Genomic DNA, 288,358 nt, shown 5'->3' with positions numbered 1-288,358 from the left:
CGTAACATTTCACATGCCATGGCGCTGATGCGTGTTTCTGTTGGGAGGGAGCTGCTGTGAATCCTTGTGCCAAGCTCTGTATCTATGTTCATTTCAATGGAATGTGTTTGGGTTATGTGCTCTGCTCAAGGACTTTTCCCGCAGACCATCAGAAGCTGTTAGGAGCACCTGGGATTGTGAGCCTGGGAAGATTCTATGGGGGGAGGGATCTCGTTTGCACTGAGGGGTTTTTAGTTTGCATTTGGTGCGCTTTTTCCATTCTCAGCTTTCTTTGTACTTGCATACTATTCTTAAATAAACCAGATTTTATTAAGCTCTTGCTTGTGAGTCTGAGAGTGTTTTAGAATAGGCAACCCTTACACAAGGAGACCAGCCAATCTCATGCCAGTATAGTTTTCTGCCATCTCAAGGATAGCTGGATATTACCCACTCAAAAGTGGGGAAATGTCCAAAGAAGAATTATCCTCTATTTCTCTTTACATTAATGTATAATATAACTTTGTTAGACAAAAGTGTAGTTTCAGTTTTGGCATAAGATGAGACCCTAGAGATCAAGCAGTGTTTCATTATATCTTGATATCTCCCTGTTGTTTTCATAGGAGCTTCTCTTTCAATGCAGGTGCACCCTCGGAAATATACGGTACTGGTGGAAAATATGAAAGAACTCAACCCAAGCAGCATGGCACAGACATTTCCAGCTGCTTTAGTGCTAATTATATTTTCATCTCTTCGCATTTCGTCTGGGCTACTGGGAAGAATTGCAAAGAAGGGAAGACAGAGGAGAGATCAGAGAATTGAAACAGCCCATAGTCATCTTAAATGCATTTTCTACTGAAATTAGAAGACTTGGAAGACAGTCTGCTGATAATTAAAACTGGGGTATTAATGTTATCTGAGGGACCACCTCTTCCATATTATGGGAGAAAGGGCATGTTATGGTCCCATTGATTAAGGTCTGTCATCTGACGGGACCCAGGAGGAGAACCATTTCTACCACAATACCCACCCCCACCCATCCCAGAGGTTAGATTGGCCCTGACCCTGCTTGCCTTTTGAAAGGGTTCTGTCAATGGGCCTGGGGATCTGAGTATGGTTTGGAGCCTGCCAGATGGTTATACTGATTGACCCATGACTTGCACTTGCTTGCTTTTTTGTTCTTTTGTTTTAATTTTTGTTTTAATTAGGTTTTTCATTTGGTTTAAAGGGTTATTGTGTTTTTTACTGTTTTCATGTATTTTGTTTATTGGTTGTGTTATTTGGTTGTTTTTAACTATGTGAGCTGCCCAAAGTCACAAATATGAGGTGGGTGGCTATACAGAATGAATGAATGAATGAATGAATGAATGAATGAATGAAACTATTTTCTTGACATGTGATCAGATATCAATTGTTTTGGCTCTGCAAAATATGTTACTGATAAGGTAAGAATGATATGTTTGCTCAGGAGTGAAATATTAAGAAACTCCAACACCTAAAGTAGGTTTCTCTAGTCTAGATTTGTTGGCTATATTCCTTTACCTGGCAGCGTCAAGAACTCCTGAAGACGGCAGTATTGAAATATAACAGCAAACTTCCAAATAATGGTAGTACATTTTCCAATTTCCAATTTCCAGCAGAAAATACAAGGTGGTTTTTGTTTTGCTTTGTTTTGTTTGATAAAAATTTAAGCCAGAAAACAAGAACAAATTCTGTCCAAGACTACCATGATTACATCATTGTCTTTTCTATGGCAGCCTTGGCCACAAGGTTTAAACAAAAAACTTTAAAATGTGGTCCTGGCTGTCTAATGATGCCAACATCTGGTTTATACAGTTGTGGAGAAATGCACCCATCTGACAGATGAGCTATGCTGTTATTTATTACTATATGCATTAAAATGTATAATTTCCTAGTAATAAATAAGAGACACTGAATGTCCTTGGTAGGATTTGAAGCTCAGGAAGTCAGCAGGTAAAGTAAGGTAAGGTAAGGTTAGGTAAGGTAAGGTACAGATTGCTAACCTCAACAGCAAATTAATTCCTAATAATAAAAAAGTATTCCCAGGATGTAACATCTGCAATATCAAAGTGATGTGACATCCACACATACATGCTGAGTTCTTTATTACTTGGTATTACTGAAGCCCTTTGTATATGTAAGGTAAGTGTATTGTCAGCCCTTCAAAGAATTCTGCACTTTCTTTTGCAAAGAACTTACTTATGCTCTTTGAACTTCAAGGTAGAAAAAGAAATCAAAGGCTGTGGTACTGTCTCTCTGGAGTTCCTGACCTACTTTGTAGAAATCTATTCTTCTCTTCATCAGAAATATAGAAACAGTGCCAGAAATAGGTATTCAATGTGGTGATAAGAATTTATTTCTTCTTTGAATATTGTGCAGTAGTCCAAGAGACAGAATCTAAGAGACATTCACACAGCTGTAGGCTGAACTGAACAATGAAGCTTCCTTAGAAGACTACCTGAATGTACATGAGGAAGTTATCAAATGGATGATCTAGAGAATTGCTGAGAATTCTGGAGAATATATATTCTGGAGAATCTGGAATATAGGCAGAATGAATATATATATTTATATATTTTCACTCATTCATTCATTCATTCATTCATTCATTCATTCATTCATTCATTCATTCATATATATTCCATCTCTTGGCATTGAGCTCCTGATCAATTAGTTAATAAAACAATTGATCCTTCCTTGATAAGTGGCTTTCCAGACTCTTCTTAAAAACCTTGAGAGATGGTAAACCCACAACTTCCCATAGGTAAACTTTTCTGCTCTTGTGCAGATCTTACCATCAGGAAGTTTTCCCTTAAGATTTAAATGAAATCTAGGTAAATTATTCCCAGTATTTCTGATCCTAGTTTTTATAGCCATGGAAAATAATTCCTTATCAATCTTCACAATGGCACCCTTTTATGTACTTGAACACTGATATCATGTTTCTCCTCAGTCTTGCTCCAGATTAAACATTTTATTGTGCATTTTGTCCTGTGAAAATATCATCATCATCATCATCATCATCATTGAAAAATCCTATAAAATGCCAACTTGATTCAATCAGAATTTTCAATTTGTACACTATATACACACAGGTTCTACAGACTGTTTCTTTAAGGTATCTTTCTTATATTCTGAATTCCTTCTTTTCTAGTATCCAAGTAATAGAAAATTAATTTTCATCTTGGAGCATCTACATTAATATTTTTCATTCTTTGACTGGGAGTTTTCAGATATACAGTATATCATGACCTTTCAGAATGTTTTTCTGTTTTTGTTATACATTAAGGATAAGTAAATTTAAAGATGAATAATATTTATGGGGGTTTCAGTTGCCAGTCCAAATTTGCTTGCCTTTAGCACAGTTCCTTCATCCCATGTGTTCAGACTATGCTTGAAACTTAGTACATTTGTGAAACTCACTAAACACATCTGAAGTGTGAAAGCTGGGAATATGGGTTTATGGTGTGGAAACTGAAGACATCAATTCTAATATTTAAGGAACTAAAGTCTTTTGAGCAATTTTTGGGTGGTATATCAAATGGTAAATTAATGCAGGAATTAAGAAGATTGAAAATGTGAAGTGCTTAATTATTTAGTTTCTCTTAGTAATTTTTATTAATTCTAAACAACAAAATATTTTATTTTGAGCCAGCCTTTAATTTATGGAAATAAAAAGATTTACATAAATACATAAATCTGTTTCATTTAACTCTCTTAAAAGAGTTGTTTTCAACTGACTGACCAATAGCCTTGGAGTGTGCTAGATGCAATTGGAAATTACCCACAGTAATTTTCCATCACTTTGTGACATTGTATATGCCAACTTATTTCCCTACATTCTGTTCTTTCAAACTTTCCTGCATTTTGCAAGGAGAAAATTCACTACCTAACCAAGACTGTATGTGGTGGTCTCTCCTTTGTTTTGGTTTATGACTGTAATAAACTCCTGTCTGTCTGTCCGTCTGTCCGTCCATCCAAATTTTTAGCCAGTAATAAGAACTGGACCAGTGGTCTTCTGCAGACATAATAATTTCATATATCTGAAAACTGAGACACCTCCCAATCAAAGAACAAAAAATATTAGTGTAGATCTCTGAGGTGAAAATTAATTTTCTATTACTTGGATACGTACTGATACAAAATACATTGTTTTGATACAAAAGTAACTTAAAAGATAGTAAGACACAGGCTTTTGTATTTGTATTTGTATCTGTTTTCATTTGCTGGGAAAGGTGGAAGGAAAATGAAAAAAAGGATGATCAATAGCAAGGTGGATAGACTCAATTACAGTTGCTACAAGTGTACTGTTGGAAGACCTGAAGGACCAGGTTGGGATCCATCATCCTGGAGAAGGTCTATATATGTGGTCACTAAAAGTCAACACTGACTTGAGGGTACATAATCAATCAATGAATCAATCAATCACTTTCATGTTAAAAGCAGTTATTTTGTGAATGTTTAAATTTTTTATTCTTTTCCTGTTAATTTAAATCATTTGTTTTTGATCTATTAATGAACATTTTTTCTATTATTGTCTGCTGTTGATAATTTTATGTTTTCTATCTGAATGGCATGAACTATATAGAGATTCAACTTACGCTCCTAGGCTAAGGTTCATACTTATTAGACACAATTCATCCAAAGCAGTTTAAAAAGCCACATAACTTACAATCTGATTACTCTAAAGCATTGTTTCTCAACCTTGGCCACTGTCAGAAGTGTGGACTTCAACCCCCAGAATTCCCTAGCCAGCAAGGCATTACGACCATGCATACTTCAAAAATCATTTAGAAGATGTGCTTCAGACCTTGCACAAGAATTCTTTCCTCTGCCATTCATTAAAGCAGGTCCTCTTTTTCCAACTTTCTGTGTGAGCCTGGAAAAAAGATATGGTTGCTTTAAAGAGTGAATTTATTAAAATTGATGAGACACTTAAAGCAGCAACACTTTTTTTTTCAGACTCATGCAGAAGCCTGAAGAAAGAGGCATTGTTTTATGAATAGCACTTAGTATAGTAAACATTAAAGCACTTCTTCCCAAGTATTTTCAAAACATGCACAGGTCTACTTGGCATCCCCTATTTAGCTTTCTATCAATGTTTTACAATGCCAGGTTTTCGACAATGAAGAATATAGATACCAATCGAAGTGAATATCTGTAGCTCCGGGTTGAACTGTGGAGTCCTTGGTGCTCTCTGAGCCTTGTTGTTTTCTTGCAGATGTTTCATTGCCAGACTAGGCAACAGCTTCAGTGCAGAGAGGGAGTGGGCCTTGCTCTCAGTTTATATACAGTATATAACAACAAGGCTCAGAGAGCACCAAGGACTCCACAGAATATAGGTAACTCTGAAATATTTATGCATTTGTTTCTCTGTCAATTCATTCATTTGATTTATATGCTGCCTTTTCTACAAGAGCCCAAAGCAGCTTATATGGGGCTCCCCTTCCATTTTATGCACTTCTTGGCCTCATAATTTCTCTGGGATGGGCAACCTTCATGGGGTCACTGAGTCCCCCCCGTTTTTTTTGCCAGTCAGACCTCCCTTGAGTATGACAGCTGAAAACTTTTGAAAATAGATGCCTGCTGTTTTGAAAAACACTAAAACTACAATGTAAGCAGTCAAATAGGCACATTATACTTAAACAAAGAAGAACATTCCCAGACTAACCATTCCCACAGCCTGTTGATGACCCAAATTCTTTGGGAGCTCAACACACAGAATTGGTTTTTTAAGTCTGCCCTTTGCCCTTCCCTGGTTTACATTTTAGGGATGAAATTTTGATCACGGTCAAGCCCCCACATTTGACAATACGGCACAGATTTCAGTGAAGTATCTTTAATGTTCATCTGGGATAAATAGAGAATCTTAGAAATTATAGGAAGAATTTTGTAGCCTCATTTATAGTGGGTGGCTTCAGGCTGGATCTCTTTGAATAGTTTAGACATTTCCCCCAGATTTTTCCCCACCTGGGCTGATAAGAGAAGTTCTCTGACTCATCTGCCATCTCTTCCTTTCCCAGCCGCCCCACAATCTTTCACTTGCATCTGAAGGATCACATCTGCCACGTTACAGAGAGCCAAAGACAAATTATTCATCTTTATAGGAGCATTTTTATAGAATGCACAGACAGCACCTTTTGGTTTGCAAGCAAATACACTAGTTTTCTAATCTGCCACTTTCGCAGCTTTTCTGTTTTGCTTTGCCTTCTCTGTAACCTCTCTGTGACCTGTATGTTCTGTTTCATGTTGGATATCTGATATAGGCCCATGCTTTCAGTGGAAATTGATGGAAAACATTCAGAACAAATGAAATAAGATTGTACAGCAATTTTTAGTATAAAAATAAATCTTAATAGTGCTACTATAGTGCTTGATTTATATAGTTTTCATCAACACGTGTTCCCTAAGTAGCTCAGGAAACAGGTACAGTGTGGATTAATAATTACAAACCAACCAAACAGCCCAGAAAATTATAGGATTAAAGATATCTAGTGGGATTACTTTGAAATTTATTATTAGGATTAAATTATTATTATATTAGGATTAGGATTAATAAAATTATTTGAAATTTATTTTTTTAATGCAGGTAAAATGCAGGTTAATAATCTCTTTAAAAATGGTGAATGTGGACTAGATGATATTACTGTCAGATGGATTCATAGTTGGCTGAATGACTATACCCAAAGAGTGCTTGTTGATGGCTCTACTTCAGGGAAATACGTGTGTGTGTCTGTGTTTGTGTGTTTCACAGGGCTCTGTCCCTGGTCCTGTGCTGTTCAACATTTTTATCAATGACCTGGAGGGACTGTTAAAGAATCTGCGGATGGCCCAAAATTGGAAGGATTAGCTAATACTTTACATGAAAGAGAAAGGATTCAAAAAGATCTAGACAGAATTAAGCAGGGGGAAGATGGGAAGACATGACTTGGCAATAGTCCATGTAAAAGGGATCTGGGTGTTCTTGTTGACTACTTACTTGTAGATAATGGTATGATGAAGCTACCAAAAGGGCTATTTTGGGGTGCATTAACAGTTCATAAAAGACAGTGACAAACTGGAGCAAGTTCAAAGGAGGGCTCCTACAATGGTGAAGGATCTGGAAACCAAAGCCTCTGAGGAATGGTTAAAGGATCAGAGTTTGTTTAGCCTATAGAAGGAACGAGAGAAGACATGATAGCCATCATCAAATATCTAAAGGGTTTTCACAAAGGAAAGGAAGTTGACTTAACCTGTTTTTATCCAAAGGGCAGTATTAGAATGAATGGGCTAAAACTACAAGGAAGTAGATTCAGGCTAGAAAGCAGGAAGAGCCTCCTGGCTCTATGAACGATCAGTCAGTGGAACAGGCTGCCAGGCTCTTGGTGAGTTCTTCAAACAGAGGCTGGATGGTCATCTGTCAGAGTTGCCATGTGGATCTTGCATTGAACAGAGTTGGACTAGCTGACTTCCAAGGATCCCTCCAACTCTGTGACTGTATGAAACAAAGTAGCAATAACTCAGTAAATTACAGGCTTAAGAAATACCTTCTCTGGTGGGATTAATTTGAAATTCATTTTTTAAAACTACACTCCCAACTCCTGTCTTGTATGTTTCCATTAGATTCAGGGGACTTAAATTCTGCAGAAGAGAATTAGCCATCCAGCCACCTAAGTTCAGTAACAGATATGGACAACCAGTTACTCCAGAACAAAAGTGCATATTTTCCAATAAGGCTTAATTAGTCAACTTTTACATAGAACTTCATATAAACTCTCATGAATGATACGTGTTATTGGGTATACGTGCCATTTCTTTAAACATTGGATGTTCCATGTCATTGTCTTGCTGTGCTTTTTACTGTGTATAGGCAAACTGATTTCTAAGACAGTGCGACTTGGAAGGAGAGGATTAAGTTGTCAGTTAGCTCACACACCTATGCATGTATAATATATTTTCTGGTTATGATAGCATTCTGAAAATACTATTTGTTTTTTAGGCAGATGGTGGTCTTCTCTTTTATTCCTCTACCTCACCTCCTACAGAATTATTTCAACAACAGGTTATTCGAGAGAAGACAAAGATTGCCCTCCCTCACTGATTGATTCATTAAGCCTTCTTTCCTCTCATTTTCGGTATGTATTAGCCATAAAGCAAAGCTTCTTCCTGCATTCTAATTCTCACGCTAGATTAACAAAGAGAAATCTTTCCAAAATGGGGAAAAAAAATAGAGAGAGAAAAAAGCCCAATGCCAAATAGCTCTGTACAATACTTTCACAATTAAATAAGAATGTGCCTAAAATAACAAACTAAAAAAAATGAAACAAAACCCCAGAACAAAATAAACTAAATTGTTATTCTTCTAATGGCTTTTATCCCACAATGTCAAATACAAACAATTCATGGATGAAAAGAAAAATCCTTTTTCAGGGATACCAACTTGTAGCAGTCAGAAACAGAAAAGTAGGTCAGTAGGTCACAAATGTAAAAACTGCACAGAAATAGATTTTCTGAACTGCTCTATTGTGAAAGAGATACTGGAAGGAACAGGAATAGATACATCTGAAATGTTTTAAGACACAGCCAATCCTTTGGAATTTCATTCCAAATTCATATAATAAAAGACAAAAAAAATCTTCCTAGGAAATGTTGGGAATTGTAGTTTTGTAAGAAAACTAAATGTTTCAGGTGCAGCAGAGCCTTAATGAACTATTCATTTCTTTCTCTGTGTATGAGTGTTTCTCTCACACACACCTAGTTAAACTGCTTACTTTTTAAATATTAACATTTTTTTAGCTGCATATAAAGAATCAGTTGTACATGTCATCTTAATATATGCATTATTTATTGGTTTCTGAATTATTGTGAAATGTTCTATATACCAGAACTGACTGCCCGGATTAATTATTTGGCCGATTCAACCATATTAACTGTGCTTAATTATCTACTATACAATGGGACACCTTTGACCGATCATCCTGAACCTCCAGCTGATGCTGATAAAAGTTAGAATCAAACAATACTTGAACGAGCATAAATTTGCTATTCCTGGCCTAAAACAACAAATAGAATAGGGGAAGGGGTATAAATCTTGCTCAATAATTATGTCTCCATAATCTCAGATTGATTTGGGAGTGGTTATAATTTCCAATTATAATTGATTATAACATTCATACAATAAGGAAGGCATTCCTTCAGCAGTGACTTTGGGGGGGGGGCATCAAGGGACATCAGATGGAAGGAAACAGTGTTGCAGCATCATAAGACAAGCCCTTCCCCTTCCTTACATGTGTCATGACATTACCCAAAAGGAATGGAGCTTGCATGCATCAAAAAGGGGTGGAGCTTGCAGACAAAAAGAATAGGATCCAGTGGACACTGCTGCTACTTCATGGTAACACTTCTGGTGCACACCAGGTCATGCCAAATATAGGAAAAGGAAAAAAATTCACAGGGTGATTTCTGTTCCTGGCTTGTCTTCATAGATGTTATGGATAATAAGCTCCATAAAAAAAACATAAAAACTAAGATTTATGAGAACTGTCATTCATGATAGCTGGAGGGGTTTAGGTCACATATTCACACCATAATCCATAGGTCAGACTAGCCTTTCTAGCTTTATTGACAATTGTAGATTCTTCTCAGGGCTCATCCACATCCCATGGTTTTCATTCCCCAATTCCTCATCTAGCAGTTTGAAAATGACCTGTGACCTTCTTCACTTTTGCCAACTTCACCCCTTTGCCCCTGGTCAGTTTTCCTGAATTAAAAGGGAACTAAAACAACTTGTTGGTGCTCATCCTACATTTTTAATATGCACTATGTCAAATTCTCTGGTCTTCTGTGGGGAAAAAAAACTTACTATGATGCAAAACTTTCTCATTGCAGGTGCTGTTCCTCCTTGGCATTTAAAAGCCTCTTGCAAACCGCGATGTGCAATGATAGCAGAGTGGCATTTTTGCAGCCAGATCCTTTCCCCAGTATCTCCAACCTTGGTTGCATGTTGCTATGGCAGCTGGAAAGAGCCAAAGAGCAATAGTGTTTAGAAGATCCACAGATATGCCCCAGAAACAGAAGAAAGAATCCAAAGGCTCTTTTGCAAGATAGGGAAGTAATGACCGTTATAGTCCAAGAAGTAGTGTGAGATAGGCACTTCCATTAATGGAAAATAACCCATCCACAAGCTCAGCCCAGTTTCAGTGCTGAAAATAGGAAAGTAGCCTTTTCTGCTATTCTAAGTATGCCATAGCTGAGCCAGGAATAAATTGGCTCAGCTGCCAAACACAGATGACAACATGAGAGCAGTGAGAGCCCCCAGCCCATACTGAAGTGAGCTTAGATGGAAATACGTGTGGACATTCGGATCATTTGTGGCTTTGCTGGAGGAGAAAGAAGTGAACGTTGGACTAGCCCAGTCTTTATGCAAGTTACATGGAATCTTCCTTTCGTATTGTCTGATTCCAGCCATGTAGAGCACTCCCTCCTTTTTTCTATTTCAGAATGTTTGGTTTGGCATGCCGAGAGCAATATGGAATGCATGCATAGTATACTGAAGACTCACAGAATTATCTTTTAGAACAGAATCCTAAACCAACGTCTTTAGCATATGAAATCTGAAAAGATTCCCCCCACCCTTTCATGTGGAGCATTGATTTGTAAGTCAGCGGCAGCAGCATTCATCCATTGTGTAATCCCATGAAAAGTTGAAAATAGCTTTATACAATTCTTGTGTGCCTCTCCCTAAGAGGGATCGTTTCATCCTTGACCTATTTCTGCTTGCTGCACAATATACTTAATGAGTAATGATGACTTTAGAAAGGGCAGTGTGAAAAAAAAAAGGCTGAAGTAATGCTTTAAGATGGGGTCCAAAAAACATCAAACCACATCTGTTGAAGTGAGCCAGATTTTTTTAAAAATGTGATATTTGAAATAGGTTAAAGCAACATGTTCCCAATATTGAAAGTTCTGCTGCAAATTTATCTTCATTTTGATTAGATCCTCTTCTCCGTTTTCAAGAATTCTTTCTTATCTTCCATCCTCACTTCTGGGGCTTCAGATCTTTCAAGGCTAAGGTGACTTGATGCCTTCTCAGCTCTTCTTTACAGAACAGCTGTTTTTTAAGGGATAGGAACTTATGACCAGACCAGCGCATATATCATGATACAAGGAGGGGTGTGGGTGTGGGAGAGAGAGTGCATACAAGTTTGGAGTGGAGTGAGGGTATTACTTTACCTGTGGCAGCTCAGGGGGAGGGCCAGTCTTTTTGCTCTTTGTTCTTGCAGTTGTGAAATTAGCAGGTCCGAATGTCATAGATTGGCTGTTCAATATTCTACATCACAGACAGCCACTTTACTGAAAGGCAAATGGATGGATGCTAATATCAAGAACTTGCCCAAGACTCTGAATTCAAGGTAGCGATGATTCTGATCCCAGAAACATGGGCTCGCTTCTGGATCAGATCCAAAGTCCCATAGTATGTTTCTCTTAAAAAGCCTTCCTAAACTCTCTGTCTTGCACAACAGTTTCAGCAGAGTATCCACATTTTACCCAGGGAAGCAAAGATGTTGCTTTGCTTTGCTTTGCTCAGGGCATGCAGGGACAGCCAGGAGCAACTTCTGAAACAGCTGCATGAAGTCCTTGGTGCCCTCTGAACTTGGTTGTTTGCTTGCAGATGTTTTATTACCTGACTAGGTGACCTCATCTGTGCGAGTGAGTGTGGGGTTTGCTGGCTGTTTATTGTATTATATACAGTAGCTTGCCCTGCCAGTTTTGGTGGTGGTCTAGTTTCCTCCTTGGTGGTTCCTTGATTAGAGCATTGTTTTCTGCCCAATGGTTTGTCTGGTGTTGATCCCTGCATATCTGAATGTTGGCTGTTGGAGGGGATGTGTCCTGGTCTTTCTGTTTCTTTCCTCAGTTTTTTTATTGCCTCTTTTGAATCCTGCATAAATGTGCCTTATCTCTGTGTGTCTATTGATTGCTGATTTGTCTGAATGCCAAGCTTTCAGGAATTCCTTAGCAAATACTCTAATCTAATACTGTATATAAACAGGCAGCAAACCCCATACTCACTCACACTGATGATGTTACTTAGCTGGATAATGAAACATCTGGAAGCAAACAACCAAGCTCAGAGAGCACCAAGAACTCCACAGTTCAATCCTGAACTACAGATGTTCTCTTCTATTGGAAGAGCATTGCAAGCAACACAGCTGTTTTCATTAGTCCTACTGAGTTAATAGCTAATTAAATCTCCCTCCCTCCTTCTTTCTCTCACACATATACATGGACACACACAAGATAACTAAATAGACTCTTTCTCCATTTTCTCCTTGAGTTGTGTCAATTCTCCATAGTTCTCCACATCTGTAGCTTTCCCTGAGTCTCCTCATTTCATCCTTGCACTGCACTGGCTCATACCTGCCTTTTCCAGGTCATTATAAACTCTTATTTGATTGCTCTGCTGCTATTTCTAATGATTTTCCCTTTAGTAGGGAATGACAGTGAAGATCAGTTGCTCTTGTTCTGGCATCAGGAAGAGCTTCAGAATGAAGTGTTGCTCTCCTGTTCCATGTCTTATCTCTGGGTTCACATTGGCTTGAGGATATTTTTGGAAATAAAGATTGCAAGTAGCTAAACACCAACATTTTGTTTTGAAGTGGTTGTGGCCAACAATATTTCCATAATTAAAATTTTAAAATAAAATACCATATATGGTAGGACTGGAATACATGGCTGTTTTGTGTGAGCATAGAGAGTCTCCCTGATTTGCAATAATTTTTTTTTCTAGAAAATTGAAAATATATGTTTCTAAGGAGAAATAACAACATCACAAGGCATTTAAAAATACATTATTTCACATACAAGGATTGTTTGAAAATATGTAGCATTCCCCACTAGATGCTTGCAAGAGAATATAGCTTCTCAACATTTAAATGTGCTGGTAGCTGTTCAGGGAAAAAGGAAATAATGAGCAAGAATAGAGAAACTGACAAAATCCCATATAAGAATGCACCTCCAGTCCTCAGGATGCATATCTATGCCATTAATTACAAAAAAGCAATCCTAGGATTTGATGTGAGGACAATTGTCTTTTTTTAATTGTAATTTTATTAAAAATTACAGTTGCAACAATAAAAACTAATACAACAACAACAACAAAATAGAAGGTGCAGAAAAGAAAAAAATAGAAAGAAAAATAAATAAATAATAAAAATTTAGTAAAGAAAAAGAAAAGAAACATATAAAGAAAAGACTTTCCCCTTCATCACAAGTATGAACATTTTTAGTAACTTATCACCTTGTCTCAAAATACAACAAATTATCTCTTCTTCCCATATTCAATCTCTTATCTATAAACAAATCTTTAAAGCCACACCATTTCAGTCCTGATGTCAGCAAAAGTCCATTAAGGGTTACCAGAGATAATAACATATCTATTTTAACTTTGATCAAATAAACCAACTTTATATTCCTTCCGTTTATTTTTATTTTAACAATCGTGGTCTTTAGTCCCTTCAAATAATGTCCTAGAACTTGATTTCTTTTCATTTTTTCTTTGTCCCTTCTCACAAAATTCTTCAAAACTATAACAAGCCTCTTTTGTAAATCAGTTATAGGAAAATTATCCAGGTTACTTTCTTCATTTGTTATTTGTATATCCCTTTTAATTATTAAGATATAAGCCAGTTTCTTTTGTATGTCCAGTGTAGCATCTTTTTCCATATCATTCTTGTAGCTTGTCATTTTTAAATCCACTTTCAGATCAGTCTCAATCTTGTCAAGTAAAACTTGTTCCTCTTCCATAATGTCTTTTAAACACAGTGTACCCATAGAGGCAGACACTCTTTAAATTAACTTGGGTCTATTGTTCAAAAATATCCTTCAATATGTCCAATGTTAAAGTATTTTGCTTCATTCTGTATTTGTAAGTTGAATTTAAGTGTTCTTCTCCTTTATTTGTAATTTTTAGTTCCTTCTAGTTCCCTCTAGTGTCAAACCTTCAAAGTCCTATCCTGTTTTTTTAAAAAATATTCAAAACAAAAGCACATTCCCATGGGAAGGATTCTTATAATTAATTCAAAAATCTTATTTCAATCCATCTGGACCCTTAGCCCATTTGTAACTTTCCAAAATCAAAGTTCTAATCACCCTTTTGCAGTTTATTCCAAAAAACATTTTTAATGTCCTTAAACTTGTATTTAAAACTTCTTTTGCTAAGTACTGAAGGAAACTCACACAGTATTTTCAACTTGTTGATCCAAAGGTTCCTAATAGCTGAAAAGCAGTTAACAAGCAATTTAAAAAAGTGATTAGAAAAGGAAATATGCAAACTCAGTGTCCTTTTAAAGGTGCTGGGTGTGGTTTGAGCAAGATGGCTATTCCTGTCCTGTTCAGACAATGAGGCGGCCAGGCAGGTTTATTATCAAAACCACTCTTTATTAAATAACTATTTACAATAAATAAGTCCTTATGGTCAAGAGGTAGGCTGGTTCTGATCAAGACCAACTGGGTAACAATGAGAAAACCGGCAAGGTTGCAGGAGGAGACTGTGGCAAGACAGCGGAGCAGGATTCACTGATGGGAGCTGGAAGACTGGAAGAAGTTAGGGCACGCGGCGCTATTGGAATTGGAGATGAATGTCTGCGAGCTGGAATACCACTCAAATTAGACTGGCACTGGAAAGCTGGGTGACACCGAACTGGACCCAATGGACAAGGCTTGGCTCTGGACTGGGCTCGGTGACTGAGGCTGGACTGGAGACTCTGGGCTGGAGACTTGGAACAAGGCTGATAACTTGAAGCAAGGCTTGAGTTGGATGAAGATTACAGACTGGACTGGAGACTCTGGGTTGGAGACTCGGAACAAGGCTGATAACTTGAAGCAAGGCTGGACTCAGCTGAAGATTCTCAACTGGGCTGGAAGCTTGGCACATGACTAGGCTGAACTGGAGGTTCTGAACTAGGCAAAGGGCTTGAAACATGGACCACAGGTTCTAGACAAGGTTGAAAACCTGATTCACAACAAGATAGATGTGAAGTTCCTGAGCAACGTTGGACAACCAAGACATGGCTAGACTGGACTGGAGATCCTAGGCAAGACTGGAGGTCAAAAGCACAATGAAGCTGTACTGAAGACTCTGGACAAGGCTGGGAGCTAGAAGCACGACAAGACTGAACTGAAGATGCTGGGCAAGGCTGAGGACTTGAAGCATGATGAAGCTGGACTGGAGACTCTGGACACGGCAAGAAACTCGAAGCAAGGCTGGAAGCGTGTCTGGAATGTGCACAATGGTGACGAAGAGGTCTGAAGCTGGATGCAAGGCTGAGGTTGCTTGGTTCAGCAAGGAGAAGATCCTCTGTGGCAGCGGTTGCAGGATCCAAGTCCTTTCTGATAGGAAACACTGGTGCTGATTCCCCTCCGGCTACAGATGATGTTTCCGACGTGGGTAAGGACTCTTCTGCTGGAACTGCAAGCTTGAAGGATTGGTTGTCTCTGGTAGCTTGCTCTTCACGCATCTGCCTTTTATGCCGATCCTTTGCGCGTCTATTTCCTTCTGCAGCCAATCGGGCTGCCTACTCCTTCGCATGCTTTTCGGCACTTCTTTCACACGTGCTGATTGGAGGATTCAAGTCCTCCTCCAAAGACTGACCAACAAGCATCTGTAATTTATCCCACATTGCTGAGTCATCTCTGGGTTTCGCTTTCCCGGTTTCTGCCTGGTAAGTTTGTTTCCCCCTCTGACTCAGAAAGAGTTTCATTTTCTGAGTCAGAGGCTGGCTGGAACCTCACAATTCCCTTGTCTCTCAGAGCTCTAAACCCACTGGAGACCACTGTCTTGAGGTATGTTCATGAGGAGCAACTGTCTGGAGCACTTGTGGGCAATCTCAAGTCTTCTTCTTGTCAAGAGAGGAATGATGAAGACTGCTTGCCAGCTCTTCACTCCACTACAGTCGTCGGCTCTGCTTTTAGCAGAGCTATCTTCAGTTCACCATTTCTTCCCCAGAAGTGACAATAGTCTTGACTCACATACCATAAATAAAAGTAACACTATTGCTTGTTAATGACAGCAGTGATGCTTGTTAAGAAATAATCATCTTATGGAAACTATTAACTAAAGTTCATTATTTGAAAAAAGAACTGAAGAAAAGCAGTATAATTTATCAAGCATGACTATTTAAATTAGTGTATGTAAATCTCTACATCTTTGCAAGATGGAGTAGTGCTCTCAACCTTGAAAGATCAGGATATGCTCACTCCTGGGAGGGAAGGAGACTTCCTTGCATCCAAAGATTTATGACAACTATTGTCCAGTGGCAAATGTCCTACTTCTGAGCAGGATGCTATGTCTGTGCAGCTGCATACCTTTTTGTAAAAGAATTATCTTGATTATTTGGGTTTAGGTCAGGATTAAAATTGAATCCGTTTTTGATTGCCTTGATGGATGCCATCCTGAGGGAAAGAGATAGAAGAAGCATGATATTGATCTGGTGGATCTCTTAGCAGTTTTTGATACTGCTGACTGTGTGGCAATATTCTCAATGGGTTGGAGATGATTCTACTCACACTTGCAGGGAATAGCATTTGGTGACTATTCCTTGGCAATCTGGCAGTTATAATGTGAGTTCCCCAATGCTCTTTTACAAGTATATGAGGCTACCAGCCAAGTAAAGAGCTTTGCAGTGAGCTACCATCAAAATGCTGATGACACCCAGCTCAACTTCTCCATAACATCTGAATCAGGATAGCTTGTACATGTCCTGATTGATGCCTGAAAGGGCTGGGTGAGGAATGTGCTGGAGGGGTTGGAGGGGGGGCCAGGAAGGGTGATTGGATAATTGCCAGAACCACAGCATCTCCAACTGGCCCACTATCTCCAACTGGCCCACTCCAACATTCATAGGGCCTTCCTTTCATAAAGTGCAGATAAGATGGGGTGGGGTGGTGTCAGAGCAGGGGGGTAGTCTCTGCCACTTCTGCTAATATATTTGGCTTCAAGCACAGCATATCCATTTGGTCAGCTCACCTTCAGATCTTTCCAGGATTTTCCTTTTCCTACCTTGAAACAGTGAAAAAAAAAAGCATTTGTTAAGATCTTCTAGTAGCCTGGTGCACGGTAACCTTCTGCTACTAAATCCTTAAGACATTTCCCTCTGGGTTTTGTCTCAGCTGAAAGCCAGAGCAACCCAAATCCCACAAATTGCAGCTGTCAGATGTTTTTCCTTGCAGCTTGAAGAGGAAAGAAACAAGAATCCAACAAGCGTAGCTAATAATATTTGTTAGAAGGAAGATACAAGTTATAACACAAGAATCCAGCAAGGGCTCTATTTTTAAATGAGAAATCCATATATAGGCAATGTTAGGGCAAAAGAACTCTTGTCTGTTTTCTCCTAATCTTTCTGTGCAGAGGGCTGGATACGTGCCTCTTTGGTGAAGGAGTAGTTTATATCTATTCCCTGTTTTGATATCTGTCAGTCTTTTTTTATCAGCGTGAGAAATAATTCTTAGAGCTGCCCAACTGGAACTCACAGAACTTTCAAGACACAATGTTTTTCTTTGGGGTTTGAAACAAATCATTTTCTTTCCATTTCATGCACCACTAGTCTTTAAATTTGTCTCTTTGTTCAGCACAGCAGTTTGCTTTCAGCATTAGTCACTTTAATCTATTCTGTGAATTAGTTCACAAGGATATTCATTTATTTATTTATAAATGTCCTTGTGAACTAATTTATAAAGAAATGAATTACATTTATAAATAAATATTATTTATTTATTTATTTTTCAAATTTCTATTACCGCCCATCTCCCCCCAGGATACATGTATCCTGTAATACACGTGCAAAACTCTTTGGGGTTCTTGTAACTCTGAGGTATGTTTGATTTTATGTTATTCTACTTTGTATGCCTTTATATGCCTTTTAATTTATTTGTACACTGCCCATAAAACTGCAGGAATTATTGGTGGTTTCAAAAATATGTATCTCATATATACATAAGAGCTTCTGGTCCATCTGAATACCATATAGAATGGAAATAGTCCTGCAAGTTATACAAACAATCTCAGAGAAAAAGAAAAACACTGAGAGCTTAAAAAGATATATAGGTGAGTCTCTCTCTCTCTCTCTCCATGCTCCACAAACACTCACACACAGATGCAACAGGAATAATAGAAGCCTAAAAAAAAAAAGATTAATCTTCTTTTCGGGATCAAGCAGAGGAAAACCCACATGATGGTTTCTTTGTGTGACAAATGTATCTTAGTAGTAGCTCGGGGAATGCACAGAACATGGGCAAAGAAATTGCTTTTCATCTAAAGTTTCCTTTCATTACCTATAGCTCGATTGAAAATCCCATTTGTTTTTTAAAAAGAAAAGAATGACTCCAGTTGGCACTAATTTGTGATGAGCTGTGAAGAACTGAACTCTTTCGAAGTACTGAAGCTAGTGACTTCTATTAGCAAGAGAGTAGGTTGGCAAATGCTATGTTATCTTAGTGTAGATATTCTGATGCCAATTAGAGTAAGTAACAGTGGGCAAAAAACACACCAATTGTCCGACATCCATATGTTCATAAGTACAGATGTCTCATAATGGAGCACATCCCATTAGCTGTAATTCATGGACAGGGAGACAATTAGCTCAATGCCATGGACAGCGCGGGCATGCATCACGAACAGCCAATTTCCATAATCTTGCACTCAGGGTGATTTGCATAACATTTGTTAGGTTGCTGCAGACTGTAGACTGAGACACTCAGGAGATATTACTGGTTTTTACTGGTTTAATGTGGACATTTTACATGAGGAAGAGAAGATTTGATAAAGTAGAAATGCAATTATTGCTTATGATAAAATGTTCTATGTGTAGAACTCTTAGCATTAATGCTGTTGTGTTTCATAAACTGTTGATCTATTTAAACCAGGGAGATTGATTTTGAAGTTGCATGTCTTAGAATATGAAAAAGGGCTACAAAGCTAAACAAAGTTACCAAGAGACAGTAACATTGACTGTCCAGTAAGGATGCTCAACATTAGGAAGGTTGACTGGAAGAATGCCATTATATTTTTGGTACAAATAGCAGCAAGATACCCTAAATATTTATTTAATTCAACTCACTAAAAGAGCATAAGAAACACTTTGGACATTTTTCTGAACGTAGATAGCATTGTATATGACAAGTAGGTTAATTGAAATGAAAGAAAATGTGACCCTCTGCTAGAATTGTTCCTAAGGGTACGGAATTTAATATTATTATTACTGTGCTCTGAAACATTACGGGAGGAAGCCTAGTGATGAGCTAAACTTAGTTCTTAACCACAGAAACATAACATGATGTAAATCGAACATGACTAAAATTTGCCGCAAGAAATCATCCCTTGAAAATACTTGTAGTTCTTGTAAATGTTTTTGAAGTCCTGTATTAGAACAACATTAAGGTTCCCACTGAAGAAAATGGAAAAGCCTACAGACTCTGTCCTTCGCTGTGAGCTATCAAATCACATGTAGTGGGTCAACTTGCCAGGACTGTTGCTGCATTTCACAGACATTCTGTATATTGCAGGCTGATTTCACAGCCGTTTTATGGTGTAGAAACAAGTAAGGCTGTGCGATGCTTCGAAAATCATCCAAACGTATTTTAAGGCCCACCCTCAGCTAATCAGGACTGCCATCAAAGAGACCAAGCTCAGTGGAAAGCTGTTCTGATTTGTGGGGTATTACCTTGTCAGCCATTTACAAGCTCAGCTCAATACATAACTTATTAATGTATATTAATAATATTGTATAATGTACTATACAATAAATATAATATTGTATATTTATATATTGTCTGATGGAAAATTGTAGGTGACATTTTCTTTGGAAATAAATCATACTGATGAAGCAAATTTTTATTGAGGTTCCTACAGCAAGCCCAACTCAAGAAATTCCAAGGGTGCTTCAAGGACGTGCACTTTCTATCTATTTATCATCACATAGTGTACATGAAGCACATTTCAAAAGAAGAATGTAATATACCGTGAAGATCAGAAGAGGTGGACAAGCTCAAGGGAGGGATGGAGGGAGGTGCTGTGAAGATGGGTGAGTGTGTGGCAGGGAGGGCATGCTGATGGCAATGAGGAAGAGAAAATATATGAGTGCAAAAACCTATGAGTGTGTGGTGGGAAAATTGGGAGCTGGGGGGTATACTAGGCAGCTAATGGAAAAGAGGAAGATCTGTGAATATTGGTGTAAATATAGGTAAGAGAGCAGTGGGAAAATGAGGGGCTGGGCAGGCTGGTGGGAAAGAAAGAAGGTGCTACAAATATTGGTGGCTGTGGGCTGGGAAGGTAGGGGACTGGAGGCATGGGGGTAAACTCAGTTTCCCTGGGAAATGCAAGGATAAGCTGCAATCAAGAAATAGGTGTCCAAAAACCCCTTCAAATAGCAGGTGAACAATAGAAATTGACTCATTTGCAGTGTCATCCATGGCATTCACGCGTATTCAAATGGATGTTGCATTTTTGAAATATTGTTGGAGACAACCCTTGCAGTGCAGTGTACTAGTTCCTATAAATCAGCTGACTCTAGCCTTGGAGGGGTTCCAGTGTGTTTGACTTCATGCCTGTAATCCCTATTAGCACGACCTTCATTTGTTTAAGTCCAGCAATGCACATCTGGAGAGCACCAGATAGGAATAGTTGCTTTAAATCTTATTCTACTCGATAATTATTGCCTGTTCTGTTTTGATCTCAGGGCCTAGCCTGCATTTACAACACCAATGAAGTGGCAAATAGAAGCATGTTCTGTGAGGCTTCAGTCTGGTATTCCCAGTCTGCTGCTATCTCTCAATATTTTTAAATTAATTTTCTTGTTTTGGTTCAGTTTGGTTAGTGGATCAGTTTTTACCCATTGCCATGTTGGATTTGTAGGAATGTGCTTGATTTTCGTTCTTAAACGTCAGTCACCACTTTTTTCATTCTCACATCATCACTGAAGTAACCAGAACTAAGGAGTTTATTCTTATGCACTTGTGAAATCTTCTGCCTCTGGTGCCCAAGAAACTTAGGGTACCCTGCCTTTGACTGAACAAGGATGCCATTTGCTCTTCTGCGTCGAGTAGCAAAAGCTTTCCCTGACTGGCTTCCAGTCGATGAAGCTATGCTCTCTGTAACTGCAGAATTAGTGCGCTTAGTCATAACATCTTCAGCTGTTAAAGACAACAACAACAACAAGAAAAATAATCTGGATCCAGCCTGAAAGAGCACATGTCACTAGAAAAAGGAGATCTGATGGCAATACCTGAGGGTGATCCATAATCATTGCTATTTTTCTATCATTTCTGCAGTCTTCTGTGTTAAACAACCAGTATGAGTCACAGCCTGTAATGTTCCAGCTGAAGATCTATAACATCAATAATTATTATTGCATTTGATTGTAAAGCTCAGCTGATAGCAACAGTCCTGTGTCCCAGAAAATTAAATCCTACAAATTGCCTTTTTCCCATTACAATAAAAGAGATGTGTCTTGCTTTCACTTCAAGGACACAGCAGTTGTTCCCAAGAGACAAAGTAAGATTATGTAGCTAAAACCCTCTGAAGTGAAATTAACTGGATACACCATGCACTTACTTTTTTCCCATGATAGCCACATACTAAACTTATACTACAGAGAATTAGATAACTATTTCTGCTGAAAATTCCGCAGAAAATTTCCCATGGTTTTATATTACTTTTGTGTTCAGCCAACTATTCTGAAGTATAAGGGGATTTGGTTTCTTTTGGAGAACTGGCACTGAAGGTTCGTGGTATTTCATAATATTTGAATATATTCACAGATACACCAGATGAGATACTTACAAGAAGAGATGAAACACTTCAATAGACAAAGTCTAGTCTAGCTTTCCACAAAGCCTTCCAAATATGTCAAACTACATCTCCTATTATTGCCCAGTCAGAATGTCCAGTACTTTTAACTCACTGAGCCCAGACTTTCCTCTATCTTTTCCTTAATTTCTGTCTCAAAACAGTGGTCTTTTGTTCTGCTCTTACACCTATGTAGAGGTGAAAGTAAGAATGAACATCTTCTCCAGTCATATCCTAAAGCCTTTCTTCATTTAAGATGTTTAGCAGAATTCAGCTCTTGCTGTGTCAATAAAAAGAACTGTCAGCATAATTATATATTGTATTATTTCTCTTTTGCTCTCTTCTGTATTTTACAGCTGCTGGGTATTTTGTAATATGGAAGACAGCAGGAAAAGAATGTGTAAATTATGGCCTGGTGAAGAGATAAGGGCAGAGTCCTGGGGACTAAGGATAATGTTTGGGGTTGCCAGGCTATTTTAGCAACTGGGAAAATGGCTAATGAAGAAAGGTTGCTAGATGTCTTCAGTTATCTTCAGCTTCTGCAGAGATACAATTCTTTTGTAAATTCTGGTTATCTTTCCAGATAAGGTTTTTACTGCAGCATTATCCTATCTCATTCATGGAATTTTATTGGAATTTTAAGTCTGTTTGTAATCTGGTTTTTCTCAGGTCCTTTTAAGAAAAAAATCCACTAAGGAGGAAAAGATGGAACTTGTGAGTACTATATTCTGATTGATAATAATTACTTATTCTGGCCAAATAATACCTCAGATCAACTAATTTTAAGGAAACCCGTAATGTTATAATTGAAGACATGTAGGTATCAAACTAACTGTTCCTTCCTTGGCATTAGGCTACATTTTATCATTTGACTTAGGTCCAGGTTCATGTGATGAAATAGACCTATCTATTGAGAAAGACTTATTTATAAAACATGATAGAAAAATATGCTACTTTATACTGCCTCATTGCCAAGTGCTATACTGCCTGGGTAACAATGCCAGTTGCCCTTATAGTTTTAATGCAGACAAGTTAAGAAAAGAATTGATGGACTTGACCTTTCCACTAAGCATTATCTCCTGGTGGGAAAACCAACCACCAATTGCTTTCCTTATGGAGTGGGGTGGAGCTTAGTGAGTATAGTCAGGTGTTTTGAATGAATGCGTTCAACCAGCTATTAAGTCCTCCAATGAACAGCTCACAGGTGAAGAAGTACTCCGCACTTGTGCTCTCTGAAGCTATTTCTGAACTTGGGTCTAGTGTTCTTTTGAAAATGCTAAACCCATGTCCAAAAATTACCCTAGCTGACAGATTGCAGCTGCATAGGAGGAACATGGGTGTAACACCATGAATGAGTAGTAGATTGATTTATCTGTGTTGCATATCACAAGCTGTTATACCGTGTGTCAACAAGCTACATATAACATTTGCCTGAGGAATATTATAATATGGCTTTGGAGCACATGATGTAATGTAATGTCTCTATCTGTCCACCATCCTCTGAAATTGGTAGAGAAACATGTCTCAATTCTCTTATATGCAAATGATGTCGTTCTGCCTCCCAGAACCAAAAGGAGCACTGCTGGTCCTGAATGAATATTCCAATGCAGAACTACTAGTAATTAATTATAATAAAGCCAAGGTGTTGGTGTTTGCTAAATGCCCTAAAATGGATGCCTGGAAATTAAACAGTTATCTCATTGAGCAGACAGAATCTTTTAAGTATCTCCGTATTGTTTCATGTCACAGCCAGATGTAGGATGCACATGGAATATGTACTCCAAAAAACCCAAAGATCTGCCACAGCCCTGCAAACATTTTCTTTTCACGCTAAAGGGTCAGTGTATATTCCTGCTGCATTTCAAGTGCATTTACTTAGGCACAGTTATTGTATGATGCCCAGTTAGGTCCATATACCTATTTTGCCCCCTTGGAAAGAGTTCATATTAAGTTCCTTAGGACCACACTTGAAAGCCCATGATGCATTTCAAATGCAATCCTATGTTATGAGGCTGGTAACAGTAAGATCAAATCCAGGACTTTGATACATATTCTTATGTACTGGATCAAAATATTACTCTCCCAGCAGGTCCAACTCCTGGGTCCTATCTTATAATTTGGTTTCATTTTGTGCCAAGGCAATACATAAGAAACTGGAACTCATGGGTGTTGATTTGATTTGATTTGATTTGATTTGATTTGATTTGATTCGATTCAATTCAATTCAATTCAATTCAATTCAATTCATTGGATTTGGGTGGCTATAATAAATTTAAATAAATAATAATAAAGTAGAGTCAATTAAGCAACATGTTCAGGATGTTGGTATTCAATCAGATCCAATGTCTTTCCCTAAAGATGTATTTTAAAATAGCCTTCACACTCCTTCTAGACCTGCTAGATATTTAAGTCAAATTACTGTCCCCAAACTCAGGAAGGCGCTAACCCTGGCACAGTTCAATGTGCCATCAGTGGTTTTAGAGGGGAGATATGAGGGCATTCCATTTGAATTTAGAATAGGTCCATGAGGAGCAGGAGACACTGAAACCAGTGGACATATCTTATTATACTGTTCATTATATGTTGACATCTGGCCTGAACTCTTAATCCCATACCTAACTGAATTCCCTGGCATTATGATCAGTTTTATTTACAACTGTTACTTCTGGACTCAGGCAATTCTATTTCTTTAAGTGAGGCAAAACATATAAGATGCAGAGCAGTTTGATTGACATTTTTATCTAATCAATCAATTAATATTAATGTTATATAGGTAATGTGTTTTATGCACTGGTCATATTATATCTAATATCGATCCATCCATCCATTGTTATTGTATTTATCATGCACATATATACACATACTATTGTTTGAAGATATCCTACCAATATATGTGATGGGATCTGTTTAAAAGATCCCACTTTTTGTGGAAATCAAAGTAACTTTCCCACTTGTACTGTTTTTCATAGTTTTTGAAATAAAACAACATAATATAGAGATAGAATGACAGTGACTAGTTCTTATGGCTTCTAGCTTCTGATCATGACCAGGTACCTTTATAATTCTTGTTGATAAAGGCCCAAAAAGTAAAAAGACACCATACCACCCCCATAATTAGTAATTATTTCATGAGAGGCAAAACTTTCAGTGTCTTCTGCTAAGTAGTCTCCCTTTGGGGTATTGTCTAATGAATGTTGTTATATGAAAATGACATTGTAATAATTAATAACCCCGAGTTTCCCAATTACAGATTTCATTTAGTGACCCCTTGGTTGGATTAAATAGCCTGCAAGGACTGTCTTACACTATGATTATAAACAATATTTCAGTCAACTCCCTTCCAGGATGCATAAAGTCCATTGACAGTATATGAATTCAAATATTCAGCAGTCTCCTTCTCCTCACAGAACAGAGGGGGCAAATATGTGGATTGCAGGCTGCATTCATTCCATATTACCATTTTTGAAACCTTCAGAGGTCATTCTGCTTGGTAAGTTGCTGAGAAAAGACAGTGTAATTTCCTGTTGTTTTTCAGCTGGAAAAAAAAAAACCTGGGCACACTGGCAGGCTTTTCAAAGGGAAAGGTGTCCTGAGAGTTTTGCAGCGACCCATCATATAATTACGCCTGTGCATGCTTGAAAATGGAAGAATCACAACACAACACCTCTTTGCTGTTCATCAAAGCAGCCCATTTTCTTTAAGGCTTTATATGGGCTTCCAGGAGAGGTTCTGTGGTGCACTAGATGTCTCCGAAGGAGGAGAAATGGCACTGTGGTAGTGATTTCTAATGGCAAAGACTTTCCAGATAAAGGAAAGTCCAAGAGATCACCCACCTGCACCCTGGACAGCTGCTTCTTGTGAGGAGAACATGGAAGTCCTGCAGTCTTCCTGTGAGTAGAGCTGCTGGGGAAAGTGACTGGCCCAAGGTCACCCAGCCAGCTTTCATGCCTAAGGGGGGACTAGAACTCTCAGTACACCAGTTTCTAGCCTGGTGCTCTAACCACTACACCAAACTGGGCCTCCTCCCTTATAAGATTAACCTAATAATAACTCTGATCTTCTCCGTAACATATGGACAACTGCAGCGGTTTGAGTCCTACTGATGCCTGTTCAGAAGTATTATTTATAATACAGTGGTAAGAACATTTACTCAAAACTAAATCTCATAATGGGTCTCAATGGGACTTAACCTTGGATGAGTGTGTATAGGATTGCAGCCTGCCAATCACATGTGGGCAATCAGCAGCAGTCAGCTGCTCTTTCTGAAGCCTAAAGAATCCCTGCAATACCATTTACTTTTCTTGGCTGCCCAGTTTTTAGCCTGCAGTTAGTTGATAGGAATTAATGTGTTCCTTTCCTGTTGGTAATAGCATAAGGGAACAACAATCTGGAGCAAGTTGGACAGGAAAAAGTGGAGCAAATCTCCAGTCTCTTGCCAGCAACCATGTTCCAGCTCACTGTTTCACTGAGTTAGTCAGAACACCAAAAATAAACCATCAGGATCAGATTGACAAGAAACAGTGAAGAAAGGAAAGCATAGAGGCTGGGGGAAAAAAAACCTTTCCAGAAAGAAAGTAATTGAAGCCACTCCTACTTAGACTTATTTATTAATTTTATTTTTTAGTCAGATTTATATCACCAGATAGAATATCGGAAATGCAACTATCTCGATTACCACTAGATGACAGCAAAGAGGCATTTTCTAAATCTGTTTGCTGCCATCAACTGGTTGTCCAGGCTGTTGTTGTTGTTGTTTTGGCAGCAAAGAGGTGATCTGCCCATTCTCAGCAGCAAGAGACCAGTGGAAAGTAGTGTGGTTTGAGGGTAAGCAATTCCCACACAGAGTTCTGCAGAGACAATGCAAGGGAACTTCTGGAGCAGCACATGCAAGGCAGGGAGGAAATCTCAGGGGACTTGCACTAGGTTTCCTGTGAAGACATGAACCCTCTTTACCAACAATCCTGTGGGACTCCAAGATAGCCAGGGAGACTGGGTTAGAAAAAAACAACTTGGTGGCCATTTCCACAGAGAATTAGAAAGAGAAATAGGATCTCTCTCTGATGTGTGTATCTGTAACTAAGGAAGCATACACAAACAGGACCGCAACTAGGGTCTGTGCCACCCAGGGCAAACATGGATTCTGTGCCCATTTTGGAACCCCCCCAGCGCTCATTTTGGCACCCCCCCAGTGTGGCGCTCGGGGCACATGCCCCGCTTGTCCCCACTAGTTGCAGCCCTGTACACAAACACCAGTTGAATTTCCTTATATATGTTTACCTGTGATTTATGTACTTAAGTGTTTTGTCCTTCCATACAAATAAAGTTATTTTAAAAATCTTGTCATACTTTCTCAGATTGTTCAATTGTACTTCCCTGCCCCCATCTATTAGTTTGCATGCTAATAAAGTTATGTCAGGTACTACGCTCCCTAAGGTAAAAAGAGGATATTTTGGGAATTAAATGGCAGGAAAATGTAGAGTTTTCAAAGGTGAAAGGGAGGGAATTTTTTCCCCTGGGCTGTTAGAAATAGGAGTTAAATCCTATTATGGAGGTAGTAATGTAGAAATATTCTTTGCTCCTTCCATCCTCTGTAACAGTGTTTCTCAACCGTGGAAGCTTTAAGATCTATGGACTTCAACTCCCAGAATTCTGGGAATTGAAGTCCACACATCTTAAAGTTGCCAAGGTTGAGAACCACTGCTCTATAGGAAGCACAACAGGGAAGGAGTTGCTTCATTTGATTATCTATTTATTTATTTCAATTTGGATGCCACCCGACTCCAACCAGCTCTCAGTGCCTCACAACAATAAAATCACATAAAAAACAGAAAAATGCAGAACATTAACCAAAAAATGAGAACAAAAATAACTATAAAATATATAGTTATTGTGTAGCATTACCCAAGATGGTCTGGTGGTAAAAGGTACCCCCCCATACACATGTGAGCTGCATTCACTACCAATCCTATGAGATGCCCCCCCCAACATATGTGAACAACATACATGTGAGCTGCTTAATGTCCCCTTGTAAGAAAACATTCACAGCAAGCTGAATTGACCCTGAGTAGTGACATGGGGAAGAATCAGTCAGGAACCTGTGGCCCAGTAAACCAAATTGTTCATATTCACTGACCATATCTCAGAGATAGTATAGCTGACACGCTGACCTATATTCCAATGTCATGCTGTAATTTACACTGGGTCTGCCTTTTTCTTTGTCTTGTTTTTGCAATGGAGTAGGCCAAGTGTACATAAGCCGTGGTTTATGGGCTGCTCAGGGCTGCTCAGCAAGCTGCCAATGAGTTGCTGGGAGCTCAGTGTACACTACTTTATTGTTTTCATGCTAATAAATTTATGTTGTATCTTCAGAGTGATTTGGTTGCTTTAAGTGAGCCAGGCTTTGGCCACAACAATGTCAATTCAACAGCAAAGCAAACATAAAACATCACAAACAGGGGAGTCCCGTTGACCCTACCCCAAGGGGCATTCAATGTCATCAGGGTAGGAGCCATACGGATCTCATGGGGGGGACTTCATTTAGAAGGCAATTGCTGCTACAGAGAAGATTCATTTCCTGGTTCCTGAAAGATGACACTATTTAATCAAGAGGACTTGGGTGCACTCACTCTGCTAGATTGTATTGGCTAGGCAGAAACTGTGGGAGACAGCCAGAACCTCAAAGAGGGGGCACACCAGGCTGCCAGCACCACTCCTTCCCTCAAGGAGCCTGACACCACAGTATGGACCCAACTACAGGTGACCTTCCTGCCTGCCTTAACAAGCCATGAAGAGACTGGGTCCAACAAACAGATGGCTGAGCTAATGGTATAGAGAATCCTGTCCAGTTCCTTGAGTGTTGAACTTATCCCAGATCACATCATCAGATTATGCCCCTGGCACCTTGGTCAGACTGCCCAGTTGGAATCTAACACGGAGCAGATATGAACAACTTTATCTGCCAAATAGCCAGAATATTCTTCTCAGTGACCCTGCAAATGACCAGGTGTCCTGTCCCTACCCAACAGGGACTCAATCACCCTTAACAGGGCTCCTGGATGGCTATCAGCAGAGGCAGCAATGGCAGAGAAATACAAATGTTTTGCCACCCTTATCACCACAAGGTGGTCCATTATATGGGTTCTTACCCATGTCCAGGTTTTCCTCTTCTGGCTCTTCATCTCCTGGAGCTCCTCAGTAAAACAAAGGGCACCTCAGGAATGGCCCACACAGGCCACATAGGTGTGATGAAGTCCAAGGCCCCAGCCACTCACCCATTCCAGGCAACAACCAAGGCCTCAGCTGAACCACCCATCAGATCCTTGGGGAAAACCCCAAGCTCCATCTGGAATCCATTCTGGGGCCAGCTGATTGAACAGGTCCTATCTCTCCATGGTGCAGGGTGGCACCAGTGAGCTGGAAGGCAATCAGACAGTGATCTGTCCATGGCAATACCAGATCATGTTGAAATTGCCCCAAGACAAAAACTAGATATAATATACTATGGCCACAGGTATGAGTTGGCCCATGGATGACTTGGGCCAGGTGCATGGTTGCTGTGGAGGCCACAAACTCCTGAGCTACCCCAGACAAATTGAAATCCTCAAGTACCAGCAACCTTGGGGACTCTTTTGCCAACCCTATTTATTTATTTATTTGCTTGCTTGCTTGCTTGTATTTTTAAATTGCCAAAGCTCTCTGTTTTACAATAAAACTTCACTGTCCCTTTATTTTACCATTTAGAATTTCTCCCTTGCTACTGTTCCTGCTGTGATGGGAAAGGCCATAGTAACAAAAAGCATCAATAGCATCAATTGATTTAAACTTCTAGGTTAGCTCTTACTGATCATATACTTATTCACTTATGCATGGCTCACAAATAAATGATTATTATTTATTATTGTACAGGTAATACACTGAACGTGTGAACTACTTTTGAGAGGCATAAGTGAGCTGTCTGATGTTATCTCTGTAATAGATAACCCTATTCCAATGCACAAATAATCCAAGATTGATTTAGAATCAGGTACTGTAATTGGCATAATTTCTGGGATCTGCCCACAGTGCCCTTGCCAGCAGTCTGGAAGGATACTGTAGTCAACAAAGGCTGCTGAGATATCTAGAAGGAAAAGGATGGTCATGTTCTCTCTATCCAATTCCTGACAGAGATCATGCAAGAAAGTGAGGAAAGTGCTTTCCATCTCATGCCAGGGCTTGGAGTTCGACTACCATGAGTACAGATAATCAATGTCCTCCAAGCCTCTGTAATTGTGGCCCCACCACTTTCTCAACAACTTTTTCCAAAAAGAGGAGACTGAGACTGGACAGGACTTAACTGTTACCATTGGATCCAGGCCTGGATCTGTTTCTTGAGGTATAAGATAAAGGTAAAGGTTTCCCTTGACATTAAGTCCAGTCGTGTCCGACTCTAGGGGGCGGTACTCATCTCCGTTTCAAAGCCGAAGAGCCGGCGTTTGTCCGTAGACACTTCCGTGGTCATGTGGCTGGCATGACTAAACGGAACGCCGTTACTTGCCCACTGAAGCGGTACCTATTAATCTACTCACATTTGCATGTTTTCGAACTGCTAGGTTGGCAGGATTCTTGAAGTATAGGAGCTGCTAAAATCTTTCCCTCCCAGTCACCTCCTTGCCCACTTTCCAAAGCCAAGTGGGACAGAAATGTAATCTGTACCTAGTAGAATATAGTTACAGAGAACGATGTCCTCAACTTTCTTGAGATCACCAGGGTCAAAAACCTTACCAGATGTCACTTCTATCATTTCAGAAGATTCCAACCATCCATCTATGTCCATCCAACTCACAATGAATGCAAGCAATTTCATCCATGAAATGCCTGGCCAGACAATCACAATTTCCACTAATCTGTGATGTAATGTGTATGGGTTTTGTGTGTGGGTATGTATGGGTGTGAGGGTATGCGTGTGAGAATCCAACTACCCCTGGATTTTATAAATTTAATTTCCTTCTGTACTTTTTTGGAACATAAAAAAATGATTTCAATTCTTCCAGTTGTTCTAGTTGCCAAGGCTGGTAGTTAAGCAGGTTATCTACAAAAATATATCAAGTATTTAACATATAGATCAAAGCCAATCTTTTGTTTTTAAAGAGCACGCAATGTGAGTTTCATATGTACATTTATTCTAACATGTGCAACTATGTTTAGTCACAAGATCAAACTTGTCTGAACAAAAGAATAATAGAGTCAATATGAGGAGTTTGAATTTCATGATTCTGAGTTTATGTTTATTATGGAATAATTCAAACAAACTTTAAAATTGAATGGCTGGATGGCTATTGCAGAACTATTAAGGAGTATGGAGATGAAGCAGAACTCCTGTAAGTATTAGTCAAAGTGGTAGAAGCACTGGAGGTGTCGGTAAATAAAAGATCACCTATTAGTTCAGAGAGAAAAATGGATCTCCCATCCTGAACTTTAAGCACACACACTAAATCAATCCTCAAATAAGCAGAGAGAATATTTAACAGTCATAGAATTTTTGAGGATAAAGATAAAGTTTGAACAGAGATTCTTCTCTCCCTGTCAGTCTTAAGGAGTTCAATCAATGGTGCTGGAAATTTAGGGGGTAGCTAACAATGAGACATAATTGAAGAAAGCATGGGATCAAGAGTTAATTTCTCAAGAGAATCCATTCTCACACAATGTTTGTAATACTTTAGGGAGGACAGGTTGACCTTGAATCAATGTGCTATCTTACAATTTTTAGCAGAGAAATACACATATACATACTCACACCCTTTTTATGTTGCCCTCACTGATTTAAAATCAGCTTTTGATTCCCTCCCGAGAGAAAGACTCTGGTGGAAGTTGTTTCATTCGTCCATAGATCAGAGGTTACTTTGCTCAATTAGGATGCTGCACAAAAATGCAGTCCTACAGGTTAGAAGTGGTAGTAGTAGCCATCTCTCTGCAGATATGTCCCTTCAGAAAAGACTGTGACAGGGCTATATTCTGGCCCCTCTTTTTTATCTATGTGAACTCAATGGTCACAATTTAACCAAAGCAGAATAAATTTAACAAGAGATATCTGGCCTTGCTGATGATGTGGCCACTCTTTCTGTAACTCAGGTTGACCTTAGAAGAAGTCTACAGGCCCTAGCAGATTATTCAACAGAAGGAAGGCTCATAGTAAACTATTCTAATACCCAGATCACTGTTTTCTTGAAGTGACTTAGCTGTGTAAACTTCTATGGCAAATGAACAATAATAATGTAGATCAGGTTTCATCCTTTAAATATCTTTGCATAGTACTCTGAAATCTGGCACGAACAAATTAAATACGTTCCTGACCAGCCAATAAGAGTGCTGAGGCCATACTAGGCTTTTAAAAAAAAAATTATCGTAAAGGAGACGAGGACATAACTGCTGCTCTACAACTCCTTAAAGCCAAATCCATTTCCTAGATGCTGTATGGCTCTCAGGTATGTGCATATAATAACAAAGCCCTTAGATATCATCTAGTCCAGACTACTCTCCAATACTCAGTTTAGAAACTGGAATGATCCTGCTGGAATTTAGAGTCGTCAAATGCTGACTCTACTTCTGGAACAAACTTCACTTTTCCAGCAACTCCTGGGCTGCACGATCCTTCTTGATAACTTTCCCTCATCCTGGAAACCGAGAATTGGGAATGATTTATGCCAGTTATGTCTTACTTGACACTGATCACAATAGATTTATATACTGTATGTGTATATACACCCCACACATACTCACTTAGTAGTTTAGGACTCACTATGTTAGTATTTTATTTATAATGTGGTTTTATAATCTAGTTAATCAGTTTTAAGTATTTAGATTTTTAGTCTTCTGCTATTTGTTTTTATAGGGTTTAGTCTACATTTTATCTACTGCTACTGACATCTTAGAAAATGTATATGCCTTTCAGTTTGAGCCTTGTAGCTTTTTACAAAAACTGTATAAAATGCTCATCAATTATCATAAAAATGACACTACTAATGTTTGCAGTATTGATTCCAAGTAATGATATTGTTGCAGTCGGAAACTCTATCCTTAGGTAAGGAACTTTCAGTGTTTAATAAAAATATAAAATTCAAAGGTAGTCCTCAAAGCGGTAGAAATATAGACTCTCTCCCTACCTGCAGTAACCATGGCACCAGTCCATCTTCTTCCTTGGTTGCACGATGTTATCTTCTTCTTGCCCATAGCCCAAGAATGGAACTGCCTAAAATTGTCACTATTACTGGTACACAAGTAGTATATCCCCACCTAAGCTGACACTGTCCTTTCAGAGCTTTAAGAAGCATCACATCTGTAATGCTTTGTCACTCATTCTCTTGGAGGTGAGATCAGATTACCTGTTGTGAAATGTAACCAGAAGTGTGTTTTGAGATTGCTGGGATGTGCTGGCAAGCCTTCCCTTTGAGTCACTAGCCAGCCCATCTGCAACATTCCTTCCCCATTGTTTGCCCTCTTTATTAGCACCTTCTTTCCAGAGTCCCTTTTAGATTTGCCATCTGCCCCCTTCCTATTTTTGAAACTATTTCATTCCAAGCTGCCAACAAGGTTCAGAACAGGAGAGGGGACCTCCACTATTTTATCCAGGGGAAGAAGAGGGAGCATATTTGCATAATTTTATATCATGGTTCTGTGAGTTCCAGTCCCGCCTTAGGCATGAAAGCCGGCTGGGTGACCTTGGGCCAGGCACTCTCTCTCAGCCCAACTCGGTGCAATGTAGACTAGCCTCCTCGTGGTGCACCCCGGGCAACGTGACTTGTCACGGCTAAATAGTCTACACATCTGGCTGCTGGACCTCACAAGGATTTCCCAGCAAGAAAAAGCAGCATGAACACCAAACTGCTATGCCATACGACTAAAAAAAAAAATCTGTTTTGTGAAATAACGAGATATTTCACTACTATTCACTACTATTATATTTAAGGAAGAATTATATATTTATTTTTTACATATAGGGTCCAATTAATTAAGAAAATAATTATGGGTGTTTAAATGAACTTTTATTCCTAATTTTTCTGCTTTTTTCAGTTTCAGTCACTTTCCTCCATGGTCCCCCTGAAGTTAGAGACATGCTAGTAAAGGTAAAGGATTCCCTTGACATTAAGTCCAGTCGTGTCCGACTCTAGGGGGCGGTGCTCATCTCTGTTTCAAAGCCGAAGAGCCGGCATTTGTCCGTAGACACTTCCGTGGTCATGTGGCCGGCATGACTAAATGGAACGCCGTTACCTGCCCGCCAAAGCGGTACCTATTAATCTACTCACATTTGCATGTTTTCGAACTGCTAGGTTGGCAGGAGCTGGGACTAGCAACGGGAGCTCACCCCGTCGCATGGATTTGAACCACCGACCTTCTGATCGGCAAGCTCAGCAGCTCAGTGGTTTAACCCGCAGCGCCACCGCGTCCCCAAAGACATGCTACCCAGCAACTAGTCAGTTTCAGTTCTCTTCTTCTATAGCAGTGGTTCTCAAACATTTTGGTCTCAGGACTGCTTTACATTCTTAAAAATGACTGAGGACCCCAAAGAGCTTTGGTTTATGGGGGTTTATCTATCAATTTGTATTGTATTATAAATTATATCTAAGAAATGTTAAAATATTTATTGATTTATTTGACTTTGCTGGCCCTTTGAAAGGATCTTGGGAATGCACAGTGGTCCTCAGACCATACTTTGAGAACAGCTGCTCTAGAGGACTGATCTAATTATGAGTTCTAGTTCTACTCAATTGTCTGCCCAAATGTCTCTCTATTTTATGCTATTTTAACCTGGAGATGCCCAAATGGAATGAAGACAGAGGGACAGACAAATCAGCATAGAGATGTGCCAGGAAAATCTTAGTCAGATCCATGGCATTTGTCCTGCACTATCCTATTGGTGGATGTTTTCTCTGCAGTTGACTTGCTAGCATCAACTAATTCCTTAGATTTTAGAAAGAAGAGAACATTAAAGGTAAAAAAAAAAACCAAGGGGAGAGTAGGGGGAAAGTAGGCTAAAGAAGCAGTGGGACAAGAAAAGCAGAATATGTTTAAGAACAAGGGAAAGGGGAAAGGCTAGGTATAAAATTGAAGAGGAAAAGGGAAAATTGAAAACCTGACCCAGATAACTTCAGAGGGAAGAATCATTTTTAATTTCAACAAAATTTCAGTCCTTGGATATAGTTGTCTACTGTGGGAAGGCAAACTTGAGTTGGATGAGAAATTTTTTTTTCATTTGGGGCAAGGAGGAAGGTAGGTGATGATACCCACCTAAGCCTGCTCCAGCTGGAATCATCCTTCTTCACCACAGATGCATTATTGCCAACAGGAAGGAAAGCAGGTGATAACCTGTCCAGTTGTCTCTTTCCTCCACAAACCAGGGCCATAACCACTAAGTGCCCAATGGAAAGGATCTCTGAAGGGAGACAAAGAAAAGGAGAGGAAATCACCACAGACACCCATACAACTGGACCTTTCCATCTTCCCTACAAGGCTGCTGCTACCAGCTCTTCGGTGGATGGATCCTTGAAGAGGAGGAAGAGGAGGAAATCATGCCAAGAGCACCCAGAATCATAGTTAGCCCCATAGAGCCATTACCATCAAGTCTAGAAATTGTTATGACTGTCTTTTTGTAAATTAAAGAAATAAGTAACCACCATCTTGACATTTTTAGCCATTCCTTGTGGGCACCCCTGCCCTGAATAAGCCTGCATTTGGCATTCAAGAAAAAATGGTCATGTATAAAGGTGTATTTCAGTAGGGTTCCTCTGTACTTGGAAACTTGAATGATCTCAAAAACAGCAGCCCTAAACACTCTTTTTCACTTACACTGAACGCACAGACAGCAAGTGTGCCAGTATTGGGCAGTGGTGATATTCCATATCTCTCCCATTCTTCCACTCCTATGAATGCCCTTTGTGCCTCTCTGGCAAGACTCCCTGTATAATACACATTTGGCAACATAGGTTTGTTGCATTTATCCTCATATTTTCCACTGAGTGAGTGTGCATTTGTTTGAAGTGTAAATCTAACCAACATCAAGTGTAAAACCAAGAGGAATATAACTGGGTTCTTAGAGACTGGTGCTGTGCTGTTCTGAACCAGGATCCCATCACAGGAAGGGACAGACTTGCTCTAATTTTGTTTACAGTAAATAACAGCAGTAGATAATGTTAATGACATGGTATTCCTGAAAGCTTCCTGCATTTTTGTGGTGGTATAAAGGCCTCTGCAATTCATTGGGTGCCTCATAATGCACCCGAGGCAGGCAGTAAACCCTCAGAAAGGCACAGCCTGTCGTATCATGCTGCTGAATGCTGCACTGCTGGTTATAAATAAACATGTTCCTAATAATAGTTTATCTGTTTCGTCATAACCTGACTCACTCAAGTTGCTCAGGATTCAAAATAAGGAATGAAGGAATTGCAGTGTTGTACAAGGAAAAAGAGAAGGACATAGCACAGTAGGATAAAACAACTACGTGGGATACTGTGAGCTGCAATTCCCCTTCCATTTTAAATGCATTTGCTATTTTGTGTATATTCTGCTTCAGAATCTCACTACTCGTTAATCTGTACTTGACAGGAAAGAACATGACTAATGTATTCTCTCTCATCACAAATTACATTGACATCAAGCCACATTTCAGCATCAAAAACAATAATTCATGCTTTCATATTGGTCAGGAACAGAGTGCAGAAGTTTCAAAACACAGAGATTCTCTGAAGGACCCCAAATATTGTGTTTTGAACATGGAGCATCCACCTACAACAGCTTTTGGCAAATCTTGTTTCTTTGAGCCGATACTTGGGGTCTGTACAACAAATGAAAAGCACCATGAAAATGTCTTTGAGTTGTTAACAATATCAAGAAAGCCAGAGAAACTGCAAAATCCAAGAACTTCTGTTCTAGATGGACCATTTTTATTAAGCTGATGAAGCTGAAGTCCAGAACATTTGAAAAGGCTCAGAATGCCTTCACCTACTTAATGCATGAAATGAGCAGAGACATTGAAAGGATTAAATTGTTTCTATCTTCCTTTCAGAGAGCCAGTTTTGTGTAGCGGTTAAGGCATCATGCTAGAGACCATGAGTTCTAGTCCCACCTTAGCCAGCTGAGTGACCCTGGGCCAGTCTCTTACCACTATTAAAGATGCAATGGCAAATCTCTTCTGAAAAACCTTGCCAAGAAAATTGCAGGGACTAGTCCAGGGATTTGCCAGGAGTCAACACTGACTTGAAGGCACAAAAAACAGAAAAAAAAAAAGAAAAGAAAAACTTCCTTTCAGCTATTAGGCTCAGATTAAATAAAAACATCTCATTCACCAGTATTGTGATGCGAATGTGAAACAATGGTCACGCAAGAACCGTAATTCCAATTTTGATTATTCTTAGTGTACCAAAACCATGGGCAATTGCTGATAGGCTGTCTGTCTGTTTTACTGATTGACCTTTTGTATATGCATATCCCTTCATTATGAATCAAAGCAATACAGATGGAAGCAATTACCAACAATATCAGTAGGCCTGGTGATGAATCCAGTTCTGAACACTGCATGAGAAAGGATGTCAAAATGAATTGTGTTTTTATGTGCTTTTGGGATTTTCATGAACAGATGGAAAGACAAAAGCAGATCATTGAGCACTATGTTGACTACTTACTAAAATTAAGCTAATGGTCTGGTGATATACACATGCGTGCATGTATTCATGCACACACAGACACCTCGCACACACCACACTCAACCCCATTACCATTTTTTCAAGGAGATGTGGAAGTAACACTCATTATGTGCAGGCTCTGAATAATTACAACAGATGGAAAATGCAGTATTTTGCCAAAAATATTTTTTCTTCTTCTAACATATCTAAAGATCAAATTAGATGTTATAGTGCATGTATGTATTCAATGTGTGTAAGTTTAAACAACCTCTCAACCTTTCTACCTCCTAGAGAAAATTGCTCCATTGTTTGGATTGAGAGGATGAAAGGTTTGTATTTTATTCCACAACTGCTACTAGTATTTAAGAACCTTCATGTTAAATAAAAGCTACATTTAATGTTACATCACCTCTAGCTTGACTCTCAGTTCCTATGACAACATGTTGGTTGAGGATGAACAGAGTTATAGTCTTAACCTGTTGAGTGGGCATCAGAGTTGCAACAAAGGCCATGGCCCATTCTTCTCTCCACAGCTGTCTATTCAGAGTGTAAGAAGTAATACAAGTATTCTGAAGTCATGTCTGGCTATGTTAAATATTCTTTCTTTCTTATCCAGGTCCCATTTTATAGTTAGATGAGAGGCAGATGCTTATTTTTTAATCTGAAACATACTTACTCTCAATTCAAACAAAGTTTAAGTGCAGCAAAAAAATTCTACTTTATACCTACAGTGATCAGTGTCCCACAGGGAAGAGTAGGGTGACATGACATGACATGTATCATGACACCATTTGCTCATGCCCTCATTGTGGTTTAGACCAGACGTCTAGGGAGATGATGTGCTATATTTTAAATGAGCTTATAATATGAAGCAGAACATGCGTCGACTTTTTTTTAAAACCGAGATCGGAAGACTTACCAGAAGGTCATTGCAAAGTATGGAATGGTGCTCTTATACAGCATAGTGTTACTTGTAGCCTTGTAGCAACTCAATTGAAGCTCCCAGCATGCTCCCCAGGGTCTTGGCTGAGTGCAACTAGTAGTATCTCATGTAGCAAACAGCATATGGCATGCAAATATAATTACTATACTCTACAGTTGGTAGCACTGTGTGCGGCATCTTCCAACACCACACTCTGCCATGTTTTCCACCCTAATGGATGGGAGAAAATTGTAACAGTATTAAGTCAAGAATGTAACATGACTTTGTTGTCCCATTGCAGAAGCTGCCCTAGACTAAAAATCTAGTTTTATTGTGGAGATCCACAATATTGTCATTATCAGCACACCCCATGGTTAAGGCACTCTTTTTCTATTATTCCATGAAGTGATTACTTCACACAGTTCTATTTTGATTTAATCCATTTTACCATTGAACACACACACACACACACACACAGAGAATATTGTGAAAGCCACAGTAGTTTAAAGAATACTCAGCTTTTGTCTCTGGGTGTGACAATTTATCTTTGCCAGAAACAAAGCACTCTTTTTAATATCTCACCTTTACTTGATAAATTTCAGGGAGCAATTCAAATATCCTGTACTAATGGATTCAGAGAAAAATTATACAATGAATCATTGATAGAAGCTCAAGCTGGTCCTGTACATCTTCCTTTTGGAAAACAGAAGCTGTAAATTCCTAGAACAAGGAGACATGTAAGGATGCAACTTGTATTCCAGCATACATCCAAAGAGTGTTTCAGATCAGGATGTCTTCTGTGTCTTTTACAGTTTCAGGGTGCTGTTCCTAAGTGGCATGATACAGTGTAGGGACTACAAATTAAAACTGTTTAAAAGTCAAGGCAATTCATAACAGGTAAGCCATTAACAATCCACTTACATCTGATTCTGGACTTGTCTTGTTCTCAAAACTGCAATGTTATTTTATGCACTATACTCAGAGTTATTTTAAGTGGGAGGATTATGACAGGATTAAGAAGAGTTAAACTTCCCTTACCAAGCAGAGCTTCTCTGAAAGTGCTATTTGCATAATAATTTGAATTTCCATTTGCATTACCACAATTAATCTTACTTTTAGTTCTTTTCTCCTTCTTCCTATAATGGGATTTTTCTTTCTCCAAACAAATTCAGAGAATTTGCCAGATACAGAATGCTTGGTGGAATTTAATGGAATTCCTGGTTCCATGCTAACACGTATTGATTCCAGTATCAACAGGAAGATATAAATGTGAGCTGACCCTGCCTACCTCTTCATATAGCTCAGAATTCAATATTTCAAAATGTTATAGGAATATGCTGAAAACATCATGTCAGTCATAATTTGGGAAATTATTTTAGCTACACAACCCTTGATTTTCTAGTATAAAATTCCTCTTGGCTTTATCAACCCCCTCCACCTCCATCAATGTTGATTAAATAGAAGTTTTATACTGTTTATTGAAATGAATACCTTAATAGTTAATTATACATACACAGTCCAAGATTGAATTCAAGGGAAAAGCACTTCTATCACAATTTTCAAGGCTAGAAAAGATGGCCATAGAACATGGTTAGCTCTTGTTCTGCTGAGTAAAGTACACAGTCATGTTAATTGAGTGTTCCAAATACTGGTGATACCTACTAACTATGTCAGACATATAACTTCTATTGTTACTTATCATCTGAGATCAATATCATTTGTAACATATGGAAGGAAAGATAGACATGCAGTGGTTGTGTACTATGCTACAGTAGCCATTATTACCTTGTTGTGGAGCATGGCTAACCTGTAAGATCAGATAAGAAGATATAGCTGACCTTCTACTATAAGAAATGTAATGACTATATTTCCCTACAAGGAATGGATGTGATGGAGCTAGGCATGCTTAGTCTGAAAAATCTGGTGAGGTGTATAACAATACAATTGACAAGTGCCTACCCTACCATAAGCAGAGAGAGATGCCGATTTGCTTTTTAGGCTTATATCCAGCTCTTTGTACAGAAACTCAAGATTGCCTATACAATGCTTTTTCTGGTGGAGGTGTTTGGGCTGAGAGGGAGCTTCTGTGGCTGAGGATGGGCTAAAACCTGGAACTCCCTGGTTAATAAAAGAACTCCAAGCAGCTAACAGCAATCTTGCAGGGTAGAAGCATGAACCAAAAAAGGAACTTGAACATTAAGCTTAATTATGTTCAGAAATAAATTCAGTCTTCACACTGTAGTTAGATGAAGAAAAATAGAGATAGCTTATTTTTATTCAGTAGATCTGGATACAGGTAAGTTCATAGTAGAAAGCATTTAATCATCACTGGTTCTTTGTAAAAGAACCAGTGGAAATCTATTCTGTGGAAATAGAAAGTCTGCGTGCAGGCGACATGGTAGCGGGAGGGCTGCATTCCTGCAGCACCTCCTGCTTGCATGTGTGCCAGAAGGGTAATGGAGATTGTTAATCCCCAAGCCCAAGGAGGAGGAGGAAGTGGAAATCAGGTGACCCATGTGACATCTCACAAGCACAATAGAGATGTGTTTGCTAGAGAGACCCCCTTATGCTTATGAGACAATGCTGAGTTGACCCCTGATAATTCCAACCCCTGGTACCAGTCAAATACTGTTACCACTTCACCACTCTTGTTATGATCAGGTGAGAGATGTGGGAGAGAGAAGGCAGGGGCACAGTAGGAAAGCGTACGTAAGGATGGAATACCCAGACGGAATGGCCAATTGTGACTGGGTGCTCCAGCCTTACACAGAGCTGAAGAAGAAGAAAGGAAGGGGCGGGACAGAAGCAGAAGGTGGGAGGCTTAAAAGAGAAGGCGGGAGGAAGTAGGCCCCATTGGTGGCTTTAACCGAGTTTGATACTGTCCCAGTGAAGAACTACACATATCTCTAGTGGCTTGTGCTGTGAGTTGCTGGATTTGGGGCATAAAGATCAAGAACCTCACAGCGTAAAACTGTGGGTGCCATGCAACCTGCTCTGTACATGAAGCTGGGTTTTGTCCTCAGGTGTGCTGGAGGAGACTGTCTGGTCACCAGCATTCAAAAGTTACCTGCCAGGCCAATAGACATGACATGAAAAAGTGATTACTACCTTCACCCTCTATCTCAGGCCAACCTGGGTACAGGACCGACTTATCCTTGGGCACAATAGACACAGTGTCTAGGGTCTGGAAAATGTTTTTTAAAAAAAATAAAAAATAATAAAAATGCAGATGTTATTTATTTTCAAGCCTTCCAATGCATATTTGTTTTCATGCCTTTTAGTAAAAAAGAGGCAAGAAACACACAAAATTTGAACATCAAGCCAATGATCTTATTTGTAACCTATAGGCATAGCGTGAATATTAAAGATTAATATTAAATTCGGTAATTTTGATGACACGACAGACACCATAATTAATTGTCAATATTTGACTATTATTACAAAATAATACATACTGTATTATATATTATTCCCTATTTCTCTATAAAAATACGAAGAACATATTGAAGATCATAGGAAATATAATTAGTAAGGAGGGAAGGGTCTACAAAGGCAAAAGTGCCCAAGGACCACAAAAGTCATAATGTGGCCCTACCTGACCATGTGCTATATACACTGGAGAGATCCAGGTTTAGATCTTTTCAATTCATTCATTATTCTACTGCACTTGATTGGTGATATCATTAACATCATTAATTTGGGGATACATCTATGTTTCATGATGTTAATGAGAAAGCAACTAAAATAGTACATGAAACATTTCAAGCATTTGGGCAAAGAATGAGCCAGTTTGGTCTAGTGGTTAAGGCACCAGGCCAGAAACCAGGAGACTCTGAGTTCTAGTGCTGCCATAGGCACTAAAGCCGGCTGGGTGACCTTGGGCCAGGCACTCTCTCTCAGCCCAACTCACCTCACAGGGTTGCTGTTGTGGGGAAAATAGGAGGAAGGAGTATTAGGTATGTTTGCCACCTTGAGTTATTTATAAAAAATAAAAATAAAGGTGGGATAAAAATAAATAAATAAATAAAATTATGTATATCTTTGTTGTAACTGTAGTCACTCCCAGCATCTTTAGATGCAAAATAGCAGCCAGGCTAAGTTTCTGTGGCCACTGCTTATGGAAAATGGTTTATTGATTATAGTTAGGAAACAGAGAACTAGGTTTTGTTCAGATTGGCAATTAAACCTTCCCTAGAACCTGAACAAAGGACTATACAGAGTAGTCAAATTTTAATTGGCTGAGGCCTGAATGAAGTTTTGAGTGGCATTCCAGGCAGTGCAATCCAAAAATGGGGGTGGGAGGTGGGGAGGGAAATATTAAATTAATATTAGTTAAAAAATAAAGAATTGTTATTTACACTAACTAATCAGCCATCTGAGTTAATTAGAGACACACAGTCAATTGCATAATCAGTACCAAGTATGAACATGTATATAACCCTCTTATACATAACTTCTTGAACACAGAGACATACATTCTCTCTCATTACTGTATGTATCAACATACGTATCATAAACAAAGTAGTTATCTCTACTCCCTGCCAGCAAATTATCTGTAGATCTTTGGTTTCTCACAATGGAAAAACAGATCATTTCAGCTGGAGTACTAGGAAGGGGTGAAAAGCTACTTTCGCCTCATCCCTTCCCCACTTGTTAGGTTGAAGGGCTGTCCACCCATCCTTAGGTTGACAGAAAACCAAATTTGCCTTTATTGCCTGTATTCTGTGTCACTGCCACAACAGATCTGGCAAACCAGCTAGAATTATGATGATGATGATGACAACAACGATGACTATGATGATGATGACGATGACGACGATGATGATGGAGAAGGAGAAGGAGAAGAAGGAATTTCCATAGAGAGAAATTTCCAGGAAAGGTTGGCAAAGTTTATTTTCACTTTTTTCCCTCCAAGAAATATTTTTTTATTAACTGAATACAAAAAACATACAACAAAAAAAATGAAATGAATGAATGAATGAACGAACGAAAGAGCTAAAAAATCAAAACCCAAAACCACACGTGGCTTATATTCATAGACACACATGCATGCATTGTACAATAAATATTTCAAAAAATAGAAGGCATAATTCATTATAGTCATCCATAGCTAATCTATATGGATAAGTTACTGGTTTGTAAATTGCTGATAACTTCAGTTCTGCAGTCCACTGGATAGCTGGGACCACATGTTTGTCTTTCTAATGTTGAACAATAAGTCTTTTAGCTGTTAGTAGGGTACCGAAAATCTACTTTCTCTTTCCAGATGTGAACTTCCATGTGATAGGAATAAACTTTAAAAAAATATGAACATCTTAAAATATTGAATCTCAACATTGAGTTAATGCATAATAACTTCTTTCCCAGATGGAATAGTTCTTGGACGCTGTAGAAATATATGTTTCATTGCATTTCCAATAACATCACCACTTTTATATGAATGCAATGGAGTCCAATAATTCTGAAATATTATTTTTTGTGGAGAAATATGTAATCTAAGATTGATTGAAAGTTTTTTGTGTTTCTAACAACTTTTTAAAATAATTAAATAAAACATGCAAAAAGAAGCAAAAACAAAGAGAAAGAAAATGAATACATACATAAAGATGGTTATTAAAATATTTTTTAAAAAAGTTTTAAAAACGGCAAAACAAAAAGGATGAACCAAATATATATATATAAAAGGGCATTCTGGTACCGCTCCTTTCTCTCCCCCATCTTTTTTCCCTAGCTGCTAATTGCTACTTGCATATTTTTATACTATACTTTGGACAGCTGCGATTATTGCTTATTTCTATTTGGATCATTCTGATTAAGTATTATTTTAAACAGTTTCTCTTTTTCTTCAAAAAACATATTCCAAGGATCTCAACTTGCCCTGCTATTTGATATGTTGCATGTAAGGAAACCATTCCTGCTTGAATGTGGTTAGACTTCTGCTGTGAATATACTGTAAACAGTCAGTTTTTCCATTGCTGCGTATTCTTCCATTTTAGTCTCCTCATCCTGTATTGATGACAATTTTTTTTCTTTTTTCCAATATTGTGCCAGATTGCTTCTTGCCACTGTCAGCATATATCTTAATAAATCATGATGCTTTTCATTTATATGCTCTGGGATCATATCTAATAATATTTGTGGTTTTAATTTGAATTTTATTTTCAGAATTTTCTGAATGTTTTGTATTTGAGTCTTTTTGCATAACCACCACATATGATAAAATGTTCCTTCTTTGTGTGGCATTACCAACATTTATTGCTGTATGATGTATCCATCTTAGCAATTATTGACAGAGTTATATACTGCCTGAAAAACATTTTGTACCTATTTTCTGTCCAATTGTAGCTTGGTTTAAATTCTATTGATTTTTTCCATAGATTTTCCTATTGTTCACTGTTATTACTTCTCTGAAGTCTTGCATCCATTTTATCATACGTTTTTAAATTTGTTCTGACTGCATGTCATATTTAAGTAACAATTTGTAAATACGTCCTAATAAATGATCTTGATTCTGTATTTCAAATTTGATCATCTTTGTCAGAGTCCTCTCTCCTTTTTTGTTGGGACTGGGAAAACCTTGTCCACTTCTCTCTTTTAAGTCTTGCAAAATTTTGAATCTTACTCTTGGTCTTTCCCCCATTCCATATAAATCTAGTAATTATTCTTTGCCAGTTCTGCAATTTTTAGTCTGGGATTTGAATTGGTGGAATTTGAAAGAAGAAATTTATCTTGGGTAATACATTCATTTTGATTGTGGTAAGTCCTAGCCAGGAAAGTTTTAAGTTGTTCTACCTTTCAAGTTTTTGTTCTATTACTTTCCATAATTTGTTGTACATTTTAAAAAATATGTCTTTATTGCATCCTGTCAAGTAAATATTTCACTGGTTCTTATCTCATAGCCAGACTCTTCTTGTAACTTAACTTTTGAGGAAGAAAATTTGAAGGGAAAAAAATACTTATTTTCACTTTAAATAACTCTCCTCTGTGACTTATTTGGCAAAACGTGACCTGAAATTATTACTGGTGGGAAAAAATAAATGCCCTACCGTTGGAATGATAGTACCTCTGATTCCAGTCATGCTTCAGTGAAGAAGTTTTATAAGAGACCATTATAATTTAAATTACATTAAATAATTTTTTGTGTGTGTGTCTGTGTGTATCTTCAGCAAAGGATCGTTACCTTGTCGTGGTGCCGGAGCTTGAGCACCTCAATGATGCCATGAGCTAAACCGTGAAGGGCCACCCAAGACGGGAAGGTCATGACAGAGAGGTCAGACTAAATGCTATCCCTGGGGAAGGTAATGGCAACCCACCCCAGTATTCTTGCCATGAAAACTAAATGGATCAGTACAACCAGAGATATGTCGGTATACCATCGGAAGATGAGACCCCCAGGTCGGAAGATGGTCAAAATGCTACTGGGGAGGAACAGAGGATGAGTTCAACTAGCCCCAGACGTGATGACGCAGCTAGCTCAAAGCCAAAAGGACGGCTAGCGGCCGACGGTGCCGGTGGTGAACGGTGAATCCGATGTTCTAAGGATCAACACACCACTGGAACCTGGAATGTAAGTTCTATGAGCCAGGGCAAATTGGATGTGGTTATTGGTGAGATGTCAAGATTAAAGGTAGACATTTTGGGTGTCAGTGAACTGAAATGGACTGAAATGAACTGGAATGGGCCACTTCACATCAAATGACCACCAGATCTACTACTGTGGACAAGAGGACCACAGAAGAAATGGAGTAGCCTTCATAATTAATAGTCAAGTGGCTAAAGCAGTGCTTGGATACAATCCAAAAAACGATAGAATGATCTCAATTCGAATTCAGGGCAAGCCATCTAACATCACAGTGATCCAAATATACACCCCAACCACAGATGCTGAAGAAGCTGAAGTAGAGCAGTTCTATGAGGATCTGCAGCACCTACTGGACAACACGCCTAAAAGAGATGTTATTTTCATCACAGGAGACTGGAATGCTAAGGTGGGCAGTCAAATGACACCCAGAATTACAGGTAAGCATGGCCTGGGAGAACAAAATGAAGGACATAGGCTGATAGAATTTTGCCAAGACAACTCACTCTGCATAACAAACACTCTCTTCCAACAACCTAAGAGATGGCTTTATACATGGACTTCACCAGATGGACAACACCGAAATCAGATTGACTACATCCTTTGCAGCCAAAGGTGGCGGACATCTATACAGTCGGTAAAAACAAGACCTGGAGCTGACTGTAGTTCAGATCACGAACTTCTTCTTGCACAATTTAGGATCAGACTAGAGATTAGGGAAGACCCACAGATCAGCTAGATATGAACTCATTAATATTCCTAAGGAATATGCAGTGGAGGTGAAGGATAGATTTAAGGGACTGGACTTAGTAGATAGGGTCCCGGAAGAACTATGGACAGAAGTCCGCAACATTGTTCAGGAGGCGGCAACAAAATACATCCCAAAGAAAGAGAAAACCAAGAAGGCAAAATGGCTGTCTGCTGAGACACTAGAAGTAGCTCAAGAAAGAAGGAAAGCAAAAGGCAACAGTGATAGGGGGAGATATGCCCAATTAAATGCAAAATTCCAGAGGCTAGCCAGAAGAGATAAGGAATTATTTTTAAACAAGCAGTGTGCGGAAGTGGAAGAAGACAATAGAATAGGAAGGACAAGAGACCTCTTCCAGAAAATTAGAAACATTGGAGGTAAATTCCAGGCCAAAATGGGTATGATCAAAAACAAAGATGGCAAGGACCTAACAGAAGAAGAAGAGATCAAGAAAAGGTGGCAAGAATATACAGAAGACCTGTATAGGAAGGATAACAATAACGGGGATAGCTTTGACGGTGTGGTCAGGGAGCTAGAGCCAGACATCCTGAAGAGTGAGGTTGAATGGGCCTTAAGAAACATTGCTAATAACAAGGCAGCAGGAGACGACGGCATCCCAGCTGAACTGTTCAAAATCTTGCAAGATGATGCTGTCAAGCTAATGCATGCTATATGCCAGCAAATTTGGAAAACACAAGAATGGCCATCAGATTGGAAAAAATCAACTTATATCCCCATACCAAAAAATGGAAACACTAAAGAATGTTCAAACTATCGAACAGTGGCACTCATTTCACATGCCAGTAAGGCAATGCTCAAGATCCTGCAAGGTAGACTTCAGCAATTCATGGAGCGAGAATTGCCAGATGCACAAGCTAGGTTTAGAAAAGGCAGAGGAACTAGAGACCAAATTGCCAATATCCGCTGGATAATGGAAAAAGCCAGGGAGTTTCAGAAAAACATCTATTTCTGTTTTATTGACTATTCTAAAGCCTTTGACTGTGTGGACCATAACAAATTGTGGCAAGTTCTTAGTGGTATGGGGATACCAAGTCATCTTGTATGCCTCCTGAAGAATCTGTATAACGACCAAGTAGCAACAGTAAGAACAGACCACGGAACAACGGACTGGTTTAAGATTGGGAAAGGAGTATGGCAGGGCTGTATACTCTCACCCTACCTATTCAACTTGTATGCAGAACACATCATGCAACGTGCTGGGCTTGAGGAATCCAAGGCTGGAGTTAACATCGCTGGAAGAAACATTAACAATCTCAGATATGCAGATGATACCACTTTGATGGCTGAAAGTGAAGAGGAACTGAGGAGCCTTATGATGAAGGTGAAAGAAGAAAGTGCAAAAGCTGGCTTGCAGCTAAACCTCAAAAAAACCAAGATTATGGCAACCAGCTTGATTGATAACTGACAAATAGAGGGAGAAAATGTAGAAGCAGTGAAAGACTTTGTATTTCTAGGTGCGAAGATTACTGCGGATGCTGACTGCAGTCAGGCAATCAGAAGACGCTTAATCCTTGGGAGAAGAGCAATGACAAATCTCGATAAAATAGTTAAGAGCAGAGACATCGCACTGACAACAAAGGTCCGCATAGTTAAAGCAATGCTGTTCCCCGTAGTAACATATGGCTGTGAGAGCTGGACCATAAGGAAGGCTGAGAGAAGGAAGATCGATGCTTTTGAACTGTGGTGTTGGAGGAAAATTCTGAGAGTGCCTTGGACTGCAAGAAGATCAAACCGGTCCATCCTCCAGGAAATAAAGCCAGACTGCTCACTTGAGGGAATGATATTAAAGGCCAAACTAAAATACTTTGGCCACATAATGAGAAGACAGGACACCCTGGAGAAGATGCTGATGCTAGGGAGAGTGGAGGGCAAAAGGAAGAGGGGCCGACCAAGGGCAAGGTGGATGGATGATATTCTAGAGGTGACGGACTCGTCCCTGGGGGAGCTGGGGGTGTTGACGACCGACAGGAGGCTCTGGCATGGGCTGGTCCATGAAGTTATGAAGAGTTGGAGGTGGCTAAACTAATAAACAACAACGTGTGTTTGTCTGTGCAGATTTATTCATTGCCCTATGACTTTTGTGTGTGTGTGTGTGCCCCTTCAAGTCATTGTTGACTCCTAGACCCTTCAGTTTTCTTGGCAAGATTTTGGAAGTGGTTTGCCCTTGCCTCCTTCCTAGGGCTGAAAGAGGGACTGGCCCAAGGTGACCCAACTGGCTATGTGCCTAAGTGACTAAAACTCCCAGTTTCTAGCCCGGTGCCTTAACCACTACACTAATCTGGTTCTTGTTATCATGACAGTAGCTGCTGTTATAGCCATAGTGAATAAGCACCACAGTGAACTCTGTGTGTGTGTCTTTGTTATATGATATGTTTTAGCCTCTATCCTGGCAAAGATCTTTGTATTTTCCCAGGACTTTTCTGCTTTTACATGTAGCTCTACTAGTCATTTATATCTGGTCATCTTTAAAATGCTATGCTTTAGCGTTCTGCCTACAGTATTAGTTTGATCTGGGTTTTGGTAAGTTGAATTTGGATTGTTTAAAACTAAAATGTAGCATAAATATTTAACCTTAAATGAAATAATTGATGCAACTTAATATTTGAATACATTTTTATTTTTGGCAACTGTGGCTGGAGGGAATTTCAGGGACCAAATAAATTAGGGGTTTGGGGACCTCTTATAAACCTTCATTTGATAAAAATCAAGATTTAAAATAGGGATGGGAAGACTTTTTCTAGGAAGATCTGTTGATCCATAAGGAACTGGCCAGGACTAGCAATCAATACTGGATCATATCAGAATTATCATGGGTAGAGGCAAAATAAAATATAGGTAGAATTTCTAGGCCTGCTTTGGCATTATATCACTTGTTTGTACTGCACTTTCTTCTCAGGCAGGCAGACCTACAGAAAGACCCATAAAGGGCCCAAGTGGGCATTTGGAGAGCTAGTGCAGGCATGTAATTTACAGATGGTTATATGAAACTGAGGTCCTCTGAGGTGGGACCAAAGACCGCATACTTCCCTTCCAGAGTTATTTATTTTTATATTGATATAGGTGCCTCTAGGTGATTCATAATGAAATGCAGTATAAAACTGTGAAAATGATTCAACCCAAAATCTAGTAAAAATGTAACGACAGGGCATAAATTATTTAAAATGCTTAAAAGGTCAAAATAATGAATACAATGTCAATTCATTCTCCAGCATGTCCTACTTCCTTTTTTTGTGTGGGTGTGTGGATGTGTTTTAAATCTAACTGTACAAAGATATACACTATTAGTATATGCATGGAAATATTCATATGGGAGGGAAAATATTCATAACATTCATAAATAAGCCTCCTAGGTTTAACAACCTAGTATCTCTTTCTGCTATAAAATTACAGTTCCACTACTCCTAAGAATAGAAAGCCAGTTTGGCGTAGTGGTAAAGACACCGGGCTAGAAACCAGGAGACCATGAGTTCTAGTCCTGCCTTGGGCATGAAGCCAACTGGGTGACCTTGGGCCAGTCCCTCTCTCTCAGTCCTAGGAAGAAGCAGGCAGTGGCAAACCATTTCTGAAATATTACCAAGACAACTTCAGGAACTTGTCCAGGCAGACACCAGGAGTCAAGACTGACTCGGAGCTTGCCCCCAAACAAAACAAAACAAAACAAAACAAAACAAAACCCTCCCAGGAATGGTGGGGAATATTGGTGTTCAAAACATCTGGAGACAGTGGTTTGTCTAAACTGTCATTATTTTGACATTGTAAAAATATATTTTGGGATTTTTTAACATGCATTTACTTAAATTCTTTTGGAGTCTTTTGATTTTTAATTGTTCATTATTATGAACAATTTTATTATGAATATTTGAGCATATTCATAATGAATGAGAATATTGCAATCCTAGATAATAAAGGAGACTCCAGCATTACAGATAGTTTGCTTGGTATGGTACTTAAGTGCAAGTTTAATAGAAATCAAAATCAATGCATGTATCTGATCGTTACATTCAGTTTTTATTTTACATTTAAAATGGTATAGTAATGAAGTAGGAGTATGTAGCAAACAGCCCAATGCATGTACTTCAAGGTTGACTTGAAGTTTTGAGGAATTATATTTTACCCTGCATTAGACATAAAAATTAATAAATATTCAGTTCCTGCTTAATCTCATACTTCATTTCTTTGCACATGTTTAGTTTGCTAAAGTTTAATCTCTATTGGTAATCTCCAGTAGGAAAAAAAAGAGTTTCATCTGAAGAAATAAGATATGGAGTTTTTTGTGTGTGTTTAAATAGTAGATTTAATCTGATTGTGATTGTAGCTTGATTCTCAAAGAAATGGCAAAGGATGCAAAAACAACAAAAAGCCTATATTTTTATGCTATAGACAGAAATAATTAAACATGATATTCCAAATTCTTTGTAACATGAATACAAACCAGTTCATTTTAATTGCAAGCTAATTATATAGCTTTTCAGCACATTTCCACATACTGCACATTGGCTAGTTTTCAAAAGGAATATTAGTAACAAATAATACAAGTGAGAAATACAGAGATTGACCTATTTTTTCTTCTTCAAAATAACTGTGACAAAGCTTTTACTATAACTGACAATGTGGCATTGCATAGCCAAATAAAGTTACTATTTATGCCTTGAGGAGAAGCAACAGAGAACCTTGCAGTTTTCTGTCCTGCTGGGATGCACATCAACACCTCCAATCTCTTCTACCCATTGATTTCAGATTAGGAAGGTTTTTAGGATAAGCAACTTCCCTTCTTAAGCTTAATGATTAATAATTCAGCCACTAATTCTATATGCATCTATCCAGAATTAAATCCTACTGAATTCAGTGTTCCAGAGCATACATATCTAATTACACTCTTGAGTCAGGGGACATATATATGTGTGTGTGTGTGTGTGTTCCACTCAGTTATGTCCAATTCTCAGAGACTGCCTGGACAAGTCTCTGCAGTTTTCTTGGCAGGGTTTTTCAGAAGTGGTTTGCCATTGCCTTCTTCCTAGGGCTGAGAAAGACAGACTGGCCCAGGGTCACCCAGCTGGCTTTGTGCTTAAGACGGGACTAGAACTAGAACTCACAGTCTCCTGTTTTGTAGCCTGATGCCTTAACCACCACACCAAACTGGCTCTCATATAGATAGATATAGATATAGATATAGATATAGATATAGATATAGATATAGATATAGATATAGATATAGATATAGATATTTAATTTGTCCCTGCCCATCTCCTCCCAGCAGGAGACTCTGGGTGGTTTACAATAATTGGTTAAAACAACAACCATACAATATAAATAGAATATACAAATATAAAATTACTCTAATAAATAAATATAAATAAGGGTAAAAAAGTAAAAACGTCCAAGTGGCAGGAGAATCTGATACAGTCCAAGTGTGGGAGGAGTGGTCTATAGCAGCCATCCCCATGCAGATCTATTCCCCTCTCCTCCCAGGTGAGGTGGCAGAGCCAGGTCTTCAGACTCCTCTGAAAGGCTAGGAGCGATGGGGCCTGCCTCATCTCCAGTAGATATCGATATATAGATATATAGCTATAGATGTGTGTGTGTGTATGCAATTTTAATCCTAAACTTACATAGGAAACTCTTATATAATTTAAGAACTACTTCACGGAGAGACGAGGTTAAAGAATAGCAGTTAAACTGTATAGAAAATCCTGCTGAACATTTTGCTAAGAGTTGAGGCTTAGTTTTTCTACCTCCATTTTCAGATAAAGCTCATAAATTCTGAACTATAGGATTTTTACCCGCTTGAATAGGCTAGGAACATTTTTGTGCAACCAAAGAACCCCATAAAGTCATCTTGTGAAGAATTTATGGACACACTTCCCTCCCTCTTTTTTTTAAATGGAGAATAACCATATTGGAAATAGTGGACAAAAAAGAAATGAACAGCATACGATGACTCAAAATCCTAAACCATAAGCAAGAGAGACAGGAAAGGCTGAAAAATGGGATCCTGAAATAACAGGTCCAAACAATCTCCCCACGAGAAGCAAAAGTTGGAACAGCTGTAAGACACCTGTATGAATAAAGAAGAAATGTTCACAGACAAGCTGAGAAGCAAAAAGGAGATTTATAGGAAATGGAAATAGAATCTAATAACTAAGGGCGAGTCTAAACAGCTAGTTTAGCTAATTCTGGGAATTGAAGCTGACACATCTTGAAGCTGCCAAAGTTGAGAAACACTGCTCTATAGGAAGCACAACAGGCAAGGAGTTGCTTCATTTGATTATGTATTTATTTATTTCAGTTTGGATGCCACTCGACTCCAACCAGCTCTCAGTGGCTCACAACAATAAAATCACATAAAAAACAGAAAAATGCAGAACACTAACCAAGAATTCTGGGAGTTGAAGTCCACCCACTTTAAAACAGCCAAGGCTGAGAAACACTTGGCTGTTTTAATATATTTAATATATTCTTTGTGAGACAGAGAGCTATTCCTAATATGTCTGAGGAAAGGAGATTAACACAGCTCAGGAATGATAAATAAATGATAAATAACCTTAAGTCAAGAAGTCAGGTCTGCAGGGAAAGGTGAATCACATCCCAGGCTGTTGAAGAAATGGTAGAACTTTTTTGGAAAACTGGCAAGATGCTGGAAAACTGGAGAACAGCAACATAATCTCAACGTTTAAAAAGAAGAAAGAAGCTCCAGGAAAATACAGACCAGTTAGTTTGATGTTTGTACTCTATAAGGTTGTAAAACAGATTGTCAAGCAGCAGGTCTGTTAGCGCTTAGAAAAGAAGGATGCCATTACCAGGAGCCAGGAAGAATTTGTCAAAAACAAGGTATGTCAGACTAAACTTACAAATTCAACTTACATAGCAAAGGATGTTTATCAATTTGCAAGTGACACCCACTGAATGTGAACTAGCAGTATGGTACAATAGCAAAAAAGACCAGTGCAACCTTGGAATGCATTAAAAGGAGCAAGATTCAGAGGAGAGCTACAAGTGCTATAAATTAAGGCCTCTGAAGAACTTTAACAGAGCTGGGCTTTTCAGCTCATAAAAAGAAGCAAAAAGGATAAACAGCAATTGTCTAAACCTAAGTATGTATGTATGTATGTATGTATGTATATTTATTATCCTGCCTTTATTATTTTTGCACCACTTTTATCAATAAAATGAAGAAAACAGCATTGAGCTGTCACAATGAAAACTCTTTCATATGGGGATGTGATGTCATAACACAAGTATGAAGAGTGGTGCTTGCATCACATTGGCACAACACTGCTTTTGTCATTGACCTCCCTTGCCCCATCCGAAGACCTTGTGGCCTACAGATATCTAAAGACTGCCTGCGGGGGGGCGGGGCAGGTAAGACTTGTTCTCTGTTCTGTTGAACATGATGGCAGGACAAAGGACCAACAGGCTGAAGTGCTTGCCTGTAAGGGCTGTTCAGGGGTGGAATGGTCTCTGTTTAAGAGTATGGAGTCCCTTTGCTGGGGGCTTTCAAGCAGGGCCTATTTTTCTTGCAGTGAGCAGGGGTTGCATAGGTCCAGCAAAGAAAGGATAGGTTGTTCTTGCACTGGGCAGAGATCTTAAAGTTCCCTTCCAACTCATAAAATGCATGATCCCAATGAAGCTTTTATTCTGGACACATCTAAGTATTATTGATAAAAATGTTTACCTATGCAGTAGAGGAAACATGCATACTTCCTTTTAAAGCCAAGGTAATGTTTGCTTTCACTGTGTGATTGCATTTGATAAATCACACATACATTTTAACTGCATCTGGCAGCAATCAATGTGTATGAAGGAGGCGGCAGCATGGATTTAACCCCAGCAGTGGCTCCCTCCCTCTCCTATCCCAGAGTGCAATTTACTATGAGGAAGAATCTGCTCATGATGACAAGCACAGCATCCAGTAGAGATTGGGAATGTGAATAATCCTTTGCATAATCCTCTTTTGATTCTGTCAGCCCTTCTATGTTTTCCAAAATGCAACTGCTGTAATAAGTGTGTTCATTGATCCCTACTTGAAAAAATCCTGGGTTGATATGGTGCAGAATGGTGGTGGAGGTGGTATAGGTGTAGGCATACTAGCTATGCATTGTTTACTTGCTACCTGTTGTTTATGAGTAATGCAAGACTATGGTGTCATAACCGTAGTACTAGCTGTTGTGATCCCTGCTTCTCTTGTGTTGGGTACTCAACTGTGTCTTTAAAACAAGAGAACTTAATTGGATTGGAGGTTACTCCTAGTACTACACTAAATATTCTTAGTAAACTTCAGGTAGATGCTTGCGTTTTCAAACCACTCTTACAGCTGGCTTTAGCTCATATGCTATGACTATCCCACTGCAGCTCTATCCTTAGTTTCTAATGTTGAGGCTGATCATATTTCCTGGAGCTTAATGTAAAATTCAACTGCTAATCTGCTAATCTTACATCTAGGCAAACCATGATCCCTGCGGGAAATGATATCTTATAAAAACCATAGATCTTGTAAACTCCCTTTCTAACACTGGAAGTTATTCACCTAACCTTTTACACATTATACTAGGAAGAAAACTAAAGGCAATTAGCCTGAATGTTAAAGAGTTATTTTATTTTTAATTGTTTCTCCTCAGATTATGCATATCTTGTGGTTTGCTTCTCTATTGTCTTGCCATCTTTATTTCTTACTAACTTCTGCACTTGCTGAATTTAGGGGTTTGCTTAAAAATATCCCAAATTAATTTTAAATACAGAACTGACCCATATTTAAAAAAAGACATGGCTTTTTTAAATCCCAAAGATGGGCTTAAAATACTATATTTTCTGAGTGTACTAGTTGTCTCAGAGCAGAGAAATGTAATTCATCCTAAAACGTATCAAAATTAGAAAACTTATCCCCAGAAGTTTAATAGGAAATCCAGAACCTAAACTTCAAAAAAATTGAAATCTGAATTTTAGATTTTTTAAAACATTCAAAACCTGATTCACTTTCCCAGGGACAGGTTCTGGAAGGATATACAGGTAAATTGGCAAGTTCATTTGGAAAAGTTTACAACATTTCAAACCTTTCCGTATAGACTTCTAAACCAACTTCTCACAGCCGCCCTGTGGGAGCAGGCAGCCCTTTCTGGCAGAAAGCTCGAAAGCAGCCCAAGCGTCGAAGTCCTGCACTTCCTGGTCAGAGCGTCAGGAGCCTTTTATGCAACCCGGTTACCTGTTCGGCGTCCCCTCTGCGCTCGTCGTTGAAAAAACGCCCGCCGCCCCCTATATTTCTCCCGGGCTCTAGCATCGCTCGAGCCTTAATCCCAGAGCCCAAAGACACTCTCTTTTTAGATCCTCCCTTTCCTCCTCCTCCCGGGGGAGGTCACGGATGTTTGGGAGACTATGTAGGTCAGTGGAGCATTTCCTGCACTCGTGCAAAAACAAGAGAAGAGGGAAGGCAGAGGCGGGAGGGAGCGCTCCTTCGGCCGCCAGCCCTCGGCAACTTTCTCTCTTCTCGTTCAGGAAGCGAGGCTCGCTTCGTTTATCTATCTATTTATTTCCCGGACCGGAGGACCGTGGGGGGAGACCCGACGGCCCGTTTTCTCCCCGCGGCGACCCATCCGGTAGCTTGCCTCTCGCTCTCCCTTGTCTCTGGCCAGAGATTCCGGCTGATCTCTACCAGGCAGCGGCAGCGGCAGCGACCACGGCACGAGCACCGGAGGAGGAACCTCCCGCTCCGGCGTCCCCCGCCCTATACATCAGGATCCCCGCGCTGGCTATTCCCGCGGGAGACACGCAGGCCACGCGAACGAGCAGGCGAGGCGCGCGAGGGCTCCCGATGATCTGAGCGGAGGCGGCGGGGGGCGCCACCCTGCGCCCAGCCATCCCTACTCCCTCCCGGCGAAGGGTGGGAGCGCCTGAGACGCCGCTGGGAGAATGTCCCCTTTTGGTCTCCGGCACAGCAAGTTCCAAGCCAAAAAGCCACTGCTGGAACCGGTGCGCCCGCAACTTAATGCTCCCAGAGAAGCCCGCGCTACCACCAGCAGCAGCAACAGCAGGCGCCGCCACCCCGCGCTGTCCAGCGTCCTCCCCGGGAGGCTCGCGGCCGTTTGCGCGACTCCCCCGAGCCTGTCTTTCCGCCCCTCTTGGGACTGGGCTGCCGGCGCTGGGGGGAAGCAGAAGCCCGGCATGCGGCGTCCCCTCACACCATGAGAAACAGCCAGCGGAGAAGTAGCCGCAGCCACAGCGACAGCTCCAACAGCCCCGCGACCAAAAAAGCGCCGGAGCCCCACTTCCCTGGAGAGCCTTTGCCCGGCTCTTGGCAGGAGGGGAAGAGCAACAGCAGCTCCGGGGAAAGTGGCCGGATCAAGCTGGAGAGCGGCGGGGGCAACAGCCCGCGCACCCTGATCGCCACCGCGGACAGCAGCAGCAGCAGCGGCGGCAGCAGCGGCATCTGGCGCCTCCTGGGCACACGCGCCCACCTCTCCTCCCGGCACGGGCACCTCAGGTAAGCCACGCAGGCTGAGCACAATGACACGGATAAACAGCCACCCCGGTAGCGCCCGGGACGTTTGGTCCACCTTTTCCGATAATAAGCGTTGGGGGGCGCTCTGACTTTCACGGAAGGCGCAGCACAATTGTGGGGTACGCCGGCATCCGCTCCCGGGGAGCCCGCGTGCTCTCTCTCCATCGTCTTCCCCCTCTAGACCTAGAGCCAGAATTTTGCTGGTTTGCGGGTTGTCTGACTCATAGCCCAGAAATGTTGGATGTTGATCGATCCTGGAGGATGCACAAGGAACCAGAGGACTGTTGAGTCATTTGTATATGCAAAACTCGAACCAACAAGTGTAGAGATTGAGAACTAACTGAATTGGCCATTCTCACGAGTCACTTTTTTTTTTTCGTATGGCATAGGTGTTCATGCTGCTTTTTCTTGCTGGGAAGTCCTTGTGAGGTCCACCAGCCAGATGTGTAGACTATTTAGCCATGACAAGTCACGTTGCCCGGGGTGCACCACGAGGAGGCTAGTCTACGTTGCACTGAATTCTTAAGTTCATATGTCTTCTTTCTGTGTGGATTACACATTACAATTTAAATGTAACTCTTTTAAAGGTGACATTCAGATATAAAGAAGCTGGTGTAAAATGGTCCATGGCTGCGAGGTTTAATGTGCTTAATGTGGTGCTGGGCTTCCATAAAGATCTCTCCATTTGGGCACTTTGCAACTGGCACACATTTACCACCGTCAAAGTACAGCAGAGTTAACAGAGAAGGCAGAAGTTAAATCGTAAGCCTGGTCATGTGATGTTTCGCTTAGCGACTGCAGCGCTTAGCGATGCAGTTGCCAGTTCCAATTGTGGTTACTAAGTGAGGACTACCTGTACCACTCCTAAGAAAGAGGAGAGCCAGTTTGGTGTAGTGGTTAAGGCACCAGGCTAGAAACCAGGAGACAGTGAGTTCTAGTCCCACCTTAGGCATGAAGCCAGCTGGGTGACTTTGGGCCAGTCGCTCTCTCTCAGCCCTAGGAAGGAGGCAATGGCAAACCACTTCTGAAATCTTGCCATGAAAACTGCAGGGACTTGTCCAGGTAGTTGCCAGGAGTCAACGGTGACTCAAAGGCACCAAAAAAGAAGGAAGGAAGGAAGGAAGGAAGGAAGGAAGGAAGGAAGGAAGGAAGGAAGGAAGGGGGAAAGCAGGAGAAAGAACTCAAAATAATCCTGCCTTGATTCTGCTTAGTATAAAATGAGGTGGGAACTTTCACAGGCTTTCAAAATTCTGTTATTTCTGGAATCCCTGCCACTCCTGTTTCTGGACCTTGCCTATGTCAAAGTGCTGACGTTCAGAAAGAAGATCATGGGCAATAGGTAGGCCCCACCTTAACACTGTCACTGATAAATGATGGCCAAGGTACAAATATCCATTCTTCAATAAATGACAACATTATCTTTCTCACTGCAATAAACCTGCCTACTCTGAATCCCTGAGAACAGCGCTTTCTCATCAGTGAACTGCTATGAAGGGCTGGACCCTAGTCAATGCTCAAGCAGTCTTGTTAATCATCAGGTCCATTAAAAAAATACTGCAAGTGAATGAGTGGCTGCTCAAAAGATGTTGATGAGAGAGATTTTGTTTTGGGATTATGGTTTCAGTTATCAGGATGAAAGAATGCTAGCATGAGATGGTCTACAATTCAGAAAGAATAGTGAAAATATGTTGAGCCAAAGTATGGTGGAGTAGGCTTTATAAATTGAATATTGTGGGGTGTTGTTGTTGTTTATTCGTTTAGTCGCTTCCGACTCTTCATGACTTCATGGACCAGCCCACGCCAGAGCTTCCTGTCGGCCGTCAACACCCCCAGCTCCCCCAGGGACGAGTCCGTCACCTCTAGAATATCATCCATCCATCTTGCCCTTGGTCGGCCCCTCTTCCTTTTGCCTTCCACTCTTCCTAGCATCAGCATCTTCTCCAGGGTGTCCTGTCTTCTCATTATGTGGCCAAAGTATTTCAGTTTTGCCTTTAATATCATTCCCTCAAGTGAGCAGTCTGGCTTAATTTCCTGGAGGATGGACTGGTTTGATCTTGCAGTCCAAGGCACTCTCAGAATTTTCCTCCAACACCACAGTTCAAAAGCATCGATCTTCCTTCTCTCAGCCTTCCTTATGGTCCAGCTCTCGCAGCCATACGTTACTACGGGGAACACCATTGCTTTAACTATGCGGGCCTTTGTTGTCAGTGTGATGTCTCTGCTCTTAACTATTTTATCGAGATTTGTCATTGCTCTTCTCCCAAGGATTAAGCGTCTTCTGATTTCCTGACTGCAGTCAGCATCTGCAGTAATCTTTGCACCTAGGAATACAAAGTCTTTCACTGCTTCTACATTTTCTCCCTCTATTTGCCAGTTATCAATCAAGCTGGTTGCCATAATCTTGGTTTTTTTGAGGTTTAGCTGCAAGCCAGCTTTTGCACTTTCTTCTTTCACCTTCATCATAAGGCTCCTCAGTTCCTCTTCACTTTCAGCCATCAAAGTGGTATCATCTGCATATCTGAGATTGTTAATGTTTCTTCCAGAGATTTTAACTCCAGCCTTGGATTCCTCAAGCCCAGCTTGTCGCATGATGTGTTCTGCATACAAGTTGAATAGGTAGGGTGAGAGTATACAGCCCTGCCGTACTCCTTTCCCAATCTTAAACCAGTCCGTTGTTCCATGGCCTGTTCTTACTGTTGCTACTTGGTCGTTATACAGATTCTTCAGGAGGCATACAAGATGACTTGGTATCCCCATACCACTAAGAACTTGCCACAATTTGTTATGGTCCACACAGTCAAAGGCTTTAGAATAGTCAATAAAACAGAAATAGATGTTTTTCTGAAACTCCCTGGCTTTTTCCATTATCCAGCGGATATTGGCAATTTGGTCTCTAGTTCCTCTGCCTTTTCTAAACCCAGCTTGTACATCTGGCAATTCTCGCTCCATGAACTGCTGAAGTCTACCTTGCAGGATCTTGAGCATTACCTTACTGGCATGTGAAATGAGTGCCACTGTTCGATAGTTTGAACATTCTTTAGTGTTTCCCTTTTTTGGTATGGGGATATAAGTTGATTTTTTCCAATCTGATGGCCATTCTTGTGTTTTCCAAATTTGCTGGCATATAGCATGCATTACCTTGACAGCATCATCTTGCAAGATTTTGAACAGTTCAGCTGGGATGCCGTCGCCTCCTGCTGCCTTGTTATTAGCAATGCTTCTTAAGGCCCACTCAACCTCACTCTTCAGGATGTCTGGCTCTAGCTCACTGACCACACCGTCAAAGCTATCCCTGATATTGTTATCCTTCTGTATATTCTTGCCACCTTTTCTTGATCTCTTCTTCTTCTGTTAGGTCCTTGCCATCTTTGTTTTTGATCATACCCATTTTGGCCTGGAATTTACCTCTGATGTTACTAATTTTCTGGAAGAGGTCTCTTGTCCTTCCTATTCTATTGTCTTCTTCCACTTCTGCGCATTGCTTGTTTAAAAAAACAAGTGCATTGCTTGTGGGGTGGGAGAGGAAAATTTGAAACAAGCAGTGGGAATGTTGTTTTAAGCCACTGTTCTTCAAACTTGGCAACTTTAAAACTGCGGGCTTAATCTCCCAAATTTCCCAGCCAGCATTGTTTATAGGAATGAATTTATAGGAATGAAGAGAAACTATTATTTTTCTTGTTCTGAAACCATTATTCTCTTGGTGAAATCTACAATTTCTCCTTCCTTCCTTCCTTCCTTCCTTCCTTCCTTCCTTCCTTCCTTCCTTCCTTCCTTCCTTCCTTCCTTCCTTCCTGTTCTTAGTAAAGGATGTGGAACAATTATTTTTAGAAGGCTAATAAAAGCAGTGTATTTTCTCATTACAGGCAAGATATTCAAAGTATTGAATGTTAAAAAAGGATAAACGTATTACTGACAATATGTATCATGTTTGTTTATTAGAATTAACTGAGTAGCATAGATATGATAAATTGATATATAATCATGATTCAACTTTTGAAACTTTACCTTTAAACGTGAATTCTTTATTTTTGGATAACATTTCTGGAAGAAGAATGCCCATACATACCAGGCTAAATCCAGTATTTCATGAATAAACTTCAGCTTGCACTATAGGACTGACCTACCTTTGCCCTTCTCTGCCCCTGCATATTCCAAATCCTTTCTAAGGCTCTCCTAGAGCTCTGGAGCATATTTGGGACACCTTTGTAGAGGAAATCTGTTTCAGTTGCATAGTGTTTTGTTGCACAGATACAAGTTGATACAACCGACTATTTTTGTTTCTATATTTCACTTGCTTGAGCTATGTCATTAGGTAATAGGTAATGTTTCTGTTTCATTGCATCTCTTTCTAATGGAAAGATTTTGCCAACTTACTGTCCAAAAATACATTTAAGCATTTCTACTTGTGATCATTACCGATTCTGTTCAGGAATCCTCATAGGTTGTCCAAAGGTTGTCCAGTCTTTTCTTGAAAACCTCCAGTGATGGAGCACCCACAACTTCATGAGGCAGCCTCTTCCATTGCTTAATAGCTCTCACAGTCAGGACATTCCGCCTTAGTTCAAGTTTGGATCTCTCTCTACAAAGCTTCCCCCCACTGGCTCTTGTCTTACTCTCAGGTGCTAGGGAGAATAAATCTACTCCCTCTTCCCTGGACATCCTTTCATGTATCAGATGTCTGCTATCATGTCTCCCCTTAGCCTTCTCTTTTTAAAGCTAAACATAGTGAGTTCCTTTATCTGCTCTTTGTAGGATTTGGCAACCAACCTCTTATCGTCTTTGTTGCTCTTTCCAGTTCCTCAGCATCTTTTTGAATAATGGTGGCATCCTTTTTGTATTCATTTCAGAGGTTTTCCATGGATAGGTTGGAGATCAAATACTGGATTGAGAAAGGGCAGGTATGGTCCCAGATAATACCATCATTTATTGTTTAGACTGCCAGTCTGGAAGGGATACTTTGATGGGGTATTTCTGCCTTTAAATCAGTGTTTATCAAACTTGGCAATTTTAAAATGTGGACTTCAGCTCCCAGAATTCTTCAGCCAGCATCGCTTAAAGTTGCCAAGTTTGAAAAACACTGATTTAAACAGTGTTGCCTTCTTTATGAGGCAGTAGCACATTGCTTGCTATATTCTGGTGGTTTTAATTTATATTAGAAATACTAAAATTACATTCCCCAATGTAGAAACCTCCAGTTTTCTTGAAGTTGACGAGACTGGCACAGAATTGCACAGAATTGCACTGTAACACCTCTAATCCTACCACTAGTACAAACCTCCATTTTACTCACTGGGACTTACTTCTCGGAGGAAAGAAATAGATTTTACAGGAAACATTTTATTTCAGCAGTATACAATATAGGTTTTTATATTTGGAGTAATTTATATTTGGAGTAGGCAATAATAATAATAATAATAATAATAATAATAATAATAATAAAAAATATATGCCTACTATGTAATCTTTCTATAATGTTGAAAGCCTGGTAGGTTCCTCATTTCAGTGTTTGTTTTCAAGTTTTGATCTGCATTTGAAAACACTCAGTCTAAAAACTCAATCCTAAAGTATTCATTCGTCAATTTCAAAAGAAATTACCTTTGTTTCTTTTTTAGGGACAGAATATAGCTTGAATGTTTCTCTCTGCAAATCAATTCAAGCTCTGAAGTGATTTTTTCTTTAAAAAAAAATCTTATGGGACAAAGGATGCGGGCTGTAATGAATCAAAGTATAAGTTCTGAAGCATGAAAGTACCAATTAAAAAAGTTTTTGAGGATCTAACTAGACATCTGTTCTGCAGGATTACACATTATTAGTGGAATACATAAGAAATATATTATTTCTTCATTTATTACAGCAAATATATTATTTGTTACCATCCTTTAAACATACAGATTTTTTTCCCCAAGCAATCTATTATAACATAGAGCCAACCTAACAGGGATAACGTTGACATGAAGCAGCACACAGATTATTTGTTTAAGTCAGTTTTCAGAGGTTGAGTGATGCTGTATTCCCATTTCCAATCTTGATGTCAGCTTCTAGACAGGTTTTATTTAGAGTGGGTAGTTCTACAGATCAGTCACTCTATCTCAGTCCAACCACAGAACTGCAATTGTGGGAAAGAAATAGGAGGAAGCACCTGGTAGGCTGCGTTGAGCTCTTTTTTTAAAATAAGAACTTTATTAAAGTTTTGAAAAAAGTTAAAATACAAAATACAGAAAAGCTAAATTGTTAAAAGACAAAGAAAACATAAAAAGTGCAAGAATAGCAGAAAATTAAGTGAAAAGGACTTCCAACTTTCTCCAACACAGATATAAGTACTTATTAAACAATCTTGATCTCTTACTCTTAATTAAACCTTAACCAACATCATTTCTATAAAAACAAACCCATTAATATCAAAGCCCAAAATCAATACTTCATTTTTTTCAGTTACAAGCAAATAGTCCAAAAGCGGTTTCCAAGTAGAAACAAACCCCATCACATTATGGTCTTTTATAAGTGCTGTCAATCTTGCCATCTGCGCCAACTCCATCAATTTCACTATCTATTCTTCCAATGTGGAATTTGTGCATCTTTCCATCTTTGTATAGGCTGCTTTGAGCTCTTGAATGAAAGGTGGGATACAAATCTAATACTATAAACAATGAAGCATCAATACAACATCCTCATTTTTTACTTATTAGTTCATACATACATTTTTATTTGTCTTGCCTGCCCCATTTAATGGGAATAATGTGTTTAGGCAGGCATGTGTTTAGGAAAGACCCTGAACAGAAGTACAAACTCCCCAAAAATGTGGTTGTCTCATATATACCTGATACTTCACATATATGCAGTTTTCAAAATTTCAAAATAACATTTTTTAGAAAACTAGCTCCATGCTTCACCTCTGTATACTTTGGTTTCAAAACAGAAGGGAACTTTTCCTGAGTCTGTGCAATGTGAGAGATTTAATAGCAAGGAAGCAAGCATTGCTCATTTATTTAGTTTTTAAAAGAATATTTCTTGTGTACCCATACAAGAGTGTTTTACCCAAAAAAATGTTCTAGAAAAGTGTTTGAACCATTAATAACTTAGGATAGGTTAATTAATTAATGTCCTTTGCATATTAACCTGCTTTAGCTGATTTCATGAAAAAATGTTTCAGTGCAATTAAGACTTTCTTTCTCTGTTACTAAACAGGTATACAAGTATTATTGTATGATACGAAGGCTTCTTTCATTATTTTAAAACACAGAAAAGTAATACTGTGATAAGAAGGTCCAGGTAGGGAAAGGGCAACTAGGAATATTTTATAAGTCTGAAATTCTGGAATTTCAGGGATAAAGAAAAGAAACACACACTTGTCTAAACAGATGACCAGAACACCCACTCACCCACTCTTAATTACTACTCAGTTAAGAAAATTGATCAGAGCATAGGTGTCTGGTGAGGTTCATAGGATAATTTTAAATAAACATTTAACAGAAACAAATTGTGTGGATACTAATTGCAGTTTCATAAGATACCTGAGCTTACATACAACATAATGAGAAAGAACACTGTCCAGTTTCTATTTGTGAGCTGATTTTCCTTTTTTAAATGGGAAAGAAAAGCTGTTGTTCAAAACAGGAAATAGAAGTAATTTCACATGATTATTTTCAATGATAAGATACTTTATTAAAGATGTTTACTTACTTTGAAGCACCTTCCAGATGTGGTGGATTATGACTCCCTTAGTATTCATGCAATTGGAATGACTCCTAAAATCCATCCATTTGGGAGCCACATTGTAATGGTGTGGCTATATGACAGAGATTTATAATGTGCAACCAATGCAAAACAAGTGTCAATTATGTAGCTATTAAGCTAGGAACATGGAAGCTGCCTTGTACACAGTGAGATTATTGATCCATCTACTCACTTCTACTTACACTAGAGTCTCAGCATTTCTTTTCCAATCCTAGTTCAAGATAAACGGCTTTAAGCTATGCCCCTTTGAATGTAAAACATTTTACATTCAAACATGTGCTGTATCAGTGAACTATGGTTTTTCCAACCATTTATATCTCACGTGGTCCAAGTTACTTAAAATCACTAATACAGTGGCTATTGAATATTACCTTAGCACTCACTCTGAGATAGGTTCAAAAATGCTAGAATGATTGCCTCAAGACTATTCTGTGACTAAAAAGAAGTTCATGACTTGGTTTTTCAGGCCTTCCTGGTTTTAGTCTAACTTACCACATAGCCTTATTTCTGTCCCCTATACCACACACTGCGAAATGGCATATTGATAGATTTATAGTCACTTGGATTATGTTTATCAAATACTTTTTTTAATCTGGACAGATTTTATAAGTTTCTGCTTTCAGCTTCCAGTGCCCAGTTTCACCATTAGGACCCTAGGCTGAAAAGAGTACCATAAGTGAAGAAATAAAAGCCAGAAGAATTCGGGAAGGCAGAACCCTCTGTCATAATTGCATTGATCTGCAGTGAAAAGAATTTTGAAAAAGAATGAGGCAAAGAAGAGTTGCCCGCTTGATCTCCAGCTCTGTGTCAAAATAACTTAGTTGCAACATTTCTTACCGATCAACAGACATAGTGAGACCTGAATATTAATTACTCATGCAGCTTTTCAGATTTTAAATCTGCTTCTGATTCTAGCTTAAGAGAAAGTCTATGGAAGAAATTGTTGGCTATGATTATCAACAGAAGACTTCTTTTACCAATACATATTCCTTACAGTAACATCAGCTGGAGGTTAGATGCAGTGCCAAGGTCAATTAATTGATTTATTTCCCTAGCTCCACTACTTTTTAAGTTTTGTATAAATTCAGTGGTCTCATATCTTAACCTGGATTCATCCACCTAAACTGACCAAGAGGCATCTCCCAATCTTTCTTTAGGCTGATGATACAGTCATTCTCTTTGCTCAGTCATAGGGCTGAGAAGAGTCTTAAAAGCACTCACACACTACTGTGAAAACTAGGAACTGTTAGTTAGTTAATTAATTATCAGAAAACAAAAGCTATAACCTTTGCTAGGAAAACAAAAGAGCATAATTAATTAATCAGTGACAACAAAATATACAATCGAGACCTTCAACTACTTAGGCAAAACCTTTCATGCATCTGTGAGATGAGAAACCCGTCTAGATTATCTATCCCAAGTGGTTCAAATAAGAGTACCACAATCCTTTCTTTTATCAATTCTTGGGGTGGGCAGTACATCCCCATTGCTCGGAAACTGTGTGAGGCCAAAGTAATGACACAGGTACTTGAACAATATATAATGGGATCCCTGTTTGTTTTGGCTCAGAGGGGAGGGTGCAGTCTAGATTTTTAAGATCGGTTCTCTGGGTTCTTAAATGTATCTTGATTACGACTGCAACTGGATGTTGCTAGAGTGGAGGCCCAGATCTGGAGTGTTATTTTCAGATACTGACTTAAACTGATGTATAGCCCAACCGGGCTGGTTTCCCTAATAATATGGGATAGCTCTCATTAACAGTGGAAGTCAAGTATCAGGGATAAACTGCCCCCATATGGCTTCTCATAGGAAGCCTGCACTAACTGAGCAGTGACCAACCTAACAAGATCATAAAACAGAATCCTTGACAGAGTAGTGACAGGCATTCAGCTTTGGCCCAAGGCAATTTAAACTATGGAGGCTCTCCTATAGCTCCAGCCCAGCCAGTTGCTGCCAGGTTTTAATGAACTTTACCCATCATAGAGTCTTTTTTCTGACTAGGCTGTTCTCTCATATTTACTGAGGATAGATACCACAAGATCCTTTATCTGGAAAGTCTCTGCCCCGGTAGCTCTCCAGCAACTGGGGATGCGGATCGGATATGATCCTGTAACCTTTATAGAGACCTATGACACCTTAATCCTTCCTTTTCTAAAGGATTTACCAGGTAGAGAAGATGAAGTATATCTTCTTTTATTCTACTAGACCAGTGTTTCTTAAACTTTTTTCTCTCAGGACCTCTTCCCACTTTTAAAAATTATGGAGGACCCCAAAAGAGCTTTTGTTTGTATGGGTTATATTTATTGATATTTACCGTATTTGAAATTAATGCATTCACTGCCAGTAAGCTTCTCATGATTGTTTGATGGAATTTTAATATTGAATTATTTTTCAACTTAGGCTGGGAAATAATTTTGATTTCACAGCTCCCTGAGACGGTCTTGGGGGACCCCCAGGGGTCCTTGGACCACACTTTGAGAAAAACTTTACTAGACCAATGTCACTCATTCAATATAGCTAAATTTTGTGCTGCAGCTATAAAAATTTGATCTCACTGGTATCTGACACATGGGAACACCTACCAAATTCATAGCACCACCCAGACTGTTAAATACCCCATTTTGTTCCGTCTGTAATATAAAATAAAAATTTATTCATTTTATTACATAAAATGGTTCATTTTAAATGTACCATTGATAATAAGCAACATTTTATCTTACCCTACAACAGTTTTACTTGATTATAGGTCACAGCCAGATGACATAGTTTAGATATTTTTATGGTCCCCACACCTTCTCTTTTGATGGTTTCCTATATATTTTACTTTTTCTATTGTTTACTGTGTTGTAATTCTCTGCCACTTTGACTGGTCATTGACAGCTATAAACAATAAAATAAAATATTAATTACTCATCAATTAATGCAGCCAAACAAAATGGTCTTCTGTTTAGAGCACTGGAAGCTTTTCTAAGAAGACTAGTTCATTTTTTTAGAAGTGCAATACAGTAGCTACCAGTTCAGTCACTTCATTGTTGTCATGGTAATACATTGGTCAAAACTGAAGTGGAAAAATATCCTTACTGTGCTATGCTTTCTAGAAGACAAGATATGAAGGAAATTATATAGTCACTATTCTACTTCTTCTGTAAAAAAAAAGGTTTTCCTGTTTCCCAGTGATGTTAGCGAGTGAACACAGTTCTTAGTTTGAAGAAGGAACACTTTTTCCCCCACTAGTCCTTGATGGAATTGATTGCTGCCTCCTAAGCAATTCAGAAATCTAGAAATTCTTTTTTTGGGCAGCGGGGGTGGTTGTGTTTGGTGCATTTGTGATTAGGCAAGAGTGTCTAAGTTGTAATATTTCTAATTCTGATCTTACTTTCAAATATGGGTGATTTTTCTGAGTTCATAAATATCAAGCAATATTTTCCTGTCAGATGGTTATTGCTGTATACAGGCTGCCAGAAGCAGGATATTGGCTGAGAGACAGAGGTATGCCAGCTCTGTTATCCCCCTGGAAGACCAGAGAGGAGGCCGGTGTGTGACAATCCTGCTGTGCCACCCATTATTGTGTATGTTAGATGAGAAGGATAAAGTTGATTGTAAAATGGAATCTGTTAAGGACTGGCATGATGCCTGATACTCTTGTACACCACCCAAAGTCACTTTTGGGAGATGGACATCTATATAAATGGCTGGAATAAGAATAGAATAGAATAGAATAGAATAGAATAGAATAGAATATTTCTGGTACAAAGGTGTACAACAGCAAGAAAGGCTAACTTTATGTTTCTTCTTGGGTGCATCTGCTCCCTCCCTCTTAGATGGTGAGATGTAGAACGGTGCTGCCCCGAAACCAATGTTTTAATCATGTATTATACAAAATTTTGTTTGGGAAATGCCCAAGTCTCTTGTCAGAGAGCAGAGTCTACCCTGCAAATCATATCAGGTGACATTATATTATTCATGAAACCTGGAAAAAGCATTTATTAATTAATTACATTTATATCTCAGCTTTCCCTCCAAAATGGCATTCAAGGCAGTTAACAATTTCCTGCCCTCTCAGTCAATTCTTTGGACCAAGAGCATCTCTGCCATGTGGAATAGGCATCTTTTTTCTTCATCCATCCTGACTTTTTTTGTCCATAACCTGTGAACCACTTGATTTCAAACATTTATTCTGATGCCTTCAGACTTTTTTTTTTATTAAATGTGCAACTAGATGCAAAATCTGTATCTCCAGGAGCAGACACGGCATTTTAAAAAGAGCACGTGAGTAGTATAAAATTCAAGTAATGCCAAACTTTATGTTGTTAAAAGGTGAAGAAAGAGGCTGATGGACAATGTGAAAGTAAACTATACTCCTGATCCTGGTTAAGTACAGGTGGTCCTTGGTTAATGACCACTTGTTAAGTGACCATTCAAAGTTACGATGGCACTGAACAAGTGGTACTTACGACTAGCCCTTAGAGTTCTGGCTGTTGCAGTGCCCCCACAGTTACATGATTGCAATCCAGGCAACCAGCCCAGATTTCCAACCATTGCCACATCCAGCGGTCACATAATCATGATTTGCAACCTTCCCTGCCAGCTTTCCACAAGCAAAGTCAGTGAGGAAGCCAGCAGGAAGTCAGAAATCGTAGTCGCATGAGGTCCTCACTGAACAACTGGCATGATTTACTTAACAACAGTAACTGGGGGCTGCTGGAACTGCCATCGCTAAGCGGCGCAGTCACGTGATGTCATGCTTTGCTACCACTTTGTTTAGTGATGGCTTTATTGTATACATACCACTGTTATAAGCAGCAATGAACTGTAACAAAATTGGCAGCATACACACATCTGATAAATACCTAGAATGTTTATAATTTATGGGCAGGATCCAAGTGGCAATTGCAAATATAATAGTAGTTCCTGTAGTGTGCTGAATAGCAAGTTTTTATGTCATAAAAAAGTACCATGTATGCTGTATTAATGTATGCTACATTTAGTTTAACTGAATCTGCAGAACTGAACCTAGAAGTGGGAGTATTCATTTTAAGAAAAGAATTATTGTAGGTTTGTTAGAGTAAATCTGCATAATTTAGTCCTGGCTGACATAACGTGCATTAGCCCCAAGCAGATTTTGTGATCTAAACATAAAGCAGGCAACTGTGGCTCTGTGTTTACTTGGGAGTTGCACCAAGACACTGTCGTAATAGTGCTTTGGAGTCATCCAAGGACTTCTGTGATCGGATAACACCAGTTAGCTTTAGGGCAGCTATGACTTGGCACACAGATAAAAACACTTGCTTTTTTAATGACACAGATTTTTTAAAATAATATTCTTGTATCTGTGAAAATGGAAAATACATTTTAAAATCTTGAAGTCTATTGGTCTGTGGCATAATGAACAAAATATTCCATTTTCAACAAATTTATAGTATGTACCAACACATGAACTAATAATGTGTGGGTGTGTTTGCGTGATCATGCACACACTTCTGATCCACTGAGCTTCCTGCCTTCTCTCTCCTAGCTTTGCATATATGTATATGCATATGTGTATGTATACACATACACATAAACCTGAACATCCCGGAACACTTCCTTTAAAACACTTCCTTTAAAAACATTTAAACTACATGACAAAGCAGTGTCCTAAAACAGGTCATTATTTAGCCTTTGCTTACTATTTCTGGCCTGATGGAATATAAGAATTACCTGCTGCTTGTAGAGCCTTTTCTGCAGCAGATTAATCAGCCTTGGTTACCAATTCTGCTGTATCAAGATAGAATATAATAATAGGTTTACTGAGGTTTATTTTTGATTTATATTTTTAAAGTGAATTTTCAGTATATTTGGACAGATTTTCTTTGCCACCTAAATATAATATTAGACTCTAACATTTTGGGTTACATTGATGGTCTTATTTTAGTTCATGATAATAAATCTCCCTGAACATGTGAAAATATTCAGATTAACATTAATAATAAATAATAAGGTAAACATAACTCACTCTCCATACTTTTTTTTAAACCATTGTAGTTTTTTTCTTAAGCGAGAGTGTCTGCCCTTTCTTTCCTTCTGAAAGATAAAACCTGAATAAAAAGGAAATCTGGTAAGACAGAGCTTGCTCCAGGGGACGCCTTGAAGGAAAAAGCTTCCTTCTTTCTGCCACTCACACAGCTGTCTGCACACAAATAAATTAAACAAACAAAATAGTGAAATATTTTCTTTAGATTCCTTGCAAAATTAGTAGTTTTGCAAGGAACAGGTTCTAATTCATTCATCCTGGAACAGTCCTAAAAGAATAAAGTTTTAACAGAAAGACACACTTGCAAATAAACATGGACGCTTGTTTTTAAATGTACATATAAAAAAGTCACAGGGCCGCATGGGTACCAAACCTACCAACCACACAGTCCATTTGCTCATTTGTCCGATGAATTTAAATGTTCCCTCACATGCATGGAACTCCTACATGCAAAGCATATATAACATACAAGCCGAACACTATAACTGGAAAAGCCTACATAATTTACATACAAGGCATAAGCACTTACCTCCATGGCCAACTGCAGAGCTGTCAGTCCCACTAGCACAGTGTTTCTCAACCCTGGCAACTTTAAGATGTGCAGAGTTCAACTTCCAAAATTCCCCAGCCAGCATGTTGGCTGGGAAATTCTGGGAGTTGAAATCCATACATCTTAAAGTTGCCAAGGTTGAGAAATATTGCACTAGGTAGACCAGACCAAGAAATCAACTCCATGGGAAGGCTAAAACTACCTTGATTTGGATTGGCTATTATAACAGAATCTTGCAAGACTGATTGTGTTGTACCTCTTCTTCTTCCTTATTGTTCAGAGAATTGGGGAGGCATCTGTCTGACCCACCTCTGAATGTTATCTTGTAGTTCTGGATTTAAAAAAATGCTTGAATCCCTTTTGTGCAGGTAACAGTTTGTGCATATCTTGATCAAGGTCATGTTCCTTACTGTCTACAAGAACCTTCTTTACTTGGAGCATTTTTATGTTTCTACCCATTCCCATAGCTGTTGTTGTTCCCCAACAATGATATGTGTCACACAGGGAAGCCAATATAAAGTGTGCAATGATTAAGGCATCAAAATGGAACTTGACTGATTATTGATTAGTTCAGACCTGATGTGGTATTAATATTTACAGAAATTGTATCTTGGAAGATACAATTTCAGAGTAGAGACTCTATTGTGCTGCTTTCAGCTTAGGAAGGCTGAAGTGGGATAAAGATGATAATGATAAAGATGGTTATGGTGTTTTCCATCATAAAACAGAAGAAACCCTGTGTGAACATTTTGTGTTGGATGGAGGTAGAATCTGACAAGGCTGACAACTAACCTGCTTCAGGACCACCCTCTCCCATATGGTTCTGTATCTCAGTGGCCATTTCTGTTTTGGCTCCTGAAGAAGCTAGAACCTCACCTAGCAACCAAAGTTTTTTCCCCCTTTTTTTGGCTTATAAGTATATTTGCTTATTTATCGCATTTATATGGCCGCCCATCTCACGACGTAACTCTGGGTGGCTTATATCAGCCTCATTAGTACCTTCCATAAAGGCACTGCTCCTACCGGTAACCTCTGTGCAGCCCACCACTTACCAACCCTCCGCTCCCTTCTCTGTATTTGCCTGCCTGCCTCTTTCTCCCAGTACCAAATACAGACCCTTACCTGCTCTCTTCCCTTCACTGCCCCTTTTGCCACCTTTGCTCTTGCAGGAGAGCGCTGCTGCCGACCCCGATAGAAGCAGCAGGTCCCTATAGCACCTGAACCAAGCACAGGTCCTCCTGAGGTCTAGGCTTGCCACCTTTCAAGGGTGGCAGTTAGTTGTAGCTGCTGCTGCTGCAACAGCAGGGGTGGTTCCAATCCACACAGAGGTAAGAGAAGGGCAGGGACGATGAAGAATCCATGTTTAACCGGGGCATGAGAGTGGCAGGCAGGGAGATGGAGAAGAATCTCTTTCCCTACTCCTTTGCTCCTTGTTCCCTTGTCAGCAGCAAGAACAGTTGCTAACTGCTGTCATAATGTGAGGACAGTAAATCTATTGGCCTTATTCCTCAGTGGGGTAAGAGAAAGGGTGTGAGGGCAGCAGTTCTCAGATCAACAGATTTCCCATCTCCAGGACAGGAAGAAAGCCCACTCACCCTGTGGGTGGGTGAAACCTGAATTTATTTTTTAAAAACTTACAGTGAGCAGGGAATGCTACGTAACTCACAAATGTGACTAAAAGCCTTCTATAAAAGTTTCAATTGAGACCTTTAGAGAAGGTTTTAGTCACATGGGCAGGAAAAAAAAACCACCTGCAAATAATGTAATCCAAGGAATAGTTAATGTTAAAAGAGGCAAAGAAAATGCAGTGTGATCTTGGTGGAAAATTAAAACAACTGTTTTGGAAGTGAGTGAAGAAGGCTAAATAGGATTGAGTGGAATTAAGAACAAAATGTGGAAATGGTTTGGGATAAAACTCAGGTGAAAGAATGCTGGAAGAAGTATTTTAGAGATTTGTATGGGAAAGATAACAATGCTTCTGGAAGGAATAGGAAGGAGTGCTTCAAATGTTAGTGTCCCAGCAAAAATGATGAAAAGATTACTGTGAGAATGTTGAAAAATGGCAAAACTGGAAAAATGTTAAAATATGGAGTATCTATACCACTTGCATAATGTGTGTTTGAAGACTGCTCCATGCCTGGTAATGACGATTGGTTTCTTTACAATAAAGCCTAAAATCAATTGAACATGCTCACATAAAACTAAGATAAAGAGTTAATATAGTAAGAGACATAATTAATAAAATGAACAACAAACTGTATACAGATAGGAATAAATCAGACAGTAAGTATTTCCAGTGTTAAATCCAAAACCCTGTTATAGCAATTACAGTTGTGTAGCATTTGCCCCTGCTTTCGGATATTTGCGGAGATCTAGCTGTTAGTGAGAAAAAAGAGTTCACCTTTTTGGTCTGACCTAAATGATTAGTTAACAAGGGTGTCATTAGGTGAAGATGCCAGATGACACAGAGGACAGCACAACAACACATGCAATATTGTAATCCAACATAGGGATATTACTTTGACCTAATACAGGGACATTACACTTCCTTTCCGGAACCATGGGTAGCAGAACACTGTCATATGCAAGATAGATAGGTTGTTATTAAAGAAATTAGAGAATGTAGAAGGTCACCCTAAAGGCCACCTTACAAAGGTGAGGGACTTTATTCCTATAGCTCTGTAGACCCAGGTGAAGAACGTGCTGCTTTATCGCTAAAGCGGCTCTCTGAAATCCCAGTGACATCAACCATTGTGGTGAGAGGCCAAAATAATTTAAATGGTTTGGGAGGAAGACCAAGATATGGTTGGATGAAACTGATAAGATCCTCAAAGGGTAATGTATGAAATGATGTACAGATGTGGGAGGAGCAAGGATGGTTTGCAAGGATAGAAAGGTATGGGGTGGCCTAATGAATGGTGTTGGGGTAAACTAGATTTAGCTATATTTCCTTTTCTTTTAAGTCTCACTTGAAGTTTCTTTTGCCTACTATTTCTCACTCTTCTTCTAACTTTGCATAACTTTCTTTATCCTGAAATGGCATGGTGTGATAGATTTATACTGATGTATACTTAATTTAAAAATTTACCACGTTTTAAAAAAACTTGATCTAAAAAAGTGTTCACTTTTATCCACTATAGTGTCTTTGAATATATGCAGTTAAAGTATTTAGGTAGAAAAGTTACCAAAAGGATACATAAAATGACTGGGAAGAAAAATTTTAGGCATCCAGCTAAAGTTTAAATCAATAACTGATAATATTCAATAAGGAAAAATAATAGCAGCTTGGCAACCAGGGAGATAATGCAGGAATACTAACTCATACCATGTGTAATTTCTGAACAATATTTGGTTAGATCATTGATGAGTATGCAGGAATTCTTGGTATGAAAAACAGCCACAGAAATTGTACTAGGGTGAGCTGATACGATCTAAGACTGTGGTAGTTTCCCAAACGTATGAAAGTGTCACGTGAATAAATAAGGTTCTTGGATTTGCATTTTCAGCTATCACTGGGGCGTCATCAGCAAAGGGAGGTGATTGATATTTCTTCCTCCAATTTTAAAACCACACTCATCTTCTTCAGTCCAGCTTCCTTCCACATGTATTAGCAAATAGGTTAAATAAAAGGAGAGTATACAGCCTTGTCGCACTCTTTGACCAACCTGGAGCCAGTCTGTTTCAACATATTCTGTCTGTACTGTGCCTGACCTGTATATAGGTTTCACATGAAGACAATGAGATGTTCTGGGATTCCCATTTTCCTAAGCACATTCCACAGTTTGACACTGAAGGCCTTTCTATAATGTATGAAACACTCCAAAGGACTTCTTTTTGGAGTCCTTTGGCTTTCTCAGTTATCCAGCCCACATCAGCAATAATGTGTCTTTTTCCTCAGCCTTTTCTAAAACCAGCTTGAAAATCTGGCATCTCCCTTTGCTCATGAAGAAATGTTGCAATACGCTGTATTTAATTCAATATTTTCAGTAGCAATCTGGGCATCAGATGTAAAAGAAACAAAGAATGACTACATTTGTGTATGACAGCAGTTTGCAGTGCAGTATTAGTATTAGTATAGAGAAGGTATAAGTTTATCCAGAATGAATACAAGAATTCAGTAGGGTTCTAATCTGTGCTGGATGGTTCTAAGCATTATTTGGTTAGCATGTGAAATTGAGGATATTGTACAAATTTTGCACACTCTCTAAGTCTCTTTTCTTTGGTTTTGGTATGTAGACTGACCTCTTCCAATCTATTGGATACTGTGTGGTTCTCCAGGTTTGTTGGCATAGCTTTGTTTCAACCTTTACTGATTCTTCTGTTGCTTGCCATATTTCAGTGGGTATATTTCTGTCAGTTCCTGTGGCATTCTGATTACTATTAGTACTCTGGCAGGAGTACCGATACGACTTCCTCTTTTAATATTAGAGGTTCTTGTAAATACAGAATACCTTCCAATGTGTCTCAGATGTTGACGTCTCTCCCGCTGCAGTTTGAAATCTGAGGGCAAAGTGATTCAAAGTGAGCTGCTCTGATATTTGTGCTCTAAGAAAATGTTAATCCATAGGCTATAAGGGAGCTAAAACCAAAAGGCCTGAGCCAGGGCGTCCATGGGAGCAGCCAGCGACATCAAAATGGCAGGTGTGACATGCTGGCTACATGACTGAAACCACATCCCTTTTTACTGTGTTGCACACGTCACACAGACATAAAAGGGCGCAGTGCTTTAATTGCTTGATCACACCTGCCATCTTGACACCATTGACCACCCTTACAAACATCCCTGGACCTGCAGCTGGTTCATTTTTTGGCAAAGTGGGATGAAAGTAACTGGGATGTTATACCATTTATAGTACACTGATCTTGCCAAATTTTGGTTGGATATGTTCAGGGATTTCACGGCAATAAAGTTTTGAAATACTCTTCCTGTACCTCTTTTAAGGTAGAAATAGCAGGCATGAGAAGAGGACAGCACAGCATCTTCCAAAGTATTGAGCAAAGAGCCCAAATTCTGCTGCTATACTATAGAAAGTGTGCTCTTCTCCAATGTAAAACTAAAAATGGTTTTTTTAAAAAAATCTCTTTGCTTTTCTAGAATGTACAGCCTCTGCATATATATTCTATTTAGTTTGGTCTATCTTAATATGTGTAATGTGTTTAAACATTTTTATCATTTTATCATTTCTGTATCTCTTCACAAAACTGTCTATAATTTAATAAACACTTTTAAGATAAACCTTTTTCCAATTGCTTTTCTGAGGGCAGATTTGATAGCCCTTTCCACATACCTAAAAAGATATTCTGTAGAATAAAGCCAAGACCTCTTCTCTCTTATTCAGAGGAAAAGACACAGAACAATGGATTTTCTTGCACTTAGATTCCTAATGTTATGTAAAACTAGTTTTGTTGATTATAATCTAAAGGTGGTTTGTGATTGCCTTCTTCCATGATGTTTTTTGACTTCCCAGTCTAATATATAGCCCTGGGATTTCTGGCTGTTTCCCATTCAAGTCATAATTAGCTCTGACCCTGTTTAACCTTTTCAGTGTTGACTAGATGTTATCGTCTTGTTGCTCTGTGGGAAGCACATATTTCTGAACTATCAGATCATGCGTGGAAGTGACAAACAACATTGCTAAGGCCTACGTGGCTGGCCATGCATACAAAACATAAATTATTCAAAATGCATCAGAAGAATTAACATTGTATGACTTGTCAAATATTTAGTCATGGATTAACCTGTATAATATTTTCTTCATGCTTAGTTTTGATTTTAATATTTCTGTCTGATCTCAGATTGTAACATATTTTATCTATCCCTATTGCTGTAGTTTGTGTTTATTCAGCCTCTTCTGTTCTTTTCTATTGTTTTTTTGGGAGTGGTAGATTCCCATTTAAAATAATTTGGTTTTAGGTTTATTGCTTTTTACTAATTGAATATCCTAAAGCATGTCTTTCTAGATGAAAAACCTGCTCTACATGTGAAAATTGCATGCATAGGTGAAGACACATGAAAACAAGAGGCTCTAATTTTAGTCTTATAGAGCACTAAGTGAACATTAAGATCCTACATGATGACAAATGCCTTAATTTAAAACTTAACTCATGTATGTTATAGTTATCTACCAAATGGAATGCATATTGTGAAGAATCAAGCATCACTTTAAGTTGAACTTTAAGAATTTTTTGAAATAGTAATTTTGAAGCTCTGCCAGAGAAAATACTGGAATTATGCATGCAATAAAGTAGCATAGTTTTTAATCTCTCTCCTGTACTACAGGACAGTGTATATTCTAAAAGTAAATGAGATGAGAAGTTGGAAAGAGGTCATGCTTGTTGACAATAAGCTGAAATATATATTTCTTGCTGGGTGGAAGAATAAACTGAATTCAACATTTCCTTAAAATGATATGATCAAAAGATGTAGCGAACCTGGTTTAAATCTGTCAGAACAAACATCTGTTGGGCAATTGTTCTGAGGAGAAGTGGCTTACCAATAAAGTAAGAGAGGTCACCCCACTATCAGCTGTCTAGCAAACATGGGGATGTTCTAGGTTTCGACAAATGGCTAAACTTGCAAGTCTAACCATCTGTCAAAACCATATGCGGATCAAAGCAATGTTATGATTGGCATATGGCTTCCTGCTGGCTAGTATTGTTCCGAAGGGAGAGAACAGCAATGGCTGCTTAAGATGCCCTGTCCATCCAGAATCCATACATCACAATTTAGTGGCAAGCCACAGTAGAATCTATAGAGGCAAGATAGAGATTGGAATTTTATGATGGTATAGCATTGGAATTGGAATTTTATGATGGTATAGTTTTCTGCTGGCTTACGGATAGATAGATAGCACTTTAACTCAGACATTCAGAAAGACCTATTATATTATGTTATCCACTACATTAATAATATCAGTGTCTTGTGTCAATGCCTCTAAATCATTATTTCTCTGGAAAGATTTAGTAGGAATCTATTAGTGAAGAACACTTTCACTGGAAGTTCTTTGTTGTGAAATGCCCTCCCCAGAAGGTCCTATCATGCCTATAATGATGTGTTTTTTTAAAAAATAAATCCCAGGCTTTTAAAGAAAAACCCCAGGCTTGCTATATCTTTAAATCTGATAGTACCATCTGGCGGGGTCTCAGCAGCGGTAGCTCCCGCCCTTTGGAACATCCTTCCCCCAGAGGTGAGACAAGGCCCCGCGCTCCTGGCCTTTTGTAAGGAACTAAAAACCTGGTTTTGTCATCAGGCATGGAGTGGGAAGGGGAACAGTCATTCGTGGGCATGGCTAGTGCCCTAGAAGGGCCTTTTACACTCACGGACTGAGATACAACCTTAGCCATCGGGATTTTATTACATATTATATTTTATTGTCTATTTATATTTATATATATTTATACTCAGTGTATTTATATGGACATTGAATTTTAAACTTTGTTTTGTTGTAAACCACCCAGAGTCCCTCCTTGTCGGGGGAGAGGGGCAGTGATAAAAAATTTGATCAACAAACAAATAAATAAATAAATCTGATTTAGCTCTTGTGTTTTATTAATCCCTTTGATTTGATAAGTTTCATTTTTATCTCAAATTTAAATATGATTTTTATGCTGTATGGTTTTTTTTTTAATCTTGTAAACTATCTTGGGACCTGAGGAAGCAGTCCATGCAAACACTGTTCACAACATACTGTACGTTTATTTCAGATTAGTTCGAAATGTTGCATTCAAGTAGTTATCTTCAGTTTTATGAAGAATAAAACTAATCCTCTGGAAGTAACATTTAAGTGTACTGATGATTCAGAAAATAGGTACAGGGTGCTTGTAGGAGTTATTCATCTCATACAATTTGCTCTCAGCTTCAACCAGCTATTTTAAGATGTGTGCCCTTTTATATACAAAGTGCTACATTATAATTTTATCAATACTAGGAACTGAAGGAAATATAAATGTACAATCCATTGGAAAACTTCTTTTTAATAGTTATATATTAAGCCTAATAGAAGCAAAGCATCAAACTGTGGCTTTTCATGTATTCATGCAACTAAATATCAGTTTCTGTAATTTTTCCACCATTCACTCCAAAACTTCTCTTTCAAGAGAATTGTACTGTAAAGTGGAACAAATGCAACACTATTGGATATACATTTTTAAAAAACATTATGGAAGTAAAGAAGTTCATACAAGCCACTGTGGTCAGTTACAGCTCGTGGTATGTGTCTAAAGATCCATGAATGATATAGCACTAATTTATGAAAATGAGAGGAAAATGTTGTATGTAATGCATCTGGCTTGTCCTTGAATGTTCATGTTCTGCCACACATATGAAATTAGGTGTATATGTTCCTGTAGCTATCTGGAAATGGATATAATGAGGCAGAAATTTGGCATAATTTATCCTACCTCCTGAATACTAGATGCTCAAAAATCTGAGCTTTCGTCAAACTTTACACAGTTTCTTAACTGTATTCTTGTTGTTGTGTTAGTGTGCCAGCTAAACATGTATCACATGTTCATGAAAGACTTAATATCATCTATGGCAATCTTCATAGAGTCCTTATTGCTGCAATCAGCTAAGGAAGCATTGACCATAAAACAACCATTACAGTTGCATCACAAGGACAGTGTTGCCCAAGTGACCTACTTTTTCTCTTTTGTGTTTAGAAGGTTGTTTGGCATTGCTGGATGGGAATAGGCATACCTTGAGCTGTGCAGATGGATATCTTTATTCATATTAGTTTACAATGTTTGCTACTCTATTTTCTGTAAAAGTTTAATTAGAAGACAACAGAAGTATCTCATTTCCCACAAGACTTACTTCACAGCTTTATTTATATATCAGGCCTTTTTATTAGAGAATATTTTAAAACATTAGATGAAAAATTAGAAATTTTACATCTACAGCTAACAAATATATACAGTATTATTAAATATAAATTTGCAGCAGTCCATGTCCTTCCAGGGAAAGCAGCAGCCTGCATTTTTGGCCATACAAAAAATTGTATTTACAAAAAATTGTAATATATAGAGTAATATAAGGCAGGCAAGTCCTTTCTGGAGCAAAGAAGACCTAATAATTGAATCAGTTAACAAATACCCAAAGTTAGAAGACAGGTAAGCACTATACTTGATTTTAATCAAAAGGCTATGAGAACTATCAGTTCATTACTCCTTTCTTTCAAAGAGTTCCCAATGCTATTGGCAAAAAGATAAAAGCAAAACAGGGTTTTTATCAGAATGTCTACTTGTTTGTCCAGGCCTTACATTGGTGTCACTGACAGTGAAAGGATTGTACTTTATAAATTGCTTGATTTACTACTAACCAATATTCAGAGAATAATAATTGCCATTTAACAATTCAAAATAGTATCTAAAATGTTTCAGTGGAAAATATAAACATGGCTTTTTTGTTTAATTAAGTAATATTTCTTAGTCACATGAATAAAGGATTGGGGATTTTTAAAAAGCTTCATAAGAAGTAATACAGAAACATTTGTTCATGTGGATTGCAGTCTACTGTATGGCAAGGGCTGGGATAAACAAGTGTGTTAAGCCAAGCTTTAGTTAAACAAATAAACTAAAATACACAGTGGTTGAAGTTAATTCTAAAAGACAGTACAGCAATAAGTCTATTTAATACTAGCTTAGATAGAAAGGGATGTCATCATATTTGGTCTGGGTTATTGCAAATAGCTACACAATAGATTGTTGAGATGGCAATAATAAAATCATTTTGTGAGTCCCTGGTGGCATAGTCAGTCCGGATGTTAACTAAACAAGAGCTGTGGAGAATTTAGAAGCTTACTTGCTGCATTATGAATGAGTGCTCTGGGGAGTTTCATCATTATCGACAAATCCCTGACTTCCATTTATGAACAGCTAAGAGGTTAATTGCGGTCAACGCTAGGTATTTGCTTGTTTGCATCTATCTGAATATAGTGTTCACTCCAACAAACAATAATACTTATGTTCATGTTTTTGCCTTATCTTAATTGTGTAGGGGAGCCAGTCTGGTGTAGAGATTGAGGGCACTAGGCTAGAAAATGGGAGACCATGAGTTTTAGTCTCACCTTAGGGTGGCGACGACCAACAGGAAGCTCTGGCGTGGGCTGATCCATGAAGTCATGAAGAGTTGGAAGTGACTGAACAAATAAACAACAAAATAGGCATGAAACCAGCTGTGTAAGTTTGGATCAGTCACTCTCTCTCATTTCTAGGAAGAAGGCAATAGCAAATCACTTCCAAAAATGTTGCCAAGAAAACTGCAGGGACTTGCATCTCATGTTGAATATCCAGGAGTTGGTTCCTCCCCTGGGTCTCATACTGTATGTTGTCACTCCTGTTATGTTATTTTACAAGTACCCTTTGCGCTGGAACTTTGGGGAAGAAGTTGGAAGGAAGGAAGGAAGGAAGGAAGGAAGGAAGGAAGGAAGGAAGGAAGGAAATTATTCAGAAATGGCTACAACAAGGAAATAAGAGTACTGAGTGATGATTCATAGAACTACTGACTTAAAATAAATTTAGTGTCACAATGAAGTAAGTAATGGCACATTGATTTTGTTTGAAATATAAACATAAAATAAATCTAGTGAAATTATATATTACAACTATTCTGAATTCTTTCAACAGAAAACACTGCTCAGACAATCTGATGGATGAGGATGAGAAAGACAGGGCAAAAAGGTGAGTAGCCAGCTTTTGGGGAATTTTTTTTTTCTGTTTAACATAGTTCTTTTAAGATGGAGAAGGAGAAGGAGAAGGAGCCTGCTAACATTTGAAAAAACAGTAGAATCTCCAGAGCTGTTTTGTACCATTTTTTTTTTTGAGAAAAGGAGCCACAAAGCCTTTAAAAAGAGAAATAGATATACAAAACAGTCTAATACCAGTTATGAAAAAGAATAGTTTCCTAGATGATAAACAGAACTATTTATAAGCAGGATGCAATTCTGCTTAAATTCATGAAGAGCAGCACTAAGCATTCAGTTTCTTTAAAGATTAATGTCTTTCTAGAAATTTACTATGGTTAATATCTGAAAAAATATTAAACTAATACAATAAATATATTAATTGACAGTAATACTTACATCCTGAGTGCATTATCTAATTTTAATTTAAATAACAATGTGTAAAGTAATTCCGCATTATGATCTGCCATACTGGAGACTGAGGGAGAATGACTTGCCTAAAGCCATGTAAGAGTTCATGAAAATACAACATTTGAACTGAAGAGTTTTTGATATCAGTCTTTTAGCAGACAAAAAGCATACTATTAGTGCAAACCACTGTGCAGCTCCAAAGTGGTAAATATTAAATATTAAGTTTTTTTCTTAAAGGGATTAGACTTAACATGCATACAGTAATATAGTCCTTGTCTTCCAGGAAACCATTTTCTGTTCTAAAAGAGAACTTCCTTTGTATCTCATTTGCCAGAGAACAAAACACAAATAGTCCAAATTTTTCTGATGAAAGCAACTTGTTTTCCTAAGCAAGTACTAAATATGCTTTGTCATCATCAGTAAGACTAATGATGAAGGTTCAAAAGCTCGATTCATTAGCCCACAAATGGGGTTTATTGCAATACAGTATTTTTTATTGTTATCAATAGTCCTGCTCATAGATTTTTCAGTTGGAGAGGGTCTACCACACTTCATCCATAGCTTCTCTTCAGCCATAATCACTGCTTTCATGTTTAGTTTAGTAAAGTTGTAGGCATCAAACTTTAGGATCCAAGCAACGTTAAAATGTATTTTGAGCCTCATCTAACATACATTGTACATGGAGAGATATAACAACATGGGGGACTAATGTATGTCTTTGGGGAAGGAGGGAAGATGGATACTGCACTAGGGTTTACTAATTAGGTTAAACTCCTTTTTCCAGTGACATGCATTGACATAATAGCAGTTTTGTTGGCTCCCTTTCCTTTATTGGCTCATTACATAGAAAAGGCAGATTGTGCATGTGTTCTTCTATCTTATAATGTGTACTTGCTCAATTTTCACCAACTTTGCATGTTCAACAGTAAACTGAAGGCCATCTAAATATGGTGTATACACTAACAAATATATACCAAAAATCTAGTCACAACATGATTTCAACAGATGTTTTGCACATATGGGCCATACTTGAGCTTTCCATGCATGTGTGAATGTGTGAATTAAGCTAACATGTTGGGAGGCTGAAGAAAATAGACACAGATATACCCATTCTATTTGATTATCATACCAGAGAAGAGTCATGGGAAACAAAAGTTGTGAACTCATCTGATCATTCAGTTGATAGTGTTTTGTGCATCTCTTCAGTGGCCACTGGTGGTTGTTTAAAGTTTATTTGGATTATCTATGCACAGTCACTGGTTCTTTAAAAGTTATTGTGTTGTGGAGTCCTTGGTGTTCTCTGAGCTTGTTTGTTTGCTTGCAGATGTTTCATTACCCAAGTAAGTAACATTGCTGATGATGTTGCCTAGTCAGGTAATGAAACGTCTGCAAGCCAACAACCAAGCTCAGAGAGCACCAAGGACTCCATAGTTCAACCCTGAGTGCTGCAGATATTCTCTTCTATTGGAGTTGTTGTGTCACTTGCCCATGACTGCTACCCTAATTATCTAGAGAAATAAAGGTTTTGGCAAGAAGACTTAAACATGCCAGCAGCAGCCATTGCGAATAATGTTCAGTTCACCTGTGGATTGGAGGCATAGTAAATGTTTAAAATAAATGCTAGATATTGCTATATGAGGTATATTCAAATTGGCCTACTAAATAAAAGGATTATAAATAAAAATATGACTTATGCTTCCCCAAAGAATGAAACTATACAGCTGTATGAGAAAAAGCAATCAGTCAGTAAACATCTCCTATGCTTCCTCCATCCTATATTTGCACTGAACAGAGGAATGTGGGAAATGCAGAATCCTTCCCTTCACATGTTAGCTTCAGGAATTTGTGAATTCACAACATCATGGTATACTTGTAGCCAAAGCAATTATGTTCTCCTAGCTGTTTGTTGTCTTTTAGTTTATTTCATTATAATGTAAAGAACTAATTTTCTTAAGAACAAATCACAGTGATAAATAAACATGAATGATTCTATATCATGTGTCTATTAACAATTTCATTCTGTTCATAGGGCTTCACGTAACAAGTCTGAAAAGAAGAGGCGTGACCAGTTCAATGTTCTCATTAAGGAGCTCAGCTCAATGCTTCCTGGAAACACACGTAAAATGGACAAAACTACAGTTCTTGAAAAAGTCATTGGTTTCCTCCAAAAACACAGTGGTAAGCATTTGAAACAACCTTGTTGTGTTGTCTTACAATCCATTCAGTTCTCAGTTTGTTTTGTTATTAAAAGTAGAGTGCAAATCATTTACTGGAACAGATTGTTCTTTTAGTTGAAAACAAGTATTTTGCTTTGAAAGGGACCACTCTGATCATTTTGAGGTCTTTCAGTTCCTAACAGCTCTGCTTTGAAACACTTTGTTCATAACAGGGTATCTAAAACTTGAGATGGGTCAAATTTGAAATATTTTACATATACTCTATTACTTAAAATAAATTATTCAGGAAACATATTTTAACAAACTCCAATTTAGCCACAGTCTTTGCCAGAAATTAGCATTTCAAACAAATATAATTGGAATTTTGAGAGAGGGTCATAGCTACTCTCATAAAATGACTGCCTTTATAGTTACTGCAAATAATAAAACGATTATTTCCTGGAAGGCATTTGGAAAGGTAGATGTAGAGTTGGAAGTCCAATCCACTATTTTGTTCTCCAGCTTCCAATTCAATAAGGCAACTTGGTGATATCCATTCCACACACATGCAACCAAAATGCCATCTCATACACACATACTGTAGTAGTAATAGTTGGTTATTTTATTTATTATGTGCTTATAACCAAGCACAGTACAAGCATAGAAAATGTTTCTGCACTTGTATACATTTTGCATATCAATCAAAACTCTTACTTGCACAGTATGCTGTTTTATATCTGTCTAGAACAAAGTTTCTATTCATTAGGCCTCTTTCTGAGGAGATATAAATTGATTGCAGGTCCTTAATATAAACTTAAAATTTATAAAACTACTTGCCAAACAAGCAAAAGAAAACAACTAATATTTTCACACCAAGGAAAAAGCAGGCAAAATGCACCCATTTTTTACTTCACCAAAATTTATGTATTTTCCTTTCCTGCAACTCTCCACTATTTTTAAAAAAATTCTAAAAACGCCTTTGGCATTTTGTGGAGACCAGAGACATTACAGAAAACAACAGTAGCAGTGGGAGTGGAAGTTTGATAGTCCCATACAGAAATTTCCCAATTAGTTAAACTAATTACCTTTAATTAATGAAAATATCAGGATGTGCAAGGAATCTGATAGGTGCAAAGGATGCGGTGTATAGTCACCATCTTGGAAACCCATGCTTTTGATATAAAGCCAAAATATGAATTCTTAATTATAATTATTTTACATTTACCATAGTAATTACATGCGAGGAGTCCTTCACAAATGATAAGAGACAACATGTTTTAAAGACAATAATATGCAACTGGAAGTATTGACTAGCTGAGAGTCTTTGGAAGATACAGCTTTTCCATGTGTCTTTCAAAATACAATTACTTCTCCTATGTTACATGTTTAATGTGTGTAAGGGTATAGAGTACACGCAATTGTAACAGGTTCAAGATCAAATAATTGAATGCTAAGCAATATCCTAGAATAATACCCATATTGTGTAGCAATTATTAATACGCATCCAGAACTGAATTTAAGAAAGCTCACAGGACCTGGTTTCTGCAATGTAGGAAAGCATAAAAAGAAGGATGACTCTAAGCACATCTCTCCTTACCACTGATTAATCACACCCAAGCCTTATGCATTTTTATTAAAGTAGGGAGAAAACTACACCTCTAGTAACTCTGTCAACATGATCAGTGATTGAGGATGTAATACAAAACATTTGTAGTCATCAGGTTGCCTCCTGCTGAATTAAGGATTCCATCTCCAAAATAGGCACCACATTTATCCAATAAGAAGATGATCCTAAATTTAAGATGACCCCACCTGAAAAGGAAAAATAGATAGAAAAAAACTTTAAAAACAAAATCCTATACAAATCCCATCTAGGGTTGCCAATTTCAGCTAAATCTAGTCCTTAAGATTACTGCCCTCCATTAATGTATACAAGTGACAAACAAGTACGCATGCTTATTTATGTGTATATATACTTACCAAAAGCTACTCTTGATCTGATTTTATCACTATAACAAATTTCAGATTTGGGACTGATAAAAGAGAATAAAGATTATTCTGTGTGACTTCTTCTTTTAAGGGCAGGCAGACAAAAAAGGAGACCTTGTATGTAAAATGTTAACATTGCATATGGTGGAAGCTAAAGGCCATTTTTAAAAAGAAAAGATACATTTTGCAAATTAGTCATTGTGCAGTTGATCTCCAAACCCTCATCTGTGTAGATCTCTTACAGAAGTCAAGATAAGTTTGTTAAAAAAAATCTTATGGCAGTTGTACTGTGACTTAGTCATTAGTAGATTTATAATAAGATATTTTAATTTGTTTAGAATTCTCAGCACAGGCAGAACTTTGTGATGTTCAACAGGAGTGGAAGCCCTCTTTTCTCAGCAATGAAGAATTCACTCAATTGATGTTGGAGGTGAAAATTGCAATTTTTACAAACTTGTGAATATGAGTGCTCCTCTAAGGCAGCTGTCCCCTCCAGATATGTTGACTTCAGCTCCCAGAGTTATCAGTGGTGGCTCATGAATTGATCAACATATTTGGAAGATTCCCAGTTTAGGAATATGTGCCTGAAGTAACCTGGCTGGTATTCTATAAGCTGGGTACTTTAGTTTGCATCTACACTGTAGTTGTTGATGGATCTCTGTAAGACATTTCTTTGTTCCTTTCTCTCTCTTTTGTTTGTCCCTTTGTGGTTTCTCTACTTTCCCCTGCTTCTTTAAGAGATCTGTCTATTTGAAGTTTGTTCCTTTCTCTGGGAGGTCGACCTCCAGCTTTAGGTTGTTTGCCAACCTCAGAGACACCACTACCTGCCTATTCAACTTTATGAATGGACACATATTTTTCAGCCAATTCAACTGTTGTCTGTCCTGTATCATGGTGTTTTTGACCCCAGAACCTGGCTGGACCTGGAAGGACTTGCAAGAACCATTCTGTGATATTTCCTCCAATACTTTTCCATGAGCTTGAACCTCAAATTGTAGCCATTTGATACATAAGTCCAGCAACCTGGCCCACAACTTTTGAATGCCTTCTTCAGATTGTAAATGTACCCCCTGTAACTTTGCAAATATTTTTTTAAAAAATCCCTTCTCACTTGTATAGGTGGTATGTGTCTTCTTCAACCTCTGGTCCTCTATCAGAATCCTGGGAGTTTGAGGGTTCTGCACAGTATCTTAGCTGTTCCTAGCACTGCACTCTTCTGGACAGAGAGCTCTGATGTTGTTCCTGGGATCTGTTGGAGCCACTCTGCTAGCTTGGGAGTCACAGCCCCAGTGTCCCTACCACCACTGGGACCACTTTGGCCTTCACTTTCCACATCCTCTCTAGTTCCTCCTTCAGGCCCTGGTACTTCTCCAGCTTCTCATACTCCTGAAAAATATTTATGAGACAAATATTTAATAAAATATCCCTTCTCACCCATATGGGTGGTATATGTCTTCCTACACACACACACACACACACACACACAAACCTGTACTGTAGATGCTTTGTTGTTGAATTTGTAACCCATTGGGAGTCTCTTGATGGCAGTGAGCAAAAAAAAGAAAGAAAAAAGAATGAATATATAATAATCTGCATCTCTTGATGGAAGACTGGTATATACTCTTACATCATTCATTGTGAGAGCAGGAAAGCTGCTCATAATAAGTTTTCAATGTCTTCTTCAACCTTTTTAGGATGGCTTTAATCTGACAAGGGGCATTAACTGTGTCCCCACCATTCCCAATCTGGCCAAAGCCTCTCTGTCTACTTTATGCCCCCAACCAGTTTCTACACTAGTTGTCTCCAATTCCCCTCCCCTCTTTCTGGAAAAGGTGGACATGTTGATGGAAGAGTAGAATATTTCTGTTCCCTGCATTCCTTCAGAACATATTTTAGCCTCTACCTGATGGAATACTATTGCTACCACCCTTGACAGCCAATGAATCAGATATTCTAAGTATCCCCTTCTGAGTCTTGAGTCCAGAATACATTCCACTGTGTATCCCTCTTTGCCAAAATCAGGAAGGGAGCAGTAGGATATGGACAGGCCTTAAACGTAAGGAAAAGGGTGGCTTCTGAATCAAGAGTGGCTTGTGAAATACTGTGTGGACCTTCAAGAATGCAGGAGGCAATTGTAGACAGAAGGCCACTGGCTTAACTTGTTGTTTAACTGGGAAGAGGCAATATACTTTGATTGGTGGAAGGCAAAAACTTAGTGGAAAGACTTACCAAATCTCCCCCCACCCCCGCCCCAGTCTTGCTGCTTTGTTGCCCACATTCGTCTGTGGTATACTTACATGCAACCTTAGCCAAGTTTGTCTCTTTAAGAAGACCGGAGCAGCCTGCCCCTCCTGAAGAACATCAAAGAAGCAAGGAACAGTGAAGGCAGGATGCAGGGGCGGTAGCCATAGGTTGCTTGGAAAGGAAAAACTTCAAAGGAGGAACAACTATTGAGTTGTTATAAGCAAATTCTGATCAGTCCAATTGTCCAAATTGTTGAGGTTTTCCTACTAACGATTAAGACTGCTATTGTACCTAATCATTTTGGCCGGGTGAAGAGGTTGTATTTGATTGTCTCCTCGCACGTGCTTCATGCAAATTGCCTGGGGGGAGGAAACCTGCCCGGACTTGTTTCTTACTTCCTCTTTTTTCTCTCTGCCGATATGTAGCAAGCCAGGAGAGCTAAGTCCTTTAAATATGTTTTCCTTTTTGTAAATAAATTATTTTTATAGATATGCCTGGTGTGTGTGACTTTTCTGATCTCTCCTGGGCTAAAGGCTTTCCCAGCATTCTGCCAACAGGTTATGTGCCCAGTGAGTAAGCCCAGTAAAACCCAGAGAGAAAAGAGAGATCAGCTCCACACCTCATGCACAATTTAAAGGCAGGTAGCAAAGACCTGTGAAGATTTTCTTTGGAGCCACCTGGAGATTTTCCAGCAACTGCCCGTCTACAGGACAAAGAAGCTAGTTGAGGTGACTTGCAAAAGAAGGAAGAAGCCATGGCTACCTCCCAGCCCTCAGCGATGCCTCTGGAGCGCCTATCAGAGACCAACTATTTGAATTGGGCCCTGAAGATGGAGATGAATCTTCGCAGAGAGAATCTTTGGCTGCCAATTGGTGAGCAAACCCCCCAAAATCCCAGTGCTGAATGGCTGAGACAGGATGAGCGGGCTAGAGCCACCATTATCTTGGGAGTTGAGGACAATCAGCTAGTCCACGTGTGAGGCATGCAGTCTGCAAAGCAACTTTGGGATGCTTTGAGAGACTTATATGTAAAGGCAACAGCAGGGAGTAAAGTTACCCTGACGAAAAAGCTGTACAAAGCCTACCTTGCAGAAGGAGATAGCCTTCCTGAGCACCTGCATTATATTCAGCAGCTGTTTGTTGAGTTGCAGGAGAGAGGAATGGAATTTACACCTCTCACAAAATCATATATCCTCCTGTCCTCACTGAATGCAACGTGGGACACGCTGATTTGTACCCTGGAGGCTATGCCTGAAGCAGACCTCACCCCATCGTATGTTACACAGCGCTTACTCGCTGAATGGGAGAAGAGAGAGGAAAGATCCCCCCCCATCTCTTCTGGAAAGCTGCAATACCAGAAAACGAGGGAAAAGAAGGGAAAGGAACCTGAGGCCACAGCGCTAGCAAGCCAGCGATGCTTCACTTGTGGTTCAGCTGGACATTTGCAAAGAGACTGTGCCTTGAGACCCAAGAGTAGAAAGACAGAGAAGAAGAACACAAGGGCAACACAGAAGAAGGCTCTTCAGACAACCCAAATTGCACAGGTTGCTGAGAAGGGTAATTCTGATGTATGGGTGTTAGATTCTGGGGCCAGTTGTCATTTATGTAATTGTAAAAGCTCTTTTGTGTCACTGTCTAAAACTGAAGACAAAGTGTATCTTTGGCTGATGGGTCTGTGACCAAAATTATGGGACAAGGTGACTTGTATTTATCCTGCTTAGGAGAAACTGTAAAAGGTGTGTTGTATGTGCCAAATTTACAATCAAACCTTTTATCTGTGGCACAATTGGCTGCAACAGGGTATATCATAACATTTAAGAAAAATGGTTGTGAGATACGAAAAAATGGGAAATTGTGTGCTACTGGTATGTTAAAAGACTCCTTGTACATTGTGCAAAATGCAAGGAAGCCAAGCTGCAAGGCTGCAGTTGGCAACACTCCATATCATGACCAATGTGTACACCTGATGCACAGGAGATTTGGTCATGCTAATTTCAAGTATATAGCACAAATGCCACAGCTGTGTGCTGACCTAAAGATAAAACCCTGTGATAAATACTTAGACTGTGTAGTTTGCAAAGAATGCAAAACACTAAAAGCTCCTGTGAGTAAGCACAGTGACAGAGTTACAACTAGACCTTTGGAAATTGTACACTCTGACATTATTGGTCCTTTTGCTCCAAGTCTTGGACAAGCAAGGTATGCAATGACCATCATTGATGATTTCTCAAGATACACATTTATCTACATCTTAAAACATAAAGATGAGGCATTTGAGAAATTTAAAAGTTTTGTGACATGGGCAAATGGAAAATTCCCTAGGCCTGTATCTGCACTCCAATGTGATAGAGGAGGAGAATACCCTTCTCAATTCAGAAGGTTCCTAGTGGAAAAGGGGATAGAACAAATTCTTTCTAACCCTTACACCCCTCAGCAAAATGGTGTTGCTGAAAGAAAGGGCAGAACCTTGCAAAATGCGATGGAATGCATGATTAAAGATTCACAATTATCTTTTAAGTACTGGGGAGAGGCTTTATCGACTGCTTGTTATGTACAGAACAGGTTGTATAACTCTGTGATTCAGGACACTCCATTCCATTTGTTTTATGATGTGAAATCAAAGGTAAGCCATCTTAGAGTGTTTGGTAGCACTGCTTGGGTTCATATTCCAAAACAACAGAGAAGGAAAGGAGGCCCCACAACAAAGAAAGCCATCTTTGTTGGCTATGAACAAAGCCAGAGGAGCTACAGGTTCATAATGGGAGAGAAATTAATAATTAGCAAAAGCGCTTCTTTTGCTGAACAAAACTGGGGGAGATTAAATTCTAGCTCTCCAGTTGAACTGACCACCACAAGAGAACAGCAAGGACTTGCTGATGGTGATCTTTTGCCTGATGAGGACATTAAACCAGAAAAGCAAACTGAAGATCTGTCTGATGAGACAGATGCTTCTCAGGAAAGTGATAGGAGTCAAAATTTAAGCCCTGTATTACCTCGCAGATCTCAGAGGAGTAATAAAGGCGTTCCTCCATCACGTTTTCAGGCTGAAACAGTAAAGGCTTTTCACATATTCACAGAACCTGAGTCTTTAGAACAAGTGAATGCTTTACCACCTGAGATTGCACAAAATTGGCATTCTGCCATGCAACAGGAATTAGCATCCTTGAAAGAAAATAAAACATGGAAACTGGTAAATCTACCTCCCAATGAATGCTGTCTGGGTTGTAGGTGGGTTTTCAAACTGAGAAGGGATGCTGATGGCAAAATCCAAAAATATAAAGCAAGGTTGGTTGCAAAAGGGTTCACTCAAAGGAAAGATTTAGACTTTGACAAGACTTTTGCACCAGTTACTAAAGGTGAATCAATTAGATTACTGTTAAAAGTTGCTGCACTCAAGGGAATGTCAGTTCACCACTATGACATTCAAACTGCATTTCTCTATGGTGATTTAGACCACAAATTATACATGCAGCAACCCCCTGGCTATGAAAAAGGGGAGAATCTAGTCTGTGAACTGCAGAAGTCGATCTATGGGTTAAAACAAGCTGCTAGATCCTGGAACCAAAAAGTAGATGAAAAACTGCAGAATTTTGGTTTTGAAAAAGGAAAAGCAGATCCCTGTGTATATATGAAGAAGGACAAACAAGGCTGTATGTATCTGTGCATTTATGTTGATGATTTGCTGCTGTTCACATCAACAGAAAAACAAAGGGTTGATTTTGAAGCCTGCATGAAAAGCCATTTCATATTAAAAAGCCTTGGAATTGTGACCAATTACCTAGGTTTGGAAGTACACAGAGACAAGGATGGTAGCTTTCTGTTAAACCAACGTAGTAAAATTCAGAAGGTCCTAGAGGATTTTAATATGCAAGACTGTAAACCAGTCTCTACTCCGATGATAATAGATTTTCAGAAAGATATAGGAGAAACTCAATTAACTGAGGCAGAGAACTATAGATCTGCAATTGGAAGTTTACTGTACATTGCAAATCATTCTTGCCCAGATATCTCAAATTCTGTGGCCATTTTAAGTAGACAGGTAGAGAAGCCTACATCTACTGGAAAAGCAGCATTGAAGAGGTTAATGAGGTATTTGCAAGGAACAAAGAATTATTGCCTGAAGCTAAATGCCTCTGGAACTGAGAAATTGCAGGCTTTTGCCGATTCTGACTGGGGAGCAGATGTCAGTGACAGAAAATCCACTTCTGGGATTTTAATTCAATTTGCTGGATCTAGCTTAGGCTGGCATTCTAGAAAACAAACACTTGTTGCTCTTTCCACTGCAGAAGCAGAGTTTTATTCTCTAACACAAACCTGTAATGAGGTTACATGGTTTAAACATTTGTTAAAAGACATAGGCATGGAAGTGAACCAGCCTATAACTGTTTATGAGGATAATCAAGCTTGCATTGCTATGGCAAAATCTGAAGCCTGCAGAAATAGAACAAAACATATCGATATTAGATATCAATATATCAAAGATATGATAAGCAAAGGAGAAATAATGTTAAAATATTGTGAATCAAAAGACATGATTGCTGATATTTTAACCAAACCTCTTCCTGTACCAAGACACAAAGAGTTGTCAGAGAAGATTGGTTTGCATCTTAATCTGTAGTATCAAAAGGGGAGTGTTGAGGTTTTCCTACTAACGATTAAGACTGCTATTGTACCTAATCATTTTGGCCGGGTGAAGAGGTTGTATTTGATTGTCTCCTCGCAGTGCTTCATGCAAATTGCCTGGGGGGAGGAAACCTGCCCGGACTTGTTTCTTACTTCCTCTTTTTTCTCTCTGCCGATATGTAGCAAGCCAGGAGAGCTAAGTCCTTTAAATATGTTTTCCTTTTTGTAAATAAATTATTTTTATAGATATGCCCGGTGTGTGTGACTTTTCTGATCTCTTCTGGGCTAAAGGCTTTCCCAGCATTCTGCCAACACTAATGATAAGAGCATCTCAAGTATTGTTCTAGCAATTCATTCATCTTATTTGGACCCTGTACACATTGATTGCTGTTGTAATTTATTTTTAATTATTTTTGAGTAATTGTGCTGCTGTCCAGTTTTAATTCACTGCCCAGAGTTGCAGTAGTGAAATAGGTAGCCATATGAATTGTTTAAACAAATAAAGTTTTGCTTTCAGTCAATAAGGTTTTTTTTTTTTGAGAAAGTCTTTGTAAGATTCTGTGCCTCTATTCATTAAAATAGTGTATTTCTGGGGGGTCTTTACCTATAACGTGTGAATTAGTAGTTTCCCATAATATTTGTTCCAATTAACATACTTTTTCCTCAATAGGCACTAGATGGGTTTGTAATAGCAGTTACCACTGATGGAAGCATCATGTATGTCTCTGATAGCATAACACCTCTTCTTGGACACTTGCCAGTAAGTGGTTCTTAGGCATTCATTTTGTATCTTACTTACCCTGTACTAACCCTGTGCAAAGCATCTCTGAAAAAAGCCACAAACTACAACGTGCTTTTCCACACACACACACACACAAAAGTTAGCTCTATTGTTGCCATATAATTTAGAAGTTTTTTCCTGTCTGTGGAGAACTTAATCAGAAAGTGGGAAAAGGAACAAAGAGAACTGCCCTCATGAAATTTACTTTGACCAACCAAAAAGAACTAGGAGATGAAATCCTGGACATCTGCAGGAATTTGCAGCTTTATGTGTGCGTAATGTCATGATGCATGTAAAAAGAGAGGGAGCTTGCATCACAATGCCACAATGCTGTTAATTCTGTTAACCTGCACCCCTCCTTCCTTGCCCCTCCTGTGGATGAAATGGAAGTGACATTAATAGGAATCTGTGGAAATTGTCAGTATCTCTTTACTGTCCTCTTGTGGTTATGCAGAGTTTTGCAAGCCAGATTTGGAAGCCTTTGGAAAGAGGCAACATTATTTTGGAACTGTTGTTAGAAAGGAATGTGAGAGCTGAGTGTGTATGCTAGGATTTAGAAAAGCTGAAAGTTCTATACTCGCAGTAGGAAGAGAAACTGAGATCAGAAATTCTGACAATTGAAATACTGAAGGCACAGACTATTCCAGGTGGATGAGAAACCAGAAAACCCAGTGTGATTACACAGGAAATTGAGGAGATATGACTTAAAAGGGTATGAAATGAAAAAAAGGCAAGGATAAATACAGTAGAGTTGCCAAGACTTGTTAGACTTGTCTTAGGAAAGCTAAAACCCCAAATGACAGAAAAATCCTGAGACAATCTAACAAAAACAAAGTTTCTTTGGCTTTGATTCAAGACAGAGAAAAACAAAGAAAAGGTTGGTGTGCCCATGTGTTAAACGGGTTCTATAAATAATCTCCCTTTTGGCTGTGCCTTCTCCATTACTTTTCTACACAGGAAAAGTAAAAGGAACTTACAGCCCAGAATACGCAAGGAGATGCTACTTTAAGTTTCCAGGCACAGATGAATTATATCCCAGAGTGATCATGGAGCTACAGGAGTTGTTAAGGGGTTTTGGAGAACAGGTGAGATGCAAGAAGATTGGATGAAGGCAGACGTTGTTATACAAGAATAAGACAGGGACCTGGAGGTCTGCCATCAGTACTGACCAGATTCCAGAAGCGTTTCACCACTTTTGAAACTTAGGGAGGCAAATCACTTTTGGATCTTGACAATCAAGTTATCCCTGTTTTGTTAGTGCTTATAAGTTGGATAAAATAATAAGCATACATGCAGATTTGAGGTAACCTTTTTGAATTAGACATTAATCTTAGAATTAGAATTTTAACACTGTCAAAATGATTGCAAAGAATGGGCATGCCTATTTTTCTATCTTTGTTTTAATACAGTTTTGTCATTTTACAGTCTGAAGTCATGGATCAAAACTTGTTAAAATTCCTCCCGGAACAAGAACATTCAGATATTTATAAAATACTGTCATCTCATATGCTTCTAATGGATACTATCTCATCAGATTACCTAAAATGTGAGTGATTAAAAAAAAGTTTGTAAATAACTTTTTATTATAATGTGATTAATGCAAAACTAAATAGGACAATAAATGCAGGAGTTGATTAGTCATTTAAAAGTACCACAGTCATAGCCAAAAGATGGAATATTCAGATAATACTTTACCTTGTTTATTGAAAAGAAAACTCTATATGGCTCAAAGATTTGCTTCTCTTCTTTATTGGCCTTGGACAGGATCGCGCCTGTGCAGCCTCTCTTGCCCCATCGAACCCAACACTCCCCGTGGTTCACGGAGGAGCTGAGGGTTCTGAAGAGGATTAAGAGATGTCTTGAGCACCACTGGAGAAAGACAAGGACTGAACTCGATCGAACACAAGCTAGAGCCGCCATTAAGGCCTACCTTGTGGCGGTAAGAGTGGCGAAACATCAGTATTTCTCCGCTCTTATTGCATCTGCAGAATACTGCCTGATGGCCCTGTTTAAGATCACTTCCCTTTTAGGGAAGGTGGAGCTAGAAACTCACCTACAGGGCTGTGCTGACAAGTTTTCTGGGCATCTGGAGGATAAAATCACTTGGATTTGTTCCAAGTTGGATGCCAAGCATGGGGCAGGGTCTGGGGAGATGCTTGGGGAGCGTACTTGCCTGGTTATCTGGGAACAGTTTGATCCTGCTGGGCCTGAGGAAGTGGACAGGGTTCTTGGGTCTGCAAATGCCGCCACCACCTACCAACTACCAACAGGGATCCCTGTCCCTCCTGGCTGGTGAAGGCAGTTAAGGGGGTGACGTATGGGTGGGTCCAGGCGATGATGAATTCATCCTTGGGGGAGGGAGTGATTCCGGCGGCCTTCAAAGAGGCACTGGTGTACCCCCTCCTCAAGAAACCATCACTGGACCCTACCATTCTGGACAACTTTCATTCAGTCTCCCACCTCCCTTTTTTAGGGAAGGTGGTTGAGAAAGTGGTGGCATTGCAGCTCCAGAGGATCCTGGATGAAATGGATTATCTGGACCCCTTTCAGTCGGGTTTCAGGCCCAGATATGGGATGGAAACAGCATTGGTCACGCTTATGGATGATCTCTGGAGGGAGTGGGGTGGAGGCAGTGCATCCATCCTGGCTCTTCTTGACCTCTCAGCGGCTTTGGATACCATCGACCATGGTATCCTTTTGGGGCGGCTCAGGGAATTGGGGGTGGGCAGTGTGGTTTTGCGCTGGTTCACCTCCTTCCTCCAAGGCTGGTCCCAATCGGTGTTGATAGGGAGTGAGAGATCCAGCCCGCAACCCCTCCTTTGCGGGGTGCTGCAGGGTTCAGTGCTCTCTCCACTCCTTTTTAACATCTACATGAAACCGCTGGGTGAGATCATCTGCTGCCATGGGGTAGGGCATCATCAATATGCTGATGATACCCAATTATACATCTCCACCCTGGGTGACATAAGTGATGCTGTTGCCTCCCTTTCATGGTGCCTGGAGGCTGTAAGGATTTGGGTGGGGAGCAACAGGCTTCAGCTGAACCCTGGCAAGATGGAGTGGCTGCAGGTTGGGGGCTCCCAAGTATCCAGGAATTTACCATCTTTGGTTCTGGATGGGGTTGCACTGCCCCAGACAGACCCGGTATGGAACCTGGGAGTTCTACTGGACTCACAACTCCTGCTCAAAGAGCAGGTTGCTGTCGTGGCTATGGAGCCTTTGCACAGCTTCGCTTTGTGTGCCAGCTATGCCCTTTCCTGGATCAGGAGTCCCTCCAAATGGTCACTCATGTCCTGGTCATCTCCCACATAGACTTCTGCAATGCGCTGTACATGGGTCTACCCTTGAAGAGTATCCGGAAGCTACAGCTGGTGCAAAATGCGGCAGCACAAGCAGTCTTAGGAGCCCCTATAAGGGCACATATAACACCGTTGCTGCGCGAGCTGCATTGGGTGCCGGTTTGCTTCTGGGTCCAATTCAAGGTGTTGGTTATCACCTTTAAAGCCCTACATGGCATGGATCCAGGTTACCTGAGGGACCGCCTCACCACTGTTACATTGACCCATCCTACCCGGTCAGGCAGAGAGGGCATGTTATGGACCCTGTCCATGAGGGAGTGCTGATTGACAGGGCCCAGGAAGAGGCCCTTCTCTGCTATAGCACCTGCCCTTTGGAACAAGCTACGCCTGGAGGTAGGACAGACCCCATTCTCCTGGCCTTTTGGAAGGTAATAAAATGTTGGTTATGCCACCTTGCCTGGGATGGGAGGGTGGACAGTTATCCATGGGGGTGGTTGGCCCCTTGAGGGTGCCAAGGTTGAGATCTTCCCATTTGGAATTTTATATTTTATATTGTTTGTTTTGTATATGCATTTATATTTTTAGGTATTTATACGGTACTATTTAGTTATTTGCTATTTTTACCATTTGTAAGCCACCCAGAGTCATCATACGTGAGATGGGCGGCAAAGAAATTTAATAAACAAACAAACAAACAAACAAATAAAATATAATACCTGCATAGGATATTTTTATTAATGTTTTACCAGAAAGGACTTTATAAATATTTTATCTGAAATGATATTTTACATATTATTTTTAATTTTCAAATTAAAGATATCTATAGGAAATTATACACCTGTACAATTTAAAACTATAATAGCTGCAAGTATTTTACCTTAAAATGGGACTGCTTTCAGCTATATTAATGTGGTCTTAGTGAAGAAAAATTCTTACCGCAATAATAAATTAGGCTGTTTATATGACTAAATGTTTTATGATTACATATTTAACTCCTTTACATATGACTGTTCATAAAGTCTCAAAGTGTATGTTTATTTAATACAAATAATTTTTGAATCGTAATAGTATAAGAAAAAAGATGTGGGAAGTAGATCAGGGTTTCACAATAATAAAATTTAAAATCCATCTCTCTCTCTTTTATTTTTGAAAATTAAACATTGCAAAGTAAAACTAAATCTCTTTTATGCTCCATTGCTTTTTATTATCTATCTTTAAGTCTGTGAGATTTATTTCGTAGAATGGCACTGAATAATGGGATAAGTGTTAATTTCAGTCCTTGGTTTAAGTATGCATGAGAAATGTCTATTTATAGTTCTGAACAACCTAGATTCATGCAAAGGTTAATCAAAACTTTGAAATACAAGCCTTGTACATGACTGAATTCCTTAGGGGTTTCCTTTCGTGTAATTATATAACTCTCAGGAATCTGTATAATTAACAAATAATAATTATTTTACTAATATCTTGTAGTGTTTTATTTAAATCTCAGGTAATGAGGATTTAGAATTTTACTGTCATCTTCTGCGAGGAAGTCTGAACCCAAAGGATTTTCCAACATATGAATACATAAAATTTGTAGGGAATTTTCTATCTTACAATCATGGTAAGAACTTTTCTGTTCTGTAAGTAGAACTAACGACTACATTTATATGATTAAATATAATATTAAGAAGGAAATATTTTAAAATGTTTAAAAATATTTAAAAGGTATTAAAAAGGAAACCTTGCTAACGCTGAACACTTGGATTAAAAATGTTTTGGAGGTCAAAATTAACATTATGTTTTTTAAAATAATATTTTTAAAATGCAATTAGAATCTCATAGTTCAGACTGAAATTCCTCACATTTTGTCTAGGAAGCAAAAAATATTGAGCTTAATAGGAATTAATTCAAAATGCAAAGGGTTATGAACGGAACTCATACCGCAGATCAAAACAGGCCATTTGCCACATGATCTTTTTAAATAAAACAATGTTTTCCAGCATGTTAGCCATATGTCATTCCTCAAGGACATGCATCTGCTTCAGGCGTCTAGCATTCTTTTAGCCATAATATTTTATATGCAGGAAAAATGAGCAATTAGTCTGAATAGCACATTAATTCATCTTTTGGGGGGGGCATTTTTGTCGTCATGTTCAATTTCTTGAATCTGTTATATTCCTGTAGTTTAATTAGTGGCTGTATAAAAGCACATTTTCCAACCGCAACAAAAGTGAACGTTTACAGCAAAGTCTAGCTATTTTATTTATTTATTTAAAAGATTTATATGGCTGCCCATCTTAAGCAACTCTGGGCGGCTCACAATAGACAGCTATTGTACTTACCTTTTATTCAATGTTTTTCTTTTCTTTCATTCTTTTTCTTTTTAGAAATCATGTATACTCTGTCTTTTGATCTTGAAAGCACAATTGACCATTTTAAAATTACTGACCTATCTGTCTCCCTATAAGAAATCTTTCTCTTCCATTCCCATTTTATGAGAAAAGTATATTTCTCTATGCTACATCCTTTCTCCTTTGTTTAGATGAATGATATATTGCCCAATAAACATATAGCAACTGAAAAACTTCATGTAACAGCACCATAAATACTGTATAACAATACTTCTTGTTAAATTGCCTTCACAATAATTAATGTTTATCTTCCATTCATTGTTTATTTAGTAAAAATGCTCCAAAGACATAGCAGTGGCAGCACCTAGCTGATCTCAAATAGCCAACTGGATGGAAGTGGTCAATACTAGGACTGGAGATCATTAGGAAATATAAGGGCTGTAGGCAAGATTGGGAAGTTGAAGAAACATTGCAGAATAAGACAAAGACTAACCAGTTCTATTCTGTTGCCAAGAAAACAAGATCTACATGTCAATATATATCAGAAGTCAAGTTTAACTTGAGAGAAACTTTAAGATGCTAGAATTATCAACTTAGATGGTACCAGCAGGATGATCTTGTGCTTCTCCTAGCTTTTCCTCCACTTTATTTATATATTCACATTTCTATTTATTTTTTGCCTATTCATTACACAAAAAATTGTGACCTTTATCTAATTAAGGTATTAGTATTAATTGGCAAGATAGTGGCTTATTCATTTCAAAAGCTGTACTTGGCCATTTCAATAGATCTTGGCCAAAAATCACAATCAGGTAGTGATCCAAGTATGCACTGGTAAGAATATGGCTCTCTGTATATGACTCAAATTGGATATGACTCCTTCCTAACAATACTAATTACTGATAATAATAGGAGTATGTACAATTGTCCTTCCTAGAGGATATGTTAAAATGCAAGGCAGAGGCTTTTTCAAGTCACATATCTTCTGAAACATTCCAGTTATTCCTCAAAAACTTAAAATGTGCTACTTGTTGAAATAGAACTTTTATCACTGCTAAGTTGGAGAATGCTGAAGTATATGGATACCATAAGAAACAAATGACCACCACTCCCAAACCCAAAGTTTACAAATGACCGTTCTAGTAGTTCTTTGGAGTAGCAAATTGGCTCCTGCCCAGTTACGGTGCATACTATTCTGATTCAATCAACTTATTTTCAGATCTGAATCTCACAAGCACCTTTACCTCTTCCTGGCACTAATTAATTAATTAAATAAATAATTGCCTGCTGTTGCTCCATAACATAAAACTTGTTGCCTGACTCTGTGAAGTAACAGGGCTTGCTCTAAATAAAAAATAAATGTCCTGTGAATAGGAAAAGGAAAATAACAATAGATCCCAAAATAATAGAAGGTAATCTTCAGTGTAGGTATGCTCTCAGTGCACAGTAAATCTTGGTTCCAATCAGAGATGTAATGGTACATAAAGAAAACTTTAAAATGGGGGTTGATTTTTATTTCTGAGGACTTGTTTTTTCAAGTTTGCAATGGCAGAATTTGGAAATTTGAAGAACTGTCAAAAAAGTAACATAGAAAATACGAAACGAGTAAAATGTTTTTTTAATAGCAGATTTTATTCATAGAAAAGATTTTTATTTTATTCATAGAGGATGCGGTGGTGCTGCGGGTTAAACCGCTGAGCTGCTGAGCTTGCCGATCGGAAGGTCGGCAGTTCAAATCCGCATGACGGGGTGAGCTCCCATTGCTAGTCCCAGCTCCTGCCAACCTAGCAGTTCAAAAACATGCCAATGTGAGTAGATTAATAGGTACCGCTTTGGCGGGCAGGTAATGGCGTTCTGTGACTGTCATGCTGCCACATGACCACGGAAGTGTCTACGGACAAACGCCGGCTCTTTGTCTTTGAAACGGAGATGAGCACCGCCCCCTAGAGTCGGACACGACTGGACTTAATGTCAAGGGAAACCTTTACCTTTACCTTTATTCATAGAATGGACAGTATGAAACATGTTATGCAACACAACCTACAATATGACTGCGTAGTTCCTATACTTACTATATATGTTTCCAAAACTGTATGACAGTTTTCTGTATAAATGCTACCTTTTGTTTCTTAAAATAAATTTATTTATTGTCTTGTTACTGTGACTGGGTGGCTAACAAGAAATTAAAACCAGAAAGCAACTCTTACTTAATTAAAAAAGAAATTACAGCCATAATCACTCAACACGTGCTAGAGGTCCAAATAGATTATTCCATTGTACAATCAAGAAGAAACAGCAGCCAACCAATAGCGCTCACCTAATACCCCAGCCCAGATGCCTGAGGGAACAACCAGGTCTTTAGCTCCATACAGAAGGTCATTTTGATTTCCATTTTAAATATTGTGCTGTACGTCATATGTAAAGAAATAAAATCTGCGTGTTTTATAGCAGAGGAAACAGTGTGCAGTTTTGTCTTTCCCTTTAGTTTTGAATATTCATAATTTGTGTATATAAAGCTTCAGTCATTTATATTTTTGAGGACGGAATCTTATATATGCTCATCTGGGATCAAACTCTGTGAAACTGAGCAGAGTGTTTTATGCACACTATTATATATTTTTTTACCATAGAAGGTGGCCTAGAAGAAGATTGAAATAAATGAAACTCCTCTGTAAATTACATCAATAGATTTGTGCTACAGTTACATATTCTAAGTAATAAAGTATACATGATATGGTTTAGAAGTAAAATCAATTTATATTGGAAAGTAAAAGTGTATTATCCTGCATTCCTCAATTTTTTCTTTTTTTCCTTAAGGGGGGAAAACACCCTGGAAGAACTAGAAATTCTAGATTTCTAGAAATGCTTCCCAAAGTTCCTCTGCTATTAGACTCCTTTGTACTAATTAAAACACTCAGTTTGGGGATCATTTTTTAAGATACGCCCAGCTTCTCAGATTATATTCCAGTAAGACACTGGACTTTCCTTCTACCGTATGTCTGAACTTAGAACACAACTGCGGTCAACCCTAACCCTTTATCTTTACAGTGGCATCTAAGTCTGGAAATAGAGGACAAGATGACCTATGGAAAAATTATTGTTAGTGACCAGCTGAATTTCTGAAAAAGTTTCTTTTTTAAAAAATATAATTTTTATTAAAAAAAATTAATTACAATCGTAAAAACTGATACAAACTAAACTTAGAGAAAGAGAAGAAAATGGAAAGAAAGAATAAAAAGTGTAGGAAAAAAGAAAATAATAAAGAAAAGTAAAAGAAGGAATATAATAAAGAAAAAAAAAAGAAATATATAAAGAAGTCACTTCCAACCTTCATCACATCAAGTATAAACAAATTTAATAACTGTTCATCCTCTGTAAGATATCTCTTCTTCCCATATCCCATTCCTTATCTATAAGCAAATGCATAAAGCATCAACTTATCAATCCTGGTGTCAGCAAAAAGTCCACAAAGGTTTACCAGAACATTGCAAAAAAAACCCCACTGTCTTATTTTAACCTTGATCAAATAAACCAACTTTATTCCTTTTACTTCTAACAGTCTTAATATTTAATTCAATCAAATATTGTTGTAGGGTTTGATTTCAATTCTTATTTATCCCATCGCACAGATTTCTTCAAGGCTTTAAGAAGCCTCTTTTGTAGATCCAATAAGAAGACATTTTACAGGTCATTCTCTTGGTTTATCATTTTGTATTTCCCTTTTAATTTTTAAAGCTTCAGCCAGTTTCTTTTGTATATTCAGTAAAGCATCCTTTTCCAAATCATTCTCTTGGCCTGTCATTTGTAGTTCCATATTCTGTACTTTCTCTATCCTGTCAGATAAAATTTGTTCCACATCTGACATTTGTTCACTAGCATCTTTTAGACATAGTCAGTCCATAGAAACAGACATCATTACTGATAGTGTTGATATTGTAGTTACTAACTTCTGGCTTCATTCTTCAAAGATCTCCTTTAATATTTCCAGTGTTTTGTATCATTTTGTAAGTCCCAGTATTAACTGACATGAGGCTAGTATTTTTTTTCTTCTGCTTAAAATCTTTAGTCTCCTCTAGTCTCCAATTTCTAAAATCATTACTTACCTTTTGTTATGACTTGCAATTGTCAGGATAGACAAAATAAGGCTGTTTTCCACAAGGAGTTTTTTTGTAACTATTTTTTATAGTTAATTCTAAAATCTTACAGTAAAATCTTAAAGTAAAAGTCAATATTAAAAATTTATCTGGACCCTTAATCCATTTATAACTTTCTTAGATCAAAATGTTTAGCTTTTTGCTGTTTATTTCAAATTCTTTAAGTTCTTAAGCTTGTAATTAATTTTTCTTTTGTTCAGAGTTGAAGATAAATTCACCCAATGAAGACTTTTCAGACTTGTCGTTCTGAAGGTCTCTAATAGCTTTATGATAGTTAATAGGTGATTTCTGAAAGTGATTAGAAAGTGAGGTTTGTGAACTTAAGGTAAAGGTAAAGGTTTCCCTTGACGTAAAGTCCAGTCGAGTCCGACTCTAGGGGGCGGTGCTCATCTCCGTTTCTAAGCCTTAGAGCCGGCGTTGTCCGTAGGACACTTCCGGGTCATGTGGCCAGCATGACGACACGGAACGCCGTTACCTTCCCGCCGAAGCGGTACCTATTGATCTACTCACATTTGCATGTTTTCGAACTGCTAGGTGAGCAGGAGCTGGGATTAACAACCGGAGCTCACCCCGCCGCGCGGTTTCGAACCGCCGACCTTCCGATCGGCAGCTCAGCGGTTTAACCCGCAGCGCCACCGCGACACTAAGTTGTGAACTTAGTGTCCTTTAAAAAGCCTCTGGTGTGGTTGCGAGAAGATGGCTGATCCTGTTGTCTCCTGATGCACGAATCCATGGAAAACCACTGTCCTGCAGCTTCCTTGCGAGAAGAAGCTGTCTGGAGCACAACTCCTCATTGCTTCATAGATACATCCCTGTAGTTTTCTTGGCAATAATATAAAAGTGGTTTGCTTTTGCTTTTTTCCAGGCTATTTTCAATTAGCTTATAGGCCTGGCATTTCCTAGTGATTTCTTATCCAAAATCTGAAGAAGTCTCACCCAGCTTAGTTTTTGAGGTTAAGTAAGTGCTGCCATCTAGCAGGGCAATAGGGTTATAGCTAGTGTAGACACACTTGATTTGAATCCAGAAAGATTTAAATGTGCAAAACTGATACACTGCAATTAGTCATGTTATAGTCAATCACTGTTTATAGAGATGTTGCTTGGAGTGAAATCAAGGTGATTCTCCGCCTGCAGCTATCCATTCCCTAGGGTCTTCAGATTCAGATTCAGAGCCAGAGCTCTTTTCTTTTTCTGTACTATTTTTTCAAATAGTATATATTTGTATTTCTAATAAAGTAATAAAAAGGTGCTGTGCAAGCAGCATGTAAAATGATATTAAACTTACTAAATTTTCCTAAAATCATTCTACTGGCCCAAATGGGTCACAGTCAGGACTTTAAAGAACAAACTGTACCAAGATGGTTCATATAGTTCTGGTATATGCTAAACTACATCTCTATAAAACAAATCTTGCTGGTTGCAAACAACATAAGAGACCATAAATTATGGAAAAATGAATCCTTTTCTTAGTTTCATATGACTCTTAAATCTATAGCTGTAAGAAAGCTGATAAAACACTGACCAGGTTAACTTTGCTCAACTAGAAACTCCCTTCAGGCATCATCATCACCATCACCATCATCACCATCACCATCACCATCACCATCAATTTGTATCTTGCCCATGAGGAAATGAACACAAATACAAATACAACGGCAAATATGTATCTGTTAGAGACATGTTTATCTCAGCTGATACTTCTGTAGGTTGAGTCATGGCAACTAGATTTCTTTCTTTTTGGTTGAAATGTTTCACTGCTTGTCCAAGCAGCTTCTTCGGTCTGGGCAAAGGTTGGTAAGTGGACCCCATATATGTCTTCCAGGGTGGCTGTATATATGGGGTCCCCTTACCAACCAGACTGAAGAAGCTGCTTGGACAAGCAGTGAAATGTTTCAACCAAAACAAAAGAAATCCAGTTGCCATGACTCAACCTACAGACAATTCCACCTGGATGACTGAGAATCTTCACAGACTCAGCTGGTATTATTTTCTTAAGACTAAATATACATAGATAATATACAGGTATTGCCATTTCCTAACGTAGATAATGAATTTGGCTTGGAAGTAAATATATATTTACATATAATATGTTTTTTAAAAGTGAGAGCAGCATGGAATCTCAGTATTTTAATTTATTAATAGTTAGCTGCCTAGAATGTTAACTATTAAACAGAAAAGCAGGAGAGGGAGGAAAGGAGGAACTCTGTGCTCCGTGTGCCTGCAGGATTTTAAAAGAAATCCCACACATAGAAACCAAGCAAGAAAGGGTTCTAGGCCAGTGCTAATATGAATAGAACAGGAAAACCATACCCTGTTACTATTTTCATGTAAATCAGTTCTAAAAATAGCACTTTTTATTGTTATTTATTTAGCGTGTTATTTATTTATTTATGTTATTTATTTAACATGTAGAGCCAGTTTGGTCTAGTGGTTCAGGCAACAGGCTAGAAAACAGGAGTCTGTGAGTTCTAGTCCCACCTTAGGCTGGAAAGCCGGCTGGGTGACCCTGGGCCAGTTACTGTCATGAGTACTGATGGTAAGCAGGAGGGGCCCCCTATCCAGGGAGGAAAATGCATGTGTAGTACTGAGGAGTTAAGCAGCCATTCAAAGAGACACAGATCAGACCCGCCTTGATTTTGTGGTTTATCTGTCTGGGTTTTTCCCACGCTTCTTCAGTTTGTTAGGATTTTCTGTCTAATGTAGCAGTAATAAACACTAGAGACCTATTCCTTGTCTCAGCGTGGTTCCTGGCTGTTAGGACATCAATCCTAACAAACTCTCTACTCCCATTGAAAGAGGGAGGAACAAAAAAAAAAGGAAGAGACATTTGGGAAAATGTCTTCGGAAAACTAGGAAATTCGGCAGGCCATCCAACAACTGGCAGCAGCATTGCAACAACATCAACAACAGTAGATCTCCAGGTCAACACATTACAAGCAGCCATGCTACAGCAGTTACAACAACCAGCTCTGATTAACCCACAACCGGTACCAGCAGCAGCAGCAGCAGCTCCACCAGTAGTCTTGAGATCCCAGGGCAGTCTACCAGAGAAGTTTGGAGGAGAAGCAGGACAGTCGAGAACCTTTCTCACACAGTGCACAATGTTTTTCAACAGCAGACCGGCAGAGTTTCCCACAGACAGAACCAGAGTCACCTTCATTTTAAGTCTGCTAAAGGGCCCAGCAGCCAAATGGGCTATTCCCATGGTGGAGAACAACAACCCAATTCTCAACGACTACCAAAATTTTCTGGCAAGGTTCTGAGCACACTTTGACAACCTGATCAGAGATGTCACTGCCAGCCGGGAAATTCGGAAGCTCAAGCAAGGCAACAAGAGAGTGGGAATTTACATTGCTGATTTCAAGCTGTTAGCAGGAGATCTGGACTGGAATGAGAGAGCCTTGAAAGACCAATTCAAACAGGGGCTGGATGAAGAACTAAAAAATGAATTAGTGCACCAGGGAACACCAGCTACCCTAGAAGGTTTATATCAACTGTCCGTGGTCGTAGACACCAGGCTAGAAGAGCTCAGACAGATGCAGCCGGGGAGAAACAGGGGCCTCAGGGTGCTTCCAGGATTTCCAGCTCTCTCCACAGCATATCTTTACTCAGGACCAAAGGAGCCAATGCAGATCGGGGCAAGCAGGAGACTTATTTCCAAGGCTGAGAGACAGAGAAGGAGAGAGAGAGCCCTCTGTTTCTACTGCAGAGTCCAGGGGCACATGGTGAGAGCTTGCCCAGCGAGAAGCCAAGTAAATTCCGTAAGAGCCCCAGGGCAAGCAGCAGATCCGAGAGCCACCTCCGCCTCTACTTCCAACCAGGGAAACTCTGTCGGCCTCCCTCCACAGAGCTCAGCAGGGAGACCATCAATCAATTAAGAAGGGCTCATTCCGAGGATTCCAGGCAATCCTTTTACTACTTACCAGTCATAATGCACATAAACCCAGAGCACCAGGTCAAGCTAGAGGCCCTCGTGGATTTTGGAGCTTCCACCAATTTTATTGATGTACCGACTGTACAAGACCTCAACATCCCGACCATGGTATTGCCACGTCCCATAGTTGTTGAGACCATTGACGGCCAGCCCCTCAAGGCAGGGCCGATTAGAAATTTCACAGAACCTTTGCAAGGAACAACGGGAGACCACACTGAGTGGATCCAACTTTATGTTACTGCATCACTTAATGTGCCTATAGTCCTGGGCAGATGTTGGCTGAAGATCCACAACCGATTGTTGAACTGGACTACGGGAGCAGTCTCCTTCCCAGCTAAGGAATGCCAGCACCACAAGATTCAAGCCGCTTTCCTCTCTCCAGGAACCAACGCAGTCACGGAAGCAGGGGGGGTCCAGTTGCCAGCCAAGTATGCAGATTTCGCAGACGTTTTCAGTGAACAAGAGGCCACAGCACTACCCCCCCCCATAGGGACTGTGATTGCACCATTGAGTTGATACCAGGAGCCAAGATTCCAACAAGGAAACAATATCCCATGTCCCCCAAAGAACTAGCCACCTTAAAGGATTACTTGGATTCTAATCTCCAAAAGAGTTTCATCCGACCATCTACTTCCCAAGCGTCTGCTCCTACCTTCTTCGTACCAAAGAAGCCTGACCAGTTGGCACCGGCAAACCAGGAGGCACCCATGAGAGTGGTGCATGAATTCAGTTCCCTCAATAAAGTCACGGTCAAGGAAAATTACCCACTCCCCCTAATATCTGATCTGCTGGATTGCTTACAGAAAGCACGCATTTTTACTAGGTTGGACCTCAGGAATGCGTACAATCTGATCTGGATGAAAGAGGGCCATGAATATCTGACTGCCTTCGATACCAGGTTTGGTAAATTTGAGTACCTTGTTTTGCCCTTTGGCTTGTCTAATGCAGGAGTCATATTTTCCCAATTTATGAATCAAATTTTCTCTGATTTACTAGATAAGTATCTGGTCATTTATCTAGATGACATATTAATATTCTCTGAGGATGCTACAACTCATGTAACCCATATACGTAATGTCTTACAAAGACTGAGAGAGAACAAGCTGTTCGCCAAGCTAGAGAGGTGTGCCTTCGATTTAACTGAATTACATTTCCTGGGCTATAAAATATCAACAGAAGGCATATCCATGGATCCTTCTAAGGTCCAGGCAATTCTCTCTTGGCAACCCCCCCCCCTCCCGAAATGTGAAAGAGGTACAAAAATTTCTAGGGTTCTGCAATTTTTACAGGAGATTCATAAATAAATTTAGTGACAGGGCTAAACCCCTCACACAGCTTTTGAAGAAAGGATCAAAATTCATTTGGGGGGAGAGAGAGCAAGCAGCCTTCCAAGAATTTAAGCAACTCTTTGCATCCCAGCTGCTTTTAAAGCACCTGATCCCACAAAGCAATTCATAATGCATTCAGATGCTTCAGATATTGCTATTGGTGCTGTTTTATTGCAATATACAAACAAAACAGAGAATACATTGCTCCCTTGTGCATTTTTCTCCCGCACGCTCTCACCAGCAGAGAGAAACTATGATGTTTTTAACAAGGAGTTGCTAGCAATTAAAGCAGCATTTCAAGAGTGGAGGCACTGGCTAGAAGGTGCAACCTTTCCTGTGAAGGTTTGCACCGATCACAAGAATTTACAGCTTCTACAAAACACCAGATCCCTTACCCCACGCCAAATCAGATGGAGCCAGTTTTTCTCCCATTTCAATTTTGTTATTTCTTATGTTCCCGGGGCACAGAACTGTTTGGCAGATGCCCTGTCTTGATCTATTCAGGCAATCCCTGCTACTCACCAGGAGGTACAGGCTACTATATTACAACCTCACAACTTTGATCAGTCTATGAGGGGGAACCAGACAGAGATTTTAGCAGCAGACAGACAAGCAGAGGACCTATTTACAAGAGTCAGAGCTCAACAGCAACAGGACCCGTATGCCAGGGCCAGGATGAATGACCTCCAGAGGGGCCCGCAAGACACTCCCTCCCCCTTTAATGTGGAGGCAGGAATCCTCTGGCATAGCGGGCGATTATACATTACCCCCTCATTGAGGGAAGAAGTACTGAGACTTTGCCATGACCATCAAATGGCAGGCCACGAAGGTGTTTTCAAAACTCTCCATAGAGCTCTGAGAGACTACTGGTGGCCTAAGATGACTGCAGACATAAAGGGTTACGTTGCTTCTTGTCATACCTGTAGACAAGACAAGCCTCTCCCAGGGAAGCCCACAGGACTCTTGCAACCCCTACCCACCCCCAGTAGGCCTTGGGATACAATCTCCATGGATTTCATCACTGATTTACCCCCGGTCCAGGGGCTGACTTCCATACTAGTGGTGGTGGAACTTTTCACTAAAATAGCGCATTTTATTCCTTGCAAGGGCCTCCCATCTGCGCAAGCCACAGCGCAGTTGTTCATGGACCATGTTTTTAGGTATAGAGGCATGGTGAATCACTTGGTGAGTGACAGAGGCCCTCAGTTCACTTCCAGGTTCTGGAGGGCCCTTTTCCAGTCATTAGGGGTCCAGATCCACCTATCATCATCGCATCATCCAGCTAGTAACAGGCAAGCTGAGAAAATTAACCAATGGTTACAGCAGTATCTCAGGTGTTACACCACTTATCGGCAAGACAATTGGCCAGCCCTGCTCCCCATTGCAGAATTTACTTATAACCACTCTGTGCAATCCTCTACCAAGATGTCTCCTTTCCAAGCACTCTACAGGGTTAAACCTCAGATGTTGCCCACCTCCTCCCAGCAGGGAACTGTCCCAGCCGCGGCTGATTTTCTTAAAGAGCAACAAGCCGTGCAGGAGTTGTTAAAGGAGCAGCTGAACAAGGCAAAGAGTGCTTACAAGAGAGCTGCAGATGCTCACAGACAAGAGAGGCCAGCGATTGCGGTAGGAGACAAAGTATGGCTCTCTACCAAGTTTTTGACCTCTACCAGGCCCTCCAAGAAGTTGGACTCTAAGTTTGTCAGCCCTTTCACTGTGGTACAGCAGATAAATCCAGTGGCTTATTGCTTAAAGCTGCCAGCATCCATGAAAATCCATCCAGTCTTTCACAGAGCCTTGGTAGCCAAAGACCCTCCCCCAAGTACCTTACGATCATAAATGCCCCCCCCCTCCAGTAATTGTGGAGAGGGAGGAGGAATATGAAGTTGAGGAAATTCTGGACTCTAGGAGGAGGGGAAGGGGCATCCAATATTTCATCCACTGGAAAGGGTACCCTGAGGAAGAGCACGTGTGGGAAAATGCCAGAGATGTGCATGCACCAGTGCTAGTTCAACGATTCCATCAGCTTTTCCCTCGGAAACCCAAGCCTTGCACTCTACCAGAGATTCCTCACTTGACTGAGCAAGCAGAGGAATCCCAAGCAGAGGAGTTCGTAAGTTGGCAACCTCCACCCCTGCCAGAGGCTCTTAGGCCAGAGAGAGAGGAGGAGGGAGAGCCGCAGCCCTCCACCTCAGGCTTGCATTTCCCAAGGGGGAGGGGGGAAGAATCTTCTAATTATCTAGCTATTTTCCAGCAGCAGCCACCTGGGCCAGAAGCGTTATCAGACCTGAAGAACAGCACTGATTCGTCCTTGGAGGAGTTTTCCTTTGAAGAATTTCCATCGTTGCCCAGTTCCCATGGGAACTTGGAGGGGGAGATGGACTCTCATGAGACCTCTGGAAGGGAGGGGGCTGAAATGGAATGTGAATCTGGAGGGGAGGGTGATGTCATGAGTACTGATGGTGAGCAGGAGGGGGCCCCTATCCAGGGGGGAAAACGCATGCGTAGTACTGAGGAGTTAAGCAGCCATTCAAAGAGACACAGATCAGATCCGCCTTAACTTTTGGGGTTTATCTGTCTGGGTTTTTCCCACGCTTCTTCAGTTTGTTAGGTTTTTCTGTCTAATGTAGCAGTAATAAAACACTAGAGACCTATTCCTTGTCTCAGCGTGGTTCCTGGCTGTTAGGACAGTCACTGTCTCTCAGCCCAACCCACCTCACAGGGTTGTTGTTGTGGGGAAAAGAGGAGGAGTAAGGAGTACTAGGTATGTTTGCTGCCTTGAGTTATTTATAAAAATAATAAAGGTGGGATAATTAATTAATTAGGGGGACGCGGTGGCGCTGCGGGTTAAACCGCTGAGCTGTCGATCGGAAGGTCGGCAGTTCGAAACCGCGCGGCGGGGTGAGCTCCCGTTGTTAATCCCAGCTCCTGCTCACCTAGCAGTTCGAAAACATGCAAATGTGAGTAGATCAATAGGTACCCGCTTTGGCGGGAAGGTAACGGCGTTCCGAGTCGTCATGCTGGCCACATGACCTGGAAGTGTCTATGACAACGCCGGCTCCAAGGCTTTGAAACGGAGATGAGCACCGCCCCCTAGAGTCGGATTTGACTGGACTTTACGTCAGGGGAAACCTTTACCTTTACTTACTTACTTACTTAATTAATTAAATGTTTGGCTGCCCACCTTTTCTTTAAGGCTGCAGTCCTCTATTCAAGCATCAAGAAGTCAACCCCAGGGAATGCTGAACTGTGAATGTTAAATAATGCATAAACAGCAGATGTTTCACACATTAAACCAGAAACTCAAAATAAGTCTTCCCCTACCCCGATCCCTCCAGGAAGAGAGTGTCCGTCTGGGAAAGGCTAATGTAAATAAGTGTTGTTATGGAAATGGTACAAAATCATACTTCTACTAAGAAGTAAATTCCTCAGTGCACTTTACTTCAAGGTAATTATTCTTATGTATAGTCATATTCTTCTAAGGCATGAAAAATAAGCAGCTAAAGAGTAAACTTCCCTTCAGAAACAACCTTCTAAGCTGAGACACGTAATTAATTTTAATCTCATCAATATGAATGTGGTCTCTGATAGTGGAATAATTGCAGCATGCCTGTCTTTAACTCGGACTATGCTGAACCACTATATAACAAAAAGTGATTTTCAGGCAGTTAAGCAACAGGCAGAAGAACATTCTGTTGGCATTTGTCTTTGCTCTCTTTCTCCCAATTGTGTTCCATGATCAGAAATAAGCTTTTCTAGTAGATAAATGCCTATAGAATTCTGTACCTCTTTATACCTGCTTCGTCCCAGTTTAATCCTTTTTCATATACATCACTTCTGTTCAGCAGTGTCCACATTAGAAGACATGGGACATTATAGATTCACCTTATACATACTTACATGTACATACAGTATACCCAGCCAGAATAGAACATTCAGATATAACTCTGTGGGATGTTCCATGTTAATACAGTTCATGTGCATAAAAGCAGTTAGCTGAAGCCAATTTGCCAGAAAGGCATAACTCTTTGCCTTCTAATTTTCTTATCCAGTGCCTCTGTCTGATTGTAATGGATCTGATGATGCTGTTCCAAGGGGTTATAGAACATCACAAGGAAAACAAATCTGCTTTGTTGCTACTGTTCGGCTGGCCACCCCTCAGTTTTTAAAGGCAAGTTTTCCTGTCTTAGAGTCTTACCAATAATAATAGCAGGGCTGCAACTGGGTGGGGGCAAGCAGGGCATGTGCCCCAGGTGCCATGCTGGGGGGGCACCAAAATGAGCACTGAGGGGGCGTGCCAAAATGGGCATGAAATCCATGTTTGCCCTGGGTGACCCAGACCCTAGTTGCAGGCCTGAATAGTAGTTCTTTTCCCTATATCCTTACTGATATCTAGGGCTGTGCATGCCTCAGAAATGACTTAGAAGAAATGCTTCAGACCTTGTGAGAGAATGAGCTCAGCGCTTCTTGCTATTCATTAAAGCAGCCTGAAAAACATGGCAACAGTTTGAAAATTATGTCAATGTTAATGAGCAGATTCATTAAAGTAGTGATACCCTTTTTCCAGCCTTCCTTTCCAGGCTTTTCTTCAGGCTGAGGGATGCCACATTCATGCAAGGTCTAAGTCCTAACAGCCATCTACAACATAATGAAACAAATGCATGATGCATATGCTGTAATGTTATTAAAAATGGCTTGTAGTATTGTTCCTTCAAAAAGTCTGAGAGGATAATAGTCTGTAAGTTCTCTGATCTCATGTCTTCTGGAGAGGTTGGAATTATGATTCCACAATTTTCAGCCAAATGACCAGTGGCCAACAGCCATACTGGCTAGGAATTCTGGAAGTTGTAGTATCAGTCTGTCTACAGGACACCAGACTGGGGAAAGCTGTATACAGGTATATGATCCTGAATGGAAATAGATATAAATATGGAAAGCATTAAAAAATGAATCAAGTTATTATCTGCAGACACCATTGCCAGTCATCTTATGAACATTGTTTGGATTTTTCCTTGGAGATTGGTTTCTTCTCACATATGTTAATGCAATTAATTTGGTCTTTTGTCCAATTTTTGTGCATGTGTAGGCAAAAACGTAAATGAGTTGTGACTGTGATCAACCCTGCAAAAAATAATTTTAGTTTTTTTTCCTTTTTAATGCAATGCATTAATTAGGCCAAAGCACAGGGACTACTATAGAGATGTCTTATAAAATAGACTCCTATTGGAGATTCATCTTTCTGTGGTCATGATGTATAGTAAGACTCAGTCAACTCTTTTAATTTCAGCTTGAGTTGAGTTGTATACCACAAAAGAAAAGGGCTTGCAGCAGTATTTATCATCTACAGTGTCTGTTAGGTCGGTGTGGGATTCTGGTAAATGCAAGTGCTTCAGTTAAGCATAAGAGGCATGCTGTAAACCAAACACAAACATACAATACCGTCTGCTTCATAATGGAATTTCCCCTTCTTTTGCATCTACTTGAATCCTTATTGCCAGGAATTTCTAACATATAACAATGACCCGTAACATTTAACCTTTTTTCAGAAATCATAAAGCATCATAATGACCTCCAGAAAAATATATTTTGCATCATTTAAAACTAATAAGCCAGACAGAATAACTAGAAAGCTGTTTGATAAATAGATGAATTTTTTAGTCTTTTGTTTTTATTATTTCATGTGTTCCCTGTTGACATTTAAGGAGCAGATGGAATGCGGGGCAAGGCACTACTGTCACTTAACAGAATTTAATTCTAATATAGGAAATGTGCATAGTTGAAGAACCTTTAGAGGAATTCACTTCAAGACACAGTTTGGAATGGAAATTTTTATTTCTGGATCACAGGTTAGTAAAAACAATGCCTATCTATCTAACTGGTTAGTGTTGTGACGTAAATTAATTTCTACGAAATAGTGCTGGGCTTGTTCTCCAAATAATTGTGTAATAGCATAAATTATTACAACCATCACCATGTCAAGCATTTGTTTGAAAATATTAAATAATTTTTGTAAGTATTGGAGGTATATGACATATACAATATGAGCTACTTACTTGTCTTGATATATATGTGGAATATAGATATATATTTAAAAAACTTAAGAAAATAAATCAAGGTGATTGCATTGGACATTTTAGTGAGACAATAAAGTACACAGAAGATATATAGATATAGATATAGATATTCATATTCTCCTAAAGTTTATGCAAAAACTAGAATCAAGGCAAATATCAAAAACAATACTGTATCCATAAGGGTATATTTTCTTAAATAAACATGGAAATCAATTGGATTGGACTTTCCAAGGTAACATAAATATGGGGCTGTTGCATAAGAGAAAATAAGCGTTAGGTATTCTATTCATCTGCATAGACACTTCTCCCTCCCTTTGTTAGAATCTTAAAATAAACCCATAGATACTGTGTGTTTCTTCAATGTACAGAGTAGGTATGTAGCCAACAGTGTTCTCACTATGGAGTAGAGGCAGGTTAATTCTTTTAAATTCAGAAGGTGCATTTAAAAAAAAGGAGGGGACTGAAATTTTCAGTTATTTCCCCATCCCACACCCGTTTTGGCAGGGTGGATTTGCATGGGGTTTCTAAATCTTAACCCAATTTTAGGCCTAGTAAAGGTAAAGGTTTCCCTTGACGTAAAGTCCAGTCGTGTCCGACTCTAGGGGGCGGTGCTCATCTCCGTTTCTAAGCCTTGGAGCCGGCGTTGTCCCTAAGGACCCGTCCATGGTCATGTGGCCGGCATGACTCACGGAACGCCGTTACCTTCCCGCCGAAGCGGTACCAATTAATCTACTCACATTTGCATGTTTTCGAACTGCTTGGTGTGCAGGAGCTGGGACGAGCAACGGGAGCTCACCCCGCCGCGCGGTTTCGAACCGCCGACCTTCCGATCGGCAGCTCAGCGGTTTAACCCGCAGCGGCACCGCGTCCCTTTTAATTTTAGGCCTAATTTTGTTTTAAAAAATAAAAAAAATCCAAAGCACACAAAAAGATCAGTCATTGACTGATAAATTTTGGTTATGCAATTCTGGGGGGTCCTTTAGCCATAAAAAATGGGACCATGGGTGCCTTAGGGGAAATAAGGGACCCAATATTTGCCATGTAAACTTATTAATATTACCATTACTCACATAAGCAGCTGATCTCCTCAAAAGCTGCTTTTTAGAATTGGGCACCCTCCAGACTTTTATTCTTTTATTTATTTCCAGCATTTATAAGGTTGCCCAACTCAAACACTGGGAATCTGGGTGGACAGAATATGATGCAAAAGATTGTAAAAGGGTGGCAGATCGTAGAAAATCAGCTCCCACTTTAATTTTGATTAATTACAGCTTTCAGTGTTGACCCAGATAGACAAATTATGGATAGTTTTAATAATGGAACCATTATTAATTTATATGTATCTTGTTTCTAATATGTCTGTCCTTTACAACCTGGTACTCCAAAATTTCTACATGATAGTGTTATCTACACTTTTAATGTTTGGTTGTTAAACAAGCAGACAAAAAAACAGCTCTCTACCATGCATCTCCTGTCCTTGTGTTTGTGACAGGCCATTTGATATCCTTCCATTACTCTTAACTCGGAAGGATCTTCCTTTAAAAGACTTTAAGACATGGCTGCCAAGTTCTAGGAGTATTTTCCCCAACCTACTGCCGCAGCGCTGCCTAAAATCATATTATTTTTTTAATCATTACATTTTTCTTTTTCAAATTCCACCTGGGATTCATTCTTTTTCCTTTGAGACTTGTCTTGTAGCTTGTACTGCTCTCAGTTACAAATTAATTAACTTTTTGCTCTGCTTTTGCTTTGGGTTCTTCTGCTTTGTTTCCTTATTACAACATTTAAAAAAGTAATTTGGTAAGATTCGTGCAAGAGATTCTTATATATTCCTCCTGTCTCCCACTAGTATGCAGCAATGCCACATCTCTCCCTTGTGTGTCAGTTGTGCTTCTGCATGTTGGAACTTCCTCTGTTGGACCAAGGAAGGGGTTACAGAAGTTCTGGTTATTTGTAATTTTCAAACGAAATTATTTATCTTAATACAGAGCCCCACCAATTATAGGATATTTGCCTTTTGAAGTGCTGGGTACTTCTGGTTATGATTACTATCATATAGATGACCTACAGCTCTTGGCACGATGCCATGAACACTGTGAGTATTGCTTTCCTGCCAGCATGAAAATTCAATGATACAGCTGTTTCTCTGTGTTGTATTAAAAATTAAAACCAGGTGATGAACTGATAACACTGTAAACCTGTAATCTATTCGGTTTTACATAACATTTATAAAATTATGCAGAAGCTAAATGTCTGTTGAGAGCCAGTTTGGTGTAGTAGTTAAGGCATCAGGCTAGAAAACAGGAGACTGTGAGTTCTAGTCCCGCTTTAGGCACAAAAGCAGCTGGGTGACCTTGCACCAGTCACTCTCTCTCAGCCCTAGGAAGGAAGCAATGGCAAACCACTTCTGAAAAACCATGCCAAGAAAACTGCAGGGACTTGTCCAGGCAGCCTCCAAGAATCGGACACAACTGAACAGATTAAAAAAAAAGTCTGTAGTTTAGAATTTAAGGAGTATTATTTAAAAGTAGTTATAGTATTTTAGAAAAGTGATTTTCATAATGTAAGTTAATTGGCTACACTTTATTCTTCATTCAGTTTATTAAGCCTCAGAAGTTATAGACGTAAAATAGTGCAGATATAGCACTCAGGAATTACTAATTAGCAAAAACTGAAATGTGGAATTAAGAAAAGCTAATTTGAAAATGTATCAAAGTGAACATGGCCCATTCCTTGCAATATTAATCCTAAATCTACAAGTCAGACTTAAAGAAATCTATCTGTGCAGATCCTTTGCATTTTCGGCTATCAGGATAGTGTCATCAGCATAGCTCAGGTTACTGATGTTTGTTCCTTTAATTTTAAAACCATGTTCATCTTCTCCCAATCCAGCTTCCCTTAATATATATTCAGCATATACCAGTTTGAGAGCCAGTTTGGTCTAGTAGTTAAGGTGCTGGGCTAGAAACCAGGAGTCTGTGAGTTCTAGTCCCGCCTTAGGCATGAAAGCCGGCTGGGTGACCTTGGGCCAGTCACTCTCTCTCAGCCCAGCCCAGCTCACCTCACAGGGTTGTTGTTGTGCAGAAAATAGGAGGAGGAAGGAGTATTAGGTATGTTCGCCACCTTGAGTTATTTATAAAAAATAATAAAGGCAGGATAAAAATTAAATAAATAAATAAATAAATATACGTTGAATAAATAAGAGGAGAGTATGCAGCCTTGTCACACTCCTTTGCCAACCTGGAGCCAGTCTGTTTCGCCATGTTTGGTCCCTACTGTGGCTTCCTGACCTGTATAAAGATTAGAGAACCATTTGTCCGAGATGGTATGAGGATTCCTGCCTTGGGCCGGAGGTTGGACTATAAGACCTCCAAGGTCCCTTCCAACCTTATGATTCTATGATTCTATAAGGTCAGATTTCTATTTCACTTTTTTATTTTAGAAAGGAAACTCAAGGCACAATGCCATCTCATTTAATTAATCAAAGACATCAGCATGCAAGCAGTTTTCCTTTTACTATTGCCACAGTATCAAATTTTATTTACAGTCTCAGGTCGAAAGTAAATATAAAATAATAGTAGTAGTAGTAGTAGTAATAATAATAATAATATAGTATAGCAGTAAAACTCAGCTACCCTCACCAACTACAATTGAACTAATTGCTTGCAAGTGCTGCACTTTAATAATGCAGATTTAGCTATAGTATATACTATATACTATATAGGGTCTTTATCCAATAAGTTGCCACAACAGTGGCAAAAGGCATGTGCTGGATATAAAAATACAACTTGATGAATCCATATAATATTTTCCATCGTACCTGGTTATTAATCACATGTAATCAAACAAACGCATATATTATAAATTTTTATGTGTTATGCATTATTTCATGTTTAGAAAGGGAATTCTTGTATCCTTAGGGAAATTTGAGTGTGCTGGAGAATTTATAAATCTCCTAGAATTATTTTTAACTGACATATTTGAAATGTTTTTGAAATATTATTTTTTATGGCCACCAATAGTGATGCAGTTTGGCAAAGGGAAGTCTTGCTGCTATCGATTTCTGACCAAAGGACAACAATGGATCTGGCTACGAACACATTACTATATCACCTACCACCAGTGGAACTCCAAACCAGAATTCATTGTATGCACTCACACAGTAGTGAGGTATGGAAAATCAGCTAACATGTCTATTATGCCAATCAGGAGGGATCTTGATGTAGAAGAAGAATGTGCAGATGTAGCTTAAGGGTCACTCAGTAGACAGCAATGGCTGTCTGTTTCTACATGACATGGAAAATAGCAGTCAATAATTTATGAGTTTTGGGGAATTGTAAATAAACGTAGTAAATAACTTTAATAAGTATTTAGTCCCTCTATGGTGGTGGTTGTAATGAAAGGGCTAAAAGTGGCATAGTGGCTACTTCTTAAATCTATGAAATACTTAACAAAGTTCTAAGAATATGCAGAGAGGTTATAACTGAGACTGCAGTGAATTGTGTCTTTTCATGGTCATGATAGCTAGATGAGGATAATCTTGTTGATTGCATTGAGCATGGGGTGACATTGGAAATAACACCTGGACTGGCTCAAAATAGGGAATAAAAATAGGAATTCTAATGTTTATTAGGAACTGATAACAAACTGACATGCTTGTGGGGGAGATGGGTGGTGATAAATTTGATAAATAAATAAATAATTGGATTCCAAAGAAAATAACAAAGTTAAATCTTACTATACATTGCCTGTTTGGAAAGTAAAGCTACTTTATAGGTTATATAACACACTTTGCAGTAGCAAAGTATAGAGATATGGCCAGTGATAGCAGTAAGGTATATGAACCGAAGTCATCAAATTTTACATTTTAGCTACATGCACTTACGAAACTTGTACTTATGCATCTGAAGAGCCATTAAGGGTCTCTAAATCCATGTCTGAAGCCTTGTCCTATGAATGCTATGATTACAGCCAATATTTTCTTTTTATTTCACATATGGATAAACATTGTAGATACAAAATGTAATCCATTATATCTGTATGGATTAGATAAACTGCAAGTTTTAATTGCATAATACATTCACATTTCATGTAATAAAGAATTAATTACATGTATTGGAGCTTGAAAATGATAGAATGGATATAATTCTCCATGGAAAATTATAATGTTAAATCAGTTATGCAGACGTTCGAGTGGAAAGGCAGCAAAATCTGATTTTAGAAGATGCACCTACAGATATCATCTCTTCAGTATTAAAGGTATGCCTATGTTTAATTTTTCCATTTTTTTGCATCAGCAGTTATGAAGTAATTGTATTGAATTCATGTGAATTTTTTATACACACACACACACACACTTTTTCAGCTGGATAAGCAGCTGGATAGGGTAGTGGTTAGTGCACTGCCCTTTGACGTGGGAAGCTGGGTTTCGAATCCTGGCTAGTACCTACCTTATCAGTAGGAGCCCTTGGGCAAAGACCTCTTAATGCTTTACCTGCCATCCTCAAATATGAGAGTGACATGAACTAGGAGAGTCATGACGGCTTGGATGTCGCCTGGATTATCAAGGTCCATGCCAAATGTTGGGGAACCAGGACAATCTGACGATAAGTGGGCTACTGGAACAAACCATACATGGACGAGACAAGAGAACCTGGAATTGATGGAATGCTACTACAACAGTACTCCTAAGCTGGGAGAGTGGCTCCAGCAGATCCCAGGAACAGCATCAGAGCTCTCTGTCCAGAAGAGTGCAGTGCTAGGAACAGCTAAGATACTGTGCAGAACCCTCAAACTCCCAGGCCTCTGGTAGAGGACCTGAGGTTGAGGAAGACACATACCAGCCATAGGGGTGAGAAGATAATTTTTTTTATATGCTTTTCAAAAAGTTTTGCTTCCAGATGTTTTTGATTTTAACTCTCAGATTTTATGTAGCGTTTTTTTTTATTTTTGCATTATATTATTTCCAGAAGAAGCAATTATTTCTTGACTGCAATTGGAGTGCCACATAATTTAGTTAATGCCTAGTTGGAGGTACTGTTGTGAAAGACTGCAAGAAGCAAGTTCAGTGGGTGTGACAAGACCCTAACCCTAACTCAGGTGTGGAATTCTGGATAGGAAATGCTTTAAAGTAAAGAGACTCTGGTCTGCCTTAATTGGCTTCTAAAAGTCTGCCTAGGAATTTAGTTTTCAAGATTATATTTTTATCCCTGACTAAAGTTAATGATGCTTTTCTGCAAGAAATACATGTAGTTCTTTCTTCTTGGGTTTGCCAACTACCTGGGGCTTGACTACTGTAACTTGCAGCCACCTGTGTGCATTCTGATACATATCTTCTGTGCATACATGCACTCATTTTGAAGAAGCATGTTGCAATGCTTCAGATGCAAAGGCAGGACAGAATCTGTGGTCACTCTTTTTTGTGTTCACTGGACATATGGAGCTCCAGATGAACTTCTGAAAGAGGCTCAAATTGTGTTCTAAAGCGTGTGTGGTTAATATCAAAAATACCTCCTTCACTTGTACACTAGTTCAAGGTTTTTCTAACTACATTTATATTTAGCATAATAGATAATGTTTGTTTTGTTTTCAAGGACAATGTCCCAGATTTGAATCCTCAACAGCATTTTAAATCACTTGAATTAGGCACAACGGTTCTCAACACTAGCCAGATATTCTCTATGTCTTCTCAAGGTTTACACAAATCTTTACCTTCATCCTTGCCTGAAACAGCATGTAAGTTATGGTTTTTCTGAAAATACTAATTTGAAGTGAAGAACTGAAATGTATTATTTGGCCCAATATAAGAGATTATAAAGATCGTAATATAATCTGTGTAAGAGATAATTAAAAGATTAAACTCATACAAGTTTACTCTCATAAAGGTAACAAGAAGAGAAGGAATAGAATGGGATAAATACTCACACAAGAAAATTAAAAGGGTGCAAGAATTAAAGCTGCAGATCTTAGGACGCATATGCCCAGCAAATAGGGCTCAGAATACATGCAGAGGATCAGGTTGCTACTTGGTACTAAAAATGTCACATAATATTCTCCAGTTACAAATTCCTAGTTATCAATTTCCTGGTTTGCTCTAAAAGGAGGCAAATGAATTAGAAATTGAGTTGAATTATATTCAACATTTTCTTTCATAGCAATGAATAAGATTGATGTTTTAATTATAGGTTAATCAGGTGCTCTTCTGCAAGTTCATACAGCATTATGAACAATATAATCCGGAAAATACCTGCAAAGTTATTATTGCAGTTGGATATCTTGAGGATTCTCTTTTTCTTCTTATTTTTATTCCAATGACCACCATAGTCCGTCAGATCCACTCCCAGTAATAATCAGTGGATTCATGTGGCCCGTATAATTAGATTGCATGCCCATTGCCTATGTCCAGCTAGACTGCTTCCATAAAGCCATCTAGTAAGTCCACCTAGTAAGTACATGGTTGAGGTGAGGTCTGAACCAAGTCAACAATACAGATTTAAGTATTTGGATGAATGGTGTCTCTCAGAATGTTGCTCCAGGAAATGCTAACCTGTTTTCGTTATAGAGCTATGATACTATGGTAGTAGAAAAAGGAATAGTCACGCCACAGGAAACATTTGGTTCAAATCTTTTAAATTGAACATTATTACAAAACTTTGGACCTTAGTTTTTTAAAAATAATTTTATCTGACCTTGAACCCCCTCCAAAACAAAAACACGCTCCCTCAAAGCTAAATGAAAAGACCCAAAACAGATCAGAGGATATTTTATTATATTGCATTCAAAAAGATGATAATAAACAGTCCCTGCCTGTGATATTATAACTGTCTTTCTTTCTGATTCCTATTTTTCTCTAACAATTGGTCAAAATTCGAATCCACCTTTGCCCTTATAATTACTTAGTTCCTCTCACATAAATGAACCCCAAACTGCAAGTAAATAAAACTAAAGAATGGATATGGCTTCAAGCTACTTGTTAGAGATTAGCAAAGGAACTTTAAGCTACTTATCAAACAGGCCTTTAAGAAGTACTATTTTAAAATGCCTGTGTGCTTAAGAAAGGCCATGCAAATTGCCAGAACATTAAAAGAATAGCTATGCTGAAGCTGCACATTGACACAGAGGTTTTAAAAGCGGCCTCTCTCTTAAGTAATGAATATTGGCCATAGTGAAAACAAGTGAAACTATGATAGTTGTGTACAGTTCTATACATAAAGATGTCAGTCTTCTCATCCCAGCACATTTTAGAAGCAGAGAACAAGAAAAAAACATGAACTTCCTTGTTCTCAGTTCAGCATTAAACCATAAATATATATTTTAAAAGCAAATTGCATGGATCTTCCTGTGATGACCTCAGTAATGCATTTGCTGCACAAAATATATAAAAAAAAGATGCAGGCAGGATCGAGGATTGGGGATGGAGGTAGGGATGTCTATGACACAATCAGATAGTTTGCACAGTCTGGTCTATTTGCTCTATAGCTGGGTTTATAGGGTGTGTGTGTGTGTATGTGTGTATACACACACACAAACGCACATACATACACACAGACAACTTTAAGAACGTTAAGAATATACAACTTTAAGAACAGTCTTACAACTTTAAGAACATTAAATATTATCATTTTATAATGATTTTTGCCATGGACATATCATCTTACAGCCACAGTAACAAAGCCCATCCTGGAGTCTCCCTCCTTGCAAAGATCACCCACCATACAGCAGGACCTACCAAAACAGAGGCCTAACCAACCTTCAACTGCTCAAGTAAGACTTAACAATAAATCCACATATTTCTGTTGGCATTTATAGATATATTTTCACAGTTTAAATTTCAAGGAACTGTAATCTGTTCCAAAGAGGAAGCATAATGTTTAAGTGAAATGTTCATTTTTAATTCAATTTGGAAGAATATGATACTACAATTTTATTCACACTGGCAAGAAGTAACTCCTCTGAGCGTGCCCTGCCCTGCAAACCAAATCATTTCGCTACATCTGGAAGCTTTCTCTGCCACTGGTTCCCCCAGCATTAGGAGGAATGCAACATCTGGACATCGAGGTCTCGCCACTGCTACTGTTGCCACCCTGTAGTGGAACACAAAGCGAACATTAGAAAAGTTAACGAGTACAGTAATAATGACAAAAGCACTTGGGTTCTTTTTAACTCTCAGTGCATAATGAAGTCCAAATTGTATTACGTTTTATAAAACTATGTTATTGTAGGGGAGGTGGGGAAGTAATTTAGTTGGCTGATCCAAGTTCTAAAAGGAAGCAAGGGCTCAGTTCTACTTTAGAGAAAAAGGACCAAAGCTTACTTGTCCATATTTCCATATTAAAGATTCTTTCACGAAGAAGAAAGGTTTCCCTATCTGAGAAAATCATTCAAAAGCTGAAATGTATCTTCAGTTAAGATATTAATTACATAACAAGATATTTCAGGCGAAAATCATTTAAGAAACCAAGCGATACTGAAAATAGATGCATTTTATCATAAAAGGGAAAGATTCACTGGTGCCTTATGGGTAAAGCCTGTATATTGAAGTATATTGCTTCCCAGATACAGGTAGTCCTCATTTATACCACAGTTGCGGCCAGCAACTCAGTCACTAAGCAAAGTGGTTGCTAAGTGAAACAGCAACTGTGCTTATGATCTTACTTTAGCTTTCCTTTGTTTAACAGACCTGCAAGGGTTGTAAATGTGAGGATTGGTCGCAAAGCTACTTTTTCATCACTGTTGTAATTGCAAACGATCACTGTACAAGTCAGTCGCTAAACGAGGACTACTTGTACTGTACATATGAGTTATCTAGGACAGTTACCCCAGGGTCTCAAACTGAGATCACTACAAGTGCTACATGAAGGGTGGCTTGAGGACTCTGAAACATGGGAAGCCCCCATATATTGACATAAATGTGTCTAGTAGTCAAAAACAAAGAAAATTAGGAGCATCACAACATGCCCTACCAAACATCAATTTATCCTATATCTGTCTGTCCGTCTATCTCTCTCTCTCCACTGCAAAACAGACCCAACGCTCCATGCCAGCAGTAGCAAGTTGAGTGGCCCTGGCCCCAGCAGGGTCTCAACATAGACCCAGGAGTGAACAAATGCCCTGCCCTGCTCTGCCCTGTCCACATATGGGGCTGTTCTCCTACCCCAAAGGTGTTACAAGGCAAAACTATGGGGGCAGGTAGAGCAAACGTTGGCCTGGCTGCAACAATGTGCTGATGCAGGACCGGGCTCGGAGCCTTGCTCTCTTTCTAGCCCAGGGGAGAACACGCGGCCCAGCTGGGCTCAGCAGGCCAGGGCCCACTCCCTTTTACCACTCTGCCCCATTCTTTCCCAAGAGCCGCTGTATGTCCCAGAAAATGACCTTGCGGGCTGCATGTTTGAGACCCTCCGCTTTCATAATATCGACCAAACTTACAGTAGTAGAAAAAGACTCAATAATCTTTATTTCTGATTTACGCTCTCTGCCCAGTTTGCTATGTTCCAAACCATCAAAAACCAGCTTGAGCAGCGGACTCGTGTACTGCAAGCCAACATTCAGTGGCAGCAGGAAGAGCTGCAGAAAATCCAAGAACAGCTCTGCGTGGTACAAGATTCTAGTATACAGGTTAGCAGAATACCACAAAGTACATGTTATTTAAACAAATTATGTTATCTTACCTTACCTTATTTTATCCTGTTTATTTAAATAATTTATAAAATTATTTTATTTTAGCAAGTGGCAATTACTAAATGGAAAAGGGGTGCTGTATACTTATCATGGGATGGATTATGGGATGGATGGAGCTACAGATACACACATACACATACACTCACACATATACATACATACACCACCCAGAGTCGCTTGGCAAGATGGGCAGTGAAGAAATGTGAGAAATAAGTAAATAAAACACATGCAAACATACTGTATACTGTATAAATTATTCATAATTTCAGGGAAGAAACATTTACTGATAAATTTCTAATAAGGCATATATATTTCATCATATCCTGAATATGTAGTTACATTGGTTTCTCTAATACTCTAATGTTTACTATTAAGATTTTTGCATGCGCAGTCATGCACAAAGTATCTTTATCTTAGGGCTACATACGGTAACTTTATTCTTTTCTATTTTTTCCCATAGTTTCACCTGACTAGAGATTTGCAATTTCTTAATTATAAATTATGCATCTTACCTGTTTTAAAACAAATAGAAAAAAGATTCATAATAGAGCATAATAAATTTGAATTTAAACTAGAATTTGATTTAGAAACTGAGAGACACCAGATTTCATATATTCTCAGGAGAAAACCCTTTCTCCTAGCCTCAGATGTAATACAGTTCCACATGCCCATTCTAGTACTAAATTCTGATAATAGTAATAAAAAAACTGCTGCTAAATACTAGATTAGGTTCAATCTTATGACTTGCCCCACTCATCAATATTATTTAAGATACAAATTAAAATATTTAAGGTATTTCTTGCCTTGAAATATTTTTTAAATTGCTTCTTCCAGATGTTTTTACAGCAGCCAACAGCATCTCTGAATTTTAGCAGTATTCAGGACCAAGAACCTCAAGGAAAGTCTGTATCTGATTCTCAGCAGCAGATTATCCCAAGGCCCCATCTTAAAAAGCAGACTGCAGCTTCACAAACAACAGACCATCAGCTGATAGGAGAGGAAGGTGTTCTGTTAAATCAGGTACTAACTTGCCCTTAGATTGATTCTTGATAAATTCTTGATAAAGTTCCCATTAAAAAGGTGACATTTAAACCTATACAAAAACAGGTTTTTCCTGTTTTCTTTGTTTGCATTGTCAAACTTCTGGTGGATCTAGACTTTATTTTTTGAGTTTGCTTTTAGAACTTGTAAGCAGAATAGGGCTGTGCAGGGAAAGTAAAGTTATCTCAACTTGCATGGAAAATAGTGATATTTTTGTTCTTCCAGATCATGAAAATCCACTATTCTAGGCGTGGTACAGCAAATTTTGGAAATATATCTTCCAGAACAGAAAGTGGTTCATGGTGTTCCATGCTCGGTTTTAATACAGCACACATGGCCTGCAATTTAGTTGAAATCCCAAAAGTGACTTTGTACTTTTACTACAGTTGTCCAAGTTCATCAAAATGTGAGAAATAATACCAGCCCCATATTCCAATTGTAAAATAGGCAGCACTAGACCTTTAAGGGGTGCACATAGTGTAATGACTTATTTGAGGAAGAATGGCACATTAGGTGGCAATGCCAACTGACCTTGGCTGACCTGGAAAGAACTAAGCGGGGTCTGGCTGGCTAGTGTGTTCGGAGAGGATACCACCCATGGTCGCAGATCAGGCTGCCTACAAAACGGTGATATGGAAAAAAAGCAAAACGGCAAATTTCTTCTACTATTGCTGCCAATAAAACTACATTGCCCCAGCTTACCTATGAGAAAGAACTAAATGGTAATTGTATGAAAATATTCACGACTTGGTTTTAACTTTGCACCGTGAAATAAACCCAATACTTTTTTGTTGATTCTGGTTGCCCTTACTATTATTTTAAACTGTTCTAGGATAAGAAATCTGTGAGAACTTCACAAGAGATTCAAGATAGCTGTCATTCTTCTGGCAATTTAACCTCACCCTTGAGCATCCCACCTTCTTTGGCTATAGCACCATCTCCTGCTATTGCCCAGGATAGCAGCCTCCAGCACAGCCTTGCAGACTTGGGCCATGATCGACAACTAAGGTAAAAGAATTGCAATAAGCCTGTGTTTTTTTCTTTTTTTAAGTCAAATGTTTATCATTATTTGCAGTTATATCAGATGCTTAGGTTATTACTGTAACAGACAACAGACATATAGACATACATGCATAACCTATCCTGCTATTTCTTTTCATGGTAAGCAATGTTATGCAGAACACAGAACAGGTATAAATTTTTAAAAGGTTACATAAAATTGTTATGTTCCAGATAAAAATCCTGAATATACAGGTATATAAAAGGTTAGTTTTAGTTAGTTGCAGAGGGTGGTGAGGGCAGCAGAGAAGATAATTGGAATCTCACTTCCTCTCATTCGGGACATACATGCTGCCTGTCCACAGCCCGAAATATTGTTAGTGACCCCTTCCACCCCCATTATGGCTTGTTCTCCTTGTTGCCCTCCGGGAAAAGGTTCCGCTGCATCCAATGTGGAACAGCTAGATTAGGCAACAGTTTTGTCCCCTGGGCTAGTAGACTCCTGAACTCTTAATAATCCCTTCTCACTCCATGGAAACTCATGCTGGGTGTAGGACTGATATTTCTTAGGCATAAAGATTAGAGGAGTGGAATGCGTAAAGAATGTCTATTACATATTGTAGTAATTATGGTATTCTTATTTGAGATTTCATTTTAATGTATACTTGGTGTATAGTGAAATGACAATAAAAGTTTTATCTATCTATCTATCTTATCAGGAAGATTAGCATATTGAAAAATATACAAAGGGAATAAATTCAGAAATACATTTTTTTATTTTTTATCTAGAAGTTGACATTAGCAATCTATTTTTTTTTATGTTAGGGAAAATACTTTATCTTCCTTTAAACTCACTTTACAGTGCCCCTAAAATAAAGAATACCACACATATAGAGATGCAAAATTTAAAAAATCAATTATGTAGGAAATAGAAAAAAGTCTGCCTAAAATAAAATGTGAATTTAAAAAAAAAACTCCTTTACCATGAAAGTGAAAGGTCCCCTGTGCAAGCACCGAGCCATGTCTGACCCTTTGTGGGGACGCCGCTTTCGTGACGTTTTCTTGGCAGGCTACAGCGGGGTGGTTTGCCACTGCCTTCCCCAGTCGTCACCTTGGTAAAGTCATCCTTCACCATACCACCAAGTTAACTGCTACTTCAGATGATACTTACGGCTTATACAGTTGCTTCACTGTGCGCAGAACAAGTTGCTTCACAATGTACAACAGCAAAATAAATGTGGATGCAGACATGTATGTATGGAGACAGCTAGAACCAGCTTTCTAAGCAAGTTTATGAGCCTTGCAAAAGCCATTAACAGCCTTTAATGTTTCTAAGAGAGCTGCTTCGTTTCAGTTGCAAAGCACCGTATTAGAAGGCTTCACAGTGCTCTGTTACACATTACTGCATATAATTCTCTCTGTTCTGATTTGGCAAACTGGATAAACTTTTACAATCAACTTGGAAGTAAACTAGTTACCACCATTATGCAGTAGTGTTGTGTTGTACAGTATATTCCCCATGGTTAATGAGTTCTGATCTGTGTAGGAAATACAAAACAATGATACCATATCACACAAATAAAAGCTGTAATTAGATTGAGTTTTCTGGATGGCCTTTGGTAGAATGTCATCTTGTATGTAATTAAGAGTTTGTTTCCTGTATATTCTATTAGGATAATTAATTTCACAAGGGAATGGTATTATTTATTGGATATTATTAATTTTGGTTTTGTGAATATAGAGTGTTATAGGAAAATTTTATAATTATTGTCATGGTTTTAGTATTTATTTTTATGTTATAGTAGGAATATTTTATTGTTTATACTTTATTGTGGATGTTTACTGTTTATTATTACATTATACCTGTGTTTATAGTGGCAACTTTAAGATCTGTGGACTTCAACTCCCAGAAATCCCCAGCCAGCCATCTTAAAGTTGCCAGAAATCCCCAGAAACTTGCCAGAAATCCCCAGAAACTTGCCAGAAATCCCCAGTCTGCACATCTTAAAGTTGCCAAGGTTGAGAAACACTGCATTATACTGTAGGTGTCATTCAGAAAGCCACCATGAGTGGGCAGCATACATGTTGAATAAATAAATACTGTGACATACTGTGTTTGAATATATTAAAATATAGTTTTAAACAGTGGTGTAGGGGTCAGAGGATTGGATTGTGATTCCCAGATTCCAATCCTGCTTCATCACGGAGTTCATTTTCTTTCAGACCATCCCACCTCACTAAGTTATTATGAGGATAAAATGAAGAGTCACACTATAGAAATCACCTTGAGCTCCTTAGAGAAAAAGCGGGATATCATTATAAGAAAACAAACAAACAAGGAGTCTCAGGGCAACAACAATGGGTAGGTCCTTTCAGTCAGGAATGGCTCTCCTTTTATTATAAGGACAAGAAGACAATTTACACATTTGATAATAAGGTTAGAATTTCTTGTTATCTAAGAATTGTGTGTTCCTGAATCTGGTTCAGATGCTAGTCTTCTGCCTCCAAAGCATGCAACTCTGACAGGCATATTAATAATTCCCCTCTTCTTCCTCCTCTGTTCAATTTTCTTGTTCTTCACTGACATTAAGTATGTTCTTTAATTTCTGGTTGCCTAGACTGCTACTCAGTCAGCCTGTTCAGCCAATGGTGCCTGGATCCTGTCATGCAAGGATAACCGATGTTGATGCAGCTGGACACAGTGAAAAGTATGTAACATGCCACTGTGGGCAGGGAAGGTGTGAAATAAGAGAAACGGTATTCACTACGGAATCATGAAACTGTATCTAATTTAGTGGTGGCACGTGGACTAAGCAAACTGTAGTCATGGAACAACAGTTTTAGTTTTGACAATCCATATGCAGCCTCTGCTATACATTATATATGCAAGTGGCCCTTGTTATCCATGGTTCTGTTATGGATAATTTTGTGTGCCCTCTGTTGCTAAAAAGACACCAGACCTCAGTATCCACAGGAAAGGTTTTAATGGTTCTCAATTTTGGGGTTAGATTTCTGTTTTTATACACTTGTGCAAAATGGTGGCAGGTTTTTACGTATGCATAAAAGTATGTTTCTCAAAGTCTTGCTAACAGTAGTTTTCGTATCAGTGCTTGTTCACTGGAATGGAAGCCCCATGCATAATAAGGGAGCTATCTGTATAGTTCACATGCCCACCCATTAATCTTTCAAATCCCAATGCTCCAGGTATACATTTCTTTCCTATACAAGTCATGAACTAATCTTTTTTTGTGTAAGTTGGCTCTATGATTGTTGATATCTAAATATGGCCCTAATTTGTGACAAATATAGAAATGTATACACTACTGTAATTTTTTTTTTATGCCTTTGAGTCAGTGTTGACTTATGACAACTGCCTGGATAAGTCCCTGCAGTTTTCTTGTCAACATTTCCAGAAGTGGTTTGCCACTGCCTTCTTCTTCCTAGGGCTGAGAGAGAGGGACTAGCCCAAAGGGCTTCATGCCTAAGGGAGGACTAAAACTCTCAGTCGCCTGGTTTCTACAGTTACGTTGCACTTTGTGGTCTCTTTCACATGCTATATGGGCCTGAGAAGGCAGGGCTGAGATGGTAGTCATGAATTCACATTTTAGCAAAATCAAGCAACTTGAGGTTCAAGCTTTGGTAGAACAATGTATCCAGGCAAGATGCAAATTCTAACAGAGAAAAGTCAAGACCATCAAGGGCTAGATTCATAAAGATGAAGTTTAAGCACATGGCCTGGGAGAGTTCCAACTAAAACTGCTATAGAGTCACCCTAGCAAGTCCAAATATTGCTTGGCAACAAGCTTATCAAACTTAGCTATCAACAGAGCTGCAGTTCCAGTTAGGCAGTTAGCTCAGCTGTTGGTAAATGAAGCCTTGCAGTCAGCCTGATCTGTACAGCAGTCAGGTCTGTTACGATATCTGAATTGCATAGGGCTTTCTCAGAACAGGAAGTTTATGTTGAAAACATGGGCCTCACAGGATGGATTATCTAGGACATGGTAACATCTGGAGTAAACTTCTGGAGCAAATAGCTCTCTCATACTGATACTTCCTCAACATCAATTGTTCACAGTAGTCTTCTGAAGATGCCTATCTCTTACGTAACAGTTTCTTTCCTTGTAATGCCAAAACCCACAATTTCTAATTTAAATATCCTTCCATATTTTCCAAGTCATCTAACTCACCCAAACGGCAGAACTAGTTGTGATCTTATCAGCACCAAAACAAAAATATTGTAACATTAAACCAGTTTCTCCCTCCACTGCACTGCTCTCATCCCTGCTTAGCTTCTCTCGTGCTGAGAGGCCTTCCAGGAGGATTTTAGGTATGCAGACTCTTCATTAAGGGTAGAAATGAAGAGGATTGATGCTACATATTTTAATAACAGCATTGTCCCCTTCAGTACTTAAGAATAAGCAATAAGCAATATTCGCTATTTTTTATCTGTTGTTCCTAACAGATTACCATTAAAATTTAGATTTTGCTGAAAAAAGTCTTTACTGAAAATCTTAAGACTATTTCTTTTCATAGGTATTTTCAAAAAATACAACCTTGCCAAGGTTTGGAAGCACAAACTTCCAGCAATGGGACACCAGTTGCGCTCATGAGACAACCAGTATTGCACCCAGGATTCTCCACAGCACCACCATCTCAGCCCTGCTCTTTGCAATCTATGCATCAACATCTTCCACAGCAATGTTACCTTCAGGTGGGCTGGAACAAATATACTTTAATTTAAATTTGTCTTGATAGTCTTTTTAGCTGGAGGGGCAACACAAAGCTCCTTTAAGAAAAAATAATAATGTTTCTTCATTATTCTTCATAAAGCAACGAAGGGCATTTCTTTCCGAGGGGCAAAAAGGGAATTTGGCCACTAGTTACTGGCATCAGCAGATGTCTGCTAGAACACAGATATGTTTGGGGCATGTTGTTTCTGTATATGCAGCAAAGGCATCCCATCTTTTAAAAATAATCCCTGCAGCAGATGTGTTGCATATACTGTTTCTTTTTTTAAATATATATAAGAATTTTATTACGTTTCAAACAAAGATAACAGCTACGAGAAAAAAAAACTACAAAAAAGAAAAACTAAAACGATGTGAAAAAACAAGATTTTTTTTTCAAAGTTACAAAAAGATGTGACTTCTGACTTTTAACAGCAAGGATATACAAAAATTTTCCAAAATCAATCCCTTACTCTATATTAAACCAAAATCACATTAATTCTATAAATCATTCCACTGGCACATTATAAAAATCACTAAATACAATTGCTCCCTCCCTTATATTAAAAGAAAAAAATATATATAAACCTCCTAATCAAGTCCCCCCCAAAGATAACATCTATTTAATTCCTTCCTACTACTATTCTATACATTCCTGTCTACTATAATAAAGATCAAAATAAAAAACATATAAATTGTCTGGCATTGGATAATATAATTTTAATAATCTTAATCATATTAAACCCCAAACCATCCAAATAGACATTTATTATTTTTTGTATTATACCTTAATAATATTAATCCAAATCGTTAAAGATAAAGGAAATCAGCCAAACCCTAAAAGCAATCCAGATAAATATTCTTAAACCCAGAGCATTTATATATCCCCACAATGCGCACAGGGCTTTTTCTTAAAAAAAAAATCAAACAGCCCAACTTCCCCCCTTAAAAACTCTGACTTCCCATCATGAGACCTCCCATACATAATAACCCCTTCTTTTCCATGGCATTCCACCAGGAGATCAATTTTACTTATGGCTTGCAGATCACTTTCTCCCTTAGATTTCTCCTGCTCCATTATCCAATCTTCATCCAGCATCTCAATAAAAATCCCAATCTCATTCTTAAAAAAACCCTTTCTATCGCTCTTAAATTCCTCAATTTCATCCATCACATCCCCACCCTGATGGGACATTTTAGCTCTCATATTTTTCACTATGTCCTGGATAGAAGGCTTGACAGAAGTCAGAAGAAATCTGTTTAAAATCCTGGTAAAAGTCAGAAAGAATCTGTTTGAAATCCTCCATGACTCATGCAGTAGATTATGGGGCCCCGTAGGAGCTTAACCAGCGAAAGTCGAAGATATGAAAGGATTCTGGAATGTGTTTACATAAGCAAAAGTGAGATATCCAGACAGTTCCCCAGGGAAAGTAGAAGCAGACAACTGAAAATTCAAAACAGCCAATTCAACGTATAGGAAAATGCTAATATCTTCAAATTTAGTACAAAAATACTAACAGGGAGACAGTTATGTACTCTCAGTCCTCCTTAATATTTGGAGGGAAAACGAAGTCCAGAAGTTAAGAAGAATTTTTTAGAAGAAATTAATCACAAAAATAACAATAAGCACCAAGAGAACCCGCTTCTCCTTGCTGTAGATAGCGTCTCTTAGGGTATGTGTACTTAGAAGAAATATAAATTGGGTGATTTAGAAATGGGGTGGCCAGTCTTAGTGTTCCTTGAAAGCTACAGCGTGGCTTGGAAATGGTGAGGTCTCAGCCTCCTGGCTAGCTCTTACCAGTCGAATGCGAACGCTGTTTGTGATCTTCTGGCTGCAAGCAGCTGTCCGGAAGACAGATGGGGTGATTCCAGGCATTTTCCTTTTTCTGGAAAAACTCTCCTGGGCTTCAGGAAAAACCTGCCTGAGTCCGATATTGCATATACTGTTTCATGAGTCATATCATACATCTATTTTATACCATATTGAACCCCAAGTTTTATTTATATTCATTGTCAATTGATTTTAAGTTATCTCTGACTGCATCTAGTACCTTCCTTGACCTATACTTTTTTTTTAAGTAAGGTACAAATAGAGTTCTCTGTATCAACACAATCTCACTTAAGTTAGTCCTTCCCATTAATCTTTAAAACACATCAATCAATATAGTATTGCAGTTGCTATATTTCGAAGTTTGCATTCAGAAGGATCCCTTCTGTGTTCAACATATTAGGTATTGATTTACGTATACTGCAATAAAAAGGTTTCCCATCTCCAGATAAAATACAAGGCATGTAGAAAAACCCATAACCAATAGCTGTAGTATGATATTCTTAATAACTGCCAACAAAGTTCCTGAACACATTGCAGTAACCTGGAATATTATCAAGACTTTCTAAAATATTATCAAGACTTTCTTAAGCATCGTTTCACCAAAATATTAACCAATAGTCCAGACAACTCTGCATCTGTATGCACTTTAAATATAAATGGAAGAACTCAAAGTTCCCATAAATAACTCAACCATTCAATTCTCATCTAAGCAAGGTTATCTTACCACACCAAATAAAATTCAACTGAGATCAAAAATCTTTGATTATAGCCTACAGTTTGTCAGGAATAATCCAGAAGCATCACATACTTACTATCTTACTAATATTCCCTAATATTGCCTTTCTGCTGAACGATCCAATTTTGCAGCTGTAATACAGGAAGGATCATTAGGATTGTTTCTTGGTAAAATAGCAGTACTATATCAGCAGAAATGTTGTATCATCCAAAGGACACCTGCAAAGGCACTTTGAGCAAAGCTATAAAGAGCGCAATTTATGGACTCCCTGTTTCACACATGCATATGGCATTTTGCACGGTAATACGACCTAGTCCCTGCTTGTTATGTTTATGGGAAATACATTGTTTTCCATCCATTCTTATTGATTGGTGTAAGAATTAAAAAAAAGAAGAGTCTTAAGTGACTTATTCAAAGTTTTCCTTTAATATTAATTTGTATTTTGTTTTCTGGGTTTTCTGTATTTTGTATTCTAACAGTTCAGAATTTTAGCATCAGAGTAAAAAGAACAGCATTCTCTAGTAGACACATCCAAATGTTTCCATATGAAAGAGAAAGCTGTTTGTAAATTACAGCTTCTGTACTATGTCTGTAAGTATGGAAAAAATTGCTCATATTTTATGTACATCCTGCGAGCATCAATATGTTACCCAGAACAAACTGTTTTAATGTGATTGTGCAGGAAAATGTGCAGTGGTACACAAGGTCATTATTTCTAAATCTGACTTTAGCACATTGTCTTTCTCAAGTGGATTTCCTTTTGTTTTATGAATCCTAATAAATTACTTGTTCCTTTTGTTTTTTCCTTTTGCTACATGGAAACTCCCCAAATGATGACTTGACACTTTATCAGTAATAAAGTCTATTAACAGATGCTGTCAACCACAGGACTTAAAATACAGTTTTTATGAGAGGTTTGAAGTTTGTAATGTGAGATACAGGTAGTAAGTCCCAATGAACTCAGTTGGACTGATTTTCAAATGAAGATGCAATGTATTGCAATAAATACTGAATTTACTATTTTTGACTTGTTGAACCATTTTTAACTGCATTACATTTTGTTTCATACATATAGGTCCAGCCAACAGACTCTTTGCACAATGAGCAAGCAGATTCTCTGCTCTTGCCTACCTACCCTCTACAGGAAGGAGGTATAGAGTACCACCACATGCCAATGAAGCACCAACCTGCTGCCAGAAGTACCATGAGCTTGTCTGAATCTTTAAATGTGCAACATCGGCAATAGACTCTGCCTTCTCTGTCAATGCACCTTTACCTTTAACTAGTGGGAGAGGAATGTTTGTGTTATAAAGAATACTAGGAACTTGGTGAAATAGTGCAATAAAATGGAGTGGGATCATTTTGCAGGTATTTGCACTATTTTGTAGTTATGTTATGAAATAGCAAGACTAAAGCGTTTTGGATTCCATTTACAAAGAGTGTTTCATGGTATGTGAGAGCATGAATGTAGTATCTGTCTGCAACATCTCAAAGCAGCTGTGTCTTTTCCCAGGAAAGATATAGCTAATTTAAGATTTTGTGGGTAGTTGCCACACATACTGTACTCCAAACACCTTTTGTAGACGGAATCTTAAAATCCTGCACAGCAATAATGACCACTAATGCTAATCGTACCATCACATTTAAACCGGGGTGCTAACTGGTACATGTCCGTAGAAGATTCAGCTAAATGTTTTGATCAGGAAGTGTTTTGACTGTTCTTTAAAAAATCAAACAAAAAAGGTGGGAAAAAATACTCGGCTTTCACTATTTTGATCACTTAAAATGAAAACCACTGGTTCAGAAGATATACTGAGAAAGATATTATTTTTTATTATGGTCAATTGTTAATTGTTTTGCACAAAGAGCGAAACTTGGCACTTTGAATTAAGAAAATTCCTGTTTCAGCGGCCAAACAAGCAGTGAGATAGAACATGTTGTCATTTGTTTAGAACAAACAGTCAACACATCTTTAGTCTGTATACCCTTTGGACTCATAAACAGCAAGTATTAAACTTGTTATCCTCACCCCACCCACTGTTTCCACTGTCAAGAAATTACAGTGGGCAGCTTCCTATTCATTTAGCATAGTATAAACATTAACCTAAGCGCAATCATGCAGCTATTTATTCCAACATACAATTATACTGTTCAAACTCTTTAAATATATTTTTTTCCTCATAATGGAAGTGTTTCTTCACTAGTCACAGAACGAGCATCTGAAGAATATGCACTGTGTTACAGCCCGTTACGTGGTAAAATGCTGCAACTATATTACATATCTATTTCATGATTATATTTAGGATGGAATTTTCCTTAAAGCGTTGCACTTTGTATGCTTTATGTTGATGTTTCTAAGAGAGATTTTATGTTATAAGTAGTGTTTAAAAAAAAGGTGGCGTTAAAAAACCAAAACCCCCAACCTATTTCTATATAAAATAAAAGTATATGGGAATATGTGGAGATTATTTTGTGTATGGAAGATGAACTCCTTTTAGAACTCTTATTTTTAAACTTTTTTTGTGGTTGAGAATTTTGTAATAAATGAAAAATTGCTATAGTAAGACAGCTTCAGGCTTACAGGTTGCATATACAGTAGGTGTCTGCAGAAGGCTCTTGGTAAGACATTTGCTCTGATCAGGAACATACAGTGCCAGGCCAGCCTGTGATTTGTGGTAACTTGGGCATTGCTCTGTTGGCTTCCCTCCATTCTGCCTTCCGTTTCTCAGTCCTGTCTCTTGAGGCAAGTAGCAGTGTTTAACAGGTATAGTATTCAGCAATGTTAATATGTTAACTATTCAGTGTGTGGTACAACACCTAGTGAATACAGATGCTCATTTACCAAGCAGTAACTTATTAAAACATACACAAAATATTCTTCTGTAGCATTTTTCCATACAATCAGGAGAATTTTCCTACATTTCTACTCTTTACAGATAACCCATGAATTGTACATCCAGTTATTTATATTCTGTGCCATTCACTTGTATGCTGTTTGGGGCTGGTAATACAGGTAGTCCTTGGTTAACAACCACTTGTTTAGTGACTGTTTGACGTTGTGACAGCGTTGAATGAATGGTACTTCCAACTGGTCACCGAAATTCTGGCCATTGCAACCCCCACACGGTCATGTGATTGCAAGATGGGGACTTGGCAACTGGCTTGCACTTATGATGATTGCAGCATCCTGTGGTCACATGATTGCCATCTGCGACCTTCCCAGCCAGCTTCCCACAAGCAAAGTCAATGGGGAAGCTGGCAGGAAAGATCGCAAGTCACTCCCTCCACTTTTTCTCCCGAGGAGTCCCTACAGAGTACGAGATGTAGCACACTCTTGCCGCTGTACTCCCTTGCCAGCCCACGTGCACTTGTGTGGCGCCACAGCACCCTCTCCCCAGCCTGTATGCACTCAAACAGTGCCACAGCACCCCCTGCCTCACTCCATAGTACTCACCCGCACTCTGTCCTGCTTTTGAGCTGCCCAGGACTTGCAATTTCCAGCCAGCTTCCCCATTGACTTTGCTTGTGGGAAGCCGGCAGGAAGTCACAAGTTGCAGTCACATAAGGTCCTTGCATACGACCCATGATTTTTGCTTAGCTATAGCAATGGGGACTGCCAGGATTGCCATCACTAAGTGGTATGGTTATGTTGATGTCACGCTTTATGACTGTATCACTTAGTGATGGAAAGTCCAGTTACAATGACCATTGTTAAACAAGGACTACCTGTAGGTCTTACCAAATTGTATTAATTTTTTTACATAATGCTTAAGAGCCTGATCACAACATTCTTTATTCCCGCTATGTTGCTACACGCTCATTGGATGCAATACAGCAGTGTTTAAAAATGGTTGGTGGTACAAGTGGCATACCTTGCAAATAGCCATGTTTTTCAAAATGTAGTCCCCCCTAAAGAATCTTAGGTTCCAATCATCTGTAATCATTAAACTTATTTTGAAACTTATTCTGACTGCTTTTTTTTCCCTGCCTGTAGAAGGCTTCTTCTGGGCATGTCCGTTTGATGCCCATTTTATCAATCTGAACAGCATCTGCAAGCTTCAGCTGGTGCAGAGTGCGGCTGCGCGGACAGTTATGTGTGCCCACAGGATGGCACAAGTTACACCTCTGGTCCGCGAGCTGCACTGGCTGCCAGTCTGCTTCTGGGTGCAATTCAAGGTGCTGGTTTCGACCTTTAAAGCCCTACCTGGCATGGGACCAGGGTATCTGAGGGACCGCCTCTTCCCAATTACATCTACCTGTCCCATCCAGTCCAGCAGGAGGGGTATCCTGTGGGTCCTATTTGCTAAGGAGTTCTATCTGACAGGACCCAGAAGACATGCCTTCTCTGCTGTGGCTCCTGCCCTCTGGAACATCATTCCCCCCAAGGTGACGTTAGCTCCATCCCTGTTAACCTTCTGGAAAGTCCTTAAAACATGTTCTTCCAGCAAGCTTGGGGATCCCAAAGGGAGCCTGCAAGGTGGTTATATTATGTGAGTTGATTAGTGTTCTTCCGCAATCTTAGTTTTTCTATGTTTTTACTTTTATTTGTACTTTAGTGTTTTAATGGTGGTTATACTGTTTTAATTGTCACTGTGGTTGTAAGCTGCCAAGAGTCACATTCTGGAAGAGTGGCAGCTATATAAATTTGCTAAATAATAATTAAAAAATAATAATAAACATCTTCTACACTGTTCTCTGAGCCAAACTTTGGTTCTCGTACAATATAAAAATGATATAAAACACCCATCTGTTAGAAATCACCCCTCCTTCCCACCCCCCACACAACTCAACAACCAGCCTAACATGAAAGCAATAGAATATAGCCCAAAAAGTCAACTTTGGACTTATGCATCAAATGCATGCTTAAAAGGAAGTATTTTCAGTTCCTTTCAGAATTATGACAACCAAGAAGCCAAGAACATCTCTGGCAGCAGAGAACTCTGTAACATTGGAGCAACCACAGAAGAGTTCTGTCTTCTGGCCCCATACTGTTCTAATGGAGACAGGACTTCACCAGGCCCTCTCTAGATAATCTCAAAAGCTGGGCAAAATAATTTTGGATAAGGCAGTCACTAATGAAACCCAATGTTGTGCTGCATAGATGATAACCAGCACTTGGCTATTGGACCCAGTATAGCAACTGCAAAATGGAGATTATCCTGCAATAATAGATTTGACCTGCTAGCAGTCTGGCCACTGCATTCTGTTCAAAGAGGGACTTCTGAGTCATCTTCAAAGGCAGCCTCATGTAGGACACATTGCAGTAGTCAAGATGTACAGTGATAAGAGCATGAGTTACTATTGCCAAAGCTTTCTGAGCCAGCTAGAACCATAACTGGCACAGCAGCCAAAGTTGAGCAAAAGCTCCCAATTCACAGCCTCTATCTATTCAAGCAGGAGCTGCAGCTTCAGATGAACCCCCAAATCTGTAGCACGTAAAAGTCAAACAAATTAATGAACTGACATAAACATTCATTTCTGATATGCTACTGCTGTTTTTGCTGTCTTCTGAGTTAGAAAGGTGGTAAAGTAAGCCTTTGAAAAGTAAATCTCTTGGATTTTTTCACATGACACATGAACTGTAAGTATCAAGTATCGTGGGTATACTCAGTCCTTGTGCTAAGCTGATGGTTCAGGTAATAAACAACAGGGTGGGGAACAGCACATTAAAGAGAAAATATGTTGAAGCCATGGTATCTTTATTTAGTCAGAGTTTCATTTAAAATAGAGGAGTTAGTCTTTTAATTTTAGCTTTAGGAGGATTGGAGGTGTGCTGTTAAAAAGTTTTGGAAAGTTTGTTTGAAATATAGAGTGGTCAATACTAGTTTTACTAGAACCAACTGAAATTTGAAAGTACTATCAAATTATGCTTCCAAAAGTAACATTTCTGGCAAATGTGCTTTATTTGCAGTGCATGTTGTCTGATTCATGAGAAGGGTGGACGGTGGAATCTTTTATAAGGGACAAAAATGTACTGTCTAGAAATGATCATGCTGCATGTAAACTGTAAACTGCATAATACAGGACAGAACAAGATTCCCTCTGTTTTGTGGCATGAAAAGCAATAATAGCAACCTATTTATTGCTGCAACTGCATCCTTCCACATTTTGACTTTGATCAAGGGATGGGAACAACCCTAAGCCATTTTCTTTTGTTCCCAAAATGGGGAATCAGAACAATTGGAAGACTGAGAAGCAGCACGGAGAATACAGAATAAAAATGCAGTTTTTACATGATATACAATTGGCTTGTGCCCGTTTAGTTCCTTTCTTTCTTACCAACCTTAATGAAGAATTTTTCATCGGGAGAATACTATTTGCACGTTTTATTCTTTTTAAAGCATCTTTAAAAGCCAATCGAGTCTCTTGTTTTGCTAAGGGAGAGGATAGACAAAATCCCGTTGCTGCCGTTTCTCCAGAACGAATGTATCCTTTATTGTTTTCACTATCTTTTATAAACATTTATAACTTCCACTTCACTAAATCGTGGAAAATAAAAATTGCTAAAGCTGCCTGCACCTCCCCAACCCCGGACAAACAGCCCACCTCGGGCCTCCCCCTTCTAACCCGGAAGCTAACTATACTTTCCGTTGTTCTTCTTCGATCTCTATGGTAGTTCCGGTTTCCTTGATTCCCTCCCATAATTCCTGTGGGCCTTCCTTTCCGAGCTTGTACTAGGCAGGGTGAGTAATCGTAACGCGGGTTTTGGTTGTTATCCAGTTCCATCTGTACCGGTGGGCCTGTTTAGTAGCGGGACTCTGGCCCAGCCCGGCTGCTGGGGGGATGTCGTTCACGGAGGACTGTATATTTTCGCGCTGATGTTGAAAGATTCCCCGTAGGTGCCCGAGATAGTTTTTTCCGGCAGTGCCGGTCTCCACGCAGGCCCGGTTCGCGTATTGCCTGAATATATGAAAATAATCGAAATCGTGCGAGTTCTTAGAAGCAACTGAACACATTAATGTCTGATATAATACAGGCTACGAGGCAAAAAAGGCGGTTGATTTCAGAGAAAGCATGTATATATTTTTAAAGAAGCTCCCAGGAAGATACATTGAAAACGTCAAAAATCCCGGGCTGTAAGCTACACCACCTTTTTGTCCATCTAATGTCATTGGCATGGACGAAAAGTTTTTATGGCGATTGTCATCTTTAATACTAATCAATAAAACTATTCAAAATTTAATTCATCGCCCGAATGTTGTTTAAGCGTGAGTTAATTTATTCTTGTGTGTAGGTGTGCGACATAGACTCACCTGTTGCAATATAGAGCCGTTTCCTTGGATTGTTTCTTCAGAGCATCAGCCTTTTGGGGTTTCCTGTAGGTTATTGTGTAAAGCGTTATAGTAGGACTCTACTTAGTGCTGCTTGCCACAGGATGGGCTCTGCAGCTATTTTAGTAAACATAAGTAAATTCTGAGGTTTTTATGCTTTTTTCCCAACTGGTACTCCATATGCTATAACTGCAGAAAACTGCACCACTGAATGCTTTGTTTACTATTCTAGAGTTTTGTTGAGGTAGAGGAGGATTCCTTTTGCAGTGTTTGGGGTCTAGAGGATATACCAATTCCTGTTGTTTTTCAGTTCTATCTTGGTTGGAACACTGTTATTTATAGAGGGAGTGATGCTCAGTGACTCTAACTCAAGATTTTAAGGGACTGAATGTGGTGTTATGACAAAGACTCAGTGACTCACATTGTTAACCTTTCTAAACTTATTTTGCCACTATTTCAGTCCCATATCTGCCTTTCACATAGTTAAAAAATTTATAGTGGAATAGTATATGTGAAAGTATATTGAAAATCTTGGACAAAAATCTGGTATTGCTCTTACACTTGTTCAAAAGGATTTGATAGTCCTTTCATGTCTTAGTGTCACTCACATCTGCTCTGGGGCTCTCCCAAAATTCAGGATCAGATTTTGTAGACAGATGGGTTGCAAAAACAAGAATAATTCCATTACGTATTCTGCTAACAGAAGCCATTCCTCATCAGGATTAGTTGGATAGTGAAGATTATGCATTATTAAATAATTAGATTCACTATATCAGTGTTTCTCAACCTTAGCAACTTTAAGATGTGTGGACTTCAACTCCCAGAATTCCCCAGCCAACCATATTTTGATAGTGTTATACTATTCTACAATATTCTGTGTATAAAATAATATTTTTTTGTGGCTTGTGGGCAGATGGCCCCTGCAAAGAAAGGTGGTGAAAAGAAGAAAGGCCGATCAGCCATCAATGAGGTGGTTACTCGAGAATATACCATAAATATTCACAAAAGGATCCATGGCGTGTGAGTGGTTTTTCTCTAATATTATTCTATTTTTCTTAAGTGTAAATGCATTGATAGTCAGTATAATGCATCTTTCACTGGCATAATGTCATTTTAAAATGTAGGAATTAACACAACAGCAAAGAGAGTAGTAAAGAATACTTTCCTGTTTAGTCTTTATTATTCATTTATAGTAACAAAGTAATTCTTCAGAGGATCTGTACAGCTTTGCTCCTGTGCTTTTATTGTTTTTTGGGATTTTGATCAGGCTGTTTTAATTTTCAGTATTTTGTTGATTCTCTTAAATACTTTAAAAAATTTAAATGCAGAAATAAGTCAGCAATTGCTAAGATTGGTTCATAAAAGGAACTTAGCAGATTTATTTGAAAAGAAATAAGTAATGCAGAATGGCATAAATAGTAGAGGCACTTAATACAACAGGGCCAGTGAAACCTCTGGAGTGTTATGGAACTGGGCTCAAGTAAAAGTCCTGAAAGGTAGTATTTAGCTGTGCCATAATTTCCAGTTTGGGGAAAAGTTGGAAATGAACATAATGGCCAGCTGGCTGTAATATTTTTTATCAGAAATATGACATCACTGCTGCCAGACAGCAGTTGCCAATGCTGTAGTTTGAGAGCTCTCCAGAACTTTCTGGATTTGCACTGTTTTGCCCTAACACACTTGATTAGGGTAATAAAGTCCCTGAATTTTGCTTCTGCAAATTGTTTCCAAAGCATACAAAAATAATTTTTGACTTCCCATAAAATGGAACAAAGAGTGTAATAAGGTGTTTTCTTTCAATGGTTGCTACTATTTGTATTCAAGATTTATGTCCTTTATAGGCTGCACAAACATTTTTAAAAAGTAGCTATGAATGAAGCACCCTTTCTCAGGGCTTTAAAGCAGCTATGTCTCGGGAGGTATGCCCCTGCTTTTTGCATGTGTGAGTAGCTGTGTGCATTCACAGTGGAAATATTGTGTGCATGTGCCTTCACACATTTAACTATGCACTTCCTTTGAATGTTTTGTATATACTTTTTATATTATTTAAAGTTGATGTGTCATGAGTACTGATGGCGAGCTGGAAGGGGCCTCTATCCAGGGGGAAAAACGCATGTGTAGTACTGAGGAATTAAGCAGCCATTCAAAGAGACACAGATCAAACCCACCTTAACTTTTGGGGTTTGTCTGGGTTTTTCCCATGCTTCTTCAGTTTGTTAGGATTCTGTTTTATGTAGCAGTAATAAACACTAGAGATCTACTCCTCGTCTCAGCGTGATTTCTGACTGTTAGGACATGATGTACAAAAGGGGAACCTCTGATTTGATGGTGCAGTTTTATTCTTTTTTGCACTCTTAGGGGCTTCAAGAAACGGGCTCCTCGTGCTCTTAAGGAGATTAGAAAATTTGCCATGAAAGAAATGGGTACTCCTGATGTACGCATTGACACCCGTTTGAACAAGGCTGTCTGGACGAAAGGAATAAGGTATCAGACTGGAGCTTTGGGCGAGGTGCTCTCTTGTTCTTTGGTCAGTGCAAAGGAAATTTGCTCAGTTTAAAGTATTTGCCATTGCACCTACTGTATAGGACTGGATATGATGACAGGTCTCTTAGGCCCAGTACAGTATTTTAATACATTCAGCGGCTAGACTGGCTGGTGCTAAATTTTTGGAACTGGGATGGAAATGTACAAATTTATTTGTTAGTTTATAGCATCCCTTACATATGCAAGGTTCTCTCCATAATACTCATCTGGTTTTTTCCACAACCTTGTGGAGTAGGGTAGACTGAGAGTGACTGGTGCTCCTTAATATACTTGACCATGGGTGGCCTTGAACCTAGGTCTCTTGGTCCTAATCATCAACCATTGCACCACTCTAGCTATCATTCGTTTTGCCTTGTTTACACCTGGAAAGTTAGGTATTTACATTTTTTAGAATTTATTTATTTATTTATAAGGTTTAGACAGCTGCCCATCTTAAGCAACTTTGGGCGGCTCACAACAATAAAACCAATAAATAAAACAATCATAAAACAGTAAAACAAAAATCCTGTGCCTTAATCGTCCCCTTGGGATGTCCCACAGCAGACTCTGTTGCCCTCCTTCCATACTGTCTACCTGTACAATCCTATCCCAGTGTGACCCAAGAGTATCTGTATATAACCTACGATTGGCACCAAAATCTGAGCAGGAGAACATTGAAATAATTATATCTATTTTTTAGATGAGGAGACAAGCCACTACTCAAAATTTTGTTTCCAAAAGTTGGATTCAGTAGGACATACATTTAATAAATAAATTAAACAATACTTTAAAAATACTAGCACTCCTATAATGTTTCCTGGATGATGTCTTCCCTCCTTTTCCTGAAATTCAGCTTTCTATCAGACCAATCTTTGGTCCAGGTAGTTGCAGAACCATTGTGAAGCAGTTTCAGCTACTTTGGCTAATCAATTGGCTGGTCAAAACAATGATCAGTTTTGTGCAATCCGTAATATATATGGTAGCTATATGAAGTCATTGTATGAATTACTTTTTAAGTAATTCATTAGTTCTTCTAGCTTTAATTATTAGATGCAGTTATAAATGCAAGTGATTTGTGTCACTGACTTGATGAACAGGCTACAGGTAGTCCTTGCTTATTGACTGCCTCATTTGATTGTTTGAAGTTACAATGGTCTGAAAAAACTCAGCTTTGCAACCAGTCCTTGCATTTACGACCGTTACAGCATCCTGCAATCGCGTGATCAATATTTGTGTGCTTCAGAGAGGCTTCCAACAGTTAATGGAGAACACTGAAGTAAAATTGCAGTCATGTGATGTCTTGCATAATGACCAAATGAGAAGTGATGTAACCCTGTCAGTCACATGATTTTCTGCTTAGTGACTGCAATGCTTAACGATGGAGTTGCCAGTCCCAATTGTGGTCACTAAGTGAGGACTACCTGTAATTACAAATGGTTTTAAATAAGCACAGCAGGTAGAAATGAAGCAAATTTTTCATTTTGGGAGTTTCTTAGCTAAAAAACAAAGGATATCCATTCTATTATGTATAGCTTGCCTACCTTTTGGAGAGGCAAGTAAGTATTGCCAAAAAAGAAAGAACATGCTTCTAAACATTACAAATATTTTATAGGAATGTTCCTTACCGTATCCGTGTACGCTTATCCCGAAAGCGAAATGAAGATGAAGATTCACCAAATAAGTTGTATACACTGGTTACTTATGTGCCAGTCACCACTTTCAAAGGTAAATTGTATTCTACCTTAGAACAGAGACCCAAACTTCTTTAAATTATGTAGCTATACCAGTGTTTAGTAAGTAATTCCACCATTTTTCAGAAGAATAAATTACATATATTGTATTCTATCAGGTATATTCCACTCCCTCAGTAACAGTTTTTTGTTTGTTTGTTTGCAGGTCTACAGACTGTTAATGTAGATGAAAACTAAGTTTTTATTACAATAAAAGCACTAAATTGGTATTAAACATGTATTTATGAACGTGTATCTTTTTTGCAATCAGATTGCTATGGGTTACAAATCAGCAGTTGAATTCCACAATTGCTAAAAGTTGAAGCGGTCTTTCCAATTGCCTGGTAGGTCACAGTTGCTTCTTGATAATTCTAATGCATGAAGAAAAAGAGAGGTGTCTTTTTCTTGGAGCACTCTGGTATATGAGAAGCCCAATTTTCTAAAGCTCTGCTGGCTCTTCTTGACTGGATAGTGAGGGAAGCGGTGTCTTGATTACCCTTTCTGTTTTTCTTCTTGCAAACGAACTGCCTTACAAGCACTGGGACGGAAGAAATATAGGCCAAGTGCTGAATTGATTTGAGGATGTGTCAAGACTGGATGGAAAGGCTTAAATGGATATAATGCCCTTGAGATCAACTATTAAAAGGCTGCAAAAATTTCAGAGTGAAGGTGTTACCTCAGTGCTGGGTTCATTTGAAACCCCGTTTGCAGGAATTCCCCCCCCCCCCAATGGTCATCAATGGATTTTTTTTTAAAGTTCCCAATGGTTTGAGGGCTTACTGCCTCCTGGTACAATATTCATCTGATCAGGCAGTGATTCATGCAAGATGCTTGAATGCAAAATACGGCCCTCAGGATTGATTTTGCAGGCCATAGAGTGGTGGTGCCCAGCATTGTAGCCTTTTTTTTTTCTTTTAAGAAGTAAACTGGATTCCTTAAGCCATCTATTTTCACCCCTTGAAAAGGGCTGGTCCTTCCCCAAAACAGGCTCTTGTTCAGCCTTCCTTTGGAATGCAGGTGCTATTCCTGTGCTAGACAGGTATCCAAAGGCCTTTTTGGAAGAAAAAAAAATTAAGGTGACTACCCCTCTTCAGAATTTGAAGCCTTTCCAATCACCCTGCTTCCAAGTTGCCCAACCCATTGCACATGACATACCTGAAATGGAGTAATCTGAAAAGCAACAGATACAAAAATCTTTTATTGCAAAGTGCACACACAGAAAAATGAAAATCATAGTTCATGTACACCAAACACTGAAAGCAAGACATACAAACTTGGTTTGAAATATATTAATAGTTTCAATTACCAGCATTGAAACGAGTCTTCAGCATTAGTGCAAAAAAGGCAACTATTCATAAAACCTGCAGTCAGCCAAAGTTGTCAACTGGGAGTTGAGCTGTTTTATTTTTACTTTTTGGTAATCATTTTCAAAGTGAAGATGGAGTTTTAAATTACATTCAAGAAGAAAACAAAATGGTCTCCCTACCCAAAAACCACGTTTTAAATTGTGTTTTGGCTTTAAAGCTCCCCAAGAGTATTAAATCGTTGTGTTGGTCCAAAAGCCCCAAAACTCCAATATGCACTTTGGCAGTGCATAACTGTGGGTTGTTTGCTACTGTACATTTAGCTGCTCAGTTTCACCTCGTGTTGGCTGGCTTGCACCATTTGATTTGGAGGTGCACTGCATCAGCTTTGCATTCTCTAATCTTGGTTTCAGTTCTAATGATTTCTCAAAGAAATTGACCAGGGATTGTTCGGTTAATAGCGAAGCCAAGATTTGTTCAAAAGAAACAATCCAGTCTCCTGTTACAGGTGAGGGTGCATTCTTTGAGATCTTCACAGTGTCCGTAAAAACTAGATCCTGATCTGAGGTAGATGCCTCAGTCTGGAAATCATCGCTGATACCGTCTGAGCTGCTGCTGCTTTGGCCTACTTCTCCAATCTGAAGTAACAGGGTAGTCACAGTAGCGATAGCTTGATACAACTGATTTTCTTCTGGATCTTCATGGAACATGCTATACAGGGTCTTACAAAACTGGATAAATTCTCGCTACAAAGGAGATTACAGTCATGTTAGTGCATTTTTAATGGCTTATTTTCCCATATATGTAGTCTGGTATTAAAGTTTCTTCCAGTGCAATGTTCCACTGTTTAGGGTTTCCCTGTCTGCCTAATGAGAGACTTCAACTTACCATGACTAGTTTTCTGTTCGTCCTTGGTCTTATTCTAAGGGGGAGCTATGGAGATAGCATTAAATTAATACAGCCATTCCTGTGCTAATGTAATGCTCCTAAATTAGAATAAAGATGAATATAATTCAGGGAACAGTACACTCAACTGTTTTCAGAGTAAGAGTCTATGCAAATTTTGCCCCAAGTAACTCTTTTTAGACACACTGTTGAATCACAGGGTTTAAAGTGCAACACACACTAGCACTTTTGGAAGTCTTAGATTTTTTATTATAAGAGGCAATTTCTTAATATTTTCCTTTGGGTTATAAGAAAGACTGCTTTTTGCCTAGGTCCTCCTCTCCCAGATTGGTGCAACAAGTATGAATGTGGCGAAGTGGAAAGACTCTGCAGTATTCCAGGGAGTAGAACTGGGAAATGCAGTAATGCAGCTCTGTTCCCTTTAGCATAGACTAATATTCCTGTCTGACATCTGTTTCATACTGCTAGTAGAGACTTGATGGGTTAGCTGAACCTTAGTTTGGCTCCTCAGAACCAAGAGAGTACATATTACAATCCCTTCTTGTACCTGGCTCATTTTAGGTAGTTCTCTTTCAGCCTTGGTATCTTTTTCTTTGGCTAAATCCTTCAGCATCTGTTTCAACTGCTTCTGATAATCTATGCCATCACCTAGACAATGGGATGCATATAATTGATGAGGAAATGAACATTAAAAAAGTAACATTGAATGACACCAGACAAAAATCTTCCCTTGCTGTTCTTATTCCAGAAATGTCAGTAAGAAATGTACTATCTTGAAACGAGTCAACATAATTGCTATCGGAATCTGAATTGGTTAAAGCCATTCCTGCAATGACTGCCTTCATACCTTATGGCAGGAAATGCTATTAATTTGTTAGCTTTAGATCCCACCTTTTGTTCAGGAGCTCAAGATGTACGCAATGCTTGCTCCAATTTCCCCCCAGAACAACAGTGAGTTTCCCTAGTTAAGGGATAGGACCTGAACATAGGTCTCCCCATTGCTGTTAGCAGCTTAACCACTGCACCACACTGATTCATTTTATTAATGTACAGGAGGAAATAACTAGTATTTGAAATTAGATCACTTACTGTTTGATTTTCCAATTACTAGTGGCCTTGAAGTTGATAACAAAGGATTCTTCAGTGGTGACTGACTGTCCCTTTCATTTGCTGTGAGGGCTATAATAGCAAAATAACACTATTATTACAATATTACATAGAGCAGAATAAGTTGAATTCAGGTATGTCATAGAATAGTCCCTGTAATTTTTAATGGCTTTAGTAGTATTTTTAAGTATGAGAACTCTGATTCAACTCCCCCTCAATTGTTCAAGCATTGTCATTCAGATACACAGCTCTCTTATGAAGGAAAGCTGAGTGAGATGTCCCGATCAATCAGAAGACAAGTGAGTTTGAGGGTTCCTTCCATAAAAAAAGGCATACACATTGGATGCTACCCTTGGAGTCCGCTCTAAATAAGTCTGGAAGTGAGTCATACCACAAGCATAAGAGATTCTGGACCTCAGAAAAAGACTGCTGATGCGAATTGAAAGGGCTACAAATCCATTGCTAAAAAGTTTGGCCTTCATCGTTATATGGTTAGGAAGATCATTGTACAGAGGTGAGAACACGATCGTTATGCCCAAGATTGGTCATTTAGCAAAAATCACCAAGAGCAAAGTGTACAATACTTCTGAAAGTCGAGGTAGGGGCAAGGTATGCAGGCCACTCCTGCATTGTCTGATGGTGGTATTCATGAGGCCACGGTAAGGAAAATACAGAACAAGAGTGATGTGCAGTGTACCAACAAATTCTACAGAAGAACGTCAGGCTCTCCATCCATGAGTTGAACTTCAAATAAATACAAATCAAACAGCATAACAATCTTAAATATGCAAGTAGATCTACAACAAGATGGCTGAAGCGGAAGAAATTTTGTGTTTTGGAATGGCCAAATGAAATCCAATTGAAGTGTTGAGACATGATCTGAAATGAGCAGTTAATGAAAGGCAGCTCAAAAATATCAATGAATTGAAGCAGTTTGGTAAAGAGGATATAAACGTATGGAAGTAGTATAATTGCTGCTAAAGGAAGGGCCACCAGTTACTATCTAAAGCTTTACTTTTTTCCAGCAAAGAGTGAATTTTGGTTCCAGGTGTTCAATGAAGATTTGATACAGTAAATTGGTATTGTTTGTCAAACCAGAATCAATTCATTTATATTAATAGGAGTTAGATGAATTTCTGATCATGTTGTAAGTCACAGAATTGCAGGTTTGCAGGTAAAACTAAAGGGTTCACAAACTTTCACTCTCCAATCTACCCTGAGGACAGTTATATACAGATGATGTAAGCCAAACCAAAAGGAAAAGGAATTAAATGTATCTTAAATGTTCTTACCAGGAGGAATGTGTAACCTGTACAACAGTTTAATTTTTTCATTCATTTCTCCATTGTACATAATATCTGTAGGAGGAGGAAAGTGTATCAGAGGCTTGACTCCCCTTAAAGCATAACAAAATTGTATTTTTATGTGAGAAACAATAATGAGGGGGAAAGACAAATCCTACCAACTTGTTTATAAAGCTGTCTTCCGGAAAGGCTGTGGTTGTAATAGATTCACATTCATGAGATAAAGATAGGGGCCATTCAATTATTTTGCAACTTATGAAAGATTTGTTTCTTGTATAAAGTAGCATAAAATTCCAGGGGAGTGAGTGGAAATATTTCCAGAGGAGTAGCTGGAGCAAATCATTCTTGCCTCACGTTAGACTAACATTTATTGTCACATAAGCTTTTGTGAATCATTGTCCACAGTGTCATAGTGCCTACCCGTAAGACAGGTTATCAGAAATGCAAACGTACAGCTTAACGTTCTGCTATACTGACTCATGCACCCTTTCTGCAACAATCCAGTGGCACTTGTACTGTTTAGGTACATAACTTCCCTGAAAACTTGCTTGAGTAGAAAATCAGGGTATAAATTGTTACCTAAGCAGCTAACAAACGCTTTGAATTCAATCAGATGGTCCATGTTCTCATCCAAAAGACGGAATGTCCTTTCTGCTAGAACCTGAATATGTTCACCACACGTCCAAGGTGAAACAAGTTTATAAAGGTTAGTAAATTGCTGAGAATCAATTCTATATTGCTCAGCATAAGGTCTGCTTGGATCATGGCGCTGAATTACAACTGCACTATTCCATTCCCAGTAACAGCTGATTAAATGCTGTTTCTGAAAGAAAGAAAGAAAGAAAGAAAGAAAGAAAGAAAGAAAGAAAGAAAGAAAGAAAGAAAGAAAAAGAAAAAAGAACGGACAACTGTTAGAATGAGAATCTTACCCAGTAAGATTTTAATAGTGGGCAACTGCATGCTTGTTTATTTGTTTATATGAATTCTTGCATAATAATGTAAATATTGTGTATTGCTGGCCCTAAGTTTAGTGCATACAAGCTTATCTGCTTGTAGGTATCTGGTAGGCACTCAGAGGAAAATACATGTCTTTGATTTGATTTCAATAGTCTCTTCCTAATAATCCTTTCTAAAATTAAATGTGCAGGATCTCGGGCATTTTTAGTTCTTACTATTGGCAGGTTAACATAACACCAATAGGACTGAACTGTTATCACAGATGATAGTTGGGGGGACTTAACTTTCTCTGATGTTGGGAAAGCAAGGCACCTTTGCGGTGTGCGCTACAGAATGAAATAAAAGTTTTAGCAGCTTGGTATTACTTCATTATTTGGTGGATGCACTTCTTCACCATTTACTTATTCCAGAAATAGAACAGATTTCTTTCCTGTCCCATAAAATTTACAGAGATAACCATTTATTTGCACTGTAACAGTTTTATGCAGGTTTTTTCGTTCTAGAGGAATAGACCATTTTGTTCCATTCACTTTTAAAAACTTTAAAAGATTTTTCGAAATGGAAAAGATCTGATCAAAATCCAATTCAAGAATTTCCTTAGATTTTTGGAAAAGCCACAAAACCTGAGGAATGTAGATGTTAAAATATTGCAAAACATACTTCTGTTGATTTTTGAATATAAACTATTAACCATGTCTATCTGCTTATCTGCCTATCTATCTCTAATACAAAATTCAATTTTTCTAAAAAATGTGCATACCTTAAACAAGTCATACAGTTCCTCCAAATCTTCTGGAACAATGGAAACATCTGGAATGACTACTCTGAGCTAAAGAGAAAACAGGAATGAATCTAGCAGAACTACTGCATTTCTAAGTGGGATTTCAGGCATACAAAAAACCGTTTAGCTAAATTCTTCCAAACCTGTCCCCATCTGAAGTATTTTTACCCTCCTTTTCACCATATGACTTTGAAGGAAACTTACAGTGTAAAAAAGGAAAAAGGAATGGTGTACAAGGAAGAAAGAAAACTCGTTTGCATTCAATTCAAACAGTCATTCAGCAACATCTGAAGAGCCGTATGTTGCACACCTGTGCTTTAGTGGCTTTGTATTTCAAGATACATTTTTCTGTTCCTTTAGAAATCATTCTTTAAATATCTTTTGAACTTCTTTAAATTTACAAGGAAGCAGAAGACTGTTTTAAAACCACAATTTTGAAAATTCTTACCACATTCTGTTTAGTGGTTTCTTCATGACTCTGGAGTACACGGATCCTGTGTTTGTAGCGCATGTGTTCAATCTGTTCCACAGAATGGTCTCCAAATTTCTAGAAAACAGAACAGATGTTTTTCACTTTAGTTTGAAATGTCACCACTTCATTGAATTAGAATAGCTTTGATTCACTCTCAAAACATTGCTTTACATTAAGGGCAGGAAAAGAATACTCCAAAATTCACTAGCTACTACGTTGGTGACTACCTCATATGAATCCCGTATTATATCCGCTATTTCTGTTATAGGACATGGTTCCATATCATCGCTGAAAAAGGCATGTTGGTTCCCAATTAGCGGCAAAGGGCTTTCCTCATTTTTAACATGATCTAAAAATCTAAAATAGAAATATATTTAATTCCACTGCCAAGTATCCAATATGATGCAAGCATACTTTTATTCCTCACTGCATGCTCCCTCCCTCCCCAATATTTTTCTCTCTTGAAAAATTCCACTGAGCTTGTTGTGTTCTGGCACCTTCTCTTGTCACTTTGTATTACAGGGCTCTGATTTCCTCAGCAATAAACAGAGCTTATTTTCAAGCTGGGTGGAACTAAATTAGGCCTGTTGTTTCCCAACATTGCTTCCAGAGAATGACATTCATTTATGAAGCCTGTTGTACTGGAAAAACAGTCGAATTTTATTTCTTAAGTTTCTAGAAGGAATAGTGTTTGGGGCTGAAGACAGGAGTTCAGCCCAGCAGTGAGTTAAGATATATCCTATTAGACGTTCATATCCTTTGCTCTATCCTTCTGAAGAAACCTATTAAAGTTAATTAAGCAACAGATGAATTACAGTAGCAATTTAAACTATTAATATGTCAACATTAGATAAAGCATTGAGAGTACCTGCTAAGAATCATCAAAGCATGCCCATCATCTTTGCTGCTGCACAGCTCCACAGCATTGGCTTCCAGAACAGCTAAGCCAAACTGGAAAATGGCCTTTATCCCATCAAAGAAGAAACAGTCTACAACATTAACAGCACTTTCGAGGGGCATGATACTAAGGAAAAGAGTGAGGAACCATGACAAAGAAACAGAAGCTAGTGTGGAGAGATCTTTAAAATGCTCAGCTAGTTCAGGAAGTCTCTCTCTAATTAACTCTTCAAATACCGACTGGTCCACTTGAGCACCTGAAAAATCACAGCAAGCCAGGTTAGTTGAGGCGGAAGGGATTTGTTACCTTAGCTTCATTTACAAATACAACCCACAATGTAAGACAATACAACAACAGTCTTGTTTGCCATTCATCTATACAAACGTACTGCTGCTATGAATTCAGGCTTGGCACAGCACTGAGCTGTCAAGCAGTTTAGCTTCTTATGCCCTTGGAAAAAAAGAAAGGATGGGATCCAAAACACTGGAAGGGGAAGGACTGCTATAAAATTATTTCACTTCAAATATTGCAATACAACTCAGCACTAGAATAAACAATTGTTTTTAAAAAGTGCCAACTAAGTTGTGAAGATGCTGTTTTACTGTGTAAAATAAATACAAAGAAAAAGATTACAGCTAAATTCAAGACCCCAGAGATCCGTATCCTACTCAAAACCCCACTCTGACGATTTTCCAGAAGGTCTTAAAAACCTGGAGGTTGTCCCAGGCCTTGGGGTGGAGTGTTTGCGGAATGTTTTTGTTAGAGGGATGGGTCTGTTCGGATGCACAGACTTGCTTTTTTTGTTGTTTTTTACTTGATGTAAGCTGCCAAGAGTAATTTTGGAGTTGGGTGGCCTCTGAATCTCAGAAATAGATAAATTCATCTCAGAAACAAGAATAAATAAATAAATAAGGTCACCGATGATAAACAGGACAATGACAAAGAGAAAGGAGGCGGCAGACTCACCTATCACCCGGTGATTAAAATAGTCTGGGAGCATCCTTTCACAAACAGATACAAGCAGCCAAAAAGCTTCCTCTTCCTTAGCATATAGCAATAAAACTGAGGTCAGTATATTCATGGACTGTTAGGAAGCCAGAGGGGAGAAAATATAAGCAAACTTGATATTACACATCCTGATTACTATATCATTATGTATTGATTATTAAATATCCTGGATGTATCAGTCTTTAGATCAAAAGTCCTAGTTTCAATTAAAAAAAACGGTAAGTGTGACTAGGATAAAACTGGAGTTCGGTTGTGTTTGTGGTATACTGGCACAAATGTGCCAATACTGTGTTCTTAACAATTATCAGGAAAAGCTGTATGTGGCAGATATAAGGTTATGGCTGGTAACCTAGCCCACTCTACTGTATTGAAAAGTATTTGTGAAAGCCTTAGTTGCACAAGCAAGATGGGCAGTAAAGGTCAACAGACCCATCTGTTGCAACTGTATATAGAAGATTATGACTGGGAATATAAAAGGGTTAATGGAAAAAATCATGAATTAATGAATGGACTGAAATAAAATAGATATGTTGTATATTTGTGAAAGTAGGAAAAAGGGGAGGATGTATTAGATGGGTAGAAATGAACTGAGAGAATACAGGAAAAAAGTATCATTTGGAGAGCTAAGAATAAATGAGATTAGTGATTGTTTAGTATCTGCTTATCAAATAGTCTTTGTCCAATATGTGGTTTAGTCATAATTGTATTCATTCATTAGCATGGCAAAGGAATGAATCTAAAAGCATGACTGACTTTACTGTTTGTGGTGAAAGTTTCAGGATAAGTGAAAGATTCAAAAATGTTAAGAGGTTCTAAATGTGAAACACCCATTATCTGGTAGTGTCCAGACTGGATCCTGGGGAAAAAGTAGATGTAGAAGAAAAGAAAAAATATGAAGGAAACTTGAGGGAAAGCAGAATGATTGAAGAAAGACAAAGTACAAATCCTGTATGAAAATGGTTTAGAAGACAGAATTAATGGAAGGTAGATAAGAGGAAAGATGGTGTAGTGGCTGCCTGGAACAGAGTGAAAAGAATTATATTACGAAGTCTTACAGAAACTATGCCATATTAATGGAAAAAAACGACTAAGGATGCCTAAAAGAATGATGAAGTGAAAGAGGCTGTGAATGTGAAAAAATGTTTATAAGAAAACAGTAATTTTTATGGAAGTAAATATCTGTTTTGGAAGTGGGTTAAAAATAGCTAACCAAGGAGCCTCCAGTAGAGTGAAAAGGATTAACAGTAAAAGAGGTTAATATGAAGAAAAGGAATACTGGAACAAGTATTTTAGAGATTTGTATACAAACAACAGCGATATATCATTGGTGCAATATTAAAATGGAGTGGCTGTGTAACTTATTCGATGTATACAAACACTGCATCTGTACATGTTTGGAAGAGTTTCCATTTTACAAAGAAAATGTAACGAGTAATTGTAAAACCCAGTGGGTTACGTGTGCCTGTGAAAGTTTTTGGCAGAATTTTGACTGAAAGGCAATAGAAAGTGACACTGAGCAAAGTTGGAAAGTGCTGTGCACATGTCTACAAGGCAGAGTGTGTGGAGGCCACATTTTTGAATATCAGCATTCATACAGAAATGTATGACTGCGAGAAGGTCAGTTTATTGCATGTTGGTTGATATAAAAGAAACCATATGATTGTGAATAGGCTTGAATTAAGGACTGTTTTGAACACATATAGAACTGAAGATGATTGAGAATAATTGGAATGCTTACCTAATCACATATATTGAGTAGGGAATAAGACAAGGATGTGTAATGTCCCCTTGCATAAAACTATGAGAAATACTTGTGATGTTACAGGTTGGTTAGTTGGGAATATAAATGTGTACATAATTTTGTATACAGATGATGATGATTGGCTGAGAACACCAATAATTTTCAGCAAAGGTTAGACTGTATGTTCAGTGTGGATCTGAAAGTTCATGTAGTAAGGATCAGATAGTTATGTTTGATAGGGAAAACTGAGTGAATGAGTAAGTTACAGATAAATTATAAAAAATTAGAGCAAGATGAATTTGTATACCTTACCAAAGTTATGTAATTTTTTAAAAATTTCATTTTGGCCAACACTGATTTTTTAAAGCTTAATGTTTGTGTGGGGAAAGGTTTAAGGAAGAAGGCGTGATCAGAAGGCAGCAGTTGCTCAATTTTACTACAGCATCTGAAATTCAGAAAAACTGTGTGCATATAGAGCATAAAAAATGAAGATCCTCCTAAATGAATGTATCCAATTCAAATGTTTTCACTTTGATACGAATTTTTGCATGATTAAATAGTACATTATTTTTTTACATGACCAAAACAGAATAAATAATAATACTCAACTCTGCTTTGATCAGTTATATTCTGTACTTAGTCTTTAATCCTATACTCATATACTTGAGAGCAAGTAACAATTGTTCTATTGAACAAACCAGTACTGACTTCTCAGTAATCATACCTAAATTCAAATAGCTAAATAGGACTATATAGACAAAAAGACTATAGCTGGGTCCTAAGCAGCTCTTCTTTGTATGAAATGGAAGCGAGATTTCCAGCTCCCCTTATCTCAGCTACTATTTCTGCATACTTTATTCTATGCAGTCCTCAAGGGAATCCTTAAGCCTCTGAATTTATGACTTACAGACACAGCTTTTAGCCTACAACAGAAAGACTACAGTTAGCTATGGACATAAAAAGAAATTTAGAACAGAACTGATTTGTCATTTTCTTAAAATTGTATTTTCAAAGTAACAGAAACCAAGGTATGCTCTCCGACCAAGACAGAAAACTCTCCTCAAGGATATAAGTCAGTGAGTATAATACTATTCCAATTCTCTCTCAGCATCTGCACTTAAACAGATCTAGAAGATGTCTACAAACATAAGGGAATCAGAGAAACAATAGGGGACAGGATCTAGACTCACTCCACGTTATAGCAAATTCCACTGAAATAAATGGTACTTAACTTATGGCTAATCTAAGCCCCATCCATTCAATAGCAAAACTATAAATATGAGTCTGTAAATCCAATCCTATGGGTTTTCTCTATTGATTTCCTGTAATGCTACCAACAAAACTAAGTGGAACATAGTCCAGATGAATTAACAAAAATGCACTTAGATTAAAAGAGTAAACTGAAAGTCTTCTTTGTGCTTCAATTCAACTTCACACAAAGTTTGGCGATAGAAATGGCAGAATGGACCTCTCTCCTAATCTAGTAAGTTTCCATTCTCCTTGGTTAATCTCCTTTAATACCTTGAGACCTGCAATTCTTAAGCAAAAGAAAACTGTTTTACATGTTAATGTCATAATAAATCTTTACCTGGCAGTACCCAATTTTGGGGTTCCGGTGTGCATAAGCTGTCAACACTCTTCTCAATGCAGCTATGCCAGTTTCACTCTGGAAGGCAGGGTGTTCAGGTAATGACCGATGCAAGTCACGCTCTATTTCCTCTGTCGCTATGCAATACGTGCCCATCGACATTTCCACTAAATTTTCATAGTAACCAGGATGTGAATACAAATCAGTCACAGCATCTGAACCAGAAATAAGTGCAAAAACGATGCATTAGCCATGCAAACATACTTTTGAATAAAATGTTTATTTGTTCACAAATATGATGAGACTTTTCCTGTTAATACCTATAAAGACTAGTTTTGACTGCAGCCCACATGCAGCAACATACTGTGGGGATAAATAAATCATCCATGTGTCATGAGTAAGGATGGCGAGCAGGGGGCTCCCATCCAGACTGTCAAGCGCATGCGTAGCACTGATGAATTGTTCAGCCATTCAAAGAGACACAGATCGGGACCGCCTTAACCCTTGGGGGTTATATGTCTGGGTTTTCCCACGCTTCTTCAGTTTGTTAGGATTCCTGTTAAGTACTAGCAATAAATATTAGAGACCAGTTCCATGTCTCAGTGTGTTTCCTGGTTGTTAGGACACCATGTATCAGCATTGTTTTGGAAAACATCATAATCTAAAGATTTAAGTCTTATCACTTCCAAATCAATTATCTGTGCCAAGTATAACATTTCTGCAGTGTCTAGTGTATAAGTATTATTTTGGTATTCAATCTTTAAACAACATTAAACCATATAATTTTACCATTATAGCAAATATACTAGTAAATACTATATTTACTCTATCACATAAAATAAATACCTGACATTTAAATGTCTACATAGCGCTAAATCAACAAAAATTTCAGTATTTTCTTTCTCTGAAATTTAATCCCTTTATACACTTGAGCCTCCATTCCTTCTTCTTCCTGATCCTCTTGCTCCTAAAAAGCACAGAAAAATGGACACCATCTTCTGCTTCCTTTCTTCTATGGTGAAGTGACATCATTTGTGGGAGAAGTCAAGTTACAGAATTCTCACCTGAGAAAAGGAGCCATAGTTTGCCTCGTAATGATTCTGGGATTCCCATAGCAACTAGTTTCCTAATTTTCTCTGTCCGAAACATACAAACGGTTCGACCATACTCAGCAAAATGATCATTCCACAGCCTCTCTTTTATTTGCTCTCTAGACTAAAAGCAAAGGATACATATTAACTACTTTATTAGAAGCCACATTGCTAAGAAATAGCTTCTCATTCTAAGAAACAGTTTTATTTAATACAGATGGAAATCTGAAAAAAGAAAATGATTGAAATCTTATAACTGGATCAGCTTATAAGATTATAATGGAAAGGTATTGAAAATTTGGCTGTCATTTAGAAAGCCTGAAAGCAAGTCCATATCATTTTACGTAGAACATAGGTAGCAAAAATCAATGAAACCGCTCCATTCCATTCCATTTCATTCAATATGAGCTTGACTGGAGGAAAACGTATTAATTTTTACAAAGATAATACGTGCGTTACAAAGTTGCTGTATTAACAGCAAGTTAGAATCATTAAGATGATTATAAAAATCTGAACAAAACAGTTCTGTTTAATATTAGTAACTGTAAATGATTGGGAGCATGTATTAACAATCTCTTGATTTTAAGGAATGGATCCAGAATATGAATTTGCTCTCTATTTTTGAAAATTCTGTGTTGCAAAATTGAGAGAATGACACAATATGCTCTACATTTAATAAGCTTAACAACTGAATTGATTTTATATAGGAATTTATTCATATTTAAACAAGTATAATGGCAGTTGGTTATATTTAGTTCATGTTATTACTATAAGAGATTTAGGGTTTTTTTTCCTTTACTGATTCATCACTATTTAATATGGATTTTCTTTTCATTTCACCATTTTAATAAAAAAAACTTAAAAGGTACACAGAGAAAGATGTAATAGGAGGTAAAATCCATTCTGCTGGCAAACACCATTCCGTATAACTAAAAATAAGCTATAATGCAGAAAATGTTTCTTGTTAAGGGACAGGATGCTATTCTATTTGGCTGTGAATGCTTAGAAATGATTCTCATGTGTTCTAGGTGCTCTAGAACACATGAGTTTTCTAGTCAAGCACCTCTTACTCAGGTTCAGTGTTTAAAGGATCTGTTTTAATGAGTCAACATTCATGAATTAACTCATTATAACAGCACTCACATACATTTTGAAGCAGCTCTTCTGAATCATTTCTGAAGCATGTATAATAGCTCTTACATTTAGTCCAATCTGCAGATTCAGTAGAATGAATGATGGAGGAAAAGGAAGTTAAAGGAAACAAACAGGAAAAGCCTTTAGCTCTTTTCTGGGGGAAAAAAAAATCATGGTAACAGAAACTCTTCAGTGTGATAGAATCATGTTTAAAATATGTTAGTGAACATGGTAACAAGCAGTGGCTGTAACTAATAAATGTTTTCAAGATGGGCTTCCAAAAATCTCCCTGCAACATACCATTCTAAAGTCAAGGCCATCCATTCCAGAAGGATGAAATGCTGAACTCAAGGCCTCTGCATTCGGCATGTGTCTGCTGTTTCTGTCATTTTCACTCTTACCATTACTCTGAGAAGCTATTCCAAAGCTCCCCAATTCACAGTCAGCATGTATTACATGAGAGTTCTGCTGTATAAATATGAAAAATAACAGGACAAATTTATTTAGATCCAATGAAAGGCTACTAATATAGCTTATCAGTGGGTTATATATTTTTGTAATGCTGTAAGTTCACAAAACTTCACATTAATTTGATGTAATCACTGCATAAAATTAAACAACAGTAAAAGGTGTTCAGCTCTTTTCTGTGTTTGTTCTGCTATCTCTTGGGTTGTACTTCTCAAATATGAATAAGCTGTTTCACCAATTGCAGTGCTCTCCATTTTAGGGAATGTTACAGTTGTACATTTTTATAGTGCAATACTGAATCAACATATGCAACTACTGAATCACATTAAGATATGGTTTGCTTAAGAAACCATAAAAGCTATGTTTATATATCATGCTAGGACAAAACTAAAAAGCCACAGTATGGTTTCATGTGACATGTGAATTCTATCAATATGAGCAAATGTAGAGCTCTACCGTCAACTTTACTGTGGATGTATTCTAAGGATAATACTTCTGTTCTTTAGCTGGAAATAAATAAAGGATGGTATCATCTTTCAAATTCTTCTCTGATCCCACTTTGAATACCACATCTGGAAAGTCAGCAACTTTAAACTGTAATATATAACTCTTATTTTAAAGCAACAATGCTACAATATATTTCTACTACTACTACTACTATTTTTCTAGTTTTTAACAAATTAGCCAAATATATGTTGAACAAGAAATACCGTATCTTTGCTTTTCAAAGCATTCTGGAGCACAAGGTTGTTTGCCTTCACTTGTTTTAGTCTCAAACACAGATTCTCCACCAGAGCATCCCTCTCCTTCAGTTCAATGAACTGAAAAGCTGTCTTGCTTTTTACGCTGATAATGATGGGATTGGGTAGAAGACTAGTGTCCTCCATCTTCTCAATACTAGCTATCTGTTAACAAAAATTACCACAAAAGTGAGAAAAATGTCCTGATATTGATACGTCATCAACATTCAAAGCTGCTGTCTAGAAATGCACATCCCAAGTAGAAAGGTTTGAAAAGACGTCTGATCCTTCCTTGGATTTTGCTGCTCAGAAATAAAAGTATCCCATGGACTGAAACTCTAGGAATTACCTATGGGTAGTTTTTCACAGCCCAAATAAAAAAAAGTTGCACTGTTGTACTCTGTTAAGCAATGTACCTTCACAACAATTTTTAGAAATGTTATTTCCTCCACAAGGTGTCCTTTGAGTGGCAGGAAAGGTTATTTAAGATTGTAACCTGTAGTCTGAACTGAATTTCTATTACTTTTTTATAATGAATAAATAAATCACAATTGATAATAAGGTTTTTAGCAATGAAGTTTCATGTTCATGATGAGTATTATTTTTGATTTGCACCAATTAGGAATTCTTGTCAAGATATTTCAAGTTAGTGATCATATCCTTCCTTTCAGAGGCATAATAGATTTTAAAACAAAACGTATTAGTGAATGGCATGCTAACCTCAGTAAGTGGAATAAGAACATTACAGCAGCCATCTTCTTTGCTGGCAAAACAAATATAACCATCTGAAGCATACAGCTTCCCAACTGTGTGACAACGGCTGAAGGGAGTCCATAAAGAGCAGTCCACAATTTCATGCAACCTCTCTTTCTTTGGTAACCTGAAAAAGGCTCTGAAGTATTCATTTTGTGCTCTTGTCTCAAGACCCCTATTAAAAAAGGAAGAGACACTTATTTACAGGCAATTTAAGTGCCCTTTTTAGTACAATAGGGTCTCCTGAGTAGAAGAAATGCAAAGGAGAGAAAATTAATGCTTGTGGTTGTGTTCAAACTTAGTCACATTATTTGAAGAAACCTTGGATCACAAGTCAGTTAAATCTATTTATTTTAACAGGCCTACTATCAGCTCATTCCCCACTGCTGAGTTTAATTGCTATCTGTCCATCTTTGATCATGGCGACACATCAGTAAAAAAAAGGACTAAATATATAAAATTTACACCAAGTTACAACTCAAAGGAAAATTGATACAAAATGTTCTACAGATGATATACAACTCTATCAATAATATCTAAGATAGACAAATCATATACTGTAATAATAAATGTTGGAAATGCCATGAAACAGAAGGAATATTTTATCGTAGGCGTGAACATGTAAAAAAAACCCCCAAAGTACTAAAAAGATATACATAGTACAATGCAGAAAATTTTGGAATTTAAATTGAAATGAAATCACAATTTTTAATGGGTATAACTAATATTGTATAAATATCATTGTACCAAAACAATATAATGTATTCAGATTCACAACAATAAAAAAGAAAAGAAAAAATAGTTGTAATTAAATATTATTTTTGCTAAACAGCACTTGGTAGAATAAAATATCAATTGTGGTGAGAAATAGTTTTTCTAAGTAAGCAAGGCCACTCTCACTTGCCCAATCAATAAAAGAAAAACGGCAGCAGAGTACTACACAAGACTTAATAGATGCATATGTGGAATTAGGGTATGAGTCTGATTCCCATCAAAATTTCTATCTATGCATGCAAATTGTACCATAATATTCCAAATGCATTAGGCAGGAACAGCCTCTCTCAAAGCAAATTTGTTAATGATAAATAGTAATTCAAATAGGAAAAAAAAAAGGAAAAGTACTATTGCTTCAAAAACAATATAGTCTGAAGTTGAACTACAATTTTACATCAGTTGAGATATTTTAAAAGATCTGTACTGATCTAGAATGAGTTGTTAGTATAAAAATAACAGAAAATATTTGAAGGTTTTTCTTCTTTCATTTGTTGCTCAGATAGGTGATCTCTTTATTTAGACATGATTATGCTACAATAGCACTGAGGGGGGGGGGAGTCTCCAAATAAACAATAAAAGCAAGTTTATTATTTACCTCTTGGTGATTTGAGTCGGGTCTTGCAGACCTGGATCCAGTTCAAAGATCTCATTATCTAGTAACCTGCGGAGAGTTACATCTGCCAACTGTTCCATTATCCTGAACGCCTCATCAATATTAAGAAACATGGAGAAATCTCGTTCTTTATTTTGAGTAGTGATACGGATAATATCAGTCATAAGGATGTTGGAGGTTCTTTCCAGTTTCTGAATATCAACCCAGGGAATAATAAGTTTTACTGAAATCATAGGAAACAAAAATATTGTTATCATCAAAACCCAGAAAGTCTCACAAAAATACCAATATTCTCTTCATGTTTCCTTAAGAGTGAATTCTGCTATAGTCATTCTGTGGCATAAAAGAGTATACATAAATCTTTACCCACTGTAATACAGAAGAAGCCTAAATGCATATAGTATATTTTTCATCACTATGCTTTATTCTTACAGACATTGAAACAAAACTTTAAAAAACAAACAAACAAACAAAAACCCTAAAAGCACTCTGGTTTCTCTTCAGACTGTATAAATCTTTCCTTTTTTATTAAAGATTTCTGTGGAGAAACAAGGTTACTCTAAGCAAGGCGTATGGCAGACTGAACATGCAATTCCTGAATGCAAAGTTAAACATTTTAATTAATAGGTATGTAAGGAGTATGTGTGTGTATGCATGTTTATCTATACACATATGTAAAATAATATATAGAAAAATATATATGTAGTAATATAAAAGGATTAATACATCCAGGGATTATCTTACTGATTGCCACTGATGTGCTATTTTTTTCTTCTGCAAACGTAAAGAAGTATCATGCTTTCTTATAGTTACAAGGTCTGAGCTCTAAAACCAAGCAAGCCATAAGACCAATATAATGAATTCTTTGTTGTCAGTCTGTACAAAGTTGTCATTAGATAAAAATAAAGCCCCATTAATTTACTTATAACCACAAGCACCATTTTTAAAGTGTAACATTCCTAAATTTCAAAAGTTATGTGTGCTTAATATAAGTAGTTTGGGATGAGAATGGAGTGGGTCGTTCCTTTATCAGATGTATTAATTCTGAAATGATCTTATTTTCTCTAAGAGAAATAATAATAAAACCCTGGTATACCAGATTTTAGTTTAATGGTTTTTGCATGCAATGGACAAAATTCATTTGCCATTTTATGCATCTGTCAAATCCCACTTCCATTTTACATATGTGTAAAATGCATAGAATTCATAACATCTGTGTAGAATACCATTTGCCATTTAACAGATGCACAAAATCCCATTCTCATTTAACAGACATTTGTGTCTACTCCTCCCCAGTACTGTTTTCTAAGACAACGTGAAACTCAGACGGCCTGTTAGCTACATGCCTTCCTCTCCAATCTACCACCATCCAAAACATGCGTCCCTTTAACTTTTGCTTTAACAAAATCTTTCAGCAGTTTGAAAAGTGTACTGGGCTTTAGTATGCATGTTCAGATGTTGATACTTACATTCCTTGCCCAAAAAGAAGGAATAGAAACAGAGGTGATTAATACTGAGATAAAGCCATCCCTGGCGAGGAACTTTCCCTTTCCAGCAGCAACATGAATAATATGTAATCAATTTTTCTACTTCGGGGAAGTTAAATCGGGTCTCAAATTTTACTAGTGCTTCTCTGAACTTCTCAGGATCCTCCTCCTGTTCTGCTAGTTTACTGCTGGTCTCTTCTGCTATTAATGCCTAAATCAATGACAAATGAACGTGTTACAGGAAATGTGCAGCTTAAAAATTATATGCAAACAAATGTTTCTAACACTTGTTGCTAAACTTATGTACAAATAAAAAATAAATACTTCAGAGTTTTTGGTGTACAAGAAACATTTTGTATTTTAATCTTCATAATGCTCCTGAGGTTGATGGCTGAGATAATATTCAGTCTATTTTTTTACAGTTTTATCAAAATAAACTACAGCAGAATTATCTGTTCTTTATTCACTCAATTTCAAAAGAAGTTCAGTCAACTTACCAGTTAATTATACTTCGATGTCTGTTTTGACTGTCTTTGCAAATAATTTATAAAAAGTAAACAAAATTAAAATGAGATAATTCAGTATAAAATGAAAGGCTACTGCTTATTAACCAGCAGTACAGTATTAGCTAATATGCTCATAATAACATGCTCATAAAAGTAAATGACTGGAGTTGGGAAGTCAACTGATGAACCTAAAACAAACAGCTAGTTCCTTACCATGCAGTTATTCACTGCTAAATATTTCACTGAAGGACTTTTTCTTCTTGCAGCTCTCCATTCCAACCAAGAAGCACACACTCTTATAGCCCTGTCATTTACCTTTCTCCCAATGATAACAAGGCAGTAACAATAGCTGACTTCAAGGGCTGTTGGGCAAGGATGTGGGGAGGTGGCCACTACTGCAGGGGCTGCTTGACTGAACAGAGCTCATTAGATGAAAAGCCAAGCTGTGTCATTCCTGACTTCGCACTGGATTCTTCAGGCATTCTCCCTTCTCTGAAGGACAGTTTGTTCTGCCAGGCAGCATATTATTCAACTGTTCTTTGGGAATAAAAGTAAGATTCCAAGGACCTAAGCATGGATCATCTCATGGGTTCCTCCTGTAGAAGCTTGGCATCTTTGTGTTGTGGTTACATTATACCTCTGACAACATCTCACACTAGAAATTCAATGTTACATCAAGACACAAACATTAAATTATCTTTAAACCAAGAGACTGTGAGTTCTGTCCTGCCTTAGGCATGAAAGCCGGCTGGGTGACTTTGGGCCAGTCACTCTCTCTCTCAGCCCAACTCCCCTCACAGGGTTGTTGTTGTGGGGAAAATAGGAGGAGGAAGGAGTACTAGGTATGTTCCCTGCCTTGAGTTATTTACAAAAATAATAAGGGGGGGGGGAATAAAGAAAAATCTAAAAAAACGTTTAAAGGAGAAAAAGGCAGTAACGAAGTAAACTTATTACCCAAAACAATGATAGAACAGAACAGTAAATAGTTCATTTACTAGTAATGCAGCTTATTTTGTTTTCTTTAGGAAAATGAAGATGATGTACATGGTTTCCTGCTTGTGTTACTAAGTCTTTGAGGGAGGTTAAAGCAAATGATGATGATTGTTCAAAAGCACTCAGTGAATTGCATAGCTGAGTAAGAGTATTAATTCAGAAGCTAATGGACATTGATCAGTTCTCTGGAAAAATTATGTCTGTGATTAGAATATACAACCAACCACATATTTCCAAAATTGTGAACAATTAAAGGCACCTAGCTCTCATAGGTCATTTTCCACTATCACCTTAAAGCATCTTCTAGAATCATCAAGCCTTCATTGTGCTAAAGTAGCAGTAATGGGGGCAGGCTTTGTATCATTTCAGCGTCTGGGTAATGCTCTGAAGATTGTAAATTATTATAATCTTATAATATAAGTTATTAGTGGGAAAATGGCCTTAGTACAAGATCATAGCTGCAAAAATATGGGCAACCACTAGGTGATAGCAAAGAATTTCTGTACCTCTTTGCTTTAATCTAGTGGCCATTTGGATCTCTGCAGCCCAATTTTGGTGCTATATGAAATCATATTGTAACAATTTAGAGATGGGGGCAGGACTTGAAGTTGAGATCATTATGTCAGAATCTCAAGATAGACATTGAGGAGAGTTGTGGAACTGTCTTTACTAGATATTATTTTATTTATTTATTTATCAAATTTATAGATCTGGAACAGGCAGCTTTCCCTATAAATTATTCATTGTCATATTATTGTCTTATATTTCAGTACTTGTTCCTGATGAAAATACCACCTAACAGTGCAATTTTGGATTCTGGAAATTTTCTCATAGACCATTAGGACTCACATTACTTTTTGGTTAAAAAAAAAAAAAAAAGAATTCTATAAACAGATATCTTTGATCAAAGAAGACCAGTACAGTATTCAGGTATTAAATATTGACAACAAGTATCAAATACTTCTTTACATTTTTCTATATCAGTAAGTGAAGTCTTTCTATTAATGCTTTGTTGATTTGTGGGCCATTAAGGTAAGTTTTCAGGTAAGGATTTTCTGATAAGCGTTTCCATATATGTATATATAAAGAAAATTCAGCACACAGAAGACTAGAAGATCAAGTATATGGGAAGAACACAATTTATGGAGTAAAGTAAATGAAGTCAGAGATATTAAACTTCTATTAGAAACATATATTTTGATCCTAGGAAAGAAAACTTAAAGTGATGGTATCACTTTCATCAGACACAATTGGAGAAAAAGCTGAAGAGTACAAAGCCATGAGCCCAACCATGTATTAACTTTTCTTATAAATTTCTAGTCCTGAAGATATCCAGCAAAAATACTTGCAATATGTTTTACTTATTTTAACACCAGTATAAATGATGGAAAAATAGAGGATATTTTTTTACCTTTATTTTACCTCTGACAAAGCTGACAATATCTTCTTTATTATCGAACACAGGCAAGGTGTGGAGCAGGTTTTGTTCCAGCCATTCCCAGTGATGGTTTATCTCCTCAACTGTGGCACCTAGCATAAGACAGTAGAGTGACAGTCTTCCACAAAGAAAACTTCTTTCATATACTTATGTTTTTATTATAGCAAAAAAAAAAACTTTCTCCTTCTCTATTTCCATAAAGGGAAAACAGAAAGTCAGAACCTCTTTTTTAATTGCAGATGATAGTGTCTATTATTGTGATTTTTGCTATAATAACACTTCCTATGCATCGCCTGCATCATATACAGTCACAAGTATTTACGTATAGTTAAGAACTGTCTCTTCCTGATGACTGGAATATTTTTTATATTATTCCATTCCAACATTCCATGACAGCTCAGTTGTCTTGGCTCAGTTACAAGAATCAGAACAGTATCTTATAGATCCCTCAACCAGCATTTCCTTAGCTAACTTCAGTTCTAGTTTAATTATCTCTGGTCTACAACAGTAGCATAATTATATAAAAAGGATTCAGGGTATCATTTTATATACTACAAAATGTCATACCCTTTAAATATTTTAATACTTTTCATTTTAAAAAATCACAAACAAAACAAGCACATAAACAGGCAAAACAACCACATCAGAAGAAAATAAACAGTCCTGGTCATTCCCCCTTGTTTGTTTTCTGCCTCCAAGGAATATATGTACGTGTGCATGTGCGTATATGAACATTTAAATATGTGAGCACTCATTTACAAACGGAAATATCAACTTACATCTGCCAATTTAAAGTTCTAACCCTAGTCTGATACATGTATAGGTAGGCCTCACATAAATTCTTATATCCCAGCTATCTGTGGTTCTGCTGACATATCTCATTTTTTATTAAAAAAAAATCAGGAAATAAATATGTAATGTCCTGGAAACCTCTGTCTCCTCCTCTTCTGAAAATAAATCATGGAGAAGGAAATGCTATGCCTTGAGTTTGATGCCTCTCTCAACCTCCCATCTCTATCTGGAAGTCAGAAGAAATGCTAATCACAGAATGATCCTTCAAACCTATCTCTGGATAACATGAAGAGGTCAGTAAGAAAATATACGACTAATTCTGGGTAAAACTGAGGCATTCCATCTTAAGTTTGAGAGTGTTCTGAGTTTAGACAGCACATTAGGCCTATACTGATAATCTAATTTCCTTTGTCATGCAAAAGTGGTCAGTAAATTAAAAAATAAAAATAATCTGGGTGAATGCTTACAGGTAAATAAAGTAAGATTGTTCCATTTAAACAATACTAAATTTGTAATCTTGAAATAATCAATAAATCCACTGTCACAAGAACAAAGCCTTTACTACTTCAGCAAACGGTTTAGAACCTTTATGGGTATAAATACAAATAAATAATATAAGTCCAATATTGTTTTATATGGGAATATAGAGAAGTAAGAAAGAGAAGGACAGGTTCTCACATTTTGTTAAGACATGATTTATTAATTATAATGTAATGAATAAATATGTTGCCTGGTACACATAATGATCTACAAACCACAATGGCTGGGTTCATGGATCATGGCTAGCATAACTTTTGAACCTGATCAGTGTATGTAAGAACTACTGGAAAGGAAAAAAAGAAAAGAAAAAAACTTTAATTACCCTTTCCAGTTCTTCACAATGGAGAAAGGAAATTGAGATCAGCAAAATACCTATAAACATAGTCTAACCTGAGGTTGCTATCATTAATGATACTGCATGTTACCTCCTACAACAGAGATAAACATAGCTAAGTATGTTTTCCACTTTCGACAGCTAGATTTCCCATAAAGAATGCCAAGTGCCAGGGAAACTGTCCAAGAGTTAACTTCCTCAACAGGAAAACCTTGTATCTTGATAAACAGAATTAATCAAGATAACTCCTGTTTCAGCACAATGCACACATTATTAGCTTCACGTCTACTAGATTTTGAAAACAAGTAGTAGTGCAAAATGCCACCACAAGCTGTAAAGTCACAACTGCCCACACTCAGGCATTTTGACTACACAATAAAACTGAAGTCAAATTTTAAAAGGTAAAGTCTCCTTTAAGACAAGTTTGATTCCTGGTGACTTCTTGGATATGTATAGTACAAAACTGGCTTGTCACTGCCCTATTGGGATGTTTTTTTGCTTCCCAATCTAGCCTACAGGCCTGGTATTCCTGCCCACGTCCCATCTACATATCTTATTTTGAAATGCTGCATCTCACTCACCTGCTTTATCAACAGCTGTAACTCTCTGAAAAGGAAGGGAAGTTGGGGGAGCAACTAATAGTAATTGTATGCAACTTGTTATACAATTATTACTGAAGAATCAAATTAATTATATCTTTTCTTCTCTGATATTAACGTGACAGAAAATCTCACAGGGTTAGAATACCTAGCTTATCATGTGTGGTAGTTTTTAAGGGCAAACAAATTGTAATTGAATAGGGACACTGTAGCCTTCATCAGTCTGTCCACCAGACAGTATGAATGACAGTAGGAAAACTGACAAAAATTTATTACATGAAATAATAGGTTTACTGAAAGTTGATTGCTATGAATACAGAGAATATTATTTTGCCCATTTTTTAAAATTTGCACTTTCTGAACATGTAAACAAGAACAGTGCAAGATAATCTCAGCATTTTTACCCTTCATTTTCTGCAAGGTCAAATAAATTGTACGCAAAAATCAATTGCTGTGAGCAAGAGAGACTCCACCTGTTGTTTTCCTCATTGCTATTATCAAGCCTAGAGAATTATTTCCATGCTGCTATTGGCAGCATGCCTTGGAAAGCAAATTCTAAATAATTTATTTTTTTTCTCCAGAGTACAGTATGTATTGATCTTTCTTTATATAGCCACAAAAATGCTTTAGTTGCATGCTCTGATCAATACTTTATTTAGTTATTTAAAACATTTATATAGCTGCCCATCTTGTACCAAACTCTGGGCAGCTCACAACCAAAACTGATCCTACAAATATAAATTATCATTCCACTAACTAGATAAAACTATTTATTTTACGTATGGCATTCTTATCTATTAAAAAAGCTTCTCAATTTCAGTACCAATCAGTATTAAAGTTTGGAAAAGAACGGAAGCGAACTAGGGTGGGTGATGGAATACGAGGCAGAATCCAATAGGGGGGAAGTTTGTACAAGATCATCAAGCTTTCTAATTGTTTACCCTAAAAAAGAAATTGAGTGACACTAATAAACTGATAATATAAAACTCGCAGTTCTCTCAACACCAGAGAAAACATTATTAACTGCAGTAGAGAAGTAACCACGTAAACAAAACTGCACTCTGCTAATTAGGGAACTCTACTGATTCTTAGGGGGGGAAATCAGTAACTGAATCATACATCTATTTTTCCCATTTCTAGTATTGTTACAAATGAAAGGACTTGAACTGCAACTTTTGAAGTACTGATGAAGTGTCTACAATTCCTCTACCAGCAGCAAGGGAAGATGTAAGCCTTTAACTATGTTCTTCTTTCCTTAGCAGCTGTTTGTGAACAGAGGAAAAAAAGAGGAATCAACAAAAAAATTCCTTCCTCACACTTCTGGCAGCAGAATACCCTCCTATTCACATCTTTTTAGGCCTGAGGATATTTATTACGCACCACCACAACAACAAAGAATGCAGGAGCGTATGTATGATCTGTATCAAACTGAAAACCGCAATTCTGAAAATCAAAACAGGATCCAGGTGACAGTCCCTACGCGGTTCCGTGAAAATGCATCCAATCATGTTTCAATTTCAATTTTGTGTATTTTCAATAGTAGACACAAACTAATATTTTATTCATAACATATATAAAGCACACAAATAAATACATATAAACATATGCTGAATGTTTAAAAGTTGCCCCCCTTCCTTTGCAAGTCAGGGAGAGGGCACAGGTTTTTTTAATTGTTAGAAAAAAGGCAAATAAGGCATGTGAGTTCCACTATGAAAGTCATGCTTATGTTTTTTACAGTTTCTACAATGATGTAACTTAGGATGTTTAATATTGTGTCAACAAATATTAATATTATCCAAACGTATAAATATTACAAATTCTATGTGCATTGTTAAGTAAGCCTTACCCACACAGTAGTGTTACTTATTTGGTTACCTTCATTTTCTTTGACATGCAAACCATAGCATGCTCAGAGTTCAGTTTTTGTGTGATATATAACTCACCAATGGCAATGGCCCAGTAAACCTCTGATCCGCTCAATAACTCACCACATGCAATGGCAGAGTAAATAGGTGATCCTGGCACTTGTAGCAAAATTCGAAATGGAGCAACACGTGCATTAGAATCAAGTACAGCATCCAGAGCACCTACTAGACGACCTAGACAAAAAAAAAAAAAAAACAACCAGGAGGAAAAGGGTAGTTGAAAAACAGACTTTCACTCTCAATATATGTTAATCAAACCAAAATTTAGGGTTTTAGGAAAAAATCAGCTTCCTCTGGAATTCAAACATCTTTAAACTTGGCTAAAAGTACAAACACCATTTTTAAAAAAATGAATATTTAAAATAATTACGTATTATGTATTAATTATATTTCATGTATAAGCACTGTAAGGTCCTATCTCTATTAGGGAGAGGGGACCGGGAATAGATCAATACCTAAAATAGGTCTTTAAGCTATAATTTTAGGAAATGGATGGCATAGATGAGATGAAGCAATCTTGCCAAAAGTACCATTTACTTCCAGAAAATACTACAGCATCTTAATGCCAAGCAGCAAATCTTAATGCCTAGCAATTGTTGATCTATCTAAAGTAGGGTAGGAACAAGTAGTATTAGTAGCTCAGCCTGCATGAGCTTAGGACTTGTGCATAAAGATATAACTTGACAAATATTAACAGTGAATCCAACGGAGAATATCACATATGCATACTTCTTGTTTCGTATTGTGTTCAATTCCTCTTTCACAACTGAATTACTGTTCTCATAATCGAGTTCCTTATTTTGCTTTAACCTTTCAATCACACTTACTTAATAATATATAACAAATCCACCAGTAAAACAAAAAATTAATTATGCACTGTAAATATAACCTGCCTTTAAGTTTATTTTATCTGTTTTTAATATGTTCTATAATTGATTTGGACACAATGAGAATTTTTTTAAAAAGTCATGTATACTATATGTGAAGTATCTCAGTTGTTGATAACACCTGGCTGGCCCTAACTGGGTTCAGAAGCCAAACACTGTTGGGTTTGTTTAGTACTTAGATGTGTAACCTCAATAATCCACAAATTCAACAAGAGTCCACCTCAACTTGAAGAAACCTTGACTTTATTTACACGTAAAATATACAGTGTTAAGACTCATGGAAAAGAAGTAAGATATAATAAAATTGTATGAATTGGCATTCTACCAAGGCCATCAGATACTAGGAAAGGAGAAGATAGTGGAAGATGAGTTACGTGCCAGATGGCATAATCAATCTCCCATCTAATTCCCGTTAGGCTGCTATCTCAAGTGAAGACGACTCTGGTCTGTTGCTAGTGCTGAAGCAATTGTCAACTGCTGGTTTGGACAACAGAAAGGGGATTTCTGTAAGATGTGCAAGTCAGGAAGTAAGTATTGCTGAATTCCCCCAAACAGGCATGCAGGGGATTGTAGATAATGTATGTCTTTCCAATGTAGCTATTATATAATAATGTTCACACAAGGAACTCATGATCATTTCAATCAAATGCAGCTTCTAAACTCTGTCCTAAGTCTCTAAGATGACAGATTTGAAATGGAAGGCTGTACTCAGAAAAAAAAGAAATTCCTGAAGTATGATCTTTTGTCAATACAGTATTAAAATGGGAAATGCTCTTTATATCTGTATAAGCTAATCTTTTCTACGAATCCTCATGAAATGGACTGTTCTAACACAGGACACCTATTTACCAGAAAGTACAGTCATGAACCTGGAAGAAAACTAAGTTCATAAATAAGTTAAGTACAATCAAACAGGTTTTTTTTTAATGAAAATAATCTTTTAAAAATCCAAGTTATTTGGAGCAGAAAGCCTGGGAGGCATCCATCTTTATGAATGGATAACACATACAAAACAATCTGAATATCTGAAAACTCAATACAAATGCTGTTATTTCCATTTTTAAAAAAGAAATTTAATTTGTACTGCATACTGATTCATTCACCTATCTGCAGCAAAATAAAAATCCCTCTACATTGAATTTATTTCTTTCCATATGCACATTTTAGGTGCTTTAAATCAAGAGGTATTTAGGAGACAGCAATTAAACATGTTAGCATTTCCAGCTGTCTTACTCCACCCTAACTCTTTACAGCCTGATAAATCCTGGTGCCTGAAAATGGTGGAAGATGCTAGAGAGAAGATGAAGAGTGTTATGTTATCGATGTGGGGTTCAAAAAAGGTCTGTGACATTTGCCTCATCATTTCAGAATTAGGGAAGAAACTGAGAAAGGAGATTCAGAAGAGAGCAGAGAAGAAGACTGCGGTCTATTTGGCTATCAACCCATTTTTGTATGTTAACTACAGGGGACTTTTTCCCCTTTGTTTAGCAGTTTTCATTCAGCCTTCTTTTAACACAAAACTATTTGGTTAATTTATTAATGCTGCTTTATTTAGTGTGGAACAAATTAACATACTGGGTTATTTTTAATTGTTCCTATTTTGGTCTTTATATGTATTACTGATCACTTGAATTGTTGTGAGCTATTTGGGGAATAACTTATGAAAAAACATCAAAGAAACAAGTGGATGTCAAGATTCAGTATAGCTGCATAGTATCTCAAGTACATATATACTTGATATTCATTTAAATTTCCATGTGATTTTTTTTGACACAGCAAAGAATATAGAAATGTTCACCTCATCTTCAGGCAGTCAAAGGCTTCCTCCACTGACAAATTTATCCTCCTGTGGCAGTCAAACCAGAGCCATTATGTGGGAGTGTAGCATTTAAAAGTTCTAAACGAATAAGTACTTATTTTCCAGAGCCATCCTAATAAGCCACCAGTAATATGTATAAATCCAAGTTTACAAAGCGAACATCCAGGATGAGCTACCTAATTCATTAGTTCTACTAAAAAAAAAAATACAATCAAGAATTTAAAAGGAAAATACAACACAATATGGTATTATGGCTTCTCCCATATATGCCCATTAACCAACCCCAGCATCAATCAGCTCCTGAAAATACATTCCATAGAAACACTCATCTGGAACCAAGACTGGGATGTTAACCCAGGATGTCTATTGTTCTGGAAAAACTCAGGCTTTCTGAATTTTTGAAGGAATGCACCATCTTGTAAAGGTAATGGCCATATTTGCATGTTTATATCTTAATCGAATCAGCTGAGATATCAGTAGCATTTCAACCATGTATGAAACCTCTTACTATTCCTTCTGCCACAAACAAAAACTTTTTAAGTTGATCAGATTCTCATTTTCTCTAAACTAGGAAGCTATTGTTAACGGCTTCTGAAAAGTCAATATACTTCATCGCAGCTTCAGATTGGCTTATTATGTTGCCTGTTCCTACACTGTTAACCATGGTTTCCCAATTCAGATGAAATAGTTAATTACACTTAATTAAAGGCTTCCTGAATTATTTGGCTGCTTGAGTAAGGGGACTGCATACATTGCTAAAATATTTAACTGAACATAGTGGTGAGAGATCAAAAAGAGAAGAGTAGCCAGATGCAGAAGGTTAAGTGTCTTCATGCTTTATTCCTGGATTGTGTGTGTGTGTCCATGCCTTTTCACAACAGCCAGCAATTGTCTTGTTCCTTGTTTTCCTTTGTATATAATTACTCTAAATGGAGGAAAAGGTTGGAGTTAAGGGGTGTTGTATCTGAGAAGTCTGAAAACTATAGATTATAGGGACCCTGTGCTACAATATTGTTCTGGTCTTAAAGTCTAGGAGACATTAAAATATGATATTTTGCTGTGAAATTATAAATCTAATTATCAAAGTTTAAAACGATCAGGGAAAACCTTCTCCACTTTAAGAGAAAGGATAAGTGGAGTTAACACTAGCTATATAATACAATAAATCAATTAAATGCTATCTTTTTTATTTTGCTGGCTGTAATCTGGACAGGAATTTAGATCATTTGATTTTTCAAACTTCCGCATGTAAAGACCATAGCCATCTAACATACTTTATGTAGGATATGCCAAAGCTAGATAATAATCACAATCTGGACCATAGCCATTATTTTCTACATTAACTAATTTCTTTATATGTATTTTGGCGTAATAGTAAGGAAGAGAGGAGCAACCTGTTGCTCCGTAAGTTTTGTGAAAGGTCTTAATAGCCTGCTGTTGTTCATGCCAGAAAGGACTGATAATGCAAGGGCAAAATGTCTGTAAAGCACTTATACTTTCAGTAAAGTGCAAAAGGGTTTGGAACATGTTCTTGTTTCCCAGTGCTATCACGTGATTGCTAAAACACTGTACTTTTCATGAGATCTCAACACCAACATTTTTCACAATCAAAGCAATTTTTTAAAAGAGCGGGCAGGGCTGCTTCTTTGGGGTAAAGCAGGTATTTTGCTGCTCAAAGGTAACATATAACATGGATCCAGTTTGGTCTAGTGGTTAAGATGCTGGGCTAGAAACCAGGAGACTGTGAGTTCTAGTCCCGCCTTAGGCATGAAAGCCAGCTGGGTGACCTTGGGCCAGTCACACACACTCAGCCCAACTCACCTCACAGGGTTGTTGTTGCCAGGAAAATAGGAGGAGGGAGTATTTGGTATGTTCCCCACCTTGAGTTATTTATAAAAAAATAATAGTCAGGATAGAAAATAAATACAGAAGTATGAACTACAAAAACTAAGGAAATGGTTCAAAAGCCTCAAGGAAAAGGAAAATTTTAAGAGAAAATAATGGAGGTTATATATGGATGCAATTTGGGAGGCTGTTACAGGGATGGCTTAATCTTTGGCTGGATTTTTTCCATAATTTTCAAAGTCTGTAATTCTCCCACACCATCATAAAAACAGGACATTTCTCTTTATGGTAATCATACTTAGCTGTGAAGAATGTCACAATATCAATTCCTTGTGACAATCTCAAGACACTTCCACCTCTATGATCCTGTTCAAAACTCTGTTTAAACTCCCAGGGTTATCACATAATAGCAACTCTAAAATTATTAACAAATTTCTTAATGATTGTGTATGATATTGATAGTTAAAAACTTTACAGAGAGATTATTACATGAGTATTGTCAAGACAATAGGCATATTATGTAATGCCCTTCAAATTATAATTGTCTTCTCAAACTAGATTTTTCAGGATTTGTTAGGGACGGCAAAATGCTGCTCTAGTCAGGAAATGCATTTCAGGAGATTTAGTTACTCTTTTTGTCTTGCCTTTAAGATTTAGCAGCATGTTTCCTCTGAACATAAGGTTTAATTTAATAGGCGTTAAATTCAAAGAATCGGACATGATTGAACGGATAAAAAAACCTGCCATGGCAAGTTATTGTATTTCTTTTGTAAAGACTTCAGACTTGATCATCATCATATCTCGGGGAAATGGCTGCATCCACATATAACACTAAATCAGAATATTTTAACCACTGTTTGTGAAACAAGCCACTGTGACCTAGTTTGCATATTATTAAACGATGTGTGGCTTCATACATCACTCTAAGCCATGTGATGGTATAGGGTGATGGGTCAACATAGCCAGTGAGTTCTATAAGTTAATTATGCATGAAGTAAATGCTATGTAGAAAAATATATGAGAAACCTGATAATATTAATTACGAAGTGATGTGGAACATGGCACCATCATAAACAGTAAAGGATGAGAAAAAATTAAGGATTTAGTCCTTTGTCCCATCTCAATAAATAATTTTCCTATTGTTTATTATCAGCATGTGGTATTTACAAGTATATCGCCAATGAGTATGAATCCTTTTTTTGCTACCAGGGCAGATAACAGGGATTTCTATTAGTACATACAATGTAGGATGGAATAAATAGAATGCTGGATAGGTGGAGCCAAATATGTATTAGTAGTGGCTTGAAAGGATTGATGAAACTTGCAAAATTCCCAGTTTTGAAATTCATTGTCACTTCTATATATGGCAATATATTTTAATTACAATCTAAATACAGAGGTAATTTGGGCTACTAAAGTATAGAAGTATAACTACTTAGATATGAGAAACAAATTCCAGGTGCATAATTGCACTTTTAAGAATCAGGACAAAACTGACATTTCTAGGTTAGGAATTTCTGTTATTTTCAGCAGTTAATTCACAGAAGTACACTGAGTTTAAACATCATTCTTAAGCCATAATAAGATTTGTTTGGCTTTGACATAGCATATCATGTGATTAAAACATGGTTAATTGTTAAGGGCTTAGTTTTATAACTGAACCCAGCTATAATCTGTAGTGAAACTGGTTCATGGTCAAAGAAAATGCAGGTGAGTTTCAGAAGGCAACAACTAATTTCACAATTGTTTGGTTGGTTACGCGCCATCAAGTTGTTGTGGGCTCTTAGTTGTGGACTCTTAGTCACCACACAATAAGTAGAAAGCTATTTTACTACATTAATGTAGTAAAAAAATTATCAACGTTATTAAAAATGATGAAATGGTTTATTTCTATAATTAGCATATTATAGATAGTTGCACCATGACTGCTCTGAACTGATTCACCAGAAGTGGAATAATACCTACTTTTATTTATCTAAACACTTTATTATTGTTTAGGGCAAATGTTTTCAGATTCATTTGTACGGCTTTGTCAAATAATGACAAAAGAAAAAGTGCATGTATATTTTTGTTTGAAATAAACTTCTGTATCAGTAATTATACCTTATAAACTGTCTCTGTGTATTAGGAGCCATAAATAATAAATGTAGTACTTAACCTTAGCATTTAAAAAATACAGTGTGTGTGTATTGCCTTACTGCCTGGCCCACATTATTCCACATGGAGATGTTTTACATTTGGTATCCCTTGAAAAATGTTTACATATTTTGTTTCATGCTACAACCCGTCTTAAATACATCTCTTATTTCATTCCAAATCAAGTTTCACTCTTGTGAGCTGTGCTCTTTAAATAAATTTCTCTGATTTTCTATTCTTTTTCTCCTTAACAGCTGCCTGGGGCACCAAAACAATACATCCCATATATTATACGTCTTAAGCGTCTTGCAAGAATGAGGTTTTTAGAAAACATAAACCTTTTCTTTTATTGAATATATTCTGCGTTTTTAAAAACGAACTTGGGCAGAGAGAGACAGGATCAGGTGTCCATTATAGCAATCCCAACACCACCACCCCGGGAAAAGAAGGAAAGCTACTATTTGCAGACCAAGCCTAGGAAAAGTATTCCGCTTCGGCATTCCTTCGCGGGGCCTCCTGGCGCAACCTGCCTGCACAAAGAGGCTTCTTTCTCCCCCTCGGTCTCCTTCCCCACCTCGGGCGCAGGAGCAGCGGCCTTTCCCTCCCCATCCCCGCGGAAGTTACTTCCTCCGCCTCAGCCTCGCGTTCCCTCAAGGGGGCGGGCTGCAGAAACAAGGAGGCAGCGGCTGTTTTGCGGCACCTCGAAGACCAAGAGACTTCGTTGTGGCGTAAAGCCCCCTTCGTGCCCCGACGGGCTTCCCTCGGGAAGGGGACGAATGGATGGGGTCCCCTCCAGGCCAGAAGCTGACCCCCCCCCGGCCCCCTTTCAGATGGCGGGGGGGGGGGGGGGTCCACAGGCGACTCCTACGTCTTTCCCTGCCGGTTTGTGCGCGGCCGCCTGGAAGGGGTCGCCCCTCTTCCACCTCTCCGCTCAGGTCCCGCTCTGCCCCTTCCCTCCCCAGTCCGGCGGGATCGGCCGACCGATCCCCGGGCGCTCCGTACCGGTGAAGCGGCCCCCGCCGTCGCCGTGTCCCCGCCGGCGCTGCAGAACGAAGTAGCCGCTATTTTTCTGGGTCACCCAGAGCTTGAGGGCGTTTTTCAGAAGCACCTCCTCGGGCTTCAGCCACATCTTCCCAACGAGCTGCGGCTCGCCCCGCTGCTAGGGTCACATCGCCCGCCACCACTCCCGCTGCGTCGGCGAGCGAGCGAACACCCCTCCCTTCGCCCCGGGTCCGGGGGAGGAGCCGCCGCTCCGGATCTTCGCCCCTGGGGGCGCTGGACGCTCCTGGCCGGGAAGGCTGCCAGGGGAGCGAGAGCGAGGCGCTGCTCGGGAGCGATCGGGCTGCAGCCCAGGCGGCCGGAGCCCTCTCCTCCTTTAGGTGCGCCTCCGCCGGAGAGAGAAATCTGGCCTCCGCAGGAGGGGGACGAACGGGAAAAGGAAATCCCTCTTTGAGTTTCCACAGCCCGCCTGGGTGGTTCGTCCAGCCGACTGAGAATAAGGCGAAGGGCAGGGCGAAGACAACTTCCTCGCAACCTCGCCCGCTGTCCCAGAGGACAGCCAAAGCTCGTAGGAAACGATGTTTGGTCGCACCCAGTAAAGAGCGACTTTGAACATGTGTGGAAGGCAGCCTCCCTCCCCTCTCCCGGTCCGTCCGTGACTCATCTCCTAACGATTGGGAGCGTGGGAGAGCTTTCGTTTTCCAAAGCCAGGAAGGTGTCTTTCAAATCGTTGTCATACTTCTGGGTTTTGAAATGAGCCACTGGAAATAGGGGCTGTGGATGGCTAAAATCAAACCAATTATACCCAGCAAGCTAATTTTAACACGTTAAATGCATTTTTGCACTATCCATATCTGTGACTCAGCTGGACCACCTATTTGCTGCATATACGTTGAGGAGGAAAGAACTGCCGCTCACATAAAAGGACAAATAGGGTCAGGCTCATCTGCAAAAATGCACAAGGTTTCACCATTGTGTCCCCTCTCCCAGTGATGCAGCTAGAACTGGACCTCTCCAGGTTCCCACACCAAAGGAGGTCACAAATGATTAGCCAAGCCACATCAGGGGGTTGTGTCAACAATATAGATCAATACTTGGACTAAGGGGATATTCAAAGCCAAAGACAAAAAGTATGAATGTTGGAAAGAAATTATGTAAAGGGGCTTAGAATTCAGACTGTCAGTAGGGAAACACTATAAAAAAGATCTCAATGGGACCAAATTTGATATGGTGGGAGGAGCTTGCAAAAAAAAAACTGATTAAAAATAAAGTGGCAGTTGGGCTTGGAAGTTGCTGACTGCTCCATTCTAAGTCCTGTGATCCAAAGCAGAAAAGATGCAGCACACCTTGTACCTGTCAATGCACATACACATGTATACATGCCACAGAAGGGGACACCAGGGACAAACGGGCAGAGATAAATCATGTAATTTAGCTACACAGAAGAAAAGAGAGCTCCATCTTATGGTCATTGCTGGTAAAAGGGTTGGAAAGAATTCCAGAAGCCAAGCTCAGCATGCTTCCACCCACTCAAAAGAGTCTCAGGGCTATGTCTGATTGTCCCTCAGCAGGATAACTCTCCAGATATAGAAAAGAATGAGACCAAACTTGGGGTGAAGCCAGAGGCCAAAATAGGAAGAATTCAAAAGTTTGCTGGATCCAGGGAGGGGCAGCAGAGGAAAAAAAATATCTAGAAAAAAATCCTTCAGTGCATCTCTGTAGCAGAGGCAGTTGGCTGGTGAATTGGAATAACTATTCCATTCTGAAGTCCCTTCCTGATTGGTCATGTAACCTAGACTGGAGCTGCTATTAAGAGGTTAAGAATTTCCTACTTTGTTTAATGTAACTATTTAAATTGAAAAAAACCACAAGAGTTTGTATTTAAAATCAACATACACCTAGTTACAGACGCACTGTATTATTTTTACTGACCCCCCCTAAAAAAGATGTTGACATGGTCTGCAGTGCTTTCAATTGCAAGACAAAAGGATGTTTCAGAGTACAAGGAAGTGCAAAGGTACCACCTATCTGTTACTCCTTAAAGCAGCAGGCCTTTCCCAGAATTGGGAAAAAAATTCCCAGAACTTTGAGAATATGTTATGGGAATTCAAAATGGCTGCTGAGAGAGCTTGCATTTCACAATACCTCTGCCACTGAAAGACATGACTGGTCACAGATTTCCAAGATTTCTACCTGTCACTCTCTCCAGTGCTTCCTCCATGAGATTCTCCTTCTTACCCCTACTTGCATTTCTTTTTTTTTTCTAGAAAGGGACATACATTTCCAAATAAAGCACTGAGTTGCAGACATGGGTAATTTGTATGTGTGGGGGAGGTCAATACTAGAGTAATTTTTGGAAATAAAGTTAATGCCAGAAGCTGGACTTCTGCTTTACATCTTGTCAACTTCCCGTTTTTTAAAAATGAAAATATTTACCTTTAAAAGTAAAAAGTCAGGAGCTCACAGTCATTGGGGACCATGGTGGGAAAAGTCCTTAAATAAGAATGGAATTTTTGAAGTAACATCCATCCTAGTCACTTTTTTCCCAAGGCAAAAACTACTTACATACTGTTACCTTTTTCATAGGTTGTTCTGTCCATTGGTAATATTAGTTGCACTTTTCTTAGCTGTAGTTTGAGCTGCAGTGCCTCACACAGTAAACAGTAAATAATAATAAATGTGATTACACTGTAGAGGTGAATAAAAACATTATGTTTAGTTCTGATCCTCAACCTGACGATGCTTTTGTCTTTCTCCGCACAACTGCTCATGGGGTTATTTTAGTTGAGCTATCTACCACCACCCAAGTGTGCTTTTCTAGTTAGGTGCAACCCACCAGAACTCCATTGGTATTTATGTGAAGTGAGGATATTTTTTTACTCAAATGTGCCATTTTTCCTATCCATTTAACTTCTCTTTGACCACTTTAATTAGCAAGCAGCAGGAGGAAGTTAAGCATCCAGATGGTTGTTCTCACACTTAAAAGAATTCTGCCTATTCTTCAGGCTAAAAGATTATTATTCTAACAGGATAACCAAGGGCTACGCATTTTGTGCACTAGTGATTTTGATTATGTTTGTTCTTGGAACATTAATATGCTATTTAGTTGTTAACTAGAGGTCCTCTACAAAAAAACATCGCATAGTTTTGCATCAGAATAGGCTCCAGCAGAGTAATAGCTATTGTAGGATCAGGCTGTAAAATAGATGTTTCTGAAGTACTGTGTTGTGTTAATTTTGCCACTGGGAAGCAAACTTTAGTGGTTTATACTTCAGGAGACTTACTCTCCACCATCAGGGTGCTTCATTATTCATTCATTCAGTCCTACATTCATTCAATTGTTATGCTATTTTAAGTGACCTTTATTTTGCTAACTCATTGTTTAAATCACCTAAAGAATTTTGAAATTGAAATTAAAAAATTGGGAATAGATTAAACTGATAGACAGACAGACAGAAAGACAGACAGAAACTTTATTTTGGTCATTTACCAATAAAATACATTTTATAAAACAGAGTTATCCCCTAGTATCAGTAACTCTTAACCATTTGTAGGCGAAGCTTACACATAATGTAGCAGAATTTTGCTACTTTCAAATACATTTATCTTCATTGTTTAACAGATAATGTAAGTAAAAATTATCAGAGTGCCCCAGGAATTTAAACAAAAGGGAGGTAATCAGCTGGTGGTGAATGTCCCTGTAAAACTGACAATACTGCATGATCGGCATAGAGTAGTAAATTGACATGTCTTTAGGCTAATTTAGGGGGATGAAAAGTGGAGTTACTTAAATGAGAGACCAATGAGTGTATATAATAGTTGAATAAAAGTGGACTCCCCTCCTTATAGGTATTTCCTTTGTGATATGTCCTTGGTTACTGCACCTGACTTTCAATCTTGTATTCTCATGTATTTTAATGAGCAGCAGGATTAGACGTTTGTCAATTGTGGAGTTTTTCAGTTTATACCAGAGTTTGGTTCTAGATACTGTATCAAAAGCTGACCTAAAGTCAATGAATGCTGCATAAAGGGATTGTCCTGATTTATGGGTATACTGTTCTACTAAATGTTTCAGCATAAAAGCATGGTCTAACGTTGATCGTCCTACTCTAAATCCAGCCTGTTCATCCATCAGAATGTCTTCAAATTTGAGCCAATCATTTAGATGGTTTCTCCTGGAGATGTTTAGCATACATTTTGCTGATCTGACTTAACAAACTGATTGGATGGTAGTTAGCTGGATCGTCTCTCCTGCCCTTCTTATATATTGGTATTATAATAGCCAGGTCCCAATCCTTTGGTATCCTGGCTGAATGGTCTATTGCAGTGAAAAGTGAAGCTAGCACCATTCCAATTTTTTATTACTTCATACGTAATAAAGTCTGAACCAGGGGCTTTCTCTGGTTTGAACTGTTTAATTATATTTCTGATCTCTGAACACGAGACTGGGGGCCAAGGGTGGAGGGTAGTCACGTCCATCTCCAACTCTGCCAGGGAATTCTCTGCTTGACCATATACAGTAGGGTAACAAAATGGTGTTCCCATATACTGGCTGGTCTATGTAGCGAAGAGCTATAAATATTGTTAGAGAAAGAAGGGGCTACCAGCCTCCAGAAGATAGCAGGGTGTTTTGCACCGGTGGCCACTATTAAGCTTTGCCAGGATACCCTCATAGCATTTCTTTTTTTTTTTGACAGGTTAACTGTTTATACTGTTTTTGCAACGTCGTTAACTCAGAAATTGTACAAGAACCAGGATTCTTTTTGTATAACTTAAAATGGTGGTTTAGAGAATTCCAAGCTTCATGACATTCATGGTTGAACCAGGCATGACGTATTCTTGGATCATGCCTAATTGTAACAGATTGGGGTGCTGTTAACAATGATTGAAATAATTTGGTCAAGTTATTAAAATTAGCCAGTATGATGTTAGCTGGCTTACCCTCCACTATTGCTGAATAAAGAGACTTGGCTGGTTCCCTACTAACCGAGTTAGTAACTATTGCTGCTTGCTGAGATATCCATTTAGCATGAATGGGACAAAGGTCATCAGTCACTGATGCAACGTGGCAAGAAGGTAGAAACAATCTATCAGAGATTTTTAGGCACAGAGTAATGGGGGAAATGGTCACTTTCAGGTCAGCTGACAATTACAAACTAACATAGATAGGGGATTAAACTCTGAGAGATCCCAGCATAGTCTAACAGGGAAGGCTTGGTGCCAGCCCAATGGGTATACTCAGGTATACTCATTATACTCAGTATAATCATCACTAGTAGACCCATTTTAAATTACCAAATTGTTTTGTGAAAGTTCAAAAAAGGCAGAGCCCTCTATAGTCACTGTATACATCCTTAGATTGGCGGCATAGAATAGGAGGTGTTATAATAGAGGGTAAAGGTTGGTGATAAAATTTGGCAAAAAGTGATTTGTCATTTGCTCCAATTCTTGCATTAAAATCGCCAGCCAATATTAAATACGCTGCAGAGAATGCCACCATTCGATCTTCCATAAAGGTATCCATTTTATCCCATACCTGTCTAATCTGTGAACGTATACGCAGGGGTGGGATGCACACCTTAATCAGAAGGAGTTGACTGCTACTGAATTGGAGCAGAACTGCCAACGCATCCTGGTCTAATGGTTGTAAACTAGTTATCACAGCCTGCAGCGAGGTGGATGTTAAGATACCTAAAACCCCGCAAAGCCTCCCAAGTCCTGCACCAGGCGCAGCTTCCAGTGTCTTAAACCCCTCTGCTAACAATTCACCTGTGTGCCACGTGTCCTGGAGAAAAACTCTGTCATGGCTGGAGATATATGCCAGAAACGATGCATCTCTACTGCTGGATTTCCACCCTGCAATGTCCCAGGAAATGAGAGACACAGGTGGGGGGGCGGGAGCATGGGGGGGGTTAATATTGGTTAAATCATTCAGTTTGGCCAGAGAAAAGTATTGCTGTAGACACTTTGTGGGAAGCACTGGGGGGATTATATCCTGTGACTCCTGCACTGCCGCCAACTGCAGCACTGAAACGGCCTAAATCGGATGTTCGGGTGCCCTTTAGTGCAGCTGAGAGAGAGTCCTGTGAATGCTGGTCTGCAACCTCTGTAGTCTGTAGGGCTGAGTTTACATCTCCCAGTGGTATGTTTAAATCTTCAGTGGGAGCCAGTTTGGTTTAGTGGTTAAGGTTCTGGGCTAGAAACCAGGAGTCTGTGAGTTCTAGTCCCACCTAGAAAGCCAGCTGGGTGACCTTGGGCCAGTCACTGTCTCTCAGCTCAACTTGGTGCAATGTAGACTAGCCTCCTCGTGGTGCACCCTGGGCAAAGTGACTTGTCATGGCTAAATAGTCTACACATCTGGCTGCTAGACCTCACAAGGATTTCCCAGCAAGAAAAAGCAGCATGAACACCAAACTGCTATGCCATACGATTAAAAAAACAACAACAATCTTCAGTGGTGCAATCTAGTTGCCTGTCTGATTGCCTGTCTTCTGGGTGTGTTGGAGTTGAATTCATATTAATACTGCTTTTGCAGCCTTCTGCATGGGGAGGAGCTTGATTAAACCAACATGATATATACCCATGTGGCTAGAACAACAAATATTCTCTTATGAACAATTTATGAACTGAAATACATAATATTATATTTTTTTAAAATCTTTTTTCCCATGATAGAAACAATAGGCATATACTTTATATGGTACTAATTGAATTATAACTGCTATACTTAGCATTCTAGCTTAATTTTTGTTACCTGTGCAGCAGATAGTCTCTAAACAAACCTCACATGCTAAGAATACACATTATTTCAAGGCAAACTTTGAAAACAGGATTATTCTGAGTTTGTATCAAGTTATTATTACCAGCCACAACAATACAGAAAGTTACTGTCTTGCCATGCAATCCTTACGCATTATCATCTATATATATTTATCTTTTGGTACATTCACTTAATACTATTGATCAAAATTATTAAGAAATATTTTTCACAATTTAAAGATTGCCGAACTATCTGGTGGAGAAGCTGCTGAGATTTCTATACTTTTCAGTTTGGAATTTTCATTAAAAGACATACATAGTAGTCATTTTTGTACAACTAATGAGACATTGAAATTAATGGTGAGCTATGATAGGTAGCAGGCAATCATGTTGGTCAAAATTACACCTCTAAAAGAATTTTAAAGTAGCTTTAAGCAGGTTATTTAGAGTGTGAGTTCCAGTCTTGTCTTAGGCATGACTGTATGACTTTGTGCCAGTCACTCTCTCTCTCAACCCTAAGACAAACTGCAAACCATTTCTGAAATATTTGCCAAGAATATTGCATAGACTTGTCCAAGCAGCTGCCAGGAGTTAAGTATGACTAAAAGGGACCAACCCCCCCCCCCACTTCACTTTCACAGTATTAACTACCTTGGTCTTTGTTGGATGGAAATGTGGAGAATTAAATAAACAATGTTGTTATACTTTCCTCCCAAACATTCATATCTCAATCTGTTGATTCTCTAGACCCTTTCTTATCACATCTTACCGAAACACTTTTCTTCATTTACAACAGAATCAACTGATTAGGATTTTTCTAAATATCATAATTCAGTTATAATTTGAATCAAATGTGTTCAGAGCTCTTCCTATTGTTAATTTATATGATTAAATTATTTGGTTACAGTCTCTTATCATTCTGCATTCTAAATAACATTATAGGATACAATGAATTGTTATAAAAAAAACAAGGTTGGGTTTCCAACTTTTGTTCCCTTGTAAGACAAATTGTGCAGTCAGGGGAGGTGCTTAGTGATTAAAACTATTTCCAAGGCTCCTTAGAAAGACATACTGTATTTAGAAAAATCAGGTTGAGGAGCAGCTGTTACCTGCAAAGAGTCAAAGGACTAATTCCAAAACAGATCTGGCACAAATGAAGTGAGTGGTAAGCAAAGAAGTGATCGAATTAGTAGACATTACCAAATTATTCAGAATGCTCCAAAATATACAATCTATTTCCATGCTTTATGAATGGACAACAAAATGGCATATGCACAAAAACCTGCACATTGGAACAGCTGACTCAACTTCATACATAAACTCATTAAATTTTTGCTGGAAATGACTGACTGGGAGAGGGATTTGAGTTATGCTCTTAAGATCTCAAATTAGGGTGCAGCAATTGTAAAAAGACAAATTCAGTGTTATGAATCATTATAAGCATATACTTTATATGGTACTAAAATATACTTTCCAATACTGTAATGTCTTTATACAGTTTTGGTGTAAGACCATAGTTGATCTCAAAAAAAGGATATTGTAGAGACAGAAAATATGCAGAAAAGGACAACCAAGAGTAATTCTCTTATAGAAAATACTGGCTTTTGTTTTAATTTGCAGAATGAAGATGCCTTACAGGTGAACCCTGTAACTCTTACCAACAATGGACTTAGGAGGATCCTTATTCTGTGTATGATTCTCTTAAGTCCATACCTAAAAAGCCTGAAGTTGGTTCATAAATCAAATGTGCAGTTTTTAGGCACTTACTCTACTCAAAGATATAAATAGAGTGTGCACGAAAACTGAAAATTCACTACAATGGCTCCCCCAATAAAATTTAGAGCACTCCAAATTATATTTACTTTGTCTCATAAGCTAACAAGCGATGAGCCATTGGCAAATTCCATTACTTCTTCACAACCCTGCTTACAAAACAAAGTAATTGTCTGAAACACGTCCAGATTGGTTGTAGCCTGATCAAAGTTTCAAAGCTTCATTTTTTTCTTTACTTTCTGTATTCTTTATTTGGGATATGTTTTTTATCTTCTGATATCTGCGGAACATACTGTATATATTAGTGACTTTTTCAAAATATCTCTGGAAACCAAATATCATTTTATAGCCATATTTTAAAAATAAAAATATATACTTTTGACCATTTGGGGGGCCCAAGAGTGTGTTCAACAGATCATTTTCCTCAATAAATAAATGATCAAGTATGATGTTTTTGTTTAATTGGGACTTGTATGGAGAACAGTTTATGTTTTAGGTCATATTTATGCAGAAATATTGCAAACTCGAAAGGGTTCACAAACTTTTAAGTGCCACTGTACTGTTGAATTTAGTACAGCTTAGTGACACGAACACAAGTCTAGAATAGTTCAGATAGCTTGCAATGCCATTTCTTATAGTCTATTTCCTTTTTCTGAGGAATCTACTGTGCAAAAAAATTATTGGGGTCCCTGTTGTTTGATAACAACTCAGTTGAAGTAAGGATTGTGTTAAGGATAGATTGGCCTGTGAATTATGTTGTGTGAGGCTACAGCACTACAATGTATATTTCCATGAACAGAACATAGTCCTTGGATTCTGCCTTTTCACCAGAAATTTGGAGCAACATGGCAGATGGACTCTCTATTTTTTGAGAGACCAGCTATCAGTGACTGATATAGTGGATGTGAATAACTCCTGAAAGCCCCATCAGATGTTATTTTTGCAGAAAAATACTGTTGTCAAAGTTGCCTTCCCATTACTGTAGGACTAGAAATTGTGTTAAAACAACCAAAACATAAATTTAGAAAACATATGCAGTCCTATTGACTCATTTTGCATATAGAAGCAAAACATTCATCATAATCAAGTCCATATTTTTGCAAGTATCCTTTTGCAACTAGTCAAGCTTTGTATCTTTGTACTTCTCCATTTTCATCTTGTTTGGCTTTGAAAACCCATTTGCATCCTATGGCTTTCTTGCCTGTTGGTAGTTTTGTCAAAGTCCATGTTTTGTTCTTGTGTAGAGCCTCTAGCTCTTCTTGTGCTGCCTTCTTCCACTTGCTTGCTTCAGCTGGTGGCATTTGCTGCACTTCGTTCCATGATGCAGGCTCTTTTGGTAACGACGACTTTGTGAGGTAGGTGAGTCTCTTGGCTGGTAGTCCTTTGTTGGGTCATGATGAGCATCTTGGAGTAGGTTCAGGAGTGGCACTTGGTGGCTCAACGCCTTCTGCATCCTCAGCCTCGTCATCTGACTCTGGTAGAGTTTCTGCCTGGGCTTCTATCTCCCTCTGGGTTGGTGTGGTGGTTGTGTCTTCAAATGTTGGACTAAACATCTCAAGCTGGTAACTGCTGCTGTTGGTTTCTGCACAGTCATCACCAGCATGACTATGGTAGCCTCTCTCTCATTCATTGAAGTACACCACTCTGCATGAGCTTACTTCTCCTGTCTTCAGTTTCAGGATTCTGTATTCCTTGCTTCCTGGGGCATACCTGATCATGATGCCTTCTTCAGCTCTGGGGTCTAGTTTGGATCTCTTCCCTTTCAGTATGTGTGCATAAGCCTTGGATCCAAATACTCTCAGATGCTTTACGCTTGGTTTGAGTTCATGCCATAGCTCAGAAGGTGTTACCTTGTTGGCTTTGGTTGGCAGTCTATTCTGTAAGTATGTAGCTGTTAAAACAGCATCTGCCCAGTATCTGTCAGGCAGATCTGCTTCTAAAAGCTTACATCTTACCATGTCCATTAGTGAGCAATTTTTCCTCTCTGCAACTCCATTTTGTTCAGGTGTGTATGGAGTGGTCAGTCTGTGTTCTATACCTAGTTGTGTCAGGTATGTTTGCATGGTCTGTGAAATAAACTCACCTCCATGGTCGCTTTGGAGGGCTTGAGGGGTTCTGTTGAACTTGTTGGTCACCATGGCTACATACGCTTTCAGTATGTCCGCTGTTTGGGATTTCTCCTTCATTAGGTAGGTCACACAGTATCTGGAAAAATTCTTTATAAAGCATATAACATATTTATTTCTGCCCGCTGATGCTTGAAGAGGTCCACACAAATTAGTGTGGATAAGTTCGAGTGGCTTGGTTGCCCACCTTTCCCTTTGTTTGGGTATGGCTGGCCTTGTTGCCTTTCCTTTGATGCATATCACACATTTTGATTGGCATTTATCATGGCTGCTTATTTCAAAGTCTCTTACCATGCCTTCAGTTTTCATTCTAAAAATTGCGTTAAAATCATGGTGCGCAAAACATCTGTGCCAGTTGGTGGCGCTGTTGTCCTCCTTTCGTTGCTGACAGGTGAGGCTGACATCTGTTGGTGGTTGTTCACAGTGCACCTTTAGACGCCATCCTTTTGAAAACCTGTAACATAAATCTTTTCTCCACTGGTGACTTTACATTGTCCATTAGCTTTAAAAATCACATTGAAGCCTTTGTTATTCAATGTTGGGACACTTAGCAAATTAACTTCTAAGTCTGGCACATAGAAAACTTCTGCTATGTGATCTTTGTATTCACTTCCATTGATGCATCGCAATGGCACCCTTCCTTTTCCTTGAAGTTGAATTGCCATCTGCTAATGTTATGCTTCCTTTTGTGGTTTCATTTAGCTCACAAAAGTCACGTTTATTCCCACATAGATGCCTGCTGGCCCCCGAATCGATTACCCATCATCTAGGACATTTACTGGTATCAGCTTTATAAGTTGATACTTTTCACCTTTAAAAGATTTTTCCCTGGATTTATCCTTGAAAAAATCCTTCTTGTCCTTATTTCTGCAGAACCTTGCGATATGTCCTGACTTCTTACATGAATCACAGATAATGGCTCCCTTTTCTTTCTTTTTGTTTTTCTGATGTGTCACTGATTGCTCTGGCTCATGTATACCCTTCGTTGCTAGGTAACGTATGTCTCTGCCAGTCTCTCTATTGTTATGCAAATTTTGCCTTCAGCATTCTGATCTTATCGCTCCAAAAATTTGAGAAAGAATTTAGAATTTTTCCCTCTATATTCAGACCAGCAACAAATGGAAAAAAATTATTTGGTAAATTAGCACAAAAGACATCTTAAGTTTTTCATTCATGAGATTCTGGACTATGCTCAGCTGATCAAAGATTGCCTGTAGCCTGAACAGGTGGTCATTTACATTTCCACTGTCTTCCAAATTGCATGCATGCAGTTCTCGTAACAAACAGACCACTTTCTGATCATCAGCTTCTGAGTATAGGGTGCATAAATTCTCAATCATTTCCTTCGCAGTAGTGATATTTTTAATCTCTGCTAATCTGTGACCCAGAAGAGATCTGGCAATAAGAATTTTAGCTCTTTTATCCTTTTTCTTCCACTGGTTTTTGGCTTCCTCCCCATCCTCTGGTTTAGATTCAGGTAAATCCAGATCATCTAAACGATCTTCAAAATCTAGCTGCATCCTCTATCTGAATACCCATGCTGAGTAATTATCCTCAGTCAGTCTTGGTATGGGGGAAACTCCTCCTCTTTCTCCACTGTTCAGAGAGAAGAAAAAAAAAACTTTCTGAACTTTGCTTTTTAAATGTGCGAGAGGCTTCCTTTTTGGCTGTGAGGCCAAAGCCTTTTCAAAAATCAGTTCTTGGTCAGTATACTGGACTCTGCTGGGCTGCACTGGTTTGTACTGGGCCCATAACTGTCATGAGTAAGGATGGCGAGCAGGGGGCTCCCATCTAGGCTGTAAAGCGCATGCGTAGCACTGAGGAATTAGGTAGCCATTCCAAGAGACACAGATCGGGCCTGCCTTAACCTTTGGGGTTTATATGTCTGGGTTTTTCCCACGCTTCTTCAGTTTGTTAGGATTGATGTCCTAACAGCCAGGAACCACGCTGAGACAAGGAACAGGTCTCTAGTGTTTTATTGCTGCTACATAACAGGACATCCTAACAAACTGAAGAAGCGTGGGAAAAACCCAGACATATAAACCCCAAAGGTTAAGGCGGGCCCGATCTGTGTCTCTTGGAATGGCTACCTAATTCCTCAGTGCTACGCATGCGCTTTACAGCCTGGATGGGAGCCCCCTGCTCGCCATCCTTACTCATGACAATAACCCTTGACAAGAGTTTTTGAAGGTTAATAAAAGAACTCCAAGCAGCTAACAGCAATATTGCAGAGTAGAAGCGTGAATCAAAACAGAACTTGCACATTAAGCTTAATTACGTTCAGAAATAAATTCAGTCTTCACACTATACTTAGATGAAGAAAAATAGAGACAGCTTACTTTTATTTAGCAGATCTGGATACAGGTAGGTTCACAGTAGAAAGCACTTAATCATCACTGGTTCTTTGTAGATACTTTCTAAAGGGAGAGAACTGCATCCTGCAGCAGCTCCTGCTTGCAGTCTACCAGAAGGGTAATAGAGATTGTTAATCCCCAAGCCCAAGAAGAAGGAGGAAGTGAAAATCAGGTAACCCACATGACATCCCACAAGCACAATAGAGATACATTTACTAGAGAAACCCCCTTACTATGCTTGTGAGACAATGCTGAGTTGACCCTTATAATTCCAACAAATTCAACCAAATTTCCGGGGTTTGATTGACACACTGCATTATTAATTACCTGCTGCTGAGGAATCACAGCAGATACTTTGGCATGTGAGGAGGCAAGAAGGCTTGTAGGGAATGTATTCTGGCAGAAGGTGAAAAGCATCCCACCCCATGGTTGGGAGAGGTTATGAGAGTTGCAGTACTATCTGAATGGCCACAAATTAAGAAGCCTGGCTGGAAGAATCTTTTTTTCAAGTAGATCATGCTAAAAGTAAAGACATCACAGTACTCAATGATACTGAAAACATACCACAATACTCATGGAGTGTATGTCTTAGAGTTCCCTCTAACAACTGGCATTTTTGAGACAAACAAGACAGGGAGAAGCAGCCAGAGGAAAGTGATGCGGTTTCAGGAATTTGTTGGGCACTATCTACCTCCATCTTTCTATCCATTACAAAGAAACGTATGCTTCATGTTCTGCCTCTTGTACACTAAAGGTAAAATATGTATGAGTGTTTGCCCAAGCTCTGCTATGCTGCCTCACCATGGTGCAATTGGTAATGGTGTTACTGGGAGGGATGAGCGAAGAATGCAGGCAGTATTGGCCAAGATTATATATTCCCAACAGGCTCACATGAAGCATGAAGGACATCCCAGTTGCCCAGACAAAGAAAGCAGGCAGCTATATTAAGCAGCAGCGATACAGCAAAATGTTGGAGCCAGATAATTACTTAAATGGCAACAATAAAGGCCTCATTTCATACTGCCTGGGAAAATGTAATATGCAGTCAGGACCAGAAATATTGGAACAAGGATAACTGTTTTGGCATTTGGCCTCTGTACACCACCACATTGAAGTTGAAAGGAAACATACCCAGATGGGAGCAAAGTCAGGACTTTCAGCTGTCATTCAAGGGGTTTGACAAAAGCGGGACACTAACCATTCAGGAAGTACAGCCAGTGGCATACACACACCCCCATCGTTGGTGGCTCATAAGTAATGGAACAAACCAACATCATGACAAACATAAGGATCGCCTTTAATACCTGGATGAAAATCCTTTGCAGGCAATGACTGCCTGAAGTCTGGAACCCATGGACATGACCAAATGCTGAGTTTCCTTCCTCCAAATGCTTTGCCAGGCCTTTACTGCAGCTGCCTTCAGCTGCTGCTTGTTTGTGGGTCTTTCTGCCTTCAGTCTTGTCTTCAGTAAGTGAAAAGCATGCTCTGTTGGGTTGAAATCAGGTGACTGACTTGGCCATTGAATAACATCCCACTTCTTTGCCTTGAGAAACTCTTGGGTAGCTTTTGTTTTGGGTCATTATCCATCTGCAATATGAAGTGGCATCCTATCAGTTTGGCAGCATTTGGCTGAATCTGAGCAGAAAGTATAGCCCTGTACACTTCAGAATTCATCCTGCTGCTTTTATCAGCAGTCAGGTCATCAAGAAACACCAGTGACCCAGTTCCATTGGGAGCCATACATGCCCATGCCATAACACTGCCTCCATCATGTTTGACAGATGATGTGGTATGCTTTGGATCATGAGCTGTTCCTTTCCTTCGCCATACTTTTATCTTCCCATCATTCTGGTACAAGTTAATCTTGGTTTCATCAGCCCAAAGAATCTTATTCCAGAACTGGGCAGGCTTTTTTAGGTGTGTGCTGGCAAAGTGTAATCTGGTCTTTCTGTTCTTGAGCATTACCAGTGGTTTGCACCTTGTTGTGAAGCCTCTGTATTTACATTCATAAAGCTGTCTCTTGACTGTAGATGTTGACAATGACATGCCTACCTCCTCAAGAGTGTTCTTGACCTGGCTAGATGTTGTGAAAGGCTTCCTCTTCACCATGAGCAGAATTCTGCGGTCATGCACTTTAACTGTCTTCCATGGTCTTCCAGGCCTTTTGCTGTTGCTGAGCTTGCCAGTTAATTCCTTCTTTTTCAGGATGTTCTAAACTGTTGTATTGGCCACCCCCAACATTTTGCTATCTCTCTGATGGGTTTATTTTGTTTTCTCAGCCTAATGATGGCCTCCTTCACTCACATGGACACTTCTTTGGTCCTCATGTTGAGAGTTCCAGTGAACAGCTACCAAATGCAAATGTAACACTCAGAACCACCTCCAGGCCTTTTATCTGCTTGATTGGTCATGGGGTACCCAGGAAACAGGCCACACCTGGCCATGCAGCTGCTTGTCAGCCATTTGTTCTATTACTTATGAGCCACCAATGATGGGGGCGTGTGTATGCCACTGCCTGTACTTCCTGAATGGCTAGTGCCCCACTTTTGTCAAACCCCTTGAATGACAGCTGAAAGTCCTGACTTCATTCCCATCTGGGTGTGTTTCCTTTCTACTTCAATGTGGTGGTGTACAGAGGCTAAATGCAAAAACAGTTATCCTTGTTCCAATATTTTTGGTCCTGACTGTAAACCACTGCTACATTTTACCAAGAAAGCCACCAAAAATTCAAATTATCTGCAAGCTAAAGGAATGAAAATCAAGGAGCACATGAAATCAAATATAAAGAAGACCGAACTAGTGACAACAGGTACAGCCACCAGCCTTAGAACTGACAATGAAGATACTTAAGTGGTAGATAGCTTCTGCTTTTAGGATTGATCAATGGTAAAGGAACCAACAGTCAAGACATATCCCACAGACTCCCAGTTTGGGGAAAACAAAATCCAAATCCTTGAGGGATTCCCTCAGCAGCAATCAGTACAGCATATTCCATCAGCCCAGCCAATTCCAATTTTTCAGTGCCTTCCTTCCTTCTCTCTACTCAGCTGCTGCCTATGTTCCACTGTGGGCAGGGTCGCAACTAAGGTCTGTGTCACCCGGGGCAAACATGGATTCCATGCCCATTTTGGCGCCCCCTTAGCATGGCACCCGGGGCACATGCCCCGCTTGCCCCCCCAGTTGCGGCCCTGAGTGTGGGATATTCCATTGGCCCACCTCTACCCCAATACCTTCCATTTCCTTCCTCTCCTAGCCATCACCACTATACCAATGGCCAAACATGGTATATCCAGCAGCCTGGCCTGATATTCCAAGAATCATCTCCATCCCTTCAGCCACTGCCAATGATCCAGCAAATTATAAACCAGTGGCCCACCCACCTCCGCCCACAAATTCCTCAGTGCCTTCCCTTCTCCCTTCAGCTGCTTCCACCAACATCCATAGCCTTTTCCTTTTCCCCCTGCCTTTGAAACCACATCTGCCAAGAAGAACCACATTTTAATTTATATCCAGAACAAAACTGCTCCATTTTGTTCCACATATAGATCAAAACATCCAAAACACGTATCTTTTGGCTTGGGCAGGATCACCTGAAAAAAAAAATGTTTCATGCATAGAGCAGTTTATTCGTGAAACATTTTACATAACCCTAGTTCCCGCAATGACCTTGAGAACCTTCCTTGCTCTCTTTTTATGTCTTACCCAGATGCAAAGTAGACAGACCTATATCCTATAATGTGGTATTTGACTGTAGTTTTGGTAAAGCCAACATGCAGGATTGTAAACAGAAATTAATTAGCAGAGCAGAAGAACATCTCCTTGTGCGTATGTGCAGATTTGTTCTTAAGCCTGGACTTTTAGATAGAATGCTCCCTTGTAGTATATCAAGTGTCTATTGTTTCCATTAATAGGACTGTCCTTGAGCTACGTGTTTGGAGATAGAGATATCTTCATGGAAATATAGATATGATTTACATACCATGTTAAGCGATGGTTATCCTTGATTTTATGAACGAACTGCAGTTGGCTTGGGTTGGCACATACACTAAGTCAAAACCAAGCAAACCATATCATGTCATATAACCTATTACCACAACTACAGCCTGCTGGTTATAAACTGATGATGTAATACTGCACTGTAAACTGAAGTTGTTCCAATATGATGCAACAAGACAGCTGATTCCCCCCCCTCGCTTTACAGTTTGCATAATAGTAAATTATGGGTGCTATTCAGTTGCTTCCATGTAGTTTGATCAGGGATGATAACAACATTTTAATCTTTCTACTTATCTTATATCAACTGCGTGGTTTAGGATTTAAGTATCATAAATGCTATAGGGCTTAGGCCGACCTGTTTGTTGAATAAGAAATGACTCCCAGCTATCTCCTGCTTTATATACGTTTCATTAACAATCCCAGATGGATTTTGATGCTTTAGAGAAAACCATAATTTTTATCAAAATTTATATCCAACTTTTGTTCTCCACAGTAAAAAAATATAATCCACACTACCCTCTTTAGCCCTACTGATGATTGAGAAAGAATTACTATATCATCAGTATTTAATGGTAATATAAAATGTGCCTAGTGACTTGGCCTATCATCATCATCATCATATCTGATTTTAGATAGATGAAATTCCAGCTGAAAGTTTGTATTTGTGGGCATGACTGAAAGCTTGCTTAAAATTGACAAAAGCTGCATCTAAGGCAGACTTTTGAGTATACTTTTCTTCTACATGATTTAATATTAGGCACTAATCAACTAAAGTCTAAAGCTGGCTTGTCTCCCTGCCAGGGCAGTTTTTGTTCAACCAGTCTGACAACTTCCAGTACAGCTGTCTGGCATAGATTCTGCTTAGTAGACTGAATGGATGATAATTAGCAGACTAGCCTCTGTTACACTTCTGAAAATAGGAATCCTAGGCCCAATTATTTGGAATTCCAGTGGTGCTATCAATATACATAACAAGCAAGTCTGGACAATGATCCACTATTTAGGATTGCTTTTAATCAACCCAGGAAGAATGGAGTCCATTGCAGCTGCCTTGCTAGGTTTTACTGGCTGATCAGTCTTTAGAGGCCTCTGACACAGTATTTCTCAACCTTGGGAACTTTAAGATGGGTGGATTTCTTAAAGTGCTGGCCATGGAATTCTGGGAGTTGAAGACCACCCATCTTAAAGTTCCTAAGGTTGAGAAACACTGCTCTGACACCATGACTGGTGCTACAGTAGCAATAATTCAGCCTCTATCAGAGGGAAGGAGTTTTCCAGCTGTGCATGTAGCTTGTAGAAATGACTTTCTCACATTGCTTAACTGTGATGGCTAAGTATTCAGATGAAGTGGAACCAGTCTCCAAAATAAGAATCATTAGATTTAGCTGCTGAAATCAATTGCATCCACCCTTCCTTTAAAGCACGACTATTTGTTGTTGCTATCAGTTGCTTATATTTATTTATGCAATGTATGACCTAGGATGGAGGTTACGGATGATACGTAGTGACAGGTAGTAACTTTCTCTATTTTAATATAGCCATGATCAAACTGGGGCTCTGGATTATGTAAAGGTGTGTGCGCTTGCTTTTTGTAGTTATTTGTCATCTCCTGAAGTGATGATCAAAACACAAGATTACATCTGTCTCTACATAATGGTTTGAGTATAGGTGCTGTGGTTGATATTTGCTTTTACTTAATTGTGTGGTTTTGTTGTTTTCTGGTTCTAATTTCCTGCCCACAGTCATAGTAGTAGGCAGCCATATAAATTGTTCAAATAAATAACTAGCCATTAAAATTAGGGATCCAACTGATTTGGGCATTGCCATATTGCAAAAATTTGGATCTGAGGCTTGCATCTTCATGATGTTTATGCCAAATCCACTTGAATCTAAAAATCATATCCACCCTTGCTTTTATCATTAACGTATGACTGCGTAATGGAGAGTGAGAATGAGATCTTCTGGTTCTTCTATATCTCTCAAGTGCATGCTGCATCTTCAACCGTTATATTCTTCTACAGCATTTCTTTACCTTGGGACATAGGACATGGTGTGGCATTGGTTCCAGTCAATTTGGACAATAGAATTTGGGAGATAGTGTTGCTAATAAGTGACACCTTTTCAACCCTCTGGGCCATTACGTTATGGATGGTTACCTCAAGATTCCATTTTGTCTCCCCTGCATTTAGTGTGTGTGTGTGTGTGTGTGTGTGTATGTGAAGGAAAGAAACTCTGGGGTCCTTGGTGCTCTCTGAGCTCGGTTGTTTGTTTGCAGACATTTCATACCCGACCAGGTAACATCATCAGTGCTAATCACTAGCACATCAGGGTCTAGCACTGATGATCTTACCTGGTCAGGTAATGAAATGTCTGCAAGCAAACAACCAAGCTCAGAGAGCACCAAGGACTCCACAGTTCAACCCTGAATATACATATATTCTCTTCTATTGAAAGAAATTCTGCAGGACAAATTTACTGTATATAAAATTGAGTTACCAATTCATGTACAACATTAGGGATATACAAAAGGATCTCTGTGTGAACTGTTTTGTGCACTGAACAGCTAGTATCAGGTAGCCCATGCCTGAATCAAACTATGTGTTTGGGGTGTTTGGGTGCAAAAGCTGATAAAAGGGAGCTGTTTTGTTCTGCATATAGACTAAAATGCATTTGATGTTGGGAGAGAGAAAGAACATGAAAAAGCCAAGGATATCAGTATTAGTGGTGGGGGGAGGAAAAGGGAGGAACAGAAAGGAACACATTGGAAAGATTGGGGGGGGGGGTAGGTGGGCAGGCCAGTGAGATATACCGCTGAGACCACTGCAGTAAACAACAGGTACGTATGCCAGAATATTAGTGACAATGGCACTCATCCCTCAAAATCACTCTGGGATTCCTCCAGATTTTGTTTTATTTGAATCCCAGAACAACCAAATTCTTCTAGGTTTTGGTTCTTGCCAAACGGCAGCCCATTCAAAACACTTCAGAAGAACTTTCCAGGATGCAATGCCTTGTTCCTGGTTCAAAAGGAAATATTTTCTATTTTGTAGAAAACATGCAGCTCTTCCTCTCTTTATATATGTCCAATAAAACCCCCCAAAAGGACTTATTACACAGGCATTTTGTCCTATTACTGATACGACTAAATTCATGAAATATACAATGCATCCTCTTATCCATTATTCTGATACCATTCTTTCTCACTAAAACTGTTTTTCTGTAACTGCTTTTATGAAACCTATTTCATTCAATTAAAATTTCTGAATGTTGCTGAGTACAAATTCTTTCGAAGCTGTAGCATTATGGGTTTAAATGTAGGATGCTGCTAAAGCAAGGAACACACTGTATGTATTTAAAAGGAAAATCAAGTCAAGGAGTTTTTTATCCCAATTGTAAAATTGATTAAAAATGATTAAGCTCTAGTTAGTTGGTAAGATCCAAAGCTGAAATCAGTCAGCAAATGGCAACTCACAGAGTTTATAGAACTATTTACATCTAGCTGCTCACAAAGGAGGAAGGCAGAGTCTCTCTATGGAATTAGGACACGGAGGTTCCTATGAAAAAGCAGTTAATTTTTAAATGTTACTGTGCAGATTTGCATGACTGGAGAAAGTGAATGGACTTAAGTAATACTACCTCTCTTGTAGTATTATCAGTTGTTTTAAAAACAAAAGATGAGGTTTATAACCACCTACTTCTTCTTCACTTAAATACTATGAGTTGGTGTGTTTTATGTTCACATTTTAAACAGTGTAAATATTGCACCATGTTTCTTGGACAGTCATTCTGTTCGAAATCAGTTCTGTCATTGCACTGCTTTAGTCATAAAATGAACTTCAGGGAATATACTGCAGATATCCTGGTGACAACTCTGGAGGGGGTGAGAAGTAAATAAGCTGAAACTTTATCTAGATAAGATGGATATCTTATGGCTCAGGGTCCTGATAATCAACAAAATGGTCTTGAATAAGATTACAGTTCCCCGTCATGATCGAATACATATGAGACAATTTTAATTTCTTCAGCTATACAGTATGCTCCTTGTATAAATGTTGAAAAATATTTTAAAAGGGATATTTAATAACTATTTATTATAATTTTATATCTCCCAGAGTCCATGAATTCATATTACACTATTCCCTTTTGGAATAAACAACGTAATGCATAGTGCAGGTATATAGTGAGTAGTTAGTAAATAAAAAAAGGTAAAACTAACAGAAAATAGTAAATAAACTATTTAAATCTACCTAATTTATTAGTACACTCTGCAGCACTAGACATAGCAGTTAAACTCATTTATGAACAAGAATTGGTACTAACTAGGCTGCATACTCTTGTTAATTTCCCTTTCAAAAGCCCATAGTTAGTATATTTACCAGAGAACCCATTCTAGTGAATTCATATTCAGTTTCACAATCTCTTTAAAAAATCCCCTACTTCGATTTTCCCTGTTTATTTTCACATTAAGTTTCACAATATTGTTAGTGAATTCTCTAGTTTGATTTTCTCTGCTTCATTTCTTCCTAGCAGTGTCCCACAAGTTATTACAGCTTTGAAAAGCACTAAACTTAGCAGATGGATGTGTTTTATTTATTTATTTATGAAATTTTGCCACCACACATCTCCCCTGAAGAGAGGGACTCTGGGTGGTTTACAATAAGACTAACACATTAAAACAATAACCATAAATAACATCTAAGATATATACAACTCTCAGATATAAATATAAAAATAAATATGAATATAAAATCCAAGTGGCCATAAGCGATCTAATTCAGTGAGGAGAACTCTAGGGTGCCAGCCACCCCCAGGAATAACTACTCCCCTTCCCAAGCGAGGCAGCAGAGCCAGGTCTTCAGATTCCCCTGGAAGGCCAGGAGCAATGGGGCTAACCTCACCTCTGGGGGCAGAATGTTCCAGAGGGCGGGAGCCACTGCAGAGAAGGCCCACTTCCTGGACCCTGCCAGATGAAATTCTCTTACAGATGGGGTCCGTAACATGCCCTCTCTGTATGATCGGTTGGGATGGGTTGATGTCATGGAAATGAGATGGTCCCTCAGGTAACCTGGCCCCATGCCATGTAGGGCTTTAAAGGTGATAACCAACACCTTGGATTGGACCTGGAAGCAAACTGGTACCCAATGCAGCTCGCGTAGCAATGTCGTCACATGTGCTGATATTGGGGCACCAATAACTGCCCACGCAGCCGCATTCTGGACCAGCTGAAGCTTCCGGATACTCTTCAAGGGTAGCCCCACGTAGAGTGCATTGCAACAGTCTATATGGGAGATGACCAGGGCATGAGTGACTGTTCATAGGGCTTCTTGATCCAGGAAAGATGACCAGGGCATGAGTGACTGTTCATAGGGCTTCTTGATCCAGTGTAACTGGCGCACAACATGAAGTTGTGCAAAGGCCCTCCTGGCCATGACTGCCACTTGCTCTTTGAGCAGGAGTCGTGAGTCCAGAAAAAACCCCAGATTCTGCACCGGGTCTTTCTGGGGCAGTGCAACCCCATCCAGAACTAAAGATGACAATTTCCCAGATACAGAGCAGCCGTTAACCCACAGCCACTCAGTCTTACCAGGGTTCAGCCGATGTCATGAGTAAGGATGGCGAGCAGGGGGCTCCCATCCAGGCTGTAAAGCGCATGCGTAGCACTGAGGAATTAGGTAGCCATTCAAAGAGACACAGATCGGGACCACCTTAACCTTTGGGATTTATATGTCTGGGTTTTTCCCACGCTTCTTCAGTTTGTTAGGATTCCTGTTATGTACTAGCAATAAAACATTAGAGACCAGTTCCTTGTCTCAGCGTGTTTCCTGGCTGTTAGGACAGCCGAAGCCTGTTGTTCCCCATCCAGACTCCCACAGTCCACAGGCAACGAGAGAGGGCGGTCATAGCATCATTTACCACACCCGGGATGGAGATGTATAATTGTGTATCATCAGCATATTGATAATACCTCATCCAGTGGTGACGGATGATCTCACCCAGCGGTTTCATGTAGATGTTGAATAGAAGAGGAGAGAGGACCGAACTCTGCAGCACCCTACAAAGGAGGGGCTGAGGGTCGGATGTCTCGCTCCTTATCACCACTGACTGGGACTGGCTGTGGAGGAAGGAGGTGAACCAGCGCAAAACCATGCCACCCATCCCCAACTGCCTGAGCCGTCCCAAAAGGATACCATGGTCGATGGTATTGATCGTTGCTGAGAGGTCAAGAAGAGCAAGGATGGATACACTGCCTCCATCCCACTCCCGCCAGAGATCATCCATAAGCGCGACCAATTCAGTTTATGTCCCATATCTGGACCTGAAACCTGACTGAAAGGGGTCCAGAATCCTCTGGAATTGCAACACCATCACCTTCTCAACCACTTTCCCCAAAAAAGGGAGGTGGGAGACTGGACGAAAATTGTCCAGCACAATTGTTTTGTATTTTGATGTTGGTTTCAGGTTGATGCAATATAAAATCTTCAGATCCACAATTCTGTATCACAGCAGTGTCTCAGATCAGTAGGTCAGATTGTAATAGTTCATTCTGAACAGACAAATGTGATTTGTATTTTAATAATTTCAGTTGGATACCATGGAAAAAATCCAGAGGATCTGAAGGGATATGTATTTCATCCAGACCCCAAAAGTATCAAGATGGTTTTTTTTTTAAGCATTCAAAGTATTAATTTTGTTTAATTTTAGAATTCACACCTATGGGATTTGAATCAATTTTGCACTAGAGCACAGAACTAGTTTAAAACTTCCACAGAATCAAATGTATAGATGACATGTTCAGATCTGATAAGTATGAATATAATATTCTCAGTTTAACTATACGTCAAGTTTACTTAAATGGGTAAAATAAGTTTAATACTGAGGATGCAATCAGAGAAATAAACTCATTAAACCTCACAGAACTTACCTGATAATATAAAAGGAAAAGTCTCCTTGAGTTGAGCTTGACTTCTGGTGACTTTATAGATACTATGTAGATTTCTTGGCAACAATCCTGAAGCGGTGTTGCCATTACCTTCTTAAGGGATATTTTTTCAATATTCAAATTTAGTCTACAGCCTACTTCCTGACAGTCACCCCAACAATTCCTAACGAGGTCTGACCCAGCTTAGCTTTTCAAGATCTAGCAAGATGCCAAATACGGAGGTACCTAAGTACTTAGCAATTTGCATTGCTAAGATGTAAAAATGCTGTTCATTCTTACCTCTAAATATTAAGATAATGAGATTGACTGAGTTCCCTTTTTATTTAAAGTCTCATTTGGAAAATGAACTACAAATCTACTAACATAGCAACATATTCGTTCCAAGTTTCAAAAATCAACAGGCAAGGAAAACAATTCCTTCCTTTTTTTTCCTAAGATGACGTCTTCAAATAACTAACCCCCGAAATAGCTCCTAGCTGCCATTCTTTCTACTACCGACACCAACTTCCCGCCGCTTTCCTGGCTTTACGGCAGTACTGAAAAAGAGTAATCGTATCAGTACTACAAATCGCTTTACGGCAGCAGCTGCTAAAGAAAGGAAAGAGGACGCGGGAGGAGAAGGGAACCTAGCGCCTCGCGACGCATGCGCGCGGAGAAGGGAAAACAAAGTAATGGGAGGAGTTGCTAGGTAGGTTGAGTGCGCGGGCGCGCGCAGGCGGCCGCCGAGAGCGGGAAGGGTGGAGCTGGATGCTAGCGAGTGGGGTCCACCTCAGTCCCGAACCAGACTGTGCTGTGGAGGCGGCGGCGGGTTCGATTCCCGGTGGTGGGGCCGGCGCTGCTTCCGCCGCCGGTTATAGTAGCAACAGCAGCTGCGGCGCCGGCAGTGAAACCATCGCGTCGCTGCCGGGAAAGATGAGCCTTTCTCCGAAGGAGCTGACGAGCCTGCTGAGCATCGTGTCCGAGGAGGCCGGAGGCGGCACCTTTGACGGCCTCTCCACCGCCTTCCACCACTACTTTGGGAAGGCCGAGCATTTCCGCGTAGGCTCCGTCCTGGTGCTGCTGCTGCAGCAGCCAGATCTCCTGCCAACGCCGCCGCAGCGCCTGACCGCCCTCTACCTGCTCTGGGAGATGTACCGCACCGAGCCGCTCGCTGCCAACCCCTTCGCCGCCATCTTCGCCCACCTCCTCAACCCGGCGCCCCCCGAGCGCGCCCCCGCTGGCTCGGGGCCCGGCCCGGCGGGGGGCAGCGGCGGGGACGAAAACGAAAGGCCGCCGCTCTCAGGTAGTTCCCTCACCTGGTCTCAGGTTGGGCAGGGCGATTACCTGGGGTCTGCCCTTTTTGCCATTTCAGTAAAGGGACTGGGCGTCCGATGGTACCTAAAAAGATGGAAGTTGTTGAGAAAGCGGGGAGGAGGCAACACGGATTCTTTAAAGGCTGGGTTATAATGTCTGAGCATTTTACAAATTCGGGTTTCCTCCTCCCGTCTTTGTCTTTTAAAGCGATGGAGCAACCCATCCCCTTAGTTCAGTCGACTTAACCAGTACAGATTGGAGTATTCCTCTCTTATATCCATCTCGGCTCTTGATATGTGACATAATTTTAAATGTAATTGCAGTAACTGTAATCCTTCATTAATTCTTCTCAAATATCTCAATTCCCAACTTTGATTGTTGCTGATATTGGGATCCCCAGTTTTCTTTTAAAGAGTGTCTTGATGAAAGATTAGAAAACATTCTTATTCTGTTTATAATTTAGCCATCTATATGTTATATAGCTTATTAATTAACAAGTTTTGGTGTAAAAAGATCAACAGAAAATGAAAATAGATAATTGATCAATAGGTAACATGTATTTTGTGGTCATCAGTATGCTTTTTGTTAACAGAAGTATTTGTACAGCAACTGTATATAAACATTTGTTGAATTGACAATCTAAACCATGACTTTAAGCTGTGTTTGAGAAGCTAGGTCTCATACTGGAGTTAATGTTTCCTCTGTCATTTCTATATAATTGCTGACCAGAAAGTGTTTAATAACTGCTAATGAATTGTTTAGATAAATTATAAGCTGCCAGCTTGTTTTTGTCTAAGAGTAGAATCTTATCAGTGAATTGTGGCAATAAATGAAGCTACAGGTAGTTTTTTGTGCTTTTTGATATCACGTAAAGTCGCTTGTAAAAAGCTGACCCAGTATTTTACTAAGGGAAGCTTTTACTCTGCTAACTTGGTGGTCCTGCAGACAGAAGGAGGAAATGTATTTTCACAATTTCCTCAGTCCAGAACACCACTTTTAGCAATGCCAGAGCCTCCCCCCCCCCCCCAATTTACTGAATCGATTTTGGACAGCCTAAGAAGCTTGGCCTACAGGATGAATGATTGGATGGTGAGAATCCCCTTCCCCTGCTTTCACCTGCAAGAGTACTAATTTCACTGAGTTAACTCCATACCACTCTGGATCTAGCTCACAACAATAGAGACACTATAACTTTTTTGTAAAATGATGGAACTATAAAATAACTTCTTTTTTTCAGGGTTTTTGCCTTCAATTACCCCACCAGAAAGATTCTTTCTTTCCCAGCTGATGTTGGCCCCTCCTAGAGAACTCTTCAAAAAGACTCCACGACAGATTGTATCAATGGATGTAGGAAATATGGGCCAATCTGTAGATATAAGCGGTCTTCAATTGGCATTAGCAGGTAACACATAAATCATTCCCATAGACATCTGTATTAAAGAATGAAATATAAAATTTGATTAAGCTTGTATGTGAACATAGTTCTTTTCCCTCATAACTGCATAGCACATTTTTAGTTTTGCCTGAAGTTAATCATGTGGATTTCTGCAATGTTAATGAATCGTATATAGTTTTGGAGAAATCATTTTTGGCATATTAGAAAGTAAAACAATGATGCTTTTCAGTTTGCTGCTGTTTCACTATGTGTTCTTGTCCATAAATTGACAAAGCACATAGGCTTCATTATTGTTTTGTTCTTATTTGAAATTCTGTGCCCTATACTTAAAATAAGAACTATCCAACAACTTCTCCTTTCAAATCAAAGGAGACTTCCTGGAATTGATAACTGTGGAAGAAAACTCTGGGAGAAATACTGTACAGTACATGTCCAGGTGTTTCCTTTTTGAGCAGTAAATTTTCTTTTTTTTTTTAAATTATATTTTCCATTTTTGGAAGTGTCCTTTTATATAAATATTGAGATTATATGTGAGGTGTCATTTGTGCATAGTGAGAATTGCAAATCCAGTCAAAGTTCTCCTAAGCCTTTGATATATTAACATCTATTATTGAAGTGACAAATACTCTGATGTGCGGAGCTGTGATAGCATTTTAAAGCATTGCCTTTTTGTGTGATTCATAGTAACGTATATATGTAGAGCTTTTTAAAAAAAAGAGTCCCACAAATCCATATTCCTTGCAAACTTGTTTCTCCCCCAACTCAGTTTTTGTATGGAATTTTACGCTAATATTGTTGACTGTAGAAATACTTCAGTAGTGCAAAGTAAAGGAGAGATTCACTTAATTTTCCATGCTTAGAGAAGAAAGAGAGTTATAATTGACTTGGTGCTGAGGTTGTATCATCAGATTAAAAGAGGCGTTTACCAGTGTGAGCTGGCAAGCACTTCTCTTGATCCTAGCTATAAACTTGAAATTTTCAAACTCTTCCTTGCAGCATGCTGACTTGAAAATCATATAAATTAATACTATGGTCATACTGGGATTAGAATCTATTCTCATAATAATATTTGCTGTTTTACAAAGATGAATGAAACTATGAAAAACTTTAATTTTTAATCAGATTCTTAGATGAGGGGGCATGGTGGCTCAGTGGTTCAGACACCAGGCTTGTCGACCGGAAGGCTGCAAGTTCAACAGTTCAAGACCCAAGTGCCACACGGTGGAATGAGCTTCTGCACTCGCCCCGGCTCTTGCCAGCCTAGCAGTTCAAGAGCATGTAAATGCGAGTAGATAAATAGGTACCGCTTCGGCAGGAAGGTAACAGTGTTTCCGTGGTTGTCCTGCTGGCCACATGAAACGGAGATGAGCACCGCCCCCTAGTGTGTCATTAGACATGACTAAATGGGAATCTTTACCTTTTTTACCAGATTCTGAGATTACCAGTTAGGTATTTTAATGGACCAGATCATTTGGACATCAGGCTCTTCCCCCTTTATTTGTTCTGTTCACCTTCTTACTCTCAAAGAGCTATGGAGAACTTGAAAATTTGCATACTGTTTTGTGGCCCTGGGTTGACCTAATAAAGATATTGCCCTGATGTTTTTTTTCTGAAGGCTAATATGGCTACCTTTGTTTTCACCTGAAGAAAATATAGTGTAAGTAACATGTGCGTTTATTTTTTCAAATTTTTATCAGAAGTGTGAGAAAGGCATGGATAATTACTTCAGTAGTTTCCGATCATGCTATTCATATCAGTACTATGTAGCTCACTCATTACAGTAGTAAGTTAGTTTTGATGGACCATCCTATAAGCAGTTGTTATCTACAATATACATTATAGAGTGTTGAATTCTTTTTTCTTTCTCTTTTGAGGTTCAAAAAAGTAACGATGCTAGCTGTATCTTGGGGGAGAGTGATCTAAGCTCAATATTTAGAAGTGAATTCCATGGGATTATTGCAAAACACTTCAAAATAATATATTGAATGTTAAGAGCAGAGACATCACACTGACAACAAAGGTCCGCATAGTTAAAGCAATGGTGTTCCCCATAGTAACATATGGCTGCGAGAGCTGGACCATAAGGAAGGCTGAGCGAAGGAAGATCAATGCTTTTGAACTGTGGTGTTGGAGGAAAATTCTGAGAGTGCCTTGGACTGCAAGAAGAACAAACCAGTCCATCCTCCAGGAAATCAAGCCAGACTGCTCACTTGAGGGAATGATGTCAAAGGCAAAACTGAAATACTTTGGCCACATAATGAGAAGACAGGACAGCCTGGAGAAGATGTCAATGCTAGGGAGAGTGGAAGGCAAAAGGAAGAGGGGCCGACCAAGGGCAAGGTGGATGGATGATATTCTAGAGGTGACGGACTTGTCCCTGGGGGAGCTTGGAGTGTTGACGACCGACAGGAAGCTCTGGTGTGGGCTGGTCCATGAAGTCACGAGTCGGAAGCGACTAAACGAATAAACAGCAACAAACAGGATGCAACTGACACAATCAAAACCTTTCCTAAAAATTACACAACTGTACTTGGACACTACACAAATTATATATTTGCATTTTATCTTTTATAATTAGATATGTACCTTTAAAGTAAAGATAATTATGTTATAAACACTAGTATATAAGTCTGTGTCCAGACAACTAAAAATTGTTTTCTGTATCTAGATTTCAGCAAATTGGTTACCATTTAGCTGATATTCAGAAACTTTGACTCTGGGACTGACTCTCAGGTGCCAAAAGAGGTGCCAAGTTTAGAATTTGGAAACTATAGTAGAATGTTCTGGTGTGCCAGTCAGTTTTAAGATGAAATATGTGGAGACAAAATGTCTCCAAGTTAGCTATGAAAAATGCTGTATGAAGGCTAAGAATAACATTGTTGCTTAATGGGAACTACTGGGTTTTCAGTTCTTAGGAGGTGGAAACAATAAAAGAGCAGTAGAAATACAAGCTCTGCAAACCTCCAGAAAGTGTTATGGAGCTCAAAATACTAATGGTGAATTTGTGATAATGAGTTACTTGTTAACGTGATTAATAATTTGAATATTGATTTATGGAATAATCTGTGTAAACTATATTGTCAATTAACAGTGGTATTAGCTTGTTGAAATCTTAACATTATGTTTAAAAATATAATAGTATGGGAAAAGAGCTGGTAGAGATTAAAGGTTTTGGGACTTGAAAGAAGGAATGATTTAATGCCTAATTTTTAAAGCTAATCCCAATTTCTCACTAGCAGAAATCATGTGGATTTGTTAACAAGTTTATTCTTGCTCTTGTGATTCAAGATTTTAGGCACTGAAATTGAATTAATCTAATTTTCCTTCTAGAACGTCAGTCTGAGCTGCCAACACAAAGTAAAGCTAGTTTCCCCAGCATTCTCAGTGATCCTGATCCAGATTCTTCAAATTCTGGTTTTGACAGCTCTGTTGCATCCCAGATTACCGAAGCCTTAGTGAGTGGACCAAAGCCACCTATTGAAAGTATGCAGCATTTTTGGGTAACCTTTCATCTGGTTACAACAATTAAGTAGTGATTTTATTTTCCATTTCTTATTTCTGTTCATGTTATATTTGCAATTGGTGTTGATAGTGTTGTTCGTATGAATGTAGTACTTCAGTTTGAAAAGCAGAGGGTAAGGAAAAGCAGGTTGAATAGTTTCCATTATGGCTTTTAGGGCTGAATATGGAGCAGCGCCTCAGGTAAGTACTATATTGACCTTTGCATGTGCCTGCACTACATTCTACTGCTTGTACTGATATATTTTATTTAGGTTCATACAGTTGGTTTTATGAATGGCTTTAAATTCTGCTCCTTATGCTTTGTTTTTTCCAGAACATTTTTCTGTTGGGCATGGTGAGAGTTTATTACTATCTTGGATTGGCATTGGAGAGTTCTATAAAAGATATCTCTGTAACAAATATGCCAGTTTATAAAACTAGAGTCAGCAGTTGCTAAAAGAGATGAGCTAGAAGTAAACTGGTCTAGATGCTCCAGATTGTCACAGTTCATAGAAAAGATAATACACTATATTATATACTGTACAGTAAACTATAAAGAATAATATGATGTATTATAAACAAGATAACATATAGAAGCAAAGATAATATACTTGGGAACATTTTGATTGTAGGGTAAATATTTTGATTTTTAAAGGGATAATTTTTAAGAAATGAATTGAATATATTTTTCCAGGTCATTTTCGACCAGAATTTATCCGCCCACCACCTCCACTCCATATTTGTGAGGATGAGTTAGCTTGGTTAAATCCAATAGAGCCAGATCATACAATTCAGTGGGATAAGTCAATGTGTGTTAAAAATAGTGCTGGAGTGGAAATCAAACGAATCATGGCCAAAGCATTCAAAAGTCCTTTGTCATCACAGCAACAAACGCAGGTATGAGTAGTCAATTGCTGACTAGTTTAATTTTATTAAATCATCTGGGGGGAGATGGGCGGTGGCAAAATTTGATGAATAAATAAAATAATATCCTCTTGATTTAATATTAAAATTAAAGCTAGCTCAAGTTTAGTGAAACCCCAAAATTGTGATATAACAGTTCAGTAATCATGTCTAAAAATGAACATTTCCCTGTAACCTTTCCATCAATTTCTGCTTTAGACTTTAATGGAGAAGTAGAATTCAACTTATTTTATTGACTTGACTTATATGCTGCCTTGTTGTTAAAACAGAGAACTAAAAGCACTTTTCAGTGTTCACTAATATTTAACTTTTAATTATTTAATTAAAGCATAATTAAAGATTGGTTTTAAAGATTTGGGGAAAATTAAATCTTTTTAAAGGAATAAGAAAGAAGTGGCCAAACCCCTCTTTGAAAGGGGTGTGTACTATAACCTAGGAACAATTGCAGAGAAGGCTGTTCCCCTCATATCCTATAAATTGGTCTTGGAACACAGGGGAGGCTTCAAGAACAGCCTCTTCTGCAGTTCTTAATATTCAGACAGGTTTATAATTGGAGAGGCTATCTCTTAGGTAACCAGGCTATACTGTTTTATGGCTTAATGTCAACATTAAATGTGCCAAGAAAGAAATTAACACTTAGTGCCGATCTGGAATCATGATTCCAACTATCTTATGCTAATTCCTAGTCTAGTGGCCACTTTGTGAAGCAATTGAGTTTCCTAAACTTTTCAGGGAGCTTCTTGCCACAGCTACAAACTGGAAATCCAGAAGTATTAACTGGATACAGTGAGCACAACCATCCAGAGGAGACTAAAACCTAGTCAATAAATTCAGTTTTTTTTATTGATTAAAAGCAGTTCCATTTTATTTTTATTTAATTTCACCTTGACTAAGTTTAAATTCAGTATATTTATGGCACAAATCTCTAAAGCTCCATAGCTTTAGAGTGGCTTCCTGTGGGGGACAGAATAGAATTCTGAAGGGCTCTATTTAACTTGCTGTACTTAAAGATTTTTGTATTGGTTTAATGTTTGGCCCTTGTGTTGATTTTATCAAATAGATCATGAATGTTTAGTTTCAATTATTAGCTCAACAGGAATCACTTTTTACTAGCAATAGAATTTAAAACTTTTACTGGCAATCCCTCCTCAATTTTGCACGCCTTGCCATAACCAAAGGACCATTTTTGTCATTTGGCTGTCAATAATTACTGTGATTTTTCAGTGATTTTATTTTAATTAGTAATTTAGTTAAGTTGGAAGATTGTTGTAATCTCTTTTAATCGTTAATACTTAAAATGCTTTACATTTTTAAAATGCAGCTCCTTGGAGAATTGGAGAAAGATCCTAAGCTTGTTTATCATATTGGCCTCACTCCTGCCAAGCTGCCTGATTTGGTGGAAAACAATCCTTTAGTTGCTATAGAAATGCTGCTTAAATTAATGCAGTCAAGTCAGATAACTGAGTACTTTTCAGTATTAGTCAACATGGACATGTCTTTACATTCAATGGAAGTTGTAAATCGGTAAGTAAAATGTTTTTATTACTATATATTTTAATTAAACAAGCTTGATTTTTCAAAATCTACATGAAACTAATTTGCAGAATTCTATCAGTTTTCTCCCATGAAGAAATTACACTCTGAATGGCTGTATTAGTGGAGTAATTTGATCTTCACACATTATTCTGTGGGAAGTAAGATGCAACTTGGAATGTAATTTAAAGCCCTAAGCTCGTGACCAATTGGAAGTACTAGGACTGTGATCACCATAGGATGGTTTACTACCCACTCTAGTAACATCCTTGCTTTCCTGCATAAATGGCTACTTGCTGCTATGGGAGTACTTTATAATTATCCTTACTTTGGTGCTCTGGTTGCAGTTTTAGTTATTACACTGGCATAGAGCAGATCTTCTGTATATGCATGGGGGGAAGAATGTTGGGGAAAAGAGTTCATCAGTCTCTAGGTGGAAGTGATGTCCTAATGATAGACACTTGCAATTATTTAATTAGGCTCAAAGACTACTCAGTGTAATGTCAGAACAATTTGTATTGGTGATTCTTTGAGAAATTTCAGGGATATGCCATCCTTATACTTACTCTTTTTGGTACCCTGATTAACACAATAGTTGTTTATATGTAATATTTGACTACATCCAGTTTGTAAAGAGCCAATACTCAGGCATGTTATGGTGGTACATTATGGCATCTTATGGTGTGACTCAAAACAACTGTTCATTCTTTTAAAGACTGCAGAGTTTGCTTTCCCTTGATGAAGGGAAAGATAATTGTTTAAACTGAACATTTTAATGTGAGGTATGGGTAGCGGCCATTTCAGATTCAATAAGAAAAATATATTCATATATCCATAACCCAACCAATAACTATTATTTAATTACAGTCTGAGGAAGGATGGATATATAGATATTACATTTCCTCTGTGTCCTCTAGCACAGCATGTTATTTTGGTGTATTTTAATATTTAATATTTTGTGTATTATTAATAATAGTATTGCTAGCAATGTTAGATACTTTATTTTAAACCCAAAAGAGATATAAAAATTGTTTTGAGCTAAATATGGCAACTGTCATATACAATCAGTCAGACTCCTAGTTTAAAAAACATTTTGAAATAAAAGCTTCATGTGTTCTAAATTAGGACAAATGTTGCCTCTTTTCTGTCAGAATATCAGAGCATTGTATTCCATCTCAGGTATAAACTTGCAGTATGATGGAAATTATATACAATTTAGTTATAGCTGTTAATGAGACAATGAAGAGTGATCAGCTCTTCACTTGATAGGACTTATAATCTTTTTATGTGTTTTGTTTAAATTGGGCAAGATAATTGGTGGTAGATGAATTCTTTATTTGTGGACAAAGATAAGCAGCCTAAATTAGCCGAAAAGAACAATGTCCAGACAGGAATACAATATACATTAATAAAACATACAACAAAATAAAAACAATAGATTTTATGCTACAACTGAAGTGAAAAATAGATTATCAGCATAGATGGCCAATTTGAGAACAATTAACTTTTAAATATTCAACAGGCTTACTACAGCAGTTGATCTTCCTCCAGAATTTATTCATCTTTATATATCCAATTGTATTTCTACTTGTGAACAAATTAAGGACAAGTATATGCAGGTAAGTATTCAGAAAGAAACTAGTCTCTTGCAATGAAGTAATTGAAAAATGCAGGACATGGCATAGAAAGAACCTGGGGAAGTAGAAAATATTGTTGCAGAGTTGATGAACCATAAAACCCACTTGAGTCAAAAAGATGTTAGTTCCTTATGTTTTCAGCGTAACATTTCACATATGGCATATTATGTTGCATACATAGAAGACCAAAGACAGCAAAAATCACAGAAATGATCACGTTCCTTTAAAATGTGAACATTATTGTAAAATTCCGTTCATGACTGTACTTTAAATGTTTGCCTACACTGAATAGAGCAGAGTACTTCAGTACCTCTGCATAACATTTTGCTTATTCATATGCTTGACTGTATTATTGACAGCCAAAGAGAAAACCAAACATTGCTGCAAAGATCTTTCCTTTGAGGAATATTGCTTTGGGAAAATTTAGTCCTATAACTTCAGGATATTATTCAGAATTCAAGATTCCACAACTGTATTGGTTCTGTATTTGAAAGAGGGATTTAACTTTTTGAAATATTTCTATTTTCTCCCATTTCAACAAAGATTTCCATGTGTTCTCCAGATTTTGCCCCTATAAAGGGTGAGATGTTGAGTCTACATTCCACTTACAAGTCAGATTTTATTAATACACCATTTTCCTCACCTTAATGGAAGCAGCTGTTCCTTAACTGAACTGTAGGGAGTAAGGAAGATGACCTTGATGGAGATATGCAAGATCCATTGCCTAGGCAAAACGGGCTGAAGCATTTCTTAAGTCCACAATGAAAGAATATTCAGAAGCAGCTCAGGCAGATGCCTCCCTAATTCAAATTTTGTTGCAAGATTTTATTATAGCCTATCTCAATAAAAGTAGGTTTAGCCTATCTGTGGAGTTTTCCTGGCCTACCTAGAGGGGTTGACATCAGGTGACCATCCAGTTGGTAGCAATGACAGTGCTCTCAAGGAGAATCTGGATTGGAAATTGGATGAAAGAACAACTTAATCTTCTCCTGCTTTTCCCCAATCTTAAAAACTTCAGATAATGGTGCATACTATCGTGATGATAAAGGATCAGGAGTCATTTGCTGCTTTCACCACCCTTACAGGAGGGGTCACTGTGTGGATAATTAGTAGCTGTTTGAAATTCCACACAAGAAACTGGTAATCTGAGCAGACCTCATAGCTATTCTGCTTGCCATGGAAGAAGTTCATTTCTGATAATTCCCAGTTTTACATTAATTCCCTGCTCCAGAGATAATACTTTCTGACTAAAGTCGATCAGCACGTATTCTTGCACAAGTCTTACCCTTCTATTCTGTTAAATGACTTTACTGGGACATAACTATCGTGGGTCTAAGTACTCTGGAATGGCTGCTTTGATTAGTAAAATCTTCCAAAAGATATAGGGCAAATTTGGGGAAAGAGCATTATAAGCCACCTTCAGTCATCTTACCAGTTTCTTTTCTCTTGTCAGTTTTGAGGGAAGAGAGCAAGAAGAAACAAAGTGGGAGATGTAATCCCTTGCTGTTGGCATCTAGGCAGCACCACAACTTGAGTTTTCTCTCACGGGTAGATTTATAAGTCTGTTTACCATAGCCTTGATTACTCCACTGAGTGGGAACAACAACCCACCATTAAATTGTGAGAAAGCTATTAATGTAGTATTTGCATATTTTTACTTAAATACAGTATCTTGTGGTTGTAAGTAGTTGAATATAAAAGAAACAAAAAGCAGGCTTATTTTCAGAATATTAGAACAAAGGATTCTACTTAATTCCTTTGATAATTGGGAGTTAACTTGGAATATGGAAACATTTCAGTAAATATCCATTATGTGATGTTAGAAATATCAGTTAATTGCAGAATTAAAAAGTCTTGCAAGTTTGGATAAAATTATTTATGAGACAAACAGCTTCTCCTTTAGAGAGTTTTGACATATTAAGATCAAGCTTATTCAAACCTGTTCCTTTAAAAAAATTTTTTTTCGTTTTGTTTTAGAACCGGCTGGTACGTCTTGTTTGTGTATTCCTGCAATCCTTGATTCGAAACAAAATCATCAACGTACAGGACTTATTTATAGAGGTACAAGCTTTTTGTATTGAATTCAGCCGGATAAGAGAAGCAGCTGGACTTTTTCGATTGCTGAAGACACTTGACACTGGTGAAAATCCTTCAGAAACAAAGACTTCCAAATAAGACTGATTTGGAAATTTTTTTTTTACTTGATTAGTGTGGAAAAAGATTTCTGTATAGTTTATTTCTTCGCTTGCAATTAAAATGTTTGTGCTTTATTAAACATTGCCTTTCGGTTGAGACTTTTGTTGATGATGGAAGGACTTGAACTCTAGATCTGAAACTCTAGATGGGTGTCAATCTACCTAGCAAAATATTCTTTGCCATCTTCAAGTCTGTGTCCCACCTGATTTTTAATTTTTAAATTAGTTAAAAAAAATTAGAAAATCTGGGAGTTTACATGTTGCAAATTACTCACTAAAAATGGTAAAATATGGACCCAAGGCTCATTCTTGCAAGGGGACACATGCTGCCATTTAGCTTTAAAGCATGCCAACTTCCCCTTTAAAGGATGTTGCCTTTTCAAAGTGCTGCTAAATGCTCTGAGAAGCAGACTGCTCTTGTTTATAGTAAGTTTCAGAGAGGTATATATTATGTTTGATTTAATCAAGTACTTAATCTAGGACTGCCTAGAGCATGTTCAAGATTAATGGCATTAAACTCCCAGAATTTCCTAGTCAATACGAAATTGCTGAGAATATTGGGAATTGACGTTCATGTATCAGGAAGCAATGGGTGGCAATAATTGATCCAGGCAGTAATCTTGCTCATCTGAAATAGGACTGAACCTGCCTCTGATAATTCAGATGCTGCATTTTGAAATAGAGTTCTTCCTTCATTTCACTGTGCATAACAGGTGGATAAACTTACAAGAGTTTTGTAGTTTTTCAGGAACCACCTCCTACTTAATTACTGTAGTTCAGAATAAAGCTTCACATTTCAAAAAAGAAAAAGGAAATCTGTAGATAAAATGAAGAACTTCATGCTATGTTTTGGGAAAAAAAACATTTATTTTTAAGGTACTCCTTTAATAAGCTTAGAATAAAAGATTGTTTTAAAGATATACAAGCAGTAAGTTTTAATGGTAGAACACTTCAACAATTACGCCTTATATCTCAAAAATTAGATCCAAGGTTATACTGCAAAAATTTAAGAATCGGTTTTGTACAAAAAAATAGATGTTTTGCTATCTAATAAATATTAAGCTCAAAATATTTTGACATTTTCAAGTCTTGTCAGGAAAAACTACTGTATGTTCAGAACACTTCTGTTTCATCTCCCAGGTATTTTTGTAGCCAACTGTCTTCTGAAAATGGATGTTCAAAACCACATTCAGTTCAGACACTTTCAAGCACCATCAAATGGCAATCATTTTGACTTAATTAGTTTAAGGGGACTTCCTGATCAGTGCTGGGCATGCATAGAGTAATGGTGCCTAAATTGGTGAAGTACTGTATAGTGTTCTAGAGCAGATTGAGGAGTATCTCAATGAAAATCCCACCCCCTTTATATAATGTAACAGTTTTAGCAGAAACATTTATTTCGTGATATATTTACTCAAAGCAATAGCTTATCTGTAAAAATACCCTATGATCACTAAGCTTAAGTTTTGTAAAAATATACTTCTTTTGAGAGAAAGGGGAATGGACTTATCACCAATTTTCTCTCTAGATCCCTGAAAAACTAAATGCTGGAAACAAGGGAAAGGAATGATTATTCCCCTGCAAAATGGTGATATGAAGTAGTTAAAACACTAAATTTTATGCATGAAACAACTTCAAACTCCTGATCCTTAGTCCTTAACAGAACCTGTGAATATAGTAAACAAAACAGGTTAATGATAAATACAGCAAAAGAACAAGACACTTGCCAATTACAGAACCTGCTCCTAGGGAGATTATTCTCAATCTAGTAGGAGACAAAAACGTTCAACAATATAGGGGCAAAGATTAGTTTGAATTATAGTGCTGCTCCATTTATTAATAGTGATTCTATTGAGATGTCTCTGTATTCTAGGCAGAGGGGGCTGCGTGGTGTATCTTGTACCTGAATGCAACAGCTGTTTGTACTTGTAATCATTTAGAAAAAGGCCAGCTGCTGGGATCATACAAGATTTTGTCGTCTTACAGTGCTGCCAAGGTCAGACAAAAAGGATGCTTCTGGAGTTTTGTCATCATGCCTCGAGAGTAAACTGTTAAGAGGCACTGCAATTCGGCCTTTCATTGTCATCACTCCTCAGCAGCACACAGGTTACACATTTTCTATAGACATTTAGTCAATTTGCAGTTTAAGACAAATTTCAGTTAGTTCCAACTCATAGTTGGATATTCTCTAAAAAAAGAAAGATCTAAAATTATCCTACCTGAATAATCCACAAGTAAGAAGTCAGGCTTTTAATATGCCATATTCAGAGAGAGAGTCCTAAAGCACATTTAGTTTATCAACTAAAAATCAACTTGTGGATCCATAAATCCATGGAAAAATGGTTCACCATTTCAGCACATTTTTATATGCTTTCAAAATTCTTAAAGGGGTAATCCAGAGATAAGTAATATGCAAAGCAATTGTTACAGGACCATATGGCTAATATCTATGGCATTGCAAGTGCTCCATTTTAAAACAATCTTTGTGGAAGTAATGGTTTCATTCCAGCTCCTTGACACTACAGAACTGACAAGTAACATGCCACTTTGTGCAAAGGGCAAACTCAGAGTACACACTGAAGACATGAGAAATTGTTTTAACCCTAGCAACAACATTTATTGGGAGACAGATGTTAACATTGACAACTGATATGTGACATATATCTGGTTTGTTCTTACCAGAAATGTTTTTCATAAACCTTTATTTTTTGAACATATGCTTTTCACATATCTTTATCAAATGAAGTAATTTTTTTCTCCTTATTTGAAGCCTAGGTTTTAGAAAAAAGCTGGTTTCAGACAATATTCTCATTTTAAATAAATTTCATATTTTTTCAGGTATTCTAGAAAGTTCGGTTTGAACACACATAACTATAAACACATACTTCATCACTTTCCTTTGAGTGCTTTAATATGTAACAACCAAAGACAAATCAGCAATGGTCTGATTTGATATTATACACCTAAGACTGTGCTTCTCAATTTCTGTATAGGCACACCACTGCTACCTAGCACATTAAACCAATGAAACAATATTCCAATTTGGAATACTGAAATAGAAATTTAATTCTGTAAGTGGCACACAATTGTACAGCACTACATATGTAAGAAGTTCAGGGTTTTTTTTTTCCTAGCAAGTGTGCGTCAAAGACTTTTAGAATCACATATGTTTTAAATGCTTAAGCTAATCCATATTTTATAAGAAAATAATTCTTCATTATGCATATATTACATGTAGTGTAATATATCCCATATAGTTCATTTGTGCTGTTTATACTTGTGTTAGTCTTCCAACCATATTTTCGAAATAGTTATATGTTCCTTTTCCTGGTAAGATTTTCCTTTGCCGTAAGCCAAGGGACAAAGGGATAGAAAACTAAGGGACAAGAACCTCATGTTATAAAAGGAACCAATTTTTTTCGCTGAATAAGAGTAACAATCTGACATTCTCAGATGATCTTTGAAAAAAAGCAGTTTCTACAGGAAATACCTTTTTCTCTTCCTCCTTCCTTGTCCTCATGGATCAAAATCAGAACTAGTGTATCTTGTACAGAGAAAAGTTTTGTAACCAAGACTTATAGGAAATATGTATTTCTGAGGTTAGACTCAAGCCTATAACAATTTAAAAAAACAAAATTGTTTTTTTTTTACTATCAGTTCAAGTTTCTCAAGTTTTCATTAAATGTTTGTGATCCATAAGGCAAATGATCATGTTGATTATCTCCACTTTCCATTTCTATAAAAAGAAATACAGAATTCATGATGTTGTTGAGCTACACGATCAATGTGAGAACTATAACAAGTAATATGCTTATGCATTGCATCAGAACTCATTCAAAAATATTAAGCTAGGCATACTATGAATAAAAAGAAGCATCCCAACTTGGCCTATAATCGGTATTAAACAATGAAATAAATTTCTAAAGTGTATTAAATTTGTATTTCCAAGACATTTAGTTAAAGATAAAAAGTTTCCTAGAACAAAATATAATTATTTGCTTTCATGGTTTCTTTCCATTCTTTTCCCTAGCCCAGTTCTAGCTGAGTCGTTACACTCCACGTATCATTTATTTCTCATGGAACTATTTGCAATTATTGTTCTGACTGAAGGAACAAACACATACTACTGAATTGCATGAGAGCATTCTAATGATAAGTAAATCACAAATTATTTTATAATCTAAAAAAGACTCAAATGATCTGATTTTGAGATCAATGCTCTATGCAATCAAGAATTGCATGGAAGCTTATGTGGGTTACCCAGATATTAAAATGATATAAGCAAGTTCTAAGCATATCATCACTAAGTCTAGATTTACAAAGTAATACCTTGTTCCTAGAGAGAGAAACATCTCCAAAGTTACCTACCAAGTAAAACTGTTGTTTCACATGGATTCTCTTTTAAAACATTATTATTTAATGCAGATGAGTTAGCAGAAGATGCTGGTAAGCCACTTGTTTCATTACTGTCTTCTTCCACAGAAATATTCCAGTTCCCAGTTGGTATGTTACAACTCACTGACTCAGGCACTGCAACTTCAAATACTTTTTTAGATCCTCCCTTTAAAGTTAGAGAAAAAAAATATAATGGAAGGGACAGAACCTGAGGTAAAGAGGTTTAACTGATAATTTCCCAGAATAAAATGCTTAAATTAGATGGATTCAGACTTTGTACCATTTGAATCCAGCAAAATGATAGCTTATCCACAATGCCTTGAGAACATCTCTGAAGAAAAGCAAGTATTTTAGCAACAAGCATGGTTCAGAAAAGCACATACAGTGCTACATGGCCACACACATCACGGGAGGACAACCTTTGGACTTTAGCCCATATGCAGCCCCCAGATTGTTTTTCTACGTCCCCCACCCAGTGTGCTCTCCAGAACTCAATGATGGATTGTTGAAAATCTGAGGCCTTTCTCATTTTGAGGTGGTAATAACATAAGTTGTATAAAATATCTGTATTACCAGAAACTAATATATTTTATTATATACATTTGCAACATACCCAATATTCTAACGCTTTGTTGATATCTAATTTACAGATTGGACATGTTCTGTGTTCCAGCAACCAGGGATCAATGCACAGCTTATGGAAGATATGTCTAAAGAGAGACAACACCTTTAAAATCAAGTAGAAGGCATTCTAAAACCCAATTTATATTTATAGAATAAAATATAGCAAGTCACAAATTAAAGCAATAATAAAAGCTTAAATATAGGAAGACTATTTCCATCATAGAGTTTGACAATACTCTGAATAAAGAAACGTTTACTTGCCAATATACTAATTAGACTCATAATCCATATCTTTACAAGATGCTACCTACAATGCTAGCAAAATTATAAGTTAACATAAAAATGTAACATGCAGTAAAAGCAGCAAGTGGCATTCAGAGAGCTGTTGTAGAATGGGTATCACGTTGTACCAGAAGAATATTCTCTGAAGCCTCTGGATTATCATTCCTTGTTTGTGCAAAGAACATTTACTGGTGTGTTGGCATGATGGATTTCTCTCTCTCTCTCTCTTTTATTTAGAAGGTTTCAATTTCCATGGGATGGTTTCTGCCCATCCCACCAGAGCAGGCAGAAAGGACATGCTCCTGTCACTGAAACAATGTTGCTTGGTGGGTCCTCAGAAGTGCCCTTCTGTCATGGTGCCTGTCTTATAGGAATAGCCTCCCCCCTGAACACCCCCAACCCTGCTGTTTTCCCCAAACCCACAAAGACCTGGATATGCCTACAGGCACTGGGGCCAGGGTGCTACTGGGGCTCTGATGTGGATGCATGTCTGCAAATTTTATTTTTGTGAGATTGCTATTTTTTAAGCCATTTTTTACTGATATTGGACTGTCATTGTTGTATTTTATTTGTTTGCTATCCAAAGTCCTTTGGTAGAGGATTGGCGATATAAATGTATTAAATAAAATATAAACAGAGTGACGTATATGAAAACAAGCCCTGATCACCTGATAAATTTCCTGTACAAGCAAATCAAGAAACAGTGTATCTCTTTACTTGTGATACGAATTATTGTTGAAATATTTTATGCCCTGAAAACATACCCAGTTAATGAGAGATGATGTGATTAACTTAAGGAGAATAAATAATTCAACTTGAGACCAATAGGGAAAATGAGCAACTTCTTCTAAATATATTGTACAAAAAATGGTTTTGTACTGTAATTTTACTATGTTTTGCCTTCAGTCCAGATATTTCCAGTCCATAAAATCAGTATGCGACTGATTAATTCTTACAACACTTCAGAGTTCTAAAAACTGAAAAGGGAAACCTTACCCTAAGATCCTTCAGCAAAGGATTGTTACCTTGTCATGGTGCTGGAGCTTGAGCACCTCAATGATGCCATGAACTAAACCGTGAAGGGCCACCCAAGACAGGAAGGTCATGACAGAGAGGTCAGACTAAATGCGATCCCTGGGGAAGGTAATGGCAACCCACCCCAGTATTCTTGCCGTGAAAACTCAATGGATCAGTACAACCAGAGATATGTCGGTATACCATCGGAAGATGAGACCCCCAGGTCGGAAGATGGTCGAAATGCTACTGGGGAGGAACAGAGGATGCATTCAACTAGCTCCAGACGTGATGACGCAGCTAGCTCAAAGCCGAAAGGACGGCTAGCGGCCAACGGTGCTGGTGGTGAACGGTGAATCCGATGTTCTAAGGATCAACACACCACTGGAACCTGGAATGTAAGATCTATGAGCCAGGGCAAATTGGATGTGGTTATTGGTGAGATGTCAAGATTAAAGATAGACATTTTGGGCGTCAGTGAACTGAAATGGACTGGAATGGGCCACTTCACATCAAATGACCACCAGATCTACTACTGTGGACAAGAGGACCACAGAAGAAATGGAGTAGCCTTCATAATTAATAGTAAAGTGGCTAAAGCAGTGCTTGGATACAATCCAAAAAACGATAGAATGATCTCAATTCAAATTCAGGGCAAGCCATCTAACATCACAGTGATCCAAATATACGCCCCAACCACAGATGCTGAAGAAGCTGATGTAGAGCAGCTCTATGAGGATCTGCAGCACCTACTGGACAACACGCCTAAAAGAGATGTTATTTTCATCACGGGAGACTGGAATGCTAAGGTGGGCAGTCAAATGACACCTGGAATTACAGGTAAGCATGGTCTGGGAGACCAAAACAAAGCAGGACATAGGCTGATAGAATTTTGCCAAGACAACTCACTCTGCATAACAAACACTCTCTTCCAACAACCTAAGAGATGGCTTTATACATGGATTTCACCAGATGGACAACACTGAAATCAGACTGACTACATCCTTTGCAGCCAAAGGTGGCGGATATCTATACAGTCGGTAAAAACAAGACCTGGAGCTGACTGTAGTTCCAATCACGAACTTCTTCTTGCACAATTTAGGATCAGACTAAAGAGATTAGGAAAGACCCACAGATCAGCTAGATATGAGCTCACTAATATTCCTAAGGAATATGCAGTGGAGGTGAAGAATAGATTTAAGGGACTGGACTTAGTAGATAGGGTCCTGGAAGAACTATGGACAGAAGTTTGCAACATTGTTCAGGAGGCGGCAACAAAATACATCCCAAAGAAAGAGAAAACCAAGAAGGCAAAATGGCTGTCTGCTGAGACACTAGAAGTAGCCCAGGAAAGAAGGAAAGCAAAAGGCAACAGTGATAGGGGGAGATACGCCCAATTAAATGCAAAATTCCAGAGGTTAGCCAGAAGAGATAAGGAATTATTTTTAAACAAGCAATGCGCGGAAGTGGAAGAAGACAATAGAATAGGAAGGACAAGCGACCTATTCCAGAAAATTAGAAACACTGGAGGTAAATTCCAGGCAAAAATGGGTATGATCAAAAACAAAGATGGCAAGGACCTAACAGAAGAAGAAGAGATCAAGAAAAGGTGGCAAGAATATACAGAAGACCTGTATAGGAAGAATAACAATATCGGGGATAGCTTTGACGGTGTGGTCAGGGAGCTAGAGCCAGACATCCTGAAGAGTGAAGCTGAATGGGCTTTAAGAAGCATTGCTAAGAAAAAGGCAGCAGGAGACGACGGCATCCCAGCTGAACTGTTCAAAATCTTGCAAGACGATGCTGTCAAGGTAATGCATGCTATATGCCAGCAAATTTGGAAAACACAAGAATGGCCATCAGATTGGAAAAAATCAACTTATATCCCCATACCAAAAAAGGGGAACACTAAAGAATGTTCAAACTATCGAACAGTGGCGCTCATTTCACATGCCAGTAAGGTAATGCTCAAGATCCTGCAAGGTAGACTTCAGCAATTCATGGAGCGACAATTGCCAGATGTACAAGCTGGGTTTAGAAAAGGCAGAGGGACTAGGGACCAAATTGCCAATATCCGCTGGATAATGGAAAAAGCCAGGGAGTTTCAGAAAAACATCTATTTCTGTTTTATTCACTATTCTAAAGCCTTTGACTGTGTGGACCATAACAAATTGTGGCAAGTTCTTAGTGGTATGGGGATACCAAGTCATCTTGTCTGCCTCCTGAGGAATCTGTATAACGACCAAGTAGCAACAGTAAGAACAGACCATGGAACAACGGACTGGTTTAAGATTGGGAAAGGAGTACGGCAGGGCTGTATACTCTCACCCTACCTATTCAACTTGTATGCAGAACACATCATGCGACATGCTGGGCTTGAGGAATCCAAGACTGGAGTTAAAATCGCTGGAAGAAACATTAACAATCTCAGATAGGCAGATGATACCACTTTGATGGCTAAAAGCGAAGAGGAACTGAGGAGCCTTATGATGAAGGTGAAAGAAGAAAGTGCAAAAGCTGGCTTGCAGCTAGACCTCAAAAAAACCAAGATTATGGCAACCAGCTTGATTGATAATTGGCAAATAGAGGGAGAAAATGTAGAAGCAGTGAAAGACTTGGTATTTCTAGGTGCGAAGATTACTGCAGATGCTGACTGCAGTCAGGAAATCAGAAGACACTTAATCCTTGGAAGAAGAGCAGTGAGAAATCTCAATAAAATAGTTTAGAGCAGAGACATCACACTGACAACAAAGGTCCGCATAGTTAAAGCAATGGTGTTCCCCGTAGTAACATATGGCTGCGAGAACTGGACCATAAGGAAGGCTGAGAGAAGGAAGATCGATGCTTTGGAACTGTGGTGTTGGAGGAAAATTCTGAGAGTGCCTTGGACTGCAAGAAGATCAAACCAGTCCATCCTCCAGGAAATAAAGCCAGACTGCTCACTTGAGGGAATGATATTAAAGGCAAAACTGAAATACGTTGGCTACATAATGAGAAGACAGGACACCCTGGAGAACATACTGATGCTAGGGAGAGTGGAAGGCAAAAGGAAGAGGGGCCAACCAAGGACAATATGGATAAACGATATTCTAGAGGTGATGGATTCGTCCCTGGGGGAGCTGGGGGTGTTGACAACCGACAGGAAGCTCTGGCGTGGGCTGGTCCATGAAGTCACGAAGAGTCGGAAGCGACTAAACAAATAAACACCACCCTAACATCAATCAAAACAAGGATCTTCTCTTCAATTTATTTTATTAGCTTTATATCCCAGTTTTTCTCACTTGTGGCATACAATCCACTCCTTTTTCCCTTAATAGTGTTTTATCTCACATTGTGAGATACAGTCAGGGCCAGAAATATTGGAACAAGGATAACTCTTTTGGCATTTGGCCTCTGTACACCACCACATTGAAGTTGAAAGGAAACACACCCAGATGGGAGCAAAGTCAGGACTTTCAGCTGTCATTCAAGGGGTTTGACAAAAGTGGGGCACTAGCCATTCAGGAAGTACAGGCAGTGGCATACACACGCCCCCATCGTTGGTGGCTCATAAGTAATGGAACAAATGGCTGACAAGCAGCTGCATGGCCAGGTGTGGCCTGTTTCCTGGGTACCCCATGACCAATCAAGTAGATAAAAGGCCTGGAGGTGGTTCTGAGTGTTACATTTGCATTTGGTAGCTGTTCACCTGAACTCTCAACATGAGGTCCGAAGAGGTGTCCATGCGCGTGAAGGAGGCCATCATTAGGCTGAGAAAACAAAATAAACCCATCAGAGATAGCAAAAACGTTGGGAGGGGCCAATACAACAGTTTAGAACATCCTGAAAAAGAAGGAATTAACTGGCAAGCTCAGCAACAGCAAAAGGCCTGGAAGACCATGGAAGACAGCTAAAGTGGATGACTGCAGAATTCTGCTCATGGTGAAGAAGCCTTTCACAACATCTAGCCAGGTCAAGAACGCTCTTGAGGAGATAGGTGTCATGAGTACTGATGGTGAGTAGGAGGGGGGCCCTATCCAGGGGGGAAAGCACATGCGTAGTACTGAGGAGTTAAGCAGCCATTCAAAGAGACACAGATCAGACCCGCCTTAACTTTTGGGGTTTATCTGTCTGGGTTTTTCCCACGCTTCTTCAGTTTGTTAGGATTTTCTGTCTAATGTAGCAGTAATAAAACACTAGAGACCTATTCCTTGTCTCAGTGTGGTTCCTGGCTGTTAGGACATCAATCCTAACAAACTCTCTGCTCCCACTGAAAGAGGGAGGAACAAAAAAAAAAAGGAGGAGACATTTGGGAAAATGTCTTCGGAAAACCAGGAAATTCAGCAGGCCATCCAACAACTGGCAGCAGCATTGCAACAACATCAACAACAAGTAGATCTCCAGATCAACACATTACAAGCAGCCATGCTACAGCAGTTACAACAACCAGCTCCGATTAACCCACAACCGGTGCTAGCAGCAGCAGCAGCAGTTCCGCCAGTAGTCTTGAGATCCCAGGGCAGTCCTGCAGAGAAGTTTGGAGGAGAAGCAGGACAGTCGAGAACCTTTCTCACACAGTGCACAATGTTTTTCAACAGCAGACCGGCAGAACCCACAGACAGAAGAGTCACCTTCATTTTAAGTCTGCTAAAGGGCCCAGCAGCCAAATGGGCTATTCCCATGGTGGAGAACAACGACCCAATTCTCAACGACTACCAAAATTTTCTGGCAGGGTTCTGAGCACACTTTGACGACCCGATCAGAGAGGTCACCGCCAGCCGGGAAATTCGGAAGCTCAAGCAAGGCAACAAGAGGGTGGGAATTTACATTGCTGATTTCGAGCTGTTAGCAGGAGATCTGGACTGGAATGAGAGTGCCTTGAAAGACCAATTCAAAGAGGGGCTGGATGAAGAAATAAAAAATGAATTAGTGCGCCAGGGAACACCAGCTACCCTAGAAGGTTTGTATCAACTGTCCGTGGTCGTAGATGCCAGGCTAGAAGAGCTCAGACAGATGCACCCGGGAAGAAACAGGGGCCTCAGAGCGCTTCCAGGATTCCAGCTCTCTCCACAGCATCTCTTTACTCAGAACCAGAAGAGCTGATGCAGATCGGGGCAAGCAGGAGGCTTATTTCCGAGGCTGAGAGTCAGAGAAGGAGAGAAAGAGCCCTCTGTTTCTACTGCGGAATCCAGGGGCACATGGTGAGAGCTTGCCCAGCGAGAAGCCAAGCAACTTCAGTAAGAGCCCCAGGGCAAGCAACAGAACCAAGATCCACCTCCAGTAATTGTGGAGGGAGAGGAGGAATATGAAGTTGAGGAAATTCTGGATTCTAGGAGGAGGGGAAGGGGCATCCAATATTTAATACACTGGAAAGGGTACCCTGAGGAAGAGCGCACATGGGAAAATGCCAGAGATGTGCATGCACCAGTGCTGGTTCAACGATTCCATCAGCTTTTCCCTCACAAACCCAAGCCTCACACTCTACTAGAGATTCCTCACTTGACTGAGCAAGCAGAGGAATCCCAAGCAGAGGAGTTCATAAGTTGGCAACCTCCACCTCTGCCAGAGGCTCTTAGGCCAGAGAGAGAGGAGGAGGGAGAGCCGCAGCCCTCCACCTCAGGCTTGCATTTCCCAAGGGGGAGGGGGGAAGAATCTTCTAATTATCTAGCTATTTTCCAGCAGCAGCCACCTGGGCCAGAAGCGTTATCAGACCTGGAGAGCAGCACTGATTCGTCCTTGGAGTTTTCCTTTGAAGAATTTCCATTGTTGCCCAGTTCCCATGGGAGCTTGGAGGGGGAGATGGACTCTCATGAGACCTCTGGAAGGGAGGGGGCTGAAATGGAATGTGAATCTGGAGGGGAGGGTGATGTCATGAGTACTGATGGTGAGCAGGAGGGGGCCTCTATCCAGGGGGGAAAAACCATGCGTAGTACTGAGTAGTTAAGCAGCCATTCAAAGAGACACAGAACAGACCCGCCTTAACTTTTGGGGTTTATCTGTCTGGGTTTTTCCCACATTTCTTCAGTTCGTTAGGATTTTCTGTCTAATGTAGCAATAATAAAACACTAGAGACCTATTCCTTGTCTTAGCGTGGTTCCTGGCTGTTAGGACAATAGGCGTGTCATTGTCAACATCTACAGTCAAGAGACAGCTTTATGAATGTAAATACAGAGGCTTCACAACAAGGTGCAAACCACTGGTAATGCTCAAGAACAGAAAGGCCAGATTACACTTTGCCAGCACACACCTAAAAAAGCCTGCCCAGTTCTGGAGTAAGATTCTTTGGACTGATGAAACCAAGATTAACTTGCACCAGAATGGTGGGAAGAGAAAATTATGGAGAAGGAAAGGAACAGCTCATGATCCAAAGTATACCACATCATCTGTCAAACATGATGGAGGCAGTGTTATGGCATGGGCATGTATGGCTGCCAATGGAACTGGGCCACTGGTGTTTCTTGATGACCTGACTGCTGATAAAAGCAGGATGAATTCTGAAGTGTACAGGGCTATACTTTCTGCACAGATTCAGCCAAATGCTGCCAAACTGATAGGATGCCACTTCATATTGCAGATGGATAATGACCCAAAACATACAGCAAAAGCTACCCAAGAGTTTCTCAAGGCAAAGAAGTGGGATGTTATTCAATGGCCAAGTCAGTCACCTGATTTCAACCCAACAGAGCATGCTTTTCACTTACTGAAGACAAGACTCAAGGCAGAAAGACTCACAAACAAGCAGCAGCTGAAGGAAGCTGCAGTAAAGGCCTGGCAAAGCATTTGGAGGAAACTCAGCATTTGGTCATGTCCATGGGTTCCAGACTTCAGGCAGTCATTGCCTGCAAAGGATTTTCATCCAGGTATTAAAGGCGATCCTTATGTTTGTCATGATGTTGGTTTGTTCCATTACTTAAGAGCCACCAACGATGGGTGTGTATGTATGCCACTGGCTGTACTTCCTGAATGGTTAGTGCCCTGCTTTTGTCAACCCCCTTGAATGACAGCTGAAAGTCCTGACTTTGCTCCCATCTGGTTGTGTTTCCTTTCAACTTGAATGTGGTGTGGTGTACAGAAGCCAAATGCCGAAACAGTTATCCTTGTTCCAATATTTCTGCTCCTGACTGTAGATTTAAAGACTCCAATCTTTATATTTGAATGAACTACACACTGGGTAATAGCTACAATGTGTATACTCCCTCCTAAACACCCTGAGGACTTTTTTTTAATTAAATATTTCTAATCAAGACCCACTGAAACAATGTGAAAATGTTTAATTATCTTACTTGCAAGGCAGAAGTCGAACAGTATCTTTTGTTTTATAGTTTTCAATGCATATAGCACAATTTTCTGTGTCATTGGCCCAACACTTTAAAAAAAAAATAAAGCCTTGTTTAAGCACACCAGCAATAAGAAAACAGTTTTAAATATATAATATGCTCAGAGGCGACTCTGTGGAGAAACAATTGATGTATTCAGTCAGGTAGAAAAATAAGAATTTCTGGAAAAATGAAAGACTAGGATATTGGTGAGTAGCGTTGCTGTCTGCTGTTTTTATTAAAACTCTGGATTCCATTCCTTGTGCAAAGGAAATAGGATTTGAAATTAAATAATTCTAAGCCCCGGACACTAAGAATTGCTAGTTACTTCAATTCAGTAGTCTGTTATAATGTTTGGAACAGCACTGTGTTGATGGTATTTAAAAAATGGGATGCCTAAATCCTTGTCATACAAAGATCTACCAGTGGAGTCAAATTTATTTTCTGTTCATACCTGCTAACTTGTATTTCCAAAACATTTAAAGATAAAAAGTTTCCTAGAACAAAATCTAATTATTTGCATTCATGATTTCTTTCCATTCTTTTTCCTAGCCCAGTTCTAGCTGAGTCATTACTCTCCAGGACAAAAGAACTAGAATATGGCAGGTGTATTAGTATTGAAGTATGGTTTGTCTTCTTTTTAAAAATACATTTAAATCAGATATCTTGACATTAGCAAAGCATGTTAACTCTGAGACAAGGAAGTCTTGATCTGGTTGAATTTGGATGGGATGAAACAGACTGACCTTGGACCCTAGTACGACAGAATTGCTTTTTGTTCAGAAGAATTCTCTTCCATCTCTGGTGGTAACTCTGCATGAGTCAAATCAAATCAAATCTTTATTACGGTCAAAGACCAGCATAAACTCTGCATGAGGAAGCAGTTCTGAAATTTGAGAGTCCTCCTGGATGCCCAGCTAATGCTAGGCAGGCAAGTGGAAGCTGCAGGGGTCTTGGCCCAGATTTGGCTGCTGCACCAGTTGGGGCTCTAGCAGAAACTGTGCCAGCTGTGCCAGCAGAAACTCATACCTTGAGCACCACATACCTAGAACACAGCAATGTGCTCTATACGGAGCTGCTTCTAGAGATCAAAACTGCAATTCATTCAAGATGCAGCATCACATACACTGGCAAACCAGAGTCGCTATACTCATATAACAGCTATACTGCAGTCACTGCACTGGTTGCCAATAGGTGTCTGAGTACAATTCAAATATTGGTTTTAACCTATAAACCCCTATATGGGTTGTAGATACAAACAGGACCACCTCCCCTGCACAGAAGTGACCTATCTGTATTGTCTGGAGTTCACTCCATAACGTTCCAAATACCAACAGGGTATCTGCTTGAGGTGAAGGGGGTATGGGCCTGCAAATAACATTTTTCACTAGTAGCACCTATACTATGAAACAGCCTCTCTTTCAAGATAAGAGAAACACCCTTGTTCCTGGTGTTCCAAAAATGAAAACTTTATTATTCTGAAGGGCATTTGGACATAGCTTTGCTGTCACTGTGTGAATTGTATTTACTGTATTTTTTTATTATACTAGGATTATTTCCTATATTGGTTTACATTACATGTTTTTACTGATGTAAACTGTCAGGAATCTACTTATATTACAACAGTATAGAAACACAACATATAAATAAACTCAATTTCATACAGAGATATGAAGGAATGAGTGTGATCATAATATATATGAGGTTTGACTGTCAGTATAATTAGTTGGCTGATTAATCTCATACTAAAAGAAAGTATAGCAAATAATATAAAGACATATACAGATCCTACTAAATTTCCACGGATGATTTGGATGGAGTGAGAAATACATTTATTTTGAAAGGAACTACAAATATTAAAAAATTATTAGAAAAGTAAAGATTATTATTCCCAATGCTAAATATGAGTAATTACCTTATCTTCATCCTTTACAATATAAAGTGGCAGTTGAGCAATTGCTTTAATTGTTTCTTCTCTCTGACCCTTAAAAAAATTAAGATATATATGTATGTGTTACAAAGAAATATCTTTCTAAGCAATAAGCACACATCTGTCACAGCACCATGTAAGTCTGTACCAGTGTTAATTAAAGACATAAAATGAAAATCCACAAAATATGCTATAAGGATAAAAATGAATACAATAGCACAATTCAGAAAATGATGATAATCATTTTGCTAATATTCCCTTTTACTGCACAAAGTAGTTACAATGGCTTTATGTTAAAAAATCAAGACATCCAGGAATATTTGCTGAAATGGGTTGGTTCATTAGCATTTAAAACTGTCCATAGCAAAAATATTTTCAATGTTTAATATCTGAGCAGAGAGTTTAAAGAATAGGATAGAATTTAACAGGGAGAAACATGAAGTTCTTCATCTGGTGAAGGAAAGTGTAGGATGAAGGAGACATGGCTTGGAAGTAGTACACATAAAAGGAATCTGGGTTCCTTGTTGACCTCAAGTTAAACATAAGCCAGCAAGGTGATATGATATACCTGCAAAAAAGACAAAAGATATCCTGGGTACATTACAGGAAGTCCAGATCATTGAAAGTAATTGTCTCATTCCATTCTGTCCAAATGAGGACTCATGTGTCCAGTCCTGGGCTCCATAATTCAAAAGGGACAGTGGCAAATTGGAGAACATTTGGAAAATAGCTAACAAGACAATAAATAGTATGAAAATGAAGCCCTTTGAGGAATGGTTAAAGGATCTGGCAATGACTGAGGGCAGATATGGTAGCAATCTTCAAACATCAGGGTGTCAAATTAGGGTGTGGAGTTATTCCCTGTTGCCCCAGAGGGCAGGCTAGAACTAATGGATTAAAACTACAAGAAAGCAGGCTCAGGCAAGACATCAGGAAGAACCTCAAGACTGTACGAACTGTCAGCCAGGAAAACTAGCTGCCACATGAGGTGGTAGGTTTTTTTCTAGAGGTCTTCATATAGAGGCTGGATGGTCATCTAGGATGCTCTAGTGGATTCTGTGCTAAATGAGGGCTGAATAAGATGGCCTTGAAGATCCCCTCCAACTCTCTGATGCTATGAATTATAATAATATAGTTAGGACAAATTGGTTGAAGAAAAGAGAAGAGCAGTGAAAAAGAAACATGAGAAAAAAGATAGTTGAAAAAAATCACATCAACCTTTTCTATCCTATCTACTTTATGCCTAATTTATGTAAATCTATACTAAGGAAACTTAGGATGAGTTTGCAAGAACTAAATTCATCAGCTGATTTGAATGTGTTTGCCCAGAAGAGCCATGCAACGCATTTGAAATGTAATGCATAGGAGCATGGACAAAGTATATATTTTTTCTTGTTCAAGCAGTTGGGCTGGAAGTATCTTGGAAGTTTTAACAATTCAAATAAGAGGTGTTTTTTACAACACCTGCTTGTTGAAAAACCTCTTTTTAAAATTCTGCACAGCCTCAGCTTCCAGTATATTGTTAAATGAAATAAAAAGGCAGTTCAACTTGGTTACACCTCCACAGATAATAGCAAAATGGGTATAAACATAACAATTAGTTTCATCATCTGAAGATAACTGCTGCCTAGTTCTAGCTTAAAGTACTAACAATTATAACTTTCAGGTATATCTAGTTCTGAAAACAAGTTATAACAGATAGTAATAGGCAGCACATTAACTACTATTAAGAAAACTTTTCAGGCTAAACAACATTCAAAGATTAGGCAGGAAGATGCAAAAGTTGCCAAACAACATTTACATGTTCAACAGTATTTATTAGAATACAAACTTTTGTTACACATGATAAAAAGAAGAGAATTACCACCAGTAATTACCTGATTTCTAAACTGTGATCCAGTATAGAGAAAACGTTGTACATAAAAAAATATAAGCCACGCTAAAGATATAATCATCATTGTGATAAACGCAATTGCTACAAACACAACTGATTGTCCACTAATATATTCTTGTACATGTTGTTTACCAACACTAATAGTCATTTTCACTGGAATTCCTCTTAGCACTGGCTCCAGGATCTCCATTCCTTTTGGATATCCAACTATAATTACAACTGTATTGGCAGTACCTATTAAAAATAAGAGAAACAGGAATCAGGAGCAACTCTTCTACAGCTTGTACCTGCTGAAAGATATTCAGGCCATCTTACTGATAGTTGTAAGTAAATTAAAATTGTTCTTGACATAGTTTTCCTTTCAAGATCTCTTGGTCCCAAGAATATGACTAGGAACTAAAGGAGAGTAGGCACGGATATCTCCTAGAACTATTACTGCTTGCACTTAAGTATAAAAAATAAACCCCCTCAGCTTTGCAAACTAGACTTTTTTTTTCATGCAGCCTCCATTTGCTTTGGAGAATACAAAACAAAGATTGCTACAACAAGCAGACTAAGCATGAATATTCAAAATAATTAAAATATGTTATAAGGATTTAGACTATACTTAAGATACATGTTAAAAATAATTGCTATTTTGGCAGCATTTTCTCGGCCACCATACGCTCCAAATATTTAAGCTGTTGGCACATGAATCCATTACTAGGTATTAAAGGCAATGACGGGCCAGATTTAAAGCAAAGATCAGCAAAGGTCTGAAAGGAACAGGGCAGTGATATGACTTTTACTGGATAGATGCTGGAGTCTTTACAGCCCAGTTTGTTTGGGCTTCCCACTAAAAGGTAAAGGTAAAGCTTTCCCTTGACATTAAGTCCAGTCGTGTCCGACTCTAGGGGGCGGTGCTCATCTCCGTTTCAAAGCCGAAGAGCCGGCGTTTGTCCGTAGACACTTCCGTGGTCATGTGGCTGGCATGACTAAACGGAATGGCGTTACCTGCCCGCCAAAGTGGTACCTATTCATCTACACACATTTGCATGTTTTCGAACTGCTAGGTTGGCAGGAGCTGGGACTAGCAACGGGAGCTCACCCCGTCACGCGGATTCGAACCGCCAACCTTCCAATCGGCAGGCTCAGCAGCTCAGCGGTTTAACCCGCAGCGCCACTGCGTCCCCTTGGCTTCCCGCTACTGGAACGCAAATAATTGCATTTAAATAGGTTGGTATTTAAAAAATGCATAAAACTATAAACAGAAATTTTAATAGAAAATCCAGTTTTATATTTTGATATTTTATTTAACGGCGTTTTATCAAAAATACATTCCAAATGTGCTATGAGAAGGAGAAGTGGGCTATCGTTTAATCAATCACATTTTCTCCACCCCAGTTTCTCCTATGATCTCTACTACACACATGCAGTACAGCTTTGGCTTCTGAACTGACAATTGGAAGTTTACACATTTTGCTTTCCTGATGAACAGATATATTTATCACTTGGAGAACCATAGCTTAGAAATCAGCAACATGCAATGTTTGTATTATCATAGCTGCACGTCCTTTACATTGTATACGGTATATAGCAAACACTGAAAAATCCACAGTAGAGCTACCTGATGTTCCAAAACTTTCACTGTAGCCCAGTGGTATTTTGTATTCTTCTGCCACCAGCATACCCCTCCAGAATACATGCAGACATTCTGAGATAGATTAGGAATCTCAACAATAAAACAAACAGAACTAAATGAAAAGTAACAGCAAAAACACATAAACATAAACAAAGCCATTGCAGGCTTTAAGGAATCATATATACATTTACTTCAGCAATGAGGACATTGGAAACAGTTAAGATAGTAATCTTCTTATAAATAATTTGATTAACCAGAAATGGCACAAATTAATACTGTACCTCAGACGCCTAACAAAATTCAAGAAAAATGCCCTAAAATAGGAATGGCCCTTCAGATGTTGCTGAACTACAACTCTCAGCAGTCCAGACAACAGAGTTATTGAGGAGAAATTGTAGTTGTGGTTCAGCAACATCTACAAGGCCAAGCTTCCTTTCTTCCATAGGGAAACTTCAATGTCTTTCTCAACAAAATCCAAAATTGACTTCCTTCACACCACATGAAGACAATGCGCTATCCTAGAAGCTACACACAATGTAGATCAGAACTTTACAATTCTTAGACTTTCTTCAGTAATGTTACTGCAGTGAATGATAGTCTCCCTAAAACTGAATGGCACATCATCATCATCAAAACTGAATATAATGGCCATAACAAATTCTTCATATAGAAATTCAATGAAACACCATGAGTCTAATTAACCTAATTTTCTTCTGACTACTTGAAATAGCATCACCTTTTTTTCCATAAAGGAAGCAGCAGAATTTTGTTACCTCCCATCCAGTAATGCAATTTCTTTACTCAACCAATAGCTCCTTGTTTCATATCACATCACAGGAGAAGCCCTATAATTACCACACCTAATCTCCATCCTATTTCTGGGTCACTGACTGAAGAGTTTGCTTCATCTTAAAGAGTGGAATTTCCCCCTCATTTTGCACTCCAGAAGTAAAAGGTTTTCTAGTTAGGGCTTTTACATCCCTCCTCAATAGCTAAAGATGAAATATCATACTTCCTACAAACATGAGAGGATAGTACCTAAACCCCACCTTGATTTCACTGCATCCTATTCCAGATTAATTCAGGCTCCTCCTCCCCACCTTGACCAAATGGCAACAGGTCGATCACGGCTGGTTCCAGGATTTTCAGTCTTTACATTCGAACTGCGTTTCGCTACTCCAAAAGAGGAAGATCATCTGTTATCTTCCCAGTCCCCTACCATCGCTCATCGATCCGCAACCATCCACCCACCCACCCTTGCAGCAAAAATAAGGTAGTTTTCAAATTACTTTCCTTATTTCTCCCTTACTACCACTGACCGAGGTAAGACATAGAAGTAAGAGTGGAGTTGCCGAACCGAGGCTCGTTGTAGATGACTACGGCGGCCGCTTTCCTCCTTGCTGCGTGGGCGACTTTGTCCTTCAAGTGGCAGCCTCCGTAGGCCACCAAGGCGATCCAGGACCGAGGCGGCGAGAAGGGCGCTCCCACCTCTTTTTCTCCCGAGGAGCTTCCGGGGGGCACGGGGATCTCGTACTCCACCTTTGGGTCGCAGCCCTCCATGTGGCGGGCTGTTCCGCCGCTGGGGATGCCCACTAGGCCCTGCGCATTCTCCTTGGACGAGCTGCTCCCGTAGCGCCCGCTTTCCGTGCTGTCCCGCACCGTGCGGTTGGTGCCCGGCTCAGTGTACACCGTGCTCACCCAGGCTGTGTACCACACCAGCGACCATGAGACCCGCGGGCACCCCCCCACCGCCAGCAAAAGCAGCGTTAGCGTCACGCGGTGCGACAGCCCCATAGCTTCCGGGCCCACAGGGCGAGCGCGCCAGCCAGCGTCAGAGGCGGCTGCCCGCATCAGCAGTGCAGGCGGAATGGTCTCCGCGGCGCAAGCAAGCCCTTCTGGATTCCCGCCTCTGCTTACCTCGCGGGCGGACCATCGCCTGAGTCTGGGAGAAAGAGGCGGCGACTGAATGAGCTCAGTCAGGTTGTCCCTTCCTCCTCAGTGCCAGAAGGTTCCTAGCGCTTCGGCCGCGCGCCTTTACGCGTGAGCATTTCTGGCCACGCTTCCAAAGAGTATCAGAAGGCTCTGAATTCCTCAAGCGCAGCGGAGCCGAGTCGCGTGGCGCAGCGCTCTGACAATGAACGTATGCTACGCCGGGCTCGCAACTCGAGACTCAGGAGGCTCCCTTTCTGTGGTCCTGCTTCCCATCTCCGCAGGCAGTTCAGCCGCTCTTTTTTTTCCCGCAGAACAAGCCCGCTAGCAAAGGGGCCTCTTCCTGGGTAAACAGCCGGGCACGAAGCTTGGGGCATACGCCTTTTTTCTGCTCTGATTGGACTCCGTGGGGTTACATTTAGATGCGCGAAAGAGACCTAAGAAGGAAAGGCTTGTCGTGAAAGCAGCTTTTATTCGTGGTCATCACGTCAGCAGGGCTCCGTCTAGCGGTTCTGTAGCACTTGAGCAATTACACTAAAATCCCTATTCCCTCCACTCTTTCAGCTTTTGATCTAAAGGTAGGTTAAGTTTTAGAAATGTTGATTTTTGGCTTGATCGGAGACATAAGCTTTAAATCATTTGAAAATCTTGTTAGACACCCACAGTTTTTGTCACAAAGCATACATTCGTTTTTTTACCCTCAGCCCTTGTTGAATCCTCACATCATCCTTAAAAAAAAACAACTATTAAATATTTATATCTATGGCTGCCTTAGCTCTGAGAACAGGCCTTGCACCTACTGTACTGAAACTGAGTGACTTCATCCTACTCTTGTCCCATAAAAGCTTGTAGGTCATCCCCCCTTGATTTAAAAAGGAACAAGTATAAATGATTATATATGTAAAGAAATAAAATACCGCATATGTGCTGAAGGCTGCATAATTTTTTTCTTTTTTTAAGAAAAAAGGACAATCTCAGTACTCTTGGTACATTAAGACTACACCATCAAATTTATTTTTGTTTTTTCTGTTTTTGCATGTATGTCCTGCTTCTGGCACTTAATCTTCTCAACCATATTATTTTTCAATGATCCTGAGTTGTGATTACGATTCCCAGATTTCCAAACCAATGTGGTTACAGTACTGCTGGAAAAAAAATGGTTAGACTGAAAGATAAATGGCTGGCAGTAATGCAATTTATTAATAAAATATTTACAATTTCCATTAATACTTTATTAATATTTTATTAACATTTAATGTTTGATAAGTGTGTTACAATGATCATGTCATTCATAAGTGCAAATTGCAATGGCCAAGTGGGGCAAAATAGGGAAAACATAATGTTTATCCAGTTGAGGAAAATCTTTTAGAAACACAAAATTCTTTGGTTAAATACCAGTATATAAAAACAATGCTTAGTTTGAGCACAAGCATTGTATTGCTCACTATGTAACTGTACACAGTTGGAATTATATTTTCAAATCAATTTTCACCAAAGGTACAGTAGATATAAAATATGGTAATTAATTACTGTGAATCTGTTTTGCTAGCAGGAGAGCTCCTGCTTGTCTTCTGAAATATTAATATCACAGATATATAACTGTATTAAAATACTGTCCATGTCAAGTATTAAGGGTCAGATTTTATTTATTTATTTTCTATCCCGCCTTTATTATTTTTATAAATAACTCAAGGAGGTGAACATACATAATACTCCTTCCTCCTCCTATTTTCCCCACAACAACCACCCTGTGAGGTGAGTTGGGCTGAGAGAGGGTGCCTGGCCCAAGGTCACCCAGCCGGCTTTCATGCCTAAGGCAGGACTAGAACTCACAGACTCCTGGTTTCTAGCCCAGCACCTTAACCACTAGATACTCTTTTTATAGTTGAAGATATTATGATTTTACTTTGCCAGTCAAAATCAATAAGCTTAAGATCTCCATAGGAAATTTTACTTGTTTCATCTTCTGGTAATGGCATCGCTAAACCGCAACTAAGGAAACGTTTAGCTGAAGAAAACTTCACTGAGGAATTTAGCAGATGCTCATTCTGCCTTCTGTATTATAACAAAAGACTTTAAGGAAAAAAATGGGAACCATTTGGAGGTGGAAGGCTGAATGAGGATGGAAGAATCCATTTTATGTGGGGAAAGGCCTCAATCCAATGCTGGTGCAAAAAGAATGGCTCAGTCATACGTAGTCCACTAGCAGCTCTTGTTATGTCCTCTAAAGCTTGCAGAATAGAAGGGAGCATTAAACATTAAGCCTTATTTTTGCATATGGAAGGGTGAGGAAGCAAGATAGATCCTTCACACTTTACAGATGCTTAAAACACCTATTTCTCGCTTCAAAACTATTAAAACCCCTCCCACAATGGTTCCTGGCACTACCCACTTTGGCCCTCAACATGCTACACAAATCCTGTGTTGCTCACATACAAATGGCAGTTATGTACCCCTAACAGGTATTGAGGGCACATGTGCTGCTTTTATCTTGGCACCATGAAAGCCATGTTTGTGTGAGATACCAAGCCATTTCTACAAAATATGAAGACAACCTAGAATAGTTAGATCATATTAAGTCTGCAGCATAAAAATAATACTTTGCTATTTAAAGTAATTGTGCCATTGACACCTTACTAAAGATCTGTTGTACAATATATAAAATAACAATCTTCTATGCCATGTTAAAAGATTTATGCTGCTCTTCCAAACGAAGTGTTCTCGCTTGTTGAAGATGTGCCAATTGTTTTTACTGTAAATCATTTATTTTATGCATGATCATGCTAGATCTTTTCTGAACACATTCTAGTGTTTGATGCAATGGATCCAAATGGAATTGTTACAGGGCAATGTGATGATGTCCTTTGTTCATCACTCTAAAAATACATGATGCCACACAGAAGCCACAGAAATGCATTAATTTCAACGTATAATACTAGTGAAGCACAATCAAACCAACCTATGTCATTCTGTCTTACTATGAACAGCGAATGCATGCACATTATAATATTTTACTCTTATTCATATATAATAAAAATCTAACCCATCTTCTGCTTGCCATGTGGCCTCTTACAATGATTCATAATTCCAATGCAAGGGTGCCATTTGAAATTTACTGTGAGAGTAAGGAATTTACAAGTTTCAATTGACCTTCTCTTGGACATATACAAAATTAAAGGATAAAAAATATAACTGATTATAGATGTAATAACACATTATTGCCTACCAGTTGTCAGTTCTGTTCTTCATGAACATAACAGTGTAGTAGTATAAAAAGGGGATATACATGTAATAAATCATTACTGGGAGGTGGGGAAGAAACATACATACTTGATACTGGCCTGGCTCCAAATCTCTCCCACATTTTTGATGCAGGGATTATAAATTTTATTACACGGGTTGGTTTAATTTTTTTTAAATGTCTAGTCTATTCTTCCTTAGTAATTGGTCCCAAAATAAAACAGATTATCCCTTGACTTTCTAAAAAGGTATTTTTTAAAAAATATCAGCACTAAAAGGAGGAATGCCTTAACATGGACTAGTAATAACTTTAACTTGGTTGTGCTGCATATAATACCACATTTAATATTATGTATGTGAGTCTTAGGCTCACCTGGTCCCATATCTCTTGTTCTCTCTTCATGTCTCTGGGAATTCAATCACAAAGCTTATGCTTCTATTCTTAATTAACTATAGTTTCTCATTGTGTCAGAGGAGGATTACATTGACCCTGAGAAACTAGTTTCATAGTGTGGGAGTAGTTGCTCAGTTTTAGCTGTCCTTAAATTTAGAGGGATTTGATTTCAGTCCTGCTATAGTGAGAAGTGTTTTTACACAATGACACACCTGTTATGCCACCCATGGCAATTCATGAGCCACCAGGATTGGAAAGGGTTGGGGTATGCCTTGATTATGTTCCATCTCAACTACTACAGTGCACAATAGTGGGCAATTCTTGAAAAGCAGAGCTGTAAATTAAAAGTAGAACTGCAGTGATACAAATGCAGTTGCTAGGATGGTAAGTGGTCAAGATACCAGAATCACACAGTGCCTATAGTGAAAGACCTACGTTGGTTAATAGTGCTTTAAAATGTTGGTATTGACCTTTAAATCCTAAACACCTCAGGGCCTTTCTTTCTAATGGAACACTTGTCCTGTTATGACAATTTCTACTTAATAAGGCTAGCAAGAGAGGTTCTCTTGAAGATGGTCCCACTGGCTTATCTTTCTGGCATGTGGGAAATGGCCTTTTGTTTATTTCTAGGTCCTCAGGAGTTGTGCTTGGCCCCTACTCTCAGAGTTTATATTTATAATGATACTATTTCATCAAGAACTTAAATGATTACCACAAATAATAATAATATTAATATCGTTATTATGGTCTTTGACCAGCCTTCATAATAAAAGAAAATAGTTTAATCTAACAATTCATTGTCAGAGAAAAGAAAAACAATAAAACAGTGAAACAATATGTCTAATTAAAAGTTTTGTGGAATTGTATAACTTAATAAAAATATTTGGCCACCTGATACGTGAGGGTAGAGTCAGCATCCCTTAGAAAGAAATAAACTAAAATCTGTCAGTATGACCCTCAAATTTAGAGAAGATTGGGGAGATCAGAGCACGTCTTGGGGCAACATAAAAAGGACACTGTATGAGGACACGGGCAAGAGTTTCTACCTCCCTGGATCCAGAAGGGCAAAGTCTCTGTGAATAAAGAGTCCCATGAAATCTTCCTGCCAGCAGCGTTGAAGGGAGGGCATCTGGAAAAAGCCCATCTATATTTGCTTAAAGTTAGATTGTATAGATACCCTAGTAGAGGGTTTGCGGATATCTGGTATTTGACAATAGAATTCGGGAGCACTAATAACGTCATTTTGGCGATCAATGTCCCTAATTCTTTCTTTTACTAATGATTTGGCCTTCTCCAGGTTTAATTGGCCTAAATATTCAGGAGAGAGGCCAAGACTGAAAAGTTTTTTTGTACAGTCGGTGCCAATGAGATTGGTAGTTGTTTGTCAGCAGCAGAGATATCAGGCCTGAAGGGTCAAACATGATTTTGAGTCCTGAAGTTAGAATCCTGATCCAGGCCTGAGCCTTAATACTTGACTCAGCTTAAATTTTAGTGGTGGTTTTAAATTGTTTATCAACTAACTAACTCTTCATCATTTCTAGCTTTCTTTGGTCACCTTGAGAACTCGCCAATGTAAAACGGGATATCAATCAATCAATCAATCAATCAGTCAGTCAAATAAATAAAATAAAATTGAAAGTTCACTTGTTTTAATAATCTATTGTTAATACTTTCCATAGTTTGTTCAGACTTAAAAAATAGCAAAAATATAATATTTGAAAATGAAGTAAAAACTTCAGATCTCTTCTTCCTGAAGAAAGGAAGTTCTGAGGAGAAGTAGGGACACGTGTTAGCTGAAGATTTATGTACAGAACCATAACTGCCAGCTCTACTCTTACTATGTTGTATGTTGGTCTGAAATAGTGAGGGGAGGAATAGTGAATTATTTAATCGTTTCTGGAAAGTTAGATATCTTAGCTATTCTCTATTTTTTCATAAAGTGTGTTTATCCACAAGGCTGTTTCTAAATCATTCATTTAAAAGACAAATTTGTACCTAAGGAAGAATTAAGTCTGTAATGTCAATTTAATTAAAATGCTACACATATGAAAAATATGTTATTAGAAGTTTCAATTAACAGCAGTTATGGGCTTTAATATATCAATCATTATATCACTCATTTCATTTTGGTTTGCAATCTCTGTCCAGTTTTAGAATTTATTACAATACATCCTGTGGGATTTATATTTATAAAAATCCAAAAGTATTCAAAACATATTAAGTAGTAATTTAGTATGACCTGTCTCCAGAGTAAGATCTTCTAATGTTCATAAATTATTCTGCTCCAGTTAAGATGGAGCCACATTCAAAACTTTGCACAAAAATATTGTTAAATAAATACCTGATCACATAATATATAAAACACTTTGTTCTGAATTAAATATGAAAACACTGAATTCTCATACTAAAAAAATCAATTAAGCTTTACTAGGAACTGCTCTGAAATATTCCTCCAATGTAATGGTTGTAATTCCTCCATACCAGTCCTGTAGCCATATATGTTCAATGTTCATTTTCATAAAGAACCATTCATAATTGCGAGGCCATTTTCTCATTATGGGGTGCCTGGAACAACAACCAAACAGCTAGAAATGATTGGTTTATATTATTTTATAAACCTGTCTATGACAACTCAGCAGTTAATTACTATTATTTGTAATATTATTTGTAACATATTATAAATGTTCAGCAGTGAACATTTAAACAATGATGGTTTGAACTGTATTGGCTAATCATTGCACTATGCCTTTTGAAAGATAATCCTTTTTGCTTTCCATTTTATTCAGCTATATATCTATACATTATGTCATGGCTTGGAAAGAATGGAGGGAAAGAACTCAAAATAATTATTCTAGTTCTATTATAATATGGGATTCATGCAAAAGGAAGCTGCAGAATAAACAGAGAAATAATACATGCCACAAGGGTCTAGGAAACTCCATGTTCAGACAGTTTAATTTGTGATAATCTTAAAATTGCCTGAGCTATCCCAGAGTAAGAAAAACCCATTTAATTTGCTGAGCTACTTTGCTGCTCATTATTCCCTCATGCTAAACTTGGATATTACTCAGTTACAGTGATACCACTAGGAGAACTAAGTGTTTGACCAAAGGAATGTAAAAGCTTAATAATGGGTGGAAGGAATCTTTGCTTTCAATTACGATCTGATTAGTGAGTAATTTCGTCCAAAGACTTTCTGGTATTCAGGAAGGCAGTGCTTACAATTCCTTATACTCCCAAATACTTATTCTACATTCTCTCCCGCTCTCCCCATCAGAAACACTTCAGAGGGTAACAGTAGATTCATACAGACCTAGAAAACAGAGCTTGCTTGACAGATTCCAGTTCTTCTGGAGGCACTGTAACCATCTCTCCAGTAAAAATTAGCCTGGTACACCTTGGGTCATCGGGATCAACAATCGTTTTTCTATAAGCACAGGGATGCATAATAATTAATACCTAAATCAATCCAAAACAGAATCATTATTTAGTAATGTTCTTTCCATATGAAAGACCCATGTGCTTACAACTGCATTTATTTGCCTAATTGTAGGAGCTACTTCTAATCTAGAAAAAAAACAATATCTGATATAAATATTTTTAACTCAAATTCTGTATCAAATTAGCAGTTGTTTCTGCCCAAATCTATGTAACAGCAATACTGATTTATGGAGATAGATTCAAAGGAACGGCTTAAGCTCATTTTTATTTTTCAATTATAGGGGGAATCAAGTATTGTTTGTTTGTTTGTTTCAGAGTCCTTTGCTGAGTCCTGATGCAACCAGCATTTGACTGAAGGCCCTTCCAGGCAGAATTTGGTGCTGCTCCCAGTGTTCTACTTTTGGCTCAGCTGTGGCTCAAAATGAATTGGAAATTTTCCAGGATTTTTAAAAAAAATATTGAGATGTTATTGCTTGCTTGCAGGCAGTTTTTCCCTTGACAGAAACTTTTACCTTGCCCATGAATACAAAATCCAGATGGTCTGGAGTACTCCACTTTGAAGCACTGCCTCATATAACTAGATAAGATATATATGCAAATCATATATTTTGCAGGGGTGGAATGAAAAAGGAAGTTGTGTTTGTAGAGCGTTCTTAAGCAATAAAAATAAATTTGTGCTTTGTCATATGCCCCACTTCTGCTTTGCATTCAGTTTCTTAGGTTGCTTGTATTGTTGCCACCACTTTACTTGTTTTGTGTCCTTGGTGTTCTCTGAGCTTGGTTGTTTGCTTGCAGAAGTTTCACAACCCGACTAGGTAACATCACCAGTGCTAGTGAGTCTGTGGTTTGTTCCCTGTTTATATACAGTAGCTTGCCCTGTCAGTTTTGGTGGGGGTATGGTTTTCTCCTTGGAAGTTCCTTGATTAGGGTACTGTTTTCTGCTTGATTGTCTGCTTGATTGTTTCCCTCCTTGGTAGTTCCTTGATTAGGGTATTGTTTTCTGTTTGATTTTTTGTCTGGTGTTAATCTGGAAGTAGGCTGCTGTAGAGGATGTGTTCTGGTCTTTGTGTTTCCTTCTTCACTTTGTTATTGTCTCTTTTGAATGGTGTGTAAATGTGGTTTATGTCTATGTGTCTATTGATAGCTGATGTGTCTTGAGTGCCACACTTCCAGGAATTCCCTAGCATTTTTGGATTTAGCTTGGTCTAGGATGCTGATAGTTTCCCAGTTGAAACTATGGTTGAGTCTGTCCATGTGTTGAGAGATTAAGGAGTTTTCATTGTGTCTTCTGACTGTGTTGGTGTTCACAGATGTGCTCTGCTAGTCTTCTGCCTGTCTATCCTACATAGTGGCTGTTACAGTCCTTACACTGTATGCTGTAGATGACTCTTGTTTTTTCTTCTTGGGCTACTGGGTCTTTTGGTTTGCTTAAGATGTTTTGGAGGGCTTTAGTTGGTTTGTGTGCTATGGTGATGCCATGTGGTTGTAATAGTCTGGTGGTTGTTTCTGAGATTTTTCTGATGTATGGCAGTATTATCCTTTAAATAGTTTGTGTTGCTTGTGCTGTAGTGTGTTGAGTGGTCAGGCACTTTTTGATCAAGTTGCATCCTATCCATTTTGCTGGAAGATGCTGTATAGGCAGCCTGTTTCCTTTTTCTGGTGTTGTTGGTTGCTGCAGTGCATTTGTGCTTGTCTGAATAATGTTCTTACACAGCTCCTCTTGTGGGAGGTTCGGTTGTTGCTTTGGCAATGGAGGACTTGGTTAGTGTGAGTTGTTTTTAGATAGACTTGTGTTTCTAATTTGCTGTCATTTCCTCTGCTGATGAAGATATCCAGGAAGGATAGTATGTTGTTGTTTTCTTCTTCCTCTGTGAATTTTATTCCTTTGAAGATGTTGATTGCTTCATGTGTCTTCTCTAGTTGTTCCTTTTTTATTATGATGAAGGTGTCGTCTACATACTGGATCCATAGTTTTGGTTGCACGTGTGGGAGTGCTGTAGTTTCTAGATGCTGCATTACAGTTTCTGCTGTGGGTCCTGAGAGTGGTGGTCCCATGGGTGTTCCTCTGACTTGGTATATTTGTCCACCAAACTGAAAGTAGGTGGTGAGGCAGAGGTTGATGAGGTTCATGATTCTGGGTATTTCAATCTTAGTGTACCTGGTTAGGTTGGGTGTGTTGTGTAGCACTGCTGCCATGGATTCTTTCGCTAGTTCTGGGTCTATGGATGTAAAGAGTGCTGTGACATCAAATGAAACCATAATTTCATCTTCATCTATTTTTAGGTCTTTGATTTTCTGGAGGCACTGTAGTGGGGAGTTGATACAATATTTGCTCCCCTCTGTGAGATGTCCAAGCTTTTTTGTAAGTTCTTTCACTGTGTTGTATCTTGGGATCCCTGGTAATCATACAATTGGACGAAGAGGTATGACAGGCTTGTGTATTTTTGGTTGTCCATAGAAGCATGGGAGGATGGGTCCAGTGCTTTTCATCCCTACTGTTCTTCTTCTGTGATTTGACCTTTCTTGGCTAGGTGGTTAAGGGTTCTCTTGGTCAGGCTGTCTAGTTTCTGTATTGGGCTGGTGTTTACTGGGATGTAGGTTTCTTTGTCTTCCAGTAATTCTTTGGTTCTTTGTATATGTTGTGATTCATCCACGATAACTGTGGTTCAGCTTTCGACTGCTGGGAGGATGATGATGGTTTGGTCCTTCCTTGGGTTTTTGAGGGCTGCTCTGCTTTGAGTTGGTTCTGATTTTCTGTTCTTCTGGCCTGTGGTATGATTGTCTGCCTTATGTTTTCTCTGGTCTCTGTGGCAAGTCCTGTGGCTTTAAATGCTGCTTCTATGGCTGCAAAGAATTCTGCCTCTTTAGCACCATCTATGTTATAGTTGAGGCCTTTCTGGAGGACGTTGTATTCTGCAGTGGCTAGTGGGTGGCTGGACGTGTTGACTACCCATTCGGGTTCTGGTACCTCTTTGCTTCCGGGGTTTAGCTTCAGCAGTTTGGTTTGGAGTTTTGTTTTCCTTTGTTCAGCTTGTCTTAGGGATGTGGTCTTGATAGGGGTTGTCAGCATTTTAATGAGCTTGGGGTCATGGTTTGTTCCAGTTGCTCCTTGAGGTTATCTACAGCGTGCTGGTATTTGTTTAGTCTGAGGTGAGCATCCATGATCATTAGCCGTATCATTTTTTGGCCACTTTGTTCAGCTATTTTCCATCCAGCTGTGCAGTTTATTGGAGGTTTGTATTTGACACTGGTGGGCAGGGCATGCTGTCGTAGACATTCATGTAGAAAGAACAGTTGTTCCTTGGTGGAGATTTGCCTACATGCAAATTTCTCCCATTTGCGTGCTTTCTGAAGCACTGATGCCCATATGTGGTACCAGTGTGTTACCTAGTTGGGAAATGAAACATCTGCAAGCAAACAACCCGGCTCAGAGAGCCCCTAGGACCCCACACTTCAACCCTGAGCTACAGATATTCTGGTTACTTGTTTTGTGAAATGAGTGTTTTGTGACCAGGCACTTTCACTTGAGTAGGTATTCAATGAATGGGCACCTGTCTGGGACCATACCCTTGTTACTCTGTAAAAATTCCAGATGAGATGGAATCAGAAGAGATGGAAATCCCTGTGAAATGGTTCTCAGAGGAAAGATGCATTTGTGGAACTCTCTCCCAAGTGAAACCTTATAGATTTTTCCTTTCCTCCCACTTCCTTTCTATACCCTCCAACAGAACAATTCAGTAAAAATTAACAGACAGATTTACAGATATGCAGGAAATGAATACAGAAAAAAGATCAGTGTTTTCATTATTAATATCAGAGTATTTTTGGTAAAGACTGAGGACAGGTTACATGGGTAAGGAAGGGAAAACAGAAAAATATAGTTTGAACAAAGTGGTTGTTGTAATAATTTTTTTAATCTGTTTATCATGCAGTGTGGTTTGGTTCAATAAAAATAGCATGAACTGACAGCACATAATGTTATACATGATGAAATTAATAGAAATAAACTAACAGAACTAAACTGACTATTTTATGTTAATACTGGAAAATATTTTTATTTATTGTAAGCACAATATATTCAGTCTTCTCAAAAAACTGTATAAATGGGTTGTAGATTATGAGGACCCAAAGTCTTAATGCAATTCCAAGTGAATCATATGCTGATAATTTTTTTGTATTCCACCTACTACTTTTCTAATCTTTTATTCAACATAAATTCCCAGTTTCAAATGGCTCAGAAACTAGCATTAAAATATATTTATGCTTATTAAAATATATGTTTCTGTAACAATGCTGTTACAGAATTCCATCACATCTACTGGAGGGACCATTTTATCTTCTCTGTATCTGATCATTCACAGTTGTCAGGAAAAAAGAATTCTATCAGTGCGCTACAGCAGCCATCAAGAGTATAGCTTGTCCAATAAGTTGTCTCATTATAAGTTTAACCTGGTTTACAGCCTTTTTTAAAAAGTTATCTTTCTCAGCCAATGAACCACTGAGAATCTCTCAATTGCAGCAGATAAAAATATAATAAATACATACATACAGAAACAAACACAAAGAAACTCAATTCAGGGGACCTGAATTCTGAGCACATGCTTCTTAATACACTATGAAGGCAGATATCTCAGGATTATTTGGCAGAAGCCATAACTGCTCAATTTAAATATTTCTACCAAGTACAGTAGATACGGGGTATTGATGCTTAGGATTAAACAAGACAAGCAGAATTATGGTCATTGACAAGTTAAAGATTGGTGGTCTCACAATGAAAATGTAAAATATGGTGTTGTCTTTCAGTCAATAATTTGACTATGAAAAGAAAAGGGAACAGATATCAAACAGTTTTATAGGATCAGAGACACTTGACAGCAGCGTCCATCACCTCACAATAATAAAAGGAGCTTAAGAAAATCCGCTCCCAAAAGAGATTCTAAATTGTCCTGAAAATGAGATATAAAAGCTAAAGTATCTTTTAACTTAATTAATTGACTTAATATTAAGAATCTGGCCTACCAGTAACTTTTAACTCATGGTTCTAATGTATACATACCAACATTTGGTCCTGTATGGAAGAGAGCTTGGGTCTATTATTTTTCTAACAGTGATCACTAGTTTCAAAGGTGGTCACGATTATCTCTCTGTGCTCTGTGTCATCATCATCATCCCTGTTTTTTAGATAGGCATTGTGGCAATAAGATCCAGGAAAACTACTTGCCCCCACCCTTTTTTTGTTGTTGTTGAGTAGCCAGCTACCTGAATAAATATATAGATAATGATATACCTTTCAGAGAGGATGGCTTCAAGCAGAGAAGTAGTGAGAAATTTAATGCTTAATTGTCATCTTCATTGTTGTATCACTTGATATCCTATGTCATCGTGATTTTCACATCCCTGCCTTCAGGTTCTAGATATCTATCCGTCATAGAAAAATTGCAATTCAATCTTGTTAAGAGAAAAGCAACTTAAGGTGGTCATGTGGAATAGAAACCTTGTCAGCAGAGAAAGAGCTGAGCATCTTCCATGCTGAGTGTTCAGGACTACATATTCCTGAAACTGCTCTTTCCCCCAAGAAACAGCTGGTCACTCCTATTGCCTGTGTAAAGAGGCCCCAGGTTGAGTCCAACTCCTGGTGATTGCATCCATGCGGACCTTTTTGGCAGTTTTATGAAAGTGGTTGGCCACTGCCTTCTTGACTTCTCAGTCTTGCTTTCAGCCTTGGAATTCCCATGTCCTCCCTTATCCATTAACCAGGTCTGATACTGCTTGGTTTCCAAGATAAGTTAGGTGTTGTTACCTGCTGAGGTGAGTATGTTATGAAATTGCAAATTGTTTTTGTATTACATTCCCCCCTTTTCTCCCCCAAAGCAAGATTACGAGTATCAAGTTTACCTTAACAAGGTTTTGTTAAGATAGAAATCCATAGGCCTTTTCTATCCCTTAGGTACAATTACAGTAAAATTAAACAGCTTAGCATTCCGTTATAACCTCAAACATCAGCCACCTGAGATGGCAACCTCACTCTGCCAAATCATTCCAGCTTTGTTAATTCTCTGTACTATTATATTAGCTTTGGAACTGCATCACTAATACTACAGGTCAGTCTAAGGCAGTATGTTGAACTTCAAGCTCAGCAACTGTCAGCTGTTTAAGTGACTCAGATTGGGGTCCACTGGTCCAATAAAGACAGAACTCAACATTTGCCTGGCTCAAGGCTCTTGTACCCTACTTGGTGGGCTGCCCGCCTGTTTGTTTGAATAGTACTAGTTCATCTGTTTAGAATTTGCTATATCTCCTTATCACAAACTTGGGAAAAAGCATGTGTGTTCTTAATATAAAAAGTCAACTTTGTACTCATCAGTTTTAAGTGGACTGCAGATGCTCATGTAGCAAAGTTTATTTCTAAAGCAACTGAATTGGGAAAAACTTATATTGCCATTTGCTTCTGAGTTGTAAAATATAGCTGCTGAATTGGTTATCCTAGATATACTGTATAACTGAGCTTGATTTTCTGATCTAGTTTCTTCCACATCTTTGGATTCAATTTCAGAGTTGATGGAGTTCCAGAACAACCACTACAGGAATAGAGATGTTCTTACATTTTTGTTTTTGAATGGCTACGTAATAACAGTGAGGTGTTCAGCTTATAAAAGAAGTTACCTTTAAAAAGATTAATAAGATAACATAGCTTGGCTATACATGCCATGCCCTTTCCTTGTTTAGCAACTGTAATCTGAACAGTGACGGAGAGAGAGAGAAAGAGACCCTGCAAAGATCACTGGTTGCTGCTGTCTCATTCAGATACAGTTGGTTCATACAGTGTCCTGTGCCTGACCCATTTTTTTTTACCTTTTTGCCCTCTTGCGGGGCAGAGAGATTGCTTAAACAAGCTATCTCTTCCTGAGCTGCTTAACAGCAGGGCAACACTTCCCTAAAAATGCTAACTGCAAGTTAAGAAGCTTAGCTCTGTGACCTTAATTAGTTGATCAGAACCTTGGGGGGCTGGTGCTGCTGCCTGAAACTGACCAGACCTTAATCAGTTTCACACTGAAGGCTTTTGTTGTCAGGGGCACAAAATTTTGTTGTAAATACATGCATTGGTCGGAAAATGATTTTTTAAAAATAATTATTATTACCATCGTATCTGTGAACGTCAAACAAGGTAGCCGCTAAACAAGGAGTGGCTTTATAGACATCATTGTTTGAGATGTCAAAGAAACGATCCAAGAGATGGCGTTGACATCCAGACTTATTCTCGACATGGAATCACCTTTTCTCAGCTACAGTAATAATAACTTATTGTAAAGTGAGTGCTGAAAGAGGATTATGCAAGCATCTGTCAAAGCAAATGAGGACTAACAATACATTTATTGTGCTGCAACTGCAATCTAGAAAGACCCTAGAAAGTTGCTGAAGGTCTGAAAAGTGTCATTATAAAAGTTTCTAAAACCATTGTACCTGCAGGAATCTCCTTCTGCCTCAGGCAATGTCAATGAAGCCACTGAATTTTTCATCAGGTCAGCTACAGTGTTATCCTTTGGAGTCATGTAGAAGTAAGGAATTCCAGTGCTGTTGTCTGTGGGGCCATCACTAATAGATAAACAATTCCCAAATGGTGTCCCTTGGATCTGAAAAATCCAAATAATCAGGTCTTATAAAACATTTTATTTTATTTATTTTATTTTTATCCCGCCTTTATTATTTTTATAAATAACTCAAGGCGGCGAACATACCTAATACCCCTTCCTCCTCCTATTTTCCTCACAACAGCAACCCTGTGAGGTGGGTTGGGCTGAGAGACAGTGACTGGCCCAAGGTCACCCAGCCGGCTTTCACACCTAAGGCAGGACTAGAACTCACAGACTCCTGGTTTCTAGCCCAGCAAGTTTGAAGTCCAGATACAGGTATTACTTACTTTGAACTCTATTGGATATCAGAAGTGATTTGCAATTTCTCACATTTAATCTGAAACACTAAGAAAGGAAATAGAAAAGCATTGATTTAAAAGAAAGGGAGTTATATCCTCTTTCTCACAGACAGATTTTTATTTTCTTTTTCAGTGTTTCAGATTAAATTTAGTATTTTTTTAATCATACACTATTTAGAAACTAACAAAAGAATATCTGTAGTGCAGAAGTAATAAAAAACATCCTTCAAATACGTTACTGTATGCATTTCTAGTACTCATGATAATTTTATGAAGTATTATATTGTTTTGGGAGTAATAATTCTAGGCAGAGAACTAAATATTTCTAACAGAATTCTGAGCAACCTATGGAAACTGCATTTTTGTTTATTCTAAAGAGTCATCCATTTTTATTTATGAGAATTATGCCCCATTCATTCACTACAAGTTAAATAGAACAGACATGGCACAGAAGAAATTAAAATCAAATAAAAATGTTTTAAACAATCGTATAGAGGCAACCACAGGTACAAATGCCTTATGTGTGTCATATATAAAGAGCCACTTCTAACAAGCTGGGAAGGTGCTATTTTACCTTGACCTTTATTCTAAGCAAGAATGGCAAAATCTTTAGTGCAAGAAAGATTTTTTTTTAAATGTAACTGTTGAACATGAAAATTCCCTTTAATTGAGATAGATTCTTGGTGTATATATGTATACATATCTCCAAGTAGTTTTGGGGAGTAACCAATAGAATAGTGGATTGCTCTTGCCTCTTTCTACAATACTTTTTGGACTTTCCAGATTAGCTTTCATCCCTGAGACTTCTTGGTGATCTACCATCCAAATATTAATTACCATAAGTTTTTCTTCTCTCCTCTTCTCTGAAGCATAATCCCCCATTTTTCCACAGGCTGCATCCAAAAATGCTGTTACTCTTGTCTTACTTTCAAAGAGAATTTGCTCTGGGGCAGAACTTTTAACGGCACTTTTAAGAAACATGGGACTTGTTTGGACCTGTGGAGCTAATTGCGAATTATGTTCGTTGGCTCTTGACCTTTATGTAGTAAATGACAGACAGCAGGCGTGTTCATAGTACAGACAGACAACACTCATATCAAAAAATACTGCAAAAACAGAAACAATGACAATTAAGACTTCATCATTCAAGTGTCATGTTCACCGTTCCAATGGTTTGCATACATCGTAACGTTTCACATGTCATGTTTCTAAGTCGTGTCGATCACCTGTGGGGTGGGGAATTTCTGCTCTGCCAGGCTATCTTTCTGCTGCCCTGAAGGAATGTGTGTTTGGGTTAGGACATGTATTCAAGGTTACTTTCCCAGGCAGATGTGTGACGCTTGCCAGGCCCAGGAGGGGGTGGTTGCGATGGTGGGGTGGGGGCGGGATCGGTTTGGAGGCGAGGGTTTTTAGTTTGTATTTGGCGCGCTTTTGCTTATTCTCAGCTTTCTTCGTATTTGCATACTATCCTTTCAATAAATCAGTTTTATTCACTAAACTCTAGTGGGACTGACTTCGTTGGGATAAGGCAATCATTACATAAAGCTGAGAATCATCAAAGAAACTTACCCCGCTAGCCCCTAGCCAGGTTACCTGTGACGGGGAGCGCTAGCGATGTCTCTACTATGGGAAGCCGAATGGATTGAAGAGGAACCGGACACCACGGTGCGGGTGGCCCGGAGTGCCCGCGTGGAGAGGGCGGCCCGCCGGGAACAGCTGGGGCTACTACCCGGTGAGCAGTTGGTAACATCGGAAACGACAGGCACGTCAGGGGCCGAATATAGAACGGGGGACAAGGACGAGGACTCCGCTGTAGGGGATGCCCAAAAGGTCCGGAAACCAGGACCTCCGTTGTCACCTACAGTGGTAGTGGTAACTGGTGCGGCCGAAGAATCGGTCACCCCCGCGCGCATGAAGGCTTTGGAGGAGAAGTTGGAGTCTTTGGCGGTGATGCTAAGGGAAAGCCGGGGGAAGTCGGGGTCGGCTGAGGGGAGACGAAAGGGCGCTAGGGATCAGAACGCTAGCTGGGAGTCACCACCCCCATCTCCGCGGAGAAGAGGTCGGACTCGGTTCCGAGAGTCAACGACAGGGAGGAGGACCCTAGATGTGACTGAAAAAGCCAAACGGCTGGAGGCGGTGAGACCCCCCCCCCTTTCCTGTGAAGTTTGACGGCGACCCTACGAAGCTGTCCTTCTTCATTACCAATGCTAATAGCTACATGGAGGATTGGGAGCAGAGTTTCCATTCCGAGAGGGGGAAAATCAATGCCATTGCAAATAGACTGAAGGGGAGGGCGGCGGATTGGTACGTCCAGCTGTGTCAAGCAGAGGCCCCAGAGCTAGAGGACGTTGAGGAGTTCCTGTGGGCGCTTAAGCAATACTTTGAGGACCCTCTGGCACAAGAAAGGGCAAAACGGGCGCTAAAGAACCTGGCCCAAGGATCGCTGTCAGTGGCAGACTACGGGCTAGAATTCAAAGCACTGGCTGGAAAAGTTGAGGATTGGTCCCAGTCCACCTTAGTAGAGATGTTTAAAGATGGACTGAGGTCCTTTGGTGGGCTCTGGGGCGCGATGACCCAAAGACTTTGTATGGGTGGATTCAACTAGCGGGTAGCGCCGAAAACGCCCTGGAGACTTTCGCACATCGTAAGGCGGTGAAGCAAGGCAAAACCATCAAAAGTCCCCGCGCTCCGATCTCTTCGGGACAGCCCAGCCACCGTGCGTGGGAAGAGGAGAGGGAGCGTCGCTTTGCAAAGGGGCAATGTCTGCGCTGCGGGAAGGAAGGGCACCAGGCGGCGGTGTGCCCAAAAAGACGAGCCGAGGATCGCCCAGCTAAACCGGCTGGGAAATCGCCATCCCTACCAAGGAAGATGAAAGCCGCCCTGGCTGAGGCGGAACCGGAGGGCAGCCCCTTCTTTGGAGAAGAGAGGGAACAGGAGACCGATGAGCCGGCGGGAAACGCCAGCCACCTGCTTTAAAGGGCGCTGCGGGGCAGGTGGAAGAAGCAGAAGATGGGCGCAACCATGTTTCATTGAGTGGGGATTCCCCTACCCTGACCGTTAGGGTGAAGTTGGGGTCCAGCACCCGAACCATAGAACTGTGGGCCATGGTTGATTTGGGGTGTTCACGGTCCTTGATGCACCCCGACGTGGTTATCGCGTTGGGGTTACCTACGTTCCCTTTAAAGCGGCCGATGATCTTTACCCAGTTGGACGGGACCATGGCAGGGGGGAGACCAGTCACCCACTCTACCGGGATGGTTGCCTTGCAAATGGGCAGCCATTGGGAAAAATTACCGTTTATTGTGGCACCGGTAGGGGGACCTTTGGTCATCTTGGGGATGCCCTGGTTTGTGCGGCAAAATCCCTCCATAAACTGGGTGCATCGAACGGTGACGTTCGCAGATGGATTTTATAAAGCCCCTGCGAAAGACCAGCTAGACGACAACGAGGTGGGAAGGGCAGCAACCACTTCTCTGCAAGTCCTCCAGCCGCTGGAAGGGCTGCCGGAGCAATACCAGGACTTTGCAGATGTGTTTGGTGAAAAAGAGGCGGATCGGCTCCCGCCTCATCGAAAAACTGACTGTGCAATAGAATTTGTTCCTAATGTGAAATTGCCTAGTCCGAAAATTTACTCTATGACCCAGAAGAAGCTGGCAGCACTACGAGAGTTCATTGACAAAAATCTAGCTAGGGGTTTCATTGAACCCGCCAGCTCTCCAGTAGGCGCACCTGTACCGTTTCAACCAAAGAAGGATGGCACTTTGAGACTGTGTACAGATTTCCGTGGGCTCAATGCAGTATCTATATTAAATAAATATCCTTTGCCCCTGATAAAGGACATGCTAACACATCTGGCAAAGGGGAAAATATTCTCTAAGCTGGACTTGAGGGAGGCATATTTCCGTATTCGCATACGGGAGGGGGATGAATGGAAAACTGTGTTTAATTGTCCTTTGGGTGCTTTTCAATACAAAGTGTTGCCATTTGGATTGGCGGGGGCACCAGGAGTGTTTATGCAACTTATCAATGAGGTCTTGCATGACCACCTATTTAAAGGGATATTGGTGTATTTAGATGATGTTTTAATATATACTGAAATGATGGAGGAACATGTATATCTAGTCAGACAGGTTCTGAGCAAACTGAGAAAGGCAGAGTTGTATGCTAAACTGTCAAAATGTGCATTTCACAAGTCGCAAATTGATTATCTGGGCTATAGGATTTCCAATAAAGGAATTGAAATGGATCCCACGAAAATTGAAGCCATTTTGGCATGGGAGCCACCACGCACGCATAAGCAGCTCCAAAGTCTCCTTGGATTCGCGAATTTTTATCGGCCCTTCATCCAGGGGTTCGCGGAAATTGCACTACCCCTCACTGAGTTGCTCAAAACTAAAGGTTTGGGGGACACACGGAGGGTGAAAAATCCGGGGGCGCTGCTAAAGTGGACACCCGCATGCCAGAGGGCTTTTCAGACCCTTAAACAGCTGTTTACGTCTGAACCCATTCTACAGCATCCTGATCCTGATAAACCATTTGTGGTACAGGTGGACGCTTCTGATTTCTCAATTGGAGCTCTGTTAATGCAAAGGGACAACCTCGGACAGTTAAAGCCATGTGCTTACCTCTCCCGTAAATTTTCAGAGACAGAAAGGAGATGGCACGTTTGGGAGAAGGAGGCTTTTGCTGTTAAAGCTGCTTTGGAAAGCTGGCGTCACTTATTGGAGGGGGCTACCCACCCATTCGAAGTCTGGACTGATCATAAAAACCTGGAGGCACTGACTGCCTCTCGTAAACTGAGCCCAAAGCAAATTAGGTGGGCAAAATTCTTTAGTTGTTTTGACTTTAAACTGAAATTTATACCTGGGAAAACCAACTTCCTGGCTGATGCGCTTTTGCGCCAGCCTCAGGATGCTAGTACGGTGCCAGATCTAGTGGGGACTCTCTGGACTGAGCCCCAAATGAGTCTAGCAGCTGTGACTTGCAGCCAAACCCGAGCGCAGCGCACAGACGTTACTGTATGCATTTCTAGTACTCATGATAATTTTATGAAGTATTATATTGTTTTGGGAGTAATAATTCTAGGCAGAGAGCTAAATATTTCTAACAGAATTCTGAGCAACCTATGGAAACTGCATTTTTGTTTATTCTAAAGAGTCATCCATTTTTATTTATGAGAATTATGCCCCATTCATTCACTACAAGTTAAATAGAACAGACATGGCACAGAAGAAATTAAAATCAAATAAAAATGTTTTAAACAATCGTATAGAGGCAACCACAGGTACAAATGCCTTATGTGTGTCATATATAAAGAGCCACTTCTAACAAGCTGGGAAGACGCTTCAATTTCACCTCGCCTGCCTGTTCCCTCAGACTTGCAACAACAGTTTCTTTCCGACTTAAAAACTGACACTTGGTTGCAAGCAAACCTCAACGAGGTTACTTTTAAACAAGATTTTGCATGGAAGCATGATCGCCTCTATGTACCTGAGACGTTACGCAAAACCATTCTGTCACGATCTCATGATGACAGGATGGCTGGGCATTTTGGGTTCGGGAAGACCCTTCATCTGGTTAGACGCCAATTCTGGTGGCCAACGCTACGGTGCGACATCAAAGAATACGTGGATTCCTGCCCAGTATGTGCTGCTTCCAAACGAAAAGTGGGAAAACCCCAGGGCTTGTTACAACCAGTGGCTAATCCTTCCTGCCCTTGGGAGGAGATCTCTATGGACTTCATTGTTGATCTACCTCCTGGCCAAAGAAAAACTGTCATTTGGGTGGTGAAAGATTTTTTCTCTAAACAAGCCCATTTCATCCCATGTACCTCCATCCCATCTGCACAACAGCTAGCCCGCCTTTTCATTGTACACGTGTACAAAATTCACAGATGCCCTGCCCGCTTGGTGACGGACAGAGGAACACAATTCACGTCAAAGTTTTGGCGGGAATTTATGAAATTACCAGGTACTAACCAAGCTTTGTCAACTGCGTCGCATCCGGAGACGGACGGAAATACGGAGGCGGTCAATTCTACCCTTGAACAATATCTGCGGGCTTTTGTCAATTATCAACAAGATGATTGGGTCGACCTCCTACCATTTGCAGAGGTTGCCTACAACAATGCTGTTCATCAGAGCACTGGCCAGGTGCCATTCCATACCGTTTTTGGCCGTGACTTTGTTCCCATCCCAGAACTGCCTCAGCCAGCCTCCCCCCCCGTCTTTACCTGCTGATTGGGCTACACGTCTGGCAGCTGCCTGGCCAACTATACAACAGGCGCTTGCTGATGCTCAAGCCACTTACAAACGACATGCAGATTCCAAACGATCCACCGCGTCACCTTTCCAAGTGGGTGATAAGGTGTATCTTTCCACCAAGTTCATCAAGTCTACACGACCTTCAAAAAAGTTGGCACCTAAGTTTATTGGCCCTTTTCCTATCGTTGCTCAAATTAACCCTGTTACTTTTAAATTAGATTTGCCTGCAAATCTTAAACGTTTACACCCTGTCTTTCATTGCAGCCTCCTTAAGTCTTTCCACGAATCAGCCCGCTGGCATCCACAACCTCCCCCTCCTGCACCTATCATGATTGATGGTCAACAACACTTTGAAGTCCGAGAAATCCTGGATTCTCGATGATGTCGTTCTGTCTTACAATACCTGGTTCGCTGGAAACATTTCCCTCATCCTGAGTGGGTTGCTGCCCACGATGTTCACTCCCCTATTCTAGTTACCCATTTCCACACTGCTTATCCCACTAAGCCTACTCCGTAAGATCATTTCCTTTCTGGAAGGGGGGCGATATGTCATGTTCACTGTTCCAATGGTTTGCATACATCGTAACGTTTCACATGTCATGTTTCTAAGCCGTGTCGATCACCTGCGGGGTGGGGAATTTCTGCTCTGCCAGGCTGTTATCTTTCTGTTGCCCTGAAGGAATGTGTGTTTGGGTTAGGACATGTATTCAAGGTTACTTTCCCAGGCAGATGTGTGACGCTTGCCAGGCCCGGGAGGGGGTGGTTGCGATGGTGGGGTGGGGGCGGGATCAGTTTGGAGGCGAGGGTTTTTAGTTTGTATTTGGCGCGCTTTTGCTTATTCTCAGCTTTCTTCGTATTTGCATACTATCCTTTCAATAAATCAGTTTTATTCACTAAACTCTAGTGGGACTGACTTCGTTGGGATAAGGCAATCATTACATCAAGTGTGTAATGTATAGGGCTGAGATGGAATTACAGGGTTCCATGGTACAAAAAGGAATATGTTGTCAAATATTTTTGTTAGCAAGTACGCCTTCCCAATCTTCCAGCTACCCTGGACTACCATTCCTATCATACACAGCCAGAATGCTACCAAGTAATGAAGGTTGAAATAGCCTTGTTCTCATTATCTCTCTCTCTCTCACACACACACACACACAAATACACCGTGTGTGTTTCAACAGTTCTTAGACTGATAATATACACAATTAGTATTTAAATATTATCCTTAAAAAACAAAACACAACCCCACTGAACTAATCTAATTAAGATTAAACACTGTGTATGTTTTCAGTTTCAGTGGGGATATCAAAATTATGTATAAGTGCCTTGTTTAAAAGGCAGAGGGATTTTAAATAGCTTTTAACTGTGAGAATATGCAGCACCATTAAATAGAAGGAGAAAGAAAGAAGCAACAAAGAGGTGGAAGATATTAACAGCTGTTAGGAAATGATATATATTTTCTTTTTATTCTCTCATATATATGTACGCATGTATGTTTCAGTTGTAATTTGCGTGAACTCCTTTTTTATTTTGCGTACACCCACATAACAACTCATGAAAGTGTAACTTATACAGTGGAATAGAATATTTTTATTATAGTCTTAGACCAGAAGTCAAAGTAAAAGATAATCCATTTAAAACTTGGATTAATAAAAAATTAATAATAAATTATAATTAAAAGCAAGAACTTGAATATATGTAAATAAAAATAAAACTTTATACCTTGTTACGAATATATTTCATATATAACCTAGTATTATGCATTAACTGTATCTTGAAACAAGTTGTGGGTTTTAAAATGTACAAAATAATTTAAATAATAAAGATAACATAATTTTTCCTTCCTTAAATTGGTTTGTTACCCCTCTTTTCCAATCAACTGAGTAACTACATGTTAATTAGTATTATCTTTGGCTAAAACACACAAACCACAAATACATTAGAGCTTTTTATGTGGGGGATCAAGCTATGATCCTAGGATTCTTGAGCAAAGAAAGGAATTACTCAGCAGACTACCTTTGGGGTTAATCTCTCACACACAGTTTACATACAGAAAAAAAAATAATGTAATACATTCTGTGTGGGGAAAAAACTGTCTTAGGAAATTATTTGGAATCTTCATATGGTGGAGAATATGAAACCACAGTACTGGACTACAGTAGTTACACCAGATGCCTGGGCTTAGTTGCAAGTGTTGCTCAAGACCTTTAAAGCCCAACACTGGACTATTTGATCTAAGGAATACCTTAATTTTGTCTGAACTTGCTTAGTTCTAAGGTAAGTGCCAGGGAGACCTGCTTATGGGGTACTGTGTTCAACTAGGGCCTCAGCCCTCTTGACAGTTTTAAAGCAGGGCTGGGGAAACTGGTCTTCAATATGTGTTTGAATTACAACTCCCAGTTGCGTTAAGTCCAAGAGTGAGGGATGCTGGAAGTTGTAGTTCAACTTGAACAATATCTGGAGACCTTTAAAGAATGACTATCTAATCACTTTTATATTACTAATACTTGAGATTAGTTGGGAACAAAAATAATTAAACATTAATTTTCACATTATTTTTATGTTTCTAAATGAAAAGATTATAAACATGCTTAAAGCAAAATTGCTGCTGAGTCAAGTGTGACTCCTGAGGACTTCATGAGCACATACATATCATTTTGAAGGCAATAATGTGGAAGTGAGCTGCCATTGCCTTCTTCCTAGAGATTATTCAATCTCCCAATGTACCCTACTATCCTGGGATTTCCTGGGAGCCTCCAGTCCAAATACTATCTAGGTCCAATCCTGCTTAGCTTTTCATGATATCTGCATGGAATTAGAAAGATTACAGATTGTTGTGGAAACCCTGTAACATGTTATACTTGGTTTAATTTCTTTAGACTCACAATAACTTCATGCAATCTCTGACTTTCCTGTTAAGTTAAAATTCACCCAGGCTATCTCATATTTAGCATTATTTTCTGTGAGTAAACTTAAGAGGTGTATACTTTTTTTATTTCATTATTAAAATGGTAAAATATGGAGTAGATGGCACAACTGGTAGATGACAATTGGCTGATTGACCACACCGAGAGAATATGCTCATAAATGGCTCCATGTCAACTTGCAGAATAGAATCAAATGGAGTGCTACATGGCCCTGTGCTGTTCAGCATTTTAATTAATGACCTGGGTGAAGGAATTGAAGGACAATTTATCTGATATGCAGATGCCCCAAAACTAGGAGGGGTGAATAATACTTTGGGTGGATAATACTTTGGAAGAGAAAGAGAAGATTCAAAGTGATCTTGGTAAGCTTGGTCTTGGGAAGTCAGTATATGAAAACACATCTATTTATTTAGAACCAGGATAAGATAAAGATCGTAATTACATGAATTACAGAGTATGCCCTACCACTATGTAAAAATGGAATGCATATTTAAAAAATGACATATATTGGGAACTGAAGTCACAGTTGATGCTTCTTTCATAATAAACATTAGAGGAAGCATCTTGAACATCATGAAGATGTGATATTTGATCTCAGAATTAAATGTATGACTTTTATTGAAATCCTATTTCCATATCGTTGTTGGGCTTTTTCTTTTTTCTCTCTCTCTCTCTCTTTCTCTTTTTTGTGCCTTCCAGTCAGGTGTTGACTCCTGGTCAACAGCCTGTTTTAGTCCCTGTAGCTTTCTTAGCAAGATTTCAGGAGTGGATTGCCATTGCCTCCTTCCTAGGGCTGAGAGAGTGACTGGCCCAAGGACACCCAGATGGCTTTACACCTAAGATGAGACTAGAACTCCTAGTCTCTGGGTCTCTAGCCTGATTCACTATACCAAACTAAATCTCATTGCTGAAATAATGGCTCTTCTGGAAAATTCTTATATATCCCCACTCTCCAAATTGTAAGAAGAATAAACATGTGAAGGGTAAAAACACATTTCATTATTGGAGCAGCAATTCTTAAAGATGTGCATTTTAAAAATTTCAGAGTTGGCTTTTCCCATTTATAGCAGTCAATATGAAATTAGTACATTACAGGTATCTCCCAGCACCGTTGTTGGTGAACTGGAAATATTTGGGTCCTTTAAGTAATGGGGGAAGGTATTCTTTAATTTTGGTGTTGCAGTAGTAAAATAAGGCAGCACACCAAATCATTGTAATAAATAAATAAATAAACGAACACTTTGTGCAACTCTTAATAATTTGGTACCCATGTTTAAGTATTAAAAAGCAAAACACCAAATCTGAATCTGGTACAATTAATGAAGCTGGAAACATTCTTTGTCTAATTGATTGGTTTGGGGGGTTGTTTTTGTTTTGAATCCACATTGCGGGTGCTACTAAAGAGGCAAAATCGCCCTCCTGTTTCTCAGGAGGAGGGAGTGAAGCCGATTAAGCAACTTCATTCAAGCCGCTACTTAATTGTGGATTTGTCCCAAATGAGAACAACGCGCGGCGCTGGACAGATTCGAACGGCAGCAGCAAGGCTCGAATGAAAAGAGGAACGCACGCTTGCAGAGCAACGCTCGGAGGGTGGAAATGCAAGCGCCTTCTCGTCTCGCGCTGCCAGCAGAGAGACGGCTTAAGGGGGTACCTTTTCTTGGGTTGATGTCGTGGCCAAGAAGCCCCAGCCGTGGCGATGCATCAGGAACCGGGCCGTTCGGGCTGCTCGCTCCAGAGGAAGCGCGGGGCTGTCTGCTCCTTTGACGCTCTCCCGCCTGTACGAAAACATCCGCGACGGCGAAGCGATCTGCTTCGACCTCCCCGTTCCCGGCCTGGCCCGCATTTCCTCCTCTTCTTTGTACACCGAGGCCGGGTAGCTTTGCTTCCAAAGGCTGGTCGTGTCTTCAAGCAGCGCGGGGAGCGCCTCTTCGTTGGAGGAGCTGTCCAGCTCTTCTTCCACCTCGTTGGGGACCGACCAGGAGACCGAATTCACGATCACGTACCCGCAAGCCGGAGCCAGGATCAAGCTGCCCCAGAGGGCCCAGGGAAGCCAGGAGACGCACTGAGCTCTTCCCCGCAGCCTTATCTCCGAGCAGCACCCGGGCATTTTGAGCCAAGCTCGGAGGCCACACGCGGAGTCGGGCAACTGGGCGCAAAGAAGCCGGGGGGTTTTGGCTGCGGGAGCGGCGCCCTCCTGTGGCCAGCAGCCGCGGAACACCGAGCACGTGACGATGATTTCCTCCGGCCCGCCTGCCTCTGCTGCGTCGTCGTTTCCTTAATAAAATTCTATCCTTCGGTTAAAGAGCCTTGTGGCAGGATCAGTAATGCCTCCCTTGCCAGATCTTATCAGCACATCAGCCTTTGATGGTTAAAAAAATGATTTATCATGAAAAATAAATTTAAAAACCGTATCAGAGTACCTAATATATAGATTTTTAAACTGATTATCTGCAATCAAGCTGGGGTCCAATCTTACCGACCACATAGATAGATTTTTTCCCAAAATATTGTATAGAGTTAGAGCAAAAAAATAGTAGGTGGTGAAAGTATCAGATTTTACCCTGAGTCTCTCATCTGTTTGGGAAGAAGCATAAAGGTTCCTCTATGTCAGGGTTTCCCAAACTGTAAGATGTACCTCCCTTCCCGAGCTGCAGACAGAGTCCAGGGGAGGTGTGAAGAACATTTTACAGGTAGTCCTCAGTTGAAGACCACTAATTCAGCAACCGTTCAAAGTTATGACGGCACTGAACAAGGAAACTTATGGCCGGTCCTCAAAGTTGCAGCCATTGCAGCATTGCATGGTCATGTGATTGCAATTTGGATGTTGGCAACCGGCTTGCAATTATGATGGTCACAGCATCCTGCAGTCACGTGATTGCCATTTGCAACCTTCTTTGCCAGCTTCCTACAAACAAAGCCAATGGGGAAGCCAGCAGGGGTTTGCAAAAGGTGATCATGTGATGTCACGCCTAATGACCGCGCACAATTTGACTAACTACGGCAGTCATAAGTTGGCACTGCAGTCATAAGTTGGCACAGTCACATGACAGTGCACTTTATGACTGCATCGCTTAGCAACAGATTTCTTGGTCCCAAGTACTGTCATTAACCAAGGACGCGGTGGCGCTGCGGGTTAAACCGCTGAGCTGTCGATCGGAAGGTCGGCGGTTCGAAACCGCGCGGCGGGGTGAGCTCCCGTTGCTCATCCCAGCTCCTGCTCACCTAGCAGTTCGAAAACATGCAAATGTGAGTAGATCAATAGGTACCGCTTCAGCGGGAAGGTAACGGCGTTCCGTGTCGTCATGCTGGCCACATGACCCGGAAGTGTCTATGACAACGCCGGCTCCAAGGCTTAGAAACGGAGATGAGCACCGCCCCCTAGAGTCGGATTCGACTGGACTTTACGTCAAGGGAAACCTTTACCTTTACCTTTACCTACCTATAGTTACACTGTTACAATAAATAAATCCACCTTTCCCAAAGTTTCATTTGTGTTCACTTTGGTGTTTGGAATTTTCAGGGAGGTGTGTAATTAAGATGACACTAAAGGGAGCTGTGATGGCAAAAAGTTTAGGAACCCGTGCCCTATGTGTATAGGAAAGAAAAGAAACACAGCAGACTTTATATTAAGGAAGCCAGAAATTAATTTTAGGTATTGACCAAGAAAGTCAGCTGAAACCAGATTGTGCACTATTATTCCATATGTCTAATATAGGATGATAAACAAACACTCTTATCCCATATGTCGCCCACATGTTATATAAGAGTATGATGATAACACAATTTGGTTTCTCTTGCAGGACCTCTACAAGAATTTATAATGGTGTAAAGCATTCAAAATCATTTGAACTCTTGAGATGTTCTGTGGAATGTTAAGGTAATACCATGGGCTTCTCTGACAAGAGAAGACAAGCTGAAGACAGGCCAGAGGATAAAGCATGACACACTGTCTTTCATGTTTCCATTCTGTGCGCTGCAATCAATAAGGCTGTGCAGCAACCTAGATTCAAAGAGAAAAAGGTGATTCAAATCACATGTGGACATTCAGGTGTGCCTATTGGGACATTTTTATTTTTGATTCCTGTCCTTTCATATTATATTTCCCCGGTATATCCAGCTGCCAATTCCACCTTTGTACCTCTGTTGTCTTTTCTGACCACATCTTCTATCATTTTTCTTCCTGCAGAAAATCCATTAAGGTCAGATGACGTGCATCACAGTTTTGATCCTCACAGGACTGCTGTGACAAGAAGAATCCTTCATCAAAGTTGCTCAGGGTTGATAATTCTTGAAAAAACATGAGTGTATATGAGAATAACTTAGTTGAAATAATATGCTGTGGGATCAAATAATGAATATGTGCACATATATAAATAAACAAATAAATAAAGTATAGTTCTGAAAATAAAAGGAACGATGTCTGGAACAGTTTTTGAAATGTATTGTGGGTGATTACTTCACAAATGTGGGCCAGTTATTGAAAAGGCCTTTTTCTACATATGGAAGAATTTGCTCCAGAAGGTATCTTCCTGCATTGTTTGCTCCATCTGTGAAGGTATCTTCTGGGTTCTCCCTCCTCAAAAGATGGGGAAAGAGGACCCAGAAACAGGTTTTTTCAATAACCGGCCCATTTATGTGGAATACAAGACCCTCTGAAAACCATATGGTCCCCACAATTTTATCTTTATGTAGAGCAGGGTTTCTCAACCAGGGTTCTATGGAACCCAAGGGTTCCACAAGAGGTCACTAGAAATTCCCTGGGAGATCACAATTTATTTAAAAAATTATTTCAAATTCAGGCAACTTCACATTAAAGAAGTAAGTTTCATTCTTTATTTTTAGTTTAAGAACATTGTTAATGCATATATACAGGCCTACACATGAAACAAATATAATAATTCTGTAACGTATGACCCATAGTTGAGCCTGAATGTGCAGGGGTTCCCCGAGGCCTGAAAAAATATTTCAAGGGTTCCTCCAGGATCAAAAAGTTGAGAAAGGCTGATGTAGAGGTAGCAGTTTAAGAGAACATTTGGAAATCAAAAGCCGCAATGTGGATTGCTTTTAATCCATCTATGTGCTTTGTTATAACTTGTTACAGTGATTGTTATTATTTTATAAGTTTTAGTTGGATATTTATTTGTTTATTTATTTTATTTTCTATCCTCCCCTTATTATTTTTATAAATAACTCAAAGCGACGAACATACCTAATCTTCCTCCTCCTATTTTCCCCACAACAACCACCCTGTGATATTAGCCACCTAATGTCTCTATTCAAAATATTCAAAGGAGAGGGCTTGTTATTTAATAGTAACCCATGATTTAGGGATTGAATAAATTGTATCAGTCCAAACTATAAACTTTTGGGGGAGTTAAAATAAATAAAAACTTTTAAAGGCATTCTTAGCTTCCAAAGTCCTGTCTCGTTTGAGTTAAAGCCAGAACCTCTACTAAGAATGTAAATATAGTAAATTGGAAGCAGATAAACATCCAGCAAGTCCTCAGAGACTCTGAAGTTGTAACCCAATGGTAGTCTCCCGTAGAGACCCGGTGTTGTACGTTGATTAAGTGCCTGGATTAGGACCCAGGATGAGGCCCATCCTCAACCATGCAAGCTCTGTGCCAGCCCAACCTGTCTCATATGCCAGGCCAACCTGTCTCAACCAGGTTGAGGCCCATCCTCAACCATGCAAGCTCTGTGCCAGCCCAACCTGTCTCATATGCCAGGCCAACCTGTCTCAACCAGGTTGAGGCCCATCCTCAACCATGCAAGCTCTGTGCCAGCCCAACCTGTCTCAACCTGTTTAGTTTCTGTTTCCTTACTGTGCAGACATGTAGATAGTCAGGCTGCTCTCACTGAGAGCCAAGTCTTTTAAATATGTTTTGCTTTCTGTAAATAAATTATTTTTATAGAAATGCCTGGTGTGTGACTTTTCTGATCTCTCCTGGGCCAAAGGCTTTCCCAGCAACCTGCCAACAGGTTATGTGCCCAGTGAACAGCCCAGTAAGCCCAGTAAAACCCAGAGAGAATAGAGAGATCAGCTCCACACCTCATGCACAATTTAAAGGCAGGTAGCAAAGACCTGTGAAGATTTTCTTTGGAGCCGCCTGGAGATTTTCCAGCAACTGCCGGTCTACAGGACAAAGAAGCCAGCTGAGGTGACTTGCAAAAGAAGGAAGAAGCCATGGCTACCTCCCAGCCCTCAGCGATGCCTCTGGAGCGCCTATCAGAGACCAACTATTTGAATTGGGCCCTGAAGATGGAGATGAATCTTCGCAGAGAGAATCTTTGGCTGCCAATTGGTGAGCAAGCCCCCCAAAATCCCAGTGCTGAATGGCTGAGACAGGATGAGCGGGCTAGAGCCACCATTATCTTGGGAGTTGAGGACAATCAGCTAGTCCACGTGCGAGGCATGCAGTCTGCAAAGCAGCTTTGGGACACTTTGAGAGACTTATATGTAAAGGCAACAGCAGGGAGTAAAGTTACCCTGACAAAAAAGCTGTACAAAGCCTACCTTGCAGAAGAAGATAGCCTTCCAGAACACCTGCATTATATTCAGCAGTTGTTTGTTGAGTTGCAGGAGAGAGGGATGGAATTTACACCTCTCACAAAATCATATATCCTCCTGTCCTCACTAAATGAAATGTGGGACATGCTGATTTGTACCCTGGAGGCTATGCCTGAAGCAGACCTCACCTCATCGTATGTTACACAATGCTTACTCGCTGAATGGGAGAAAAGAGAGGAAAGATCCCCCCCCCCCATCTCTTCTGGAAAGCTGCAATACCAGAAAACAAGGGAAAAGAAGGGAAAGGAAGCTGAGGCCACAGCACTAGCAAGCCAGCAATGTTTCACCTGTGGTTCAGCTGGACGTTTGCAGAAAGACTGTGCCTTGAGACCCAAGAGTAGAAAGACAGAGAAGAAGAACACAAGGGCAACACAGAAGAAGGCTCTTCAGACAACCCAAATTGCACAGGTTGCTGAGAAGGGTAATTCTGATGTATGGGTGTTAGATTCTGTGGCCAATTGTCATTTATGTAATTGTAAAAGCTCTTTTGTGTCACTGTCTAAAACTGAAAGACAAAGTGTATCTTTGGCTGATGGATCTGTGACCAAAATTATGGGACAAAGTGACTTGTATTTATCCTGCTTGGGAGAAACTGTAAAAGGTGTGTTGTATGTGCCAAATTTACAATCAAACCTTTTATCTGTGGCACAATTGGCTGCAACAGGGTATGTCATAACATTTAAGAAAAATGATTGTGAGATATGTAAAAATGGAAAATTGTGTGCTACTGGTATGTTAAAAGACTCCTTGTACATTGTGCAAAATGCAAGGAAGCCAAGCTGCAAGTCTGCAGTTGGCAACACTCCATATCATGACCAATGTGTACACCTGATGCACAGGAGATTTGGTCATGCTAATTTCAAGTATATAGCACAAATGCCACAGCTGTGTGCTGACCTAAAGATAAAACCCTGTGATAAATACTTAGACTGTGTAGTTTGCAAAGAATGCAAAACACTAAAAGCTCCTGTGAGTAAGCACAGTGACAGAGTTACAACTAGACCTTTGGAAATTGTACACTCTGACATTATTGGTCCTTTTGCTCCAAGTCTTGGACAAGCAAGGTATGCAATGACCATCATTGATGATTTCTCAAGATACACATTTATCTACATCTTAAAACATAAAGATGAGGCATTTGAGAAATTTAAAGGTTTTGTGACATGGGCAAATGGAAAATTCCCTAGGCCTGTATCTGCACTCCAATGTGATAGAGGAGGAGAATACCTTTCTCACAAATTCAAAAGGTTCCTAGTGGAAAAAGGGATAGAACAAATTATTTCTAACCCTTACACCCCTCAGCAAAATGGTGTTGCTGAAAGAAAGGGCAGAACCTTGCAAAATGTGATGGAATGCATGCTAAAATATTCACATTTATCTTTTAAGTATTGGGGAGAGGCCATATCTACTGCCTCTTATGTACAAAACAGATTGTATAACTCTGTGATTCAGGACACTCAATTCCATTTGTTTTATGGTGTGAAACCAAAGGTAAACCATCTTAGCGTGTTTGGTAGCACTGCATGGGTTCACATTCCAAAACAGCAGAGAAGGAAAGGAGGCCCCACAACAATGAAAGCCATCTTTGTTGGCTATGAACAAAGCCAAAGGAGCTACAGGTACATAATGGGAGAGAAATTAATAATTAGCAAAAGCGCTTCTTTTGCTGAACAAAACTGGGGGAGATTAAACTCTAGCTCTCCAGTTGATCTGACCACCACAAGAGAACAGCAAGGACTTGCTGATGGTGATCTTTTGCCTGATGAGGACATTAAACCAGAAAAGCAAACTGAAGATCTGTCTGATGAGACAGATGCTTCTCAGGAAAGTGATAGGAGTCAAAATTTAAGCCCTGTATTACCTCACAGATCTCAGAGAAGTAATAAAGGCATTCCTCCATCACGGTTTCAGGCTGAAACAGTAAAGGCTTTTCACATATTCACAGAACCTGAGTCTTTAGAACAAGTGAATGCTTTACCACCTGAGATTGCACAAAATTGGCATTCTGCCATGCAACAGGAATTAGCATCCTTGAAAGAACATAAAACTTGGAAACTGGTAAATCTACCTCCCAATGAACGCTGTCTGGGTTGTAGGTGGGTTTTCAAACTGAAAAGGGATGCTGATGGCAAAATCCAAAAATATAAAGCAAGGTTGGTTGCAAAAGGGTTCACTCAAAGGAAAGATTTAGACTTTGACAAGACTTTTGCACCAGTTACTAAAGGTGAATCAGTTAGATTACTGTTAAAAGTTGCTGCACTGAAAGGAATGTCAGTTCACCACTATGACATTCAAACTGCATTTCTCTATGGTGATTTAGACCACAAATTATACATGCAGCAACCCCCTGGCTATGAAAAAGGGGAGAATCTAGTCTGTGAACTGCAGAAGTCAATCTATGGGTTAAAACAAGCTGCTAGATCCTGGAACCAAAAAGTAGATGAAAAACTGCAGAATTTTGGTTTTGAAAAAGGAAAAGCAGATCCCTGTGTATATATGAAGAAGGACAAACAAGGCTGTATGTATCTGTGCATTTATGTTGATGATTTGCTGCTGTTCACATCAACAGAAAAACAAAGGCTTGATTTTGAAGCCTGCATGAAAAGCCATTTCATATTAAAAAGCCTTGGAGTTGTGACAAATTACCTAGGTTTGGAAGTACACAGGGAAAAGGATGGTAGCTTTCTGTTAAACCAATGTAGTAAAATTCAAAAGCTCCTAGAGGATTTTAATATGCAAGACTGTAAACCAGTCTCCGATGATAATAGATTTTCAGAAAGATATAGGAGAAACTCAATTAACTGAGGCAGAGAACTATAGATCTGCAATTGGAAGTTTACTGTACATTGCAAATCATTCTCACCCAGATATCTCAAATTCTGTGGCCATTTTAAGTAGACAGGTAGAGAAGCCTACATCTACTGGAAAAGCAGCATTGAAGAGGTTAATGAGGTATTTGCAAGGAACAAAGAATTATTGCCTGAAGCTAAATGCCTCTGGAACTGAGAAATTGCAGGCTTTTGCCGATTCTGACTGGGGAGCAGATGTCAGTGACAGAAAATCCACTTCTGGGATTTTAATTCAATTTGCTGGATCTAGCTTAGGCTGGCATTCTAGAAAACAAACACTTGTTGCTCTTTCCACTGCAGAAGCAGAGTTTTATTCTCTAACACAAACCTGTAATGAGGTTATATGGTTTAAACATTTGCTAAAAGACATAGGCATGGAAGTGAACCAGCCTATAACTGTTTATGAGGATAATCAAGCTTGCATTGCTATGGCAAAATCTGAAGCCTGCAAAAATAGAACAAAACATATCGATATTAGATATCAATATATCAAAGATATAATAAGCAAAGGAGAAATAATGTTAAAATATTGTGAATCAAAAGACATGATTGCTGATATTTTAACCAAACCTCTTCCTGTACCAAGACACAAAGAGTTGACAAAACAAATTGGTTTGCATCTTAATCTGTAGTATAAAAAGAGGAGTGTTAATGTTTCCTACTACAGATTAAGGTTGCTATGGTAACTAATTATTTTGGCCGGGTGAAGAGGTTGAATTTAATTGTCTCCTTTTCATGTGTTAATGGTTGCATCACCTGGGGGGAGGAACTTGCCCGGACTTCTGTTTCATTTCTGTTTCCTTACTGTGCAGACATGTAGAAAGTCAGGCTGCTCTCACTGAGAGCCAAGTCTTTTAAATATGTTTTGCTTTCGTTTTGCTTTCTGTAAATAAATAATTTTTATAGAAATGCCTGGTGTGTGACTTTTCTGATCTCTCCTGGGCCAAAGGCTTTCCCAGCAATCTGCCAACAGGTTGTGATTCACACAATCAAAGGCTTTAGCACAATCAGTGAAGCAGAAGTAGATGTTTTTCTGGAACTCTCTTGCTTTCTCCATGATCCAGCAAATGTTGGCTATTTGATTTCTAATTCCTCTGCCTCTTCGAAACCCAGCTTGTACTTCTGGTAGTTCTCAGATCACATATTGCTGAAACCTAGCTTGTAGGATTTTGAGCATAACCTTGCTAGCATGTGTAATGACCATAACAATATGGAAATCATGGAACTACCAATCCCAACATCATGCTCTAGGATATGTTGGACTAGAATTATTATCTTCCCCAACAAGAAGTAGTTATCCATTTTACATACAGGGAATTAAGTTTGGAAAATTGTATCCTAGTCTAACAAGATGGAAAAAGCAGTAATCTGATTTAAAAGAGATACTTTTGCCTGGAACTGTAAGCAATGGTGGAATGAAGAAGATTGGATTAATTTCTGCCCAGATTTCACTACAGCCACTTAGAATAGAAGGTGCCCTTTAGTTTCGACGAGACAACCCTTGCCCTGGTAGGTCATCCTTTCAGAGATGTTTCCCTACCTAAACAGAAAAACAGAATGACCGGGCAAAAGAGCCGTGGGAGCGGGTGCGACTTCTGCCTTCCTGCCAGCTTCCCCATTGACTTTGCTTGTGGAAAGCTGGCACGGAGTGTCGGAAATCACTCCTCCTCATCCTCCTCCTCAGCTGACCCGCGGAACTGCCTGCCACTTTGCTGGTGGGAGGGGGAACAAACTGCACTTCAGCTCCCCATCCACCCCTAGGGACCCCTTCCTGCAAGGGAGGAAAAGGGCTCACCTGTCAACCACTGGTGCCCCCCAACCAGCCCTACCTCACCAGCAGGCATCCAAGTTGCTCCCTCATCCTTCCCTCGCCACCCACCACCATTAAGAGATTTCAAATTTCAGCCTCAGTTCCAAAGCAGTCAATCACCGCTTGCCCATTGGATATTGCTGCCAGCTGATTGGGTGCAGGGGAGAGAGGAAGGTGGGAAGGAGGGCAGGGTTTTGCACCTCCCATCTTCCCTTGTGCCATGCAACCCAAAATTAGACTCTGTAAAAGTCAGGAAAAAAAGCAGGTTGGAAAAAGCAGGTCATAAATAGGGGTATTCTATTTATATAACTGAATGATTTCTACATTTCCCCCCTCTTGATTAGTATAGCTAAGCTAATATATAATTTGAAAAATAGGTCTGAATTTTTTAAAAAAATTACTAAGTAGTAAATCTTGTAGATTTTCTGCAGTGTGTGAGTCATCTTTGGACCCAGACTTGGCAATTTCCGTCCCTCTAGCTAGTGCCTGGCAGCTTAGTTGGACACGGGTAAGTGTGGATGAGCGTATGTGTGTGTGCGCGTGTGAGAAAGAGCAATGTATCTTGCAACCAGTAAAGTTTTGCTGTTACTTTGAATTCACTGGGTCTCCGGGTATTTCAAAGAACCTGTTGTGCCTCAGTGTTCAGTTGAAAGTTATTTGTGTGTGTCCCTAATTACTTCCCGGCTGTTGACCAGGGCTGTGTGCCATGTGCTCAAGCTGCACCTATCTGGAAAACCCAGATAGAAAGCAAGGGGGGCTGACAAGATCTGCGTGCCTCAACAGGCTGTGAGTCTGTGAATGATTGAGCATAAGCCGAACCTGGGAGCCTGTGTGTGTAACACCTCCCTGCTTTACAGCATCTCCCCTGCTCAGTTCCACTACTGGATTGGTGATTGAGACCCTGAGGCTATTGGTTCTTGGGAATTTCAATTGATGGCCTGGTGATGTTGAGTCTGGAGCAGCTCAAGGATTCATAGCCACCATGGCAATGAAGGCACTGTCCTATGACATTGTGGGCCTGATGCAAATGCACATTAGACCTTGGGGCAGTTGAGACATGATATGTGTTCTCTACCAAGGATGCTGCTCTTTCTGACTCCCTTCCCTTCCCAGTGCTTCAACACATCACCCTCCCTGCAGCCCTCAAGGCTGAAAGGTTTCTTCGAAGAAGTGTGGCCCAAGATGAAAAAATCTGATTGCCTCAGATCTTGGAGAGGTACCTGCCATTTCAGTCTGTGAGTGTGCATGTGTATGTAGGATTCTCCTTAAACTTCAAGCTCTTCCTCCCACAAATAACTTGAACCAAGCTCAGCACTGAAGAAGAGAGGAATGTTAGCTGTTGTATGTGTGTTGCTGCACTCAGTCATTCAACATGGAGGGAATATGGAGGCAACAAAGGAGTGGATCTCTGCACAAGGCCTTTCTCCTCTTGCTCCAATAGCAATCTTTCCCACGAAGTTAGCAGTTTCTGGCTACTTTTTTTCTCATTTTTCCTTTGGTTTATTTACTGTAAAGTATTTCTACATAGCTAATGAGTTTTACTCATTAATTTGCTCTGTTATAAGTCTCACATCCAGAGAACTCAGCCAGTTTGCCAGCCTGTGACTTTTTTCAAGATCGTCAGCAACTCTTTTTGGAATGCCAGATCAAATGTTTTGGGTTGCATGACTGAAATAAACTGAAATATGTAATGAAGTTGGTGCTTTGCTTATATCAAAAGCATAGGACATTCAGTAATGGTGGGTTGAAGCAATTGTCTTATAATTTGCTTTCATTCTCAGGTCTTCATGGAAACACAGAGCTTGCTGATCTCTATCTGGCAAGATCCAGCCCAAAGTCTCAGTATTATTCCATGACGTTCTACTCAGACTTTGTGTATCCATCAATGCAACACTTGCCTGAAGCAGTGAGGTAAGGAGGGAGTATTGGCAAAGTAAAAATCTTTACACCAAGAGCATGTCAGAGACCAGGACTGTAGGCTTCCTTTTGAGTCCTTCTTTGGGGGCTGCTGTGTCATTTTCATGATTTTCCCTCAATTATTGTAGAGTCATCATCACTCAGTACAGTTTGCCTGTTTTCCAGCTGCCTTTCCTGGGATCAAAGAACCTATTTTTTAGAAAAGGAACATCAGTATAATCTCTGCAGCTGTGGATTTGTTTAAGCACTACTCCGTGTGGCTTACAAGAGGTAGAGGTTCAACAGGTGCAGTGGTGGGGAACTGATCACACACACCCATTTCCTTTCGGAGTCTCCAGTGGTCCATGTTGCTTATCCACTTAATCAAAATTTAATGCTTGCTGCATGCCTTTGGAAAAGATGCCTTTATGCATGCACACGCATGCACGTGCGCGCGCACACACACACACACACACACACACAAAGCTAACATTGTAAAAAGGTGGGTTGATGTTTTTAATCTGATGTTTTAAAAATTGTTTCAGCATTTCAAATTAGAAAGACACTTTAATGATTGAATCAAAACTCATTTGATCAAATATCAGAGTTCAGAGTATCTATTAATCAAACTGAAAAAATTTATCTTGCGAAAGATAACAACCTCCTCTCTACTAACCAAGAAGAAAGCTATCTTGCTTAAAAGAATTTGTTTGGTCTTTATGCTATTTAGTAATGAAAAAAAAGGCTTAGTGAAGCAAGATGAACATAAAGATCTCAGTTTAATACAATCACTTCATTACTTTCCATTACTGTTTGGAGCCTGTGATATTTTTAGAATAACCTTTGCAAGTGATATTGCATCTTAGGGGAGATGGGCGGTGGCAAAATTTGATAAATAAATAAATAAAATAAAAAAATATGATTCACCATTTGAATAAAAGCACCATTTGATGCTGAGAAGGAAGAAAAAGATAATCACTAATGGTATTTTTGTTGCTTTCAATTAAAAAACAAACAAACATCTTCTCTAGAGATGGAAATCCTCAGATTCTATCAATATATGGCATTTCTTCAAAGGAGTTTTATGAAGCTCTCTACAGGTAAAACTAGCATTTTTGTCACCTTTGCTTTCTAAAGATTAAGCCAGCTGTTTTGCTTTCTCTTTCTTATCCAATCTCTCTTTTGCAACTCCGCAAATTCCTTCATGTCAGTGTCTCAGTAAGACTGAAAGACTAGATCAGCAGCACTACCCACCAGCACTGATTGTGGCCAGGCTGCCGCAAGCAGAACCAAGGCCCAGGTTTGCTCTAAGCACCCTCACACTCTTCTGTCTGACCTACGACCACTAATTTGGAGACAAGCTTGCAAGCCGGGCGTCAGGCAATCTTTCACCAGTTTATGGAAACTGTGGAAGAATGGATGGCTTGCCAGGAGAAAAAGGTGTGGAGAGATGCCCCGAATAGTGTTTTTATATCTTGGTCTTTTCTTTTTCCTCCTGATCTTCTGCTTTCAAGTTCTTCTGTTCATTATTTCCTCCTCTTTTTCTGGGCTTTGCAGAAAGTTGTTGACCCTGAAAAGGACTATTATGAGAAGTAGCTATGTTTGTATGGAAGAGAAGCATGAATAAGATACATGCTGCCCATGGCTTTTCTGTCCTGCGTTGCTTTTCTCCCAGTGTCCAGTCTCTCTTTGATGGCACCGGGACATTATTACCACTGTCTCACCGGCCAAGGATTTATTTTCAAAATGGACAACTGGAAACTACAGCAGAGCCAGAGCTACTAGATTGCTGGAATGTCCACGGTGGTCCAGTATAGGAAAAAAAGCTGTTTTTGTTCATCACACAGAGATTCTCCCAAATCCCTGTCGTGTATTTTATGTTGGTCAAATGCCAGTCTGGGAATGGCCCTGGACCAGTTCTGGATGGAAGTGGAAAGACTTCACCCAGTCCACAAACAGGCTACAGATGTCATCTAACTTCAGTCCAAATATTAGGCAACCTGCTCTTTCTATCCAGAGCACTAACACAAAACATTCAGGGGCCAAGGCCCTACCTATGGCCTCTGAATGAAGAGTATAATTCTAGCCTTATGGTCAGGTGTTAATCGGATTGTATTTCATTTAGATGTATCTCTGCTGATTATCTGCCAGTGCAACTTTCAATTCTAGGTCAGAGGAAGACGTTGAAAGCTTTTTCAGGTACATGAGTGAGGCTTGGAGTCTTCGTGGAAATGAAGTGGTCTCTGCCTTTGATCTTTCTGGTTTTCAACTCATTTATGATCTGGGAGGTAAGTATCAGAAGGCCTTCATCATCCCCCCTTACTAGCAATTTGATATTGTATGATACTCCAGAGAAATTGGACTGAAAGCCTTCTCCGGTTCTGTCAAAACTCCTGTAATTCCATGATTGCAGAAGTAGGATTGCAGGATCTTACTCTGGGATCTTCTCTGTTCCATATTTTTCCATTTTATTTGTAAATACCCAGTTTTATAAGGGATTAGCTTATTAGGATTACTGGATTTCTGACAGTAATTAAGAACTGGCCTGAGACTGTTTGAAAAGAGGTGGGGGGCATTTTTGAAGATGAAAGCATTCTTTTCCTTCCTTTTCCCGTTCCCTCCCCTGCCTGGGGATGATATTGTCATGATGCATGGCATGAAAAGAGAGCCAGTTTAGTGCCAGCTTGGTGTGGTGATGAAGGCATCAGGCCAGAAACCAGGAGACAGTTTGTTCTGGTTCTGCCTTAGGCACAAAACCAGCTGGGTGACCTTGGGACAATCATTCTCTCTCAGCGGTAGGAAACAGGCAATGGCAAACCACTTTTAAAAACCTTGCCAAGAAAACTGAAGGAACTTGTCCAGGCAGTCACCTGGAATCAAGACTGACTCGAAGAGACGCACGCACACACACACAGGTACACAGACTATGAAAAACCATCACAGAATTTACCATACAGCTGTGTTTGCTCTAGTAGCATTTTGAGGGTATAAGATGCGTGGATAAAAGACTTGATGTAGGACCAATGGATTTTGGGTGCTCATTCAGAAATATATATAATGCTTTGCTTTGCTTTGCTTAGCTTGTATCTTAGTATGAGAAAGCACTACTTCTGTCAATGTCCAGTGAACACATTCCAAAAGTTAGCTGCTTCTTTGGAAGCAGCTGAAGTGGGAAATTCTCACAATTGGACCATGGGATGACCATAACAATATGGAAATCATGGAACTGGCATCTGTGGCCAGGAGGGCCTTTGTGCAACTTTGTGTTGTGCACCAGTTACGCCCTTTCCTGGACCAAGAGGCCCTTCGAACAGTCACTCATGCCCTGGTCATCTCCCATATAGACTACTGTAACACGGTCTACATGGGGCTACCCTTGAAGAGTATCCGGAAGTTTCAACTGGTCCAGAATGCAGCCGCGCAGGCAATCCTGGGTGTGCCAAGGTTTGCACATGTAACACCTTTGTTGCGTGAGCTGCACTGGGTCCCAGTCTGCTTCCGGGTCCAGTTCAAGGTGTTGGTTATTACCTTTAAAGCCCTACATGGCATGGGACCAGGATATCTGAGGGACCGTCTCGTCCTGGTTACATCTATCTGCCCCACCTGGTCATGCAGGGAGGGCATGTTATGGACCCCGTCTGTTAGAGAATTCTATCTGGTGGGGTCACGGAAGCATGCCTTCTCTGCAGTAGCACCAGCCCTCTGGAACATCCTTCCCCCAGAGGTGAGACAGGACACCTCTCTCCTGGAGTTTTGAAAAAGATTAAAGATCTCATTTTGCCAGCAGGCTTGGAATGGAAGGGGAAATAGCTGTACTTGGGGATGGCTAGGGCCCTAGTGTGACTTATGGTGGACCTACTATACTCACGGTCTGATAAAGATCCCTCGCCCATCTTGACTCCATTACATTCTTACTTTTATTGTATTTATTGTATTTATAATTGTTTTGGTTTTTAATTCTATTCTATTGTAAACCGCCCAGAGTCCCTCCTTGGGAGGGAGATGGGCGGTGATAAAATTTGATAAATAAATAGTAAATAAATAAATAACCAATCCCAACATCATGCTCTAGGATATGTTGGACTAGAATTATTATCTTCCCCAACAAGAAGTAGTTATCCATTTTACATACAGGGAATTAAGTTTGGAAAATTGTATCCTAGTCTAACAAGATGGAAAAAGCAGTAATCTGATTTAAAAGAGATACTTTTGCCTGGAACTGTAAGCAATGGTGGAATGAAGAAGATTGGATTAATTTCTGCCCAGATTTCACTACAGCCACTTAGAATAGAAGGTGCCCTTTAGTTTCGACGAGACAACCCTTGCCCTGGTAGGTCATCCTTTCAGAGATGTTTCCCTACCTAAACAGAAAAACAGAATGACCGGGCAAAAGAGCCGTGGGAGCGGGTGCGACTTCTGCCTTCCTGCCAGCTTCCCCATTGACTTTGCTTGTGGAAAGCTGGCACGGAGTGTCGGAAATCACTCCTCCTCATCCTCCTCCTCAGCTGACCCACGGAACTGCCTGCCACTTTGCTGGTGGGAGGGGGAACAAACTGCACTTCAGCTCCCCATCCACCCCTAGGGACCCCTTCCTGCAAGGGAGGAAAAGGGCTCACCTGTCAACCACTGGTGCCCCCCAACCAGCCCTACCTCACCAGCAGGCATCCAAGTTGCTCCCTCATCCTTCCCTCGCCACCCACCACCATTAAGAGATTTCAAATTTCAGCCTCAGTTCCAAAGCAGTCAATCACCGCTTGCCCATTGGATATTGCTGCCAGCTGATTGGGTGCAGGGGAGAGAGGAAGGTGGGAAGGAGGGCAGGGTTTTGCACCTCCCATCTTCCCTTGTGCCATGCAACCCACAGGTTTCTGGGAAGTGTAATCAGAGGGCATGGCGGCACTGAAGCGGCCACAACTTTGCCAAATTTCAATCCCACGGGAGTAATGGGTCCAGGATTTTGCACACATTCTTTAAGTTAGCCCATTTGAGGTCCATTGATTTAAAAATTATTGCCCTATGATGCAGCGTTTTGCCCAGTTGAAGGCTACAAACTGACAAACACTGAGAGTTTTAGTAGTATATAGATAAAGCAATCAAGGACAAGATGATGCAAAGGATCACTGAATGGGAGTGGAATGAGAAATAATACCTAGTAGGATAGATTTTAAAATAAATGAAGGAATTTCTGAGACGTAGTAAAAGGACAGTGGGAAAAACGTAACAATGTAGGAGAATGAATCGGACAACATATTTTAATGAATATATTTCTTTAAATCACAATATTATATGCCTGCTTAACCCAGCTATATGAAAACTAAAACAGTAGAGATAACTAAAAAGAAATCATAATAAACGTTCTAGGAAGTCATTAAAAATGTTGACTTACAGGATGTTTTTGCTCATAGTTCCTATTTTGCATTTTGTTCTTTTTTTCAAGGAAATAGCAGTGGCTTAGCTAAGGAAATAATTTCAAAGTACCCAAATTGTACAGTGAAACTTTTTGACCTTCCTGAAGTTGTGAAAAGATCAAAAAAATATTTTGTATCTTCAGAGGAATCCCAGATCACTTTTCATGAAGGTAATATGTGTTTTCAATCAGTATCTCTGCCATTTCAAGAAACAGTAGCTGAAAGAAGCTAGTAGCATCGTATGAAAGGGAGAAGAATTATTTTTCCAAGATGATAATAAGCTTCAACAGATTCCTATCTTATTAAATGCATTATTGTTATTACAGGGGATTTTTTTAAAGATCCAATTCCTGAAGCAGATCTATACATATTATCAAGAATCATGCTTAATTGGAGTGATGAAAAGTGTATCGAGCTACTATCAAAAGTATTTATGGCCTGTAAGCCAGGTAGGATATTTACGTTGCTAGAAAGACAGAAATTGCCATTTTCAAATGGGTAGAGAAGCAAGCCAATCAGGGCCTTCCATGGGTTTTTAATTTATGCTCAAGAACCTTTGGCAATATAGTTGAGAAGGCGTGCATTGTATTAGTGCTGTTCCTAGACTGTGTTGTCTATATGGGTGGTAGCAACTATCCCGATCTGGAGACAGAAAGGTGGAACTGTTCTACCTATGTTAGAAATGGATTCTTTGGCAGGTAAAATATGTGCTATAGCTCTTTTCTAAACTCTTTTATCTATTGGAGGCATCCTTGATAGTTTTCAAAGCACAAACTTTGAAAAGTTATTAAATCTGACCTTTGGGAAGAAATAGGACCGTTACCTTCTGGGTCTCACTCCTAAGGGAACATTGATGGATCATTAGTCTACTGTAGGGTCCAGTTCCTCCCATAAGTGCCTAAAGCCCATCTGTGCTATGAAAGCTGCTCATTTCTTACCCTTCCAAGGAAGGGAGATGCCACTTATCACTGAATGTTAGCAAAGTTAGCAAAGTGTGGAGACAGAGAGATGCCTTAGAAGCTCCATGCTGCTTCAGCCATGAAATACAGGCAGAGAGCGGGATGCAGTCCTGTGGTACATGCGCTCAAGTAGTAAGTGTTATGAGTTGGGGAATGTCGAAGGAGCTGGGGCTTGGCATAACATGTCCATATCTTTTAGGCAGCCAAAGAGACTAAAATGGATCATGGACTTAGTGTCGGGGAAAAAAGCCAAAAACAATGTTCGTAGAAGAGGGGGAAAGTGGTGGGAGAAAGGGCACAGCCACAGGAATGAAAATGAGATGTAAAGACACTGGTCCTTTTCTATGCAACTTATACCTCAGTTAGCCAAATTTCTTTTGCAACAGGTGGTGGAGTGTTAGTAGTGGAACCAATCATTGAGGAAGACAAATCTGGGTCTTTTCCTGCTCATATGTACTCCAGCATAATGATGCTTCTCACTGGAGGACGGTCACGGACAGCATCAGAGAGTCATGTGCTCTTCAACACAGCTGGTTTTAAAGATATTCAGCTCAAGAAAGGAAGTATCTTTGATGTCATTTTGGCCAGAAAATAATATTCAACTTGCTTCATTCCTGCCAAGAGTTAAAATCAAATTACAATAATAAAACTGCTTCTACTCTTTTATTCATTCTAATCTCTGTGTCTGCATATTTACTCTTACACTTCCTCCAAAATAGGAGAACAAAGCCATTTTCGTTCATCACACAGAGGTTCTCCCAAATCCCTGTCGTGTATTTTATGTTGCTCAAATGCCAGTCCACAAGGAGGTTGGACTATTTTTGAGATCTTCCAAGACAGCTGAGCCAGAGTCACGTATTGGCATTTTCAGCAATTCTGGCCATGAATTGGCCTGGCAAGGAATGGCCCTGGACCAGTTCTGGATGGAAGTGGAAAGACTTCACCCAGTCCACAAACAGGCTACAGATGCCATCTAACTTCAGTCCAAATATTAGGCAACCTGCTCTTTCTATCCAGAGCATTAACACAAAACATTCAGGGGCCAAGGCCCTACCTATGGCCTCTGAATGAAGAGTATAATTCTAGCCTTATGGTCAGGTGTTAATCGGATTGTATTTCATTTAGATGTATCTCTGCTGATTATCTGCCAGTGCAACTTTCAATTCTAGGTCAGAGGAAGGCGTTGAAAGCTTTTTCAGGTACATGAGTGAGGCTTGGAGTCTTCGTGGAAATGAAGTGGTCTCTGCCTTTGATCTTTCTGGTTTTCAACTCATTTATGATCTGGGAGGTAAGTATCAGAAGGCCTTCATCATCCCCCCTTACTAGCAATTTGATATTGTATGATACTCCAGAGAAATTGGACTGAAAGCCTTCTCCGGTTCTGTCAAAACTCCTGTAATTCCATGATTGCAGAAGTAGGATTGCAGGATCTTACTCTGGGATCTTCTCTGTTCCATATTTTTCCATTTTATTTGTAAATACCCAGTTTTATAAGGGATTAGCTTATTAGGATTACTGGATTTCTGACAGTAATTAAGAACTGGCCTGAGACTGTTTGAAAAGAGGTGGGGGGCATTTTTGAAGATGAAAGCATTCTTTTCCTTCCTTTTCCCGTTCCCTCCCCTGCCTGGGGATGATATTGTCATGATGCATGGCATGAAAAGAGAGCCAGTTTAGTGCCAGCTTGGTGTGGTGATGAAGGCATCAGGCCAGAAACCAGGAGACAGTTTGTTCTGGTTCTGCCTTAGGCACAAAACCAGCTGGGTGACCTTGGGACAATCATTCTCTCTCAGCGGTAGGAAACAGGCAATGGCAAACCACTTTTAAAAACCTTGCCAAGAAAACTGAAGGAACTTGTCCAGGCAGTCACCTGGAATCAAGACTGACTCGAAGAGACGCACGCACACACACACAGGTACACAGACTATGAAAAACCATCACAGAATTTACCATACAGCTGTGTTTGCTCTAGTAGCATTTTGAGGGTATAAGATGCGTGGATAAAAGACTTGATGTAGGACCAATGGATTTTGGGTGCTCATTCAGAAATATATATAATGCTTTGCTTTGCTTTGCTTAGCTTGTATCTTAGTATGAGAAAGCACTACTTCTGTCAATGTCCAGTGAACACATTCCAAAAGTTAGCTGCTTCTTTGGAAGCAGCTGAAGTGGGAAATTCTCACAATTGGACCATGGGATGACCATAACAATATGGAAATCATGGAACTGGCATCTGTGGCCAGGAGGGCCTTTGTGCAACTTTGTGTTGTGCACCAGTTACGCCCTTTCCTGGACCAAGAGGCCCTTCGAACAGTCACTCATGCCCTGGTCATCTCCCATATAGACTACTGTAACACGGTCTACATGGGGCTACCCTTGAAGAGTATCCGGAAGTTTCAACTGGTCCAGAATGCAGCCGCGCAGGCAATCCTGGGTGTGCCAAGGTTTGCACATGTAACACCTTTGTTGCGTGAGCTGCACTGGGTCCCAGTCTGCTTCCGGGTCCAGTTCAAGGTGTTGGTTATTACCTTTAAAGCCCTACATGGCATGGGACCAGGATATCTGAGGGACCGTCTCGTCCTGGTTACATCTATCTGCCCCACCTGGTCATGCAGGGAGGGCATGTTATGGACCCCGTCTGTTAGAGAATTCTATCTGGTGGGGTCACGGAAGCATGCCTTCTCTGCAGTAGCACCAGCCCTCTGGAACATCCTTCCCCCAGAGGTGAGACAGGACACCTCTCTCCTGGAGTTTTGAAAAAGATTAAAGATCTCATTTTGCCAGCAGGCTTGGAATGGAAGGGGAAATAGCTGTACTTGGGGATGGCTAGGGCCCTAGTGTGACTTATGGTGGACCTACTATACTCACGGTCTGATAAAGATCCCTCGCCCATCTTGACTCCATTACATTCTTACTTTTATTGTATTTATTGTATTTATAATTGTTTTGGTTTTTAATTCTATTCTATTGTAAACCGCCCAGAGTCCCTCCTTGGGAGGGAGATGGGTGGTGATAAAATTTGATAAATAAATAGTAAATAAATAAATAACCAATCCCAACATCATGCTCTAGGATATGTTGGACTAGAATTATTATCTTCCCCAACAAGAAGTAGTTATCCATTTTACATACAGGGAATTAAGTTTGGAAAATTGTATCCTAGTCTAACAAGATGGAAAAAGCAGTAATCTGATTTAAAAGAGATACTTTTGCCTGGAACTGTAAGCAATGGTGGAATGAAGAAGATTGGATTAATTTCTGCCCAGATTTCACTACAGCCACTTAGAATAGAAGGTGCCCTTTAGTTTCGACAAGACAACCCTTGCCCTGGTAGGTCATCCTTTCAGAGATGTTTCCCTACCTAAACAGAAAAACAGAATGACCGGGCAAAAGAGCCGTGGGAGCGGGTGCGACTTCTGCCTTCCTGCCGGCTTCCCCATTGACTTTGCTTGTGGAAAGCTGGCACGGAGTGTCGGAAATCACTCCTCCTCATCCTCCTCCTCAGCTGACCCACGGAACTGCCTGCCACTTTGCTGGTGGGAGGGGGAACAAACTGCACTTCAGCTCCCCATCCACCCCTAGGGACCCCTTCCTGCAAGGGAGGAAAAGGGCTCACCTGTCAACCACTGGTGCCCCCCAACCAGCCCTACCTCACCAGCAGGCATCCAAGTTGCTCCCTCATCCTTCCCTCGCCACCCACCACCATTAAGAGATTTCAAATTTCAGCCTCAGTTCCAAAGCAGTCAATCACCGCTTGCCCATTGGATATTGCTGCCAGCTGATTGGGTGCAGGGGAGAGAGGAAGGTGGGAAGGAGGGCAGGGTTTTGCACCTCCCATCTTCCCTTGTGCCATGCAACCCACAGGTTTCTGGGAAGTGTAATCAGAGGGCATGGCGGCACTGAAGCGGCCACAACTTTGCCAAATTTCAATCCCACGGGAGTAATGGGTCCAGGATTTTGCACACATTCTTTAAGTTAGCCCATTTGAGGTCCATTGATTTAAAAATTATTGCCCTATGATGCAGCGTTTTGCCCAGTTGAAGGCTACAAACTGACAAACACTGAGAGTTTTAGTAGTATATAGATAAAGCAATCAAGGACAAGATGATGCAAAGGATCACTGAATGGGAGTGGAATGAGAAATAATACCTAGTAGGATAGATTTTAAAATAAATGAAGGAATTTCTGAGACGTAGTAAAAGGACAGTGGGAAAAACGTAACAATGTAGGAGAATGAATCGGACAACATATTTTAATGAATATATTTCTTTAAATCACAATATTATATGCCTGCTTAGCCCAGCTATATGAAAACTAAAACAGTAGAGATAACTAAAAAGAAATCATAATAAACGTTCTAGGAAGTCATTAAAAATGTTGACTTACAGGATGTTTTTGCTCATAGTTCCTATTTTGCATTTTGTTCTTTTTTTCAAGGAAATAGCAGTGGCTTAGCTAAGGAAATAATTTCAAAGTACCCAAATTGTACAGTGAAACTTTTTGACCTTCCTGAAGTTGTGAAAAGATCAAAAAAATATTTTGTATCTTCAGAGGAATCCCAGATCACTTTTCATGAAGGTAATATGTGTTTTCAATCAGTATCTCTGCCATTTCAAGAAACAGTAGCTGAAAGAAGCTAGTAGCATCGTATGAAAGGGAGAAGAATTATTTTTCCAAGATGATAATAAGCTTCAACAGATTCCTATCTTATTAAATGCATTATTGTTATTACAGGGGATTTTTTTAAAGATCCAATTCCTGAAGCAGATCTATACATATTATCAAGAATCATGCTTAATTGGAGTGATGAAAAGTGTATCGAGCTACTATCAAAAGTATTTATGGCCTGTAAGCCAGGTAGGATATTTACGTTGCTAGAAAGACAGAAATTGCCATTTTCAAATGGGTAGAGAAGCAAGCCAATCAGGGCCTTCCATGGGTTTTTAATTTATGCTCAAGAACCTTTGGCAATATAGTTGAGAAGGCGTGCATTGTATTAGTGCTGTTCCTAGACTGTGTTGTCTATATGGGTGGTAGCAACTATCCCGATCTGGAGACAGAAAGGTGGAACTGTTCTACCTATGTTAGAAATGGATTCTTTGGCAGGTAAAATACGTGCTATAGCTCTTTTCTAAACTCTTTTATCTATTGGAGGCATCCTTGATAGTTTTCAAAGCACAAACTTTGAAAAGTTATTAAATCTGACCTTTGGGAAGAAATAGGACCGTTACCTTCTGGGTCTCACTCCTAAGGGAACATTGATGGATCATTAGTCTACTGTAGGGTCCAGTTCCTCCCATAAGTGCCTAAAGCCCATCTGTGCTATGAAAGCTGCTCATTTCTTACCCTTCCAAGGAAGGGAGATGCCACTTATCACTGAATGTTAGCAAAGTTAGCAAAGTGTGGAGACAGAGAGATGCCTTAGAAGCTCCATGCTGCTTCAGCCATGAAATACAGGCAGAGAGCGGGATGCAGTCCTGTGGTACATGCGCTCAAGTAGTAAGTGTTATGAGTTGGGGAATGTCGAAGGAGCTGGGGCTTGGCATAACATGTCCATATCTTTTAGGCAGCCAAAGAGACTAAAATGGATCATGGACTTAGTGTCGGGGAAAAAAGCCAAAAACAATGTTCGTAGAAGAGGGGGAAAGTGGTGGGAGAAAGGGCACAGCCACAGGAATGAAAATGAGATGTAAAGACACTGGTCCTTTTCTATGCAACTTATACCTCAGTTAGCCAAATTTCTTTTGCAACAGGTGGTGGAGTGTTAGTAGTGGAACCAATCATTGAGGAAGACAAATCTGGGTCTTTTCCTGCTCATATGTACTCCAGCATAATGATGCTTCTCACTGGAGGACGGTCACGGACAGCATCAGAGAGTCATGTGCTCTTCAACACAGCTGGTTTTAAAGATATTCAGCTCAAGAAAGGAAGTATCTTTGATGTCATTTTGGCCAGAAAATAATATTCAACTTGCTTCATTCCTGCCAAGAGTTAAAATCAAATTACAATAATAAAACTGCTTCTACTCTTTTATTCATTCTAATCTCTGTGTCTGCATATTTACTCTTACACTTCCTCCAAAATAGGAGAACAAAGCCATTTTCGTTCATCACACAGAGGTTCTCCCAAATCCCTGTCGTGTATTTTATGTTGCTCAAATGCCAGTCCACAAGGAGGTTGGACTATTTTTGAGATCTTCCAAGACAGCTGAGCCAGAGTCACGTATTGGCATTTTCAGCAATTCTGGCCATG

At 39.2% G+C, this 288,358-nt stretch overlaps 7 protein-coding genes and 1 non-coding gene across 11 annotated transcripts; 4 read left to right on the top strand and 4 right to left on the bottom strand.

Annotated features, from left to right (window-relative positions):
• The first annotated feature begins 57,141 nt into the window (after positions 1 to 57,141).
• Positions 57,142 to 138,416, top strand: NPAS2 (neuronal PAS domain protein 2). Its single transcript, XM_063304404.1, has 20 exons — positions 57,142 to 57,205; positions 82,147 to 82,200; positions 84,643 to 84,791; positions 87,097 to 87,188; positions 94,295 to 94,384; positions 95,831 to 95,951; positions 99,197 to 99,310; positions 113,509 to 113,627; positions 115,220 to 115,302; positions 117,519 to 117,625; positions 119,553 to 119,700; positions 120,708 to 120,789; positions 122,124 to 122,265; positions 124,190 to 124,293; positions 125,995 to 126,144; positions 127,042 to 127,227; positions 128,081 to 128,256; positions 130,866 to 130,955; positions 132,781 to 132,958; positions 136,617 to 138,416. The coding sequence occupies exons 2-20, from the start codon at positions 82,169 to 82,171 to the stop codon at positions 136,785 to 136,787; spliced, it is 2,334 nt and encodes a 777-aa protein (XP_063160474.1). The 5' UTR covers positions 57,142 to 57,205; positions 82,147 to 82,168; the 3' UTR covers positions 136,788 to 138,416.
• A 3,783-nt stretch (positions 138,417 to 142,199) lies between these two features.
• Positions 142,200 to 147,300, top strand: RPL31 (ribosomal protein L31). The gene is made up of 5 exons (XM_063304948.1): positions 142,200 to 142,224; positions 143,726 to 143,832; positions 145,171 to 145,296; positions 146,948 to 147,060; positions 147,232 to 147,300. Exons 2-5 carry the CDS (start codon positions 143,726 to 143,728, stop codon positions 147,261 to 147,263), a joined length of 378 nt encoding a protein of 125 aa, XP_063161018.1. The 5' UTR covers positions 142,200 to 142,224; the 3' UTR covers positions 147,264 to 147,300.
• Positions 147,301 to 148,236: 936 nt separating this feature from the next.
• TBC1D8 (TBC1 domain family member 8) lies at positions 148,237 to 181,195 on the bottom strand. Of its 3 annotated transcripts, none has more exons than XM_063304955.1 (20): positions 181,008 to 181,195; positions 173,337 to 173,492; positions 169,102 to 169,220; positions 166,174 to 166,402; positions 164,687 to 164,927; positions 163,285 to 163,492; positions 162,535 to 162,729; positions 161,657 to 161,824; positions 160,196 to 160,346; positions 159,132 to 159,346; positions 155,761 to 155,878; positions 154,765 to 155,050; positions 154,124 to 154,253; positions 153,873 to 153,971; positions 153,404 to 153,472; positions 152,266 to 152,509; positions 151,675 to 151,740; positions 150,365 to 150,454; positions 149,823 to 149,923; positions 148,237 to 149,115 (listed from the first exon to the last, which is right to left on the bottom strand). In XM_063304955.1, the coding sequence occupies exons 1-20, from the start codon at positions 181,132 to 181,134 to the stop codon at positions 148,678 to 148,680; spliced, it is 3,450 nt and encodes a 1,149-aa protein (XP_063161025.1). In that variant the 5' UTR covers positions 181,135 to 181,195; the 3' UTR covers positions 148,237 to 148,677. The 3 variants fall into 3 exon arrangements, with proteins under 3 accessions (XP_063161025.1, XP_063161026.1, XP_063161027.1); XM_063304956.1 differs by having other exon boundaries at positions 161,657 to 161,821; XM_063304957.1 differs by having other exon boundaries at positions 173,382 to 173,492.
• Positions 181,196 to 205,584: 24,389 nt separating this feature from the next.
• CNOT11 (CCR4-NOT transcription complex subunit 11) lies at positions 205,585 to 217,511 on the top strand. The gene is made up of 7 exons (XM_063304962.1): positions 205,585 to 206,234; positions 207,483 to 207,647; positions 210,972 to 211,124; positions 211,837 to 212,039; positions 213,388 to 213,590; positions 215,122 to 215,218; positions 217,214 to 217,511. Exons 1-7 carry the CDS (start codon positions 205,700 to 205,702, stop codon positions 217,409 to 217,411), a joined length of 1,554 nt encoding a protein of 517 aa, XP_063161032.1. The 5' UTR covers positions 205,585 to 205,699; the 3' UTR covers positions 217,412 to 217,511.
• A 1,910-nt stretch (positions 217,512 to 219,421) lies between these two features.
• Positions 219,422 to 219,528, bottom strand: LOC134499419 (small nucleolar RNA SNORD89). The gene has a single exon (XR_010068140.1). It is a non-coding gene; the product is annotated as a small nucleolar RNA SNORD89 (small nucleolar RNA).
• Positions 219,529 to 220,947: 1,419 nt separating this feature from the next.
• RNF149 (ring finger protein 149) lies at positions 220,948 to 238,830 on the bottom strand. 2 transcript variants are annotated; one of them, XM_063304964.1, is made up of 7 exons: positions 237,806 to 238,825; positions 234,849 to 235,099; positions 232,957 to 233,025; positions 231,009 to 231,091; positions 222,440 to 222,536; positions 221,800 to 221,992; positions 220,948 to 221,167 (listed from the first exon to the last, which is right to left on the bottom strand). In XM_063304964.1, exons 1-7 carry the CDS (start codon positions 238,335 to 238,337, stop codon positions 221,085 to 221,087), a joined length of 1,308 nt encoding a protein of 435 aa, XP_063161034.1. In that variant the 5' UTR covers positions 238,338 to 238,825; the 3' UTR covers positions 220,948 to 221,084. The 2 variants fall into 2 exon arrangements, with proteins under 2 accessions (XP_063161034.1, XP_063161035.1); XM_063304965.1 differs by lacking the exon at positions 220,948 to 221,167 and having other exon boundaries at positions 221,858 to 221,992; positions 222,427 to 222,536; positions 237,806 to 238,830.
• Positions 238,831 to 244,188: 5,358 nt separating this feature from the next.
• Positions 244,189 to 264,787, bottom strand: CREG2 (cellular repressor of E1A stimulated genes 2). The gene is made up of 4 exons (XM_063304966.1): positions 264,265 to 264,787; positions 252,952 to 253,121; positions 245,363 to 245,476; positions 244,189 to 244,614 (listed from the first exon to the last, which is right to left on the bottom strand). Exons 1-4 carry the CDS (start codon positions 264,718 to 264,720, stop codon positions 244,467 to 244,469), a joined length of 888 nt encoding a protein of 295 aa, XP_063161036.1. The 5' UTR covers positions 264,721 to 264,787; the 3' UTR covers positions 244,189 to 244,466.
• Positions 264,788 to 275,611: 10,824 nt separating this feature from the next.
• LOC134498717 (acetylserotonin O-methyltransferase-like) lies at positions 275,612 to 288,125 on the top strand. The gene is made up of 6 exons (XM_063304947.1): positions 275,612 to 275,754; positions 276,771 to 276,839; positions 283,276 to 283,394; positions 286,544 to 286,684; positions 286,841 to 286,963; positions 287,860 to 288,125. Exons 1-6 carry the CDS (start codon positions 275,696 to 275,698, stop codon positions 288,066 to 288,068), a joined length of 720 nt encoding a protein of 239 aa, XP_063161017.1. The 5' UTR covers positions 275,612 to 275,695; the 3' UTR covers positions 288,069 to 288,125.
• The last annotated feature ends 233 nt before the right edge of the window (positions 288,126 to 288,358 follow it).

Source organism: Candoia aspera, chromosome 5 (assembly GCF_035149785.1).
Source record: "Candoia aspera isolate rCanAsp1 chromosome 5, rCanAsp1.hap2, whole genome shotgun sequence".
NCBI lineage: Eukaryota > Metazoa > Chordata > Lepidosauria > Squamata > Boidae > Candoia > Candoia aspera.
This window is presented reverse-complemented; position numbering and strand designations above follow the sequence as displayed.

Bases quoted from the DNA above. Each gene is read 5' to 3' on its own strand.
- RPL31 (XM_063304948.1), top strand. From the start codon at position 143,726: ATGGCCCCTGCAAAGAAAGGTGGTGAAAAGAAGAAAGGCCGATCAGCC. The intron at 143,833-145,170 runs GTGAGTGGTTTT...TTGCACTCTTAG, and splicing joins CACAAAAGGATCCATGGCGT to GGGCTTCAAGAAACGGGCTC. The intron at 145,297-146,947 runs GTATCAGACTGG...AATATTTTATAG, and splicing joins GTCTGGACGAAAGGAATAAG to GAATGTTCCTTACCGTATCC.
- CNOT11 (XM_063304962.1), top strand. From the start codon at position 205,700: ATGCTAGCGAGTGGGGTCCACCTCAGTCCCGAACCAGACTGTGCTGTG. The intron at 212,040-213,387 runs GTATGAGTAGTC...TTTAAAATGCAG, and splicing joins CATCACAGCAACAAACGCAG to CTCCTTGGAGAATTGGAGAA. The intron at 215,219-217,213 runs GTAAGTATTCAG...GTTTTGTTTTAG, and splicing joins TTAAGGACAAGTATATGCAG to AACCGGCTGGTACGTCTTGT.
- NPAS2 (XM_063304404.1), top strand. From the start codon at position 82,169: ATGGATGAGGATGAGAAAGACAGGGCAAAAAG. The intron at 126,145-127,041 runs GTTAGCAGAATA...TGCTTCTTCCAG, and splicing joins TACAAGATTCTAGTATACAG to ATGTTTTTACAGCAGCCAAC. The intron at 132,959-136,616 runs GTGGGCTGGAAC...TCATACATATAG, and splicing joins CACAGCAATGTTACCTTCAG to GTCCAGCCAACAGACTCTTT.
- TBC1D8 (XM_063304955.1), bottom strand. From the start codon at position 181,134: ATGTGGCTGAAGCCCGAGGAGGTGCTTCTGAAAAACGCCCTCAAGCTC. The intron at 166,403-169,101 runs GTAAAAAAATAT...TCATTGATTTAG, and splicing joins TTGTCAGAGGTAAAATAAAG to GCATTAATAGCAGAAGAGAC. The intron at 162,730-163,284 runs GTTAGCATGCCA...TTTTGTTAACAG, and splicing joins TTCTTATTCCACTTACTGAG to ATAGCTAGTATTGAGAAGAT.
- LOC134498717 (XM_063304947.1), top strand. From the start codon at position 275,696: ATGACGTTCTACTCAGACTTTGTGTATCCATCAATGCAACACTTGCCT. The intron at 275,755-276,770 runs GTAAGGAGGGAG...CATCTTCTCTAG, and splicing joins CACTTGCCTGAAGCAGTGAG to AGATGGAAATCCTCAGATTC. The intron at 286,685-286,840 runs GTAATATGTGTT...TTGTTATTACAG, and splicing joins CCAGATCACTTTTCATGAAG to GGGATTTTTTTAAAGATCCA.
- RNF149 (XM_063304964.1), bottom strand. From the start codon at position 238,337: ATGCGGGCAGCCGCCTCTGACGCTGGCTGGCGCGCTCGCCCTGTGGGC. The intron at 233,026-234,848 runs GTAATTACTGGT...AATTTTTTTAAG, and splicing joins GATCACAGTTTAGAAATCAG to GGTCAGAGAGAAGAAACAAT. The intron at 231,092-232,956 runs GTAATTACTCAT...TTTTTTTTAAAG, and splicing joins TTGTAAAGGATGAAGATAAG to TGTTGGGCCAATGACACAGA.
- CREG2 (XM_063304966.1), bottom strand. From the start codon at position 264,720: ATGCCCGGGTGCTGCTCGGAGATAAGGCTGCGGGGAAGAGCTCAGTGC. The intron at 245,477-252,951 runs GTACAATGGTTT...CTGTGCTTATAG, and splicing joins GCAGAAGGAGATTCCTGCAG to AAAAACGATTGTTGATCCCG. The intron at 244,615-245,362 runs GTCTGTATGAAT...TTGTTGTTCCAG, and splicing joins AAGCAAGCTCTGTTTTCTAG to GCACCCCATAATGAGAAAAT.